Source organism: Lissotriton helveticus, chromosome 10, assembly GCF_964261635.1.
Source record: "Lissotriton helveticus chromosome 10, aLisHel1.1, whole genome shotgun sequence".
In the NCBI taxonomy this organism is placed as follows: domain Eukaryota; kingdom Metazoa; phylum Chordata; class Amphibia; order Caudata; family Salamandridae; genus Lissotriton; species Lissotriton helveticus.
Genome location: NC_136071.1, coordinates 1,166,470,220 through 1,166,758,577, shown reverse-complemented (window position 1 = coordinate 1,166,758,577; position 288,358 = coordinate 1,166,470,220).

The following is a 288,358-nucleotide window of genomic DNA, read 5'->3' as shown; positions in this document are numbered from 1 at the left end:
TCTGGTACCCAGGGCAATACAAATGGGTTTCAACCAACGTCGCCTAGGATTGCTGTAAGCAGGGCATGCAAAAAGAATGAGACACTGATTCTTCCTTATCTAGGCAGAAAGGGCAGTTACTACTACTACCATCTGAGTTGAGCCATTTTGAAGTAAAGGCATTGGTGGGTAAAGTTCCCACTCTGAACTGATGGAATAGTTTTCTGTCACGTGTACAAGTGATTTGGTCCCAATACATCTCCAGTTTTGGTTTGTGTTTGATCCCCAGGAAGATGATAGACAGGGTAGACATAGGGGGAACTGCATACCATTTAAAATTGATCATATACCAGTAGGCAGCCTTTAGCTCTACTTTACTTGGAAATGCGTTTACTGCTGCTTAAATATATTTTTGGAGATACCACCATTTTTCTTCAAACATCAGCTCATGAGTTCTGTAAATACCAGTAGAAGCTCCTGGAGGGAGTGCTGCGGGCAGTGAGGAGGGGCTTGGGAGGAGTAGGGGGGTTAGTAAACTCCGGCATACGGCGGAATGGTGGTAAGTAAGTAAATAAATAAATAACACAAATTTCATTGCACGCGCTGAAACGCCAAATGGCGATGCAGTGCGCGCAATGAAATTCGTTTTATTTATTTGTTTACATTACTCCGGTCGGCTGTGAGATGGAGTTTACTAACCTCCGCCCTGCCCTACCGCCCCGCAGCACTCCCTACAGGAGCCGCTACAGGTAAATACACACATTTTCTTTTCTTTTTGAAGGCACACCTTTAAATCTTGGGATACATGTGTTAATTCAACCAAGCAAAAGCTTCTAATTTAGTAGGCTGGGCTGCACACAGAGGAACTACTTCGATTGCTACTAGTAGCTCACGTGCCACTTGTGGGAGACGCCTGATCTAATCTAAGCAGGTCAAGTTGATCCTTCATTTAATGTTGGTGTCTGGTTATGGGGTGACTGTGTGAGGGTTCTGCCTAACAGTTGCAGTTCCCCTGCAAGATTTTTTTAAGCCAGCGTCAAAATGCCATTTTGATGTCTGGGCACACCCTCCAAATAGCAATAATCATTAGGTCTCGCTGGCGTTGCAGCGCGAAGCGCTGCCGCCAACGAGACTTATAGCCGCCTTCATCCCTGTCAAGGGAGTAACAGCTGTGAACGAGCCCGATACAGACCTGGGCACGAGCCGACCCAGGTCTGTGAACGTGCTTCAAGGTTGAGCAGCTTGTGCACGTTTGTTGGACGTCAGGCACCGCAAGCTCCGCCAGACCAATTATCCCAGCATGAAACTCTACTTCCTGAGGCCCACAAGACCAATTATCCCAGCAGGAGTCTCCACTTCCTCAGGCACCGCAACACTTATCACAGCATGAGACCCACTTATCACAGCATGTCAACAGGTGCCTCAGGCTGCTGGAGCACTCAACTATAATTAATGCACAGTTGAGTGCTCCAGCAGCGTGGGGCGCCTCTCTGCATGCTGTGATTATTATCACTTTGGGGCCTCATGCTGTGATAATTAGGGCGGCATGCTCTATTTGCAGCACTGAACATTTTCAAAGAAGGCGATGCAGCGACATTCATTGGAGACCCTCACCCTCATGCCCTCACCCCCCTCACTCGCCCTCACCCCCTCACACCCCCTGACCCCTCGCACACCTCCTCACCCTCACACCACCTCACTCACACACCCTCACCCTCACTCACCCTCTCACCCTCACACACCCTCTCACCCTCTCACCCCCTCACCCCCTCACACCCCCTCACACCCTCACACCCCCTCACCTTCACACCCCCTCACCCTCACTCACCCCCTCACCCTCACACCCCCTCACCCTCACACCCCCTCACACTGCCTCACCCTCACACCCCCTCACACCCCTCACACCCCCTCACCCTCACACCCCCTCACCCTCACACACTCACCCTCACACACTCACCCTCACACACTCACCCTCACACACTCACCCTCACACACTCTCACCCTCACACCCCTCACATACCCTCACACCCCCTCACCCACCCTCACACACCCTCACTCACCCTCACGCACTCTCACACCCTCACCCTCACACTCCCTCACCCTCACACCCCCTCACCCCCCCTCACCCTCACACCCCCTCACCCTCACACACCCTCACCCTCACACCCGCTCACCCTCACACCCCCTCACCCTCCCTCACCCCCTCACTCACCCTCACACACACTCACACACACCCCCTCACATACCCTTACCTGCATAGCATAACAAAACATGGCATAGCATAACGAAACACAGCATAGCATAGCATAGCATAACAAACAAAAGCATAGGATAGCAAAAGCACAGCATAACAAAACAAAGCATAGGATAGCAAAACACAACAAAACATAGCATAGCAAAACACAACAAAGCATAGCATAACAAAACAAAGCATAGCAAAATAAAGCATATCATAGTAAAACAACAAAACATAGCATAACATAACACAACAAAACATAGCAGAACAAAACATAGCATAACAAAACATAGCATAACAAATCATAGCATAACAAAACATAGCATAACAAAACATAGCATAACAAAACATAGCATAACACAGCAAAACACAGAATAGCATAACAAAACAAACCATAGCATAACATAACAAAGAATAGCAAAACATAGCATAGTAAAACAAAACAAACCATAGCATAACATAACAAAGAATAGCAAAACAAAACATAGCATAGTAAAACAAAACAAAACATAGCATAACATAACACAACAAAACAGCAGAACAAAACAGCAGATCATAACAAAACATAGCAAAGCATAGGATAGCAAAACAAAACATAGCATAGCAAAACATAGCATATCATAGTAAAATAACAAAACATAGCATAACATAACACAACAAACCATAGCAGAACAAAACATAGCATAACAAATCATAGCATAACAAATCATAGCATAACAAAACATAGAATAACAAAACAGCAGAACATAACAAAACATAGCATAACACAGCAAAACATAGAATAGCATAACAAAACAAACCATAGCATAACATAGAATACCATAACAAAACAAACCATAGCATAACATAACAAAGAATAGCAAAACAAAACATAGCATAGTAAAACAAACCATAGCATAGCATAACATAACACAACAAAACAGCAGAACATAACAAAACATAGCAAAACAAAGCATAGGATAGCATAGCAAAACATAGTATAACATAACTTAAAACAAAATATAGCATAGCAAAATATAGAATAGTATAGCATAGCAAAACATAGAATAGCATAACAAAACAAAACATAGCATAGCATAGCATAAGATAACACAACAAAACAGCAGAACATAACAAAACATAGCAAAACAAAGCATAGGATAGCAAAACAAAACATAGCATAGCAAAGCATAGCATATCATAGTAAAACAACAAAACATAGCATAACAAAACACAGCAAAGCATAACACAGCAAAGCATAGGATAGCAAAACACAGCAAAGCATAGGATAGCAAAACACAGCAAAGCATAGGATAGCAAAACACAGCAAAGCATAGGATAGCAAAACACAGCAAAGCAAAGGATAGCAAAACACAGCAAAGCATAGGATAGCAAAACACAGCATAACATAGCGCAACATAGCGCATAACATAGCGCATAACATAGCGCATAGCGCATAACATAGCGCAACACATAGCGCATAGCGCAGAGCATAGCGCATAGCATAGCGCATAGCATAGCGCATAACATAGCGCATAGCGCATAACATAGCGCATAACATAGCGCATAACATAGCGCATAGCATAGCGCATAACATAGCGCATAACATAGCGCATAACATAGCGCATAACATAGCGCATAACATAGCGCATTGCATAGCGCATTGCATAGCGCATAACATAGCGCATAACATAGCGCATAGCATAGCGCATAACATAGCGCAGCGCATAGCATAGCGCATAGCATAGCGCATAACATAGCGCATAACATAGCGCATAACATAGCGCATAACATAGCGCATATCATAGCGCATAACATAGCGCATAGCGCATAACATAGCGCATAGCGCATAGCATAGCGCATAACATAGCGCATAGTGCATAACATAGCGCATAGCATATAGCATAGCGCATAACATAGCGCATAGCATAGCGCATAACATAGCACATAGCATATAGCATAGCGCATAACATAGCGCATAGCATAGCGCATAACATAGCACATAGCGCATAGCATAGCGCATAACATAGCGCATAACATAGCGCAGCGCATAGCGCATAGCATAGCGCATAACATAGCGCATAGCATAGCGCATAGCATAGCGCATAGCATAGCGCATGACATAGCGCATGACATAGCGCATAACATAGCGCATAGCGCATAACATAGCGCATAGCGCATAGCGCATAACATAGCGCAACACATAGCGCATAACATAGTGCATAGCGCATAACATAGCGCATAACATAGCGCATAACATAGCGCATAGCATAGCGCATAGCATAGCGCATAACATAGCGCACAACATAGCGCATAACATAGCGCATAACATAACGCATAGCGCATAACATAGCGCATAACAACGCATAGCGCATAACATAGCGCATAGCGCATAACATAGCGCATAGCGCATAACATAGCGCATAACATAGCGCAGCGCATAGCACATAACATAGCGCATAACATAGCGCATAACATAGTGCACAACATAGCGCATAGTGCATAACATAGCGCATAGCGTATAGCATAGCGCATAACATAGCGCATAGCATAGCGCATAACATAGCACATAGCGCATAGCATAGCGCATAACATAGCGCAGCGCATAGCACATAACATAGCGCATAACATAGCGCATAACATAGCGCATAGCATAGCGCATAGCATAGCGCATAACATAGCGCATTGCATAGCGCATTGCATAGCGCATAACATAGCACATAACATAGCGCATAGCATAGCGCATAACATAGCGCATAACATAGCGCAGCGCATAGCACATAACATAGCGCATAACATAGCGCATAACATAGCGCATAGCATAGCGCATAGCGCATAACATAGCGCATAACATAGCGCATAACATAGCGCATAACATAGCGCACAACATAGCGCATAGCGCACAACATAGCGCATAACATAGCGCATAACATAGCGCATAACATAGCGCATAACATAGCGCATAACATAGCGCATAACATAGCGCATAACATAGCGCATAACATCGCGCATAGCATAGCGCATAACATAGCGCATAACAAAGCGCATAACATAGCGCATAGCGCATAGCATAGCGCATAACATAGCGCATAACATAGCGCAGCGCATAGCACATAACATAGCGCATAACATAGCGCATAACATAGCGCACAACATAGCGCATAGCGCATAACATAGCGCACAACATAGCGCATAGCGCATAACATAGTGCATAACATAGCGCATAACATAGCGCATAGCATAGCGCATAACATAGCGCATAGCGCATAACATAGCGCATAACATAGCGCATATCGCATAACATAGCGCATAGCGCATAACATAGCGCATAGCGCATAACATAGCGCATAGCGCATAACATAGCGCATAACATAACATAGCGCATAACATAGCGCAGCGCATAGCACATAACATAGCGCATAACATAGCGCATAGCATAGCGCATAGCGCATAACATAGCGCATAACATAGCGCACAACATAGCGCATAGCGCACAACATAGCGCATAGCATAGCGCATAACATAGCGTATAACAAAGCATAGCGCATAACATAGCGCATAGCGCATAACATAGGGCATAACATAGCGCATAGCGCATAACATAGCGCATAACATAGCACATAGCATAGCGCACAGCATAGCGCATAGCATAGCGCATAACATAGCGCATAACATAGCGCATAGCGCATAACATAGCGCATAGCGCATAACATAGCGCATAGCGCATAACATAGCGCATAACATAGCGCATACCATAGCGCATAGCGCATAACATAGCGCATAGCGCATAACCTAACCTAACCAAGCATAGCACATAACCTAACCTAACCAAGCATAGCGCATAACCTAACCAAGCATAGCGCATAACCTAACCTAACCAAGCATAGCGCATAACCTAACCTAACCAAGCATAGAGCATAACCTAACCAAGCATAGAGCATAACCTAACCAAGCATAGAGCATAACCTAACCAAGCATAGAGCATAACCTAACCAAGCATAGAGCATAACCTAACCAAGCATAGAGCATAGCCTAACCAAGCATAGAGCATAGCCTAACCAAGCATAGAGCATAGCCTAACCAAGCATAGAGCATAGCCTAACCAAGCATAGAGCATAGCCTAACCAAGCATAGAATAGCCTAACCAAGCATAGCATAGCCTAACCAAGCATAGCATAGCTTAACAAAACACAACAAAACATAGCATAACATAACAAAACACAGCATAGCTTAACAAAACACAGCATAACAAAACAAAACAAAACGTAGCATAACAAAACAAAACATATCATAGCCTAGCATAGCATAGCATACCAAACACAACAAAACATAGCATAGCATAACAAAACATAGCAAAACAAAGCATAACACACACCACACACACACAACCACGCACACACAACCACAACCACACACAACTATCTATCTATCTATCGCCCTCACTCTATCTGTCCATCTATCTATCGCCCTCACTCTATCTGTCTATCTATCGCCCTCACTCTATCGGCCTCACTCTATCTATCTAATCGCCTTCACTCTATCGCCCTCACACTATCTATCGCCCTCACCCTATCTATCGCCCTCACTCTATCTATCGCCCTCACTCTATCTATCACCCTCACTCTATCTATCTATCGCCCTCACTCTATCTATCTATTGCCCTCACTCTATCTATCTATCGCCCTCACTCTATCTATCTATCGCCCTCACTCTATCTATCGCCCTCACTCTATCTATCTATCGCCCTCACTCTATCTATCTATCGCCCTCACTCTATCTATCTATCGCCCTAACTCTATCTACCTATCGCCCTCACTCTATCTATCTATCTATCGCCCTCATTCTATCTATTTATTTAGATACTGATCGCCATCACTCTATCTATCGCCCTAACTCTATCTATCTATCGCCCTCACTCTATCTATCTAATCGCCCTCACTCTATCTATCAATCTATCAATCTATCGCCCTCACTCTATCTATTGCCCTCACTCTATCTATCGCCCTCACTCTATCTATCGCCCTCACTCTATCGCCCTCACTCTATCTATCGCCCTCACTCTATCTATCGCCCTCACTCTATCTATCGTCCTCACTCTATCTTGCTATTGCCCTCACTCTATCTATCTTGCTATTGCCCTCACTATCTATCTATCGGCCTCACTCTATCTATCGGCCTCACTCTATCTAACACCCTCACTCTATCTAACACCCTCACTCTATCTAACACCCTCACTCTATCTATTGCCCTCACTCTATCTATCTATCGCCCTCACTCTATCTATCGCCCTCACTCTATCTATCGCCCTCACTCTATCTATCGCCCTCACTCTATCTATTGCCCTCACTCTATCTATCTATCGCCCTCACTCTATCTATCGCCCTCACTCTATCTATCGCCCTCACTCTATCTATCGCCCTCACTCTATCTATCGCCCTCACTCTATCTATCGCCCTCACTCTATCTTGCTATTGCCCTCACTCTATCTATCTTGCTATTGCCCTCACTATCTATCTATCGCCCTCACTCTATCTATCGCCCTCACTCTATCTATCGGCCTCACTCTATCTATCGGCCTCACTCTATCTAACACCCTCACTCTATCTAACACCCTCACTCTATCTAACACCCTCACTCTATCTAACACCCTCACTCTATCTAACACCCTCATGCTATCTATCTATCGCCCTCACTCTATCTATCTACCTATCGCCCTCACTCTATCTATCTATTTATCGCCCTCATTCTATCTATTTATTTAGATACTGATCGCCATCACTCTATCTATCTGTCTAGCTATCTATCGCCCTCACTCCTATCGCCCTCCCTCTATCTATCTATCGCCCTCACTCCTATCTATCGCCCTCACTCCTATCGCCCTCCCTCTATCTATCTATCGCCCTCACTCCTATCTATCGCCCTCCCTCTATCGCCCTCACTCTATCTATCTATCCCACTCACTCTATCTATCGCATCACCACAGCATCACTCAGCACAACCACAGCATCACTAAGGGGCACAACAACATCACTATGCGCTACCACCGGATCATTGAATGCCACAGCATCACTAGTCGCCACCACAACATCACTCAGCGCCACCACAGCATCAATCTGTGCAACCATTCAACAACAACTGGGTCAAATATGATCTCTCAATGTTTCAAGCTTTATTACAAAGGTCACAAAAAGAGGTTAGTATTTCACTTCTGTTCTTGGATTTTCGTCACAATAAAATACACTGAACATATTCTTCACAAAAGTTATTTTCAAAAGTTTAAGCTATTGCTATTATAAATTACAAAACTTTTATTTAAGTATTAATTATTAAAAAAATTCAAAGCCATTGTTATTTGTAATATCAATACATCTAAGTCACGTGAATACAACACATATTGCATTACAAATGCTATAGGTGTCACAAGTTATAACTATTGGCATTGTAAATGACAAAGCTATTATTTTTGCTATTTTCAAAACCAACACATATATAAAAAATGTGTCATTTACAATACCAATAGCTCAAACTTTCCTAATGCGAGACCTTATGCATTGCAAATGCTTGTTTTTTAAATGTGATTTGCAGCAATCTGGTGCCCTCGTGTGGATACTTGTGGTTTTGCCATAGTACAGTTTGCTTTAAGCTCAATAGCGCCATGTTGGCATTAATGAGCAGAGAGCTATAGTGCTGACTCTAGTGTTACAACCAGTCTTTATGTTTGGCTCTTGTGAATTTGTTTTGAGAGCATAGTTTTACCTGTTACATTCCTCTCGTAAAGACTCCACACACAATCTTCTCCGTCTACATTTGGGCACTTCGACAGCTCTCTTTCAATCCATGTAGGACGGTAGAATGAGACGTTTATATAACATTAACAACCTTGCCAAAATGAACCACTCAAATCTTGTGGGCGTCAAGGTAGACTTTCAGCATTATTGTAGCAACATAAAATTGCCACTAGATGGCACTGCAAGTCAAGCTACAAATCCAATGCCGGTGTGATGCAGTTTTAGAGAGAATTTCTCTATTGAGGCGCTCCAGGTTTCTATAAATTATTTTGATAGGGTTGAATCGCTCGACATGGCAGAAGTTAACGCCCCATTGGCCAGGGCTGGTTAAAGGTGAGGAAGAGGTCGGGATTGGGGGCAGGGGAATGCTCAAAGGTGGCTTGAACTCGACCGCCAGGGGCAGTGTGGTTTAGGATGTTAGCATTTTGTCAACATGGTGATGTGAAGGCTGTTCGTACATCTCAATTAATATTTGGACAGGAGCTCACATTTTAAAACGCTTCAGCAACAATGTTATAAGATGTTATTTAGTTCTTTATATTTACTGCCCATTTTTGTCTACTTTCTAACATAATGGAGCACTCGCCCTTGGCGCTATTGAGAGATGTTGGGGCAGATTTACAAACCCCTTGTGCCTCATTTGCACCGCTGTTGCGTCACTTCTGTGACACAGCGGCGACATAAATCATGCGCCACGTTGCGCCCTATTTACAATGTGACACATCTCGCAAGATGCGTCACTTTGTAAAGCCCTGCGCCACATGAAACCTGCGTCAGGTTTCATGTGGGAGTTCCGGCGCAGGGGGGCGGGAGGGGGGTCAGTCTCAGGAACTCCTTGGAAAAGTGCCTAAGGTGAAATCTACAAGATTTCACTCAGTCACTTTTCCGACGCCGCTGCGTCAAAACCTTGCGCCTGCTTGAAGCACCATGTTCAGGATAGGCAGGGTTGGAAAAGTGGTGGAGTTGCGTCGCACCTGCGACACAACTCCAGCACTGCGCCAATGTTACGCCAGCAATGCGACACGCATCTGTTTATCCTTGCATCTTTCGTGGCGCATCCCTGCTGATTTGCAGGGATGTTCCAGGAAACGTAAATCTGCCCCGTTCTTTTTTACCCAAGTCAACACATTTTTATTTGCATCGAAATAATGAAAAATTCAAATGGGCACCAAGAATGGCACTTGTGATCAGTGGGTTTTACACAAGCCGTGCAGCGGATGCATTATTCCACTGAGCTATCCGGTCAAAACTCTCTGAAAAAAAATCTTACTGAATCTTATCATACACTACTTAAGATACGAAACCTGGAAGCGCCTTCATTGGCATGGCAGGTGAACAGTTCCAGTATCTCCCACTAAGAACGTTTCCTTTGTTCATCTTCACAACATCAGAGCTGCGCCCCTGCGGCGGACTCGTCCGATCACAGGTGACATTTGTGGCTTCTTCTAGCCCTTGTATGCTTGCCATTGTACCCCATGCCAGGTCACCAACACTCGCCTCTCTTCTCGCACCCCTCCCCTTTACAACACAGGTGGATGACAAGGCCTATTCGGTCCAATGAGCACATAAACAGTTTGTGGTGGCTGTGTTTGAACTCACCAGCAGTGCATCTTGAGAAGCAACATTTATATATGTTTCTGGTAAACTGTGCAGTGTTTGACATTAATAATATATAGTGATACATACATTTTGCTCAACAAATTCAAGTACTGCTGCAACCTTTTTCTAAATATTATAATCTCAAAACTGTTCACCCATTATGGGCAGTTCCGGCAAATGCAAAGCTTTACAATAATGTTTATGGAACAGTCTTAGTAGGGGACCTCAGCAGATTGTCCTTTATTCACTGGGTTACATCTTTAGCCCAGAGAGATTTTTCAGTTCAAATTAGTAGTGTCATGCACCAGTTCATCTGCTGCTTCTCTCACTTCAACTACACATCAGTTCTCTGCTCAATATTTTCTTTTTTTTGTTTGAGACATTATTCTTGCATCACCTTTGTAATCGGGAAGGTTTTCGGGTGTGCAGATTAAACCTTCCACACCCCAGTGAGTAGCTTGTTTTGAACAATGTCACTACAGTCAGTCAATACCTCCTTAGCCACTCCCAGCCAAACACAAGGTCCGCTATCGCACAGAGGGTGGAAGAATATCACCTGGTGTAATATAGCCTTATAGCCCGCCGTAGAGGGCTATACCGGCTATTAAAGGCCCTCTCCAGCGTTAAAGGCCCAAGTCGAAAGCGAGGACCTTTAACAAGGGAGAGGGACTTTAATAGCCGGAATAGCCCAGCTATGAAGGGCTATAAGGTTATTAGAACATTCTGCCACTAGAGGGAAGAATGTTCTAACAAAAAAAACAAAGCCTTATGGGAGCGTGAGGGTATTGGAATCCCTTCAGGCTCCCTGAACCCTTTGTTCACAGCCAGAGCTGTGAACAAAGAAACATTGGAACTGTTGGAGCGCCAGGCTTCTACCAGCCATTATAAGCCCGGAACACTCCATTGTTTTCAATGGAGCTCCCAACATTCCAAGGTTCTAATGCTGGTCACTGCCCGCTTCTGTGGAGACATGGAACGAGCGACCCTTTCATCTAAAGACCTCCCCATCTTTTCCAGAGATCCTAAAGCCCCTGAAGTCCTGGCTACTCGGCTAATCAAGTGGACCCTGCCAGCACCTGGATACCCTCACGGGTGACAAGTAGCGCTCTACAAATCTACTGATTGATCGATTGTTGTGCTCCTGTTCAGTGTGTGAAGGTGGATGGCCCCTAACAGAGGTCTTTGGCAGTGGTAAATTTCCACATATGGATGAGCATGCTCCTGGTGACAGATGAAGGGGTGGAAGAGGAGAGCGAGCATCTCCCTGACTTCCTTTCTGCATAGGTCCATGCGAGCACTTTGTTGGCCTTCTGCTCACCTAGACGTCATTTGCTTGCGGGATTGCCCTTGCTACGCTCTCTTTTGATGTTACACTGCCTGCAGTGTGCGGGGCATCACTGCCCAGAACACACTTGGATCGACCTTTTGTTTAATCCTGCAGCGCCTTCAAACGAGCGTCATCAAACAATGAACACTGGGCTCTTCCCAACCACTTGCTTGGTCTGCAAAACCAAAAGTGGCGTTAGGGCCTTTGGTGGATGGTGCAGTCATACAATACACTACCAAAACCTTATCAAACAAAATATTCTAGTGCTTAAAATTACATTAAGCTTTTACACCACCGACAAACACAATTGAATGTAGAATTTAAATTCTTCTGCAGACCCATTTCTACAGTATCGAAATGATAAACAGAGAGTATAATCCTATGACTTTGTTCTTGCAGTTACTGGATGCATTATAGAATGCCCTTGCAACTGCAAGTGTGATCATCTGTATTGGGTTTCAAGATAAAGTGTCTATCTTTTTATTTGTGCATTTATAAAATGCAAATATGTAATCTTACGTGTCTAAGGTGCCATAGATACGCTTAGGGAACGTACCATAATCTTAAAATAAATATTGCCTCTGAAGTGCTTTTACATGGTCTAAAGTGCTTCTAATGTGGCCAAAAACATCACATTGATAATTCTCTCCTCACCCAAAAGCCTTCACCTTTTGGCAGCATGGTTTAAAAAGGTGCCCCATTTTTAGGTTTCGCATACACTGTGTAAGCTATTATTAATATAAATCTTAAAAGTGGCTAACATCCTGCACTCTTGCTTTTCATTGGTTCCTGTGCTTGCCACTTACTTTTACTCCATGTCTACTGGCTGTAGCATACTATTTCCTGTTCTCCTGGTGTCTTTGTCTTATCAGTCTCTCTTGGCCCAAGTACTGTTTTCATACGCTTGTGGGACTTGTTTTTAAAGCTTTTGCCTACACAATACATGCCCTGTGCTCGTTTTTTACTTGCTGAAGAGTGCATGCTTCTGTACAGTTTGTCTCAGTCCCTCATGTTGTCCCCCTTCCCTTCCCTCCTCCCACACACGACTTCAATGACAACTATCTCGACACTAGCAGAACGAGTGCAGCATTGCCTCCCCGTGCTAGAACAGTGAGCCTGCCTTTGTTGTTGTTGACAACCTCTAGAGGCGCGAGCACTCCCATTTTCCAAGCGTAGGAGTATCGCTCTTCCTGAGGGTCAGCAGTTCCTGTGGTGAGCCACACTGGGATTTTCAAACAAGAGGACCAGGGGGCATATTATCAATCACTAGCGATATTTATTGCTAAATGAGCTTAGCGATGTTTTTTTATTGCCGTGCATCGCCGGATTTTATCGCAGAGATAACGTGCTATTAGCAACGTTTATCTCCAAGCGATAAAATATCCGGCGATAGCGGCGAAATGCGTGAATATCGCTGGAAATCCAGCGATATTCAGGCATTATCGCTAATAGGGTCTTAACCTGAATATCCACCTCCCATTGGATATACAGGTTAAGAAGTGGTCTGAGCAGGCGGTAGGTTTTGGCGATATTCGCGCTTAGCACAAGTTTTTTTATCGCTTCGCCTGCGTTGATAATAGGCAATAACGACGTTAGCGACTGCTTTCAGTCCCTAACAGGTTGGGTACGCCCACTTTGCATGTCATTAGCGATAAATATCGCTGACATGCAAAGCGGGCCCCAAACCGGTCGCTATCGCCTACAAGCTGTCGCTAACTGCAGTTAGTGGCAGATTGCTAATAGGACTATAAAATTATCGCTGCTTTTCGGCCGCAAAAGCGGCGATTATCTCATATCGCCCGCCTTGATAATATGCCCTCAGATCATTCCTCGAAGCTCTTAGCAGTCCATCCTGACAGCCCTCTCTACTCTCCATGTCCATGATGATGTGGTATGTGGCAGATTTGAAACACCTCTGTGGTGGGCACCGTGGTGGACCATAGTGGCCTATAGAAGTTGGATGCCGGGCTTACTGCCACTGGCAGCAGGCAGGCGAAGGAGCTCTGTCTCTGCCAGCCTGTGTTCTCAGCGTCCGGGGTCTTGCAAGTGTCCTTGCTGTGCTGTCTTCTCCCTCATGCCCTTCCTTCTCCCTCACACAGGTGGTTCGCTGTCACAGCTCTGAATGCGAATGCTGTGTGCATGATTCCGGTCTCTGCACTGCCTGTGTCTATGAGCTTTGTATGCGGTGTGTGCATGTGTGCACTCTAAATGTGTTCGCACTCTGTGTGTGTGTGTATACAATGTGCGATCTGTGTATACTTGTGTCTCTCTTTGTGCCAGTCTGTGTTTATGCCCCAGCATGTGGCACCATGTATCTTTGCTGGAGGATCTATGTGTGTCAAACTATAGCTCAGCATACAAGGGTCCCTATTTATCTAATACCCTGTATGCTCCTCTGTGTCTTGTATCTCTGTCCCTTTCTGTCACTCTGGCACGGATGTATGTCGTTACAATGCATGCTTTTTCCACGCATGCCTTTTCAACGCAGGTTTTACAATGCAAGTCGTTACAACGACTCGCGTTGGGGGGCGCTGGATAGTGGAATAGTTTAATTTACTATTCCAACTCCAGTCCCCGTGGATAGTAGGGAAGGTTTTGGATAGTAAATTAAACTATTCCCTATCCTACAGCGCCCTCCAGCGCAAGTCGTTGTAACGACTTGCATTGTAATACCTGCGTTGTAAAGGTACTGCGTGGAAAAAGTTTCGTTGTAAAGGATGTTTCTCCTCTGGCACCCATCCTGTTGTGTCTTCATATTTGTACGCTTTAAGTCGGTCACTGTCCGCGTGTGTGTCTGCACTACTTTTCTGCACCGGACTGTCTGCATTTCTATAAGGTTCTGTGTGCTTGCCTTGTTGTGTCTCTTTCGCTATGGATATTCGCCTGTGAGCGCGTCTCTCTGGCTGTCATAAAGTGCGTCTGTATACACATGTGCAGTCTTCAGTGTGTGTCAGCTCTGCCTGTCTCTGTATCTGCAGCTCAGTATGTACATGTCCTTTCTCTTTACACTGACTGATATCTTTGCCCCCTTCTCTTCTTAACACTGTACATTTCCATCCGTTTTCTCACTCAGCTCTATCCCATCCAACTTTGTTTTCTCTACACATGGCCCCATTTCTCTCCCTGCACCCATCTTCTCTCCCCCGCTTACATCTTTTGTTCTTTTTTTCACCCAACTGCTGCAATCTCATATCTGTCCTCCTTTCTCTAGCCTATGTTGATCAGCATTCTATATTATCTCATTTGCATTTTTATTTTAGGGTAATCCTCGCACCTCACTCACCCGTTCCACTCTATTACCCGTCTGCTTTCCTTATGTCATTGTTTCCCTTTTCTCTTTCTTATCTCCCGTCCCCTTCCCTCTTGTGTTCTCTCTGTTTAGTCTAGCTTTTCCCTCTTCATTCGCTTCTTTAACTCCCCCATTCCCATATCCCCCTATCCATTTATCTTTCTCTCTTAGTTTAGGCTGTGGTTACTCATACTCCTCCCTTTTTAAGTCGAGCCTAGCGGCGTGCATGTGCTACTCTGTGAGGCATGCTGTATCTACTCTAGTGGCCTAGGCCACGCCAGCCACTTTCCATTTGTTCCTTCCTGTGCTTGTCAAAATTGATTTCTTTTCATTTTTGAAACGCTGCTCGTTGTCCCGCCTTTGGGTGTGTTTGTACTTTTGTGGCTACTGGCCATGCCATACGCCCCCTTCCTCTATGGCTTTATTTATTGTGTGTTTGTCGCACACTTATTTTTTCATTGAATTGTCCCAGGCCATTTCTTGTTGTTTGCCTGCCTCTGCTTGTGCGTTCGCCGCTTCATCTTTCTGCATGGCCGCTCGTCGCTCATACCTATCACGGTCGGTCATTGGGCTAAAGCAGACTCTAATACGTACAAGCAATGGGAGACCGCAACTACTTAGAGCAAGAGCAAAAGCCATGATCGTGCTTCTTTGATAAATAAGCAACGCTTGTGGTCACAGTGCCTGAGAGTTAAAGAGCATTAAAAAACACAATGCAGTCAGCAAAGTACATTTATTGAATGGTCTTGCGCCGTTTCTTTGTTTGCCTACCTCTGCTCATTCATGCACCGCTTCATCTTTCTTCAAGGCTGCCCATCACGCATACCTATCACAGTTTCTCATTGGGCTAAAGCAGACTCTACATTGTACAAGCACGGCGAGACTGCAACTACTTAGAGGAGCGATAGGAAAAGCCACGATTGTGGGGGCATATTATCAAGAACGGCGTTAAAAATGATCGCCGCTTTTGCGGCAGAAAACTGTAGCTAAAGCGGCGATAATGGGCTTGATAATATGCCCTTTTGAATTCTCATAGAAGCCCATGTTCTGGTGTGAACATGGGCTTCTGTTGGAATTCTCCAGGGCATATTATGAAGCCCATTATCGCCGCTTTAGCAGCAGTTTTCTGCCACTAAACCAGCGATAATTTTAACGCCGTTCTTGATAATATGCCTGAGCTTCTTTAACCCCTTGCCTGCGGGGCTGATTCCCCCGCTGTGCTGGGGGGGGGGGGGCATGCACAGCGCCCCGGTGCTCGTGAAAAGCTCGGCTCATCATGCAGCACGGTGGCGCTGTGCTCATGATGAGCTGAGCTCGTCACGGTCACACCCGTTTCTTCAGAACGTTCAGCACAGCGGGGGAATTAGCCCCGCGTGCGAGCGTTGCGACTGGTATGACGAGCTCAGCTCGTCATGAGCACACGGCCACCGTGGCTCATGACGAGTTGAACTCGTCATGAGCATGGGAGGGGTTAATAAATAAGCAACACTTGTGGTCACAGTGCCTCCGAGTTAAAGAGCACTAAAAAAACTGAATTCAAACAGGAAAGTACACATTCCAGCGCTTGGAAAACACTCTGAGTTGGGTCGCCTGTAGCTGTGTGGGCTTGAGTCCCTGTCAAAGGTGACTAATGCATGATTCGGTTAACACAACCCAGATCAGAGTTTGTAATTTTGTGCACAATGCAAGCTGTGAGCCGAAATAAATAATGAATTCCTCAAGAATTCAATGCTCAGCAGCCCTTCTGAGGAGTGATTCTGTGGACAATCAACAAATGATACTTGACCGCATGCGCGCTTGCGGGTTTTCCCGCTGTGCGCTGATTTTTGAAAATCGCGCGGTTTGTGACAAAGCCAGCTCGTCATCCGCGTAGCGCAGGTAACGTCCATGACGAGCTGGCTTTGTCATTAGCGCGGAAGGGGTTAATATGTAATAGCACAATCACACCTGTCTGTCTCGCCTCGTAAAGTGACAAGCTTGTCACTGTACGAGGAGAGACAGACAGGTGCCGTTCTCTCCACGAGGCAAGCGTGATTAATTACCGCAGCTGACCTTGGGAGCCCAGATCATTCCATTATCCTCTCCACACCGGGTATCTAAAAGACGGATTGTCGTCATTTTCTTTTGAGGCTAATTTAGAGTGCAGCCTTTTTAGCACAGAATTTCCTGAGAACAGCTTATCACCCTTTTGAAATTATTAAGGTGTTCTACCTTGAGCCTACCTGGCTGTCAGTACCCTCCCCACTATAGGTGCCTGGCTGGGCCCTATGCGAGTACCCTTCTTCCTTTTCACCCCCACACGGTGCATACCACATTATCTGACACTTATCCCCAGATGCCCCTTCATTGCTCGGTCCTGAAGAGACCCCACATTGTTAAGTGAGTCGAAACGTCGTTGACTAAGTGAAGCGAACCATTTGTCAGCTACTATTATTGTATTGATAGGCTGCGAGCATACATTATGTATTGATTTATTGGTAGCTTTTGTAAATTTTTTATGAAACCTTGTTTTTATGTCACAAACAGTCACATCCTTGAAATAAAGGTCTCACAATCCCCTGGGACACCATGCACTGGATTTAAAATAATGTGATTAAATTATATAAAACAATATATTTTCATACAAAATTCATGTTAAATGCCTTTTCTCTTTCAGACATCGCTTTGCCTTCGATTATTGTGATTGTGCTAATATATATTAAGTATCATTTGTTGATTGTCCACAGGAACCGTTGTTTTCTGTTAAACTATAAAGTACCCTGGTTCCGTGTGAGTAGGGTGTCCCTTGTTTTTTCATACATGACTTCTGAAGAGAGAGGCACAAAAATCATCTCCTGTGTTATATGCATCAACATAAATAGGAAATAAATTCAATCAAGCAATACATATACACCTTAAAAACCTTAAAGATGCATGTGCGTTTAAAAACATCAACTACACACGCTGATTGAATTTTCATAAACTCTATAGCCATGAGGCACAGTGGAGCTGTGCTCATGACGAGCTGAGATTGTCATAACGGCCACGGAACGCCCACGCAGGGCTAATTCCCCTCCTGTGCGGGCGTTCCACGGCAGTGGGCGGAGTCTTCACGAGCACAGCTTGTCACAGCTCCACTGTGCAGCATTACGAGCTGGGCTCGTCACGAGCACCGCGGCGCGGCGCGCAGCCCCCCTCCCCACGCACTGCGGGGGACTTAGCCCCGCGTGGAAGTTGTTATTGCAACTACAACACAATAAAAACTTTCCACTGCTCAGCATTGCATACACTTGCAAAGTGGCATCACTCTGGGTCTTAACCCACCAGGCAACATCCTGGTTATCCTTGAGAGCGGCCCAGGAGAGGCCATCCGTGGAGCTCTTAAGTCCGAGGGGAAGTGGTCACTATTGACCCATTCTATTACTTCAATATGTGTAAACCTCACACTTCTTTGCTTTCATGATAGTTATCATGGTTAGGAAGTTAACTATGAGCAATCGCACATTACAGTTGTGATTGAGCGAGTGCCAGGATAATGTGCTGCATGGCTAAATACTTATAAGGTCCCAAAAGCGAGACCAATTGCATTGCAAATGCTTTTTCATGTTTTCTATCTCTTCCCTCATTCAACTCTCCCTTCTTCTTTTCTTTTAAAACTCAGCTGCACTCTCTTCTATCACCTGTTTGGAGTGGACAGCAGCACCAGGGAGAAGGGCCCTCTCTAAGCAAGTGATCGGGGACCCGGTATTAGGGCCCTGCTCCTCTTTTAATTCAGAACTTAGCTTTCCTCCCATCTCCAGGAGATCTTCTCCTGTCTCCTGTAATTTACCTAAATTCTAGCTCATCTCTTTTCATCTTAGAGGTGGGCGAGCCACTGAAACCTTGAGCTAAGCTCGTGCCTGGACCTTGGCGCTGGTTCAGCTCAAGGTCCTTTTGGAACCTTGAGCCCATAATGAGCCGGTGGCTTCTCACTGCTTGCTTCCACAGTCCTCTAGATGTGGCATTATGGCCAGACATGTTGACTCCCGACCTGGCGTCGGTTCAACGTCCAGTGATTCTGGGCAAATCTCTTAACTTCCCAATCCCTATAAAGAATGCACGTGACCTTGTGTAATGTAAAGCGTGCTCATATAAAGCACTCCAATACATGCGGATCGAGTTCCTGCTGTATAGAAACAGTCGAAAGGTGCGCAAAGATGTAAAAACAAAGTCTTAACATAATGAATATTGCTCTATAGTAATCTGTGCCGGTACAGGATTTACATGACAATTGCGTTGTCTCTTAGTTCACTAAAGGTTAATGTTTGAAAATAATCACTTTTAATAAAGTACTTCTCAGTGCACTGCTATAATGTGATGTATTAATGGCAAAGCTGCTACGTGCTAAGGAAATACACTTTTTTGAATTTTGAAGAGACTTTATCATATTTTACGTAATGTTTGCTATGTAAATCATAGACAAAACATTTTCCGGCCTCAGCTCGTGCACCGCACTATGATCAGAGCCAGATCCTTGGCTCGGCTCTCCCTATTCATTTACTTATTTTATCTTTATAGTGCACAAGCCACCTACTCACACACGTGCATTTTCACTGTATTTGGTGCTTTTATGCAAGTGTGTATGAAGTTTATGGAACTTCCAGTGTTGGATAATCAACCGCAATGGATCGCACAACGCTAGCCCCTCCTGGTAGGAGGAGCAGTGTGCGACTATATGGATTTCTGTTTATTAAGGCTCCCTTGAGCCGGTCGAGCTGATGAGCTCATGGTTACGCACCTGCGTGCCGCGAGAGATATCAAGACCTAAGAACATTTTTGGCAGCCTACGCAGCAGCCCCATACACATGCCTATTCCCTGCTGATGAAAGGTAACGACCTAGAAACACGTGTCCAGGGATGGCCAGCACAACGGTGGATATACTCGACATTTTTCTAGAAGCGCACACGCTGGAACAAACTGCATTAAGCGTTATGCCCTGGGGTAAACCCGCTGGTAGGAGGAGCAGTGTGCGACCATATGGATTTCTGTTTATTAAAGCTCCCTTGAGCCGGTCAAGCTGACGAGCTCATGGTTACGCACCTGCGCGCCACGAGAGGTTTCAAGACCTGAGAACATTTTTGGCAGCCTACGCAGTAGCCCCATACACACGCCTATTCCCTGCTGATGAAAGATAACAACCTAGAAACACGTGTCTAGGGATGGCCAGCACAACGGTGGATATACTCGACATTTTTCTAGAAGCGCATACGCTGGAACAAACTGAATTAACCATAATGCCCAGGGATAAACCCACTGGTAGGAGGAGCAGTGTGCGACCATATGGATTTCTGTTTATTAAGGCTCCCTTGAGCCGGTCCAGCTGACGAGCTCATGGTTACGCACCTGCGCGCCGCGAGAGGTATCAAGACCTGAGAACATTTTTGGCAGCCTACGCAGCAGCCCCATACACACGCCTATTCCCTGCTGATGAAAGGAAATGACCTAGAAACACGTATCCAGGGATGGCCAGCACAACGGTGGATATACTCGACATTTTTCTAGAAGCGCACACGCTGCAACAAACTGCATTAACCATAATGCCCAGGTGTAAACCCGCTGGTAGGAGGAGCAGTGTGTGACAATATGGATTTCTGTTTATTAAGGCTCCCTTGAGCCGGTCGAGCTGACGAGCTCATGGTTATGCACCTGCGCGCCGCGAGAGGTTTCAAGACCTGAGAAAATTTTTGGCAGCCTACGCAGCAGCCCCATACACACGCCTATTCCCTGCTGATGAAAGGTAATGACCTAGAAACACGTGTCCAGGGATGGCCAGCACAACGGTGGATATACTCAACATTTTTCTAGAAGCGCACACGCTGGAACAAACTGCATTAACCATAATGCCCAGGGGTAAACCCGCTGGTAGGAGGAGCAGTGTGTAACCATATGGATTTCTGTTTATTAAGGCTCCCTTGAGCTGGTCGAGCTGACGAGCTCATGGTTACGCACCTGCGCGCCGCGAGAGGTATCAAGACCTGAGAACATTTTTGGCAGCCTACGCAGCAGCCCCATACACACGCCTATTCCCAGCTGATGAAAGGTAACGACCTAGAAACACGTGTCCAGGGATGGCCAGCACAACAGTAGATATACTCGACATTTTTCTAGAAGCGCACATGCTGGAACAAACTGCATTAACCATAATGCCCAGGGGTAAACCCGCTGGTAGGAGGAGCAGTGTGCGACCATATGGATTTCCAGTGTTGGATATTTCATGTATCCTGTGTGTGTTGATGCTCCTGGAGTGCTTGTAACATCTGGAGCATCTGCAGCATTTTATGCTTTAATACTATATTATCTGATCTGTTTTTCTTATTAATTTGGTTGCTTGTTGAATTATTTCACATCTTCTAGCATTACTGCCAAGCTTTTTCATTCATCTTTGCATATTCTCTAGAATGAGATCAAAGGCCTGATGTACTATGCCTAGGTTAATATGTGAAAGAGAGGTTTAAAAGGGGATGGTCTCTTGTTGCACCCTCTGCTTCTCAGTCATTAACTAGCAAAGAAAGACCCTCTCCATCATGATAAATACATTACCCAAGAGCACAAGCCTCTGCTTGTGCACTCCTATGTTACCGTATAACATCTGTGGTACGAGGGGAGCATGGTCAAAAGTTCCTAAGTGCCCTGCAGTTGTTGACACTTGTAAACCAGTGCTCTCCCAGCTATTAGATATGTAGAGTTTATTTAGAGGGTCTGTCAACAGTGACCTTTGACCCAGAGCTCCATCTGCCACTTAAGCACTGGGTCAGAAAGGCAGGAAGTAGGAGGGACCTGCTTGTGTTTACATGATTCCTTCATAACTCTGCTGATCAAAAAGGCTTATATTGCACTACCGCTTACCAAGGTAAAAATCTACAACAAAAAAAGTATTATTATTCACATAGGCGAAACTTATTGCATTTACCAATGCTTGTTTCATTTTGTCGACTAACTCTTTTAACAGGCTAACATCTGTCCTATATGCAGTCTGATCTTAGTTCTTTTATCCCTTCTGCTAACCAGGAAGGAACAGCTCTCTTCACATCTCTTGGTGATAACTCTTCTAGACAGGGGTGTAACACAGGCCCCCGCAGCCCCCGCGGTGCGGGGGTTCCCGAGCTGCAGGGGGCCCCCTCATCACAGAACTCAGGCCTGAGACCTCTGGATTAAATCCAGAGCAGAGGCCCCTCTGTGTACCAAGCAGGGGTCTCCCTCAACTTTCGTTATGCCAGTGCTTCTAGATATCAAGGTTCATAAGAAAGTAATATAATATTTTCTGGAACAGTTAATATGATTATTACACCTGACATCCTTAGTGTGGTAGTCTCCCAAACATTTTTGCCTTCACTACCCTGTTTTGTTGCCATTAGGACTCTGTGCACCTTACCATAGCTAACCAGTGCGAAAGTGCTTGTGCTCTCTCACTTATACATGGTAAAGTTGACCTAAACTTGATTGGCACATTTTATTTGCTTGTAAGGCCCTAGTAATTTGGTGCTACATGTACCCAGGGTCTGTAAATTAGATGCTACTAGTGGGCTGCAACACCCATTGTGCCACCCACTAATTAGCACTTTAAACATGTATCATGCATTATAAAAGGCAACTTGGTCTGTTAAACCAGTATTTTCCAACAAGGCCGAACCGACAACGAACTGACAATCATTCGCAGACTTTTTAAATGTATATAATATATCTTCTTACTCAGTATTTACACGGTTGCAAGTAAACCCAATGTTCTTTCATCTTATAAGAATGTATTTTTAAAACAATTGTTTCAATTTGCTTTTAAAATCGCATGTAAGTTATATTGCAGATGGTTTTAAGTAACTGTGCAATACAAAATAAAATAAATGCAAAAAAAATACATGTATCATGCCTACCGTAACCACGACTTGCGCTGGAGGGCGCTCAAGGACAAGGAATAGTTAATTTACTATTCCAACACCTTCCCCACTATCCACGGGGACTGGTGTTGGAATAGTAAATTAAACTATTCCTAAGTCCGCAACCTACAGCGCAAGTCGTGGTAACGACTTGCGTTGTAAAACACGCGTTGTAACGGTACGCGTGGTAATAGCCCACGTCGTACCGTCATACATCCTTAGGGGTTGTGGCTGGGAGGCGGTGGGGGCTGGTCAAAGCATAGATAGACATCTTTATGGCTTTTTAACAAGATATAAAACGTTTTGGATTTTTTTTAGATGGTTTACAACGGGACATATTTTCTGTTTATGTATTTTCAAACAATGCATCCACTAACAAATAGAATACAAATACAGAACGTTTTTTTGATGGCTGAAATATGTTGCACAAAAAAAAGCTGAACACATTTAATTTCATACTTCAGTGCTTGTTAATATCACATAACCTAAAGACATTTGAAAACAAAGGACAGTCGTGCATTCAAATGATTGAAATTCTGAAAGCGCAAGGAAATTCGCCTGCCAAAGCCAAACCGCCCTCTCCAACTGCGCACTCACCGCATCATCCATAATTCATGCTATCGAATGCATTTTATTAATTTTTATTTAAATTAATCTTTGCATTGGGTGGCAGGAAAATGACTCGCGCAATGTTCCAGTCTTCTGAAACAAATGAAATGATGTCGAGGCCTGGCGTGCCTGCGCACATGTCAGAATACCTGCGCGTCCCCTCGGGGAGCAGGAACCATGATTGACTTTAATTAGATTACAATTAGGCGGGGGCGCGCGCGCATCTCGTTATTATCTCCCAACCTGGTGCTGCGGCCCCAGTTTTTTTTAAGTTAGTCTTGTCCTGGAACGACCCATCGACAGAACCGAGCCATTTGCCATCAGGCTACAGTCTGTAAAAGATTGGGTCTGAATGAAACTACTTTTTCAGTTCGAATTTCAAAACTGAAATATTGAAATAATAAACTCTGTTTTTTAAGTGTTTTATTTTTTTAACAATTTGAAAACTTCACTTTTATTCCTTCCACAGTTGCATCCCATTTCAGGTTTGAAAAAAGAGGGGCAGATCTACAAGTTCTGGCGCAAATTAGCAGGGATGCGCCAGAAAACTTGCGACACTACCCTTGCGCCACCAAGGATGCGCTGCATTTACATGTCGTATCTGCTGGCGTAAGGTTGGCGCAGTGCTGGAGTCGTGTTGCGGGTTCGACGCAACTCCAGCACTGTTCCAAACCAGCCTTTCTTTAACATTGTGCGTCACACCTTACGCCTGCTTCGAACAGGCGCAAGGTTTTGACGCAGCGGCGTCGGAAAAGTGACAGACTGAAATCTTGTAGATTTCACTCAGGCACTTTTCCAAGGCTTTCCTGTGACATATCACCCACACTGCGAAGGTACGTCCATGTTACACCTGACGCAGGTAAATTGTGTCATAGGGGTTTACGGCGCGATGCATCTAACCTAGATGTGTCATGTTGTAAATGTGTCGCAGCATGGCGCTTGCTTTGCGCCGGCGATGCGTCACAGAAGTGACTCAGCAGCAGCGAAAATGCATTGCAAGTGCCTTGTAAATCTGCCCCAGAATGTCTAGTGTCATTGCCAGAGCAACAATTTATCCCTCCCTCTCGGTGCATGCCACTGAATCCAACAACCACCTCCTCTAGAACCCTCGAGCTCAGTAAAGTCACATAGTTCCAGCAAAGGAGGGTGGGGTGGCGAGGGGGTTCAAAGGTAAGGAGGCACTTCAGGACCAAGACACCACACATCTTCACTTAAAAAAAGCAAACAACCACCATCACCAAACAAACTAAACTGAAGAAAAAGGAAACCCAAAACCAACAGATAAAATACAGAAAGAACACAAGCAGGTGTTACAGCCTGAAAGAAAAGGAAGCAGACACTTGGGGGCATATTATCAAAGAACAGCATTAAATAGCTCTGACCGGGCTTAGCGAGGATCTGCCTAAGGCCGGCTATCGCCGTATCAGATCGCCGAGATATCGCGTAATTTACAATGCTTATCTCCACGACGATGTGAAATCCGGCGATGGCCGCGAAATGCACGATTATCGCTGGGAATCCAGCGATAATCCTGCAGCGATAGGGGAATACTTGATAATATGGAGATGTGGATTTAGCCACTCAATCCACCTCCCATCTAAAATATATGTTAGTCAGGAAAAAAGCAGACGTACAATAACGGCGTTAACCATTGTTAGCGCGTCTTTAAATATCACTAAGGGTGTCCTGGGCCATATTGTAAATACGGCAAAGGACAGTTAGCGATAATTTCCCATCTGTTTTCTCAGGGAACGCCTACTTTGCATCTCATTAGAGATGCAAATCAAGGCGTTCACAAAACGGGGCAGAATCAAGGAAACACGCGCTAGCGTGTCCTTGTAAATTATGCGATAATATTATCGCCGCTTTTCGTCCAAAAACGGACGCTAAAGCAGCGATAATATCATCGCCTCACCTTGATGATATGCCCCTAAGTCCTTTAAATACACAATTTTTCCCGAACCCGTTTGCCCATGTCTGCTTTCCACCATATTGAATACTTTGAGGAACTCGTCCTTGAGGGCATACTGCTACTGTGGAAAAGTAAATTTTGCCATGTCATATGTGCCTACGTGTTCCCCATCTTATGTTATATGTGCATGATCGATATGCATGTATTCCCTTCTGATCGATTAAAGACGCAATTACAGTTGTGTCCATCTCTAGTATGCCAGTTTCCAGTCTTCGTGAAAGCAACGAATATTAGGCCCATGTAAACCTACGTTACCACATTTTACAGTGTGCACGTTAATTCATTGAATTGTCCCCGTTTCTAGGCCTCAAAAGGGCCCGGACTCAGATTCAGCTCCTGTTTCCTGAACCCTCTCCGAGGAGCGATACAGCCCCCACCTGTATCCCTGACCCTTAGCTTACTTCTTGCCTCGCAGTGCCCGGCTAGGCCTGGCTCTGCCTCCCAGTCTGCCAAGAGTATGTTATGTTTCTAGTTATCAGTCCAGCCCTCCTTCTCTGCATTCCTAAGCTACTGAATCGCATCAATAGTTTCCGTCATGGTCTAGCCTTTATGTCTCCATGTAAGAGAAATACTGTATTAATATTCATAGAATATTCCTCACACACGCACTACATATAGAATAATGCATGCACCAGTCTTAGTGTCTGTTAGCCTTTACCCTGATAACTTTTGGATTCTATCAACATGTACTATAAACACCAGATACTAGATATGCCTAGGTACATGTCGCTCTGACCCTCCAGACTTTCGTCTCCTCTTCTAGTGCAGAAGTCATAGCCCCCAGTTCTCCCTGGTAACACGTCATTGCCAGTTTGCGCGCACCACTAGGTTAGAGGTCCCAGCTCCTCAGGTAGTCCCCTCCATGTTTCCGCCCCATTTATGACATATTCTGTTACGTTTGCATCACATGTCTATGTATACGCCCTGTACACACCTCTTGTTACACCCACTTTATGCCTTATCTTTCGCGACTGCTACAAACTCCGCCTACTGCTACGCCTACTGTATTGAATGCAATGTAATTGTTTTTAGTATATATATTAATGCACTGTTATTAAAAACCAATCAATTCCCAGATCCTGCCCCCGGCAGCTGCCATCCTATTCCCATGCAGGCTGTCCTGTTCCTGTCCTTTTATGCCTGATTAAAGCCTGTATACTTCAGCTACCTCGAATCTTGACTCTTATTTATTGAGCTATCTGTTATTAGAGTATCCTGAAAAATAGAACCGGTAATTAATTATTTATTTACCACTTAATGGCGCCCGAATAGGGACTTGCCCTTTCCCCACGCGCCGGAGAAGCCACGCAGGCCCCCTGATCCTCTGCAGCCGTGACGGAACCATACCGGCCACGTGCAGATATTTCTGCTTCAAGTATCCCTCAGGCCCACGGAGGAGACGGAGGTTGCGGACCAGCGTCCAGACGAGGCGGTGGAGGAACGCGGCGAGTCCCGACCAGAGCCCAAGCCGAGAGTCCAAGGTCCGAGGTATCCGGAGGCCCACCTGTAACTGAAGTCCGAAGTTCGTCCGTCCGTCGTCGTAGCAGTCCAGTCCAGTCCGAGGCCTTCCGTTCTTGCTGCCCGGTGAGTACCATTGCTGGGGTAGTATCTAGACAGGGTCAATTAATTTGCCTCTGGTCCGTGGGTTTGGGTACACAGATCCAACACGAAGTGTCCACCTAGGTGGATGCGGGTCCTGACGTGTCTCTTTATGAGACCGGTAAGTTTCGTACTGTTTTAGCAGTGCATCTAGTCATTCCAGTAAGTTCTGTTCTGTTCTCGAGAAATTCATGTGTTTCTGTTTTCAGTATTCCAGGTAGTATTCTGTCCGAACTGTTATTTTAAATGTTATTTCATGTGTTTTCAATGTTGTGGTATGAGTGATTTGTTTTCAAGTTATTATTGTGTTTATCGTGTATTGTATTTGTGTCCAGATTCCAGTCTAAGTCATGCCTCTGTTCTCGAAGTTACGTCAGTTAAAAACCAGAAAAGGTCTGCTCGAAGAAGCAGTTCCTGTCCCGCCTAGGGACAGTCCAGGTCATTTTATGTATCATAAGCATGGCATAAGTGCCATATTATATCTAGACTTATGGGTCGAGTATACTAAAGATCTAGAAGAGAAATATAGATGGCCTGTATCAGGTACATGGGATGCCGAGTGCATCATGCGAGTAGAAGAAGCATTATGGAAAAAGAAATCCAGACAGTCTCAGAAAGATGCCATCGAGTTATGGCGCAAAGAATCTCATAAAAGAACCGAAAAAGAAATCAGAAAGTCAGAATTAAGTAGAGTATCCTCAGAAAGAGCCCAAGAAAGGGAATTAATCGAAATAGGTGAACGAGTTAAAGCCGAACAGTCAGACAGACAGAGAAATGCCCTTATTAAGGGTATGTATCCTCTTCTTGCCGAGGGCTTGCCAAAAGCAACCCCGGAGGCATCCAGTAATTTCCCGCCATCACTGGTTCCGACTAAGCTACGTCACAAACCGACCGCAGCTGATATTTTTCTCTCGTCCTACTTGGACGACACAGTCCCCGAATATGCTAATCCTGTTCCGCCAGCTCCCGTAAATAATGTAATTCCTGTTCCTCCAGCCACCGGGGCACCTGTTACAGCACCTGTTACGGTACCCCCGGTCCAGCCCGTAGTACAAGTTCCCGCTACATCGGTCACTCTGCTAGCACGAAGAGTATCGGTCGACGATTCTAGTATAGGGGCCGCGGGGGGAGGTCCTCCTGGTACCCCGCCGCCACACAAACGTGTAACGTTAGTCGAGTTACATGAACGTGCGTTACAGCGTACGCCCAAATATCAGTCCGTTGCAGATATCAGACGAGCTCTCACCGAATGCCGTTATGACCCAGTCCCAGGCGATGATAATATGGTTATATATTCATTGCGCGTAAGACGGGTGACCGAGTATTTGGACACCCTACCGAATATGAAAGAAGATCTAGACAGAATATATCGTTTCATCCGTACAGGAGAAGACCCAGAAAGTATTGGCGAAATCATGTCTCTAAGGAAAGCTGAGACCCAGCTCATGCTATTAAAATTTCTAATCAATTGTTTAGTAAGGGAACAAGATTGTCCGACTAAAGATCCGATCGAAATGAGAATTCTGACAAAGTGGAGTGATCATATAGCCGAGGGAAGACACAAGACACTCAGTAGTATAGAGAGTATGTACAAGAAAATTCGTAAGGAAATAATAAGGTTACACGAGAAACGCAAAGCAGCACAAGTAAGCGAGAAAGAAGACAACACTGATACTGAAGAGGTAGAAGACGAGAATACCGCCAGAATAGCGTATGTAGGTAAATCTAGACTTCTAGACCGACATTCACGCCTAGAACACAAGAAAGTTTTTCACCTTCCAGCACTAGAACAAGGGAATCTAGAGCAAGTATTTCAAGCTACCGATCACATTCTGAAATCACGTATCGGTTATAGTGAACTTAGTACCATGCATGAACAAGAATTAGCCCGATCAGCAGTCCGATGGACTACTGATTCTACCACTTTTCCAGATGAAATAGTGGCACAAATGTTTCTGAAACTGCCCCCAGCCGAGCAGCGACTGGTGGGTATGTATATGATCCAGCACCTCATTACACTGTATGAGGGACAACATTCTGATCCAGGTCCGTTACATGATGTTCTGAACGAGTTGCTCCAGTATAGATGGAAAGGTTTAGGTACCGATTTAATTAGTGTCATTCTAGAACAGCGCCACAAATATAGAACGTTTCTGAATCCGCATTTTGTTCATGTCTCACCTCCAGAAAGTAAACCATTTTACATAGATAGACAGCATCCGTTACGAGAAGTACACCCAGTTAGGACAACGGGTGGTGAAATGCAACGAGTATTTGTTTACACCCCTATCACAAAGATGGAACTCTTAGAGATGAAGAAATTAATTCCCTGTCACGACAAAGATCCAGCAGGGTTCCATCGAGAATTAAAAGACATGCTCCGTATGGGAGAATACACGTATCCAGATGTCATTAAAATGCTAAAGGTCCTGTTGCCCGCAGGGGTATATGAAAAACTCAAGGAAAAAGAATGGGAGGTGGGAGAGAAAAAGATTGATTGGACAGCCCTAGAAGCTGAAGATAAAATACGAGTACCAGGTACCGGTCTTGGGGACAAATGTAAAGAATTGCCCGAGTTATTGATACAAGTTTTGCCAAGGTTATTATCCACGAAAAAGGAAGATTGGGATGCAATCTCAGCATGTAAACAGAAACAGGATGAAGACACTAGTGATTTCTATTCTAGATTTGAAAAATGTTTTATTATTAACAGTGGTTTGAAGACAAGTAGCGAATCGTACCCTCATCTTTTTGTTACCAAACTAGTCGAGAATTCAAGCCCACAAGTTAAAAATCGAGTTTTGAAAGTCGAAAGTACCTGGCAAGCTAGTACCCCGTCACAAATGTTACAGATGCTCCAGTATCACCAGAACAGAATCAGGGAAGAGCAAGAACATGAAAGGAGACGTATGAAAGACACGAAAATGAAAGTGTTAGTTGCACAATCTGTTCCACAAGACAGTCAGAAGAGGGGTCCGAATCAAGCCAGTCATCCTGCAGCTCCCGTTAAAGGGACATGCAATTACTGTAAACAGCCAGGTCATTTTATAAACGAGTGTGCAGTTCTGAAACACAACATAGCTACTGGTAAAACTAAAGAAAGACCACGTCCGCCTAGACAAGAACAAGTTTCACAGACTTCTCAGTCACCACAGAATGCACAACAGACAGTTCCAGTACCGCAGCCTATCGCTGCAACACAACACGTTACACAGCAGATGTACCAGTATGCACAGTCCGAGTATCCAGAGTACCAGCAGTATTCATGAAACAGCCTAGAGAGGGAGGTAGGCTTGCCTCTCATCGAGATACCTGTAGATCAAGAGGGTCCCTATGTACACAGTCAAGTATTGGGGAAAGACAGAAAGTTTCTGATTGATACAGGGGCAAGTAGGACTACTATCAGTCATGACGAGGTTCCAGGGGCTCCGCTCTCAGGCTCTAGAAATGTTTCCCTTGGATTTTCAGGAAAGCCAATAGTTAATGAAATTTCGAAACCAGTTACTCTAGAAGTAGGTCCATTGTCCCGAACTACTGATTTGTTACTTACTAAAGCATGTCCAGAAAATTTGTTAGGCATCAAGACATTAAAAGAATTAGGTGCAGTTATATGCTGCTCCCCAGAAGGAGTCCAATTGTTTTTACGTGACTTTAAAGGTCACTATGTATTGCGAGATTTTGATCCAAGATTACTGAATGTCCCACAGCATTTATGGGCGCAAGGTCCAACTGATGTAGGTTGTATGCAAATCACACCCCATCGTGTGACTCTCAAGCAAGGTATAGTTTTGCCACGAATCCGACAGTACAAATTGCCACCTGAGGCTGTAGCAGCCTTATCTAAAATTATTGACGAGCTTATTGTTCAAGGAGTGGTTGTAGAAACTGACTCCAATGTATGTAATTCTCCTATCATTCCAGTCATGAAACGTACTGATCCAAATGCACCTCCAGTATATCGATTAGTGATTGACCTTCGAGAACTTAATAAATGTATTATTCCCCAGTACCCAGTAGTTCCAGATATTTCTTCCCTATTGACAGCCATTGATTCTGAAGCCACGTTCTTTACTGTCATCGACCTCAAGAACGCATTTTTCAGTGTTCCCATTCATCCAGACAGCCAGTACCTTTTCGGATTTTGTTTAAATGGAAGGAGCTATAAATTTACACGAGCTCCTCAAGGTTTCACAGAAAGTCCTAGTATTTACAGTCAAGCACTTAAAAGACAACTAGACAATATCCACATGCCAACGGACACTGCCCTGCTCCAGTATGTCGATGATCTACTGATCACAGCCCGTTCTGAACGTGACTGCGAACGAGCGTCACTTACAGTTCTGTATTTTCTGGCCGAGATGGGGCACAAGGTGTCCCCTTCAAAGCTCCAGTTCTGTGTCCAGCAAGTGATCTACTTAGGCCACTTACTGTCCAAGTGGGGTAGGCAGTTGACACCAGACCGTATCCAGTTGATAGCGAGTCTTCCACAGCCCAAGACACAGAAGGAGGTACGTGCTTTTATTGGCCTCACTTCCTATTGCAGACAATGGATTCCTCAGTATGCATTTCTAGCCAAGCCACTGATACAGTTAACGACACAGGAGGCAGCCGTATCGACTGTCCTCCCTTGGACATCTGAACATACACTTAGTTTTAATGAATTAAAGAAAGCCTTATGCCAAGCACCTGTTCTAGCAACACCGAACTACAGTAAGTCTTTTACACTTTTTGTCACAGAACGTGATGGTACTGCATTATCTGTTCTCACACAAGATCAAGCAGGACAGTACAAGCCTTGTGCTTATTTTTCGAGCACATTAGATCCAGTAGCCCAGGCTTTGCCTGCGTGCCTCAAGTCAGTTGCAGCCACAGCTCTAGCTATCAGACAAAGTGATTCCATAGTATTAGGACACTCCTTGACAGTACAAGTTCCACACTCCGTGGAAGTTCTTTTAAACCGAACACAGACACAGCACTTGACCATTGCACGTTTAACAGGTTATGAACTGACACTGTTCCAGCCACACATAGAAATCAGACGCTGCAACGTTCTAAATCCTGCTACACTGTTACCGTCAGTTACTTCAAATCCTGCCACACATGACTGTGTGGAAGTTGTTAACACCATGACAAAGCCAAGACAAGACTTGACAGATATTCCATTACCTGATCCCGACCTGACACTTTATGTGGATGGTTCATGTATGAGAACGAGTACGGGAGAACTAGTAGCCGCGTATGCAGTGACTACTGAAACTGAAGTTATTGAAACACGTCGTATTGACACCCTGTCTGCTCAAGCAGCAGAGCTAGTCGCTCTGACCCAAGCCTGCATACGTGCCAAGAACCTGAAAGTAAACATATATACAGATTCACGTTACGCATTCGGAGTTGTACACGACTTCGGAGTACTCTGGCAGGAGAGAGGTTTCATGACTTCTCATGGAACCAAGATTCAGCATGGTCTCCTCATTCAAGCTCTGTTAGATGCAATACATTTACCGACAGCTATCGCTATCATGAAGTGCAAGGCACATACGAAAGTTACTGACATCATTTCCCAAGGTAACGATCTAGCAGATCGAACAGCCAAGCTTACAGCTCAGACACCAGACATTCCAGTTAACAAGACACAGACATTTACTCCAGATCCGATTACATGTATGACAGTTAAGGACCCTACACAAGATGTCATAGACATACAGTTACATGCTACTCCTGAAGAAATCAAGAAATGGTCCGAACAAGGAGGGGTCCAGACAGATCAGGGATGGGTGACGAAGGGAAAAGCCACATGGTTTCTCCCCGACTCCATGGTTCAAGTCATTATCAATACCGCACATAGTCCAGCACACCTAGGAGAAAAAGCCATGTTAGACAGTATACAGAACCTCTGGTTCAACAAGCATTTATGAGCTGCAGCCAAGCAGAAAGTCCGTACCTGTATGATATGTTGCCAGTTCAATCCAGGTAAAAGTGTCCCGGTGGAACAAGGTGGATTCCAACCTCCTGACCACCCTTTTGAAGTCCTCCAGATGGATTACATTCAGATGGAGCGATGTCGAGGTTTCAAGTATGTCCTTGTAGTTGTATGCGCTTTGTCCAGGTGGACAGAAGCATATCCAGTTCCAGATTACACAGCAGCGACCACTGCCAAGCAGTTGGTTCGTGAATTTTTTCCCCGTTATGGACTCCCTAGCGTCGTGTATTCTGATAACGGCCAGCCATTCTCATCCGAGTTAATGAAACATGTTTCCCTTCTGTTAGGGTACCAGTGGAAGTTCCATTGTGTGCGCCATCCTGAAGCAGCCGGTCTCGTAGAGAGACATAATCAAACCCTGAAAATCCGTATTGCTAAGACATGTAAAGAGAAAGGTGTAGACTGGCTAGTTGCCCTGCCAGTTGCTTTATTCTACATGAGAATGGTCGCACATTCCAGATCAGGTCTGTCCCCTTATGAGGTCGTATTCGGCCGCCCCCCAAACATGTGGGGTACACCTAGACCCCGAAGTATTACAGATGTTTCCAGTAATATGCTGACAGATTACCTAGCTTCCTTGATGTCTGCCCTACACTCTTGTCGTTCACAGGTTGCCGCCGCATTTCCAGACAATACCGAGGTGAAACCGCATGAAATCGTTCCAGGAAACCTCGTATTGGTCCGCAATTTTGATCGTTCAAGTCCACTGGAGCCTCGTTGGAAGGAGCCACGACTAGTTCTTCTGACCACCCGCACGGCCGTGAAGTTGGAGGGCCGCAAAGGCTGGGTACATATGTCCCACATCAAGAAATTCCATGGATTGCGTATAAAAACATTTGCCAAGAACATTTCTAAGGACTGCCTAAAAATTGACTCTGAATTCAAGCCTCCCCTGTTAGAGGAAACTCCGCAGCAGGAGTATAAAAAGAAACTCAGGTCTAGTAAAATAAGTCAGCCAGTTTAATTGTCTAAGTCCCTCTCGGGTGAAACGGTTAGACAGGTTTCTGACATGTATGAGATAGACCCCCACAGTGAGAGAGTTAGTCAAAACTCTATAAGATGTATCGTTATTCTAAGTTTCCTATTGTTTCTAAGTCTTATGGTTACCTGCACAAGTTATGCATTACATTTATGTTTTCCAATTTCTCATGTAAATAAGTATTCTAATGCTACAGTAGAGCACACATTTAGTGATCTGCCTCCTCACGAGCTATCCTATCGTCTTGCTATGAGAAATAATACATTTATAAGAATGTTACACTATTCACACCAGACCAGCAATGCCACTAATTGTTGGGTGTGTGGTCGACTCCCCCCTTTCCAGACACCGAAGGGAGTTCTGCCACTCTTTCCTTATCCGTTTTCACATAATGGTTCGTGTGGAGCATGGTCCATGTTAACGTCATCTTCAAATGATATGTCCCTTCTGAATAGAACATGTTTTCCAGACAAGCGAGGTCTCCCCCATAGAACAGGGTTAGATCTAAAAAATGAAGTATATAATTTAGGTAATTATTCTTCGAATTTTATGGTATTGAATGTTCAGTCTGATACTACTCCAGACTTACCTGCTATTTCAGTACTACCAGTCAAAGGCGAATTATGTGTCAGAAAGAATGGTTCCGCACATGTAGGACATAGTGATTGTACTACTACTGTCAAGTATAGTGACAGTGGGAAATCTATTTTCAAAGCATCACGTCATTCTTATTTTGTTTGTGGTCAGACTGCATATGTTCGTCTGCCCCTCGATTGGGATGGAACATGTTACATTGCCTTCCTACTGCCACCAGTTTTTCTAGCCCCATCTGATTATCATAGAAACACACATCTAGTACAGGTCAGACATAGAAGGGAGATTGAGTCCCCGATTGTCGATCAAACTGAAACTACTCTAGAACAATATCAAGATTTCAATAAAGGTTTCTTCTTCTTTATAGGACCTATCCAGAATAGTAAGTTAATACGTAGACTAACCAGAACCCTTGAAGCAGTAGTGAATGAGACTACTTCTGCTCTAGGTAACTTAACCGAAGAGCAATCTGCTATGAGATTTGTCGTGCTCCAAAATCGTCTCGTTCTTGACGTCATACTGGCCGATAGAGGAGGAGCATGTAGAGTCATCGGATCTAGTTGCTGCATTTTCATTCCTAATAACGCGCCGTCTGTTTATTCAGCTATAACCAGACTTCATAAAATTGCCCATCAGTTACACCAGAATCCAGGCACCTGGACATGGTCCGGTTGGCTCTGGAGTATCATATCTGCCTGGGGATGGAAAGTATTGTCATTTCTAGGTATTGCAGTAATGATCCTATTCAGTTGCTGCCTCTGTATACAATGTGGCCCTGCGATTTGCGGCATTTGTGCTACCTCTTGTATTCCTAGTCCTAAGTCCCGTTCCAAGACAATTCGAGACGAGCAAATGATGCTATATGAAATGATAGATGGTATCATGAATATTGATGTTTCCTGATGGAAACGTAGAGCACAAGGAGGGAATGTGGAAAAGTAAATTTTGCCATGTCATATGTGCCTACGTGTTCCCCATCTTATGTTATATGTGCATGATCGATATGCATGTATTCCCTTCTGATCGATTAAAGACGCAATTACAGTTGTGTCCATCTCTAGTATGCCAGTTTCCAGTCTTCGTGAAAGCAACGAATATTAGGCCCATGTAAACCTACGTTACCACATTTTACAGTGTGCACGTTAATTCATTGAATTGTCCCCGTTTCTAGGCCTCAAAAGGGCCCGGACTCAGATTCAGCTCCTGTTTCCTGAACCCTCTCCGAGGAGCGATACAGCCCCCACCTGTATCCCTGACCCTTAGCTTACTTCTTGCCTCGCAGTGCCCGGCTAGGCCTGGCTCTGCCTCCCAGTCTGCCAAGAGTATGTTATGTTTCTAGTTATCAGTCCAGCCCTCCTTCTCTGCATTCCTAAGCTACTGAATCGCATCAATAGTTTCCGTCATGGTCTAGCCTTTATGTCTCCATGTAAGAGAAATACTGTATTAATATTCATAGAATATTCCTCACACACGCACTACATATAGAATAATGCATGCACCAGTCTTAGTGTCTGTTAGCCTTTACCCTGATAACGTTTGGATTCTATCAACATGTACTATAAACACCAGATACTAGATATGCCTAGGTACATGTCGCTCTGACCCTCCAGACTTTCGTCTCCTCTTCTAGTGCAGAAGTCATAGCCCCCAGTTCTCCCTGGTAACACGTCATTGCCAGTTTGCGCGCACCACTAGGTTAGAGGTCCCAGCTCCTCAGGTAGTCCCCTCCATGTTTCCGCCCCATTTATGACATATTCTGTTACGTTTGCATCACATGTCTATGTATATGCCCTGTACACACCTCTTGTTACACCCACTTTATGCCTTATCTTTCGCGACTGCTACAAACTCCGCCTACTGCTACGCCTACTGTATTGAATGCAATGTAATTGTTTTTAGTATATATATTAATGCACTGTTATTAAAAACCAATCAATTCCCAGATCCTGCCCCCGGCAGCTGCCATCCTATTCCCATGCAGGCTGTCCTGTTCCTGTCCTTTTATGCCTGATTAAAGCCTGTATACTTCAGCTACCTCGAATCTTGACTCTTATTTATTGAGCTATCTGTTATTAGAGTATCCTGAAAAATAGAACCGGTAATTAATTATTTATTTACCACACTACACACCCCACGTCAACATTAGGAGGATGAACAGGTTTCTTAATTCAAGTGTTGATCAATCTTCTTGCCAGGCACCACCACTCTGCTCAAATTCTAAATCCACCTTCTACCATAGGGTAGCGGCCATCTCTGTGACGACGGCATAAAACCAGTGGAGGCACGTGAGTTCACTACTGCTTTACACTAACTCCTGAGGCTTGAGCCGGGAGGTTTATCTTTTAACCTTGCTAATTGTTTTTAAACTGTTGGAATATTTCCCCGTGTGTCCTCTCCCTTCCCCCGGGACTTTGGTCTATGAGCGCGCTGCTTTCATTGAGGCAAGATCGGAAAATAAAGAAAGCATTTATTTTGACATCGCATGGGGCTTTTAAAACATTCTTACCGCCCTTGACAGTTGGCAGACTACTTGCCTTTACCTTGTGGGTGTGGCCGATTTACAGGCCGCCATTTGCGGGGACTGACAGGGATAGGGTAGCGGCCATCTCTGTGAGGGCTCGCTGTGCACGTCGCTCGGACGACGGCATAAAACCATACGTCAATGGCTCCGCGCAGCGGACGCGCATTGCGGGCGCGCCGTTCACGCGCCGGAGTCACGCCAGAGTCCAGCCCGTCTGCGCCCGTCCGCGAACGACCGGGGCACGGGGCAGGACTCCATGGCGCGACCCATCCTGATACTGCAACAGCCTTAAGTAGTAGCAGAAAATGAATACAATATTCCACATCAGACCTTCGCACACTAGGTAAGCCCCTTTGCAAAGCTTGCCTCCATACCTTTGATCCTGTCGCAATACCCATATCCTGTAGCCTATGTAACCAATCACTTCCCATAATTCATAAGACTGCAGGAAAAAAAGCCAACTTGAAGATGGCACTCCTAAATTGTAGGTCCATGCCGAAACACAAACTGGAAATTCACGACCTATTAACAAACAAAGACGTAGATGCCATGTTTCTCACTGAAACATGGCTAGAAGAGTCTTCCTCCCCAGATATTCTGGAAGCCATACCTCCGGAGTACAGCCTTCTAAGAATCGATAGGCAAAAACAACGTGGAGGTGGTCTCGCACTTATCTGTAAGGCCGAGTTAGAATGCACACTTACCAAATCCACCATAAGTAATAGTGAATGCGGTATTTTTTCAATCAAAATTGACCCTACCACCACGATCACAGGGTTACTCATTTACAGGCCTCCAGGAAATGCAGCATCTTTCTGCAGCCATCTTATTGAAACAGCCACTCAGTTGGCAGTCAGACATAACAACTTAGTCATTTTAGGGGATCTTAATCTTCATTTTGAAGACAGAAATTCCAATGAAGCACAATTTCTCATGGCCGCACTTAATTCGTTAGATTTACAACTTCTTTCCACAACCCCCACACACCAACAGGGACATCTTCTAGACCCTATTTTTGGAAATTGGGATGGCATAAAGACCTCACCCCCGATTCCCTTAATCTGGTCTGACCACAGTATGGTGCCTTTTGAGATAGTAAGAACTTCCACTAATACTCTATCTACTAAGCTCCCTCCCCACAAACGACGAAATTGGAAGAGATTCAATACTGAACTCTTTGCCATCAGGCTAGCGGAACAATCCCCACCTATAGGCAATTCCTTGCAAGAGGTCTGGGAAAAATACGAACAATGGTTAGAGGCAGCACTTGATAAAATCGCCCCCTGGACCACCAAACCGCCATCGAGAAAAACTAAAACTAAAACTGCTCCATGGTTCTCAGAAAAGCTCCGAATGGCAAAAGCCCAGTGCAAATCAATAGAGCGGAAGTGGAGAAAAAATTACGCTCCCGAACTTAAAGAAAGCTACAGAATTGAGTTAAAAAAATACCAAAAAATGGTCAGAGCTGAGAAAAGTCAGCACTATAAAAGTAGAATTGAGGAGGCAGAGAATCCTACAAAAGAGTTGTTTAGCATCTATAAAGAACTTACTACCCCCGAGCGGTTAGACACTCAAGACACATACTCTGCTGAGATATGTGAAAAAATTGCAGATTTCTTTGTAGATAAAGTAGATAAAATTCATGCAACCTTTGTAAATAATGATACTCTGGCAAATAGCAACGTAAACACTAACATTATCAAGGTACACAAATCTTCACTTACCAGCTTTACAATCCCGAATAATCAAGACCTATTGAAGATCATCAATGGAATTCACTCGGGCTCCCCTACTGATATATGCCCTCCAGAGCATTGTAAGGGAATCATGGAAAGTGTGCTGATTGATCATATCAGCTATATGATTACTCTATCCTTCCAGGAAAGCTATGTACCGGAAACTTGGAAAACTGCACAGATGATGCCTCTTAAAAAAAAGCCGAATATCCACCTGTCTCATTTCTAAAATCTACGGCCTATTTCACTTCTCCCATTCTGTGCTAAAGTCATAGAAAAAGTGGTTAATACACAACTTATGGAGTTTTTGGAGAAAGAAGCTCTCCTCCACCCTTCCCAGTCAGGATTTAGATCGGGCTACTCTACGGAGTCAGCAGTTCTTTATTCGACTGAATACATCCGGAAGATGGTGGACGAGGGCGAGACGGCAGCGTTGGTCCTATTGGACCAAAGTGCAGCATTTGACACCGTGCTGCACTCAACGCTGCTATCTCGCCTCTCGGATCTGGGAGTCAAGGGTCCGGCACTCGCGTGGTTTCGGTCCTTTCTGACTAACAGAACATTCCAGCTGCACTGCCCACCCTTTAGATCTTCCCCCCGCAGTGTGAGCCATGGGGTTGCACAGGGCTCCAGTCTGAGCCCAACTTTATTTAATATCTATATGGAACCCCTGGCACACGTGGTGGAGAGTTACGGGGTGGGCATTGTCAGCTATGCTGACGACACTCAGCTAGTGTTCAAATTGACGCCTAACTCGAATGAACTGGCCACCAACTTCTCAAACTGTTTGTTGGCCGTTTCTATCTGGATGAACAACAATTGTCTCCGATTGAACGGAGACAAGACAGAAGTTTTAGTGGTGGGAAGAGAGACCTCTATATGGTCTCAGACATGGTGGCCCAGTGAACTGGGCTTACCACCCACTCCCGTAGAAGCGGTCAAAAATCTGGGTGTCATGCTGGACTCAGACCTTTCTGGTAAAACCCAAGTTAACAAAGTTACCGGAAAATGTTTGGGCATTTTAAAAATCCTTCGAAAAATATTAGACTTGATTCCCATTACAGCTAGAAAAACCATAGTCCATGCGCTAATAACACCCCATCTGGACTATGGGAACGCCCTCCTAATAGGTCTCAGCCAGAAGGGCCTCCACCAACTGCAATGTGTACAAAACACAGCTGCCCGACTGGTGCTAGGCCTCCCTAAAAGAACATCGACCAAATCTGCTCTATCCAAACTCCATTGGCTCCCCATTAAAGAGAGGATAAAATTCAAAACTCTTTGTTATGCCCACCGCATCGCTCAGAATAAAGGCCCCGAATATTTGAAAACCCTTCTCATCACACATCGCCCAACAAGAGATCTTAGATCATCAGGCAAGATGCTATTTAAAATTCCCCGTATCATAAAAGCCAAAATGGGAGGCAGATCCTTTCGACATCTGGCGACTAAATACTGGAATGCCCTCCCTCTCCATCTACGAATGGAACCGTCTGAAGTCAGATTTAGAGCACAATTAAAAACTCATTTGTTCCTCAGCCTGTAATTTCCCCGGATGATACCCACACCTTTTTCCCTTGGGACTGGATGTATTGCAGTTAGCGCGGGGACACACAGCTTTGTGCAGCCAGGCGCTTTACAAATGGCATATTATTATTATTATTACCTACATTCAGTTTTGATCAAACTTTTTTATTTCTTCCCCAAGGTCAGTGTATTTCAACCATTCCTTGGCTCTCACAGGTGCACTTATCTTAACCATATCCCCAACCTAAACTTTCACACTTTTTATATTATAATACATCTTTCTTATAAGCATTTTGTTCTGTTCCTCCACTCTCCACACATCTGCCACAGAGACTTTATCTCAGTCCTTCTTCCAGCTCATCCAACCTGGAAGCAGTTTGGAGTGTGGTTTCCTGCCCCAAAAAAGATCAAATGGTGCCCTACCAGTGGCCAAGTTAGGAGACAACCTATGTGCCATCAATCACTCTTGAAGTGTGTACCCTCTTCCAGTCTAACCTGTTTATTTTACTAATGCAGAATTCAGTGACCTTTTGAAATGCTCAATTATGCCATTGGTATGATACCACAACACCCAAGAAACGCTTCTCCCACCCTGAAACACAACTGTTCTCCATTATTTGCCAGCAATCCTTTTGGATAACAAGTCAAAACAAATCTTCCAAGAACCTTATGCCTGTGCCCAAAGTCATATTTCTCACACAAGACACCTCTGGCTACTTTGAGAACATGTGCATGGCCACAAATATGTAAGGAGTAACTCCTTCGCCATGGGAGACCCCAAAATCTCCACATGACCTCTTCCCAGGGCCTCTGGGCAACTCTCTACAAACCATAGGAGGGACAACAGGGTTGGGACAAGCTGCCAAAAGCCAGCACAAAGACAACCCTTTGTATTCACAACACCAAAAAGCAAAACGCACTTCATGAGCCGGATCTTTCACTCTGTTTCTAAGACTGGTGAGTACCACTAGCATTGTCCCACCGAAAAACAAACCTTCCCTCTCTGGCAACTCCTTCTTTATCTAAAACAAATAGATGAAATTGTAACCTGATCAATTTCTTGCCATACCACTACCCACCATGTATTGTGGCATTTTTGAGAATCCCATCCTGTTTAATTTCTCTATTCCACTCGGCTTCCTGGATAGCTCCTTCTGTTTTTACACAAACAATCTCATCAAACCACATATTATCATTCACAGCATCCACCTCAGGCGTGGCTGCCATTTCCTCCAACTTGGAAAGACAACCTGCAACACAATGGATTTTGCCTGGAATATATTCTACCTCGAAAGTACATTCCTGCAGCTCAACTACTCGTTCTTCTGCGTAACTGCCTACTTAATTTCTGCAACTTTCTACAGTCTGAAAGTGCAGGGTGATACACTTTCACACTCTTCATTTTTCTGCAGCTAGACAGCCTCAACCTGCTGCCACTATCATTTCACAAGCATGGATATATGCTTTAACCCCTTGGGGGCGGCCGCGATTCTGCGCCTATGCGGCTGTTTTAATGAGTGGGCGGGTTCATGACGGCCCCCAGCCGTCATCAGCACACGCCCACCGTGATGCATGACGGACGGGGGCCTTCATCAGCATGGAAGGGGTTAAGGAAAGGGTCTGACTATAGAGTTTGCTATAAGCACTCGAATCCACTCCACACTTCACTCCATACGAACTCCACTTCTCTCCGTCACAGTTTTCAGTGCAGTCAACTTGATCGAGATGTTGAGTATGAAGTGTCTATAGACTACACCATGTCCAGAAATGAGACAGCCTCCTTTTTTTTTATTCTTTGGTGCCTCTAAATTACCTCTTCTGCCTCACCTCTTTCTGAGAAATGGTACAGCCAAGAGATGAGCTCTCCTCTCTTCTTGTGTTCAAAATATTTTATTACATTTTATAATAATAATAATAAACAATGACAATACAAAAAAGAGCATGGTATAGAGTACCCTTAAAAAGTCTTATCATTAAATAACAACTAATTAAATGCAGAGCAGTACAATGCTATATGAATGTAGTAATCATAACATAAAAAGGGGGAGGAAAAAACAATGAGTAATTATCGTACGAATAATTTCAAATAGAGCTACTATAGGTTAAACATATGCGATATAAAATATAAGACAAAATATAGGGAAGAAGTATAACTAAGAAGATAGATCTCCTCTCTTCTAAGTATGCCATCTTTCTCCTTCAATGCCATGCTGCTTCTTCCAGTCTTCACAACACTTGACAAACCCTGTGATTGAGTTTCTTCCATGTTTTTTTGGGAAATTAAAGGCATTACCCTAGAAACTACTCACTTCTTCAAGATCTCCCACCAATGTATGCCTTACTCTCTGAAATGCAGAGGCCACAGAGACTAACCTGGCTGCATCCTACTGACTTGTAGGAGCCCAGAGTGGTAATGAAATATGAAAGTTTATGTTAACATCCATGTAATCTGATCTGATGGTACGCGGATGCCAGATGCTGGGGGATGTATGTCGTTACTACGCATGCTTTTACAACGCATGCCTTTACCACGCAGGTTTTAAAACGCAAGTCGTTACAACGACTCGCGTTGGGGGGCGCTGGGTAGTGAATAGTTTAATTTACTATTCCAACTCCAGTCCCCCTTGATAGTAGGGAAGGTTTTGGATAGTAAATTAAACTATTCCCTATCCTAGAGCGCCCCCCAGCGCAAGTCGTTGTAACGACTTGCGTTGTACAAGTTGCGTGGTAAAGGTACTGCGTGGTAAAAGTTGTGTTGTAAACGCTGTTCCCCGATGCTGGGTGGTGAAGGGCCTGGCATTAGACACAGTTGATGGTATTTTCACAGAATTTGGGAGAGGAAACTTATCCACAATAATTTGTCTGTGCATTCCCCTCTGGTTTACAAATAAGTTTATTTCCCCACTGGCCTTATGTGCCGTCGGCACCACTGGTTTAACCTATTCAGTTGCCTGATAACACCTCCTTCTCACAATCCCACAACTCTCTCTTCCCCCTCTCCTGGACATTTCAAGGACCCCCATCATACTTACAACCAACAGACGTCAGGCCCTTTCATCAATGTTATTCTGTGGGAATAATGTTAGGGGTAACCCAATTCGGGATTGAAGGCTTTCGGAAATGTCTGCGGAAAACCCATTCAACCTTCCACCACTTCATGCACGCGCATTTGTGCTTCTCTATTAGGATCAAGATAGAGGATGCGGCCTTACGGCTAGAGCAGTTGACGTCGAAGCTGGGGAACCGGGTTCGAGTCTCGGCAACGATGCTCAACATCCTGTGATTCTGGGCAAATCACATAATCTCCTCGTGCCTAACAAAAATGAATGTGTCCATTTGTAACGAAACTGGTGCTATGTAAAGCGTTATGATACCTGATGTCTCGGGTCTAGTTCGCGCTATATAAAACTCAAAAAAAATAATCAGGATAGACCCTTTTTGGTGTGGTCATCCAAGAATATTGTATCTTTCTATAGGAACATAAACTTTACTATTGGCAAATCAGCCCTTGGACTCAATAACATCATGGAACAATTCTATCATTTTTATCCACTATCCCTGATTTGTCTAGAGTTTCACCAACAGGAGCAGGTGGACAGCAGACTTGTGTAGGACATGCCCCAGCAGGGCACTTGCAAGATTAAAATCAAACCTGCAGGACATGCAGTGGTACAGGTGTATCAGATGCCTGCAAAACCCAAAATGATAGCAATTTTACTAAATAAAACCTTCCTGGGCAGGAAGTTCATTGAATAGTTATAATTGCAAATAAGACAGCCTTAATTCTAGACAACTCTTTTAATCTTAAACACACGTGCATCCTGTAACCACACATACATGAGCATTAAACGTCTGCTGCAGTGACTGCATGGAGGGCCTAGATCTGGTCGGAGTATTTATTCGTGCTCATTCTTGACAAGCGCCGACCCCAAAATGATGCAAATACAATTTATTTACAGCAGTGGTTCCTAACGTTTTGACTTCTTTTGACCACGTTGAAGCAGAACTAGAAGCCAGGGACCCCAGAGCCATTTCTATGATTTCAATCTGAATAATAAAGCATACATAATACACACGCATAAGGTCATGCTATGTGAACTAAGCACAGCTACATTCCCCTGCAACGGAGGGAATGATTGCACACTGATATAAGACGCACGCATGTGGTATTCACGAATCAATAAGTAATCATGAGATCTGAGCTCTCAGCAGAAATGGTGTATGGAAGTAGTAACTGGATGGATATTGGTCTTGGACAGGCACAACGATGAAACGAGGCGGCTATGGACAAAGCTGGTGACACTTTTTTGTGTCAAAAGGTGATAAAGACAGCGAATTAATAAAAGGTAGAAAACCAGGGGCTGTGCTATGGAAAGTGCCCTGAGGGCGCAGCAGGGATGTGCGCCCACTTTGAGCGCCCCCAGGGCACTTTGGTATTAAAGAAAGGGCTGCAGATGCTTTCTGTAATACAGATAGCGCTGGCACACATACATCACCAGTGCGATCAACAGAGGGTGTTCCCTCATCTGCACGGGGACGTGGCCCCATGCATTGAAGGAAACCTTTTGCCTCTGCACCCATGCCGTATTATAGACAAGGGCAGGAGGAACCGCCAAGAAAACCGTGGCAGAGAGAGAACTTGTAACATGCTTGGCAGGACCTCGCCGGTACCGCCAAGCATATTGTGGCCTCAAGACCGCCGCGCCACCGCCAGGGAATGACAGCTCCATGGAGGCTGCGGCGGTGCAGTGGCGATCCGACTGCCCTACTTGTAATGGGTGGTTGGAAGGCAGGTGATGTGGTGGCTGGACCGCCACCTCCGTGCCCCTTCGAGTCCTCGGACCGCCAGACTCGTAATCAGGCCTTTAGTGGTTAGAACGCTGGATCTAACCTGAGTGTGCAGATGAATATGATTTCCTAGAAAATCATCAGCAGTTCTAAAGTGTTTTTAGTCAGGAGTAGTTTGCTAGGTTCGGGTCAAGTTTGAATACGAACAGCTAGCACTCAGCTTCTGACTAAAAACGTTTTTGAAATCTTATGATCCTTTAAAACGCATTATTATTGATTTTATTAACAGACATCAAAAATATTAGGCAGGCAATACTTTATGTGAGTATTATTGTTACTTGCTGAAACTAGTATCCTCATTGGAGGAACCACCTTTATTTAGTTAATTATCTCAAAATGCTTGTGATTGAAAGAAATAATGTTATCGTTCATGAGGGTACCTGGAACCCCGGAATAGGCAACGTGAACCCCCAGAACCCTTGGACCACAGGATTAGAACTGCAAATGAATACTACAATTAAAAAACATTAACTATAACTATTCTGTCGACTGATGTGATATTCTAGCTGCATAATGACCTTTCAATACAAGTGTATAAGCAACACAAATCCGTTCACTAATAAGACCTAGTCCTAAAATAAATTCATACTCTTTTTGGTAGCATAAACATTCAACCATAAGAAGTTTTATCCAGTGCATTTAGTGATAATAATAATAGTATCCACAAAACCTCAAACAGAAAACAAAATTCAAAGAGGCTAAATGACAAAAATGATTTACTCTACTTTGAGGTAAACAAGCAAAAATAAGTTCTGTTGTTTCATTTCTTCACCCTGTTCTAAAGTCAGGTAGCCAATGGTTCTTCTGCAAGCAGAAGTTCTATTGTGGGCAACCCTTTCTATTGGGCATCTGGGGCCTCATTTATGAGGCTTTCGTGCAGGGCAGGGCAGCGCTGCAAGGAATTTAGCTGTGCTGCCATACATTAAAAGAAAAGGGCAGTAATGCGCTGTATGTATCAGATATGGTGCATTTCTGCCCTTTTTCCCCTGCACTGGCACACAATGGGTTGCCATCCACCAATGCAGGCACCCTTGCCCTTGCACTATGGTACAAGTCTGACTATGTTGCAGGGCTAATTGATTTTGTGCAGAAAGGGGCACCTTTCTGCACCAAATCAATACATTCCGGTGATTTTCTCTTTCTATGTGTGCTGCCTCCCTAACGCCACCCCTGAGGTGGTGTTAGAATCTGATGCAGTCCCAGGTTTACGATTTCTCATAAATCTGTGAATGCTTCAGATTCCATGGGATTCAGAAAAGGGTTCTGAGCTGGGATGGTGCAGTGAGCTAAAAAACGGTGATGGATCAAGTCCTGATCTTTGGACTGGGTAAGAGTGGTCTGCTTAATTCAGACACTCTGTTCATCACCACCCCCTTTTCTGAATCATTTTGTCCACCATAAGTGTGGAAGGGTATACTCAGATGTGAGTCCCTTGCTCATTTCACCATCAGGATTCAAGCAAGCCGGGCCGACGACGGCTGAAATGCCAGAAACCGGTCCCCGGAAGCTTGTTTCCTTCCCAGTATAAGAATTGGCTTGGTAGTTTGGTTTGCCCTTCCCATCATGCACTGGGACAGGAACAGGCTAATTTGCATATAGCCAGGTTCTGAGCTGGGATGGTGCAGTGAGCTAAAAAACGGTGATGGATCAAGTCCTGATCTTTGGACTGGGTAAGAGTGGTCTGCTTAATTCAGACACTCTGTTCATCACCACCCCCTTTTCTGAATCAGATTCCATGGGTGCATGGGTGTTGTGTGGGAACACCCACAGCAACACCCATGAAACGCTCTTTTCACGCAGCGTTCTGTGTGAAAAGGGCACATATTTACAAGGCAATGAAAAGTCACATAAAGTGGCTTTGAAAATATGCTATGGCACATTGTGCCACCGGAACATCAAAAAATTGACATTCCGGCAGCTCAAAGTGCTGCAAGGAGCCTCGTAAAAGAGGCCCTGAATTTATATTGCATCTTTATATAACCCACCCCCTGGATTGTATGGTTAGTAACTTTGGTCCAGCCCTAATATATGTGAAGTGTCGACGTTGGATGCTGATTCTTAAAAATGATTATGGACCTTCTTCATACCCTCTACTCCTGTCTCCCTTTTTGCAAAATGGAGAATGTATTTTTCTAAGTGACTTTTACTGGAAGCTGCCCTCTTGATTTCGGTCAGGGGTAATTAGTTTTTTCTGAGGTACTGTTACACTTTGCAGTACTTGATAAATTCATTTTGGATAATTGCGATTCTCCTATAACCATGACTAGAGAATCTGGATTTCATTAAAGACTCGGAGGCTAACATTATGCATATTTCCTTTAATGCAGTCCAAGCAGCCGCATACATCATAAAGTAAAACGGTTCCAGAATAGAACATTCATAACAAATAAAAGGCAGGAGCCCATAACATTCTGCCTCTTTTGAATGTGGTGTAAAATAGAATAAGTCTCGATAACTGTAAAACTCCAAACAGTTCATGCTCCGAACAGTTCATTAAACCATAACAAAACGAAGAAGAAGCGGAGCGAAGAGTGTAGACGGGGTTGCATCACAAAAGGTTATCTGAAAAAAGGAAAAAGGAAAATAAATAAAATTGGATGAATAAGATAATAAATAAAACAATAAGTAGACAATATCAATGAAAAAAGATAAATCTGAAAGAGAGAACAAAATGTAAGTTATGAAAAGTTGAAGCAAGGCACAATAAAAAAGAAACAGTGAAAATACTGTAAATGTACTGTCATACAGCCAAATTATACTGTAGACTTATGCAAGATCGATAGTAAAATTCAGCATTAACAGTAAACTTATAAAAACTTCAAAGGGAAAGGGAGGGTGGGATAATGTTAGCCTCCGAGTCTTTAATGAAATCCAGGGGGCATATTACCAACAAATAGCGATATTTATCGCTAAGTAGGATTAGCGGCAATATTTTTATCGCCGTGCATCACCGGTTTTTATCGCTGAGATAACTTGCTATTAGCAAGGTTTATCCCAAAAGCGATAAAAATCAGGCGAAATGCGTGAATATCGCTGAGAATACAGCGATATTCACGCATTAGCGACAAAATGCTCTTAGCCATGGTATCCACCTCTCATTGGATAACATGGCTAAGAACTGGTCTGAGCAGGCGTTGGTTTTTGGCGATAGCGGGAATATTTCCATCGCTACACCTGCCTTGCTAATAGGCGATAGCGATGTTAGCGACTGCTTTCAGTCGCTAACAGGTTGGGTACGCCCACTTTGCATGTCATTAGCGATAAATATCGCTGACATGCAAAGCGGGTCCCAAACCGCTCGCTATCGCCTAAAAGCTGTCGCTAACATCAGTTAGCGACAGCTTGCTAATAGAGTGATAGAATTATCGCCGCATAGCGGCCGAAAACGGCCACTAAACCGGCGATAATTGCCTATCGCCACCCTTGGTAATATGCCCCCAGATTCTCTAGTCATGGTATTAGGAGAATCGCAATTTCATTACAAGATCGGAGCTTACCATTATGCATGTTGGTAGCCATGTAAAACAACATCAGACATATTAGAAATTGGTTTGCAATAATGCTGAGCAAAAGTATTAGCATTAGACCAGTCAGCAGCCTTTAGGATATCATCCAACTTACCACCAGACCAGAAGGATATACTGGCCATAGCACCTCTGATCTGGTGAGCTTTGAACACATTTAAATCGATGCCAGCTAAATTCATAGCTATTTTGACCCATCTAGAAATAGATGTAGAGGTTATAGCCTTGTGAGGTTAAACAAAAGAGATAAGAAGTTGATTCACACCAGGGGGGGGCGAAGAACGTTCATTCTGCAGTCATACTCTTTCATACAGTCAACCAAGCAGAGTTTTTTGCATAAGTCAAAGCATGGATAGAAAATAGAATCTGAAAGATCGAATCTGACTCCAAACATGTTATAGGATCTATTGGAAATTTCAAAAGCTTTAACATCTGAAACTCTACGACAAGATATAAGACAAAGAAGAGTAGCGAGTTTGATGAAGAGGTTTTTTCTACTCAGGTGAATATTATCGGGCCAGCTAGAAAAACGGTCAAGAATAAGAATAACGTCCCAGAGGGACTGATATCTGGGTTTAGGAGGTCTCCTGAGTCTAATGCTTCTGAGGACTCTACAGATAATGGCGTTCTTACCTACCGTTTTACCATTAACGAGAGTGTGTCCTGCGGAGATAGCAGACCTATAACAATTAATGGATCTATAACTAAGACCCTGATCAAATTGTTCAACAAGAAAGTTAACTATGTCAACGATAGGTGCTTCCACTGGATCCAAGTTCCTTTCCACGCCCCAACGTGACCATGATTTCCACATGTTGTTGTAACGTTGGTGTGTACCAGGGGCCCAAGATTCTCCGAGGAGAGTTGCAGCTGTTGACAAAAGCCCTGAGAGATCGTTGGCTCTCCTGATATTCTCCAGGCAAGTAGGTTCAAATTCCCTGTTTGCACAAGAGGATGAATTTGACCGTCTACATCTGTAAGAAGGTCCTGAAGGGAAAGAAGTAGGAAGGGAATGTCGCAGGCCAGTTCCAGGGTTGTAGGGAACCAGGCTTGGGAAGGCCAGAAAGTAGTCACTAGGACAATGGAGCATCGTTGATGTCTCACTTTATGCAGGACCCTCTGTATCATGGAGAAGGGGGGAAATGCGTATGCATTGATCCCCTTCCAGCATTGGAGAAAGGGGTCCACTGCTAGAGCACCGGGGTCGGACATCCAACTGTAATAACTGACCAGTTGGAAGGTTAGTCTGCTCGCAAAGAGATCTGAAAACCGAGACGTTGAGCTTCCAATCGCTGTGGTCCCAGAAGAAACTCAAGTTCCAGTCTGCAGATAAATTGGATTTCCCTGGAAGATATTCGCTTTCAGAGTGAACTTGTGTTCCAGACAGAACATCCAAAGTTTCTTGGCTAAATTCGAGAGATCTGCAGATTTCGTGCCTCCCAGATGGTGTATGTAAGCAACCGCGGACATGTTGTCCATCTTCAGGATGACCGATGTGCCTTGAATGGAATCTTTGAAACTCATAAGTGAAATGGCATGGAGTCAAGCTATCCTGGCTGAAGAGGGGTGAAACCCCGAAACCGGTCCTAGGATTCTTGTTTCCGGTGGCGTGGTGAGCAAAATAACGATGGATTAAACCCAGATCTGTGACTGGGGGGTGAATGTTTTGCCATTGTGCAACATTCCATCCATCATCTTGTGTGTTTTGCTGTTCGTTCTATGTGGGAAGGGTATGCCCACACGTGGGTCCCGTGCTCACTATGCCACTGGAGTCAAGCTATCCTGGCTGATGGCGGCTGATAGCCAGAAACCGGTCCTAGGAAGCTTGATTCCGGTCCAGGGAAGACATGGCTTGGCAGTTCGGGCTGGCCTGTTCCCATGAGGCACAGGGTCAAGAATGATTTGCATATGGCCATGTCTGAACTGGGGTGGTGTGGTGAGCAAAATAACAATGGATTAAACCCATATCTGTGACTGGGGGTGAATGTTTGCCATTGTGCAACATTCCATCCATCATCTTGTATGTTTTGCTGTTGTTGTCTGAGCTACCAGCTCACTGTATTTCCTTCGAGTACTGTTCTTAATATTGAAGGCTTTTCATTGATGAACATTATATACACATTTGAACACCTTGTGTAATCAGATAAAATCTTGCCTTAGTGACAATTATAGACAGTGGTATTGTAAACTGTCAGCCAAAGGGCTTCTGTTGCTGAGGATCTACTTGTCCAGTGGACAAAATACAAATGAAAATAATATGTCCTGGGTGACAGGAATGCCACACCCCTTTTTAATTCTTGGTGCCTGAAAATCAGCAACTTAACTTAAGCTAAGCGTGTTATTGAGTCTGCTACATAGGATAAACTGAGAGACCTGACCTAAAAACACCACCTGACTATCCCTTCAATTAGTCTGAATATCTTGTAGGAAAAATCCTGGTAAGAAACAGAGACCTGATGAGTTCTGAGATCCCTCAGCCAACCCAAGTTCAGCCCATAGGATAACATTGGACATAGATTCAATATGATAGAACATCTGGACTCTAGGGTTTAGAAACTATAGCTTGGAAATAGTGGACAGTGGTTGCCTCACCCAATTCCTGTCCTATGCTGTTTCCAGCTCATGCACTAAATAAAGTTAAATGCATGCACTTTGGACAGTTGGAGTGCATAAAAACGCGGTACCCTGCACGAGCACGTACACTCAGGAAATGGCCCATCACATTTTCCCCACAGTAAATACAAGTCGAGTGCTTTCTTGAAGTTGTGGCAGTGACTGGGCATTTGCGTTATCAAGTGAGCTTTATCTGAGTTTGCAATCCTGCAGCCTACTGGGGTACTCCTCAACTCTTTGCCTCAAAACTCAGGTTCCCAAAGGGAGTAACCTGGTTAGTAAAATTGAATTATGGCTCAAGTACCCCAGTACTGGATACTGAACATTACTCAGTTCTACTAGTATTGGAGACAAGCATATCACCTGTTGAGATTTTCTAAAGAACGGTGGACTCCCAATTCAACAGTTTTTATCCCTTCAAGAAAAGAGATTAAAATCCATTGATCACTAATGAAGTTTGTGGATATTGGTTCAAATGGCATTGAAAATGTCTATATGCTAAACCCGGACATATTCTAACAGCTTGTTGGAAAGATTGACGAGGAGATAGGAGAGTATACGTTACTTCTCCAGGTAAACATGTATATTGCTGAAAAGCAGCCTGTCTGTTGCAGTTGGACTTTAATAAAGCATTATCTGTGAAATCAGGGGTGTGACACAATGTTCATAGAAGAACCATCATGGCTATCCCTCCAGTGGGAATCCGAGATACTCAATGAAATATAGCCTTATAGCCCGCCGTAGAGGGCTATACCGGCTATTAAAGGCCCTCTCCAGCGTTAAAGGCCACAAGCCGAAGGCCCTTTAACAAGGGAGAAGGATTTTAATAGCGGTATAGCCCATCTACGAAGGGCTATAAGGCTATTAGAACATTCTGTCACTAGAGGACATAATGTTCTAATAAAAAGAACAAAGCCTTATGGGAGTGCGTGGGGATTGGAATCCCCTCAGGGTCCTTGAAGCCTTTGTTCACAGCCATAGCTGTGAAGAAAGAAACATTGGAATGTTGGAGCTCCAGGCTTCTATCAGCCATTATAAGCCCAGAGACCTCCATAGTTTTCAATGGAGCTACCAACATTCCAATGTTCTAATATAGCCTTATAGCCCGCCGTAGCGGGCTATACCGGCTATTAAAGGCCCGCTGAATCGTTAAAGGCCCGAGCCGAAGGCGAGGGACTTTAACGAAACAGCGGGACTTTAATAGCGGTATAGCCCTGCTACGAAGGGCTATAAGGTTATTAGAACATTCTGCCACTAGAGGGCAGAATGTTCTAACAAATTAAACAAAGGGTTCTCGAAGCTCGAGGGGATATAAATCCCCTCGAACTTCGAGAAGCCTCTGTAGAACATTGGAATGTTGCTCTGCGGGCCTTTACTGGCCCGTAGAAGCAGGGAGAACTCCATTGTCTGCAATGGAGCTCCCAACATTCCAATGTTCTAATAGTCCTTAAATGCCACCATGGGACAAAGAGCCTTCAACAGCAGGAAGTGGTGCTCGTCTGGGCAGCAGAACCCTCCCTCCCCACCACCCAGACACTGCACAGACACACACAGATACAGGAGGCTGGGAAAGAATTGAGATTATATTGCTTATGTATTCCAGGGTGACCGGCTCAGTGGCTCCTCGACCTCCAGTTCTTATTCCCTTATTTTGGCATTCAGTATTAGGAAATGGTGCACTGAAAATACTTTGTGAATAGAAAGGCTGATACTATCACAACTGTTCTCTGAGTGTCAGCCTATCTATGCAGCATGAGCAATTAAAGGAACTCTGCAAATCTCATACCAGTGATGGGGCATGCCCATACCTGACTGTATCATTCCCACAGCACTAACAGGTACATCCTATAATTTGAAAACAGCACTTTTTAAGATACTCATCTATATTGTGAATATTGCTATTGCACATGCAAACACATTATAAATGTAAATGTAAATGCGTTGTATTTGTAAAGCGCATGGCTGCCCACGCGACGGGGCATCCCGGCGCTGCACTCATACCGCTGTGGAACCCTTCCTGGCTTTTCCCTGTAAAATGTCCACTCCTGGGCACCCCCAAGGGAAGCCAGGCATCCCGTTGGGGCCGTTGTGGAGATTAAGCAAGCTATTGCCCAGAGGTGCAGAGTGGGACTCATGATTAGAATAGGCACTGAGGCGAGAATTATCAGGGCCAGGGAGATTGAGTCCAAGAGCCGCCGAGGCGGGAATTGAACCCTGGTCCCGGGCCAGACCTCTACATCAGGGTCTGCCGCTCTAACCATTGAGCCACACTTCTCCGCTTATATGCACATAAATTGGAAATGTGGACCGGTTGGGCGAGAAACAAAAAGTATTCGTATTTCAATGCTGGCCCTTCTTGCAGTTGATGGATATTAGATGCTGGTCCTAAATCTGAGAGAAATGATGACCAAGAAAACAGAAGAGCACGAGCCGTGAACAATGACCTGCAATACTTAGACTCTCGACCTATTCACAAAGCATTTACACAGCCAAATATGAATTATGAGCACAAAAAGAGCAAGCGTTAATTTCCCATTGGAGTCATTCTACATTCCTGCTGTCAACTCAGAAATATAGATATTCTGCCAGTATGGCTGATTATTCGCACTTGCAAGTTTATGGCAGGATCTCTGGGTGTTTGTTTCAGGGAGGGCCACCCCACAGTGGTAGATGAACAGCCATAAGCTCAAAGGTTTTTTTTGTAAAGGTGCTGACACTCAAACACTCTCAAACTACTCGACTGGCTCTAAAATCCCATCGGTCTATGCTGAGGGCACCCAGGCCAAACCTTGAACCACTGATATTTGCCAGCCCTGGCCCTCATAGTCAAGTTACCTGGTTATTTGTGTCTTTATTTAAAGCAGTAGCGGCTCGTGGAGGGAGTGCTGCGGGGCAGTGAAGCGGGGCGGGGGAGGGACAGGGTGGGGGTTAGTAAACTACGGCATACGGCCGAACAGAGTTAAGTAACTAAATAAATAAATAAAACTAATTACATTGCGCGCCCCGTACCTCTGCTAGGCTGTGTGGACCTCTCGGTGTGATATGCGGCTCCCCAGCTCAGCCCACGTGCACCTGCAGTCCCCGAGTGCACTCCACTTCTGCCGATGGCCTTCAGATGTCTTGGGGCTCAAAGATGTCGCCGGAGTAATGGGATGCTCGCTCCGGAGTCTCACCAGGTCACATCTGCCGTCTTGTGGTACTTCGCCATGGCGTCCATCCAGTTACCTGGCATTAGAGTCCAGCCAATCACCTCTGCCTGTCTTGATTCTCTTCAGCTGTCCATCAGATTCCTGGGCTAGCCTTCAGGCACCCGGCCACTCAAAGCCTCTTTCCTGCCATTTCCCTTTGTGTCGTCTACTTAATTTCTTTTGCTCGTTCTTTTGTAGCAGGAGACTCTCTTCTCTTTCATATTTCTTCTTCACTCTTCACTCTACTTTCTTCTCTTTCTCTTTCTTCTTTATTTTCCCTTTCTTTCTCTTTCCCTTTCTTCTCTTACTGTTGATCAATTTTTATCAAGTGATGCATCTGACTTTTTAATATGGTTCCTCTATATTCTTGTTTTTGAAACATAAATAATATTTATATGGTTAGGCAGGAGCCCTATATGACAGTTTTGACATTGAATCTTGTATTGCTATATTGTCAGTGTATTGCTTTCTATTGTCTTTAACTATTTATATGCTCTTTCTAATTTAATAAAATATTAGAACAAAAAAAAAAGCCTCTTTCCTGCCACAAAGAAGTTGGCTGTCAGATCAGCTGCAACTCACTCCAACTACACTTTACTGACTGTTGCGTCCTCGGTCAGTCTGCCACCACTTCACAGAATGCCCAACCCCCAACATTCACTGGACAAGCAGGTATGTTATTGTGCACCTCCTGTCTGGACCGAGCCCTGTCTCGTGCTCCTGCTAATGCTTGAGCTGAAGGCTGCAGTCACCTCCATGGACCCCACACTCATTGCTTCCTTGCTCTCTGCCCTGGATGCCTCTCTCCATGCCAATTACCCACTTGCTTTCCTTACCTGTCTCTTTTTACGTATTTTTAAAATAAAAAAAAACGTGTACTTATCTTTGATTGATGTTTTATACAGTTTTTATAATTGTTGAATTGTTAATTAATGAGTTTACTTTGCTGTAAAACTAAATTTCTTTGCATGAATATTTTACAACCTGATGCACAGCATCTGCTTTTGGACTTTCTTTGCATAACCTCTTTGCTTTTCTAATGATAGTTGGTTACTTGGTTAGTTGGTTACTCGCTCTTGCTTGTGTGGTCTGTATTGACCCTGTCCCTTTAGTTCCGAGGAGTCTCTCTCTTTTGCTAAACAAAGATCTGCTTCACCCTGTCTATTCAGGGTGGTATAATACATAATCTATGCTATTTAGTCAGCAGCTGGATAAATAAATAAACAGGTTTTCAGCTACTTATCCAGCTGACGCACACATAGCAGACATTTGGACTATTTGGCCAGTGGCCGGAGAGATAGCAGAGATGTGATGCTTTTTGGATTGAGGCCGGATAAATAGCCACTTCCTATGCCAGAGCAGCTGAATAATTGTCAGTTTCCCTCAGAGGACCACAGACAAACCTCCCACGGATTCCATCCACTCCTCGAGTGCTTTGGAGCCCCACAGACCTTTTCAACATCCGCACATTCAGTCCTGGCCTCAGTGTGCACTCTGCTCTTTGGCCTGCCCTCTGACCTCAGCAAGCCCAGATTTCATATTATAAGATGTAAGGGGGAACATCCTTTACAACGCGGTAATGACACCGCAGTTCCATTACAACGCGGGCTTCACAACGCGAGTCGTTACCACGACTTGCGCTGGAGGGCGCACCAGACTAAGGAATAGTAGATTTACTATTCCAGCACCTTCCCTACTGTATGTAGGCTGGAGTTGGAATAGTAAATCTTACTATTCCTAAATCCAGCACCCTACAGCGCAAGTCGTGGTAACACCTGCGTTGTGTTTTATACCGCGTTGTACCGTCATACATCCCTCGTAGGGTTTGCAATGAGTCTCTCTGAGCCCTGAAGGAATTGGTCATCCACGTGGAATCAGAGCCAGCCCATTACAGAAAGGTTTACATTTCTCAAGTTATAAAACATAAACTATAGCTACATTATTTGCAGGTCTTCCTGCCAAAGCAGAGTAAAACCTTCCAGGGTCACAAATCTAACATTTATTCGAGGTGTCCCCTGCTGGCTACTGCTGGCCTAACCTGGACTGCTGCTGGGGAGGAAATGAAGGTGTTTCATCTTTATTGCAAGAATTCATTACATGTGGATATATGACTGCATCCTGGAGCCCATGAAGAGACTGAAATGCTGCTGCAGAAAATTGCTGCACACCCACTGCTGAATGGGGAGCATCTCTCATTTATCAGAAGCTTCCTTCTTTTTTAAAATAAACTTCAAACTCATTGGCCGGGGATCGGAGGGAGGTGGGGGGATGGGTACGGTGGGCGGGGGGGTGGGGAAGAGGGTGGAGTTGTCAGCTGTTCATTTCCAAAGTGAAAGCTGTGGTGAAACCGAGGGCTGAATTGTTGCTCTAGTCAGGGAAGTTAAAAGTATTATTCTAATCTTGCCATGCATACTATGGGGCAGATTTACAAGAAACTGACGGATCTGTCAAGATGCTTCACTTTCCTTGCGCCACCCTGAGAAACCCTTGCGCCACTATGGATGCGCCGGAATTATAATACGGCGCACCATGGCACAAGGATTGACAGATGCGTCAGAAATTCTGACGCATCTGTTAATGCAAAAGTCACGCATTGCTGGAGTCGTGTCGCTTGCACTATGCACCTCCAGCAATGCAGAGGGAGGCCTATCTTCATTGTGCTGTGTTACTCCATATGCCTGATTCAAGCAGGCGTAAGAATTTGAAGCAGTGGCGTCCTAGAAGTGACGCAGTGAAATCTTGTACATTTCACTGCGTCACTTCTACGCAGCTTTTTCGCGTTGGAACGCCCACCTTGCATATATTATACCTGACGCAGGTATAATGTAGCGCAGGGCTTTACAACGTGGCGCATCTCCCTAGATGTGTCACGTTGTAAATGGGCCGCATTTTTAAGCTGCTGCTGCATTAGAAAAAGTGACGCAACGGCAGCAAACAAATGACGCAAGGGGCTTGTAAATATACCCCTATATATTTAGCTGCAATCAATGCCCTGGAATCAGTGGTTTCAAAGCTCACATTGCACAGGGATGACGTCAAACCCATGAAGTATTTTCCCTAATTCACCCAAATGATACAATGTCTGCGTATTTCATCCAGTAGGGAGGCTTGGCTTCAGTCTGACTTTCATCACAGATGCAAGTTCATTTCTAAGCCTGACAACACAAGCAAAACACAAACTCAGCTTCATCTGTGCACTTTTCAATCAGAATTCTCTCTAAGAAAATTAAATAAATCTTGAACATTGTAATTGCTGTCAGCGCCGATAGCGCCTTGAGACCCTCACGAGTGAGTAGCCGTGCTTTACAACCCCTGATTGATTGATTGATTGATTGAATGAAAGATAGCTCAAAATTGACGTGGTGGGGCGGTGAGGAGGGGGTGGGGGTAAATTTAATAACCGGCCTCATCGCAGCTACCGACGACATCAGGTCCCTGCTCGACAACAGGGATACAGCTGCCCTCATCCTCCTGGACCTCTCAGCAGCCTTCGACACCGTATGCCATCGCACCCTGATACGGCGCCTCAGCAACTCTGGAATCCAAGGAATGGCCTTGGAATGGATCATCTCGTTCCTCGCCGGAAGACCCCAGAGAGTCCGCCTCCCCCCTTCTGATCCGCGGCCACCAAAGTCATCTGCGGCGTTCCTCAAGGATCCTCGCACAGCCCCACCCTCTTCAACATCTACATGAGCCCTCTCGCAGCCATCGCACGCCAACACAACCTTAACATCATCTCCTACGCTGACGACACCCAGCTGATCCTCTCCCTCACCAACGACCCCGCCACTGCCAGAGCCAACCTCCAGGAAGGAATGAAAGACGTTGCGGAATGAATGAAGCTCAGCCGTCTGAAACTGAACTCAGACAAGACGGAAGTCTTCATCCTAGGACCATCCCCCTCTGCCTGGGACGACTCCTGGTGGCCCTCCGCGCTGGGCACCGCCCCCAAGCCCACGGACCATGCATGCAACCTGGGCTTCATCCTGGACTCATCCCTCACGATGACCAAGCAAGTCAACGCCGTTTCGTCGTCCTGTTTCAACACCCTGCACATGCTCCGAAAGATCTTCCGGTGGATCCCCACCGACACCAGGAAGACGGTCACCCAGGCCCTCGTCACCAGCCGACTGGACTACGGGAACACGCTCTACGCTGGAACCACAGCCTAACTCCAGAAAAGACTCCAGCGCATACAGAACGCCTCTGCACGACTCATCCTGGACACACCCGTCGCAGCCACATCTCTGCCCATCTGAAAGAACTGCACTGGCTCCCCGTCAGCAAGAGGATCATGTTCAGACTCCTCACCCACGCACACAAGGCTCTCCACGATATGGGCCCCAAATACCTCAACAGCCCCCTCACATTCTACACACCCACCCGCCAGCTCCGATCCGCCAACCTCGCTCTCGCCGCCGTCCCACGAATTTGCAAAGCCACCACCAGAGGTAGATCCTTCTCCTACCTGGCGGCCAAGACATGGAACTCCCTCCCCACCCCCCTACGGCTGACCCAGGACCATCTCTCCTTCAGGAAACAACTCAAGACCTGGCTGTTCGAGCAGTAGCAACTCCCCTCCCTCCCAGTGCCTTGAGACCCCACGGGTGAGTAGCGCGCTCTACAAATTATTTGATTGATTGATTGATTGATAATTAAGAAAATAAACTTACCTATCAGCCGGGTCCCCAATTTTTACAACTCCGGCTCCTGCTTCTGTTCTTCTGCCTCCAACAGGAAAAGGATGCAGACAGCCGCCATCTCCTCCTCTAAGCCAATCACAAGGCTGCAATGGCAGCGTTGTGATTGGTGGGGACGCTGCCCAGCCAGGCGCCTATGGGGAGGCCATTTTCTCCATGTTGGCTGAATTGCAGCCTGCATGGAGAAAGGGCAGAGTGCACATGACTAGCTTGGGCATCCCAGAGGGACGCCCAAACCAGTCATGGGCACTCAGGAGTGGGCACAAGGACATAAATTAACACACTTTCTAGTATTTTAGTTAAAGAGAACCAAATGGGATAATACAATGTTTAAGTAACCTGTTTCAAAAAGTTTTACCTGGTTGGAAAGAACTTCTCGTTCATGGGAAATGCACTGAAATAAATCTGTAATCTAAAATATACATATCAAGCTAGATGAATTATGGTCTAATAAAGCCAGCTTTGGGGCTCTGATGCCTTCTACAAAAGACTGATCTAGCAGTTCATCACTCCACCACATCGGCTTGGTTTCTGGGTTGTTATAATCTGGACTTTTTGCTGGTAGAAAATTCAGAATTCCCTACGATAATGACATGCCCATTGATTTTGACTTTTGAAAATACTGCAGATTCCAAAATATAAATAGACTAATCTTACAAAAACTGAAATCCTGCAACAACTGTTAATTCCCTGGTGTCCCCAACCCCTTCACCCTTTTCAGCACACGGATAGGGTAATGTCCCAATCTCCCTAAAGCACCCTGAAGCCCCATCCCTTTACTATGAAGGCTACAATACTTCTCCTTGCGCCCTGAAGTGTTCAGCACCTTTACCTCTGTCAGCCCAAGGTGCACACCCCTCCTTCCATTAGGCCCCCAAATGCCCCCAGCCCACCGTGCCTTGAAATATTGCCCTCCCCCTATAAAGTGCCCTGACACCCTTTCCCATCAGATGTCATGTGTGGGCCGCCGCTTTGTGGCGCTAGATCCGGTCTAGTGCCTAAACTGCCGACCCTGGACCGTGGGGAATCTGGGTTTTAATCCTGGCTCCAGCACTTGACTGAAAATCTTGTGATTCTGGGCAAATACGTAACCTCCCTGTGCCTAAAAAGGAAACATGTAGCTATATCAAATGTGATGTACTTGTGAAATGCAATGTAATTTTTTTATTAGAAATGTGTAACTGCCCATTAATATTAATTTGTTGTTCTGCCCCACCTATGCTATAACCCCCCTACATACTTACTCCTTCTGCCTATCATTTTATAAGGGCCCTTCCCCCTGTTCACAAATGCTCACATCCCATCATCTGGGGCCTAAGGTGCCCTTCTCCCTGTTCCCTAATGCTCACATCCCATCATCTGGGGCCTGAGGTGCCCTTCTCCCTGTTCTCTAATGCTCACATCCCATCATCTGGGGCCTAAGGTGCCCTTCTCCCTGTTCTCTAATGCTCAATTCCCATCATCTGGGGCCTGAGGTGCCCTTCTCCCTGTTCTCTAATGCTCACATCCCATCATCTGGGGCCTGAGGCGCCCTTCTTCCTGTTCTCTAATGCTCACATCCCATCATCTGGGGCCTGAGGTGCCCTTCTCCCTGTTCTCTAATGTTCACATCCCATCATCTGGGGCCTGAGGCGACCTTCTCCCTGTTCTCTAATGCTCACATACCATCATCTGGGGCCTGAGGTGACCTTCTCCCTGTTCTCTAATGCTCACATCTCATCATCTGGGGCCTAGGGCGCCCTTCTCCCTGTTCTCTAATGCTCACTTCCCATCATCTGGGGCCTGAATGGCCCTTCTCCCTGTTCTCTAATGCTCACATCCCATCATCTGGGGCCTAAGGTACCCTTCTTCCTGTTGTAAAAGGGTAGGCAGATTTTGATTGATAACCTTCAAATATTGCCCGGCGCTAGTCGCCTCTTATACCACTCGAGATTATCAAACAAAGAGGCAGGCGCTGGAGACTGGAAGGCAGGAAACAGAAGTTTATTCCGTCGGGGCAGAACACGTCAAATCAGACAACAGGGTATCTTCTCGAGGTGCTCTAACCGCATCTCTGAGGCCTCGCCTCTTATACACAAGTTTATGGCTTTATTGCATGAAACACATTCTTGTCAATACTTTGATGTAAGGAGAGACATCCTCGGAATCCCCGCTTCATGCCCATTCCCACACATATCTACAGTAGAGGTTCCCACCCCAATCTCAGCATGTGATGGCTATCGCGCAGCTGGACATTCCACTGGGAACGGGAATGTGTGTGATCAGTCAGATCTTGGGGTGTGAAAGCATTGATCAACCTCCGCTCCTTTGAAGAGGGGCGAGTACCTACTGTAAGGGGTAATAAACCACATCTGCAGGGCTAGGTGATGGCCTGGGATCGGCTCGGACAATCGGGCACAGAGGAAGGGGTTATCAAAGGACTCGCCTGCGTGAATGAGATGAAAGGGTATGCGGATTCCGTACGGGATGTGGCTCCATGGCAGGGCTGCACTGAAGGGGGAGGTTTATGGTCCAAGCATGTGAGAGCGGGGGGCCGTCAGTGCGCGGGGGATGCTTGCGAAGTCAGAGAGAGAGAGAGAGAAGACGCGCTGGCTATCAGCAGTGGGCAGAGAGGCTATGGCATTCAAAATGGCTGCTATTTACGCGTACATACGAGCCTGAAAAGGGACAAGATGGCGCTGATAATGTTTATGCCGCAATCTAGATTTTAACAGTCCTCCCTTTTCAACATATCTAGCCAGCTTGTCAATCTATGTCTATCCCCATTATTTTTTGAATTTCGACTTCATACAAAGCTTTCATGCGTTCATCTTTAAAGTCCAGAGTCTTAGGGCAGATACAGTTAGCAAAAAGTGAGCACAGGGGTGGCAAGCATTGAATACCCAGGCAGAATCCACATATTACGACAATCGGTATCAATATGATCATGAATAACCTCCACCCCCAGTCCTTTACAGCACTCCAGAACCAACTCCCAAGCAACCATTCTTCTTGTTCCTGATGAACCTCTGAGGAAAGTCTGTGGAGGTGTTCAATGGCTTTGTAAACTGAGGGCGAATTGTCCGGTATGTATGTGCAGCAGCTGGATCCAATGATACGGCATGCTCCTCCACGATCTGCCAGAACCACATCTAGAACAAGGCGGTTCTGAAGGGCCACCAGGCGGACCGCCTGAAGCTCGGCTGTATTGTTTGTGAGGATGCTGTAAAAACCTGAGTCGGGTCGGGGACAATCGATATTTGCCCGGCGGTATTGCCTCTGTGACCCTCTAGTTATTTAATCAAATGAAGAGGCAGGCGCTGGAGACTGGAAAGCAGGAAACAAGGTTTTTTTTATTCTCTCCGGAGGAGAACACAACGAAACGGACAGAAGGTATCGTTCTGAGGTGCTCTAACTTACGTTTGAGGCCTGGCCCCTTATATACAGTGTTTGTGGTTTTTATTATAGTTTACATACATGTGACAAAGCTTTGATATACGGAAAGACATTCCCGGAATCCCCCTTTGGGGCCCGTTCCCACACACATTTACAGTTGAAATCCCCACCCTAGTCATAACAGGTGATGAGTATCACGCAGCTGGATATTCCGCTGATTCACGGAATGTGGGGGGTTTGATCGGGTCTCATGGAGTGGGGGCTTTGATCAACCCGGGGATCCTTTGATGGGGGACGCTTTCTATTGTACGGGGAGGGGCAAGGAATGGTATCGGCAGAGCTGGGTGTCGGCCTGGGAACGGGGAAGACAAAACGGGCACACGGGGAAAAGGGGGTTTGCATCTAAGGGCCGGAGATCATGAAAGGGAAGCAGGGAGGTGTCGCGCTGGGAACAGGATGGGGGCCTGGGGCAGAGCAGCGCCGAAGAGGGGTTTATGACTCAAGGCAGGTGCAAGCAGGGGGTGGTCAGCGTGCAGGCTTAGTGAAGGCGAAGGGCTATGTCAGGGGCCAGCGGCATGCAAAAGGGTTCGTTCTGATCGGGGCATCTTAAAAAAATGGCGGGCGCGCACGACAAAAGTGTGGCATCAGGGGAAGAGGCAAGATGGCGCAGATAATGTTCACCAGAACGTACTAATTTTCAACAGTCCTCCCTTTAACATATTCAAGACATCTTGCTGGTTCATTTTCTACTCGGTCATGAGAAAGAAAACGGTAGGAACCCCAGATGAAAAGAGTTGTACATTTTAACATTTCTAGTTTTTAGGAGGTGGGCCTATTTGATAAACTTTGATCAATTTGTTTAGCAGGAAAGTCATAGGAATGCAATACAAAAATGAGCAGCAAGTATAGTTCATACTGGCAGGTTATTACATATATATCAGGTTCGGATTGGAGCATGATCAATACAATGGCGGCTGGGAGAGAAATGAGGTCTAGCAGAAACGGCGATTGGGGATGTCAAATGTTCTTTGCTGCCTTTCGTTGGCGCTGTTGAGCACCGGCGGTGGAGCTACGAGTCCAGCTCTGTTCTAAGTTCTGCGTTGCAGGGCACGACCCTTTCCTCGCGTTTCTGGTCGGAAAGGTCCTTTTCGCCCTGTGTCCTTTGAGGTGATTGTCAGAAAGTTCAGATGGAAGAAGAGCGTACAAAACAGTCCATAGGGTAGGTCAGAGGAAAAGGGGGATGGAGCAAGGCCAAATTAGGAACAAACTAGGGGAACGAGAGACTTCAAATAGGCGGGCGTGTGACCGAATTCAGAGAGCGGGGACTTGTCGACAGACACTGGACACCGAGCAGGGGCATCAGGTCGACCCTTTCTTCTCATGTTGTCGAAAACAGTGCCTCGTCCTGCAGCTCTTTTCTGTCGTGGTCTCGCCTTGGCTAATGTCGCAGGTGTTCCTTAGTCTGCAGTCAGGCCTCGTGCTCCCACATCCGGTCCTTCTCTCCTCCAACAGCAGTACCCTTAAACAAGTTTGAAAAGACAGTCTTTAGAGAACTTGCAGATGAAGATAATCAAAAAGTCTATTTCTCTCCCAGCTCCAGGCAAAGAATGAAAATGCCCATTATGTTAGTGTTCACAACTGGCATATGAATGACCGGTGACGGGTTTGTTGGATTTACTATGACTTTCCTTTACAATTAGTTACTACACAGGTATTTTGCTGAGAGACGAACATGGCTAAACATTTCCTTTCTATTGATGCATCCTGCTTTTCAACTACTACGGGGTTCATTTTGATGATTTCTTTACCTTGGACTAGTCTGTTAACCTTGTAAAACATAATTCTGGGTCCTACGTAACCTTTTATAGCCCGATTACTTAATTAGGAAGGACAGGGGTTTTATGGGAAACAACCAGGGACATAGGAAACTTGTGGTAAGGGCACAAATCGACCCATCTCTCACAACCGGAAATGGGGGGGGTAGTTTCATAATTCCAGTTTTGGGCGGCTGATACAGGGGAGGTAACAGGGGTGATCATTCTTTCGGTTTGGGTATTGCGACGATTCGGGGAGGGGAGGGTCGCGTATTCTGAGGTCCTTGTTTTATACTATAGGAGCCGTTGACATGTAGTTCCCTTATTTTCGGGTCAGATTAGGGAACTTCTGTCGTCTTACCTGTCCTTTCCCTTACGGCCCAACCTTGGTTCATTGACTTCTAGCGGAAAAGGAGAGGTAACGACGCGGCCTCAGGGTGATTGTATTAAAGACAAGTTTTTGTGCAAATACTGACGGTATTTGAAGCCAATTAGGTGGTGTGCTAGGGGTGGCAGTCTGCCAATTTCGGGGCTAATCACTCGGAAGAGTGGGAGTGCAAAAATAGAGGGAGAGAGAGAGAGAGAGAGAGAGAGAGAGAGAGAGAGAGAGAGAGAGAGAGAGAGAGAGAGAGAGAGAGAGAGAGAGAGAGAGAGTGCAACGGCAGACTAAATAGTACACGTGCAACAGAGAGGGTGGCAGTGTATTCAAGAAAGGCTATTTAGTGCATTACACAGTAAAAGGCATTCACGGGTCTGCGTTAGAATCTTGTAATCATGCAGTTTGAGCATTAGACAGGGTAGAGGGGACGTGCTTTGAGAAAAAAGGGAAAGAAGAAAGGAGGTACCATTTTGTCGCACTTCTCGCATTCTCGGTCCTTCGACCAGTTGGGTCAACGCCTCAGTCACACACACACATTCCCTCATAGTTTCGCATCATACGTGACATGGGTTCATTCGTCCGGTCTGGTTTAAGGGTGATCACTTTTTATCAGGTTGTGCTAATTTCTTTCGGGTTTGTTCGATACGTGAGTAGTTTGCAGGCGTGCTTAGACACCACCTTGCGGTGCCAGTCCGCTTCGTGTATTAGACATGGCGAGGCTTCAGATCTTCGCCACACCTCGGCTGTAATCTCTGATGTAACCTGCAGAGGGAGGAAAAAAGGGGGGTGGGGGAGACAGCATTCGCGCGCATTCAAATACATGGATTCATAAGTCCTTTACTTACCTCTTACTCGTCTTTCCTCCTTGGGGCAGGGTCCCCGGGGATATGGTTTCTGGAGTCGAGGGGGGGTAGTGTGTCCATATAGGTCGTGTGCGGGGAAACGTAAAAAGGAAACCAGAGGTGCCTAGTGCGAGGTATCTAGTCAAAGGATGTATCTCACTATCGGGGTCCTTAAACCTCTTTCAACGCTGTGGCGTTCTAAGGTTCTTCGGTTCTTGGGTCCCTGATACTTTGGAACGTGGTACTTTATAACATTTATATTATTTCATTTCACCCTCCTTTTACATTCCCTCATTTACACCGTTCGTTTTACCCATCCTTGGAAGTCAAGGTCTTCCTCTACGCGAGAGTTCATGGGTCAGTCGCGTACTTTGAAGGCGGAGTGTCGTGTTGTCGATCCGATCCGTCCTCCGGGGCTGGGCAACCATCTTCTTTTAACCTTAAAGAGAGAGCAGAGTAGGGTGCACAGAAAAGAACTTTCCCACCGATCCCACATTTTTAAAATAAAGCATGCAATACCCGTCCATAGTTTCAAAAACTTTATTTTGTAAAATTATTTCAGCATGTGGATTATGAGGGTGCGGTCGTATTTGGCCGGTCGTGGTAACGGCTAAAGTGCATACAGTGGGGGGTTTCGCTTGCAGCAATAAAAACATCGGAAAGTTTTACTCGTTCATTTGTAAGTAACTAAAACGTCTATTAATTGGTTGGGGGTTCGGGGGCATTTACTTTCATAATTTAGAAGCATAATCATAATAGTGGTAATCAGGTTTCCTATATGCATACCGTACGTGAGCGTCGTAAATGAGGTTTACATCAGTTATAAAAATATAATACATTGTACATTTGTACTCAACATTTGTAACGGGGATCCTTTCATACTGTTCGTCGAGTGAGTTCTCCTTGTCTTTTCTAGCCAAGTGTACAAAGGATCATATAAAATCTCAGAACATCAAGTTTATATTAGTGCGAAGGAACACCACGAGGTGTTCGTAAGTTCCGATTGATACCAGCGCCATTTTGGGCGGGGCCGGCTCAGTCCGGAAGCAGCATCAGGGGAAATGTTTCCCATTACTGGCAGTTTGGACCAGAGTCCTTTTCGGCAGTTCTAGAATTCATGCTAACAGAAGGAGTGGCAATGTCATGTTTGTTTCGTTGGCGATCAAGGCAGCCGTCCCTTACCGGAAACCTGCAAAGGCCGAAGGTTCCGTCGGGGACCTTTGTAGGATCTTCAAGGCTGCGGAGATGCTGTCGGAGATGGGGGTTCGTGCTCCAGGGGGCAAATGTTCGAGTTATATGGCTGGTCAAAGTTACTCTAGTGGCCGGGGCCCGTCTTCCAGCGGACCCAGACGCCATTTTGAGGCCCTACCGGGGCCACTCTCGTCGAGTTTGCAAGAGTGGAAGAGACCCTTCGGAGTGAAAGGAAGAGGTCCCTGTTTTGTGAAAGCGGGACGTTCGGCTGGGGTGCAGCTGTGATGCCCCCACCTGGGGGGCGAGGGAGACTGGTTCGCATCGTCTCCTTCTCCCGGTGCACTCCATGCCGCTCCTTTTCATCGCCCCGCATGAAGGTTTCTCCACATCCGGTGTTCCCCAAGTCCTGTGCTCGGTGCTGTGGGAGTATGGCCACCATTGCACGTTCGGTGCTGCGCAAGTACTGGGGTGCCACCATGGTGTGTTCGGTGCTGTGGAAGTATGGGCACCATCGCCTGACTGGGGGTGTTCGGCGTCGGGCCGGGGGCTGGGAAACCTCCTACCGGTGGAGGTGGGAGAGGCTCGTCCGCGTCGCCTCTCCCTCCCAGCCCAACTTGGACAAATTGTTGTGGAGGTACGTGCAGGACATCCCGCCGTCCAGAGCTGCTGCGGCTGTTACGGAAGAGAAAAGGAAAAAAGGTGCCTCGTTCTCCTCTGGACATGTGGCGGGACTACCTACAACAGCCCGGGCTGCTGGCTCCTGCCTCTCCTCCGGCTCCCCCATACGTTAAGATTTCCTGACCAAGAGTTGGCGGCCGGGCCCGCCTTATATGGGTTGCCGTTGGTTGGGCGTAGCCGTAACCCTGCCCAACTTTGGAAGGTTCCAGAATGGGGGGGGGGCGAATGTTCTGTTTGACTTTCATTTTTCTACAGTTTTACCGTTATTATTCCTTGTTTGTTGTGCTAAATTAAAAGTTCAAGTTCATTAATGGTCTACGGATTTTGTTTTACCATTTCTTTCTTTCAAGGTTGCTTTTATGCTAAGTTTCTGCTAACAGAGGTTGAGTAACACGGAAACACGTGTAGAGGGATGACGCAGATTTGTACATTACATACACACAAACTCAGACGGGGGACAGTACAAGTACGACATACAAAGACCCAAGACGAATATAAAACAGTTATTGGTCATAATTATCTCTTTCCGTCTGTGAATTTGAAACGAGGCTGGGTTCCTGTCTTGACATTGCCCGACCTAGGAGAACTTGAGCATGCCGCTGAGATTTTCCTGGCGAAATCTGTGCCATCGGGCATAATCAAACGTGGTGGTTCTGTCTGGTCTGTCTATGTAAGTCGGGTTCTTCTTTGTCTCGCGCTTTTTCCCGTACTGCCAGTCTGTCGTTCCTGTCGGCCCTTTGCCTTTACTCACGCTCAGTAGAGTCGGGCATTGGGCTTTCCAGTGTCCGACATACCTACAGAAAGCGCATTGGTCTGGCCCTAAGTCTAGTCGTCTTTTGCACAGTGTCGGGGGATAAGTTGTGGGTAGCGGTGTCCTGGGGTTGTCCTGTCGGTATATTTCTCTACTTGGTTTGTCCTCGTCTTTTCTCTGTCGTTTCGTAGCCTCTCTGCGCCACATACCGAGACTGTCGAGCATAATTGGCGTTGTCTTATTATTTCGAAGGGCTATTTCTAACGTTTCTATTTTATCAAGGTCAAAGGATCCTGTCAGTGGCCACTGTTTGTCTTGACTCTCTTCGGTATACCTGTGCCACAATTTATTATAGGCTATGGTGACTAATCCATAGTTTATGAACATGTCCTTATTAGGGGTGCCTTCTAGTGGAGCTATATGGTCCACCTCTAATACGCGGTCCGGGCTAAACAGGCTATTTATCAGTGGGGAGAAGACAGACATGACGGCTCGTAACGAGGGACTAAAAAGTCAGCACTGCCTATCTTATCACTAGGTGCAAACCCGTACAGAATATTTCTATTCGACGTTGTTTGCAGGCAGTGAATACCTCATGGATCAAAAAAAAATGATAATAACCAAACGACCAATAAATAACAATGGGGAGAATGAGTAGGTCCGCAAAGATCTGCGTTACCTACCCTTTTCACTATCTGCAAAAAGGGTGGTCTCTTCCCTGTTTGCAGACAGGGAATCTCCAGGAAACAATAGTTTTGCGAACAACAGTTCAGTTTCAAGCAATTATTGCGTGGGGGAGAAAAAATAAGCACGGTTGCTGCCCTACCTATCCTCCACTGCTTGCAAAGAGAGAGAGCCCGTTGTTTCTCCGTTTGCAGACAGTGAATCTCCAAACAAATAAAAAGAGCAATACTAGTATTTTTAAACAAACAAGCAATCAAGCAATTTTTCGCAACTTGTCGTGGTAACACGACCTTACCCGGACCGTATGGACAGTTTCTTGTCTTCCGAATCCAGCGCCCGATCGTCCTCTTTTTCTCGTATTTCTCACGGCACTCCTGATGGTTCCCAGTCAGGACCGTAGATCACTCGAGAGAGGTCTGTTCGGAACTAGTGAAGTTCGGATGATCGGCTGCCAGACGAGGGTCTATTGGGCAAGAGCTCTCCCGATCGTTGCAGTCGTTCACTCTGTCGTCGGGACCTCTCCCACTGGATCCACGAGTCGCTGATGGGCCCCACGCTTGGGACGCCAATTGTAAAAACCTGAGTCGGGTCGGGGACAATCGATATTTGCCCGGCGGTATTGCCTCTGTGACCCTCTAGTTATTTAATCAAATGAAGAGGCAGGCGCTGGAGACTGGAAAGCAGGAAACAAGGTTTTTTTTATTCTCTCCGGAGGAGAACACAACGAAACGGACAGAAGGTATCGTTCTGAGGTGCTCTAACTTACGTTTGAGGCCTGGCCCCTTATATACAGTGTTTGTGGTTTTTATTATAGTTTACATACATGTGACAAAGCTTTGATATACGGAAAGACATTCCCGGAATCCCCCTTTGGGGCCCGTTCCCACACACATTTACAGTTGAAATCCCCACCCTAGTCATAACAGGTGATGAGTATCACGCAGCTGGATATTCCGCTGATTCACGGAATGTGGGGGGTTTGATCGGGTCTCATGGAGTGGGGGCTTTGATCAACCCGGGGATCCTTTGATGGGGGACGCTTTCTATTGTACGGGGAGGGGCAAGGAATGGTATCGGCAGAGCTGGGTGTCGGCCTGGGAACGGGGAAGACAAAACGGGCACACGGGGAAAAGGGGGTTTGCATCTAAGGGCCGGAGATCATGAAAGGGAAGCAGGGAGGTGTCGCGCTGGGAACAGGATGGGGGCCTGGGGCAGAGCAGCGCCGAAGAGGGGTTTATGACTCAAGGCAGGTGCAAGCAGGGGGTGGTCAGCGTGCAGGCTTAGTGAAGGCGAAGGGCTATGTCAGGGGCCAGCGGCATGCAAAAGGGTTCGTTCTGATCGGGGCATCTTAAAAAAATGGCGGGCGCGCACGACAAAAGTGTGGCATCAGGGGAAGAGGCAAGATGGCGCAGATAATGTTCACCAGAACGTACTAATTTTCAACAATGCCAGCTGTAATGTTCATCGTCGTTTCAACTGCCTGGGTCAAATGTCGGATGGCACGGCTGTACGCCATCGGACCCCAGAGCGGAACAAGTCCCTTCATTGCGTCCAGGAATTGTGCTCCGGCAGAGTCAGCTTGCTCAATGTCTCTTGCTCGCTTTTGTCGGTGATGGTTTGCTGGAGCCACATAGGTTGGCGGAAGGATGAAGGCAATGTAGCAGGTACCTCCCCAGCCCCTTGGGAGCCAGGTGTAGGCTTTCGTACCACAGATAAAGTACATGTTCGGAGAGGTGACAAAAGAGGGTGGATCAGTTGAGTCCAAAGTTCTGGTGATGCGGCAAGCGCTGTGGCCCACCATTTGTGTCCCAAGACCTTTGATGCATACAAGGCCCGAGACATTGACGACAGATAGGGCCACAGTCAGGGTGGCAGCTGTTCGTTTCCGGAGGTAGGAGAAGGTGGGTCTGGCTGGGTTGTTGAACACCTGCATTTCAACCCGTTCTTTGGCGGGGATGTCCATGTGAATAGAGGCCTTGGATGTCAGAGGGCAAAAGGGAGCAGCAGTTCCTCTTGTTTTGTTCAGCCAGACCCCATGATAAAAGTGCGACATAGTTTTGCTGGAAGTGGCATTATCCCTGTAACTCTCTTGCAGGAGGATCAGCCAAGCAAGGCAGGAACCATGAACGGAGAAAGGTGAAGGGATGAAGGGGATGGAATGTCCAGTGGCATGTGGTAACAACCCACAGATCCAGCAATTCGTGGCATTGGCGGCAAGGTTGTGTTGGTGTAGCAACTGCACGAAGGAGTTGTTCCATTTTTCTGCTTGTGACCTGGTCACGTATATGCGTGTCGTCGTCCTATTCTCGGCTGTCGTCCGGGCAGTGATGTCGGCCAGTGCATTCCCCTGCCCAATGATGTCTGTCACCTTTTTGTGTGCTTGGCATTTGATTACAGCAAGTTGTTTGGGAAGGAGGACCGCTTCAGTCAGAGCGGAGACTAGATCTCCGTGCAGGATGGGTGTGCCGTGTGAGGTCAGGAATCCCCTCTCCTTCTACAGGAGCCCGAAATGATGAACCACCCCGAAGGCATACTGGCTGTGTAAATATTTGCTGTCGTCCCTGTTGCTAGGATACACGCTCGTGTGAGGGCAATCAGTTCCGCAGCCTGTGCAGATCGTTGCGTGATGCGGGCGGTCTCAACTACAGTTCGGGCTGTGGTAACTGCATAAGCGGCTGAGGTGGTGCCATCGGGGAGTTTAATACAGGAGCCATCCACCCATAGCTCTCCGTCAGGATCTGGGAAAGCTGTGTCTCGAAGGTCAACCCTACTCCTTGTCTGTTCGTCCGTGAGGGTCACACAGTCATGTATGGGGGGCACATTGAGGTCGTTCTCAGGTAGGGGTAACAAAGTGGCTGGATTCAGTGTGGTGCATCTTTTCAGTGTGATGTGGGGTGCAAGCAGAGTCAGTTCGTACCCAGTCAGTCGTGCGCTAGTCAGATGCTACGTCTTGGTCTGGTTCAGGAGGGTGTCAACCGCATGGGGCACTAACACCGTAAGGGGGTTCGAGAGCACAATCCCCTCACTTTGTCGGATAGAGACAGCAGCGGCAGCTACAGCTTGAAGGCAAGCAGGCAAAGCTCTGGCTACAGGGTCAAGAGTGGCAGAGAAGTAGGCACATGGGCGTTGCTTGGGGCCGATGGATTGAGTCAGGACAGACAAAGCGCAACCCTCCCTTTCGTGGGTGTAAATGTAAATGTATTACGATTTATATAGCGCACGTATCACCCGAAGGCATCAAGGCGCTAGCTTTGGGAACCCGTCCTGGCTTTTCCCTGTGAGATAACCCCTACTGGGTATCCCCAGGGTGAAAGCCAGGCATCCCGCAGCGGGTGGGCCGCCGTAGTGGAGATTAAGCAACTATTGCCCAGAGTTGCAGCGTAGGACCCCATGATTAGAATAGGCACCGAGGCGAGAATTATCGAGTCCGTGGACATTTTGGGCTCAGGACCCTGCCGTGTCGGGAATTGAACCCTGGTCCCGGGCCAGACCTCTGCATCAGAGTCTGCCGCTCTAATCAGTGAGCCACACTCCTCCACTAGGACTGGTGCGGAACAAAGGGCGTCTCGTAGTTCTTTGAAGGAGGATTGGCATTCAGGGGTCCAAGGGAGCGGGAAGGGGACATCTTTAGCCAGCGGGGAAAGTAGTGGTTTTACAATGAGGCTGAAATTTGGCAACCATTGTCGACAGAAGGAGGTGAGGCCTACCACGGAGCGGACTTGCTTCTAGGTTTTAGGGACAGGGGTTTCTAGAATGGCCTGAATTCGATCGGGTGTAAGCTTTCTCCCGTCTTTGGACAAGAGGTGGCCTAGGTAAGTGACCTGGGGTTGGCAGAATTGCAACTTCTTCTCGGAGACCTTGTGGCCATTTTCCGCGAGGAAGTGCCGGAGTTGGATGGTGGCTGTGACTGCAAGTGGAGTGGTGTCGGCCGCCAAAAGGATATCATCGACGTACTGTATCAACACCACTCCATCTGGTAACTGAACTGCGTCCAGTTGTCTCTTGAGGGCCTGGCTATAGATGCTGGGACTTTCAGTGTAGCCTTGGGGTGCTCTACAAAATCTATATGAGTGGGCTTTTAAGGTGAAACCGAAAAGGTAGTGGCTGTCTGGGTGGATGGGGATGGAGAAGAATGCGTTCTTGAGGTCGATTACAGTGAAGGTGGTGGCAGTGGAAGGATCAGAGTCAGAATGGTGGTGATGTCTGAGACTACGGGGTACTGAGGTACAACTACTTTGATGATGAAGCGGTACGCTTTCTCATCTCCCTCACCCTGCTTCTTTACAATGGGTAGTATAGGGCTGTTGCAAACATTGCTAACTACTTCCTCTACCACTCCTGCATCTATCAGAGATTGGATGATCTTTACCAATGCCTTTTCGCCCTCGGGCGATATCCGATATTGTGGAAGTTTTGGGAGTATTGCGTCCTGGCAAACAGTTATGTGCACTGGGTCGATCATCATGCGTCCTACGTCCGAGTCAGTTTTGGTCCATAGATACAGAGGGAGAGTGTCGAGTAGGGACGAGTCAGCATCAGTGATGGAGAACATGCGTCGCGTGGAACAAGGTCTGAGCAGAGTCGGGTTGTCGTACAGAATGACTCGAACTCCGTCTTGTGAACATCTAATAGTAGCTCGGAAATGTTTTAGTAAGTCAAGTCCCATAATGGCATCGGGGGTGTTGGATGAAAGTAAAAACGTTGTGTCAGTGGTGTTATTATCCAAGTCAAAGGATATCGATGTGGACAAGGGATTAGTGGAGGGCGTTCCATCAAAACCTATTGATGTTACGTGCGAGCCAGACAAGGGTGCCCTTGGAATCAGTCGTTTAGATAACGCACTACGTGTTGCGCCAGTGTCTACCAAAAATGGAGACTTCGTACCCAGGACCTTAGCGGTGACATAAGGACCTTGCTGGTCAACATAGAGCTCGACTGGATCCCTCCCTTGCCCTTGGCAGTCCTATGCGAAGTCGTGGGCATTGTCGTAGTCAGACTGTTGGCACTGGTTCTGTCGGGGACGGTCAAACATGTTCGGTCTGCCTGGCCTGTCGTTGTTAGTGTCGTTTGTGTACCCTCGTCCCTGTCCTCTATTTCTTTGCCCACCCGCTACGTCCCTTGTGTCCCTATTCTTGTTTGCTTCCTGCAGAACCGGACACTGGGATTTCCAATGACCGAATCCCTTGCAAAACGCACACTGGTTCTCGTCGATGTCTTTACGTCCGGCGTAGGGTGCGGATGTACGGTCTCTAGGGGGTGGATTTCTAGGAGCATTCGATTGGTAGCTTCCTTTGTACTGTTCCCTTCCTATAGTCACCCCTTGCAACTGAGCGATCATCACCCTTTCTTTCAGGTCCTTTTTAGGTCTCGTCTGTCGATGCGCATGCGCATCGAGCTTGCGAGCCTATTGCGGCTTAAACAGTCTTTAACCAAGTTGCAAGGAATCGTGGCGATTCCTTGCAGTGCCCGTGACTTTTAAGCTCAATGCGCATGTGCATTGAGCTTAAAAGCGCGTGCACATCAGTTCCCTCAGCCGCAATCGCCGTCTGTTCCCTCAGCCGCATTCCTCCGACACCTTTTGAAGTGAAGCTTAGCTTCACTTCAAAGGCCCCGGCTTCTTCACACCCACATGCCGCTCTCCCCGCTCCGCCCCCTCCCCTCCCCTGCCCGCCGTGTGCATTTCTCCTCCGCCGGCCGTACTTTCACTTTGACGGCCGCAGGCCGTCTCTCGTGTTTCTCCAACTTTCAGCGTGCGTGCTTGTCTTTCTCTTTACCCATCTCCCTCTTGTTTACCTCATTTTTAGTACTCTTGTTCTCTTCTGTTGCATGTTTACCTTTTTTTTTTAATTTGTCATTCTCTGCCCATTTCTCCTTCTGTCTGTTTTCACTGCTAACCCGTCGGAACCCGTCGGATGGACACTTTGACGGCCGTGTCGCATTTCTCCTCCCCCTCCCCTTATCTGCCTTTCCCTCCTCCTCCTACTCTCCTCCCCACTCTCTCTCTCCCAGCACAACCTTGTTTTAAGATAGCCTCCTCTGGGTCTCGTTTAAACTTGTTTCCTTTAACCTTTACTTTTTGTCTGCCTCGCACAAGAAACCCCTACCTGGTGTGCGACGTATTTTTAAAAGTTGTAATTGTAAATTGTATACACATAGTGCTTGCCAGCGCCGAACGAGCCGTTAAGCGCTTTGCAGCAAGTAGTACGCAGCTCTGGAGCCACATAGGGAGTAGATTAATAATATATTCTTCCTTTTCCTTGCAGAATTAGTTTCAGCTGAAAAATAGCATTGTAGTAATACCACATGTTCGTATGCCTCGCACAAGAAACCCCTACCTGGTGTGCGACGTATTTTTAAAAGTTGTAATTGTAAATTGTATACACATAGTGCTTGCCAGCGCCGAACGAGCCGTTAAGCGCTTTGCAGCAAGTAGTACGCAGCTCTGGAGCCACATAGGGAGTAGATCAATAATATATTCTTCCTTTTCCTTGCAGAATTAGTTTCAGCTGAAAAATAGCATTGTAGTAATACCACATGTTCGTATGCCTCACACAAGAAACCCCCGACATGGTGTGCGACGTATTTTTAAAAGTTGTAATTGTAAATTGCATACATATAGTGCTTGCTAGCGCCGAACAAGCCGTTAAGCGCTTTGCAGCAAGTAGTACGCAGCTCTGGAGCCACATAGGGAGTAGATTAATAATATATGCTTCCTTTTCCTTGCAGAATTATTTTTAGGCTGAAAATTAGCATTGTAGTAATACCACATGTTCGTATTTGCTGCTACTTAAACCGTCACCGAGTCCTTTTAATAAGACAAATCTCTCTGTTGACAACATGCTCTGCTATTAGTCTGGCTGTCATGATTGGCGATCTAATTTCTGCTTTTTTTTTATTAATATAAAAGGGAAACAGATTGTTTTCTGTATTTATTTACATTTAAAAAAAACGAAGCACGTTGAGCCTTACTAAATTACATCCTTCGGGTTTGCATTCGGGCGGGACAGTTTTCCATTTGAAATTAAAATGAAAACTGCATTCAACGGTTGAAGCAATCAGTAGCGCCTTGAATGAGTGCTGCAATGTGTAGAAATACTGAGGTGAACGCGCCCCTGGGTATTTTAATCAGAAAGGAGAATGCATTGTTGTGTTTGTATTATTTACACTCAGTAAAATGGAGAGCAACACAGCACGACGGGCCTTTGTGAGAAGGTTTTTTTCAGCGCTGAATGAATGAACACTTTAACAACTGGTGTTACTATGTCCTGTTTACTTTTTCCTTTAACCTTTACTTTTTGTCTGCCTCGCACAAGAAACCCCCTACCTGGTGTGCGACGTATTTTTAAAAGTTGTAATTGTAAATTGTATACACATAGTGCTTGCTAGCGCCGAACGAGCCGTTAAGCGCTTTGCAGCAAGTAGTACGCAGCACTGTTCGGGTTCCTCTTTACAATGAGCCACGAGGAGCGCGTGAAGTGGATGGTGGGTGGCAAATGGACTCAAAGCGGCCGGTCGCTTTGGTGTTCGGATAAGCATCAGATAAGGATCTGTCTGGCCTCGAACACCTTCAAGCAGCGGCAGCCTGCCCTTCACACGCCGGCCTCCCAGCCAGCCTGTCTCTGAGTGCCAGCACCAAAGAGGGGGGTTTGATGCCCTAAATGAGTATTCCTTAGAATTTTTATGGGCGCTCCTTGCAGTTTGTAGTTACATATTTACAACTGCAGCTCGCCTGAAGAGCAGAGTGTGTGCTGGGTGACTGGCAAGCGAGCAGCAAATCCAACAGGCTGCTGCAGTGAACTGAAGGGACGAAGGAATACAATAAATCATATTTATAATAAGAAGAAGACAAACCTGTTGTATGACAGGTGGGGAAGACCCCGGAGCTGTCGTGAAAGTTAAAAAAGAAACTTAAAGATAGTCACACAACGCCGAGAAGAACATATCTTTAAATATTTGTGCCTCATTTAGACGATATTCAACAATTGTACCTAAGACAGGATTCCTCGTTCCATTTTGTATCTTGTAATATTATACTTTTTGGTAAAAGCCGGGTTGCTTTGAATCTGGAGCGGATTCACTTATTTTTCAGCTCGAAAAGTGCTGCGCATCAGGCACTTTAGTGTAATTTCTCTTTTCCAAGCCCCACACAAATACAATTTTATGTATGTATGTGGATAGATTTGTATAATGCTCGCAGACAGTCGTACATTACAGATCGTGTCATACCCACACCCCTTTGCCTCCAGTAACCCCAAATGCACCCTGCTCCCGCCAACATATTTTGATTTGTAGAAGGTATATCTGTTTTAGAGGTAACTCCAAATTCAGGTCCACAGCGTCAAGCACTCGCAAGGCAGAACAAGCAGACCGCCCACCACAAACCCCCACCTCCAGTGTCCATAGAAGGGCAGCAAAACAACGGCTGATTATTCGGCAACCACCAGTTCTTTTTTGCAATTCGAGTTTGTTCTGATGCTCGCACTCACTCTACGGCCCTCACTCTACGGCCCTCACTCTACCGCCCTCACTCTACCACTCTAACGCCCTCACGCCCTCACTCTGCTGCCATCACTCTACCACTCTACCGCCCTCACGCCCTCACTCTACCGCCCTCACTCTACCACTCTACTGCCCTCACGCCCTCACTCTACTGCCCTAACTCTGCCACCCACACGCCCTCACTCAACTGCCCTCACTCTACCACTCTACAGCCCTCACGCCCTCACTCTACTGCCCTCACGCCCTCACTCTACCGCCCTCACGCCCTCACCCTACCGCACTCACTCTACTGCCCTCACTCTACCACACTCACTCTACCGCCCTCACTCTACCACTCTACTGCCCTCACTCTACTGCCATAACTCTGCCACCCACACGCCCTCACTCTACTGCCCTCACTCTACCACTCTACAGCCCTCACGCCCTCACTCTACTGCCCTCACGCCCTCACTCTACCGCCCTCACGCCCTCACTCTACCGCCCTCACTCTACTGCCCTCACTCTACTGCCCTCACTCTACCGCCCTCACTCTACCACCCTACCGCCCTCACTCCCTCACTCTTGCCCTCACTCTACCACTCTAACGCCCTCACGCCCTCACTCTACCGCCCTCACTCTACTGCCCTCACGCCCTCACTCTACTGCCCTCACTCTACCACTCTACCGCCCTCACTCTACCACTCTGCTGCCCTCACTCAACCACCCTCACTCTACCACAATAAAATACACTGCACATATTCTTCACAAAAGTAATTTACAATAGTTTAAGCTATTGCTATTATAAATTACAAGAACTTTTATTTAACTATTAATTATTTAAAAAAATTAAAAGCCATTTGTATTTGTTATATGAATACATGTAAGTCACGTACATACAAAACATGTGGCATTACAAATGCTATAGGTGTCACATTTGAAAAAGTTAAAAGTATTGGCATTGTAAATGACAAAGCAATTAATTTTGCTATTTTCAAGACCAACACATAAAAAAAAAGTTGTCATTTACAAAACCAAAGCTCCAACTCTTCTAATGCGAGACCTATTGCATTTCCAATGCTTGTTCTGTTTCTCAGTCGCCCTATCGTTCTCATTCTTTTGATGCTCATAGGACTGGGCCATCTGAAGGATAGCCGCAGGTTTGGAGGCCGCCCAGCTACTCTCGCTAGTCTGCAGCTTCTGTGAGACTTCTTGTGACAGACCTTTGACATAATTTTGGACAAACAGGTGATGTCCTGTCGCAGTGGTCATGTCCTGGCCACTGTAATCGGAAAACACTGTCTCAAACCGGGAGAAGTATTCCGATACGTCTTCCTGGGGTTTCTGGCGGCAGGCTGTTACTATCGACCAATCCACCTTCTTCTCTGGGATCAGGGTTTTCAATTTCTGCACGATCTTGTCTGGGAGGTCTAAAATGGATTTCAAAGGTTTCTGTCCAGGCCCTCATTGTTTATCTATGCCATCGAGTTGTGACCAGGTATGTCCGAACAGCTCAAGGTGGTCGACTTTCCGGATTTGCTTCCACACATCAGCAGGCAGACATAGCCCGAAAAACAAATTGATGTCCGCTAGGGTCATAATCGTCGAACCTAAGGCTGTGCCTAATTCCGTGTAAAAGGCAGTGGGGTTCTTTTGTAAATCAGGCAAGGACTTTCGGAAAGTCAGGATGTTTTGCCGATCCCATGGTTGGTAGACCCAGTTATAAACTACCCTCCCTCTTGCATCTTGGTGGTTAATATCATCATGTGTTCCCTGTCCTCGTGGGGGAACCCAATAGGGAGCGGCCTCCTTTATAGGCATCATCGTGTCAGTTTTCTCTGTTCGGGGTTCGGTCACCACAGGAGTCGTAGTGTTAGTTCCTAGTCTTTGTTCCGTGAGGTGGCGGAAAACTTCAAGCGTACGCGTGAAGAGGTCCGTCACATCACACTCGCCTTCATCTCCAATGTCAACTTTCCTATACAGAGTCGTTAGGCCCTCAGGGCCTTTGTCTTGGTATCGGTCCTCATAGGCATTGAGGGTATGATAACAAAATCGCACGACAAAGTGCCGTCTGTGGCTGTTGGCATATGAATTGCACGTCCGTTACGTATTCTTCACTCTCTTTTCATTCCACCAGTGTCTTTACAATCTTAGTGATCCCTGCTCGTTCATCTTTGCTTAATCGGTTCATTCTAGCGGAGTCTGTCTTTCTAGCTTCAGAGTCATCTAATGTTACTGCTTGCGCTGTGCTGAGTACAAGGGGCTCGGCCGGCGCGGAGGCCGTGAGGACCGAGGTTCTGGCACTAGTCTCACCTGTACTTGGGGGCTGTGGGTGCTGTACTAAGGGTTGGGAAGGGGCATATGGAGGGGGCATGTAGATGATTGGGGGACCTAGTAATAAATCATCGTTCGCTCGTTGTTTCGAGGGTAACTCAGGGTAGAGCGTAAGGGTGTTCTAACGGGACATTGGCCCGATGTTTCAGACTCTTGCTTCTGCTTGACTTCCTCTCTCTCCTTTATCTCTTCCTCTAACCTTTTAGCGGCTAGGTGAGCTGCTTTTCGTAGCTCTTTTTCTAACCTAACTTCGTTTCTCTTTTTCCGTTGCTCTGCTTCTTTGCGCCACATGCCGAGACTATCAAGCATAGTGGGTGTTGTCTTATTGTTACGAAGGGCTGTTTCCAGCACGTTTATTTTATCGTTATCAAAGGATCCTATCAGTGGCCACTGACTTTCCCGATCCTTTCTTGTGTATTTGTGCCATAGCTTACTATAAGCCACGGCGACTAATCCATATTTAGTGAACATGTCCTTATTAGGGGTGCCTTCCAGTGGAGCTGGATGGTTCATCTCTAATAAGCGGTCCGGGCTGAACCAACTACCAATCAGTGGGGAGAAGATAGGCATGACAGATTACAAAGGGGGACAAAGGTCCGCACTACCTATCCTTTCACTACTTGCAAAGACTAGACAGAATATTTCTATTCTACGTTATTTGCAAACAGAGAATATCTCAGAAAGAACCAACTTCGAACAATCAATGTTCGGACAATCAATCAATCAGTGGGGAGAAAAATAGGCACGACAGATTACAAAGGGGGACAAAGGTCCGCGTTACCTACCCTTCACTATCTGCAAAGGGAGAGGAATATTCCTATTCTTCCCCGTTTGCAGGCAGAGAATATCTCAAAAACAATCAATGAGCAATACTAGTATTTTTCAAACAATCAAACGATCACTTACCCGGACCGCATGGACAGTTTCTCGTCTTCCGCTTCCAGCGCCCGATCGTCCTCTATTCTCCGTAATTTGCTGCGGCACTCCTGATGGTTCCCAGTCAGGACCGTAGATCACTCGAGAGAGGTCTGTTCGGAATCGGTGAAGTTCAGATGATCGGCTGCCAGACGAGGGTCTATCGGGCAGGTGCACTCCCGATCGTTGCAGTCGTTCACTCTATCGTCAGGACCTCTCCCACTGGATCCACGTGTCGCTGATGGGCCCCACGTTTGGGACGCCAATTGTAAAAGGGTAGGCAGATTTCGATCGATAACCTTCAAATATTGCCCGGTGCTAGTCGCCTCTTATACCACTCGAGATTATCAAACAAAGAGGCAGGCGCTGGAGACTGGAAGGCAGGAAACAGAAGTTTATTCCGTCGGAGCAGAACACGTCAAATCAGACAACAGGGTATCTTCTCGAGGTGCTCTAACCGCATCTCTGAGGCCTCGCCTCTTATACACAAGTTTATGGCTTTATTGCATGAAACACATTCTTGTCAATACTTTGATGTAAGGAGAGACATCCTCGGAATCCCCGCTTCATCAATCAATCAATCAATCAAAGACATTTATATCGCGCACTACTCACCCGGAGGGTCTCAAGGCGCTTGGGGGGGGGGGGGTCTGCTACTGCTCGAACAGCCAGGTCTTGAGCTGCTTCCTGAAGGCGAGGTGGTCTTGGGTCAGGCGGAGGTGGGTCAGGAGGGAGTTCCAGGTCTTGGCGGCCAGGTGGGAGAAGGACCTTCCTCCTGTTGTGGCTCTTCGGATGCGGGGGACGGCGGCGAGGGCGTGGCTGGTCGATCGGAGATGGCGTGTGGGAGCGTAGAAGTTGAGGCGGCTGTTGAGGTAACTCGGGCCTTGGTTGTGTAGGGCTTTGTGTGCGTGGGTGAGGAGCCGGAAGGTGATTCTCTTGTTGACCGGGAGCCAGTGCAGGTCTCTCAGGTGTCCGGAGATGTGGCCGTGTCTGGGGATGTCAAGGATGAGTCTCGCTGAGGCGTTCTGGATTCGCTGGAGTCTCTTCTGAAGCTTGGCGGTTGTTCCGGCGTAGAGGGCGTTGCCGTAGTCCAGCCGGCTTGTGACGAGGGCCTGGGTGACCGCTTTCCTGGTCTCGGTGGGGATCCACCGGAAGATCTTACGTAGCATGCGTAGGATGTTGAAGCACGACGAGGAGACAGCGTTGACTTGTCTGGTCATGGAGAGGGTGGAGTCCAGGATGAAGCCCAGGTTGCGTGCATGGTCTGTTGGTTTGGGTGCGGCACCCAGGGCGGGGGGCCACCAGGAGTCGTCCCAGGCGGAGGGTGAGGATCCCAGGATGAGGACTTCCGTCTTGTCTGAGTTCAGTTTTAGGCGGCTGGTCATCATCCACTCGGCTACGTCTTTCATCCCTTCGTGTAGGTTGGCTCTGGCGGTGGCGGGGTCGTTGGTGAGGGAGAGGATCAGCTGGGTGTCATCGGTGTATGAAATGATGGTAGTGTTGGCGTGCGATGGCTGCGAGGGGGCTCATGTAGACATTGAAGAGGGTGGGGCTGAGCGAGGAGCCCTGAGGAACGCCGCAGATGACTTCGGTGGCTTCCGACCTGTACGGGGGTAGGCGGACTCTCTGTGCCCTTCCAGCGAGGAAGGAGATGATCCACCCCAGTGCCTTCTCCTGGATTCCGATGTTGCTGAGGCGCTGCACTAGGGTGCGGTGGCAGACAGTGTTGAACGCCGCGGAGAGGTCTAGGAGGATGAGGGCCGCCGTTTCTCCGTTGTCAAGCAGGGCTCGGATGTCATCGGTGGCAGCGATGAGGGCGGTCTCGGTGCTGTGGTTGGCCCTGAAGCCCGACTGTGAGGGGTCGAGGGATCCATTCGTCTCGAGGAAGGCGGCCAGTTGCTTGTTGACTGTCTTCTCGATGACTTTGGCTGGAAACGGGAGGAGCGAGATGGGGCGGAAGTTTTTGAGTTCGGTGGGGTCCGCTGTTGGTTTCTTTAGTAGAGCGCTGAGTTCGGCATGCTTCCAGCTCTCAGGGAAGGTGGCGGTGTCGAAGGAGGTGTTGATGATGTCCCGCAGGTGGGGTGTGATGACAGCGTCGGCCTTGTTGAAGACGTGGTGAGGGCAGGGGTCGGTCGGAGATCCGGAGTGGATGGAGTTCATTGTGCGGATGGTGTCTTCGGTGCTGATTGGGGTCCAGGCGCTGAGGGTGGTGGTGGGGGGCGTTGGTGCGGTTGTGGGGAGCGTTGGTTGTGTGCTGAAGCTGTTGTGTATGTCCGCGATCTTGTTGTGGAAGTAGGAGGCGAGGGAGTTGCAGAGGTCTTGTGATGGTGTGATGTCGTTGTTTCCGGCGTTGGGGTTGGAGAGCTCTTTCACGATGTTGAAGAGTTCCTTGCTATTGTGTGCGTTGTTGTCCAGCCGCTCCTTGAATGCTGTTTTCTTGGTGGCGTGGATCAGTTGATGGTGCTTTCGGGTGGCGAGCTTGAGGGTGGTCATGTTGTCGGGTGTTGGGTCTCTTCTCCATGCTTTCTCGAGGGTTCGGCAGTTCCCGTTCCCACACATATCTACAGTAGAGGTTCCCACCCCAATCTCAGCATGTGATGGCTATCGCGCAGCTGGACATTCCGCTGGGAACGGGAATGTGTGTGATCAGTCGGATCTTGGGGTGTGAAAGCATTGATCAACCTCCGCTCCTTTGAAGAGGGGCGAGTTCCTACTGTAAGGGGTAATAAACCACATCTGCAGGGCTAAGTGATGGCCTGGGATCGGCTCGGACAATCGGGCACAGAGGAAGGGGTTATCAAAGGACTCGCCTGCGTGAATGAGATGAAAGGGTATGCGGATTCCGTACAAGATGTGGCTCCATGGCAGGGCCGCGCTGAAGGGGGAGGTTTATGGTCCAAGCATGTGAGAGCGGGGGCCGTCAGTGCGCGGGGGATGCTTGCGAAGTCAGAGAGAGAAGACGCGCTGGCTATCGGTAGTGGGCAGAGAGGCTATGGCATTCAAAATGGCTGCTATTTACGCGTACATACGAGCTTGAAAAGGGACAAGATGGCGCCGATAATGTTTATGCCGCAATCTAGATTTTAACAGTGTTCTCTAATGCTCACATCCCATCACCTGGGGCCTAAGGTGCCCTTCTCCCTGTTCTCTAATGCTCACATCTCATCATCTGGGGCCTGAGTGGCCCTTCTCCCTGTTCTCTAATGCTCACATCCCATCATCTGGGGCCTGAGGTGCCCTTCTTCCTGTTCTCTAATGCTCACATCCCATCATCTGGAGCCTAAGGTACCCTTCTTCCTGTTCTCTAATGCTCACATCCCATCATCTGGGGCTTATAGTGCACTCTCTATCATGTCTCTAATGCTCACATCCCAACATGAGGCCTTACAAGGTGCTCCCTCTATCTATTATGACCTCATCCCTCCATCATGTCCTCTGAGGTGCCCACTACATCATGCCCTATACTGCAAAACCCCCACCATGTGGGTCACCGATGTGCCACTTTATCAGGCCTTCCAGTTCCCTTTCCCCTGCTCTTTGGTTTATCTAAGGGGACCAATTCTTGCACACCAGCAGACCAAGGTGGGGAGACGAATCAACTGTGCCGGGAGTCTGGGGACATAGAGCCAGTGTACCCGGAAGTCTGAGGACATGGAGACAGTGTGCCAGGAGTCTGGGAACAGGAAGCCAGTGTGTCAGGAGTCTGGGAACATAGAGTCAGTGTACCGGGAGTCTGGGGACATGGAGACAGTGTACCGGAAGTCTGGGGACATGGAGCCAGTGTACCAGGAGCCTGGGGACAGTGAGTCAGTGTGCCTGGAGTCTGGGGACAGTGAGCCAGTGTACCGGAAGTCTGGGGTCATGGAGACAGTGTGCCTGGAGTCTGGGGACAGTGAGTCAGTGTGCCTGGAGTCTGGGGACAGTGAGCCAGTGTACCGGAAGTCTGGGGACATGGAGACAGTGTGCCAGGAGTCTGGGGACAGTGAGTCAGTGTGCCTGGAGTCTGGGGACAGTGAACCAGTGTACCGGATGTCTGGGGACATGGAGACTGTGTGCCAGGAGTCTGGGGACAGGGAGCCAGTGTACCGGGAATCTGGAGACATGTAGACAGTGTGCCTGGATTCTGGGGCCAGGGTACCAGTGTACAGCGTACCAGTGTACAGGGAGTCTCGGGACATAGAGCCGGTGTATGAGGAGTCTGGGGACAAGGTACTAGTGTGCAGGGATTCTGGGGACAGAGAGCATGTGTTCCGGCAGTCTGGGGACATAGGCTCAGTGTGCCAAGAGTCTAGAGATATAGAGACAGTGTGCCAGGAGTATGGGGACAGGGTACTAGTGTGCTACAGTCTGAGGACATAGAGACAGTGTACAGGGACTCTGGGGACATGGCGACAGTGTGCCAGGAGTCTGGGGACAGAGCTAGTGTACAGGAAGTCTGGCGGCATGGAGCCTCAGAGGCAACAACCCCGGAGACATTGAAGATGGGGTGAGGGAAATTCTGAGGCAGTGTGGGCACAAGAGCCTGAACAAGAGATTAGAAAAGAAGACAAAAGGATAGAACTGTTCAAGGAACAGACTTGTAATTTGTAATTAGAACAACATTAGTTCTATCAGAACCAGCTCAAGAACAACTGAGGAATCTATGTTTTGGATGGGACCAAACACACACACATCCCTCCATCCTCTATTGAGGACCTGTTCTCCTATGTTTGATTATGCAACTGTAACTAAGGTAACCATGCAAAACTGGTATTCTTGTTATCCCTGACCGTGGAAACCTGAGCAACATGGCTGATGTCTGGTGGAGCTGCTAGACAGCTATGGAGGAGATCGCCCTGGTTCTCCCCCTTGGCCGTCGCCGACCCAGCCGGACATTAGGCACAGTTCTCCTCGTCTCTCCCCGCTTATTTCTCATTCCGTCCCCTCCCTCCGACAAACTACTGTAACATTGTTCTTTTTCCTGTGTTTTACTATGTTCTTGAAACTGATGTAATTTGTAACTTGTAACTCAACGATTCTCATGTAAAGCGCTTGATATCTCCAGGTCTAGCCGGCGCTATATAAAACTTGTCAAATAAAATAATAAAGAAAATATGTTTTATAGACAAGTAGTTAGAAGAGATGGAAAGGAACACAGTGAGAAATATACATTTTTTGATGGAAGGGGGAAGGGCCGAACTTGTGAGAGATGGATTTTGTGAGAAGATGGGTCAGGGGATAGGCGAGAGCTGTTGCATGTTTGAATGTTATCTTAATTTCACATTGAATGCTTCAATAAGATAGCACAGTGGGTTAATCTCCTGCTACAGACAGTCCAGTTTGTGGGGTGCTTCTTCTAAAGCCTCCTCCTCTGGCTGTCCTTTCAGTTAATAGCTCAGTGGGTTAATGTGGCAGCTGCAGAAATCTAGCACCTTTTATTGAAACACCAAGAAAAAAATCACTTGCCTTCCCGAAAGTTGAACGTGTGGCCGTCACGCATTATTTCTACAGCGTACACTCGATAAACTCGGCTCCACTGCATGCTTCATTTCCCTTTTCCTGCTGAGAGTAAATGTTTAACCTCTGTGCCCAGTGGTGTATTCCAGGTGTGAAATGGACAGATTAATTCCTGCTAGCTGCAGCAGAAACTCAGCTGCCTTTAGATTCACAGTACGCTGGAGTTATTATTCATTTATTTATAGAGTTTTATACAGCGTGAACACGACCCTTGTGGGTATCAGAGCGCTTTACAAATGTTCGGGAAAGAGGAGGCAGGTAGAATAAACAACAACACAATCGAGGACGGAATAAGATGTCCCAGCCTCCCTGGTGAGGGAAGAGACCACCTCAAGGTCCAAGACCACAAAAGCAACAAATAACATCATAACATGTGAGTAATAAGGGAAACGTCGTTTACAACGCGGTGTTTACACCGCACGACCTTTTCCCCACAGCTATTACAACGCAAGTCGTTACTACGACTTGCGCTGGATGGCGCTGTGGGATAAGGAATGTTTTAATTTTATAGTCCAACACCTTCCCTACTGTTACGGGGACTGGTGTTGGAATATAAAATAAAAAAATTCCTAAATCCGCGCCCTTCAACGCAAGTCGTTGTAACGACTTGCGTTGTAAAATCTGCGATGTCAAGTACCGCGATCTAAAAGATCGCGTTGTACTGACATACATCCGAGTAATAAACATGGGTGAAGGCAAAGTGACGTGTCGGGTCCGGGAGTAGAGTTCATGGGCTCTAGAGCAGAAATTTGTTTGACAGTAGCACTTTAACTTCTTTCTTGAATGATGCAGTTGAGGGGTTCAGTCTGATTTCAGGGGGAGGAGAGTTCCAGATTCTGGAGGCAGTACCTGAGAACACTTGGTTATATATTTTTTCTTTTTATGAAATTTCTGTGGTTTCAACAGTAAAGTGCTGCTGCCTCTAGATGCTCTACAGCCACCCAATAGCTCACGTTTCTGTGCAAGTTCTCTCTTGTTGTTGAAGTGTAGCTCCCTATGAGTCAAGCAGGACATTTTTAAATGAATCCTTGCCTCTGTCAGGGATCAACTATCTACAACTTCTGAAACAGGACTTCAGAAAAAGTGCACATTTCTGCAAACCTGGAATCTTGTAAAAATCAAAAGACTCAACATTTTCCGGAACTGACTCTCTCCATACTAGGTGTGAATAAATCACCCTTCCAGCAAGGGCTGCATGAGTAACAGGATTCATACGTAGAGGTGTTAGGGAGTACATATGATGTCTAGAAACCTAGGGCCTCATTTATGAAAAGTGACGCATCGCTGCGTGAAAACAGCGATGCGTCACTTTTCACTGCGTCCTCCTTGCGACACCAATGATGCGTCATATTTACAGTATGACACATCATGTCGCAAGGAGTTACAGATACGTCAGTATTTCTGACGTATCTGTAAGCGCAAAAGTCACGCATTGCCGGGGTGTGTCACAAAAGTGATGCAACTCCAGCAATGTGTCCTTTCACATGGGGAAAGCCCCATGTGAAAGGGCTTGCGTCAGTCTTACGCCTGCTGTGAGGCAGGCGCAAGATTTTGACGCAACAGCGTCCTAAAAGTGACGCAGTGAAATCTCATAGATTTCACTGCGTCACTATTACGAGGCTTTTTGCGGGGGAACGCCCCCTCTGCATACATTATACCTGACGCAGGTATAATGTAGCGCAGGCGTTTACAAAGGGACGCATCTGCTTAGATGCGTCACTTTGGAAATAGTGCGCAACAGGAGGCATGTTTTACGCCGCCAATGCGTCACAAAAAGTGACGCATCGGAAGCGCAAAACTGATGCAAGGCCTCATAAATGAGGCCCCTAGTTACTCTCCTGTAGGTGCATTGACCTTCATCTAAAGACAGAAAACTCTTGGGGCTTCAAAAGTTAGATAAATGTACGTGAATTTACCATGGCTGTAAGAGGTACTTTTAGAGTGAAAAACATAGTGGGTCTGATTCGCAAACAGCACTTTATTGCAAGTTTTGTAGTACTACCAAACTTACTACAAAGTGCTATGCATAAACTACGCTTTTGTAGTAAGTCCCTACCTCCATGATTTTCTATGGCAGGGTGTTCCAGTACCGGTGGGTGACCATGTGTAATGCTGGACTTACTACAAAAGTACAGTTTGTGCATATTGAAAAGTAGTAAAGTTACTCAAAAGCGTAAAATTACTTAAAAGTGTTAGTGCCCTTTATAAATCAGGCCCTATGTATAGATTAATGGAACGAGTGGGAGTAGGGAAGAGCCCTTATAAAGCCTGTGGGCCAGATTCACAGAACTAACTTAAGACAAAATCCTAAACTTACTACCATTTTGGTATTCACAGAAGGCACTTACTCTTTTCGGTAGTCACAGAAGTTAGGAGTCCTAAATGCCTTCTGTGAATACCGAAAGTCTTAAAGTTAGGATTTTTCCCAGTTTAGGAGTGCTAAAGTTAGGACTCCTAACTTCTGTGAATACCAAAATGAGTAAGTGCCTTCTGTGGATTCCAAAATGAGTAAGTGCCTTCTGTGAATACCAAAATGAGTAAGTGCCTTCTGTGAATTCCAAAATGAGTAGGTGCCTTCTGTGAATACCAAAATGAGTAAGTGCCTTCTATGAATACCAAAATGAGTAAGTGCCTTCTGTGAATACCAAAATGAGTAAGTGCCTTCTGTGAATTCCAAAATGAGTAGGTGCCTTCTGTGAATACCAAAATGAGTAAGTGCCTTCTGTGAATACCAAAATGAGTAAGTGCCTTCTATGAATACCAAAATGAGTAAGTGCCTTCTGTGAATACCAAAATGAGTAAGTGCCTTCTATGAATACCAAAATGAGTAAGTGCCTTCTGTGAATACCAAAATGGTAGTAAGTTTAGGATTTTGTTTTAAGTTAGTTCTGTGAATCAGGGCCCTAAGTCATTTAATTGATTCTGACAATGTTCTTCTTACTCAGATATTGACTGAGGAAGGCTGAAATGAATAATACAGCCAAGGGACTTGCTCATGGCATCAAAGGAGTCAACAGGAGGGACCTTAAGTTTGTGGTCATGGATGAATCTTAATAAGACTGGCAAGTCAAGGGATGTCAGCAACTAAGAGTAGGGTATCACCTTGGTGATGAACTTGTAAACACATAACAACTCTTGGGAGCAGCCTGAAACGGTTGGGTCTGCTCCACTTCCGGTCGCGTGAGTGCGTGGCGGAGCAAGGCAGAAATAAAGGAGCCCGAGCAAGGCGGAGGATCGCTTCGCGCTCAAGTAGACGCTTGCAGTTCTTCTGTCCTGCCCCTAATGTCACTTAGCTGATCTGCCTCCGGGTTGCGGGGTGCTCGTCTTCATTTCCTCGAGGGGCTCCTCTCCTGGGGTCTCATTTATGAGAAATGACGCATCGCTGCGTGAAAGCAGTGATGCGTCACTTCTCAGTGCGCTCTCCTTGCGACACCAAGGATGCGTCATATTTAATGCATGACGCATCATGTCGCAAGGAGCTACAGATACGTCAGTATTTCTGAGGTATCTGTATGGCGCAAAAGTGACGCATTGCTGGAAGGTGTCACAAAAGTGACGCAACTCCAGCAATGCGTCCGTTCACAAGGGACTGCATAAGCCTTACGCCTGCTGTGGGGCAGGTGCAAGATTTTGATGCAACGGAGTCCTAGAAGTGACGCAGTGAAATCTCATAGATTTCACTGCGTCACTTCTACGAGCCTTTTTGAGGGGGAACGTCCCCCCTGCATACATTATACCTGACGCAGTTATAATGTAGCGCAGGGGTTTCCAAAGTGACGCATCTACCTAGATGCGTCACTTTGTAAATATGGTGCAACAAGGCACATTTTTTACGCTGCTGGTGCGTCACAAAAAGTGACGCACCGGCGGCGTAAAAGTGACGCACAGCCTCATAAATGAGGCCCAGGATTTCCAGCGGTTCACGTCAGAATCTGCATTCCTGGCTTCTCTATGTTCACCCGGAGCCACAGGGACCCCCATGTTGCCCTAGTGAGGATTTCGGCGTTTTCATAGCTAGAATCCATATTTCGGCATCGCAATTCCTCATGTTCTCCACCGCGGGGGCCTTCATGAGGATTACTAAAAGATAAAACAAAAAAAGACAAAACAACTCATAATGAATGCATACACTGAAGGACGTAACATTTATGTTGATTTAAAATAAGAATATGTGCTAACGTATCTAATATATATGTCTCCATGGTGTATAGAGATCCTGCTTCCTTGCTAATCACTGCTTGATGGCTGTAAGAACAATATAAATGAGTTAATCTCCTGAATATTAAGGGGCTGAATATTTCATTTTATCTTAGCCCTGCACATTTTGTGTATATATATATATTTTTTTAACCTAATCCATTAGCGGGAAAATATATTTTTTGTTTTTTTCCTGATTTTTAAATCGATATAAATAAGTAGGGCTTTACTTGGATTCCTCATAAATCAAACTCTTAGGTTAGTCTTACCTTATACCTTCATTATTAAACTGTTCTGTTGTACTAAGAATAATACCCCTAATGATTTAAATTTCTTCATAGATTCAATTTATTTTGTTTCTGATATCATATATACCTAAGCGGAAAAGGGACCTAATGCAGGTAGTTATACCTAGTAGAATTATGCTAATTGTCTGTAAGCATTATTATCAGAATACACACACATGGTAACACAATTCACTTTACCTTCACTACAGATTCATATAAAGATAACACAACAAGAGTATCCATACCTGAAGAGTGTTGGTGACGTGTCTCCCGTTCCTTGTTTTGTTTCCACTCTTCCCCCATTTCCACTGTGTTTGCTTTTACGCTGTTGGGATTGCACTGGTGGGTGTGGGAAGTTGGGACCTTACATTGGATCTTGCATCTTGCCCCTGTGGAAACAACAGGTGAGAAAACAGAAACACACACCTGGGATCAGAATCTTGGGTAAGCATCCAGAGGTTGGAGAATTGAAACTCATTGCAAGATGGAAAACCTCAGATGGGAAGAAACTGACTGCTAAGGAGGTTTATACAAAATGGAGAAGAAAAAAGATGGACACCATTGTTTAGTCTAGTTTAGGGGTGGTTCCCCGGATAGGCTATGGGTCCTCAAGTGAGGACCGGTGCACTCAACTTCTCTAAGAAACAATTTTGTGGTACAGGGCCTCTTATATTTGCTCTTATCCAGAGAGAACATATCATATAGACATTAGGCCTGGGTGAAATTTCCACTGTGCTGCGTATTGTCATGAATTTCACCTAGTCTTGTTACTAGAAATTCATGAAAATACACTAATATACCTCATAGCGTAATTGCGCCTGCAAAAGTTTAGCGCTAAAGCATGGCTACAATGTAGCGTGACTGTTGTTTGCGGCACTTGCATGTTTTTGTGTTATCTTTCTCTAGCTTGAAATGCGTCCTAACATCTAAAATGAACACTTGAGCACAGCCACACCAACCCTGGCACCATAGTGCATTTCCTTCAGATCACTGTGCGCGTTTGAAATTCCGCCACTCACAGTGGAAGACAGCCAATGAATGAACTAGGCTGAGTAATTGGCACCTGTTGTATGCTTTGGTGGGTGAAAGCAAAATATGAAAGACATTTGAATAGATCAATGTATGAAGAAGGTTGAGTCTATGGGGTCCATTAGTATTGCGGATGGATCGCCACCGCCCGTATGGCGGAGGCGATCCGCCCGTAGAAAACCTCCGCCCGCTCTCCATTTACCCCCTGCCACATTACCATGGCCGCCGTTTTTCTGCCCGGTCTTAGGGGGTGAATTCAAAAGAGCCATGTCTTCAGCAGTTTTTAAAAATTGGTTAGGTTCCTGCGGGCTCTAAGGTTTTGTGGGAGCGTATTCCAGTAGTTAGCTGCCAGGAAGGAGAAAGCTCTGCCTCCCATACGTGCCTTCCGTATTTTCTGGGTACACAGAAAGTTGGAGTTGCTGGATCTCAATTGTCTGGCCGGCCGATACCATCTGATCTTGTTCCTGAGGTAGGCCGGTCCCTTTCCCAGTAGAGATCTGAAGGTTATGCAGAGCATCTTAAAGATAGCTCTCTTCCTCACCGGGAGCCAGTGTAATTAGCGCAGCAGAGGGGCGGATGGAGTTCTTGCCGGTTGGTTAAGAGCAAGCCGGGCCGCAGTGTTCTGCACTACCTGGAGTCGAGATAGCAGGTCCTCCCTTGCTCCTACCAGCAGCGAATTTCCGTAATCCAACCAGCTCACCAGGAGTGACTGAATAAGGGTCTTCCTTGCAGACAAAGGAATCCATGGAAAGACCTTTCTAAGCATTCTCATGGTGCCGAAGCAGGCCCCTGAGACTGACTTGACCTGTTCCTCCATAGACAGTCTATTGTCTATCTTGATGCCCAAGTTCTTCGCACAGCTCCTGGATGCGGGGGCATTCCCAAGTTCAGTGAACCACCATTCTGAGGACCAAATGTCCTCCGCCTTCCCAAACAGCAGTATTTCGGTTTTAGATGAGTTTAGCTGTAGAAAGTTTTTTCTCATCCAGGTGGCAATGCTAGACATGCAGCTTCTGAACCTTGATTGGGTGGAAATTACATCCTCCCCAATCGGGACGATTAGCTGCGTGTCATCCGCATATGATATGGTATGAAAACCATAGCCCCTGATGATGTCGGCCAGCGGTGTTAAGTATACATTAAACAGGGTCGGACGGAGCACCGAACCCTGTGGGACCCCCTTGTCTACCTTGACAGTTTGTGATATAAACATCTCTAGCTGGATATTCTGGGTACGCCCTGAAAGGAAACTCTGGATCCAATTAAGTGCCCACTCCTATCTCCCTCAGTCTGCCTAGCAGCGTCGTATGTGAGATGGTGTCAAACGCCGCTGACAGATCGAGGAGGACTAGGATTACTGGGGTCCCCCTGTCCAGGGTCATGCTTAGAGTGTCTGTCTCCTCCAACAGTGCAGCTTCCGTGCTGTGTGATGCACGAAATCCCGATTGGGAGGGGTCCAAGAGGTTATGCTTTTCCAGGTAGTTGGAGAGTTGTTGGTTTACCAACGTCTCAAGTACCTTCGAGCAGCAAGGGAGAAGAGAGATTGGCCTATAATCCTGTAGGTCATTCGGGTCTGCTGCCACTTTTTTTAAGAGTGGCTTTACCCGTGCGCTCTTCCATTTATTGGGGAAGACCGCCCCCTCAAGTGAGATGTTATATATCTTGGCCAAAGCCTCTGCCAAGACCGGGCTGAGCGCTGCCATAACGGCTGGAGGGGCTGGATCTAATGGCAAACCTGATTTGACACGGCTCAATAACGGCTCCACTTGCTCTCTGGTTACCTTGGTGAATGCATCCAACCCGTAGGGCCCGGCCAGTTCTTGTGATCTGATTGCGGGCAGATATTCCTCCTCTGGGACGTGGGGTGTCAGTTCAAAGGATTGATAGATCAAGTCGATCTTACTGGAAAAATACCTGGCGATGTCATCACACCTGTCCTGCGTGGGGGGGGGGGGTTCGTTGCTGGCCTTGGGGTTTGTAAATTCTTTCAGGATCCTATAAAGTTCCCTGGAGGAGTTGTCCGCTTCCATTATGCGTTCACCCAGATATGTCCTTCTTACTGTATTACAGCTGTTTAGGTAGGCTCTGTGGGAGGTCCGATATGTTAATCTATCCGATATCTCCTTAGTTTTCCTCCACCTCCTCTCTAAAGCCCTGCATAGCGATTTTTCCCTCCTAAGGGTATCTGAATACCAAGGGGCAGGGGCTAACCTCTCCTGCGTTGTGGCTCTTTTCAGCGGGGCTATAATGTCTAGGGCTCCCTGAATGGCTTCAACTAGTCCTTCCCATGCGGAGTTGGGATCTACGTCCGTGTCTAGTGCGGGGGCGGTAAACGCCCTCAAAGGCTAGTGGGGGTATTCTAGCCCATGGTCGCCGCACGTTTTTCTGGCTACACCTCCATATTGGTAGGTGGGAGGATGGTAAAGAGAAGCTTAGTGCCATATGGTCGGACCAATAGAAGGATTGGGGAGGTTCGACCGCAAGATCGCCCACGTTAGAGAAGATGGCATCTAGCGTATGACCTGCTATATGAGTGGAGTTGGTGACCTTTAGTAGTAGCTCTAGGGATTCCATTGCGGTGATAAGGCTAACTGCATCCGAATTAGAGGGCAGTTCTAAATGGTGATTTAAGTCACCTGTTAGTAGAAATTTCGTGGCCTTCAGGACATACGGCACCAGTCTGTCCAGGAGTGCATTCAGGAATTCCTTGTTGCTGCCTCCCGGAGGATGGTATACTAAGGCCCCTGTCCATTCGATGACCTGGGACTGTTCCACTCTGAATATTAAGAGCACCATATTAGCAGAGGACACCCTATCTAGTGTCCTGATATAGTAGGGGTGGCGTATGGCAATAGCCAGTCCACCCCCTCGTTTGTCAGGCCTATCCAATCTGGTGACCGCATAGTCGTCAAGGAATGCTATTGCCAGTGTAGGCGTGGCCTCATGACTAAGCCATGTTTCCGTAAAGAGGCATATGTCCGGCTTTTTTTCCTCAAGTAGGTCCCATATTTCTGTCGCATGTTTAGGGATGGATCTGGCATTCCGGTACAGTCCCTGGATGTCAGACATTTGACTCTCCTGCCTTGACCCCCTCATCTCCCCAGTCTCCCTGCAACCCTCAGTGTCTCTCCTCTCTTGTTTTAATTCTGTCTGAGTACACAGATAGTGCTCGCCGAGGGAGGGGAGTTGTGTGGTCCTGGCCCACCCACAGTTGATGCAATTAATGATCCTGTTGGCCATCTTACTGTTATATTTCCCGGGTTCTATCCCATTAGTGCAAGACAGTGGCTGTCTGCAGGCCAGGAGGGCCTCTCGGGTATAACATGTTTGGTTCCCCGTAGGGCACCGACGCTGGACTGGCAGTATTTTGTGGCGGCTGGCGGCGTATATATATATATATATATATATATATATATAGAGAGAGAGAGAGAGAGAGCTCGATTGATATAGGTATACATATATATCTCTTTACATAGAGATATATATATATGTATATATATACACATATATATATATATATATATTGATAGATAGATACATGGATATCTATGTTTGGATTTTTTTTATTTTGATTTTGTGGGTAAGACATGATGTTGGAAAAATTAATTAAGCTGTTTCTTAGCCACGCCTACATAAGTGTTACAAAATATTTAGATATTCGTAGAAAATGAGGAGAAGAAAACATTCACACGTGGTATGTTCTTTTTCAGGCTGTGATAATAGAGCAAGGCGGTGCACATGTGGATGTTGAGGCCAGTTAAAGAATCCAAGAAAAAAAGATTATGTACTTTCAAAAATATGTATATTTTGGAGAAGATTACTGTGCTTAAAAAAGATTGATTGCACCAGCTGGAGGCCTCTGGTCCCCAGTTGTTGCTATGGAGACAGTTTCCAAAACACTCAGCAGCCAGGCAACGTTCAACGTTCATCAAGGGCCGCACAGCTCCAAACTCTGCAATCATGGCGGCAGTCCAGCCGAGGAAGCCAGGAGCCACCACCGCCACATGCTGTGGAGATCCATGCAGGGACCTTAAATGTTGTGGAGAGTCCAGAGCTTTCAATTGACCCTAGTTTTGACTTTTTAGCCCATTATGCGTTGCATGCTGGGAAATATCAGCCAATACTTACAAAGGGTAAAGTGAAACTGCAAGTGCCACATCCATGTGGTTGGCCAATATTTTGTGTGTCTTGTTTCCCAACAAATCTCAAGAACCAAGCTCTAGGGTAAGATTTTAGTTCACCTTTCTTATAATGTTACTGGTGAGTGGGATTAGTAGGCTGCTTTCCTGTCTCTTTGGCAGAGGCAGCACAAGTCTGTCCCTTTTGACAGACAGTTAACACTTTCCCTGCCTCAGCACAGATACAATGGCATAAAATATCACTGTGTTCAAATCAATCTGTCAAGATAGCTCTGTGTTGTTAACATATCTGCTGCAAAGATATCTGCACCCTGCAGGCTACTGGTTGAGTCCCACCTGACAGGACGGTGGAACCTAAAGGCGAATGTAGGCGGATGAATCATGGCATCCTACAAGAGACCACAAGAGGTAGCCAGACTTACACAAATCACCCTGCTGCTAGGGAAGATGGGGCACTAAACCAGAAAATGTAATTCAGCCTATGGCTCCAAAAGTTCCTGGATTGATCTGTGAGCTGTGCAACATTTGAGCTTTGTGTTGCATAGTTTGAGGTCTCTGAATGATGAGTTTTTTCTTTAGATGATGATGAAAAGAACATAAATGAGATTTGGCAGGGTTTACCACAACCATTGCAGAGGGAGATTTTCTTCCTTCAAATCTTTTGTATGTGGCTCTGGCAGAAAAAAGGGTCTCCATTGCACACAGGGCACACAATTTGCATTTCATAGGGAACTGGACAGAGTGGTTCCAAGCTGCAGGAATTTGGGCTTCTGAGGTGGTTCCATAATTTAGGTGTCAAAGGGGCCTCTTTTTTGTTTTTTCCAGGTCAAACTAATTCAATAGCACTAGCCCCAGCTTTTCTTCATTCAACAGGTACAGCAGGTAAGAAGGCATCCTATTGAGGGGTCTGACCTCCTGCCGGACTAACCTCACCTAAACTATGGTGCCATTATAGATGATACTGACCGAGTCCCTTGGTCACCCATCTTAGGATATAGCTATCGTCGTTCCACCTCCTGATTCCTCACAGACACCCCCGGATCCTCTGAGTCAACAGCAGAGGATGCTCCTTCTCGCACTTGCCAGTCAAGACATGGAACTCCCTTCCCCTGCACATAAGGACCGCCTCATCATTCCAGCAATTCAGAAGGGACCCCAATACCTGGATGCTCAAATGAGATACGACCGGCAGTAGCCACAAGCGCCTCAAGACCCTAACAGTTGAGTTGCCATACTCTATAAATTATTCATTGATTATTGATTGTCTGGAACCATATATTCAATAAACAACCTTTTGTTTCTTAGAACGTGTTCTTTCACTTTTCCCATAGTCAATATTGGTCACCCAAAGCTACTGGTTGAAAAACCAGGACTGGCGGAAAGTCACCCTCTTAATATGAGGTATATTGATGGTTGTGCGCTAGTCCATACAGAATAGATTATAGGAAGTCACGCTTATAATCAGTTCTGTAGCAGAGTAAAGTCCTGAAGCAAAGTGTGTCATATAAAATTGTTTTAGCTCAAATTTCAGGCCCATCAGTTGTATAGAAAAAGACACCGCTGTCTTTACCCAGTGCCTTGCATGGGTGTCATCTTTTCAGACTCACCAGTCAGGGCTGGTAATTAAGTTTACAGCATTAAACCAACATTGGTGGGGGCAAGGATAAACTAGGAAAAGAAAAAGGGGCGTTGGGATTCTCTTGGTAGGCTGCACGTTTCACATTATCAATGGTAACATAGAATAGGAGAACAGAGGGGACTCTGTGTCCTCATGTTTCTTCCTTAGATGGGGACCAACTTCTCATGGACAAGCGAGGGTGTAATCCATAGGATTCTCCTCCCCCTCCTAGATTTTCTGCTATTGGCACTCTAGTGGAGCTCCCCTCAACTTGAGAACTCAATCCGTACTTGTAAGTCCTTCCCCTTTTTAGCCATGGTCGTTCGGTTACCATGGTGATGTATTTGACTCAGTCAGTCAATCAATCAATCGATCAATCATTCAATCAATCAATCAATCAATCAGCATTTGCATAGCAAAGCATTGTCGCCCCTAGGCAGGGGTTGGCCGGCATGGCTCGCGGGTGGGGGAGTCGGGGAAATCACGGGGATGGGGGTCGCAGAGAAATTGCACAGGGGGTCGAGCATTGACAAACTAAAATAAAAATAAAAAAATTAAAAATAAACTTACCTTGCAGCCGGCCGGGTCCAGCATCTCTGCTCCTCCTCTAGTCGAACACTTTGAGGAACAGGAAACAGGCACCACTAACCAATCACAATGCTGCAATGCAGCGTTGTGATTGATGAGCACCCAGGCTCCCCAGACAAATCACAACGCTGCAGCAGCATTGTAATTGGGTTTGAGCATCCTGCTTTGATGGTCAACTAGGGAATGGGGGCCTGGGCTTGTTCTCCTGCATGGAGGAGGGGAAAGTGCGCATGACTGGTTTGGGAGGTTTGAGAGGGCAGACCAAACAGTCATTGTGCACTTGAGTGGGCATTCCATTCCGCCCCTGCCCTTGTCAAAGAGCAGAGCAGCCCCGGCCACTCACCCGTCCGCAAAGCAGCAGGAAAAATATTATCATTTAAGTTTCTGCTTCCCACTGCATAAAGCAGTGGGGTGACACTCCTCCGCTATAGCTGAGAAGCCGCCCCTGCCCCTAGGGGTATCTGGGTGTTTTGGATGCGACGTCAAAATAAAGGTCAGAAACGAGCAGAAAGAGGCAAAATGCAGATCAGAAATGAGCAGAAGAGGCAGAATAAAAGTCAGAAAAGAGCAGAAAGAGGCAGAAATGAGCAGAAAGAGGCAAAATAAAGGTTAGAAACGAGCCTAAAGAGGCTAAATACAGGTCAGAAATGAGCAGCAAAAGGGGAAATACAGGTCCGAAATGAGCAGAAAGAGGCAAAATAAAGGTGAGAAACAAGCAGAAAGAGGCAAAATAAAGGCCAGAAACGAGAAGGAAAGGGTAAATACAGGTGAGAAATGAGCAGAAGAGGCAGAATAAATGTCATAAACGAGCACAAAGAGGCTAAATACAGGTTAGAAATGAGCAAAAGAGGCAGAAGAAAGGTCAATTATGAGCAGAAAGAGGTAGAATAAAGATCAGAAATTAGCAGAAAAAGCAAAAAAGAGGGCAGGAGCGAGCAGAGAAGGGGCAGAAATATGAGCAGAGGAGGCAGATGTATGACTGTACAACGCGATCATTTAGATCGTGGTACATTACATCGCTGTTTTTACAATGCAAGTCATTGCAACGACTTGTGCTGGAGGGTGCTGAAATAGAAATAGAAAGTCTAGAGCGCCCTCCAGTGCAAGTCGTTGTAATGACTTGCGTTGTAAAAACAACAATGCAAATGTATTGCGGTGTTTTGACAGCATTGTAAAGGTCGTTTTCCGAGGAGGCACAAAACCTAAGGCAGAAGAGCATAGTGGACAGCGGGCAAGCTGGACAGGAGGACCGTCGCAGGGGGAGCTGGCACAAGGACTTTGTGGTCCTCCAAAGTAATCCTGTCTCTGCAGAAGGACCTACAAACAGGAGTTGCCTCAGTGCTCTTGGAGAATTTGGTGTTTTACAAATGTAGATAGGAGCATTCAGAAGCCAATGTTAGGAGGGGGCACAGTGCCACTTTCCCTTTCCCTTCCTCTTCCCTTCGGCTCCCCTTTCCATTTCTCTTTACTTTTCCCTTTCCCTTTTCCACTTTCCCTTTTCCCTCCACCCTTCTCTTCACTTACCTTCCCTTCTGTCTTCCTCTTCCCTTTTCCTTTTCCTTCTCTTCCCCTTCCAGGCAGTAAAGAACACTGCAAGGGCTCTCAAAACAGGGATGCTACTTTCTGGAAGGGTTTAAGTGATCCAAGCCACTGGTCACTGATCTGCAGCACAGAGGCCACTACAGTACACATATCAGATGATGCCCTTCTGACCACAGATGGAGATACCCCCTGCCTCCTGATATTGCTGGACCTCTGAATGTGACACAGTCTATCACCCACCTTCGTACTCACCCTGGAGTCACGAATGGAAATCTCCAGCAACGTCCATCACTGTGTCTCCTTTCTTTCCTACTGACACCAGTTTGGTTACAGGTGCACCTCCAGGTCCCTAAGGATCCCTAACGCCTGCAGAGTCCCCCAGGGCTATATAATGCATACATTACATGATGCCGGTTGGTGCTCGCTCACAGATACCAGAATCCAGATTCACCAATATGCTGGTGATGCACAACTCTGCTTGACAGTCTCTGCGTCAGACATCCAACCCATCAAGCACTGCTGCCCATCATCCAGGCCTGGAAGTCCAGCGCCTACCTGAAATTCAGCCAAACCAAACCAGAAATCCTGTTATTTGCCAAGAACAACAAAGAAGAAACAGTAGAAACCTGGCTCAATAACATACCCATGACTGCTTCTATCCCCAACTTTCACTAAATGGCAAGTCATTTGGATTCTCTCTGGCTGCCAACCTCACCCTCCAGGAATACATCATGAAAAAACACAAAGATGGCCTGGTACCAGCTCTCCCATTGAATGACAGTGAAACCATATCTTCCTGAAATTGACTTCAGAACTGGATGGTGGAAGTGCTCTGCGCCGTGGCCTCCCAGACTCAACACTGACACCCTATTAGGGCTTCCTACATGCCTCAATATGTCTCATCCAGTCCCTGAAGAAATATGATGACATCACCTTCATCCTAATGGAATATGTTGTGTTCTGTATCTATTCTGGAACACTGTGAGCGGTATCCAGGTAATGATGCCTGGAATGTAGAATGTAGAGGTTTGCCTAGGGAGGTTTGTCTCGCAAGTCAGTTGGCTTGAAGGGTGTCAGATCTTTTGACTGGGTGTGAGTGTTTGATTGATTCAGATGCTCCGTCCATTACCACCCCCTTTTGTACCGCTTTTGGCTGCCATAAGTGTGGCAGGGTATGCTCAGACGTGAGTCCCTTGCTCACTTTGCCACTGGATTCAAGCAAGCCGGGCTGAAGACGGCTGGAATGCCAGAAACCGGTCCTCGGAAGCTTGTTTCCGGTCCAGGGAAGACATGGCTTGGCAGTTCGGGCTGGACTGTTCCCATGAGGCACAGGGTCAGACTGATTTGCATATAGCCATGTCTGAACTGGGTTGGCAGAGTGGGCTAAAGAACGGTGATGGATTAAACCCAGATCTTTTGACTGGGTGTGAGTGTTTGATTGATTCAGATGCTCCGTCCATTACCACCCCCTTTTGTACCACTTTTGGCCGCCATAAGTGTGGCAGGGTATGCTCAGACGTGAGTCCCTTGCTCACTTTGCCACTGGATTCAAGCAAGCCGGGCTGAAGACGGCTGGAATGCCAGAAACCGGTCCTCGGAAGCTTGTTTCCGGTCCAGGGAAGACATGGCTTGGCAGTTCGGGCTGGACTGTTCCCATGAGGCACGGGTCAGACTGATTTGCATATAGTCATGTCTGAACTGGGGTGGCAGAGTGGGCTTAAGAACGGTGATGGATTAAACCCAGATCTTTTGACTGGATGTGAGTATTTGATTGATTCAGATGCTCCGTCCATCACCCCCCCCCTTTTGTACCGCTTTTGGCCGCCATAAGTGTGGCAGGGTATGCTCAGACGTGAGTCCCTTGCTCACTTTGCCACTGGATTCAAGCAAGCCGGGCTGAAGACGGCTGGAATGCCAGAAACCGGTCCTCGGAAGCTTGTTTCCGGTCCAGGGAAGACATGGCTTGGCAGTTCGGGCTGGACTGTTCCCATGAGGCACAGGGTCAGACTGATTTGCATATAGCCATGTCTGAACTGGGGTGGCAGAGTGGGCTAAAGAACGGTGATGGATTAAACCCAGATCTTTTGACTGGGTGTGAGTGTTTGATTGATTCAGATGCTCCGTCCTTCACCACCCCCTTTTGTACCGCTTTTGGCCACCATAAGTGTGGCAGGGTATGCTCAGACGTGAGTCCCTTGCTCACTTTGCCACTGGATTCAAGCAAGCCGGGCTGAAGACGGCTGGAATGCCAGAAACCGGTCCTCGGAAGCTTGTTTCCGGTCCAGGGAAGACATGGCTTGGCAGTTTGGGCTGGACTGTTCCCATGAGGCACAGGGTCAGACTGATTTGCATATAGCCATGTCTGAACTGGGGTGGCAGAGTGGGCTAAAGAACGGTGATGGATTAAACCCAGATCTTTTGACTGGGTGTGAGTGTTTGATTGATTCAGATGCTCCGTCCATCACCACCCCCTTTTGTACCAGTCATGTGAGTGCAGCATCCCACTGTGGCGCGGAGCGACTCTCTGCTGTAGCCATCTTGGATCGGTCTCCTCACAGCAGCAAGCTTCTAAGCGAACAATCAGCTGGCTGAGCTGGCAGCTTGTGGTATGGGCAGCGGTGAAGCCATTTGTAGCATGCTGACACACACAGCACAGCGACAATGCTGTTTGAAGTGCGCTAACATACGCAGAACTAATGATCGGCTGGCTGAGCTGGTAACTGATAGTGGGGGTAGCAGTGTAATCATTTGTAGCACGCTGACACGCACAGCATATACTTCTACCAATACAGAATATACTGAACTGTTTGTTGTAGTGAACACAAAAGGCAGTTTCAAATGGACACAGCGAGTTTATGGGAAGGTTTATAATGTGCTCATGCTGATGCGCACAGCAACTGGATATTTGTGTTTTGAGTTCATGATAACTGTAAACTTGTGTTTTAAGTTTGTTGTCAGACAGCAGGGGGATATGGACGTGTTACACAAGATGTGTTTCCAATTTTATTGTTTCTCAGCAGGTGGACAGTGACATTGTAAATTCGTATCCTTTTAACTTTGAGCACGTAAGGGTGGTGATTCGTTTTGATCTATTGGTTCCTCTAAACTTGTATTACGTTTTTTCATAGCCTTTCACCATGCAAAATGTGCCTGCGCCACCATTTTTCCAATCTTCCCCTGGTGAACTGGTTCTGCCTCTGGTTAAAGTGGAGAAAGTTGTCTTACTCATTATGCTTGTGTGTGTGGGACATCTCTGAGTTCTGAGAGAAAATCATCTTTGTTGATGCATAGTTCAGTATCGAAGGGTCAGGAAGCATTTGAACATCTCCCTGATCTTTCAGATGGTGACTCTTCCAATCTTAACAAATATGAGAGTTGCATAAAAAAATGGATCAGGCTAAAGTGAGTACAGTCCTCGAACGATACCACTTTGGGAGAAGGATGTAAAGACAAGATGAGTCTGTAGAACAATATATTACTGTGTTGCGTAAATTGGCTTCCACATGAAACTTTGGAGCATCTCTAGAGGAGAGACTTTGAGAACAGCTAATGTTGGGTTGTATTCTTGATAAAGACAGTTTATGGCAAAAGGGTGATCCTTCTTTGCAAGAGGTGCTCACCATTGCCAAGACGCATAAACATTCAAAAGCCTGCATAGAAACCATTCGTAAGAATGTTCCCCTGGAAAGAAGTGATGGTGGCATAGTGAAAGTAGTGCATGGCAGGGTGGTGAAAAACAAGATGGTTACAAATGCGGATAACAAATCTGTTGGTACGAGAATTTCCAAGGTAAATGTTTTAGATGTGAAACTCTGTCACATAGCAAGCTTCAAAGAATGTCCTGGCTGGAAAGTCATGTGCAATGCATGTGAGCGAGAGGGTCATTTTTTGAAAGGTTGCAGGCAGGCCCGGTTCCAGGAATTTTAATTTGGGTGGGCCAAGGATGCATTTGGGTGGGCCACTGCGGTCTCGAATTGTCGCATATATGTATGGGCAGGCCTGCGTCAGGGCCCTCCTGAATCTCTTCTTAGTCTTACAAGGCCCAGTAAAACGCACTCTTTTCCAAGTCTCTTTCTAAATATTATCACTCTCAAAAAGTGTTTTTTCCATGTAATGTTCCTTTGATGGGAAGGGGAGGTTTCTGAGGTGGAGTATCAGGCAAGTGACACTTCTCAGGCTCCCTCTCTGCGACCCTTCAGGGAGAATCCCTCTTCATTACTACCTCCACCTGGCCCCAGACTCTGCAACACACTCCCTTACAGGCTTGACTATCCACTAGTCCTCTCCAGTGCACCTTATCTCACAGCTGACCCCAGCCCCATATCAGGCACCCTCGGCTCCACTTTCATTTTCCCTGGTAAAAAAATTAGTAAAATCACCTTCAAACTTAAAACATTGAATATAGCAGTAAATATAATTAGCATGGACTTTTAAAGTATGCTCCACAGTAGCCCTTGTAACCCGAATGCTAATTAAATAAACAAAAACAGAAAGACCATGACAGGGGGGGGGAGGCGGACGCTGATGCAAAAGTATTTTTTTGCACTACACCAATAACCTGTTTCTCCATAAATACCTTTACTACCACCCTCCCCAGCGGCCCTTATCACTCCCTAGCTCCTCCCACCACCCCATGATCTCTTCTTTGGATTCCCTCACTGCCAACCTCGACCAGTGCCCCTCATCCCTCCATGGCCCCCTATTGACCTCATTGGATTCCCTCACTTCCACCCTCCAACCGTGCCCCTCATCGCTCCATAGCCCCTCCCCCGATTGACCTCCTCCTCGGACTACCTCACTGCCACCCTCCACCAGTGTCCCTCATCTCTCTGTAGCCCCTCCCACCATGACCTCCTCCTCAGACTCCCTCACTACCACCTCCACCAGTGCCCCTTATCTCTCCCTAGCACCCCCTCCACCCCATGACCTCTTCCTCGGAGTCCCTCACTGCCACCCTCCACCAGTGCCCCTCATTCCTCCATGGCCCCTCCTATTGACCTCCTCATTGGATTCCCTCACTGCCACCCTCCACTAGTGCCCCTCATCTCTGTCTAGCTCCCCTCCCCTATTGACCTCTTCCTCGGATTCCCTCACTGTCACCCTCCAACAGTGCCCCTCATCGCTCCATAGCCCCTCCCACTACCTCCTACTCGGATTCCCTCACAGCCACCCGCCAACATTGCCCCTCATCTTTACGTAGCCCCTCTCTCATATGCATTTCATTTGTTGTATAGCGCTACTCATATCAGTGTAGGGTGTGTCAGTACTTTACATCACGCACACATTATAGAGACAATGAATCATACATGTATGTAAATCAGTCTCCAGGAAATGTCACTTAAGCCAATGAGGATTACAAGGTGTAGGAATCACATGCCATCCCTACTGGTGGGCAGTATATTTTCAGTGGGTTTGGTCTGTGGAAACACAACCTTAGGATTTAAAGAGTATTCCATGGGGGTCAGCTTTACTGATAAATTTATTTCTGCCCAAACATACTCATTTTGGCAACATTAGAATAATGAAAGACTGGAGTTGTAATTAGATCACAAAAAAAAGTCAAGTTCTAACTATACCATTCATGTTGGTATGCAGCTCTTTGGTGACAGTTCAATGGTCTCTGTCCTATGTTAGGGTTGTAACTTCTGAACTGCAAGTAACAAATTGATCTCTGTGACAAAGGCAGTAACCCACTGAGCTTCCACATAAAATACAGTTCATCTGCATTTAAAAACTACTAACAGACAAATGATTGCTCTCCAGCAGAATCATTAATCACCAGTGTTATCTGGGCATTTTTTATTGTCTTATTGTTGTACTGCATCAGCCGTGATAATGATAAAAACTGTTCAAATGAAGCGCACGAAGTATGTGTGGTGCTGGGCCTGTGCAGATTTTAAAAAGAAAAAAGTTTAGGAACACATTCTCTTACCTACTCCATTAGTGAAACGTTGTGTCACAGCCTGATGTGATAAGCCACTGCAGGGGTCAAGAAAGGTGAATAGGAATAAAAAAGTTTCTCCTGCACTGCATTGAAAAAGAAATATCCACACAGCAGAATAGGAGGCAAAGGTGACCGTTGTCGCCTTTCGCCAGTGGAGATGAAGGGGTGAAAAAATAAACAAAGCCTCCTTAACATGTAAATGGTCTTTTAAAGACCTGCGAATTACTCGGGTGCGGCTGCGATAATCTCTTAAAACTGTTTGTGTGTCTGTGTATTCGCCCGGGAAGCTCTCTCAGCCCGGGCGCACACACGCACACAGACACCCTTTGAGCCCAATGCCTTTGCTCACCTGCCTTCAAGCCCTCACTGCGAGGGCCAAGGATCCTGGTTGGGTGGGCCAGGCTCATGTTTGGGTGGGCCTGGCCCACCCGGCCCACCCGCTAGAACAGGGCCTGGTTGCAGGTCTATTTGGGATCAGAAGAAGGTCAGAGACATGGAACTCTTTGAAGAAGGGGGCGTGGCCAAGCATGCAATGGCGACGGACGTGCAGAAGTTCTGGCCTGAGCTCTCCTTCCCCGGGCCAGAACTCCGTCACATTTCTCCGATGCCAGCTGGAAATTGAGGCGCAGCGGTGGACAACTGGTGGCCACTGTCCTGAGGTATTTTGGGGACAATCGTACACTCCTGACCGCCCCGGGGGCTTTACGAACGGTGTGGCCGCCCCTTTTGCTGCCTGCCCGGCGTACGCATTGACGCGAGGCAGAGGCTTAGATTTCTCTACTGGGCCCCGAGACGAAGCCTAGGGGCTGTAAGCCTACACCGCCGGCTGTGGATCGGAGCGCTGAGATGCGAAGCTAACACCTGCACCCCCGCAGACTTTGGAACTGATCGATCGCTTTCGGCCACGCCGTGGATACTGTGGGCGGCGCGACCGCCCCTGCTGCTACCTTCCCGGCGGAATCACTAGCGGGAGACCGCGACTCCTGATCCTCCATTGGGCCTTGTGACGTGGCCTGGAGAGCGGGGGGGCTGCCACAGGCGGCGGCACTGCTCCTGGCAGAGAAGATTACCGCTGCGACAGGTGAGCTGGGGCACCATTTGGTGGTTGACTGCCCAGGAGACCTCCTTTGCCATACTTGGTGGTGATCAACTTTGCAATGCCCTGAGGACGAGGCACGCGCGCGATGGCTGTAAGACGGGGGGGGGACAGCGCATCTGCCCGTCACAGGAAGAGGTGGTGACGCTGAACACAGGGTGCCTGCACTACGGCACCGGCAACTGGCCGTGTCGCGGCCCCCCCGGGGAACACATTGTGACCTACCGTGAACACCTGCGGCGACACAGCAGAGAAATGCCACCCTGGGCCGGGTGGACCGGCAGCTAGCCCCGGCAGATAACACCGGCGATTCCTCACATCGGCGCCCCCCTTGCCAGTGCTGGGATACTGAGACGTGGCGTGCGGGGTACACCCGGTGGAGTGGTGTCCCTGTGACCCCCTCCCACACGCGGACTACAACCCTCTCCCATCATCCTTGGCACTGACCAGGGCTCCGCATATAGTTAGACACTGACGCATCGGATACGGGCTCTTCCCCCGCCACGCCGCTCATGTCCGGGGGCACCAGAGCGAGGACTGGCACTGGTGGCACACAATCTAAGGGAAAGATGGATAAGACCGCGAAGCACATGGATCCTGACTCGACGGCGGCCAAACTAGACACAATGCTGGCGGCTATGGAGCGTCTGGAGGAATTGGTCCAGCTCACCTGCACCTCCCTAGAGACTAAGATAGATAGCGTTGCCATTGACCTCACTCATTTGCGCGCCGACCACAAGAAACTGGCGGAACGCACTACTACTTTAGAGGGTTCAGTAACAGACCTTGTACCTCGGGTCACACAAACAGACAAGCAGGTACGAGACCTTCTTAACAGGGTCGAGTTCTTGGAAGATCGAACAGAGGACGCATAAAGACGGGCACAACGCAACAACGTGAGAATAGTAGGTGTACCGGAACGATGGTAGGGCAGGGAGCCTGCAATACACATGGAGAATTGGCTGAGATCTCTGCTGCCAGAGGACGCCCTATCACCCCATTTCGTCGTGGAGAGAGCACACCGTGAACCAACTAGGCCACTACCTACAGGATCTAACCCTCGGCCGATGCTCCTCAGAATACGAAACTATCGCGATCGAGACTCAATTTTGCGAGAAACCAGGCGGCTCCGTGATGTCCAAATAGACAACACCAAAATAATGTTTTTTCCAGACTACACGATTCAAGTTCAGCGCCAGAGGCACTCCTTCCTAGCAGTAAAGCAAAGGCTCCGTCATCTCTTCTCTTTCCCGCTAAACTGCGGGTCGTAGCGCAGGACAAAACACACTTCTTTGCAACCCCGGAGGAAGTAGAGGCATGGCTGGACGGGGGAGTGGCTGCGGAGCCCAGATCACAGACGGCGCTTTCATCTTCGCGGCGTTTCCGCGGGCCACGATGACGCCGCAGAGACAGGTCATCAGCGGCGCGCAGGACGCGGGCAGCGACAGAAATCAGCCGCCTGCGGAACTTATTCACAGGGAACAGCAGGATGCCCTCCGTATGGTGGCGGAACTTGGTGGCTCCCCAAACTCCGAGGCCGCACCAGATGCCAGCCCCCGGGAACTGCCCAGCGATGACGACAATGTCTATGGATTACCCGATTCCCAGATATTCGTAGAAGGGCCGGATGTGACCCCGCAAACGGCATACCTGATCCATTAACTGATCAATCGTGCCATTTGGAACCGAACATTTGCCGAGCAGAGAATCTACTGTGTCATTTGATCAGATGTCGACCGGACGTTCCGGCAAAGATGATGCCTGGAGCCCGGATCCCTGTCACACTCTTCATTATTGACACGAAGCACAGTGAGTACTTATGTTGTGATGGCTGGCCGCTGAGAGGAGAGTGTCCTGGCGAGAGGTACCCGGTGGGTGGCTTAAGAGCAACTGTGGCGGTGCCCCGCCGGCTGGGTGAGGAACTGCAGAGACTGTATGGCCATCCGATGATACTTTTGGACATACAATGCATACCTGATGACTTATATACTCACTGCCTGACATAATCTATATTAGCCTCAGCTGGTATAAAATGCCTGGGGGGGGGGAGCTCCCACTGCTTGTTTAACAGCTGTACTATCACAACCGCGCCTGGTGCATGGCATCCCCCTGGATTTAGAATTTAGTTACCTCATTGGAGAGTTTGGACAGCGGCATATTTGTCTGTCGACCTTTTGGTATTGTACACCTGTTGTGTTTTCTTCGATTTGATGTATCATTTAGTGAGCATTTTTTTTATTCTTTTGCTACACACCACCTACGAATGCATGCTGCTGTGTCTTTGACAACTCTGAGCGGGTGAACGGCGGGGACATCAAACTGGCCGAATGCTGCGGGGGGATGGTGGGGCGGGGGAGGGGGGTTCATCTAAAGTTGTAAATGTCAACGATCAATATATGTACGTGGAATGTACGTGGCATGCATACACCCTCACGCACGTACCAAATTAATTCATATCTTAAAAGGCACCATGTCCATATAGCCCTCTTACAAGAGACACACTTAAACAGTGCAGAGGTACAGAAACTACGTCGCAGATGGCGAGGGCAACTTTATGCGACCGAGCACTCAACCTACGCCCGTGGGGCACTACTGTGGGTGAGACCCGGAACCCCATTTGCAATCTCGCACTCGTATGTGGACCCGGAGGGCAGATATGTACTCACACAAGGTAAACTAGATGACCAGTCAGTGGCCATGGCTTCGTTATATGCCCCAAACACAGACCAGGGAGGTTTCTTCACACAGTTGTCTACGATATTAGCGCCCTGGCATGGGACTCCGTGGGTTCTGGGTGGCGACTACAATTGTGTACTTGATATTGCTTTGGACCGCTCCTTTCCGACCTTGCCTGGCACCCCCGTCCATGGAGCCATGAAAATAGTGTTGAACTGGGCCTTAAAATGGGCTCTATACGACGTTTGGCGTAGTCGCAACCCGAACACGAAAACATATTCATACTATTCAGGCGCACATTAATTACACGTCAGGCTGGACAGGTACATGGTGTCGAGCAAGTTACTTCCTCATGTCACTGACACATACTACATGGGCCGTACCCACTCCGATCATAATCTGCACATTCTGGAATTGGCATGGGAACTCCCACACCCACCCATACCCACCTGGAGGCTCCAACCAGAAACACTACTTTACGCCCCCTTCCGAAATTCCCTACACACCCATCTTACTCAATATTTTGTAGAGAACAATAACACTGCATCTTCTCCCCAACTCGAGTGGGGCGCATTTAAAGTGGTAACTAGAGGGCACTGTCTAGGCACACAGGCAGGTATGCAGAAGCAGTTGGATAGGGAACTGGCGCACATTGAGACTGATTTGCTTCGGAGGGAGCAGGAGGCGATGGGAGGAGACGGGGAGCCATTATTAGAGGCACGTGCGGAACACACACGACTGCTGGAGAGGCTGTGTCATCTCAACTATACGGCCCACTCGGCGTGCACACACCACTTTGGCGATAAGCCAGGTAAACTACTAGCCTGGTTGGTCAAGCAGGATACATGAACGGCGCCTGTGGCGGCAATACGCACTAGCCAGGGGAACACAGTATACACTCAAAACAGCATCCACGGGGCTTTCGTAGACCATTACAAGGAACTTTACCGTTCCAGGTTACAAGTCCCTCTTACTGACATAACTGAATACCTCTCTGAATTGATATTACCAGAGCTGGACGACATGCAACGCGATGAGTTAGGAGCCCCGCTTACACCTGACGAATTACGCACGGTCATCTTCTCCCTTTCTAATGGCAAGTCCCCATGCCCAGATGGACTGCCAGCTGAATTTTTCAAAGCTTACCCAGATCTTCTGATCCCTGAGCTTCTGAGGGTGTATTCAGCGGCCATCTCGGACTCCTCCCTTCCCCCCACGCTGACCGAGGCCACCCTTGTCTCCCTTCCAAAGCCTGACAGAGACTGCACACAACTAGGCTCATATCGTCCACTGGCCCTTTTGAATACTGATTACAAAATGTTGGCCTCAGTGCTAGCTCAGTGACTAGCCCCTTTAGTACCCGCCCTGGTACATAGTGGCCAAAACGGTTTTGTACCCACCCGGAGCACCTCACACAATATCCGGCGCTTGTTCAGAGTGCAGAGCTACGCCACGCAACAATGGCCCTGATCCGGATGCTTAGTATTAGATCTCGAAAAAGCTTTCGACTCTGTGGAATGGCCATACTTGACGACAGTGTTGAGGAAATATGGCCTGGGTGACGATTATATACATATGGTGGGATTACTGTACCAGAAGCCCACAGTACGAGTGCGTACCGGTAAATTATTGCCCGACGCCATCCGAGACAAAAGAGGCACCAGGCAAGGATGCCCGCTGTCTCCACTACTTTTCTCGTTGGCGATGGAACCGCTAGCGGCTCTGCTGAGAGCGCAGGGTGCAACGTGGGGAATTCCCCTGGCGGATGGCCTCCATACGGTCTCACTATATGCGGATAACTTATTACTATATGTCAGAGATCCCACCCGTTTACCGCGGACTCTGTCGGATATTTTCCGCACTTTTGAGACAATGTTGGGGCTTAAGGTCAACTGGGCCAAATCTGGGGTATACTCCTTCAGCGTGGACACGCAGGAGTGCGAGATCAACATCAATAATGAGAGACTCTCTTGGTACCACACCACATTCCGCTACCTGGGAATTTATATTTATAGAACCCTGCCAGACATACTAGAAGGCAACTTAGTGCGAGCTATTCCTTCCCTACAAGCGCAGATGTCCTTTTGGAAGACCCTCCCCCTAAATGTGCCCAGTCGCGCCACATTGACGAAGATGATAGTACTACCTCGGTTGCTATATTATTATGCCAATACCCCGATACGTCCCAACCCGACTATTTAGAGACCTAGAAACCTCGATCAGGAACCTGGTATTGAACGCTGGGAGACCTCGCGTGGCGCTGAAGAAATTGTATGCTTCTCCAGATGCTGGAGGTCTGGCAGTTCCTAATCAGGAACTTTACTACCAGGCGGCGCAGCTGCAATGGGTGGCTGGGTGGTTGAGCGGGGAGAATTTAAGCGACACTGCCACGGACACCATGGTCTGGACGCACACGCAAATCCACGCGCTGTTTCACCCCCTGGCGAAAATACCTTGCCCATCACAGTTACACCTAGCAGTGGCCAGAAAATGCTATAAGAGAAGCCTCAAGCTCACCCACGCGGTGACACCGTACGCCCCGATTCTCCCGTTTCTGGGAACACCCACGGCAGGAGGCGTGGTGACGGAAACCGCATTGGAACGTTGGACACAGGCTGGGGTGGACACAGTGGGAGACTTGTACGCTGAGGGCGCCCTGATATCCTTTGAAATGCTAGCTGCAGACACGGGCCTTCCGGCCGGGCAGTTTTTACTGCACGCGACACTGACACATACGCTCACGCGGGGCTGGGGCGACATCTCCGTAGAACCAGTTGATTCAATACCTACATGTCATGGGAGAGGGCTCCCAGGTAGTCCACTGGCTGGTGCAGGCTCTTCTAGCCCACACACAGATCTCCTCTCAAAGCCTGCGAGGTAAATGGGCAGCAGGCAGGGGAAGAGCTTGGTCGGATAAGGAATGGGCGGTGGTGCTGGCAGGAGCCACCAATGTTCCCCGCAACTCCCGCTTTAAGATCATCCAGCTCTACATAATACATCGTGCGTATTTGTCACCTGACAAAATTAACAAGTACTTTGCAGTTACAACGTCCGCATGCCCGAGATGTTCGCTCACGGGCGCGGATTTTCTACACATGTTGTGGTCCTGTCCCATGATGCAGACATATTGGCGCACTGTGACGGCCACACTGTCGGAGTGTGTTGGCACGCACTTACAACATACTTGGGAGACATGTATACTGGGCCTATATGGGAGAACGGCACAGAACAGAGTCCCCTCCAGATCCTGGGACCTTGGGCTTATCACGGCAAAGAGGTTAATTACTAAATGTTGGAAACACAGTGAACCCCCGAAGGCATTGCATTGGCGTAACTCTTTTGATAACTGGGCATGGGCGGAAAGCACAACCTTACACAGGGAGGAAACAGCAGGATTGCGGAAATACCCCATAGCACAACTCTGGGATGACACCCTAAAATCTTTCCACCGGGTATGCCTTCGCAGAGGAATCAACTAGGTGCACACTCCCATAATACTACCCGGGAGACAGGCGCAAGAGGGGGCCACACGACTAAGTAATTGTTCAGCACCTGACATTTGTGTGTAGCAGGATCTGACCTCACCACGCAACTGCGCCACCACTCCACACATTGGGAAACTCCCCCCCCCCCCCCCCCCCCCAGTGGCACTGGGAACCCGACGCTTCTCCCGTACCGACCACTCCCCGGAACCAGGGGCACAAGCTACATACCACCATGCAGTTGTATTTCTTGTTAACCTATTCTATGTTTCTTTTGCACCTTCTCTTAGATATCACACTTTAGTGCCTAGTGCTTTAATTCCCTCTTTTGTACTTTTTTCTTTTCCTTTCCTTCTTCGATTTATTAACATAATCGTCAAACCGTTTAGAATATCATAATATATGGGCACTACTATATACCCACAAATACCTGTCGTTGATATCGGCTCAGATACTATGTTCGGCGGCTGTTTCCTGAAATGAGCCGGAAGAGACACACACTTCGGGGATCATGTTCCTCCGCATCATGTTCACTGAACCCAGGGTAGGCAGCTATATTGAGCATGCAGCTACATACTCTTCATAGGCACTTCTACCATAGGAATCCCCTTCATGTGCATAGATCACATCTCGGGCCTTATTGTGATTCCCTGATTCATACACTGGTATTCTTATATACAATGAACCTATCATTACCTACCATGTGTTTCATTCTCATAGCTGTGATGCCTTAGAGAACACTCTCATGTAATGTGTTAAGATGCGTGAACGATGCCCTGTACTAATTGTTGTGTTTTTTTTCTTCTTCGACTCATTTTGTATGACGACGGGAGGTTATGTTGAGTTTTTCTGCTTAACATTACGATATGTATTGTGAATTAATAAAAAATGAAAATCAATAAAGATATTCAAACAAAAAATGGAACTCTTTGAAGAAGTGGTGGAAGAAGTCAACATCTTTCAAGTTAAGGGGTGAGGGCCCTATGGAAGTGGTCTTGATTATTGATGCACTGGTGAACATGCTGTTTGAATCAGGGGCCAAGATAACATTAAATCCACCAAAAATTCTATGAACAGCATCTTGTAAAGACAGTCAAGTTAGTAAAGCCAGATATAAAGCCACGAGTGTATGGAGGAGAGATCATTTATCTCTGGGTTACTTTTGGGGCACCATTGACTTTAAGGGAAGGATTATTCCTGGGACGCCTATGTTTCCATGAAAGTGGACTCTTTGAAAGGCCGGGCTCACCAACGTGATCTATGCGTCTTTTTAGATCCCAATGAGACCCCCTCAGTGTGTTTGAAGGAGATGCCACCGGTCAGGCTGGTGGCCGAAGGGTGGAAAGCTTGGGTCAAGGAGTTTCCTGAAGTGTGTGAAAGCAACTTGGGGTGTCTCAAGGACTACGTGCAGTGTATCAAAATTAAACCTGGGTCTGCACCCGAGGTCGCCAAGGTTCAAAGTGTTCCTCTTTTGGTAAAAGAAAGTATGAGGGTTGAGTTGGACAAGCTAATTGAGAATGTGATTATGCAAGAAGTTTAGGCCACAGAGTGGCTTCCTCCCATTGTTATGGCTCGCAAAACCAATGGGGAGGCCAGACTCTGCGTTGATTTGAGGGAACTCAACAAGGCTGTGGTGGTTGATCATTATCCACTCCCCAATATCACTGAGATGTTACGCTCCCTTGGGGGAGTGAGGCATTTCTCGTCTCTGGACTTGACATCGGCCTACCATCAGGTCAAATTACATTCAGCATCCCAATATCTCACATCTTCGTTACACCGTTTGGCACCTTTAAATTTCTAAGAATGCCTTTCTGTCTAATTTGTCTGCTACGGTGTTTCAAAGAGTAATAGAACACATTTTGAATGGAGTTGATGGTGTCAAGGTGTACCTGGACGATGTACTTGTGTTTGGTGTTGATTCTGAAGTGCATGATAAAAGATTAAGAGAGGTGTTTAGAAAGTTGTGTGATGCTGGTCTCACCCTTAGACCGGACAAATGTAAATTTGACGATCCAGAGATCGAGTTCTTAGGACACTTAGGGGTCTGTTACAATGTCGGGCGGATCACCACCGCCTGCATGGTGCTGGCGATCCGCCCGACAGAATCTCCCACCCGCCTCCCCTTTACCCCCGCCATATTATGATGGTGGGGGAACCGCGGCGGAGGGGAAGACCGCCCGCCGCTTTTCCGCCAGGTCGACCAGTCGACCCGGCGAAAAAGGGTTGGATATGGTGGCGGTACCTGCTAGACACCGCTATCCATATTACAATGGTTGCAGGAACCAGCCTTTCAGTGGCGGCGTTGCAGCCACGGAAAGGCATATCGTTTTTGCAGTTGGGGGCCCGTTGCGGGCCCCAAGGATGTTGAGGAGGTGGGGGGCACATGGGGGGTACCTATGGTACCCCCACTGCATTTGCATGCACGATGTGTCAGGCACGCACGGTGCCTGCCACATTGTGCATGGACAGATGCCTTTTTTTGCATTGCGGTGGGTGCTGTTAACAGCACCGCTGCAATGCAAAAAATGCGGGGGCGCATCCTAATTGTACATGCGGGACCGCCGCACACATAGCGGGCAGTCCCATCTCCCTGTGCGATGCGGGCAGAATTTTTCCGCACGCCATCATAATAGTTCCCCTAGTGTCAGCGAGTGGTATTAAACCCAAAGCATCATTGGTCGACACGATTTGTAATCTTCGTGCTCCTCAAAACAAAGATGAACTTGTGAAATTGTTGGGCATGACAGAACCCTATCATTAATTTGTGCCATACTTTGCTGGAGAGACCTGTCATATGAGAGATCTTCTAAAAAAGGGATGTGAATTTGTATGGTCTCAAAATTGTGATATTAAATTTGAGAATTTAAAAAGGTGTTGAGTGGGGCTGAGGATCTGGGCAGTGTTGATTCCACAAAAGAGTCCTGTTTGATGACGGATGCCAGCTCAAAGGGACAGGGAGTTTTGCTACTTCAGAAGATTGAAGGGAAAGAGATTATTTCATTCATGTCTAGGCCTGTAAGGGGCATGGAGTGTAATGACTCCGTAGTGGAAAGGGAAGCCCTTGCCATCTTTTGGTCCATCCGTAAATAAAGGAAGTTTCTGTAGGGAAGTAAATTTGAGGTGTTGACGGACCATGAAGCATTGAAGGAGGTGTTTTACTAAACAAGGCATTGACTTAGTCTCCCACTGCATACGGGAGTGGGTTGTTGTGTTGCAGCAATTCAACATTGTTGTTTCCTTTTTGCCAGGGGCCAGTAACACTTTAGCTGACTGTCTATCTAGTTTGGGTGATGTTCAGGTTGAAGTATCTGAAGAGGGAGAGTGGTTTGGTGGCGAGGAGTTTGATGAGGAAGTCAATGTTTGTTTTATCAGTGTTGGAGTTGTTTCTGATGAAGAGTGGAGAGAGTATTTTGCGAATGATGAGACATTGCAGAAATTGGTGGCGATGATTTCAGGAGGGTGGTGTGAGAAGAAGGACTGTGGACAGGACGTGAGAGGTTATTGGCAATTAGAGGAGAACTAGCTGTGGTTGATGGTCTCCTGATGAGGGGTGGCAAATTGGTTCCACCTCAAAATCTGTGGGAGCGGTTGTTGAAGAGCTCTCATGCCTGTCATATTGGAATTGTTAAAACGAAGGAGAGATTAGAGAACCGTATTGGTGGCCTGCCATGGATGTCTGTGTCAAGAGAGAAGTCAAGAGTTGTGCAGAATGTGTGTGCAGCAATAGAATTTTGAAGTGTAGGATACAGCCGATGGTGGTGAGGAAACAGTCCAATGACCCATGTCAGACATTGCCATTGATATTTTGGGTCTGGTGAGGTTGAGGTCTCAGGATTGGTCTGTTTTGGTTTGCATGGCTTTGTGCTCACGGTGGCCAGATATTAAGGTGGTGACTTGTATTGAGTCTAGTGTGGTAATTGACTTTCTGGGGGCTATCTTTGAGAAAGAGATTTTCCCATTATCCCTACTCTCAGATAATGGTGTGCAATTTACTTCAGGTTTTGTTGAGGAATTTTGAGTAGCAGGGCAATCAAGCACAAGAGGGCTGCATTGTACCATCCGGAAAGTAATGGTGTGTTTGAGAGATTTGTTAAAGTGCTGAAGGAGACGTTGCAGCAGGCTGTTGTGACACGTATGGTTAGGGAAGTGGCCATGAGAAAGTAGGTGCATGAGTACACATTCCCCCTGCATTCTTCTACAGGAATGTCTCCCTTTCTATTGTGCAAGAAGAGGGTACGGCAGCGAATAAAGATGTGACCCCTTCATGGGTCACTTTTAAAAGATATTTGGTTGGATGGTGCAGTTGGTAGCACAGAAGGGTGGAGAGAAAGGGAGAGAGTGATCATGGAATAGAGAAAGAGATGGTTTGATGAGAGAAGAGCTGGAAGAACACGGTTGTGTCTGTGGGGATAGGGTGAAGATCAGGTCTCCTCGAAAGAGCAAAAGAAACTCAAAGTTCAGTGAACCATTTAAAGTTATTAAGATTTTCAAAAATGCAATTAAAACCAGTGACCACAGAGTGTGGAACTTAAATAGAGTGGCCAAATGCCAACACAATAGTGAGGATGTGAAAGGAAAAGGTATTGCACAAGATAATGTTGCTAGACCTCATCGGCTGGTAAAAGTTCTGCTCCGGTTGAGAGACTATGGGCATTATTAGGATGGCGGGCGGACTTTGTCCGCCCGCCATCCTCACGGTAAAAGGGACCGACCGCCATAAGGGCGGGGGTCCCGTGGGGGCAATTAGGATGCACCCGCCACAGTGTTGGGCGCATCCTGCATTCCTGGCATTGTGGCGGGCGATGCACAATGCCAGGAAGGCATGTTGTGCATTTCCATGCACAACTCAGTAGGCACCGCGCGGTGCCTGCCATGTTGTGCATGGAACTGCTGGGGAGGTACCATAGGTACCCCCATGTGCCCCCCCCCCAACACCAAGATCCTGGGGGACCGCAACGGGCACCAAAACACAAAAACTACATGCCTTTCCGTGGCGGCAACGCCACCATGGAAAGGCTCCCTCCCACCTGCATCCTGATATGGATGGTGGTGTCTAGCAGACTCCGCCACCATATGGAACCCTTTTCCGCCCGATCAACTCGTCTTCCCGTCCGCCCGTGGTCCCCCTCGCCATACTAATATGGCGGGGGAAATGGGTGGCAGGCAGGCTAGGATGTAGGGCGGATCGCCACCGCCATGTAGGCGGTGGCGATCCGCCCTACATACTAATGGGCCCCTTTGTTTGTTGAGAACTGCAATATTTCGCATAGGTTGGGTGCCAATTGAATTTATTTTTCTTTCTTTTCTTAAAGTTTATGTGCCGTTCATGTGTTTCTGTTATATTGGAGGGGAGGTGATGTGGTGCTCTGTATCTGTTCTGGAATACTGTGAGCGGTATCCAGGTAATGATGCCTGGAATGTAAAATGTAGAGGGATGCCTAGGGAGGTTTGTCTCGCAAGTCAGTTGGCAGCTGAAGGGCGTTGATGGTGGATGGGGTCTCTGTTCTGTGAAGACTTCAAAAAAATACTCTTTCAAATTCAACTTGGATTTTTGCCTACTCTGTCATATGGTATTTTACAAAATGCCATTAGCTCTGTCACATGGGATGTTACAGACTGCCATCAGCTCCTCTTGCCAGCCCTCACTGTTTTACAATCAGCAGTGTCATTTACAAAGCTACCACGACCCACACCCTCGCATATCTTGCAGACAAGCTCACTATTGCTGGTGGTTATTGGCACATCAGCAGCCATGCCACCATTAGACTGCAGACTAAGATGCGCAAAGAAGAAAAAAAACAAAGATAAAGGTCCATTCCATCTATGCACCACTGGGATTGTGGAGAAGTGTGGCTCAATGGTTAGAGCGGCCGACCCTGATGCCCAGGAGTGGACAGTTCACAGGGATAAAAGCCAGGAAGGGTTCCTAAGCGGTATACGGACAGCGCCGGGACACCTCGGGTGAGGTAGCTGTGCGCTTTACAAATGCCCTCATTTCATTTCATTTATCAGGATCATATCCATCATGGCCATCCGAATGCTGCCGCAATTTAGGAAAGAGTTGAAGACTCATCTCTTTAAAGAACACTTCATCATAAAGTATTAAGAGTCCACAAACCAGTTGCCTCTCCTATCACTCGTTGCGTTATGCTTGTCTAACCCTGTGCAGGGCTCCGCTGTCTGTTGACTCGCTTTGCGCTATAGAAATATCACATGCATACATACCTATCTACCTACCTACAAACATACAAGCACAAGATGAGAAGATTGATTGCACCTTGGCTGCTTTTAGCCAGAGTTTTCTACTGGGATAATGATTTACACTTAAGTGGACAGCGTAAGGCGATCCAGCTGCTTAAGACCCTTTGTAGTATAGGTTGGTACCCAGTTCTGGGTTACCGGAAGTTCTATTCTGGGTCACAGTAACTGTAACTAATTAACATGGAGGGTGCACCATCATCCATTGGAGACAACAGAATATGTGGCAGGGAGCAGCACATGATGCTCCATGGAAAGGATGCTAGTATCTCCTTGTTGAAATTTATAAGATGCCCTTTCTGGGTGATTTTCTTAAAGACCCCACATTGGATATGGCTGTTGTGTGGAATGGGGGGCGCGGGGTGAAGGGCCTTAGCTGCTGTAAGCTGGGGCGTTTGCGTCCACGTCCTCACACTTTCAGATTCTTTGCGCAGTTTTGCAGGCTTTGGCTGGTTGAAAAAGGCCCATCATTTGATGTCTGCTCTTCATTTTTGGCAATTTAGAACTTCTCCACTCTGTGCAATGCCTTTAAAGTAACAGGAGCTCTCAGCCCTTCTCCATGGCCCCATCTGTGCAATGCCATGTACCTAACAGGAACTCAATACTTTCTCCACAGCCCCTTCCTGAGACTACATAAATGAGAGGAACTCTCAGCATTTCTCCACAGGCCCTTCAATGCCTTGTATTTAACAGGAACACAGATCCCTTCTCCACAGCCCCTTCAATGACTTGAAAGTAACAGGAACACTCATCCTTTCCCCATAGCCCCTATAATGCTATGCACATAACAGGAACACTGATCCATTCTCCACAGACCCTTTAATGACTTGTCATTTAATAGGAACACCGGGCCCTATTCACAGAACTAACTTAAGACAAAACCTAAACTTACTACCATTTTGGTATTCCCAGAAGGCACTTACTCATGTTGGTATTCACAGAAGGCACTTACTCATTTCGGTATTCACAGAAGTTAGGAGTCCTAACTTTAGGACTCCTAAATGGCTTCTGTGAATACCGAAAGTCTTAAAGTTAGGATTTTTCTAAGTTTAGGAATAGTAAAGTTAGGACTCCTAACTTTAGGACTCCTAAACTAAGAAAAATCCTATCTTTAAGACTTTCGGTATTCACAGAAGGCCCTTTTGGAGTCCTAAAGCTAGGAGTCCTAACTATACTACCCCTAAACTGAGAAAAACAGACGTCCACCATTTTGTGTTCCGTAGTACACAGACATGTGAGGTGACCACACGCACTCCTAAGAGGAGGAAACAGTGTTTCTGGTCGTTTGACAATCATTAAAAATTTGAAGAAAAAATGTAAACTATTGTTAGTTTTTTTCATTACCAAGGAGGTACACGTTGTCTGAGGGGGTGAGGGTGATTTAATAATCCAACTCTGCCCTCTGCCAATTCTGGGAAGGTCTTGGACAGTGACTGGGTCTGTGGGGGCTTATTTACTATTCAAACCACCTCCCTGTGCCAACTGAGGGAAGGTGTTTTTTTCAGCTGTAACAACATAAAATAAAAATAAAAAGTCTTACAGCATATTTATTTTCTCCCTACAGGTATAGCACCAAAAGAGTACAATATATTCAACATTATAACAAAACACTTATGTTTTTCTTTTTCAGAGTAACAAACTATGGAAAATCCCCTTCAGACCCAGTATGTGTTATCCTAAACGGGTAATAGGCCTTTGAAGTATAGTTGGTGCATTTATTGTAACATGAGATTAACTGAGCCCAGGGGTCATTGGCGGTGTGTTCAATATTTTTCAATCCATTGGAAAAGCAGATTGGTTAGTCTTACAGAAACTGTGGAGAGAGTCATCGGCATAACCACTCTGCCTCTTCGACTGAGTTAGAGAGACTGTTCAACCTATAAAATCAATGGTGGCCACCTCCAATACACCCTGCCACTTGGTTTTGAGGAAGGTAGTCTAGAACTTCCTCATGAATGCTGCTAATATCATGCCCACAATCAACAAAAATCACTATAAATAAAAGTCCTAGGGAAGTCATCATTGGTTTGAAGTACAAACCGTTAACACTCACAAAGATTTACACAGCCAACTAAACTCAACGACTTTTTAAAATTTTTTCCAGGTTTATTGGAAAAACTCCCCAAAACAACCTTAGTTGAGGATTATGTCAAACAGTAAACTTCAATTAGAACTCAGAAAACCAACTGATTTATGTTTTGTAACTCATGAATGTGTGGATGATTCCTACACATCAATTATACAATCAGAATATTTTGTTCAAAAAGAAGAAAAATTGGCACACTTTCTGAATTACTTTGAAGACACCTGGATTGGCCATCTAAGCAGGTCGGTTCACAAAAGAAAAGGATGTTTTCCTATTGAATGGTGGATCAGCTACTCGACCTGCTTATAGGGAGGTGAGAAAACAAAAAATGTCATAATTCTTCTAATAGCTCTGTGATTAAACTCACCCAACCTCTATAATTTCCTGGAAGTTTTGAAAAAGAAGCAGTGTTTCCAGAAAACGAGAAATGAGATGTCAGAAAGACGATTGGCAAAAATCAAACAGTTTCCTTTCTTGGGAGCTTCAGACTACCTAGAGAATTTTGATTACATTTTACACTTCTAAAACCAACTAAATGCTATAAATGTGACTCTCCTGTTTTGACAATTTACCTGAATTCAATTGGCATTTAAAAAAATTATTTTATTTAAATAATATTTTATCCGCATTGCAAATGGAAAAAAAATGAGGCGTGTGCAGTTCGGCCAGCCGGCGGCCATCCTCCGCACACGCCCACGGTGATGTCAGGCGGCCGGCGTCCGTCCGACGCATGGAAAAGGTTATTCTAGTGCAGTTGTCTTCTTACATAAACTCTCGGTGATTTCTTAACAGATACCTCACCAAGAGTCTCTGGTAATTATATAATCTATTATTGTCACATCTATTCAAAACCTGTTAAAATGTTTTGTTAAAAAAGCGCAAAAAAATTCTTATGTTGTCTTTTTTCAAATAGGTTTAATGAGAAGTGTTTAAATATGTCTTTCTTTTTAAACCTATTTAAAATAAACAAGTCTTAATGTGCTCATATGAAAACAACCTGTATGTAAAACTGATTACAAATAGTAATATATATATCTTTATTTTAAAAAAAAAATCCAACTACCGCCCTCATTTCTCAGAACAAAAAAGGCCAAAGTAATATATTGCATAAAGTAAAATAGATTATTCTTATCTAACTGCAGCTCCTCTGTGCTTCTGATCTTGATCGCAATGCTTCACCAACTGATGCCGAACCGTTTACATCAAGCTGAATAGGAAAAATAAAAAAAGGACAATTATTACCATTGAAATAAGTAGAAAAACCTTAGAAAAAAAGGTTTATATATTTTGCTAATAAAGTATATTTTTATATTTTTTATATTTTTATTTGATTAATAAATATGTTTCTAAAATAAAAGGTGGTATGTCATTATAATATTTACATTAACTAGTTATTATTGATTAATATACAAATAAAAATGATTAAACATTTATTTTTTACTTTTTAATAACAATTTAAAATTGTTACTTATTTACTACATTATTTAATAGTTATAAAACAAATTGCTTTCCTTATTTAATATTTAAGTATTTTTTATTAATGCCTGAGTATTAACACACTTCCACACCTGTTAGCCCTATGTTGCTCACATCCTGCTCCGAAAGAATATATATGCATATTTTATTATAATATGCATTAGTTATTTTGATATTTATAAAATGCATTTACATTAATTTAAATATTTAATACTCCGATATGTTAATTAATTCCTGAGTAATAATGCACTTCCCTAGCCATTACCCCAATATCTATTACCTCCTGCTCCTTTTACTGTTATTTATATGTTTTAAAATAATATGCATTAATTATTTACATTTTTATTATATATATTTGAATTTGATTACATGTTAAATACTCAGGGATTTAGATGTACAACTGAGTAATAATAGACTTCCTCACCCATTACCCCTACATCACTTACATCCCACTCCTAAAACCTTTATTTGCATATCATCAAAAAATATTCATTCATTATTTTAATAATTGTAAATAAGTTTAAATAAGATTAAACATTTTTATTATCTTGTATTTTTAATTGTATATATGTTTGTAAATATTATTGTAAATAATATTATTGGAAATATAATACATATTATGTGTACTTATTTGTAACCCTGAAGAAGTTCTTAGGGAGGAAACGCGAGGGCTACGGTCGTGTGTTTTTTAAAAATTTTATTCTGTTTATTAATGAAGGGGTAGATTGAAGAATCATTACAAATTGAAACATTGTTGCTGTTTGTTTGGTACAAATTCCGATGGCACATGCACATCAATAATACAGTTAATACATTTAATATGAGATAGAACAATATAAATCCCTTGATTTCACACCACCTCCCTCATTCAGAATAGATTACATATTTAATACACAGCCATGTCATTTATCTGAGGATTAAAACAATCCTTATAATAAACTTTAGTTTAGCAGTTGCCATAAATCAATAAGTCACAACTATAAAAATCCTCAAATAAAACACTTGAAGTATTAAAATTGTTCCACACCCATTACCGCTAAATCCCTTACATCCTACGACTAACACTTTCATTTGCATTTTTTAAATAATATGCATTCATAATTTTAATGAGTATAACATATATTTAAATTAGATCACAAATGTAATACTCAGGTATTTTAATCAATACCTGAGTATTAAAACTCTTCCCCTCCCATTGCCATTATATCTCTTACATCCCATTCCTAAAATGTTTATTTGTATATTTTAAATTAAAATAATTTCTTTAATTTCACGTACTTTAAAAAATGTATACATTTAAGAAATGTTATATAGAGTAAATACATGTTAATTACTTTTTATAAGTTACAAAACACTTACTTATATTTACCTATACTTACCATTATCTGTGGTAAAGGCATGTGTGGTAAAGGCATTCATTGTAAAGACATAAACGTCGAATAGCCATGTGTGGTAAAGACCTATACATGGTAAAGACTGTGTGGTAAAGACGGTTTCCCATGCAAAATGCGTCCTTCCTCTTCTTTCAAGTAACTAAACCCCTGATTCTCCTGCATGCGTGCTCCTGCCTAGAGGACTGATTGCCTTTTGTTGTTCTCCCTTATTTTATTTTGCTCATATTTATGAAACACATACCATAGACTAGAACTCAACCAGGTGCTAGGAACCAGCGTATAAAAGTTGCTAATAAAAAAGAATATCAACAAAAGAACCAGCTCTTCCTGGTAATGCTTTCTGTTCATTCCCAGTGGTGTCCAGCTGTCCCTTCCGCAGCACCCCCTTCCAAAGCTTCCCTCTCCTGCTCTCTTTCTCTCAGCACCCCTCTCCTGTTCTTCCTCCCACAGCACCCCTCTTCCGGTCACCCTCCCACAGCACCCCTTTTTCCCTCACCCTCTTACAGAACCCCTCTCCCACTCTCATTCCCACAGCACCCCTCTCCCGCCCTCCCTCCCAGAGCACCCCTCTTCTGCTCACCCTCCCACAGCACCATAGTGCACCATAGTGCACAGGTGCTTGCGTTAGAATTGTTTTTGTGCACAAAGGGATACCATCCTGCACAAAAACAACCAAAGAGGAGTTTTCCTCTTTCAATGTGTGATATAGAATGAATCATGCTTTCAAAGAAGAAATAACGAGAAGATGGAAAGATGTTTCTCCTCGCTACGCCTTCCTTTGGGAGCCGTAGTGATTTGATGCAATCCCAGATTTACAAACCGTTGTAAATCCGGAATTGTGTCATATTCAAGGGTGGATTCACAGGAAAGCAACGCTCCACCCATGGATAGCCGAAATGTAGCACTGCATTACGTTTCTTTACCAAAAACGCAAATTGCGCTTTATGTGGCATTATAAACCTGAATTATGGAATTGTTCCCATTGCGTCACTGTGAGAAATTGGTTTACTGGGTGACTGAAGTGGTGCCTGCCATGTTGTGCATGGAAGTGCACGTCATGTCTTCCTGGCATTGTGGCGGGCGGTGCTGAGTGCACCGTCCGCCACAATGTCAGGAATGCAGGATGCGCCCGCCTGTGTGGTTGCGCATCCTAATGTATGCAACGGGACCCCCGCACCAATGGCGGGCGGTCCCATTCCACGGGAGGATCCTAATGGGGCCCTTGATCTTTAATATGGATCTAAGCACATATAACTCAGCTTCGCACTCTTAACATGGATGAAAAGCACATATGTATGCAACTCAGCTCTGCATACCTAACATGGATCTAAGCCCATATTGCGCAGCTCCATATTCTTAATATGGATCAATAGCACATATATGATACAGCTCAGCTCTGCACTCTTAACATGGATCAAACGTACACACATGACACAGTTCAACTCTGCACCATTAACATGGATCTAAGCACATACAGCTCAGCTCCGCACCCTTAAGTGAATCAAAAGCACACACGCAATGCGGCTCAGCTTTGCACCATTACCAGGATTCAAAGCACATACAGATCAACTCCGCACTCCTAACATGGATCAAAAAGATACACATGATACAGCTCAACTTCACACCCTTGACATGGATCTAAGCACATCCAGCGCATATTCACACTCTTAACATAGATCAAGAGCACTCATTTGCTACACCTCTGCTCCATACTCTAAACATGGATCTAAGCACATATAACTGACCTCTGCACACTTAACATGGATCAAAAGCACACACATGAGACAGCTCAGCTTTGCATACTGAACATGGATCTAAGCACGTTTAGCTCGGCTCCGCACCCTTAACAAGAATCTACGCACGTACAGCTCATCTCTGCAATCTTAACATGGATCAAAGTACATACATGAAATAGCTCAGCTCTGCAGCCTTAACATGGATCTAAACACATGCAGTTCAGCTTCACACTGTTAACATGGATCAAGAGCACATACATGATACAACTCAGCTCTGCATCTTTAACATGGATCTAAGCACATACCTCAGCTCTGCACCCTTAACATGGATCTAACTACATACAGCTCACCTCTGCATCCATCGACCAAAATCACACATACGATCAAGCTCAGCTTCGCACCCTTAACATGGATCTAACGACACACAGCTCAGATCTGCACCCTTAATAAGGATAAAAGCACATACCTCAGCTCTGCACCCTTAACATGGATCTAACTAAATACAGCTCACCTCTGCATCCATCGACCAAAATCACACATACGATTAAGCTCAGCTTCGCACCCTTAACATGGATCTAACGACACACAGCTCAGCTCTGCACCCTTAATATGGATAAAAGCACACACACGATACAGTTCAACTTTGCACCCTTAGCATTGATCAAGCACATGCATGATACAGCTCGGCTGTTCACTCTTGACATGGATCAAATGCACACACACACACACATGATACAACTCAACATCACACCCTTAGCAGGAATCTAAGCATTTGCAGTTCAGATCCACGGTTTCAACATGGATCAAGAGCATGTACAAGATACAGCTAAGCTCCGCACCCTTAACATGGATCAAAAGCACAAATAGCTCAACTCTGCAGCCTTAACATGGATCAAACGTACACACATGACACAGTTCAGCTTTGCACTATTAACATGGATCTAAGCACAAACAGCTCATCTCCGCACCCTTAAATGGATCAAAAGCACACACGCAATGAGGCTCAGCTTTGCACCATTACCAGGAATCAAAGCACATACAGATCAACACCGCACTCCTAACATGGATCAAAAAGATACACATGATACAGCTCAACTTCACACCCTTGACATGTATCTAAGCACATCCAGCACATATTCACACTCTTAACATAGATCGAGAGCACGCATTTGCTACACCTCTGCTCCATACTCTAAACATGGACCTAAGCACATATAACTCATCTCTGCACTCTTAGCATGGAGCTAAGTACATATAACTGACCTCTGCACACTTAACATAGATCAAGAGCACTCATTTGCTACACCTCTGCTCCATACTCTAAACATGGATCTAAGCACATATAACTGACCTCTGCACACTTAACATGGATCAAAAGCACACACATGAGACAGCTCAGCTTTGCATACTGAACATGGATCTAAGCACGTTTAGCTCGGCTCCGCACCCTTAACAAGAATCTACGCACATACAGCTCATCTCTGCAATCTTAACATGGATCAAAGTACATACATGAAAAAGCTCAGCTCTGCAGCCTTAACATGGATCTAAACACATGCAGTTCAGCTTCACACTGTTAACATGGATCAAGAGCACATACATGATACAACTCAGCTCTGCATCTTTAACATGGATCTAAGCACATACCTCAGCTCTGCACCCTTAACATGGATCTAACTACATACAGCTCACCTCTGCATCCATCGACCAAAATCACACATACGATCAAGCTCAGCTTCGCACCCTTAACATGGATCTAACGACACACAGCTCAGATCTGCACCCTTAATAAGGATAAAAGCACATACCTCAGCTCTGCACCCTTAACATGGATCTAACTACATACAGCTCACCTCTGCATCCATCGACCAAAATCACACATACGATTAAGCTCAGCTTCGCACCCTTAACATGGATCTAACGACACACAGCTCAGCTCTGCACCCTTAATATGGATAAAAGCACACACACGATACAGTTCAACTTTGCACCCTTAGCATTGATCAAGCACATGCATGATACAGCTCGGCTGTTCACTCTTGACATGGATCAAATGCACACACACACACATGATACAACTCAACATCACACCCTTAGCAGGAATCTAAGCATTTGCAGTTCAGATCCACGGTTTCAACATGGATCAAGAGCATGTACAAGATACAGCTAAGCTCCGCACCCTTAACACGGATCAAAAGCACAAATAGCTCAACTCTGCAGCCTTAACATGGATCAAACGTACACACATGACACAGTTCAGCTTTGCACTATTAACATGGATCTAAGCACAAACAGCTCATCTCCGCACCCTTAAATGGATCAAAAGCACACACGCAATGAGGCTCAGCTTTGCACCATTACCAGGAATCAAAGCACATACAGATCAACACCGCACTCCTAACATGGATCAAAAAGATACACATGATACAGCTCAACTTCACACCCTTGACATGGATCTAAGCACATCCAGCGCATATTCACACTCTTAACATAGATCAAGAGCACGCATTTGCTACACCTCTGCTCCATACTCTAAACATGGATCTAAGCACATATAACTCATCTCTGCACTCTTAGCATGGAGCTAAGTACATATAACTGACCTCTGCACACTTAACATGGATCAAAAGCACACACATGAGACAGCTCAGCTTTGCATACTGAACATGGATCTAAGCACGTTTAGCTCGGCTCCGCACCCTTAACAAGAATCTACGCACATACAGCCTATCTCTGCAATCTTAACATGGATCTAAATACACACATGAAACAGCTCAGCTCTGCAGCCTTAACATGGATCTAAACACATGCAGTTCAGCTTCACACTGTTAACATGGATCAAGAGCACATACATGATACAACTCAGCTCTGCATCATTAACATGGATCTAAGCACATACCTCAGCTCTGCACCCTTAACATGGATCTAACTACATACAGCTCACCTCTGCATCCATCGACCAAAATCACACAAACGATCAAGCTCAGCTTCGCACCCTTAACATGGATCTAACGACACACAGCTCAGCTCTGCACCCTTAATATGGATAAGAGCACACACACGATACAGTTCAACTTTGCACCCTTAGCATTGATCAAGCACATACATGATACAGCTCGGCTGTTCACTCTTGACATGGATCAAATGCACACACACGCACATGATACAACTCAACATCACACCCTTAGCAGGAATCTAAGCATTTGCAGTTCAGATCCACGGTTTCAACATGGATCAAGAGCATGTACAAGATACAGCTCAGCTCCGCACCCTTAACATGGATCAAAAGCACAAATAGCTCAACTCTGCAGCCTTAACATGGATCAAACGTACACACATGACACAGTTCAGCTTTGCACTATTAACATGGATCTAAGCACAAACAGCTCATCTCCGCACCCTTAAATGGATCAAAAGCACACACGCAATGAGCCTCAGCTTTGCACCATTACCAGGAATCAAAGCACATCCAGATCAACACCGCACTCCTAATATGGATCAAAAAGATACACATGATACAGCTCAACTTCACACCCTTGACATGGATCTAAGCACATCCAGCGCATATTCACACTCTTAACATAGATCAAGAGCACGCATTTGCTACACCTCTGCTCCATACTCTAAACATGGATCTAAGCACATATAACTCATCTCTGCACTCTTAGCATGGAGCTAAGTACATATAACTGACCTCTGCACACTTAACATGGATCAAAAGCACACACATGAGACAGCTCAGCTTTTCATACTGAACATGGATCTAAGCATGTTTAGCTCGGCTCCGCACCCTTAACAAGAATCTACGCACATACAGCTCATCTCTGCAATCTTAACATGGATCTAAATACATACATGAAATAGCTCAGCTCTGCAGCCTTAACATGGATCTAAACACATGCAGTTCAGCTTCACACTGTTAACATGGATCAAGAGCACATACATGATACAACTCAGCTCTGCATCATTAACATGGATCTAAGCACATACCTCAGCTCTGCACCCTTAACATGGATCTAACTACATACAGCTCACCTCTGCATCCATCGACCAAAATCACACAAACGATCAAGCTCAGCTTCGCACCCTTAACATGGATCTAACGACACACAGCTCAGCTCTGCACCCTTAATATGGATAAAAGCACACACACGATACAGTTCAACTTTGCACCCTTAGCATTGATCAAGCACATACATGATACAGCTCGGCTGTTCACTCTTGCCATGGATCAAATGCACACACACACACATGATACAACTCAACATCACACCCTTAGCAGGAATCTAAGCATTTGCAGTTCAGATCCACGGTTTCAACATGGATCAAGAGCATGTACAAGATACAGCTAAGCTCCGCACCCTTAACACGGATCAAAAGCACAAATAGCTCAACTCTGCAGCCTTAACATGGATCAAACGTACACACATGACACAGTTCAGCTTTGCACTATTAACATGGATCTAAGCACAAACAACTCATCTCCGCACCCTTAAATGGATCAAAAGCACACACGCAATGAGCCTCAGCTTTGCACCATTACCAGGAATCAAAGCACATACAGATCAACACCGCACTCCTAACATGGATCAAAAAGATACACATGATACAGCTCAACTTCACACCCTTGACATGGATCTAAGCACATCCAGCGCATATTCACACTCTTAACATAGATCAAGAGCACGCATTTGCTACACCTCTGCTCCATACTCTAAACATGGATCTAAGCACATATAACTCATCTCTGCACTCTTAGCATGGAGCTAAGTACATATAACTGACCTCTGCACACTTATCATGGATCAAAAGCACACACATGAGACAGCTCAGCTTTGCATACTGAACATGGATCTAAGCACGTTTAGCTCGGCTCCGCACCCTTAACAAGAATCTACGCACATACAGCTCATCTCTGCAATCTTAACATGGATCTAAATACATACATGAAATAGCTCAGCTCTGCAGCCTTAACATGGATCTAAACACATGCAGTTCAGCTTCACACTGTTAACATGGATCAAGAGCACATACATGATACAACTCAGCTCTGCATCTTTAACATGGATCTAAGCACATACCTCAGCTCTGCACCCTTAACATGGATCTAACTACATACAGCTCACCTCTGCATCCATCGACCAAAATTACACATACGATCAAGCTCAGCTTCGCACCCTTAACATGGATCTAACGACACACAGCTCAGCTCTGCACCCTTAATATGGATAAAAGCACACACACGATACAGTTCAACTTTGCACCCTTAGCATTGATCAAGCACATACATGATACAGCTCGGCTGTTCACTCTTGCCATGGATCAAATGCACACACACACACATGATACAACTCAACATCACACCCTTAGCAGGAATCTAAGCATTTGCAGTTCAGATCCACGGTTTCAACATGGATCAAGAGCATGTACAAGATACAGCTAAGCTCCGCACCCTTAACACGGATCAAAAGCACAAATAGCTCAACTCTGCAGCCTTAACATGGATCAAACGTACACACATGACACAGTTCAGCTTTGCACTATTAACATGGATCTAAGCACAAACAACTCATCTCCGCACCCTTAAATGGATCAAAAGCACACACGCAATGAGCCTCAGCTTTGCACCATTACCAGGAATCAAAGCACATACAGATCAACACCGCACTCCTAACATGGATCAAAAAGATACACATGATACAGCTCAACTTCACACCCTTGACATGGATCTAAGCACATCCAGCGCATATTCACACTCTTAACATAGATCAAGAGCACGCATTTGCTACACCTCTGCTCCATACTCTAAACATGGATCTAAGCACATATAACTCATCTCTGCACTCTTAGCATGGAGCTAAGTACATATAACTGACCTCTGCACACTTATCATGGATCAAAAGCACACACATGAGACAGCTCAGCTTTGCATACTGAACATGGATCTAAGCACGTTTAGCTCGGCTCCGCACCCTTAACAAGAATCTACGCACATACAGCTCATCTCTGCAATCTTAACATGGATCTAAATACATACATGAAATAGCTCAGCTCTGCAGCCTTAACATGGATCTAAACACATGCAGTTCAGCTTCACACTGTTAACATGGATCAAGAGCACATACATGATACAACTCAGCTCTGCATCTTTAACATGGATCTAAGCACATACCTCAGCTCTGCACCCTTAACATGGATCTAACTACATACAGCTCACCTCTGCATCCATCGACCAAAATTACACATACGATCAAGCTCAGCTTCGCACCCTTAACATGGATCTAACGACACGCAGCTCAGCTCTGCACCCTTAATATGGATAAAAGCACACACACAATACAGTTCAACTTTGCACCCTTAGCATTGATCAAGCACATAAATGACACAGCTCAGCTGTTCGCTCTTGACATGGATCAAATGCACACACACATGATATAACTCAACATCGCACCCTTAGCAGGACTCTAAGCATTTGCAGTTCAGATCCATGGTTTTAACATGGATCAAGAGCATGTACAAGATACAGCTCAGCTCCGCACTCTTAACATGGATCAAAAGCACAAATTGCTCAGCTCTGCAGCCTTAACATGGATACAACTCGCCTGCGCATGGATCAAAGGCACACATGATACTGCCAACTCTGCAAGTCTAACATATATATCTTCGGGCGTCTAGGTTTATCATTCCCAAGCCCTTCAGGCTAATTCACACAGTCTTTTCTGGAAGCCATAGCGAGTTTGGTCACAAAACATACTCACTTTATGGTATTGGGGGACTTAGGGCCATATGTATCATACTACCGTTTTGCAAATTCCAAATAGCGAATTTTAAGGAATCGCTATTTGGAATTCGCAAAACGGTATGTATGTACAAAATCGCTATTAAATAGCGATTCTTTACCATTCCTAATTTGCGATAATCGCAAATTACCCATTTATTTCTATGGGCCAGGAGGCCCATAGGAATGACGGTGCAATTTGCGATTAGCAATTAGCTAATCGCAAATTAGGAATTTCTTCAAGGGTGCAGGGGTGTCTCAAGAACACCCTGCTGCACCCCTGAAAAAGACATTTGGGGGCATATGGCGCACATACATGCCCTAAGGGTATGTATGGGCGTCATATGGCACCTTTTGTTTTTTTGGGAAAAAGCTTTTTGAAAAGAATTCGCAAATTACCACCAACTAGAAGTTGGTGGTAATTTGCGAATCCTTAATGGCATTTTTTGAATATTTTTTGTTTGATACATTGCATTTAAGGAATCGCAAAATTTGCGATTCCTTAAGTGCAATCGCAAAATAAGGAATTGCAAATTTTGCTTTTCCTTATTTTGCATCAAACAAGTTTGATATATACCATTTGTCAAATTAGCATTCGCAAAGGCCGAAATTCGCAGAATTTCGGCCTTTGCGAATGCTAATTAGCTTGATACATATGGCCCTAAAACCTGCACTTCGGCAAAGCTAATGACACTCAAGCAACTAGCCTCATGCTTGATTCATTTGCCTTTCAATTGGAGCAGATGGTCCAGGGCCCCACTGATACAAGGGGCCATTTGTTAGACCCCATTGTTCCCAACAATCCCTCTCTCCAGACCTCAGAATGCTAAAAAAAAATGCAGAAAGGCACGGAGAAAGGATTACGAGGAAATTAAAAGAAACGGGATAAAGTAAGGATATACCATACTGAAATTCGATGAGCTCAGACCTCTTATTTTGAAACTAGAATCAATGATGCTGTTAATTTCCCTAGAGAGATATTCACAAATACAGTCCCTGTTGGTATCCACCACTAACGCCCCTGTTTCTGAACCTTCAAATGACAGCTGCAATGGCTTGGCCACTTACTTCGATACTAAAATTCTGGACGTCTATTGATCATTTCAAGAGATCAATGAAAGCAGCAACCCCATCTAAATGAATAACAATAGGAATAGATGTTCACCTATCCTCTTTCAATTCCTTCCCCTCTCTCTGGATGAGTACACTGCTCTTTTTAGGAAAATTAAATCTGGATCTCCCCTGGATCCGGCACCTCAGAGAATCCTTGTTCTTGAGCCTGAAATTATTTTCCCTATTTTGTTAGATATCGTTAACTTCTCCATGGAAAAGGGTACAGCGCCCCTACCCTGGAAACATATGATGGTGAGAGCTTACTTAAAGAAACCCAACCTTGACCCTTCCTGTCTAGGGAACGTTCACCCAATTTCCCTGCTCCATGGTTTAAGTAAAGTGGCAGAAAAATACGTGAGAAGATGTGTGTCAGACTTCCTGGAATCTAACTCCTTCCTGCACCACATACATTCGGGGTTCTGGCCTAAGTACAGCACAGGGACCGCCCTTCTGGCTGTGGTGGAGGAGACTAAAAGGATACTGGACCAAGGGGCTGTGGTGGCAATTGTACTCCTGGATCTCAGTGCCGCCTTTGATACCGTTGACCACCGTACAGTTCTAGACCGGGTTGGTAAGGGCGGAGTCACAGGGAAAGCCCTAGATTGGCTAGATTCCTTCTTAAAGGAATAAATATTTCAGGTCTTTTACAAAGACTGCTGGTCAGAAATCTTGCCCATCACCGTGGTGTCCCGCAAGGGTCATCATTTAGTTCTGCCCTATTCAACATATACCTGCAACCACTGGCGGACATTATAGCTCCCTTTTGGATCTCTATAGTCTCATATAGCCTCCTATGTGGGTAACTTTCAGCTGGGTTTCTCTCTTACGCCAGACTCAGACTCGGACATTGCCTCGAGCAGATAGCCAGCTGGATGAACAAGTGATGTCTTAAGCTCAACTGAGCCATAACAGAATTAATTATTCTTAGGAACAACTCCTCTATTCCTACTGTTCTCTCCCCACCCCTGCCAGCCCCTAAGGCTGTCTTAAAAGTTTGGGGATGTGGCTCAAAGATACCTTGACAATGGAAGCCCAGCCCACCAAAATCTTTGCCAGTTGTTTTGGATTGTGGGCGGATTTTTCACAGGATTCTAGCCCTTGCGCCCCAGACCTCAATGCGGGTGGTGGTTCAGGCTCTCGTTCTCTCTCATTTGGATTATGCCAATTCAGTTTACCTGGGGTCCCCCAAAGGAGTATCTGGAAACTACAGGTTGAGCAAAAGGCGACTGCATGCATGTTACTTGGAATTTCTAGGTCTCAGTGAGCCAGGCAGGGATTGAGAGATCTCCACTGACTCCCTATTGTCCAAAGAATAGAATTCAAGTCACTGTGCATCTCCCACCGAGCTATACAGGAGCAAGGTCCTCCTATCCTATGCCAGTTTGTTACCCCATACACCCCCAACATATCACTTAGATCTTTGAAACTCCATCTGGCTAAAGCCCCTGCTAATAAAGGAGCTAGAAGTGTTAGATGGTCCTTTAGTTTCAATGCAGCTAAGCTCTGGAATTCTCTTCCCTTGCCCATCTGAGTTATAGACAATAAGCTATGCTTTCGAAAATCTCTTAAAACCTGGCTCTTCAAATAGACTTAGGGCCAGATATAGGTAAATACCATTTACCGATTCTAAAATACCGAATTTTACCGATTCGGTATTTTAGAATGGGTAAATGGTATGTAGGTATTCATTCGTAATTTTTACAGAATCTGTAAAAGTCGGTAAATACCGATTCGGTATTCCCCATTCATTCCTATGGCCTCGAGGCCCATAGGAATGAATGGGGAATACCGAATCTGTAATAGGGGGAAGACCTACAAGGGTGGCAGGGTGTCACATTGACACCCTGTGGCACCCCTGAATAGTGCATGGGTGCACATGTGGCACACACACATGCCCTAAGGGCATGTATGTCTGCCACATGGCACTGTTAAAAAAGCACAACATTTATTTTTTAACGGTTTTCGTTATTTACCACCAACTTGTAGTTCGTGGTAAATAACGAATCCTTACAGGTGAAAAGCACTCTCTTGAGTGCTTCCTACATTAAGGATTCGGTAATTTACCGAATAGGTATTTAAGAATTCGGTAATTTACCGATTCCTTAAATTACCGATTCGGTAAATTACCGAATCCTTAAATTAGGCCCCTACATCTCAAATGCCTAATACCGGTCGGTAACGGCCGAAATTCGGTAATTCCGGCCGTTACTGACCGGTATTAGGCTTCCTACATCTGACCCTTAGGCCCACATGCATCAAGCATTTTTGTAGTCGCAAACGGTGCGATTCCTTAAAATCGGCCGTTTGCGAATGCAAAAGTGCTTTTTGGGATGCATGAAGCAATTTTAGAATTCGTAACATGTTTGCGAGTTCTAAAATTGCGGGTGCTTTTAAGAAGTCGCAGATGTGCGATTTCTTAAAAGCAATGCATCATTAATTTTAAAACGGTAAATTCGCAATTAGGGTGCCAAATTTACCGAGTGGTTGAACCACTCGGTAAATTTGGAAAAAGTGTTTAAAATGCTTAAAATTTTTTTTTTTCAACATTCATGTTTCACACACACATGTCCTTAGGACATGTGTGTGTGAAACATGATGCGAAAAATACATTTCAGGGGTGCATGGGGGGGTCCTTTGGACCCCCCCCTGCACCCATGAAATTTTCAAAGTGCCACTCGCAATTCCCATTGACTCCTATGGGCCTTTTGGCCCATAGGAATCAATGGGAATTGCGAAAATTAACTTAAGAATTCGGTATTCATTTGGGATTCGGTAAAAATTGCGATTTTTACCGAATCCCAAATGAATACCGAAAATAATGATGCATAGCATTTTGCACTTCTTAATTTGCGATTCCTTATTTTTCGCAAATTAGGAAGTGCAAAATGTCACAATGATGCATGTGGGCTTTAGTCTCTTAGGCATCTTCCTCGTTCTTTATGGTGCAACCTCTTGTGACCAGCTCCGGGATGCCTTTGGGTCGCCATGTGCTTTACAAATATTATAGCATAGAATAACACAGATGTTAGCACATACACTTCAGCGCCATACCCTTAACTAGCCTCAAAAGCACGTACCCGCTACAGCTCAGTGTCACACCCTTAAGAAGGGTCTAAGCACAGAGAGCTCAACTCCACGCCCTTAACATGGATCAAAATCACACACAATACAATACAGCTCAGCTCCTCACCCTTAAGATGGATCCAAGCATACAGAGTTCAAATGCGCATCCTTAGCATGGATAAAAAATCCCACACACAATGCAGCTCAGTTTTACACCATCAACATGGATCTAAGCATATGCAAGTCATTTACAAACCCTCAACATGGATCAAAAGCACACAAATGAAACAGTTCAACTTTGCACCCCTTAACATTTACACACAGCATGGATCAAGAGCATGTATGTGATACAGCTCAGCTCTTCACCATTAACATGGATCAAAAGCACATATAGCGCAACTCTGCACCATTAACATAGATCTAAGTACATACGACTCACTTCTACATGGATCAAAATCACACACAAAATACAGCTCAGTTTTGTACCCTTGAGATGGATCTAAGCAAATACAGCTCAACTGCACACCTGTAACATGGATCGAAAGCACACACATGATGCAGCTCAATTCTTAACACATACAGTTAATCTCTGCACCCTTATGATTGATAAATAACACAAACATGATACAGCTCAGCGCTGCACGTTTAACATGGAAATAAGCACACACAGCTCAGCTTTGTACCCTTAACATGGATGAAAAGCACACACATGATACAGGTTAGCTTAGCACCTTTAACATAGATATAGGGACATATAGCTCAACTTCACACCCTTAACACGGATCGAGAGCATACACACAATACAGTTCACATGGATCAAAGTACATACACCACAGCACCACACCCTTAGCATGTATCAACACACATACACAAAACAAATCAGCTTTTTTACCCTTAACAGGGATCCAAGCACATAGAACTCAACCCCCACCCTTAACATGGATCAAAAGCACACACACAGTACAACTTAGCGCTGCACCCTTAACAAGGATCAAAAGTACACACATGATACAGCTCAGCTTTGCACCATTAACATGGTTCTAAGCACACACAGCTCACCTTTGCACTTTTAACGTGTATCAAAAGCACACCCATAATATAGCTAAACTCTGCACACTTAACATGGACCTAAGCACATATAGTTCAGCACTGAACCCTTAAACATGGGCCAAAAGCCCAGACGATACAGCTCAGATTCAAATCTATAACATGGATCTCAGAACATGCAGCTCAGCTTCACTCCCCTAACATGGATCTAAGCAGACAATTTACACAGATTAGCTATTCACCCTTTAGATGAATCTAAGCACATACAAATCAGCTGCACACACTTAACATGGATCAAAAGCACATACACAATACAGCTCAGCTTTGCACCCTTAACATGGATCTAACCACATGGAGCTCAACTCCACACACTTAACATGGATCAAAAGTACACACATAATACAGCTCAGCTTTGCACCGTCAACATGGATCTAAGTACATAAAGCTCAACTCTGCAACCTTAACCTGGATTAAAAGCACATACATGGTACAGCTCAGTTTGCACCCTTAACTTGAATCTAAGGACATAAACCTGAACCCCGTGCCCTTAACATGCATCAATATAGTACACACACAATACAGCTCAGATTCGCTCCGTTAACAGCACCTGGATACCCTCATGGGTAACAAGTAGTGCTCTATAAATCTACTGATTGATTGAATGTGGATCTTAGCACATACAGCTCAACTCCACACCCTTTACGTGGATCAAACGCACATACACTATACAGCTCACCTCCATACGCTTAACATGATCAAAAGCAAGTACATGAACCAGCTCAGCTCTGCACTCTTAACGTGAATAAAAAGCATATACAGCTCAGCTTTGCACCCTTAACACGGATAAAAAGCATATACAGCTCAGCTTTGCTCCCTTAACACGGATAAAAAGCATATACAGCTCAGCTTTGCTCCCTTAACATGGATTAAACGCATATACAGCTCAGCTCTGCACCCTTAACATCGATAGATAAAAACCTTATACAGCTCAGCTTTGCACCCTTAACGTGGATAAAAAGCATATACAGCTCAGGTTTGCACCCTTAACATGGATAAAAAGCATATACAGCTCAGGTTTGCACCCTTAACGTGGATAAAAAGCATATACAGCTCAGCTTTGCACCCTTAACGTGGATAAAAAGCATATACAGCTCAGGTTTGCACCCTTAACATGGATAACAACCCTATACAGCTCAGCTTTGCTCTCTTAACATGGATCTAGGAACATACAGCTTACATACGCACCTATAGTTCACGTGCCACGAGGCTCTCGTTATGTGATAGGTTCTAAACAAAGGTGTCTGTGCAATCGATTAGTTCAGCCATGTTCCTTTTGTTCACATCCGCAGCAACGAGCAGGTGCCAAGTGACAGGAGCGCTGTATACCTGACTAGGCGCTTTGTGCGCTGGAGTCCGTGATAAGGACGCCCTCGTTTCCATGACTGACAGGTCTGTGCTGATGAGCCCACACTTCACCCGGGGACGCTAATGAGATATTTCATCAAGCTGTCGGCTTGACTCCATTCTAGGGAAAAATGATACATTTACTAATTTATTCGCCCCAATTCCATTTCAAATCAAAGAATGCAGCAGAATGGCCCATTATATTAGATTGTTATACAAATGGTAAAAGGGCCGCCGTGAAACAATTGCCATTGACTACCGCTAAACTCAATTTATTATGAAAAACATTAAGTAACGCTTCATTAATAATAGTTTTCCCCAAGAAATGGAGTAGAACAAATGCTTGGGGCCCGGCCCATGTCGCTGCCATGTAGAGCGCTTCCTCATCAGAAGTAGATGTACAAGCCTCGGAGGCTTGGACCCGGGCAGGGCGGTCTTAAATCCCTCCGTGTCTGTCGAGTGAGCTATCTTTGCGTGTTTATCTTTTTTGATCTTGCTCTTTCATGTGTTAATTCTCAATGTTCTCTCTGGACTATGAAACTCTATGATCTTGGCCTCTGTTTATCATATCTCTCAGGACTGTTTGGCCTGTGCCAATCCTCTATGGTGTCCATTCTGTACTATAAACCTCTATGATCCTGATCTCCATGCATCATGTCTCTCAGGTGTGGTCTGTGTCAATGCTCTATGGTCGCCACTCTGTACTATAAACCTCTATGATCCTGATCTCCATGCATCATATCTCTCAGGTGTGGTCTGTGTCAATGCTCCATGGTGTCCACTCTGTACTATACATCTCTATGATCCTGATCTCTGTGCATCATATCTCTCAGGTGTGGTCTGTGTCAATGCTCTATGGTGTCCACTCTGTACTATAAACCTCTATGATCCTGATCTCCGTGCATCATATCTCTCAGGTGTGATCTGTGTCAATGCTCTATGGTCGCCACTCTGTACTATAAACCTCTATGATCCTGATCTCCATGCATCATATCTCTCAGGTGTGGTCTGTGTCAATGCTCCATGGTGTCCACTCTGTACTATACATCTCTATGATCCTGATCTCTGTGCATCATATCTCTCAGGTGTGGTCTGTGTCAATGCTCTATGGTGTCCACTCTGTACTATAAACCTCTATGATCCTGATCTCCGTGCATCATATCTCTCAGGTGTGATCTGTGTCAATGCTCTATGGTCGCCACTCTGTACTATAAACCTCTATGATTCTGATCTCCATGCATCATATCTCTCAGGTGTGGTCTGTGTCAATGCTCCATGGTGTCCACTCTGTACTATACATCTCTATGATCCTGATCTCTGTGCATCATATCTCTCAGGTGTGGTCTGTGTCAATGCTCTATGGTGTCCACTCTGTACTATAAACCTCTATGATCCTGATCTCCGTGCATCATATCTCTCAGGTGTGATCTGTGTCAATGCTCTATGGTCGCCACTCTGTACTATAAACCTCTATGATTCTGATCTCCATGCATCATATCTCTCAGGTGTGGTCTGTGTCAATGCTCCATGGTGTCCACTCTGTACTATACATCTCTATGATCCTGATCTCTGTGCATCATATCTCTCAGGTGTGGTCTGTGTCAATGCTCTATGGTGTCCACTCTGTACTATAAACCTCTATGATCCTGATCTCCGTGCATCATATCTCTCAGGTGTGATCTGTGTCAATGCTCCATGGTGTCCACTCTGTACTATAAACCTCTATGATCCTGATCTCCATGCATCATATCTCTCAGGTGTGGTCTGTGTCAATGCTCCATGGTGTCCACTCTGTACTATACATCTCTATGATCCTGATCTCTGTGCATCATATCTCTCAGGTGTGGTCTGTGTCAATGCTCTATGGTGTCCACTCTGTACTATAAACCTCTATGATCCTGATCTCCGTGCATCATATCTCTCAGGTGTGATCTGTGTCAATGCTCTATGGTCGCCACTCTGTACTATAAACCTCTATGATCCTGATCTCCATGCATCATATCTCTCAGGTGTGGTCTGTGTCAATGCTCCATGGTGTCCACTCTGTACTATACATCTCTATGATCCTGATCTCTGTGCATCATATCTCTCAGGTGTGGTCTGTGTCAATGCTCTATGGTGTCCACTCTGTACTATAAACCTCTATGATCCTGATCTCCGTGCATCATATCTCTCAGGTGTGATCTGTGTCAATGCTCTATGGTTTCCACTCTGTACTATAAACCTCTATGATCCTGATCTCTGTGCATCATATCTCTCAGGTGTGGTCTGTGTCAATGCTCTATGGTGTCCACTCTGTACTATAAACCTCTATGATCCTGATCTCCGTGCATCATATCTCTCAGGTGTGGTCTGTGTCAATGCTCTATGGTCGCCACTCTGTACTATAAACCTCTATGAACCTGATCTCCGTGCATCATATCTCTCAGGTGTGGTCTGTGTCAATGCTCCATGGTGTCCACTCTGTACTATAAACCTCTATGATCCTGATCTCCGTGCATCATATCTCTCAGGTGTGGTCTGTGTCAATGCTCTATGGTCGCCACTCTGTACTATAAACCTCTATGATCCTGATCTCCGTGCATCATATCTCTCAGGTGTGATCTGTGTCAATGCTCTTTGGTCTCCACTCTGTACTATAAACCTCTATGATCCTGATCTCCGTGCATCATATCTCTCAGGTGTGATCTGTGTCAATGCTCTATGGTCGCCACTCTGTACTATAAACCTCTATGATCCTGATCTCCGTGCATCATATCTCTCAGGTGTGATCTGTGTCAATGCTCTTTGGTCTCCCCTCTGTACTATAAACCTCTATGATCCTGATCTCCATGCATCATGTCTCTCAGGTGTGGTCTGTGTTAATGCTCTATGGTCGCCACTCTGTACTATAAACCTCTATGATCCTGATCTCCATGCATCATATCTCTCAGGTGTGGTCTGTGTCAATGCTCCATGGTGTCCACTCTGTACTATACATCTCTATGATCCTGATCTCCGTGCATCATATCTCTCAGGTGTGGTCTGTGTCAATGCTCTATGGTGTCCACTCTGTACTATAAACCTCTATGATCCTGATCTCCGTGCATCATATCTCTCAGGTGTGATCTGTGTCAATGCTCTATGGTTTCCACTCTGTACTATAAACCTCTATGATCCTGATCTCCGTGCATCATATCTCTCAGGTGTGGTCTGTGTCAATGCTCTATGGTGTCCACTCTGTACTATAAACCTCTATGATCCTGATCTCCGTGCATCATATCTCTCAGGTGTGGTCTGTGTCAATGCTCTATGGTCGCCACTCTGTACTATAAACCTCTATGAACCTGATCTCCGTGCATCATATCTCTCAGGTGTGGTTTGTGTCAATGCTCTATGGTGTCCACTCTGTACTATAAACCTCTATGATCCTGATCTCCGTGCATCATATCTCTCAGGTGTGGTCTGTGTCAATGCTCTATGGTCGCCACTCTGTACTATAAACCTCTATGATCCTGATCTCCGTGCATCATATCTCTCAGGTGTGATCTGTGTCAATGCTCTTTGGTCTCCACTCTGTACTATAAACCTCTATGATCCTGATCTCCGTGCATCATATCTCTTAGGTGTGGTCTGTGTCAATGCTCTATGGTGTCCACTCTGTACTATAAACCTCTATGATCCTGATCTCCGTGCATCATATCTCTCAGGTGTGGTCTGTGTCAATGCTCTATGGTGTCCACTCTGTACTATAAACCTCTATGATCCTGATCTCCGTGCATCATGTCTCTCAGGTGTGGTCTGTGTCAATGCTCTTTGGTCTCCACTCTGTACTATAAACCTCTATGAGCCTGATCTCCGTGCATCATATCTCTCAGGTGTGATCTGTGTCAATGCTCTATGGTGTCCACTCTGTACTATAAACCTCTATGATCCTGATCTCCGTGCATCATATCTCTCAGGTGTGGTCTGTGTCAATGCTCTATGGTCGCCACTCTGTACTATAAACCTCTATGATCCTGATCTCCATGCATCATATCTCTCAGGTGTGATCTGTGTCAATGCTCTATGGTCGCCACTCTGTACTATAAACCTCTATGATCCTGATCTCCGTGCATCATATCTCTCAGGTGTGGTCTGTGTCAATGCTCTATGGTGTCCACTCTGTACTATAAACCTCTATGATCCTGATCTCCGTGCATCATATCTCTCAGGTGTGATCTGTGTCAATGCTCTTTGGTCTCCACTCTGTACTATAAACCTCTATGATCCTGATCTCCGTGCATCATATCTCTCAGGTGTGGTCTGTGTCAATGCTCTATGGTCGCCACTCTGTACTATAAACCTCTATGATCCTGATCTCCGTGCATCATATCTCTCAGGTGTGATCTGTGTCATGCTCTATGGTGTCCACTCTGTACTATAAACCTCTATGATCCTGATCACCGTGCATCATATCTCTCAGGTGTGGTCTCTGTCAATGCTCTTTGGTCTCCACTCTGTACTATAAACCTCTATGATCCTGATCTCCGTGCATCATATCTCTCAGGTGTGGTCTGTGTCAATGCTCTATGGTGTCCACTCTGTACTATAAACCTCTATGATCCTGATCTCCGTGCATCATGTCTCTCAGGTGTGGTCTGTGTCAATGCTCTTTGGTCTCCACTCTGTACTATAAACCTCTATGAGCCTGATCTCCGTGCATCATATCTCTCAGGTGTGATCTGTGTCAATGCTCTATGGTGTCCACTCTGTACTATAAACCTCTATGATCCTGATCTCCGTGCATCATATCTCTCAGGTGTGGTCTGTGTCAATGCTCTATGGTCGCCACTCTGTACTATAAACCTCTATGATCCTGATCTCCATGCATCATATCTCTCAGGTGTGATCTGTGTCAATGCTCTATGGTCGCCACTCTGTACTATAAACCTCTATGATCCTGATCTCCGTGCATCATATCTCTCAGGTGTGGTCTGTGTCAATGCTCTATGGTGTCCACTCTGTACTATAAACCTCTATGATCCTGATCTCCGTGCATCATATCTCTCAGGTGTGATCTGTGTCAATGCTCTTTGGTCTCCACTCTGTACTATAAACCTCTATGATCCTGATCTCCGTGCATCATATCTCTCAGGTGTGGTCTGTGTCAATGCTCTATGGTCGCCACTCTGTACTATAAACCTCTATGATCCTGATCTCCGTGCATCATATCTCTCAGGTGTGATCTGTGTCATGCTCTATGGTGTCCACTCTGTACTATAAACCTCTATGATCCTGATCACCGTGCATCATATCTCTCAGGTGTGGTCTCTGTCAATGCTCTTTGGTCTCCACTCTGTACTATAAACCTCTATGAGCCTGATCTCCGTGCATCATATCTCTCAGGTGTGATCTGTGTCAATGCTCTATGGTGTCCACTCTGTACTATAAACCTCTATGATCCTGATCTCCGTGCATCATATCTCTCAGGTGTGGTCTGTGTCAATGCTCTATGGTGTCCACTCTGTATTATAAACCTCTATGATCCTGATCTCCGTGCATCATATCTCTCAGGTGTGGTCTGTGTCAATGCTCTATGGTGTCCACTCTGTATTATAAACCTCTATGATCCTGATCTCCGTGCATCATATCTCTCAGGTGTGGTCTGTGTCAATGCTCTTTGGTCTCCACTCTGTACTATAAACCTCTATGATCCTGATCTCCGTGCATCATATCTCTCAGGTGTGGTTTGTGTCAATGCTTTTTGGTCTCCACTCTGTACTATAAACCTCTATGATCCTTATCTCCGTGCATCATGTCTCTCAGGTGTGGTCTGTGTCAATGCTCTATGGTGGCCACTCTGTACTATAAACCTCTATGATCCTGATCTCCGTGCATCATATCTCTCAGGTGTGATCTGTGTCAATGCTCTTTGGTCGCCACTCTGTACTATAAACCTCTATGATCCTGATCTCCGTGCATCATGTCTCTTAGGTGTGGTCTGTGTCAATGCTCTATGCTCTCCACTCTGTACTATACATCTCTATGATCCTGATCTCAGTGCATCATATCTCTCAGGACAGCTCTGCGCCTGTGTTATTGCTCGATGGTCTCCATTCTGTACTATAAACCTCTATGATCCTGATCTCCATGCATCATGTCTGTCTGCCATGATCTGCGCATGTGGTAATTCTCATGTACTTCTCTCCGTACAATGTATTATGTGTCTGTTGAAGCTCTGTGGCCTCTTCTCCGTACTGTCCATCCCTGTAATCCTGGTCTCTGGTTACCATGCTTCTCGGATGTGCTCTGTGAGAAGCCATGGATCTCAGGCAGACAACATCACACTAGATGCTAACACCTTTCAGAGTGCAAACAAGGAATTGGAGTCGACACACCCAGGATCTGGAACAGCATTCCGTCTGAAGTCAGAGCTGCTCCCATCCTCCTGCCATTGTGACAGAAACTGAAGACTCACTTCTTGACATTATTCATAGGTGTGCTTGTTCTGTGCATTAATTCTCTGGTGTGACCTGTGGATGTGCGAAGTCTCTACATGACAAATGTGCACCAGAGTTGATCATGGAGTGTCATATGTAGATTTCCTATCATCACTTTTCTGAACTCTGGATGTAGGAGGGAGGTGGCCACCAGAGCAATGACCATGCTAGAGGTCGTACCGCCCTTCAAGAAGAATGCTGGTCTGAAGTCACCATGATATAGTGTCATCACTCATCGGTGCAGTTAACCTCCATATGCACGACTGCCAAGTTGGAGAGGGACCCGGCACGCGCTCTTGGTTGTTTCCCCCAATTCTGAGTTACGTGAACTGAGAATCTGAAATATTTGCTTGTACTTGATGCAAGAACCCCCAGCACTTGGTTTTACTGCAGCAGTAATAATCCTGAATCAGCTGCAAATTCTTGTGCGCCCCTGACTTGGGGGTTTTCTGGGACACTGAATGAGCCCCTATCAGTTTCTATAAGTTCCCACCATCAATGCCCAAGTGTGTAAGACCCTGGACACAAAATCATACGTTTTATAGTATTTTGAGATTCCTCCTTCTATTCTCACATCATAACCTCCAGTGGCGGCTCCTCCACTGAGGCGGAGGAGAATCGGCCCACTGCTTTTAGCAGTGGAAATGAAGTAAAAATATAATGATAATAACTGGACATTATTATCATGTTATTTGTTCCTCTGCTCTACTGTCAGAGCAGAGTAAAGTGTGGTGACACTCTGTAAAGTGCGGATAAATATTTGAGCGGCCCTCTCGGGCCGTCCATACAGTCATGCGCACTTTGCATGTTTTCAATCCAGGCCGCATTACAGCCTGCATGGAGATCATGCCCAGACCCCCATTCCCCATCTAAGCGCCGAACCACGGAGTTCAGACCAATCACATTGCTGCACTGCAGCATTATGATTGGTCAGGAGAGCCTGGCTCCTTCCTCTTACGGCTGGAGTGGCGGGATGACGACTAAGGAGGATGCCCAGAGACGCGGGGAGGTAAGTTTTCTTTTTTTATCTCCCCGCCACCCCCAATCCATGCCAGCTGCTGTAGATGACCTCTATCTCTAGGAGTTCCACTCTACTTCTCTTTTGGTGTGTCTGTTTGGCCTGTCTACCTTCTCCAGTCTGTCAGAGGTTGCATGATGATTCACTGGTTTCTGACCTCTTGTAGAGTTGTGCTTATACCCTACAGGTCAAGAGTTCAGAGTTCAGCAAGCCATTATGCCATTTTCCCCATTGATTTAGGAAAGAGAATTTACTTATGTGTTGTCTTTTGTTACACCCTGGTTGTGCAGTCATAATTCCTTGTTAGACGTCTGTGTAGGATTTACTTTGAAATGCATGTTGAGGCGTGCTCCACCTTTGTCCATTGCTGCCTGTGTGGGGGACATGTTGGCTTCAAATACACATCTTATTTGGGGTACAGCCTCTTCTCATTGATGTTAGACCCCTCCCATACAACACTTTTTTCTAACAAATGGACACAGTGGTCGGAGAAACCACCCATTACACTCACAAAAGTGTTGATGTAGCCAAGGAGATAATTTGTCTAATATAATTCCCACTTAGGCCCTTATTACGATGTTGGTTGGAGTTGCATAGGTCGGCGGTTCCAAACACTGAATTAGGATGCGACCGCTCATGGTGCGGTCGCAGACTCCCATTTCTCAATGGGAGCTTGTGCGGTGGGCGTCAACTGCCCGCATCGCAAGCTCCCATTGAGAAATGGGAGTTTGTGGAAATCCCTGCACCATGTGGCAGGCAACATGAGGTGAGATGCCCGCCTCACGGTGCAGGGATTTTCAGGGGTGCACCATAGGTGCCTCCCAAGTCCACAACCGTAGGTCGCGGAGGGATGGGGGCCGTGCTATGGGCTCCAAAGTCGGTTTACAACAATCTTTCCATGTCGGAAAGGCTGACATGGAAAAGTTGTCAGAAACTGAAATCCTAATCCCGACGGCGGAAGCGCCGTCCTTAATAGATTATGATAAGTTTTCGACTGGCTGACCGGCTCCTTGAGCCCGTCGGAACCGAGTTGGATTGACCGGCCGGCTTACACTCTGACAGCCAACATTGTTATTCGGTGGTCGGACTGTAAACCTACCATGTCGGTCGGAGGCTTAACGACTGACATTGTAATGAGGCCCTAAGTGACACATCCAGCTTGGTGTCTTCCTCTCATGTTTTGAGTTTTACCTTGTAGGAGGGGAGGTGTGTCACATACTGCCATGTGTCTCATTTCTGTACTGAACGTATTCCTTGCAGCTGCATGTGTTGATGCTGTAATCTTTGATATAGGAGAACTTTGGTCCCACCTAGGCACCATCGGCCACATGCATCAATGTTGCCGTTTGCGATTCCTTAATTGCGAAAATTACTGAATCGCAATTAAGGATTCGCAAACGGCAATGCATGAATAATTCGCTTTTTTTTTAAGCGATTCGGTAATTTTCCTTAATTGTGATTCTCTAATTGAGAATCGCAATTAAGGAATTTCTACACATTCATTCCTATGGGCCTAGAGGCCCATAGGAATGAAAGGGAGGGCATTCTCAATTTGCAATTCATCATTGTGAATTCGAAAATTGAGAATACAATTTCAAGGGAGCAGGGGTGTCCAAAAGACACCCTGTTGCACCCCTGAAATTTGCTTTTGGATACATCTTACACACACACATGCCCCAAGGGCACGTGTGTGTGTAACATGTAACAAAGAAAAATGCATTTAAAAGCATTTTTCTAGATTTTCGCAAATTACCATGAAGGTCTACTTCATGGTAATTTGCATTTCTAATTTCAAAATTCGCAATTTAAAAAAGTATGATGAATTGCATTTAAGGAATCTCAAATTGAGATTCCTTAAATGCATTCGCAATTTAAGAAATCACAATTGTGCACTTTCTTAAATTGCGAATTTCGAAAAAGGGTTGGTGCATCCCAAATCAGGAAATTGCATTCGCAAAGGGCCGAAAAATGCGATTCGCACCGTTTGCGAATGCAATTTACCTTGATGCATGTGGCCGCATATGTAGTGTTTGGGAGTGTGTCATAGAACCTTAGAACTCATACACTTAACAAAATGAGTCTATATTATGTCTGTTCTACATTATGTTTATCATCTGTCAAAGTTGCAAACCCTACATTACACACAGGTCTGCAGAAAAAGATGAAAAAAGTATGGACCTCTCATAACTACACATCTAAGCTAATCTAAGGCCGTTGTACAAAGTCGACAGCAAACAGCGAGTGGTAAAAGCTATACATTGGATATTGATCAATAATAGAGTGTCCTTCCACAGTCTTTTGTGCAGAGAGCCTGAGAGAAGCAAAGTCCAGCTAACAACTAGAGCTTGGCTATTTGACCCACCAAATAGAAAACCCAGTCAGGTTGTCAGAATATGAACAATGAATATGTGAGAGGCATATTTACATACAGAGAATTCAATGGCGATTATCTATTGGTCATTTTCAAAACTGGACTGGATTTCAGTATTAGCTTAGCCCCAGCTGAAGAGGTCTTCAACTAGGGCTAGCAAGCTGTGACCCCACAAGGCAAGAGCACAAAAGTATACAAATCCCTCAGCACCGAGCTGAGGAGAAATGAGTGCAGAACATTACAGGACAGAGGAACACTACATTGAAGCCCCTACTATAGAACCTAAATATTGAACTAGAAACTCTGGAGTTTGGAAAGGAATAGACATCAATTTATTCAGAGTCTGCCTCTACTTAGGTCCAGCCTCAGCCCCAACGCTCCACTTCCATCAATGAAGACATTCACCTTTGCTAAGGACTTTGTACATAAATAACTACACCCCCCCTGCCTTAAAATGGTAAATCCCCAATCACAAAGTGGTATAGTCTGTTTGTTTGTAACAATACGCAAAGTAAACAAACACATCAAAGTAAACTGAAGAGCCGAATCTTGTTGGCTGAAGCATACATACGGGCAGATTTACAAGCCCCTTGCGCCACTTTTGCGTCACTTTTAACATGGGAAAAGTGACGCAAAAGTGGTGCAAGGGGGTTGTAAATCAGCCCCATAGTGCTTAAATTGTAAAAATGTAAGTGCCAAGGCTTGTGGTATTTCTTAGGAAGACTCTCTGGTTGGCACTACATACTGTCCCTGTCAGCACTGCCAAATCCTAATCCAGCCCACCTATTTCTGTAAATATGGCCAGGACCCACATATTTGATACTTTTTAAAGTATTTTGGACACATTCTTGAGGAACTGTGCTCAAAGATATACAGACAGTGCCACCAAGGGTTAGACTATAATAAATAGGTGCCAGTATTCACCAACAAGTGCTGGTGCTCAGCACCAGCAAACACCGGCACAAATTAAGCACTGAGCATGCTGTTACAGGGAGGGACTTGTGTACTTAGAATTCCTCACCCCCCACTTCAGAGCAGGCAGAAAAGACTTCATGTATTCAGTTATCCATTCAATAAGAAAGTCTATTCAATGTCTAGTGTTTCTCTAGGTTCTTCTGTCCCAATTAGTATTATTCTATTTACCTGCTCTATTCTCCAAACTGCTTTTTTATATGCATATATCCCCCGTTCTAGGACATCTTCACTTATATGTCATGGATTAAAAAGATAAGATAAGTAATTAATCACAAAGATTTATTTAATAGACTTAGCCTTACCGGAACCAGGAGGCTTAGCAATTACAGAAACAGTGAACAACAACAAGGGGAACAGGAATATCAACTGCACGCGTCAACGGATGAGCTGGCCAAGTAGACATCTTTCTTGATCAATGCTCCAGGTCCTCCACGGTTATGACACTTCAGTTATCTTCACAGTTCCTTTGTCCTTCGCACTTCTGACCCATCATACTTAGATGCCCACCTCACTCATCATTTGTCTCATTCTCTCATCAGTCCTCCCACAACTCTTCAATAACCCTCACTTCTCAAGCATTCAGCTTACTCTTTAGTCATTCCCTCAAACATCAATCCTCTTCCTCGCTCATCAGACATTCTCTTCATTCCTGATTCCTCCATCTCACTCTCCTCTGTCAACTTCCTCATTCTATCTTGTTCATACTCCTCAGTCATTTTAATCATCGTCATTCATTCTACTCGAACATCATTTATCGACCTTATTTGTCATTTTTCTTTACTTTTTATTGTTTTGAACCATGCAACTCCCACAGTTGCTACATATCAACTAGCCTGTTAAATAAAAACACAGCAAAACGTCATACAGTCAGCTGAAAAGGGCCATGACAGCAAATACAAAGGTGCCACTGGAGTTAGGCACTATAAGGCAATCCCCAAGAGACTCGACCCCCTTATGAGCAGTCCAGAGCATCAGCAGCAGCCACTCTATTAGGGCGGAGGAGCGCCGCCCCCCCTTGCCACCACCAGCAAATAAAATAAAAATAAAACAGGTTTTAACCCGTTGCGTGCTCATGATGAGCTCAGCTGGTCATGAGGCACGGTCGCGCTGTGCTCATGACGAGCTGAGCTCGCTTTGACCGTTGCACCATGCCCACACGGGTATAATTCCCCTGCTGTGCTGGGCATTCCATTGGAACGGGCGTGGTCATGACGAGCTCAGCTCAGCTCAGCTCGTCATGAGCACAGCGCCACCATGCTGCATGGCGAGCCGAGCTCGTCATGAGCACCGCAGCGCTGCGCACCCCCTACCCCCAGCACCGCAGGGGAGGGGTTATTCCAGTTTTATTGACGTTTTATTTTAATGCCCTGGACCCGCCCCCAGGGCTTGGACAAATCTTGGTGGCGGGTCAAGGGGATGACACTGCTGGTGGGGGAGTGGTTTGGCACTCCCTACACTGCGCATGAAGGTTTGGCGGGCCATTTCAAGCCGGCCAAACCCTCGTGCACAGTGAAGCTCTCCCCTCGTGCACAGTGAAGCTCTCTCCAGCCCCAGCTGTGTTGCTGAGGCTTGAGAGAGCAGGCACAAGGGACACAGCGCAGGCGTGGAAGGCCACAGAGGCTCCATCTGTTAATAGATGGCCCCAGGGTTTTAAGTGGGAAAAAAACTGGGGGATGCTCTAAAAGGGGCGTGACAAATTTCTTAAAGGGGTGTGGCCTATCCGAGTAGGGGCGTGGTCTAAATCAAGATAACTAGCATTGTGTGCTTAAGAAAATTATGAAGTTGCATCTAGCAAAGGATTATAAAGTAGGCAAAAAAGTATATGTATTAAGTATAAGCCATAAAATACCAAACACTTTAAAAAAACATTTGCTATTTCCAAACTTAGAATTTAAAAACCATCTTCACTAAAGGATGTGTTATTAAATTCTGAGTTCAGGCAGAGGCGCAACTGGAGCCAAATTTCGGGGAGGGGGGGCTAAAAAAAAATTTCATGGGGGGCTGAATCTTTAAGCAATAGTCAGAGTGGAGCTGCAGGGGCTCTTAGAAGGGGTGAGAGAACAACAATTCTTCATTAATATGCGAATGGTCTTTTAAAGACCTGTGAAGTGTTTGGGTGCGGCTGTGTGTGTGCCCGGGAAGCGTCTCATCCCGGGCTGCCACACACGACGAGGAAGGGGGGGAGGAGGGGGGTGAAGCCCTTTGAGTCCAATGGGTGTGTTGCGCGCCTGAGTTCAGGGATACCACATTGCATATGTCTATCTTGCCGTTATGGGAAGATATGCAGGTAAACATGTCACACAGCATTCCCCATGTTATCCTATGGGCAAGATAGCCTTTCAATAGTGAAAAACGAAATTGGCAGTATTTCACTATCAAGACATGTTACCAACACTAGTAACACCAAACAAAAACCGGGGCGTCTGCTCACCCTACCTTTAACCTTTGAGGCCCGAAAATAGAGCCCCCTAGAGCCCACTTTCGAGGCCTTCCAAAAAAAAACTGGGGGGGCTCAGCCCCCCACAGACCCCCCCCCCCACTTAAAGCCCTGGATCGGTCACAGATATAAATCACTGCATGGGCCTGGAATTCCCAGTGTACATAACGAGGAGGTGCCCCCAGAAACATGGCAAGTTCTGGAAAGGATGGACTGACCTTTGAGGTATTACATTGGGACCATGTGTGCCCCATCCTTGGTCCATAGTTGGACCTGAGGTTTACTCAGTAGCGGCCCGTCCCTTGCCAAAGTGGCGGAGCGGGACGGAAGAAGGAGGTGGTAAGGGGGTGAGGGTTCGGGGGACAAACAATAAATAAATACATTTTTAAAATGTACCTGACGCCGCCGCCCACCGCAACCTGCTCCTCCATGCAGGCTCCCATACTGCACTGAAAGCAGCATCAGGATTGCCCGAGCGCTGGCAACGTGCGCAGGGATTGGTGTGAGTGTTTCCCTGTAGTCACACACTGAATGATGAGGCACCTCAGCCAGGAGCACTATTGCCCCACCCTTTAAAACAGTGACTGAGGCTTTTGTAGCCCAAATATGTTGAGTCTCTGCACACTGTTGTCGCCCATTTAAAGCTTCACGTATATTAGGGGTTAAAGCGGCATTCAAAATAAAACACAACACGCCGGGAAGCAACTCGTGTTTATTGCAAAATAACAAGCATCACAGCAAAATGAGTATAGACAATTGTCTTTTCAAGTGACCAGGGTTCTCATTAGAAAACAGTCAGGTGGAGAATAGAGCTAAAATTCAAAGAAAATTAGATCAGTAAATATATGTGCTTTCGCAATACATGTAAATGGAGCTTACTGGCACATGCATCAACATTGGAGTTTGCGATTCCTTAATTGCGAAAAATAAGGAATCGCAATTAAGGAATCGCAAACTGCAATGCATCAAGAAATCGCTAAATAAATTGCGATTTCTTAAAATTCCTTAATTGCGAGTCTCAATTTAAGAATCGCAATTAAGGAATCGCAAAATGAGAATGCAATTTCAAGGGTGCAGGGGGGGTCCAAAGGACACCCTGTTGCACCCCTGAAATTTGCCATTAAGTATATTTTTCACACACACATGCCCCAAGGGCATGTGTGTGTGTAAAAGGGCACTTTGAAAAATGCACTTTTGTGCATTTTTAAAAGTTTTCGCAAATTACCATGAAGGTCAACTTCATGGTAATTTGCACCGCTTATTTGCCAATTCGCAAATTTTAAAAGTTTGATGCATTGCATTTTAGGAATCTCAATTTGAGATTCCTTAAATGCAATCGCAATTTAAGAAATCGCAATTTTGCGATTTCTTAAATTGCGAGAACAACAAAATGCATAATGCATCCCAAAAATGGAAATTGCATTCGCAAGCGGCCGAATTTTGCGATTCGCACCGTTTGCGAATGCAATTTCCTTTGATGCATGTGCCCGTTAATCACATGTCTGAAACGTGTTATTCTCAGCAAAAACGTATGTTCTCAGCAGGTGGTGGAATCTTCTTCTCAGGAAGAGCAGAACATCCTTGTGGAGCAGATCCCCTTCATACATCCAATACTAGACTCTTTATTCCCCTGAAATCACACTTCCACTCGCCACGTTTGACAGCGAGGTTGCGCTTGTAGGAAATGTGCAAATTACAACCTGCGTCGCGAAAATTAGCAAGAATAGTCTATGCCACTTGAAGCTTCAAATTACTATAAAATTACATTCATATTTGATTGAAACTGGTGATGCATTCTGGGTTATGTACATTATTACTAACACTATGTTTGATAGGAATATATGTACATGATCCAGGCAGGATTCAAGCTCCCACAGCTGGGAAGCAACCCACCCACAATCAGGGAATGCAGCAAGCAGCCACCAGAATACTCAGAGTGATTGATTTAAGCAATGAATCAGGGTTGGTAAAGCACAACTACTCACCCGTGCGGGTCTCAAGGTGCTGGGGGGAGGTGGGAGCGGCTTCGTTGAGTGCTGGCGTCATCCGAAGAGCGAGGTCTTTGCATCCGTCCATAACTGGCGCCATGTAGGAGCTTGCCGGAGGTGGAGGGGGAGGGTGCGCCAGGCTTTGGCTGCGAGGTAGGAGAAGGACTTTCCTCCCGTTCTGGTCTTGTTGATACGTGGGACGGTGCCAGAGAGAGCTGGGCTGATCGGAGGTGTCTTTTAGGTGCGTGGAAACAGGGCCGGACTGGGAACAGAAACCGGCCCTGGCAAACTGCTCAGCTGACCCCCCCCCCCTTGGTGTGAGGGGGAGTGCAGCTGAGCAGTTTGCGAGGGCCTATTTCGGACAATTTTGTTACAGGGGGGCTATATAACAAAAACGGCCCGACCCTAGCAGCCTACCGGGGAAACGCCCGGTGCCCGCTATGCCCAGTCCGGCCCTGCGTGGAAAGCGAGGCAGCTGTTCAGCACTGGCATAACGAAAAGTGAGGGGGCCTCCCTGCACGGTACTTAGGGGGGCCCAATCGGGGCTCAATCAGGAGCTCCCCGGCCAGAGTTCAGTGCCGAGGGGGCCCCTTGGAGCTAGGGGCCCCCCCACACCGCGTTGGCTGCGGGGGCCTGTGTTACGCCCCTGCGGTGCAGGTATGCGGATCCGGTGCTGTGAAGGGCCTTGTATGCGTTCTAACGAGCATTCCAGTACATCATTCCAGAAACATATACACCACAAGTCAAAGAAACAGTGGGAATGAAGCAGTGGCGGCTCGAATAGTTTGTGCTGTGGGGCAGGGGAGGGTCAGGATGGAGGGTAGTAAACTCGGACGAACGACGGAACGGAAGAACTTAATAATTACTTTCCTCCGTTCCATCGCATGTCCGAGTTTACTACCTCCCCACCCTGCGCCTCCCCTGGCCCGCCCCACTGCCTCGCCGCACGCCCTATGCAAGCCGCCACTGGAATGAAGCAATGAGCCAAGGACACCACACCTGCACATAGGGATTCACAAAGAAACCATACCTGCTCTTTTTGGTAGGTTTGTAAGGTATTTTGCTTCCTGATCTCCAGTACAATTTCCTATATTTCTAGCTGCTTCTAAAGTTGTATGTTACTTTATCCTATTCCACTATGTCCCCATATCATTTAGCTGTCTCCATTACATTGTAGGCAGGGCTCGAGTCGGGGTACCACCCGGGTGGACGGCGTCCCCCCACTTATTTTACCGGGTGGATGCCGTCCACCCAGCCAAACAGCTGGACTTCACTTTTTGGCCTCTCTGGGACGAGATCGGAGCTACCCACCGTGACGTCACTTCCTGTCGTGACGTCACTTCCGGTGACAGCGTCCCCCACTTATTTTTTTAGGACTTGTGCCCTGATTGTAGGACATTAAACGAAGCCACCACCATGTCCTATTTCTAATTCTAGAACCTTACACTTTGTTATTTTAGTATTACATAGATTTGCCACCCTGTAGTGGAGCTGATGTACCGTTCGTGATGTAGTGGAGGTAATGTAGTGTTTGTAATATCGTTTGCAGTGGGGGTGCACTGTTTCTTCTCTCATTTGAAATCAGATCAGACGCACTTTGCTGTAATGCCCGCTTTGCCGCCGCGCACACGGCGCGCGAGTCACTGGCTGATCTCATTTCCATGCGCCAAGATTTATTCCTGATTCTGAAGAGAGGCAATTCCAATCTAGAGTGGATTATGAGTATTTATTACACACTTATAATTGGTTAACGGGAACCGGGTACCTTGGAATGTCCATGGTAAAATAATCATAGCCGCAGAAGGCCGTAAAATAACCTTCTTTATTGCGGGTTTTAGTGCCCATGAAAGGGAGCGCTGGTTTTCATCTGACGCGGCGCACCGATGCTAATGCGCGCTCCGCTGCCTCGCAGAGGCGCGGTGCCCTGCCAATCTCGAGGCATCGCGACTTGTAAACGTAAAGTTAATAGTTATTATAGAGGATTTCATATTTAGACAGAATTGCCTTCACAGATTTATAGTTGATTAATTAAACTCATTACTATAAAATTCGAGATGTAAATCTATTTCAATAAACAAACATAACACAAGCTCATGAACAATAATAATGCCTCAATAAAATTCAAAACACCGTCGTAAAATTAGTTTCTTCATAGAAGTTTGCCGGAAGAGAACGCGAGTGAATTGTCGGTGTTCTTATACGTGGATGGAGTCATTTTTGTTTTCCACAAGGATTGATTTTTCCAGCTGCACCACTGCCTATTGCACCCGAGAACTGCAGTACTTTGCGGGGTACCATGCTTCCCAGGGGTTAAATGACGTCATACAAATTCTGCATCTGAGGCTGGGACAGACTCCCACCTTGGACTGTTGCCTCTCTTGCTCCCGGGGTCTGCAACACAATGTGGGGTGATGCCGTGACGCTGTGACGCATACCCACGCGCACACCTTGAGGTCAGGGCAAGTGAATAAAAGAAGGTGGCCCGCCTATGCGCCATGGTGTGAAGTAAAGAACTGGTTTGTGTGTGTTTCTTTGGCCCTCTCACCTCAAGCTCCACATGGCCTGACGCCGCGGATCACTGACAAAATATCGACCTACAGAAATATCGACGCAGGAATATCGAAGGCAAGAATATCGACATCCTATCTACAACATGATGAGAACAAAAATATCGAAACCAAAATATAGTCGTTAAAAATATCATAATTAAAAATATCGGGGTTTTTCTGACGAAAAAAATGTGTAAAATAAAGTAAATAATACTTATAAATAAAATAAACATAGTTAAACATATTTAATAATGTTTAAAATTAATAAATCATACATATATAATAATAAAAAAATAATTAAACATATACATAAAATATATAATATATACTTACTTAATACTATGTTTTAATAATTATTTTAATAACATAAATTATTTAAAAATATTATACATGACAAATACATCTACACACATAAAACAATAACATAACTAAACAGTAAATAATTATGTTTAATAAATACAAAAAATGAAATATACCTTCAATATTTTTAAAATTAATTAAATAGAACATTATCTAAAATAATACAAAAATATTAAATAGTAAATAAATAAAACTACTATATTGGCTAAAGGGCCCAAAAGGCGCCGCCAAAGTTTGACAGTCCAGAGTAAAGTCTCCATATTTACAACAAGGGGTGGTGAGGGACAGAGTCTCTGAATTAAGCAGAATACTCTCACCCAGTCAAGAGATCAGGGCTAGATCCAACACCGTTTTTTAGCTCAATGCACCATCCCAGTTTCAGAACCTGGCTGTATGCAAATTAGTCTGTTCCTGTCCCAGTGCATGATGGGAACAGGGCAAACCAAACTACAAAAGCCAATTCTTACACTGGGAAGGAAACAAGCTTCCGGGGACCGGTTTCTGGCATTACAGCCGTCTTCGGCCCGGCTTGCTTGAATCCTGATGGTGCAATGAGCAAGGGACTCATGTCTGAGTATACCCTTCCACGCTTAGGGTGGACAAAAATATTTACAACAAGGGGTGGTGAGGGACAGAGTCTCTGAATTAAGCAGAATACTCTCAGAGTTTTTTTAGCTCAATGCACCATCCCAGTTTCAGAACCTGGCTGTATGCAAATTAGTCTGTTCCTGTCCCAGTGCATGATGGGAACAGGGCAAACCAAACTACAAAAGCCAATTCAATGGTGCAATGAGCTAAAAAACGGTGTTGGATCTAGCCCTGATCTCTTGACTGGGTGAGAGTACTCTGCTTAATTCAGAGACTCTGTCCATCACCACCCCTTGTTGTAAATAACAGAGTAAAGTCTCCAACACTGCATTGGGAAATAGTGAGGGCCTAAATGGTAATCAATCTGATCTAACACATATCCCTATCATAGCTAATAAAGGCAATATTGATCTCCCCCATATTAACTTACCCCCGGAATGCCAGCCGTATGTAGTCGGCTTACTGGGGTACCACCTCGCAAGCCTGGCTACCAGGAATCGTACAACGATCTTAAAAACAAAACGATGTTCTGGCTGAACGAAAATAGACCTCTTCCCAACTCATTTGATGGTGAGGTTCTCCATGTGAGAAGAGTTAGTTGGGTTGGGAACAGGACTAAGGATCTGCCAGGAGATTGCATTTTGGCTAACTTTAGGGATCCTAGGGCGGTTAGGTATATCTGCAACCTTCAGCCTAGTTTAAGGAATTCAGGAATTGGCACATACGAACTTAGCCACTTCCAAACTTTCCCCGGTTTTCAACCCAATGCTAGTTACCAACCTAGGGGTTGGAGGGACAATATGTTCCACCCTCAAGCTGATTATGACTACCATCAGTGTCATATGCCCAATGGAGGTCGAACGGTACATAGGTTGGGCTATGGCTGGCGACATGGTTCTCATTCTCATGTTAAGCTAGCTGAGAGCCCTCCAAAGGATATAGATTTGTATGGGGAAAGCGAGGTGTTTGAGGCCCCCGTGGGCGGAGTTTCTGATCGGTCCAACCCTGTTGCTGGACCGCCGGATCCCCAGAATATTTGCAGGACTGGGGAGTGGAAGGACATGTTTATGGAGACTGGTGATGGGCCTAGTCCGGTTGCTACTATGTACCCCGCTGAGGAAGTAACTATGAGTAACGATGTGAGGATCCTCAGTTGTAATATAGCAGGCATTTCTAGGAAGCAAGCTGTTCCTGATTGGAACCTATTTATCAAGTCTTTTGGGATATGTATCTTCCAAGAGACTTGGAGTGTGGAACCCTGCCATAAGGTTGGTTACACCATGTTTTTTGTACCAGCAATTCCCCCCCACTCCCGGAGAGGTCGCCCATCAGGAGGCCTCCTCATTTGGATTAGTATTTCCGTGGGCTGCCACGCCAGACACCTTGTATCCAAATCCCCTGATATATTAAGACTGTCAGTCATGGGACCACGTAGAGGGCGCACACTGGAGATAATTAACATTTACGCTAGAGGTATTAAAGGTGGCTCTCAATCTCCAACTATTTCTATGCTTGGAGAGGAGCTTAGTAAGTGCAGCAAGAACCTATATGTCCTGGTTGCAGGGGACTTTAACTGTACCTTTGAGCCCCTTGCAGCTGATGACATTCTGGGCACTTCCGATGAGGATGCTAGAAGGGGTATTCCTGCCCTTACTATTCCGCCTATTAAGAGATGGTCCCAACGGTCCATTCAGCTTAAATCTTAACCGTAGAATTTGGTTTGAGGGCAGCGAACGGTAGAACATCATCAGACCCTTCAGGTGCCCATACGTTTAACAGGGTAGACCACTGTTCACGGATAGATTACTTCTTACTCGATTTAAAGCTCTGGAGTTACATGCGTGACATGGAAGTCTTGTCTACCGTGGATAGTGATCATAATCCGCTATCCCTAAGTTTAAACTCGTTGTGGCTGCTCACCAATGACTTACATGAGCCACAATTAAAAATTACCTCAGAAGTTCGCCCTTCAAATGGAGGGAGGCGTCTCAAATGGTGCACGGTGGCCCTAGATGAGGGGTTGGTGCAGAATATAGGGGCTTTGATGGAAGAGGCCATGATCAGGTTGGACACTTCGACGTTGGATCCCACAGAGGTTTTTGGTCTCTTTTGCTACACCACCAAAGCTCTGGGAAACCTATTTATAAAACCATGTAGGGATTCCCCGGCAAGGGGGGACTTGAAACCAAAGTCTAATTCGGGCTGGTTTTCCAAAAAGTGCCGGAAGTCGAAAACAGCCCTGGTAAAGGCTGTTAAGCTGAAGGATCCAGAGCTGATTCAAGCCGCTAGAAAAGATTATAGGCTCTCCAATAGGGAGGCAAGGAGGGACTGGGATGATCAGTTCTGGTGCGATCTAAAGGCAGCCAGTGCGGGGAGGGATGCCGGTGGCTTCTGGAACTTGGTTAGGACCAGGAACAGGCCCGATAGCACCCTTATTACATGTAACATTACTGGGCAAGCATGGTTTGATCACTTTTCCTTACTCTATTCTACCCATCCTGTTGATGGGCAAGGGCTGATTACATTACCATCTCTGGGTCTCTCTGCGTAGAGCGAGCTCAGCCCGTTTACAGTCAAGGAGGTGGAAGACGTGATCAAATCTTTGGTGCCAAATAAAGCAGCAGGACCCGATGGGTTCCCGGGGGATTTACTCCGCCGTAATTCCAAAGAATGGGGGAGGCTTATCTCAACCCTACTTAACGCTACCTTTAATGGTGCGGCAATTTCAGTTTCTTGGAAGGGGGCTGAGGTCGTCCCGATTTTTAAAAAGGGCTGCCGGGAGGACCCAGCAAATTATCGCCCTATAAGCCTTATAGATTCCACCCAGAAGGTAGCTGGCAAGGTGATTCTTGGGCGAGTGCTCCAGTGGGAGATTGAGAATAAAATCCTTTCGGATTTCCAAGCTGGATTCAGGTCAGGCACGGGGACTATCGAGCAGGTTGTTAGACTGATGCTCATATACTGGAAGGTGGTTATACTAGGCAAAGGCAGTCTTTATCTCGCTTTTATCGATTTGAAGACTGCCTTTGACCTGGTGCCTCGGGATCACCTATGGGGGGGTACTCTCTGACTTGGGGATCCCTGATTACATTCTGTCTTTACTGGTCAAATTCAAGTCAAGTCAAAACACACTTTATTCGATTAATAAAAATCATAAAAGTATACTATACAAATTGATAATGCCGAAGTTACATCAATACAATAAAAACATGTAAAAACAAATTTACGTAAAAAACATCAATTCATAATTATTTCTTAAAAACACATACTTAAGGCATCATTATATCATTTTCGCCAGTCTAATCTTCCTGCTTCTAATGGATGCTACTAAAAAATTAGCGACACCAAACATAATCACCGGGGATTCCATCAGTTGTAAATGGAGCAGTGCTTGCTTAATTTGTAAGTAACCCGTATCTTTTAAAAGTGGGAGAATAAACTTTAACCTGCCACTACTATAAAAAGAGCAGAAAAATAAAAAGTGCGTTATATCTTGGAGTTAATGGCCATCACATTTGCATGGTACTGCTTCCTCTGGCCTGCACCAACCCATAGGATCAGAGAGGAAAAAATGGATTTGATTAAAGCGGAATTTTGTTATCAACCAGCGATGGAAAGGGATCGTTATGATACTGAGATATGGTTGGATAGATAGAGACACAATTAGTAGGAAATGGGCCCTAACGGTAGGTTTATTTAATTACTGGTCAAATTGCATGCTGGGAATTTTGCTCAGGTAAGGTGGGGTACTCAGGGCCAGAAGACCGCTAAAATCACAGTGAATAGGGGTGTCCGCCAGGGATGTGTTCTTGCCCCCACTCTGTTCTCATTGTATGTGAACGGAGTGGTGGAGCATCTTTTAAATAAACCATCTGATGCTCCCTCCCTGGCGGGCAAGAAAATACCAACTCTCCTATTCGCTGATGATACCCTGCTTATCTCCAAGTCCCCCATGGGCTTACAGAGCCTTTTGGACAATTTTCAATCTTTTTGTACCAGCAGGGGGCTCATAATCAATACCAATAAAACCAAGTATTTGGCATTGAATCCTCCCAGAAAGCTTGGTCGACCACCTGTTCTGAACCTCGTGCCCCTGTAAAGGGTTAAGGAATTTGACTATTTGGGTATCCGCTTATCTCATTCCATGCAGTGGGGTCCTCACCTCCAGAAAATGTTGCTGGGCCACAAAAGGGTCGTGGGGGCTCTACTTAAAGAGCAGCGCTCATCAGCATTTTAGACCTATTGCTCCAGTTTTAGACATCTATAGAGCAAGAGGAGTTAGTGCAGCACTTTATGGGGCAGAACTCTGGGGATTAAACAACATTGACTATCTCTCCAAATCGGAGAATACATTTTTGAAAGATTTGATGTCCCTCCCCCAGAGCACCTCTACGTTGCCCCTGTTGCTTGATATGGGTTGCGGCTCGATTAGAGACCAGGCCCAACTTCGCCCGTTACTATTCTGGGCTCGTCTGTGGAGGGTCCCTGAACTTGCCAGTTATGCAGAAGGGCTGCTGGAAATATTGGCAACGCCTGGCTGGTCTAAAATTGGGTGGCTCAATGATGTCAAACCATTGCTCGATGACCTAGGGCTTAGGGATGCTTGGGTATCTAGAAGTGCTCCCCCTAAAGCTGTTCTTAAAAATATATACTGGCAGTGGGTAGGCAATAAATTAAGCTCCAATCCCAAGCAAAGCAGGACAACCACTGAGTTCCTTAGGATAAAGGATGTGGCCCTTTACGAACCTTACCTGGACTTGATTTCAAAATCCCTTGATAGGGCCTTGTACTTTAGGTTTTGGGTGGGTTTGTTACCGTTGAGAGAATTGTCTGCTCGCTGGAATATACCGGAAAATCCCTTTTGTATTTTTTGTATCTCCAGAGTGGAGACTGTTGCCCACTTTTTATTTGAATGTCCGGCCTACAAAACCCCAAGGTCTAGGTGGCTAAAACCCCTATGTAGGGAGCTAGGTACCAGACATCATATAGTCGCTTTGCGAATTTTGATGTCTGACACCCGGCCCCTGTATGCTTGTGCCATAGCCAAATACCTCGGCTGGGCTTGGACAATCAGATTTAAACGGCTAAAAGCAATTGTTTAATTGTGGTCATGTATTTAGACATTTTTTATCTAATTTATCCAATAGACTGTAAATGTCATGGTTTTTAACTGTTGTTTTATGTAATGCTTTTAAGATATTTTTCTTATCGAAATAAAGCTGATTTGACTTGACTTGACTATTCAAAGTCCCCAAAAAACTACAGTAATGAAAACGTTGGATAGCGTAGGACTTAAAATGACTATTCCAACACCAGAGAGTGCAACAGTAGGGAAAGCGTTGGATAGCATAGGGGTAAACATTTCTATTTCAACTCCAGAGAGTGCAACAGTAGGGAAAACATTGGATAGCGTAGGGGTAAAAATGACTATTCCCACTCCAGAGAGTGCAACAGTAGGGAAAGCGTTGGATAGCATAGGGGTAAACATTTCTATTTCAACTCCAGAGAGTGCAACAGTAGGGAAAACATTGGATAGCGTAGGGGTAAAAATGACTATTCCCACTCCAGAGAGTGCAACAGTAGGGAAAGCGTTGGATAGCGAAGAGGTAAAAATTACTATTCCAGCTCCAGAGAGTGCAACAGTAGGGAAAGTGTTGGATAGCGTAGGAGTAAAAATTACTATTCAAACTCCAGAGAGTGCAGGAAAGCGTTAGATAGCGTAGGGGTAAAAATTACTATTCCCACTCCAGAGAGGTTTATGGGTTTAGTTGCGCTCTTATAAATCGCTAATAATAATAATATTAACTCTCCCTTTGGTGATTTTGAGCTTTCTGTTTACTATCTTCCAGCGCCTTGACGCATACGGGTTTAGTTGCGCTCTTATAAATCGCTAATAATAATAATAATAATAATAATAATAAAGAGAGTGCAACAGTAGAGAAAGTGTTGGATAGCGTGGGGGTAACAATTACTATTCCCACTCCAGAGAGTGAAACAGTAGGGAAAGTGTTGGATAGCGTAGGGGTAAAAATTACTATTCCCACTCCAGAGAGTGCAACAGTAGGTAAAGCGTTGGATAGCGTAGGGGTAAAAGTTACTATTCCCACTCCAGAGAGTGCAACAGTAGAGAAAGTGTTGGATAGCGTGGGGGTAAAAATTAATATTCCCACTCCAGAGAGTGAAACAGTAGGGAAAGTGTTGGATAGCGTGGGGTAAAAATGACTATTCCCACTACAGAGAGTGAAACAGTAGGGAAAACGTTGGATATCGTAGGGGTAAAAATTACTATTCCAACTTCAGAGAGTGAAACAGTAGGGAAAGTGTTGGATAGCGTAGGGGTAACAATTACTATTCCCACTCCAGGGAGTGCAACAGTAGGGAAAGCGTTGGATAGCGTAGGGGTAAAAATTACTATTCCAACTCCAGAGAGTGCAACAGTAGGGAAAGCATTGGATAGTGTAGGGATACAAATTAGTATTCCCACTCCAGAGAGTGCAACAGTAGGGAAAGCGTTGGATAGCGTAAGGGTAGAAATTACTATTCCCACTCCAGAGAGTGAAACAGTAGGTAAAACGTTGGATAGCGTAGGTGTAAAAAAATTCTATTCCCACTATAGAGAGTGCAACAGTAGGGAAAGCGTTGGATAGCGTAGGGGTGAAAATTACTATTCCAACTCCAGAGAGTGCAACAGTAGAGAAAGCGTTGGATAGTGTAGGGATACAAATTACTATTCCCACTCCAGAGAGTGCAACAGTAGGGAAAGCGTTGGATAGCGTAAGGGTAGAAATTACTATTCCCACTCCAGAGAGTGAAACAGTAGGGAAAATGTTGGACAGCGTAGGGGTAAAAATTTCTATTCGCCCTCCAGAGAGTACAACAGTAGGGAAAGCGTTGGATAGCGTAGGGGTAACAATTACTATTCCAACTCCAGGGAGTGCAACAGTAGGGAAAGCGTTGGAATGCGTAGGGGTAAAATTACTATTCCAACTCCAGAGAGTGCAACAGTAGGGAAACCGTTGGATAGCGTAGGGATACAAATTACTATTCCCACTCCAGAGAGTGCAACAGTAGGGAAAGCGTTGGATAGCGTAAGGGTACAAATTACTATTCCCACTCTAGAGAGTGAAACAGTAGGGAAAGCGTTGGATACCGTAGGGGTAAAAATTACTATTCCCACTCCAGAGAGTGCAACAGTAGGGAAAGCGTTGGATAGCGTAGTGGTAAAAATTACTATTCCCACTCCAGAGAGTGCAACAGTAGGGAAAGCGATGGATAGAGTAGAAGTTAAATATAACATACTTATAAATAATTTTTGTATTTAAAATAATTAATAATTTAACTTTCAAATAACTCTACATCATTTACAAATACCCATTAATAATTATTGAAAACATAATTACAATTGAATAATTAATTAACAATAAATTAACAATATATACCAATAAATATTAATTAATAAATATTAGTTACCAAATAATAAATATTGAACACTACAATATTTTTCATAACAAAAACATATTAATTATTAAAAAAATTAACAGTTAAAACATGGTAACCAATAACATTATTTTTGATACCCAAAAATACTTTTTATGAAACATTCATTACCAATTAATAAAAAAAAATTTCCAATTAATAAAAATTAATTACCAATGAAAAATAATAATTACCAATTAAAAAATTAATTACCAATTACAAACATTGATTATGAATTAAAAAAACTTAATTGCCAATTGAAATAATGAATAATTTATTAAAAATAAAATAATTATTAATACCAATAAATAAAAATAAATCATTACTTAATTACAATTAAATTACTTCCCACCAAATTCTCCCAAAACCCACAACCTGCTACAGAACTAAAGGCAAAAAATAATTACAATTAATTTATAATTCCTAAAAATGAATAATTAATTTAAGATATTTAAATTACTTCTCACCCTATTCCCCTATAAACCCACAACCCGCTCCAGTACTAAAACATAAACTTGACTTAAAAATAACATTATTAATATATAAAAATAGTACACAAATAATTGAAAACAAGTAAAGTACTTAACAAAAAACACAACAAATACATATTAAATACATAATAAAATACATAACAATAATACAAATATCGATATTAGTAACATCGAGATTAGTAACATCGATATATTTGATATCGATATTAGTAACTTCTATATTACTTACATCGATATAAAAAAATTCGATATTACCTTAGGGTCGATATTCTGTCCAACGATATTCTTGACCTCGAAATTCTGTACCATCGATATTTCCAACCCGACATTTCTGTAGGTCGATATTTAGGAATCGATATTTAGACTGCGCACCCTGACGCCGCAACTCACTAAGGGGCATATTAACAAATGACGGTGCTAAATAACGCAAAGCGCGCTTAGCACTTTTTTATTTATCGCCGTCTATCTCTGGAATTTATCGCCCTGGTAGCGCGTTATTAACAACATGTTTCTCCAGGGCGATAAAAATTCCAGCGGTAGCGGGGAAATCACTGTTTTGCAGGGAACATCGCTGGTTTTCCAGCAATGTTCCCTGCAAAACAGCGATAACCTGGTTGATACGACTCTGTGGTCGTTGCATCATATTCCACCCTCAATGTTAGGGATAGGTAAGTCTGCATTTTAGCAGACGGTCGTTTTTGGCGAAAACAGAAGTTTTCTCCCAAAACTAACGTCTGCTTTAATGCTGGGGCAGCCTTGTAAATATCGCGATGTGCACATCAGCGATATTTGCAAGGTTGTACTGCCCAGTGACGCCCACTTTGCATCTCATTAGAGATGTAAAGGGAGGCGTTAGGTAAAAGGGTGCTAACATGCGCTAATGCATGTTAGCACCCACTTGTAAATAGGGCGAAAAGATTATCTCCGCTTTTTTGGCTTTTAAAGCCAAAAAAGCGGAGATAATGCCCTCAAGTGACTCCGCCCCCTCGACCTGGGCTGCCTGCCATTCTGCTACCACATTGCTTGAGCCTCAACAACATGCTGCCCACTCCCTACTCCACCTGAACGCGTGACGCTCCTGTCCCTTGCTGAGCCCTCTGCCAGCACTGTCCACATCTGCACACAAGGGCATTTGCAGATATGAGTGCAAACACATGCTGTGGGCCATTCACCCCAACGGCCCCCCTATGCAGACCTGCCTGTCTGCCTCCACCTGCCAGAGGACGATGTGCAACTACTACTTTGCAGCACCTAGTGCCATGGTCTCTCCTACCTACCGTGACTGGCTCTATTGCTCATGTGTCAGGATCCCACCCTCCAACCTAGCACGACCCACCTGGATCCTCGTGCACAGCCAGCACCCTGAGTGCACACTATCAGAAGAATGCACAGCCCATACCACTACAGTGCCTTTCACTTGCTCATGCGGTTGAAAGCACAGCCAACTCTCTGCCTGCCTTCAGTGAACTCAATGACCTTGCAACTGCATTCAATGGCCTTGGCCACCTGAACGGGCCACCAATTTCACTATAGATTGACCCTTCAGTACGCCCAGTCGCACTTTGACAACACCAGATCCCTTTCCACCTCTCGCCCGCAGTAGAAGCAGAACTACAAAAGCTAGAAGACATAAGGGTCATCAAGAAAGTCTTCGGACCGACCCCTTTGTTATCCCCCATGGTAGTCACCTACAAACACAAACAGCCAGATAGCATCAGGATCTGCATTGACATAAGCCTCCCCAATTTTACAATCTAATTTGAATGTGAAATATCTCCCACTATAGATGATCTCATCGTGGACATCGATGGTTCGACCTGGTTTTTTAACCGGAATCTAGACTCCTCCTACTACCAACTCGAGCCCCATAAGGACAGGAGGTATAGCACAACTTTCTCTACACATGTTGGCCTCCGCTGCTACCACCGGCACAACTTTGCAATATCTTCAGCTGTGGAAGTTGTCCAAAATGCAGTCCGTAATGAAGGGCCTGGAGGGAGTCATCAATGTCAGTGAAGACATCATGATACATGCATCCAAGATTGATGCCACGCTACCGTGCTGGCCAACTTATTCTTAAAAACCTGTCAGGAAATGAAACGGAGGACTGTTAATACTGACTGATCCCCTATTGTGAGAAACCAGCAATCAAATTCTAATAAACATCATACACTGCATTTAAAATTTCAGATACAATCAAGTTTTATCAGGTCCTAAAAAGGAGAAATCACACCTATGTATGAATTCAGCACAGACCGCAAGAAAATGTGTTCCGAGAGGACAAAACGCGTTGGCTATGGTCTTTTATCCCGCTGGAAAAGAATTTATGAATAAAGAATTTACTGAAAACAACTTTGCTGAACCGCCACTGCTTTCTTGAAATTAGATCTACAAATGTATATATAAAAATCAGTTATCTTCTGTGCACTGCAATTGAAATTAGAGTGCTGGACCATTGTGTGTTGCTTGTGATACATGCAACCAGTCTCAACAACCATGACGCAAACCACTCACAATCAGGAAATGTAGCAAGCGGCCACCTGAATTCTCAGTAGGAGAAGGACTTTCATCCCATTCTGGCCTTGTTGATATGTGGGTTGTGGCCAGAGAGAGCTGGGCTGATCGGAGATTTATTTTGGGTGCGTGGAAAGAGAGAGGGCTGTTCGGGTATGCGGGTCCGGTGCTATGAAGGGCCTTGTATGCGTTCTAATGAGCATTCCAGTACATCGTTCCAGAAACATATACATCACAAGACAAAAAAGCAGTGGGAATAAAAGAATAAGAAGACGGCACCACACCCACACAAAGGGATACATAAAGACACCTTATGCTCTTTTTGGTATGTTGTAAGGTATTTTGGCTCCAGATCTCCAGTGCAATTTCTATATTACTAGCTTCTTCTAAAGTTTTATGTTACTTTATCCGATTCCACTATGTCTCCTGACCACTAAAAAGTGTTCATTATATTGTAGGACATTAAACAAAGTGACCACCATGTCCTATTTCTAATGATAGAATCTTACACTTTGCTATTTTAGTATTAGATAGATTGCTGCCCTGTAGTGGAGCTGATGTTCCGTTCGTGATGTAGTGGAGGTAATGTAGTGTTTGTAATATAGGGGTTTATTATCAAGCGGCAGCGATAATTATCGCTGGCCGCACTCAGCATGAAGAATGTTATCGTCGGCTGTCGCTGGAAATTATCACCATGCTAGGGCTGTATTAACAACGCATAGCGCAATTGCGATAATTAATCCAGCGATAGCGATGTTTCCCATGGAACATCGCTTGTTTTCTAGCGATGTTCCACGGAAAACGGCGATAACCTTGCTGATACGACCCTGTAGTTGTATCAGCATAATCCACTCCAATGGTAAGTATACCTAAGTCAGCATTTTTGCAGACTTTAGTTTTTGGCCAAAACCACGGTTTTCGCCAAAAACCAACGTCTGCAAAAATGCGTGGGCCTCCTTGTAAATATTGCGATGTGCACATCAGCGATAATTTACAAGGAGTACTGCCTAGTGACGCCCACTTTGCATCTCATTAAAGATGCAAAACAAGGCGTCGGGAAAACGGGTGCTAACATGCCCTAATGCATGTTAGCATCCCCTTGTAGATAGGGCTATGTCATTTTCGCCGCTTTTTTGGCTTTTAAAGTAAAAAAAAGTGGCAAAATGGCCCATGATAATATGCCCTATAGTTCGGAGTGGGGTGCACTGTTTCTTCTCTCATTTGAAATCAGATCAGACGCAAACAGGCGTTTTCTCCATCTGGGAATCATCTGAATTGTCTGGGAATGTGTTCCAACTGTCCCTAAATTCATCATTGATTACGATGATTACGACATCTTTGTGGAGTTTTTTTGTGATCGTTTGATTGGAGATGTATGCATGTCGGTATGTTAGTGTTGAATGGTGTGTGGGCCATGGTTAGGATGTGATTGAAGAATAATTTTGTATGCTTCTTTTCCATCGTTATTAGTCTTGATTTATATACAATGAATGCACATGTATTAAATTTATAAAATGAAGAAAAAATGATTCATTCAATAAAAAGCTTTCTTGCATTTTTGTAAATTCGTGTATGGGAAAGTCTTTTGTGGTTCAGAGATTTATATGAATCGTGTTGGACCTCTCTGAGGCCATCGGCAGAATATACTGGGCAGGTTACCCTTCCTTGTTTGAATCGCACTTTGCTTTAATACCCGCTTTGCCGCCGCGCACACGGCGCGTGAGTCACTTGTGGATCTCATTTCCATGCGCCAAGATTTATTCCTGATTCTGCAGAGATGCAATTCCAAACTAGAGTGGATTATGTGTATTTATAACACACTTATAATTGGTTAATGGGAACCGGGTACCATGGAATGTCCATGGTAAAATAATCAGAGCCGCAGAAGGCTCTCGCAGACACTCACAGACAGACTCTCACAGACACTCTCTCACAGACTGACTCACAGACACTCTCTCACAGACACTCTCTCACAGTCTCTCTCGCACAGATTCTCTCTCACAGACTCTCTCACAGACTCTCACAGACTCTCACAGACACTCACAGACACTCTCTCACAGGCTCACACAGACACTCTCTCACAGATTCTCATAGACACTCTCTCACAGACACTCTCACAGACACTCTCTCACAGACACTCTCTCAGACTCTCACAGACACTCTCTCACAGACTCTCTCACAAACACTCTCTCACAGACACTCACACATAGACTCTCACAGTCACTCGCTCACAGACACTCTCTCACAGACACTCTCTCACAGACACTCACTCACAGACACTCTCTCACAGACTCTCACAGACACTATCACAGACACTCTCTCACAGACTCTCACAGACACTGTCTCACAGACTCTCACAGACACTCTCACAGACACTCTCACAGACACTCTCTCACAGACACTCTCACAGACACTCTCTCACAGACACTCTGTCACAGGTTCTCACAGACACTATCACAAACACTCTCTCACAGACTTTTACAGACTCTCTCTCACAGACTCTCACGGACACTCTCTCACAGACTCTCACATACACGCTCTCACAGACTCTCACAGACACTCAGCAACTCTCACAGACAAGTTCACAGACACACTCTCCCAGACACTCTCTCCCAGACACTCTCTCACAGACACTCTCTCACACTCTCACAGACACTCACAGACTCTCACAGACTCTTTCACAGACACTTTCTCACAGACTCTCACAGACACTCTCTCACAGAGACTATTACAGACTCTCTCTCACAGACACTCTCTCACTGACTCTCACAGACACTCTCTCACAGACACTCTCACAGACAATCTCTCACAGACACCCTCTCACAGACACCCTCTCACAGACACTCTCTCACAGACACTCTCACAGACAATCTCTCACAGACACCCTCTCACAGACACCCTCTCACAGACACTCTCTCACAGACTCCACAGACACTCTCGCACAGGCTCTCACAGACACTCTCTCACAGACATTCTATCACATACACTCTCTCACAGACACTCTCTCACACTCTCACAGACACTCACAGACTCTCACAGACTCTTTCACAGACACTTTCTCACAGACTCTCACAGACACTCTCTCACAGAGACTATTACAGACTCTCTCTCACAGACACTCTCTCACTGACTCTCACAGACACTCTCTCACAGACACTCTCACAGACAATCTCTCACAGACACCCTCTCACAGACACCCTCTCACAGACACTCTCTCACAGACACTCTCACAGACAATCTCTCACAGACACCCTCTCACAGACACCCTCTCACAGACACTCTCTCACAGACTCCACAGACACTCTCGCACAGGCTCTCACAGACACTCTCTCACAGACATTCTATCACATACACTCTATCACAGACACTCTCTCACAGACACTCTCTCACAGACACTCTCTCATAGACTCTCACAGACACTCTCTCACAGACTCTCACAGACACTCTCTCCCAGACTCACAGACACTCTCTAACAGACTCTCTCACAGACATTCTCTCACAGACACTCTCTCACAGACACTCTCTCACCGACACTCACAGACTCAGACTCTCACAGACACTCTCTCGCAGACTCACACACACTCTCTCACAGACTCTCACAGACACTCTCTCACATACTCTCACACTCTCTCACATACGCTCTCACAGACTCTCACAGACACTCTCTCACAGACACTCTTACAGACATTCTCTCACAGACACTCTATCACAGTCTCTCTCACAGTCTCTCTCACAGACTCTCTCTCACAGACTCTCTCTCACAGACACACTCACAGACATTTGCTCACAGACACTTGCTCACAGACACTCTTAGAGACACTATCTCCCAGACACTCTCTCACAGACTCTCTCACAGACACTCTCACAGACAAAATTTCCCAGACACTCTCTCACAAACTTTCACAGACACTCTCTCACAGACACTCTCTCACAGACTCTCTCACAGACCCTCTCTCCCAGACACACTCTCACCAACACTCTCTCACAGACTCTCTCACAGACACTCTCTCACAGACACTCTCTCACAGACACTCTCTCACAGACTCTCATACAGACTCTCTCTCACAGACTCTCTCTCACAGACTCTCTTTCACAGACTCTCTCTCACAGACACTCTCTCACAGACTCTCACAGACTATCAGACGCTCTCAGACACTCTCTCACAGACTCTCACAGACACTCAGACACTCTCTCACAGACTTTCTCACAGACTCTCGCACAGACTTTCACAGCCACTCTCTCACAGCCACTCTCTCTCAGACACTCTTACAGACACTCTCTCTCATACACTCTCTCACAGACTCTCAGACACTCTCAGACAGTCTCTCACAGACTATCACAGACACTCAGACACTCTCTCAGAGACTTTCTACCAGACTCTCACAGACACTCTCACAGACAATCTCTCACAGACACCCTCTCACAGACACCCTCTCACAGACACTCTCTCACAGACACTCTCACAGACAATCTCTCACAGACACCCTCTCACAGACACCCTCTCACAGACACTCTCTCACAGACTCCACAGACACTCTCGCACAGGCTCTCACAGACACTCTCTCACAGACATTCTATCACATACACTCTCTCACAGACACTCTCTCACAGACACTCTCTCACAGACACTCTCTCGCAGACTCACACACACTCTCTCACAGACTCTCACAGACACTCTCTCACAGACTCTCTTACAGACATTCTCTCACAGACACTCTATCACAGTCTCTCTCACAGTCTCTCTCACAGACACTCTCTCACAGACTCCACAGACACTCTCGCACAGGCTCTCACAGACACTCTCTCACAGACATTCTATCACATACACTCTATCACAGACACTCTCTCACAGACACTCTCTCACAGACTCTCACACTCTCTCACATACGCTCTCACAGACTCTCACAGACACTCTTACAGACATTCTCTCACAGACACTCTATCACAGTCTCTCTCACAGTCTCTCTCACAGACTCTCTCTCACAGACTCTCTCTCACAGACACACTCACAGACATTTGCTCACAGACACTTGCTCACAGACACTCTTAGAGACACTATCTCCCAGACACTCTCTCACAGACTCTCTCACAGACACTCCCACAGACAAAATTTCCCAGACACTCTCTCACAAACTTTCACAGACACTCTCTCACAGACACTCTCTCACAGACTCTCTCACAGACCCTCTCTCCCAGACACGCTCTCACCAACACTCTCTCACAGACTCTCTCACAGACACTCTCTCACAGACACTCTCTCACAGACACTCTCTCACAGACTCTCATACAGACTCTCTCTCACAGACTCTCTCTCACAGACTCTTTCACAGACTCTCTCTCACAGACACTCTCTCACAGACTCTCAGACTATCAGACGCTCTCAGACACTCTCTCACAGACTCTCACAGACACTCAGACACTCTCTCACAGACTTTCTCACAGACTCTCGCACAGACTTTCACAGCCACTCTCTCACAGACACTCTCTCTCAGACACTCTTACAGACACTCTCTCTCATACACTCTCTCACAGACTCTCAGACAGTCTCTCACAGACTATCACAGACACTCAGACACTCTCTCAGAGACTCTCTACCAGACTCTCACAGACACTCTCTTACAGACACACTCTCTCAGACACTCTCTCACAGACACTCACAGACACTCTCACAGACACTCTCTGCACAGACACTCTCTCACAAACTCTCACAGACACCCTCACAGACAGTCTCTCACAGACTCTCACAGACACTGACAGGCATTCTCTCAGAGACACTCACAGGCACTCTCTCACAGACACTCTCTCCCACTCTCCCACTCTTACAGGCACTCTCTCACAGACTCTCACAGACACTCTCACAAACTCCCTCTCACAGACTCCCTCACACAGACTCCCTGACTCCTTCTCACACTCACTCTCCCACTCTCTCTCACTGACTGACTCACTCTCACTGACTGACTTTCTCTCACTGACTCTCCCTCACTGACTGACTCTCTTTCACTGACTGACTGTCACTGACTCTCCCTCACTGACTCTCTCTCACTAAGTGACTCTCTCTCACTGACTGGCTGACTCTTGCTAAAAGACTGACTCTCGCTAAAAGACTGACTCACTCTCACTGACTGACTATCTCACCAACTCACTCTCTTTCACTCAATGACTGACTCACTCTCTCACTCTCATTCACTCTCACTGACTGACTCTCACTCTGACTGACTGACTCTCTCACTGACTCTCACTGATTGACTGACTCTCTCCCTCTCACTAACTGATTGACTCTCTCGCTCACTCACTCTCACTGACTGACTGACTCACCTTCACCCTCCTGTTATTTATGCCCCCCATAACAAAAAACAAGCAACCATTGGGACAGGCAGATGCAAGTTGCCAGCATTGAAAGGACAAAAAAAACTCAAGACATTATTTTTAATACTGTTTTATTATGGTCGTTTAGTTGTACATAATGCTTTTTTGGTAATTTCTAAGGTAACAAAATTGCTTCTGACACTTCTTTATTATAACTTTTCTGCATGTTGCAAACTTCTGTACAGCACAGCTTAAATACATAGGTAAAGTCAATATCTCTTGCTAAACACTTATAAGTTCCCAAAGGCGAGACCTATTGGCTATGCTAATGCTTGTTTATTGCAGGTTTTAGTGCCCATGAAAGGGAGCGCTGGGTTTTCATCTGACGCGGCGCACCGATGCTAATGCGCGCTCCGCTGCCTCGCAGAGGCGCGGTGCCCTGCCAATCTCGAGGCATCGCGACTTGTAGACGTAAAGTTAATAGTTATTATAGAGGATTTCATATTTAGACAGAATTGCCTTCACAGATTTATAGTTGATTAATTAAACTCATTACTATAACATTTGAGATGTTAAATCTATTTCAATAAACAAACATAACACAAGCTCATGAACAATAATAATGCCTCAATAAAATTCAAAACACCGTCTTAAAATTAGTTATTTAATAAAAGTTTGCCGGAAGAGAACGCTAGTGAATTGTCGCTGTTCGTATACATGGATGGAGACATTTTGTTTTCCACAAGGATTGATTTTTCCAGCTGCACCCACTGGCTTTTGCACCCGGGAACTGCAGTACTTTGCGGGGTACCATGCTTCCCAGGGGTTAGATGACGTCATACACATTCTGCATCTGGGGCTGGGAGAGACATCCCACCTGGGCCTGTTGCCTCTCTTGCTTCCGGGGTCTGCAACACAGTGTAGGCTGATGCAGTCACGCTGTGACGCATTCCCACACGCACATCTTGAGGTCAGGGCGGGTAAATAAAAGAAGGTGGCCCACCTATGCACCATGGTGTGAAGTAAAGCACTGGTGTGTGTGTGTTTCTTTGGCCCTCTCACCTCACGCTCCACATGGCCTGATGCCGCAACTCACTAAGGGGCATATTAACAAGGGACGGCGATAAATAACGCACAGAGCGCCTAGCGCTTTTTTATTTATCGCTGTCTAGCTCTGGAATTTATCGCCCTGGTAGCACGATATTCACAACTCGTTTCTCCAGGGCGATAAAAATTCCAGCGATAGCGGGGAAATCGCCGTTTTGCAGGAAACATCAGTGGTTTTCCAGCGATGTTCCCTGCAAACGACGATATCCAGCGATGTTACCTGCAAAACGGCGATAACCTTTCTGATACGACCAAGTGGTCGTATCAGCATAATCCATGATACGACCCTGTGGTCGTATCAGCATAATCCACCCCCAATGTTAGGGATAGGCAAGTCTGCATTTAAGTATACTTTCGTTTTTGGCGAAAACAGCGTTTTTCTCCAAAACTAATGTCTGCTTAAATGCTGGGGCAGCCTTTGAAATATCGCGATGTGCACATCAGCGATATTTGCAAGGTTGTACTGCCCAGTGAGGCCCCCTTTGCATCTCATTAGAGATGCAAAGGGAGGCGTCAGGTAAAAGGGTGCTAACATGTGCTAATGCATGTTAGCACCCACTTGTATATAGGGCGAAAAGATTATCTCCGCTTTTTTGGCTTTTAAAGCCAAAAAAGCGGGGATAATGCCCTTGTTAATATGCCGCTGAAGTTGTGATGAGGATGGAGCCGACAAGTGACTACGCCCCTCGACCTGGGCTGCCGGCCATTCTGCCACCACATACCTGGAACCTCAACATCACGCTACCCACTCCCTACTCCACCTAAACGTGCGACGCTCCTGCCCCTTGCTGGGCCCTCTGCCAGCACTGTCCTCGTCTGCACACAAGGGCATTTGCAGATAAGAGGGCAAACACATCCTGTGGGCCATTCACCAAATGCCCCCTATGCAGACCTGCCAGTCTGCCTCCACCTGCCAGAGGACGCTGTGCATCTACTACCTTGCAGCACCTAGTACCTTGGTCTCTCCTACCTACTGTGACTGGCTCTATTGCTCATGTGTCAGGATCCCACCCTCCAACCTTGCATGTCCCACCTGGATCCTGGTGCACAACCAGTGCCCTGAGTGCGGATCATCAGAAGAATGCGCAGCCCGTACCACTACAGCGCCTCTTACTGGCTCATGCGGTTGAGAGCACATCCAACTCGCTGCCCCCCTTCAGTGAACTCAATGACTTTGCAACTGCATTCAATGGCCTTGGCCGACTGAACGGGCCACCCCTTTCACTATACATTGATCCTTCAGTATGCCCAGTCGCACTTTGACACCGCAAGATCACTTTCCACCTCTCGCCCGCAGTAGAAGCAGAACTACAAAAGCTAGAAGACATGAGGGTCATCAAGAAAGTCTTCGGACCGACCTCTTGGTTATCCCCCATTGTAGTCACCTACAAACACAAACAGCCAGATAGCATCAGGATCTGCACTGACATAAGCCTCCCCAATTTTACAATCAAAATCGAATGACACATATCTGCCACTGTAGCGCCTTGTGACCTTCACGGGTGTGTAGTGTGCTTTACAAATGCTATGATTGACTATAGATGATCTCATCGTGGACATCAATGGTTCAACCTGGTTTTTGAACCTAGATCTAAACTCCTGCTACTACCAACTCAAGCTCCATGAGGACAGGTGGTATATCACAACTTTCTCTACACACGTTGGCCTCCGCTACTACCACCGGCGCAACTTTGCAATATCTTCAGCCGTGGAAGTTGTCCAAAATGCAGTCCGTGATGAAAGGCCTGGAGGGAGTCATCAACGTCAGTGAAGACATCATGATACATGCATCCAAGATTGATGCTACGCTACCGTGCCGGCCGACTTATTCTTAAAAACCTGTCAGGAAATGAAACGGAGGACGTTTAATACAGACTGATCCCCTATCGTGAGAAATCAGCAATCAAATTCTAATAAACATCATACACTGCATTTAAAATTTCAGATACAATCGAGTTTTATCAGGTCCTAAAAAGGAGAAATCACACCTATGTATGAATTCAGCACAGACCGCAAGAAAATGTGTTTTTTGCCCTGAAGAAGTCCGACAGGACAAAACGCGTTGGCTGCGGTCTTTTATTCTGCTGGAAAAGAATTTATGAATAAAGAATTTACTGAAAACAACTCAGCTGAATCGCCACTGCTTTCTTGAAATTAGATCTACAAATGTATATATAAAAATCAGTTATCTTCTGTGTACTACAATTGAAATTAGAGTGCAGGACTATTGTGTGTTGCTTGTGATACATGCACCCAGTCTCAACAACCATGACGCAAACCACCCACAATCAGGGAATGCAGCAAGCGGCTACCTGAATTCTCCGAGTGATTGATTCAATCAATCAATCAGGATTGTTAAAGCACAACTACACACCCGTGAGGGTCTCATGGCGCTTGGGGGAGGTGGGGGTGGCTCGATTGAGTGCTGGCGTCAACCAAAGAGCCTGGTCTTGAGGTCCTTCCTGAACTGGAGCAATGTGGGAGCTTGCCGGAAGTGGAGGGGGAGGGTGCTCCACACTTTGGCTGCGAGGTAGGAGAAGGACTTTCATCCCATTCTGGCCTTGTTGATATGTGGGTTGTGGCCAGAGAGAGCTGGGCTGATCGGAGGTTTCTTTTGGGTGCGTGGAAAGAGAGAGGGCTGTTTGGGTATGCGGGTCCGGTGCTATGAAGGGCCTTGTATGCGTTCTAATGAGCATTCCAGTACATCGTTCCAGAAACATATACATCACAAGACAAAGAAGGAGTGGGAATAAAAGAATAGGAAGGAGGCACCACACCCACGCAAAGGGATACATAAAGAAACCTTATGCTCTTTTTGGTATGTTGTAAGGTATTTTGGCTCCAGATCTCCAGTGCAATTTCTATATTACCAGCTTCTTCTAAAGTTTTCTGTTACTTTATCCGATTCCACTATGCCTCCTGACCACTAAAAAGTCTTCATTATATTGTGGGACATTAAACAAAGTGACCACTATGTCCTATTTCTAATGATAGAATCTTACACTTTGCTATTTTAGTATTAGAGAGATTGCTGCCCTGTAGTGGAGCTGATGTTCCGTTCGTGATGTAGTGTTTGTAATGTAGTGTTTGTAATATAGGGGTTTATTATCAAGCGGCAGCGATAATTATCGCTGGCGGCACTCAGCGTGAAGAATGTTATCGTCGGCTGTCGCTGGAAATTATCACCATGCTAGCGCTGTATTACCAACGCATATCGCAATGGCGATAATTAATCCAGCGAAAGCGATGTTTTCCAAGGAACATCGCTGGTTTTCTAGCGATGTTTCATGGAAAACGGCGATAACCGTGCCGATACGACCCTGTACTCGTATCAGCATAATCCACCCCAATGGTAAGTATACCTAAGTCAGCATTTTTGCAGACTTTCGTTTTTGGTCAAACCGCGGTTTTCGCCAAAAACCAACGTCTGCAAAAATGCATGGGCCTCCTTGTAAATATTGCGATGTGCACATCAGCGATAATTTACAAGGAGTACTGCCTAGTGACGCCCACTTTGCATCTCATTAAAGATGCAAAACAAGGCGTCGGGAAAACGGGTGCTAACATGCCCTAATGCATGTTAGCATCCCCTTGTAGATAGGGCTATGTCATTTTCGCTGCTTTTTTGGCTTTTAAAGTAAAGAAAGTGGCAAAATGGCCCATGATAATATGAGCCATAGAGTGGGGGGTGCACTGTTTCTTCTCTCATTTTAAATCAAATCAGACGCAAACAGGCGTTTTCTCCATCTGGTAATCATCTGACTTGTCTGGGAATGTGTTCCAACTGTCCCTAAATTCATCATTGATTACGACATCTTTGTGGAGTTTTTTTTGTGATTGTTTGATTGGAGATGTATGCATGTCGGTATGTTAGTGTTGAATGGTGTGTGGGCCATGGTTAGGATGTGATTGAAGAATAATTTTGTATGCTTCTTTTCCATTGTTATTAGTCTTGATCTATATACAATGAATGCACATGTATTAAATTTATAAAATGAAGAAAAAAATCATTCATTCAATAAAAAGCTTTCTTGCATTTTTGTAAATTCGTGTATGGGAAAGTCTTTTGTGGTTCAGAGTTTTATATGAATCGTGTTGGAACTCTCTGAGGCCATCGGCAGAATATACTGGGCAGGTTACCCTTCCTTGTTTGAATCGCACTTTGCTTTATTACCCGCTTTGCCGCCGCGCACACGGCGCGTGAGTCACTTGCTGATCTCATTTCCACGCGCCAAGATTTATTCCTGATTCTGCAGAGATTCAATTCCAATCTACAGTGGATTATGTGTATTTATAACCCACTTATAATTGGTTAATGGGAACCGGGTACCATGGAATGTCCATGGTAAAATAATCATAGCCGCAGAAGGCTCTCACAGACTCTCTCTCACAGAGACTCTCTCACTGACACTCACAGACACTCTCTCACAGACACTCTCACAGACACTCTCTCACAGACACTCTCTCACAGACTCTCTCACAGACTCTCACAGACAATCACAGACTCTCTCTCATAGACTCTCACAGACACTCTCTCACAGACTCTCACAGACACTCTCTCACAGACTCTCACAGACACTCTCTCACAGACTCTCACACACACTCTCTCACAGACAATCTCTCACAGACTCTCTCTCACAGATTCTCTCTCACAGACTCTCTCACAGACTCTCACAGACACTCACAGACACTCTCTCACAGGCTCTCATAGACACTCTCTCACAGACTCTCATAGACACTCTCTCACAGACACTCTCACGGACACTCTCTCACAGACACTCTCTCAGACTCTCACAGACACTCTCTCACAAACTCTCTCACAGACACTCTCTCACAGACACTCACACACAGACTCTCACAGTCACTCGCTCACAGACACTCTCTCACAGACACTCTCTCACAGACACTCACTCACAGACACTCTCTCACAGACTCTCACAGAAACTCTCTCACAGACACTCTCACAGACACTCTCTCACAGACACTCTCACAGACACTCTCTCACAGATTTTCACATACACTCTCTCACAGACTCTCACAGACACTCTCTCACAGACACTCTATCACAGACACTCTCTCACAGACACTCTATCACAGACACTCTATCACAGACACTCTCTCACAGACAGACACTCTCTCACAGACTCTCACAGACACTCTCTCCCAGACTCACAGACACTCTCTAACAGACACTCTCTAACGGACTCTCTCACAGATATTCTCTTACAGACACTCTCTCACAGACACTCTCTCACAGACTCACACTCTCTCACAAACTCTCACACACTCTCTCACAGACTCTCACACACACTCTCTTACAGACTCACACACACTCTCTCACAGACTCTCACACACACTTTCTCACAGACTCTCACACTCTCTCACATACACTCTCACACACACTCTCTCACAGACTCACACACACTCTCTCACAGACTCACACACACTCTCTCACAGACTCTCACACACACTCTATCACAGTCTCTCTCACAGTCTCTCTCATAGATTCTCTCTCACAGACTCTCTCTCACAGACACACTCACAGACACTTGCTCACAGACACTTGCTCACAGACACTCTTAGAGACACTATCTCACAGACACTCTCTCACAGACTCTCTCTCAAAGACACTCTCACAGACAGAATCTCCCAGACACTCTCTCACAAACTTTCACAGACACTCTCTCACAGACTCTCTCACAGACCCTCTCTCCCAGACACACTCTCACCAACACTCTCTCACAGACTCTCTCAAAGACTCTCTCACATACTCTCTCACAGACACTCTCTCACAGACTCTCACAGACACTCTCTCACAGACTCTCATAAAGACACTCTCTCACAGACTCTCTTTCACAGACTCTCTCTCACAGACACTCAATCACAGACTCTCACAGACTATCAGACTGTCTCAGACACTCTCTCACAGACTCTCACAGACACTCAGACACTCTCTCACAGACTTTCTCACAGACTCTCGCACAGACTTTCACAGACACTCTCTCACAGACACTCTCTCTCAGACACTCTCACAGACAAATTCTCACAGACACTCTCTCACAGACTCTCTCTCACAGCCACTCTCACAGACAGACTCTCCCAGACACTCTCTCACAAACTCTCACACTCTCTCACAGACACTCTCTCACAGACTCACTCACATACTCTCTCACAGACTCTCACAGACACTCTCTCACAGACTCACTCACATACTCTGTCACAGACTCTCTCCCAGACACACTCTCACCAACACTCTCTCACAGACTCTCTCACAGACTCTTTTACAGACACTCTCTCACAGACACTTTCTCATAGACTCTCACAGACACTCTCTCACAGACTCAAACACAGACACTCTCTCACAGACACTCTCTCACAGACTCTCTCTCACAGACTCTCTGTTGGACCTGGGGTTACCAGTCCACATAGGGTAGCCTGGCACAGCGGGTGAAGGCCTATTTCCAAAGACAACTTGTGTTATGCTTGCATCACACTTACCACAGTAACCCCGTGCCCATCCACTAAAAATGACACTACACCTTTTTAGTAAAAATATACAATACTTTATCTTCTCTGTTCACGCTTGGATTCAGTTACATCAACATTGACATGTCATCATTACACAAGTACTGTTCTTGACTCTCCATGAAACTTTGATATGACACCCCCTCAGGTAACTCTAGCGAACTTAGTGGGGTCATAGAATTAATCGGCAGGATAGATCCCTTCCACTTTTAAAGTACTAGTGCAACATCCTGGGTCAGAAGGGAACATTTCTATCTAGGCAGATTGAATGATCTAGCACAATAATATCGAGGAAATGAGGTCAGTTATCTTTCAGAATAACATTTCAGTGAAAAATAACATTCCAGGTTGACATTTGCCCCTCTTGAAGTCTAATGATTAGTTTAAAGAAGGATCCACCATTCTGGTACTTAAACAGGCAGGGTAACACTTCGGTCTCGTGGTCCTCTCTGCCTCAGACTTGTTATCTCACCAGTACTGGCACCGCTACCACTGAAACGACAGAATTCCTATGATTTATAACTCTCCAGAAAGATCCGGATCTCTCCTGTCAGTTCTGGTGAACTTGTGCAATTTCTCTAGTCCCCCTTTCTCCACTCGTCTTTAATATGTCAGGAAGTCTAATGGTTTCCCAGGCCCTGCTTACTTCTGGCCTCCGATGACTGTCATTTATTCCGTTTAATGCTGGTAGCTCAGGTAAACAGACTCTTCCCACCCGCCACAGCTCTGGAGGCAGCAGCGAGGCCCTCTTAGCCCCTGGGGCCCCGCACTTCACCTCACGGTCTTACCAGGTTTTGGACAGATACGTCCCGGTCAGATCACTCAGCCACGCTACCTTCTCCAATCACGTTACAGCTGCTCTATGGTGATCCCGGCCCTAGCGCTGCGGGCTCCTAGCAGCTGACGGGGCCAGAACTACACCGCGACTCCTTTAGCTTTCTTGTCGGCTCTGCGTCCCGCCCTCGCCTCAGGCGTCAGAGAGGGAGGGTGCGAACGCGGGCCGGCCTTCTCCGATTCCCGCCCCCTTCTTCCGGGTTCTCGCTTGTCTGCCCTCACTGGCCTCCGCGATGCCGTCTCCCAAGAACCGCTGCCCTGCTGACCCAAACCGGGCCCTCCCTGCTGGATCTCCTCAACGGGGGCTTGTGAATAAGAGACAGTAGTCCAGTGACAGGGAAATCAGTCGCCAGCCGCAACAAGGTAAGGTTCTTTCTACGATCATATGGGCACACAGAACCCTTGGGGGAAGTGGCGGTGATGTACCCGACCCCACACTCTCTGTGGAAGCAGTTCAGGTTGGGTCACGAAGGGGGGAAAAAAGAAGCCAAACAGTCTCCTTTATAATCAGGTGCTCTCCGTGTTGAATTCCCAGGCCAACTTTCTACAGCTCTTCATAAGCAGCCCAGCGACAATTTTCCCAGAGGTGCTAACAGGTGTAGAGAGCTAGTGATGATAAAACGATGCCAGGGCTTAGTCAATAAGTGGGGGGCACGTCAGCAAAGTAGAGCAGCCGGCCCATGGGACGATCTAAACCCTCACAGTGCGCCTTCCTCCCCACACTATCGCTTCACTCCTCACCAGGCTCCACTCAAGCTCTCCGGTCACTCCAAAATGGCGCCCTGGTTCTGACCTTTTATAGACTGGTCTCGGGCGGCTAGAACTAACTGGAATGTTCTAGAGCTTTCCCATTGTAGTCCTATTGCTCAGGACCCTGAGGTAAAAATTTGGCAGTTACAAACCTCCATTTTGTGTCTCTCTACTCTTCCATTTCAAAGGAGCACCCGTGCCACCGTTTGTTGAAGAGATAAGGAGGCACCCAAACCCTAAAGACAACACCAAAAACTTTAGTGGGCACAAAAATAAAAGAAGGTTAGGAATCAAAAAGGGGACAAAATAAATAACTAAATAGGAGGGACCACCTGACAGGTCTAACACGCGTCCCCCCCAGCTGAAAGTGGGGAGAGCTACCCAACCCCTTGGGAGTTCTCATCACTAAGGTGGAAGTACCTAGAGAGACCGTCTGCGTTGGCGTGGTCCACTCCAGGCCGATGTTCCACCCGGAAGTCCATTCCCTCTAGCGAGATGGACCATCTCAACAACTTGGAATTCTCGTCCTTCATTTGCATCAGCCAACGAAGGGGGCGGTGGTCTGTTTGTACAAGGAAGTGCGAGCCAAACAGGTATGGCCGCAGATTCTTCAGAGCCCATACCACCGCAAAGGCTTCCCGCTCAATCGCACTCCACCTCTGTTCCCGGGGAAGCAATCTCCTTGATAGGAAGACATCAGGTTGGTCCAGGCCCTCTTCATTGAGTTGCGATAACACTGCCCCAATGCCATGTTCTGATGCATCTGTTAGGACGATAAACTCCTTAGAAAAATCAGGGGCCCTTAGGACTGGAGCTACGCACATTGCTTGCTTCAAGGTGTCAAAGGCTCGTTGACAGGCCTCTGTCCAGACTACCCGTCGGGGTTGCTTCTTGGATGTGAGTTCAGTTAGGGGTGCCACAATTGTGCCATACCCCTTCACAAAGCGACGGTAATATCCTGTGAGGCCCAAGAATGCTCGGACCTCGGTTTGGGTCTTGGGTGGCTCCCAGGCCTGATAGCCTCAATCTTAGCCTGGAGGGGCTGCACCGTTCCCCTGCCCACCAAGTGGCCTAGGTACACTACTGACCCCTGCCCAATCTGGCATTTGCTGGCCTTGATTATCAAGCCAGCCCTTTTCCGGGCCTGGAGAACAGCCTGTAAGTGACACAAGTGGTCCTCCCAGCTGCTGCTGAAGACGGCTATGTCGTCTAGATAAGCAGCAGAGAAGGCCTCCATCCCGGAGAGGACCTTGTTCACCAGCCGCTGAAAAGTGGCAGGAGCGTTCTTGGGCCCAAAGGGCATCACACAGAACTGGTAGCGGCCCTCAGGCGTGGAGAAGGCTGAGCTTTCCTTTGCTCCATCTGTAAGGGATATCTGCCAGTACACTGATGTGAGCTCAAAAGTACTCAGATATTGGGCAGCTCCCAGCCGGTCAATGAGCTCATCCGCCCTAGGGATTGGATGAGCATCTGTCTTAGTCACGGAATTCAGTCCCCGGTAATCCACACAGAACCTGAGTTCTGGAGTGGTGCCCGGCGGGGCAGCTTTTGGTACCAGAACCACCGGACTGGACCAGGGGCTACTTGAAGGTTCAATCACTCCTAGCTCCAGCATCTTAGTGACTTCACTGTGAATGCTGGCCTTCACCTTATCTGACAGCCGGTAGGTCTTAGACTTCACAGGTGGGCTGTCTCCTGTGTCCACATCATAGGTACACAGGTGGGTCCTTCCCGGGATAAGGGAGAACAACGAGGAATACTGCCCCAAGACTTGGCGGCAGTCCTTCCGCTGTTCAGGAGTTAGGGATGGTGAGAGAATCCCTCCCTCCACAGACCCATCCTTTTCTTGAGACGAAAATAGATCAGGGAGAGGCTCACTTTCCTCTTCTTCCGCTCCATCTGTCACCATCATCAAGATGACCTCGGGCCTCTCATGGTGGGGTTTGAGGCGGTTGGCATGGAGCACCCAATGGGGCTGCCTGGGGGTCTTAAGGTCCACTAAATAAGTGGCCTTGCCCTTCTTCTCAATCACCTCAAAGGGGCCTGTCCAGCAATCCTGGAGGGCACTAAGCTCTCCAGGCTCCATCACCCACACCTTCTGGCCAGGCTCCAACTCCACAGGGTGAGCATTGTGGTCATACCACTCTTTCATCACTGCCTGGCTGGCTTCCAAGTTGTCAGAAGCTTGCTTCCACAACTTAGCCATTTGGCTCCTGAAGGCCAGCATGTAGCTCACCACGTCCTGGGGAAGCTTCCTGGGAGTCTTTTCCCATCCGTCTTTCACCAGGCTGAGAGGTCCACGAACAGGGTGCCCATACAGAAGTTCGAAGGGACTGAAGCCCACTCCTTTCTGTGGCACTTCCCTGTATGAGAACAACAGACAGGGTAGGAGGATGTCCCATTTCCTCCGCAGGCTCTCAGGCAGACTTCTGATCATGCCCTTCAAGGTTTTATTGAACCTTTTCACCAAACCATTGCTCTGGGGGTGGTAAGGGGTGGAGAACCGGTAGGTAACCCCACACTCCTTCCACATAGCCCGCATGTAGGCTGACATGAAGTTGGTCCCCTTGTCGGACACAACTTCCTTGGGGAAACCCACTCGGGGAAAAATCACCATCAGGGCCCTAACCACTGCAGGTGCAGTAACGGTCCTCAAAGGGATTGCCTCTGGGTACCGAGTGGCATGATCCACCAGAACCAGGATAAACCTGTGACCAGCTGAAGTGGGTAGATCCAATGGCCCAACAATGTCAATGCCCACCCTTTCAAAGGGGGTGCTAACAACAGGTAGTGGTTCCAGGGGAGCTTTTAGCTTAATCCCTGTTTTCCCACTGGCTTGCAAGACACACACGTCCTACAGTAAGTGTCGGACGCCACCCTCATTTGAGGCCAGTAAAAATGGGGGACAAGCCGGGCAAAGGTCTTGTCCTGACCCAGGTGTCCTGCCAAGGGTATCTCGTGAGCCAATTCTAAGAGAAAGGCTCGGTAACGTTGGGGGACTACCAAGGCCCATGACAAACCATGCACTGGAGCCTTGGGTTCACTGTAGAGGAATCCATCCTCCCAGTAAATGTGGAAGTTCCCTACCATGTTACATGCTACCTGGGCTTCGGCCTGTCGCCTCAGTCCCTCAAGGGTAGGGCACTCCTTCTGGCCCTGACAAAACTCTTCCCTGGTAGGCCCCGCTCCACATGCCATTCGGCAGGGATTGGTAGGTTCTCCAGGGAGACAACATCCCTCTCCGTGGACTCCGGGTCCACCACCTCAGGTGGCCCATCCATCTCACGGGGTGTGGATACCAAGGCAGGGATCTCCTGTCCCCGGATCTTTCCATTTTTGGCAGCTGGCTGTGCCTTTGTTCCAGGCTCCAGCCCTGGCGAACTCCCCCTCCGGGTAGTCGCGGACCGTGTGCTGGCACAGGCCCAGTCAGGTGTACCCAGCATCTCTGAGTGAGTCCGGTATTCCACCTCCTTCCAAGCTATGTGCTCCATATCATACCCCAACAGACAATCGACTGGCACGGCAGGGCTTACGGCAACTCGAAGAGGACCTGCGACCCCTTCCCACTCAAAGGGAACTTCGGCCACAGGGTAGTGGCCTAATCTGCCGTCAGCCATCGCGGCGGGGTGGAGTACGTTTGGAATCACCTGCTCTGGGGACACCAGATGACTCCTTACCATAGTCATACTGGCCCCTGTGTCCCTCAGAGCTTTCCCTCTTTGGCCATTGATGGTGACCCACTGCCCATACTTGGTGCTATTTCGGGGCACCTGGATCTTGGGAATCATCTCTTTGTCTCCCAGGGACACTAAGGTGACTCCCGCCCACTCCCCACCCTTATCTAAGGGCAACTCCTCCCCGAACACTACACTGGCTACTCCCGGGGTTTTTCCTCCAAAGGGAGGGGGTGGTCTCTTTGGGCACTTGTCATCTCCTTTATAGTGCCCAACTCCACCACATTCATAACAGCGGACAACCCTTGGCTGCTGACTGTGGTCAGGATGAGGGTTTTTCTGCGGTTTGGTCCTAGGAGTGAATCCTGATCCCCTTCCAGGGGAACTGTTTTGGGGGCCTTTTGAGAACTCCCTCTCTTTGTCTCCCCCTCTTTCTTCTGGGGAGCGCCCTGACCAGTCCTTTGGGAATCCCCTCCAGTCCCCTTTGAGGACACCCGGGTACTAGCCCAGATGTCCGCCTCCTCTGCAAGCTTCCTGGGACTGGTCAGCTTGCTGTCCACCAGATATTGACGCAGCTCTGGAAAACATTTCTCGAGTAGGTGCTCCTTTAAGATTAGGTCATACAACCCCTCGTAGTCCCCCACCTCGCTGCCTTGCACCCAACCCTCTAGGGCCTTCTTGGCATAGTCTAGGAAATCCACCCAGTTCTGTGTAGTCAGTTTGTGGCTGCTCCTGAATTTCTGTCTGTATTTCTCAGGGGTCAGCCCAAAATTCCTGATCAGTGCCACTTTCATGGTGGGGTAGTTAGTCTGTTCCTCCTGCTCTAGGGCTAGAAGTGCATCCCTCCCTACTGGAGGCATATATTTGTACAGGCCACCCCCCCAGTGACTTCCTGATATCCCATGGGCTCTTAGTGAGACCTCATAGGTAGCCAACCATTTTGCAATATCTTCCCCTACACTGTAACTGGTGACTACGTCTTTTGGCAAATAGGGTCTGGGTTCCCTGGTTGTTTCTTTGGGTACGCTGCCACCATTAGGAGTACTGGAGGTCCCTACCTGTAGGGCTTTGAGGTCTAAATCCTTTAAGCTAAGCTCATGAGCGAGCCTCGTCTCCTCCCTCTCCTTTTCCAACCTAGCTAACTCCCACTTCAACTGCCTTTCCTCTCTCCGGTCAACTATTTCGGCTTCGGTCAAGCTCCTTACAGAGACACTACTGCCCTCCCTCGAAAGTATCCTAGGACCTTGTAGTAGGTTCCCCCCTTCGGTTTGGTACAGTTCATCCATTCCGACGACAGTGTCCCTATCCCCCTCTTCCTCCTCCTTCTTCCCATCTGGGTGAGCTGCAACCCATGCTCTCAAGCTGATTTGGAGTTCCCCCGTTTTCGCACCACGCTTGAAGAACACCCCCTTGCTCTGGCAAAATTCCCTGAGTTGGGCCACAGTGTAGGTCTCCAACTCCTCCAATTCAAATTCCATTTTGCCAACAGGGTCTCAGACAGTCACTTTGAAGAATTCAAGAAAGGGGCGTTAATTAAGGGCAATCTCCACCCACCACCAGAAAAGAATTTGGAAAAACAAAACTTCTAATTAGAGAGTCCGCCAGGAGAAAACTCCAGGTGTAGGTACGTGGTGCACACTAGGCAACTGCTAAGTGGACGCAAGCACAAGCTCTGATCCCACCGCTGAACACCAATATGTTGGACCTGGGGTTACCAGTCCACATAGGGTAGCCTGGCACAGCAGGTGAAGGCCTATTTCCAAAGACAACTTGTGTTATGCTAGCATCACACTTCCCACAGTAACCCCGTGCCCATCCACTAAGAATGACACTACACCTTTTTAGTAAAAATATAGAATACTTTATCTTCTCTGTTCACGCTTGGATTCAGTTACATCAACATTGACATGTCATCATTACACAATTACTGTTCTTGACTCTCCATGAAACTTTGATATGACACCCCCTCAGGTAACTCTAGCGAACTTCGTGGGGTCATAGAATTAATCGGCAGGATAGATCCCTTCCACTTTTAAAGTACTAGTGCAACATCCTGGGTCAGAAGGGAACATTTCTATCTAGGCAGATTGAATGATCTAGCACAATAATATCGAGGAAATGAGTTCAGTTATTTTTCAGAATAACATTTCAGTGAAAAATAACATTCCAGATTGACATTTGCCCCTCTTGAAGTGTAATCATTAGTTTAAAGACAGAACCACCATTCTGGTACTTAGACAGGCAGGGTAACACTTCGGTCTCGTGGTCCTCTCTGCCTCAGACTTGTTATCTCACCAGTACTGGCACCGCTACCACTGAAACGACAGAATTCCTATGATTTATAACTCTCCAGAAAGATCCGGATCTCTCCTGCCAGTTCTGGTGAACTCGTGCAATTTCTCTAGTCCCCCTTTCTCCACTCGTCTTTAATATGTCAGGAAGTCTAATGGTTTCCCAGGCCCTGCTTACTTCTGGCCTCCGATGACTGACATTTATTCCGTTTAATGCTGGTAGCTCGGGTAAACAGACTCTTCCCACCCGCCACAGCTCTGGAGGCAGCAGCGAGGCCCTCTTAGCCCCTGGGGCCCCACACTTCACCTCACGGTCTTACCAGGTTTTGGACAGATACGTCCCGGTCAGATCACTCAGCCACGCTACCTTCTCCGATCACGTTACAGCTGCTCTATGGTGATCCCGGCCCTAGCGCTGCGGGCTCCTAGCAGCTGACGGGGCCAGAACTACGCAGCGACTCCCTCGGCGTTCCTGTCGGCTCTGCATCTCGCCCTCGCCTCAGGCGTCAGAGAGGGAGGGTGCGAATGCAGGCCGGCCTTCTCCGATTCCCGCCCCCTTCTTCCGGGTTCTCGCTTGTCTGCCCTCACTGGCCTCCGCGATGCCGTCTCCCAAGAACCGCTGCCCTGCTGACCCAAACCGGGCCCTCCCTGCTGGATCTCCTCAACGGGGGCTTGTGAATAGGAGACAGTAGTCCAGTGACAGGGAAATCGGTCACCAGCCGCAACAAGGTAAGGTTCTTTCTACGATCATATGGGCACACAGAACCCTTGGGGGAAGTGGCGGTGATGTACCCGACCCCACACTCTCTATGGAAGCAGTTCAGGTTGGGTCACGAAGGGGGGAAAAAAGAAGCCAAACAGTCTCCTTTATAATCAGGTGCTCTCCGTGTTGAATTCCCAGGCCAACTTTCTACAGCTCTTCATAAGCAGCCCAGCGACAATTTTCCCAGAGGCGCTAACAGGTGTAGAGAGCTAGTGATGATAAAACAATTCCAGGGCTTAGTCAATAGGTAGGGGGGGCACGTCAGCAAAGTAGAGCAGCCGGCCCGTGGGACGATCTAACCCCTCACAGTGCGCCTTCCTCCCCACACTATCGCTTCACTCCTCACCAGGCTCCACTCAAGCTCTCCGGTCACTCCAAAATGGCCGCCCTGGTTCTGACCTTTTATAGACTGGGCTCGGGTGGCTAGAATTAACTGGAATGTTCTAGAGCTTTCCCATTTTAGTCCTATGGCTCAGGACCCTGAGGTAAAAATTTGGCAGTTACAAACCTCCATTTTGTGTCTCTCTACTCTTCCATTTCAAAGGAGCACCCTTGCCTCCGGTTGTTGTAGGGATAAGGAGGCACCCAAACCCTAAAGACAACACCAAAAACTTTAGTGGGCACAAAAATAAAAGAAGGTTAGGAGGCAAAAAGGGGACAAAATAAATAAATAAATAGGAGGGACCACCCAAAGGGCTGACAGGTCTAACACTCTCTCTGACAGACACTCTCTCACAGACACTCTCACAGAGTCTCGCAGACTCTCAGCCACTCTCTCACAGACTATCACAGACACTCAGACACTCTCTCACAGACTCTCTACCAGACTCCCACAGACACTCTCTTACAGACACTCTCTCTCAGACACTCTCACAGACACTCTCTCTCAGACACTCTCTCACAGACTCTCACAGACACTCTCACAGACACTCTCTGAACAGACACTCTCTCACAGACTCTCACAGACACTGTCTCAGACACTCTCACAGACACCCTCACAGACAGTCTCTCACAGACACTCTCTGACACTCTGTCCCAGTCTTACAGGCACTCTCTCACAGACTCTCACAGACACTCTCACAAACTCCCTCTCACAGACTCCCTGACTTCCTCTCACAGACTCACCCTCCCACTCTCTCTCACTGACCGATACACTCTCACTGACTGACTTTCTCTAACTGACTCTCCCTCACTGACTGACTCTCTTTCGCTGACTGACTGTCACTGACTCTCTCTCACTAAGTGACTCTCTGTCACTGACTGACTGACTCTCGCTAAAAGACTGACTCACTCTCACTGACTGACTATCTCACCGACTCACTCTCTTTCCCTCACTGACTGACTCTCACTCTCACTGACTGACTCTCTCACTGACTCTCACTCTCTCACTGACTCTCACTCTCTCACTGACTGACTGACTCTCTCACTCTCACTAAATGATTGACTCTCTCACTCGCTCACTCTCACTGACTGACTGACTGACCTCCACCCTCCTGTTATTTATACCCCCCATAACAAAAAACAAGCAACCTTTGGGACCGGCAGATACAAGTTACCAGCATTGAAAGGACAAAAAAAACTCAAGACATTATTTTTAGTACTTTTTTATTTTGGTTGTTTAGTTGTACATAATGCTTTTTTGGTCATTTCTAAGGAAACAAAATTGCTTCTGACACTTCTTTATTATAACTTTTCTGCATGCTGCAAACTTCTGTAAAGCACAGCTTAAATACATAGGTAAAGTCAATATCTCTGGCTAAACACGTATAAGTTCCCAAAAGCGAGACCTATTGGCTATGCTAATGCTTCTTTATTGCAGGTTTTAGTGCCCATGAAAGTGAGCGCTGGTTTTCATCTGACGCGGCGCACCGATGCTAATGCGCGCTCCGCTGCCTCGCAGAGGCGCGGTGCCCTGCCAATCTCGAGGCATCGCGACTTGTAGACGTAAAGTTAATAGTTATTATAGAGGATTTCATATTTAGACAGAATTGCCTTCACAGATTTATACTTGATTAATTAAACTCATTACTATAAAATTCGAGATGTAAATCTATTTCAATAAACAAACATAACACAAGCTCATGAACAATAATAATGCCGCAATAAAATTCAAAACACCGTCTTAAAATTAGTTCTTTCATAAAAGTTTGCCGGAAGAGAACGCTAGTGAATTGTCGGTGTTCTTATACGTGGGTGGAGTCATTTTTGTTTTCCACAATGATTGATTTTTCCAGCTGCACCCACTGCCTATGGCACCCGAGAACTGCAGTACTTTGCGGGGTACCATGCTTCCCAGGCTTTAGATGACGTCATACACATTCTGCATCTGGGGCTGGGAGAGACTCCCACCTGGGACTGTTGCCTCTTCTTGCTCCCGGGGTCTGCAACACAGCGTAGGGTGACGCCGTGGCGCTGTGACGCATACCCAAACGCACACCCTGACCCCACGTTGGAGGTCAGGGCAAGTAAATAAAAGAAGGTGGCCCGCCTATGCGCCATGGTGAGAAGTAAAGCACTGGTGTGTGTGTGTTTCTTTGACCCTCTCACCTCACGCTCCACATGGCCTGATGCCGCAACTCACTAAGGGGCATATTAACAGGGGACGGCGATAAATAACGCAAAGCGCACCTAGCGCTTTTTTATTTATCGCCGTCTAGCTCTGGAATTTATCGCCCTGGTAGCGCGGTATTCACAACTCGTTTCTCCAGGGCAAAAAAAATTGCAGCGAAAGCAGGGAAATCGCCGTTTTGCAGGGAACATCAGTGGTTTTCCAGCGATGTTTCCTGCAAACGGCGATATCCAGCGATGTTCCCTGCAAAACGGCGATAACCTTGCTGATACGACCCTGTGGTCGTATCAGTATAATCCATGATATGACCCTGTGGTCGTATCAGCATAATCCACCCCCAATGTTAGGGATAGGTAAGTCTTTATTTTAGCAGACGTTAGTTTTTGGCGAAAACAGCGGTTTTCTCCAAAACTAATGTCTGCTTAAATGCGGGGGCAGCCTTGTAAATATTGCGATGTTTGCAAGGTTGTACTGCCCAGTGACGCCCACTTTGCATCTCATTAGAGATGCAAAGGGAGGCATCAGGTAAAAGGGTGCTAACATGCGCTAATGCATGTTAGCACCCACTTGTAAACAGGGCGAAAAGATTATCTCCGCTTTTTCAGCTAAAAAAGCGGAGATAATGCTCTTGTTAATATGCCCCTGAAGTTGTGATGAGGATGGAGCTGACAAGTGTCTCCTCCCCCTCGACCTGGGCTGCCTGCCATTCTGCCAACACATCCCTAGAACCTCAACAACATGCTACCCACTCCCTACTCCACCTGAACGCGTGACGCTCCTGCCCCTTGCTGAGCCCTCTGCCAGCACTGTCCACGTCTGCACACAAGGGCATTTGCAGATATGAGGGCAAACACATCCTGTGGGCCATTCACCCCAAATGCCCCCCTATGCAGACCTGCCAGACTGCCTCCACCTGCCAGAGGACACTGTGCATCTTCTACCTTGCAGCATCTAGTGCCTTGGTCTCTCCTACCTACCGTGACTGGCTCTATTGCTCATGTGTCAGGATCCCACCCTCCAACCTTGCATGTCCCACCTGGACCCTGGTGTACAACCAGCGCCCTGAGTGCGGATCATCAGAAGAATGCGCAGCCCGTACCACTACAGCGCCTCTTACTGGCCTGGCTCATGCGGTTGAGAGCACATCCAACTTGCTGTCCCTCTTCAGTGAACTCAATGACTTTGCAACTGCATTCAATGGCCTTGGCCGACTGAACGGGCCACCCCTTTCACTATACATTGATCCTTCAGTATGCCCAGTCGCACTTTGACACCGCCAGATCACTTTCCACCTCTCGCCCGCAGTAGAAGCAGAACTACAAAAGCTAGAAGACATGAGGGTCATCAAGAAAGTTTTCGGACCGACCTCTTGGTTATCCCCCATGGTAGTCACCTACAAACACAAACAGCCAGATAGCATCAGGATCTGCATTCACATAAGCCTCCCCAATTTTACAATCAAAATCGAATGACACATATCTACCACTAGAGCGCCTTGAGACCCTCACGGGTGTTTAGTGTGCTTTACAAATGCTATGATTGACTATAGATGATCTCATCGTGGACATCAATGGTTCAACCTGGTTTTTGAACCTAGATCTAAACTCCTGCTACTACCAACTCGAGCTCCATGAGGACAGGTGGTATATCACAACTTTCTCTACACACATTGGCCTCCACTGGTACCACCGGCGCAACTTTGCAATATTTTCAGCTGTGGAAGTTGTCCAAAATGCAGTCCGCGATGGAAGGCCTGGAGGGGGTCATCAACGTCAGTGAAGACATCATAATACCTGCATCCAAGATTGATGCCACGCTACCGTGCCGGCCGACTTATTCTTAAAAAACTGTCAGGAAATGAAACGGAGGATGGTTAATACAGACTGATCCCCTATCGTGAGAAATCAGCAATCAAATTCTAATAAACATCATACACTGCATTTAAAATTTCAGATACAATCGAGTTTTATGAGGTCCTAAAAAGGAGAAATCACACCTATGTATGAATTCAGCACAGATCGCAAGAACATTTTTTTTGCCCTGAGGAAGTCAGAGAGGACAAAACACGTTTGCTACGGTCTTTTATTCTGCTGGAAAAGAATTTATGAATAAAGAATTTACTGAAAACAACTCGGCTGAACCGCCACTGCTTTCTTGAAATTAGATCTACAAATGTATATATAAAAATCAGTTATCTTCTGTGCACTGCAATTGAAATTAGAGAGCTGGACCATTGTGTGTTGCTTATGATACATGCACCCAGTCTCAACAACCATGACGCAAACCACTCACAATCAGGAAATGTAGCAAGCGGCCACCTGAATTCTCAGAGTGATTGATTCAATCAATCAATCAGGATTGTTAAAGCACAACTACACACCCGTGAGGGTCTCATGGCGCTGGGGGAGGTGGGGGTGGGTCCATTGAGTGCTGGCATCAACCAAAGAGCCAGGTCTTGAGGTCCTTCCTGAACTGGAGCAATGTGGGAGATTGCCGGAGGAGGAGGGTGCTCCAGACTTTGGCTGCGAGGTAGGAGAAGGACTTTCATCCCATTCTGGCCTTGTTGATATGTGGGTTGGTGGCCAGAGAGAGCTGGGCTGATCGGAGGTTTCTTTTGGGTGCGTGGAAAGAGAGAGGGCTGTTTGGGTATGCGGGTCCGGTGCTATGAAGGGCCTTGTATGCGTTATAATGAGCATTCCAGTACATCGTTCCAGAAACATATACATCACAAGACAAAAAAGCATAAATAAAAGAATAAGAAGACGGCACCACAACCACGCAAAGGGATACATAAAGACACCTTATGCTCTTTTTGGTATGTTGTAAGGTATTTTGGCTCCAGATCTCCAGTGCAATTTCTATATTACTAGCTTCTTCTAAAGTTTTATGTTACTTTATCCGATTCCACTATGTCTCCTGACCACTAAAAAGTCTTCATTATATTGTAGGACATTAAACAAAGTGACCACCATGTCCTATTTCTAATGATAGAATCTTACACTTTGCTATTTTAGCATTAGATAGATTGCTGCCCTGTAGTGGAGCTGATATTCGTTCGTGATGTAGTGGAGGTAATGTAGTGTTTGTAAAATGGGGGTTTATTATCAAGCGGCATCGCTGGCCGCACTCAGCGTGAAGAATGTTATCGCCGGCTGGTGCTGGTAATTATCGACATGCTAGCGCTGTATTAACAACGCATAGCGCAATGGCGATAATTAATCCAGCTATAGCGATGCTTTCCATGGAACATCGCTGGTTTTCTAGCGATGTTCCATGGAAAACGGCGATAACCTTGCCGATACGACCCTGTACTCGTATCAGCATAATCCACCCCAATGGTAAGTATACCTAAGTCAGCATTTTTGCAGACTTTAGTTTTTGGCTAAAACCGCGGTTTTCGCCAAAAACCAAAGTCAGCAAAAATGCGTGGGCCTCCTTGTAAATATTGCGATGTGCACATCAGCGATAATTTACAAGGAGTACTGCCTAGTGACGCCCACTTTGCATCTCATTAAAGATGCAAAACAAAGCGTTGGGAAAACGGGTGCTAACATGCCCTAATGCATGTTAGCATCCCCTTGTAGATAGGGCTATGTCATTTTCGCCGCTTTTTTGGCTTTTAAAGTAAGAAAAGTGGCAAAATGGCCCATGATAATATGCCCCATAGTTCCGAGTGGGGGTGCACTGTTTCTTCTCTCATTTGAAATCAGATCAGACGCAAACAGGTGTTTTCTCCATCTGGGAATCATCTGAATTGTCTGGGAATGTGTTCCAACAGTTCCCAAATTCATCATTGATTACGACATCTTTGTGGAGTTTTTTTGTGATCGTTTGATTGGAGATGTATGCATGTCGGTATGTTAGTGTTGAATGGTGTGTGGGCCATGGTTAGGATGTGATTGAAGAATAATTTTGTATGCTTCTTTTCCATTGTTATTAGTCTTGATCTATATACAATGAACGCACGTGTATTAAATTTATAAAATGAAGAAAAAAATGATTAATTCAATAAAAAGCTTTTTTGCATTTTTGTAAATTTGTGTATGAGAAAGTCTTTTGTGGTTCAGAGTTTTATATGAATCGTGTTGGAACTCTCTGAGGCCATCGGCAGAATATACTGGGCAGGTTACCCTTCCTTGTTTGAATCGCAGTTTGCTTTATTACTCGCTTTGCCGCCGCGCACACGGCGCGTGAGTCACTTGTGGATCTCATTTCCATGCGCCAAGATTTATTCCTGATTCTGCAGAGATGCAATTCCAATCTAGAGTGGAGTATGTGTATTTATAACACACTTATAATTGGTTAATGGGAACCGGGTACCATGGAATGTCCATGGTAAAATAATCAGAGCCGCAGAAGGCTCTCACAGACTCTCTCTCACAGAGACTCTCTCACAGACACTCACAGACACTCACAGACAGACTCTCACAGACACTCTCTCACAGACTCACTCACAGACACTCTCTCACAGACACTCTCTCACAGTCTCTCTCTCACAGATTCTCTCTCCCAGACTCTCTCACAGAGTCTCACAGACTCTCACAGACACTCACAGACACTCTCTCACAGACTCTCACAGACACTCTCTCACAGATTCTCATAGACACTCTCACAGACACTCTCTAAGACTCTCACAGACACTCTCTCACAGACTCTCTCACAGACACTATCTCACAGACACTCACACACAGACTCTCACAGTCACTCTCTCACAGACACTCTCTAACAGACACTCTCTCACAGACACTCACTCACAGACACTCTCTCACAGACTCTCACAGACACTATCACAGACACTCTCTCACAGACTCTCACAGACACTCTCTCACAAACTCTCACAGACACTCTCACAGACACAATCTCAGACACTCTCTCACAGACACTCTCTCACAGAACTCTCTCACAGACTCACATAGACTCTCTCACAGACACTCTCTCATAGACACTCTCTCAGACACTCTCTCACAGACACTCTGTCACAGATTCTCACAGACACTATCACAAACACTCTCTCACAGACTTTTACTGACTCTCTCACAGACTCTCACAGACTCTCTCTCACAGGCTCTCACGGACACTCTCTCACAGACTCTCACATACACACTCTCACAGACTCTCACAGACACTCAGCAACTCTTACAGACAAGTTCACAGACACTCTCTCACACACTCTATCACAGACACTCTCTCACAGACACTCTCTCACACTCTCACAGACACTCACAGACTCTCACAGACTCTTTCACAGACACTCTCTCACAGACTCTCTCAGACTCTCACAGACACTCTCTCACAGACACTCTCTCACAGACACTCTCATAGACAATCTCTCACAGACACCCTCTCACAGACACCCTCTCACAGACTCTCTCTCACAGACTCTCACACACATTCTCTCACAGACAGACTCACAGACACACAGACACTCTCTCACAGACTCTCACAGACACTCTCTCACAGACTCTCACAGACACTCTCTCCCAGACTCACAGACACTCTCTCACAGACACTCTCTAACAGACTCTCTCACAGACATTCTCTCACAGACACTCTCTCACAGACACTCTCTCACCGACACTCACAGACTCAGACTCTCACACACACTCTCTCACAGACTCCCACAGACACTCTCTCACAGACACTCTCTCACAGACACTCTCTCATAGACTCTCACAGACACTCTCTCACAGACTCTCACAGACACTCTCTCCCAGACTCACAGACACTCTCTCACAGACACTCTCTAACAGACTCTCTCACAGACATTCTCTCACAGACACTCTCTCAGAGACACTCTCGACACTCTCTCACCGACACTCACAGACTCAGACTCTCACACACACTCTCTCACAGACTCCCACAGACACTCTCTCACAGACTCTCACACTCTCACATACACGCTCACAGACTCTCACAGACACTCTCTCACAGACACTCTTACAGACATTCTCTCACAGACACTCTCTCACAGACTCTCACATACACTCTCTCACAGACTCTCACACTCACAGACACTCTCTCACAGGCTCTCACAGACATTCTATCACATACACTCTATCACAGACACTCTCTCACAGACACTCTCTCACAGACACTCTCTCACAGACTCTCACAGACACTCTCTCCCAGACTCACAGACACTCTCTCACAGACACTCTCTAACAGACTCTCTCACAGACATTCTCTCACAGACACTCTCTCACAGACACTCTCTCACCGACACTCACAGATTCAGACTCTCACACACACTCTCTCACAGACTCCCACAGACACTCTCTCACAGACTCTCACACTCTCTCACATACACGCTCACAGACTCTCACAGACTCTCTCTCACAGACTCTCTCTCACAGACTCTCTCTCACAGACACACTCACAGACACTTGCTCACAGACCCTTGCTTACAGACACTCTTAGATACACTATCTCCCAGACACTCTCTCACAGACTCTCTCTCACAGACACTCTCACAGACAGAATCTCCCAGACACTCTCTCACAAACTTTCACAGACACTCTCTCACGGACACTCTCTCACAGACTCTCTCACAGACCCTCTCTCCCAGACCCTCTCTCCCAGACACACTCTCACCAACACTCTCTCACAGACTCTCTCACAGACACTCTCTCACAGACTCTCACAGACACTCTCTCACAGACTCTCATACAGACTCTCTCTCACAGACTCTCTCTCACAGACTCTCTTTCACAGACTCTCTCACAGACACTCTCTCACAGACTCTCACAGACTATCAGACACTCTCAGACACTCTCTCACAGACTCTCACAGACACTCAGACACTCTCTCACAGACTTTCACAGACACTCTCTCACAGACACTCACAGACACTATCACAGACACTCTCTCTCAGACACTCTCACAGACACTCTCTCTCAGACACTCTCTCACAGACTCTCACAGACTCTCAGACACTCTCAGACAGTCTCGCACAGACTATCACAGACACTCTCTCACAGACTCTCCACCAGACTCTCACAGACACTCTCTTACAGACACTCTCTCTCAGACACTCTCACAGACACCCTCTCTCAGACACTCTCTCACAGACACTCTCACAGACACTCTCTGCACAGACACTCTCTCACAGACTCTCACAGACACTCTCACAGACACCCTCACAGACAGTCTCTCACAGATTCTCACAGACACTGACAGGCATTCTCTCACATACACTCACAGGCACTCTCTCCCACTCTCCCACTCTTACAGGCACTCTCTCACAGACTCTCACAGACACTCACACAAACTCCCTCTCACAGACTCCCTCACACAGACTCCCTGACTCCCTCTCACACTCACTCTCCCACTCTCTCTCACTGACTGACTCACTCTCACTGACTGACTTTGTCTCACTGACTCTCCCTCACTGACTGACTCTTTCACTGACTGACTGTCACTGACTCTCTCTCACTAAGTGACTCTCTCTCACTGACTGACTGACTCTCGCTAAAAGACTGACTCTCGCTAAAAGACTGACTCACTCTCACTTACTGACTATATCACCAACTCACTCTCTTTCGCTCACTGACTGACTCACTCTCTCACTCTCATTCACTCTCACTGACTGACTCTCACTCTCATTGAGTCTCACTCTCTCACTGACTCTCACTCTCTCACTGACTGACTGACTCTCTCACTCTCACTAACTGACTGACTCTCTCACTCTCTCACTCTCCCTGCCTTACTGACTGACCTTCACCCTCCTGTTATTTATGCCCCCATAACAATAAACAAGCAACCATTGGGACAGGCAGATACAAGTTGCCAGCATTGAAAGGACAAAAAAAACTCAAGACATTATTTTTAATACTTTTTAGGTTTTGCCTGGCGAAAGCTGCGCTCTGCGCAGCTTTTTCGCGCAGGCGAAAACCTAATGAGAACTGTAGTGTGGGTTTGGGTCGGCCCTCGTCATTTATTGGCTGGCTCCATAAATGGAGCATAGCCATTGGACGAGGGGCCTGTCCGTCAATGCCGGACCAGATTCGGGGGCGTTCCCGAGATTCTTTGGCTTTTGCCGACGTCACGCGACGTCAGCCGAAAGCCGGGAACGCCCCCGAATCTGGTCCGGCATTGCCGGCACTTCTGCGTCTCTCCACCCCCCTTTTCCGCCCCCTCCCGCTTGTTTCCTGATGCTGGCCTCGCAATGGCGCTGCGTCTCTCCTCCCCCTTTCCCGCCCCCTCCCGCTTGTTTCCTGATGCCCGCCTTCCTGCTCCGGCCGTCGTGTGCACAGCCGTTTTGCCCGTGAAAATCACCGCCGCAGCCCCGGGGCCGCGGAGAAGCCGAGGGAACAACCGCTGACGTCACCCGGGAGCCCCGCTACCATTGGTTCAGGCTGCGGGAGGCTCGCCGGGCGACCTGCGCGGTGATTGGCTGCCTTTTTTCCCTCGGTTTGCGGTGAGTGCTGTGCTCGGGGGTCTGCTTGCGGGTGTTCTGCGATGGCGGGAGGAGACGAGGAGCGGAGGTTTTTTGGGACATTGGGAGGGAGAGCGGGCCGGGTGGTGTAGACGCTGGCGTTCGGGGCATTTCAACCGAGGCCGCGTTTCGAAGCGCTTGTCGAGCCTAGTGCGAGGTATGCATCCTCCTGTTAATGTGTCTGATTGGCCGGGAACGCGGTCGTTGCTTTGGGTTGGCCTCGCTGATGGAAGGCATTTGCAAGTTTCTTTGTTCTATATAAACATTCTTCTGGTGCCTGTGCAAGCTATCGTCGATGGCTGCCATCTCAAGGTCAGGCGGTAAAACTGCCGGGTTGTCAGTTTAATTGGTCACGCCCTTATACTAACGGAGAAAATGACAAACTAGAAAGCATTTGCCTGACTCTAACATGGTTATAGCGGTGGCGCGTATCCACGTCCATATGTGCAATCTGGTTTGTGTAGTTCCTGTCACAGTTCTCAGAAGCTCTGCGCGTTCTGCTGTAACCCCACCCCCCTGCCTCCCTCATCTTCCTCCGCTGCTTCCCGGCCCCGTTCCACAGCCCTAGCCCCGCTGCCGTCTCCGTCGTTCCCCACCAGCACCATGCCGGCCGTGTCCAAGGGGGACAGAATCCCTCAAATTTATAGTGTGAGACCTACATGTATCCTGAGGTACAGTGCTAGACTGGCCATGCTATTTTGTATCTGCTGCTACCGAATTAAACTATTTAGCTATGGTTTCCTGAAATTTGGTTGCAGGTAAATTTCAGTGTTCTCTTAAATTGTACTGTCTCATTGCTGGCTTGTAATAAGGTTTTCAACTTGGACATGGGAGAGAACCTGCTTTATTTGATGCTGTGGATTAAATCTGCAGTACGTAGAAATTGGTTGCCTTGGACGCTGGGTTGTATTTAATCTCTTTGATGCAGTTGGTCGCGGGTGGCTCTATTAAAGTTTGTAGCTAGAGTTCAGTATATCTTTATGAAGTGGTTTGCTTGTGCCTCCGTGTGCCCCTGTTGCCCGCTTGTGCTGTGTGGGTGTGTGTGGAGGGCTCTGTGTGGCTGTGTGTGTGGGGGGCTTTGTGTGGCTGTGTGTGTGGGGGGCTCTGTGTGTGTGTGTGGGGGGGCTCTGTGTGTGTTTGTGTGTGTCATTTGCGAGAGATAAAGCTAGTGGCATTGTAAATGACAATCCCATTTATTTATGTTAAAAAAAACATAAATAAAAATAATGTCAAGAGCAATGCCAATAGCTCTAACTTTAACAAAGGCAAAACCATTGCATTGTAAATGCTTGTTTATTATGGTCGTTTAGTTGTACATAATGCTTTTTTGGTCATTTCTAAGGGAACAAAATTGCTTCTGACACTTCTTTATTATAACTTTTCTGCATGCTGCAAACTTCTGTACAGAACAGCTTAAATGCATAGGTAAAGTCAATATCTCTGGCTAAACACTTATAAGTTCCCAAAGGCGAGACCTATTGGCTATGCTAATGCTTGTTTATTGCAGGTCTTAGTGCCCATGAAAGGGAGCGCTGGGTTTTCATCTGACGCGGTGCACGCCGCACACCGATGCTAATGCGCGCTCCGCTGCCTCGCAGAGGCGCGGTGCCCTGCCAATCTCGAGGCATCGCGACTTGTAGATGTAAAGTTAATAGTTATTATAGAGGATTTCATTTTTAGACAGAATTGCCTTCACAGATTTATAGTAGATTAATGAAACTCATTACTATAAAATTTGAGATGTAAATCCATTTCAATAAACAAACATAACACAGGCTCATGAACAATAATAATGCCTCAATAAAGTTCAAAATACCGTCTTAAAATTAGTTCTTTCATAAAAGTTTGTCGGAAGAGAAAGCTAGTGAATTGTCGCTGTTCTTATTCATGGATGGAGTCATTTTTGTTTTCAACAAGGATTGATTTTTTCAGCTGAACCACTGTCGATTGCACCCGAAACTGCAGTACTTTGCGGGGCAGCATGCTTCCCAGGGGTTAGATGACGTCATACAAATTCTGCATCTGGGGCTGGGAAAGACATCCTACCTGGGCCTGTTGCCTCTCTTGCTCCCGGGGTCTGTAACACAGTGTGGGGTGTTGCAGTGGCGCTGTGAAGCATACCCACACGCACATCCTGACCCCACGTTGGAGGTCAGGACAAGTAAATAAAACAAGGTGGCCCGTCTATGTGCCATTGTGTTTAGTAAAGCACTGGTGTGTGTGTTTTTCTTTGGCCCTCTCACCTCATGCTCCACAAAGCCTGATGCCGCAACTCACTACGGGCATATTAACAAGGGGCAGCGATAAATAACGCCAAGAGCGCTTAGCGTTTTTTTATTTATCGCCGTCTATCTCTGGAATTTATCGCCCTGGTAGCGCGTTATAAACTACGCGTTTCTCCAGGGCGATAAAAATTCCAGCGATAGCTGAGAAATCGCCGTTTTGCAGGGAACATCGCTGTTTTTCCAGCGATGTTCCTTGCAAAACGGCGATAACCTTGCTGATACGACCCTGTGGTCGTATCAGCATAATCCACCCCCAATGTTAGGGATAGGTAAGTCTGCATTTTAGCAGATGTTTGTTTTTGGCGAAAACAGTGGTTTTCTCCAAAAACGAACGTCTGCTTAAATGCTGGGGCAGCCTTGTAAATATCGTGATGTGCACATCAGCGATATTTGCAAGGCTGTACTGCCCAGTGACGCCCCCTTTGCATTTCATTAGAGATGCAAAGGGAGGGGTCGGGTAAAAGGGTGCTAACATGCGCTAATGCTTTTTGGCACCCACTTCTAAATAGGGCGAAAAGATTATCTCCGCTTTTTTGGCATTTAAAGCTAAAAAAGCAGATATAATGCTCTTGTTAATATGCCCCTGAAGTTATGATGAGGATGGAGCCGACAAGTGACTCCGCCCCCTCGACCTGGGCTGCCTGCCATTCTGCCACCACATCTCTAGAACCTCAACAACACGCTGCCCACTCCCGACTCCACCTGAACGCGTGACACTCCTGCCCCTTGCTGAGCCCTCTGCCAGCACTGTCCACGTCTGCACACAAGGGCATTTGTAGATATGAGGGCAAACACAACCTGTGGGCCATTCACCCCAAATGCCCACCTGCCAGTCTGCCTCCACCTGCCAGAGGACGCTGTGCATCTACTACCTTGCAGCACCTAGTGTCATGGACTCTCCTACCTACCGTGACTGGCTCTATTGCTCATGTGTCAGGATCCCACCCTCCAACCTTGCATGTCCCACCTGGACCCTGGTGCACAACCAGCGCCCTGAGTGCGGATCATCAGAAGAATGCGCAGCCCATACCACTACAGCGCCTCTTACTGGCTCATGCGGTTGAGAGCACATCCAACTCGCTGCCCCCCTTCAGTGAACTCAATGACCTTGCAACTGCATTCAGTGGCCTTGGCCGCCTGAACGGGCCACCAATTTCACTAAACATTGACCCCTCAGTAAGCGCAGTCGCACTTTGACACCGCCAGATCACTTTCCATCTCTCGCCCGCAGTAGAAGCAGAACTACAAAAGCTAGAAGACATGGGGGTCATCGAAAAAGCCTTCGGACTGACTCCTTGGCTATGTCCCATGGTAGTCGACTACAAACCCAAACAGCCAGATAGCGTCAGGATCTGCATGGACATAAGCATCCCCAATTTTACAATCAAAATCAAATGACACATATCTCCCACCATAGATGATCTCATCGTGGACATCAATGGTTCAACCTGGTTTTTTAACCTAGATCTAAACTCCTGCTACTACCAACTCGAGCTCCATGAGGACAGGAGGTATAGCACAACTTTTTCTACACACGTTGGCCTCCGCTGCTACCACCAGCCCAACTTTGCAATATCTTCAGCTGTGGAAGTTGTCCAAAATGCAGTCCGTGATGAAAGGCCTGGAGGGAGTCATCAATGTCAGTGATGACATCATGATACATGCACCCAGTCTCGATAGCCATCACCGCCTACATGCTGCCCTCTCAAGAATCGAATCAGCAGGCCTCACCCACAATGGCACAACATGCCAATTCTTCCAGCAGAAGATTGTGCTCTTTAGTTACATCTTCTCCAAGGAAGGTGTCCCGGTCGAACCCTTCCAAATATGTTGATATCAATGAAGCACCCACACCCTCCTCCACAGCCGAAGTCTGGAGTTTCCTCAGCCTTACAACCTACCGCAGGAGGTTCATCCCGAACTTGGCAACACTGGCATGCCGCCTGTAGAAAAAGGGTCAGGCAGATCAGGTCGATTACCCCTTTTCAAGGTTTGCCCGGCGTTAGCCGCCTCTCACCCAACTCAAGGTTACCAAATAAAGAGGCAGGCGCTGGAGACTGGAAGGCAGGAAACAGGAGTTTATTTCCGACGGAGCAGAACACATCAGATCGGACAACGAGGTATCGTTTCGAGGTGCTCTCTCAGCCTCTCTGAGGCCTGGCCTCTTATACACTGGTTTATGACATGTGAACATTCTTTATTGCAATAAAGACACTTTGAAGTATGAAAAGACATCCCCGGAATCCCCGCTTCAGGCCCATTCCCACACATATCTACAGTAGAGGTCCCCACCCCACATACAATAGGAGATGGCTATCACACAGCTGGACATTCCGCCGATTCTTAGAATGTGTGCGCCTGATCGGATCTCAAAGGGGGGGGGGCCATGATCAATCGTAGCTCCTTTGAAGAGGGGCGATTCCATACAGTAAGGGGCAATAAACTGTATCCTCAGGCTAAGTGATGGCCTGGGATCAGTGCAGACAATCGGGCTCAGAGGAAGGGGTCATCAAAGGAGAGGTATTCATGAAAGGAAGGGAGGTGTTGGTCAGGCGCGGGGTGTGATTCCCAGGGGCAGAGTCGCGCAGAAGGGGAGGTCTTATGACCCGTGCATGAGGGAGCGGGGGCAGCCAGAGTGCGCGCGGGGGGGGGGTGCTTGCAGCGCCAGGGGAACGTGCTGGCGATCGATCGTGAGCAGGGAGACCATGGCACCTAAAATGGCTGCTGTGCATATTTGTGCGTGAGTCTGAGGAAATGGACAAGATGGCGCAGATGATGTTCAGTTCACAAACTAGATTTCAACAGTCCTCCCTTTTAACATGTCTCGCCAACTTGTCAATTCGGATCTATCCCCATAAGGCCACGTATTTCCACTTCATAGAGAGGACTCATATGTTCAGTTCCGAAGTCCAAAGTCTTAGGGCACATGCAGTTGGCAATGAGTGAACACAAAGGTGGCAAGCATTGAATACCTAGGCAACACCCACAGAGTACCACGACCGGTATCAATATAAATGTAAACAACCTCCATCCCCAGTCCTTCAAAGTACCCCAAAACCAGCTCCCAAGCGACCATCCTTCCTGCTCCTGGTGAACCTCTGAGGAAAGTCTGTGGAGGTGCTCGATTGCTTTGTAGACTGAGGGCGAGTTATCTGGCACGTAGGTACAACAGCTGGATCCGATGATGCGGCATGCTCCTCCACGGTCAGCTAGAACCACATCTAGAACAAGGCGGTTCTGAAGAGCCACCAGGCGGACTGCCTGAAGCTCGGCCGTATTGTTAGTGAGGATGCCAGCCGTGATGTTCATGGTCGTTTCTACTGCCTGGGTCAGGTGTCGGATGGCCCGGCTGTTTGCAATTGGGCCCCACAGAGGAACAAGTCCCTTCACTGCATCCAGGAACTGTGCTCCGGTGGAGTCGGCTTGTTCAATGTCTCTTGCGCGCTTCTGCCGGTGATGGTTTGCTGGGGCCACGTACGTTGGAGGGAGAATGAAGGCGATGTAGCAAGTACCCCCCAACCTTTTGGAAACCAAGTGTAAGCTTTGGTGCCACAAACAAAGTACATATTTGGAGAAGCAACAAAGGAGGGGGGATCAATTGAGTCCAATGTTCTGGTGATGTGGCAGGAACTGTGACCCACCAGCTGTGTTCCCAGGCCTTCGAGGCACACGAGGCCCGTGACATTGATAACAGACAGAGCCACAGTCAGAGTGGCAGCAGTTCGTTTCCGTAGGTAGGAGAAGGTGGGTCTGGATGGATTATGGAACACCTGCATTTCAACTCGTTCCTTGGCAGGGATGTCCATATGGAAGGAGGAACCAGAGGTCAAAGGACAAAAGGTAGCAGATGTCCTTCCGGTTTTGTTCAGCCAGAACCCATGGTAGAAGTGTGACACTGTTTGACCAGAAGTGGCGTTGTCCTTGTAGCTCTCTTGCAAGAGGATCAACCAGGCAAGGCAGGAGCCGTGAACTGAGAAAGGGTAAGGGATGAAAGGGATGGAGTGTCCGGTGGCATGCAGGAGCAACCCGCAGATCCAGCAGTTTGTGGCGTTGGCGGCAAGGTTGTGTTGGTGCAACAGTTGCACGAAGGAATTGTTCCAGAACTCCTTACGCCTTTCTCGGAGCTGAGGCGAAAGGGAGATCAGGTGATGCTCTTTCATAGTGGTTGGCTGTGCAGTGGTCAGCAATATCTGATGAGCGGGTGCGCTCTCTTCCACGATCCAGAAGGAAGTCATGAGGAGGAGGCAAAAGAGGAGGACAATGAAAAGGGCAATTGTCTTCGATTTGTGCATACTGTCAGTCTTTGGGTTCCGGTAGTGGGTATTTCCGGTTGCTTCCATCATCTTCTTATCTGGTGCTTCCATCATCTTCGAGGTGCTCGGTAGTGGGCAGAACCGCAGACTTCGTTTAGCTTCTCTCCGGGTAACCCTTGGTTGTGTTTAGGCTACCGTTCTGAAATTCAACTTAGTCCGTGGTCTACTTAGCCGAAGCTCCCTCCTTTCGACGCAGGAAATACCCTTCCCTGGATGGCACAGTCGGATCAGAGAATTTTGCAAGTTCGAGTGCCTCGGTATCAGGATAACAGTTCAGTGATGGGCGGTCTTTGTTCAGGAGCTCTTCTTGGGTGCTGACGTTTTCTGTCGTGGCCAGGGTCGAGGAGACCTTCTTACAGTGGTGTGCATGCAGCCAGTGCCGTTTCCCCTCCACTCGAAGAGCCGTCCGGGTGGTGATCAGTACTTGCCAGGGGCTCGTCTACCGGGGTTCCAGACTCTTCGCCCGTTGGAAATTTCGGATCAGCACATAATCCCCCGGTTGGATATCGTGACCCGGACCCCTGGAAGCATCGGGGATGGCCTGCTGCACCTGCTGATGAATGACAGACAACGTTTTAGTCAATTTGCACAAGTAATCAGACAGTAGGACGTCCGGGACGTCGTGAATGGAGGTCGGTTTAGGGGCAGTCCAGAGGTTCATCGTTCGCCCAAATACAACCTCATAGGGGGTCAAATGGTGCTTAGTGGGAGTGGAGCGCATCGATAGCAATGCCAGTGGGAGGGCATCTGGCCATTTAAGTCCTGTGGTGGCCACTATCTTCGACAGTTTTAGTTTCAGTGTGGCGTTGTGTCGCTCAACTAAGCCAGCAGATTGGGGGTGAAAGACTGCATGAAATCTCTGTTTTACACCCAACCCTTTCAAGATTAGTTGGATAACTTCAGCTATGAAGTGGGGGCCGTTGTCGCTCAATAGAATTCGACAAAGACCGTAGCGAGGGAAAAACTCTTTCAGTAGTACCTTGGCAGTGGTCATGGCAGTATTATCACAGGTTGGATAGGCTTCTACCCATTTGCTGAAGGCACACACAATGACTAATACATACTTTAGGCTTTGGCATCTTTCTAGTTGGATGTAGTCCATATGGAGGACCTCAAAGGGATGGTCGGGGACCCCAAACCCTCCCCGGGGTACCACAGTTCCTTTCCCAGGGTTGTGTTGCAGGCAGATAAGGCATTGCTGGACCAGGCGTCTGGCTGAGTCTGGGATTTTGTCGTTGTGCCAGACCTTGGAGATGAGTTCGATCATGGGGGCAGATCCTATGTGTGCGGGGGAGTGTGCCATAGTCAGTATGGGAATCAGGTACGAGTCAGGCAGCAACCATTTGTTTGTGTCTTTTGTCCGCCAGCAGCCTTCATCGTCTTTTAAACCCACCCGTGTCCACTCAGTCAGTTCGTGAGGTGTGCTGGCCGACTGGATGTCCCTAATCGTTTCCCTAGCGTCAGTCCATTTTTCTGCTTGTGACCTGGTCACATACATGCGTGTCGTCGTCCTATTCTCAGCTGTGGTTCGGGCAGTGATGTCGGCCAGTGCGTTTCCCTGTCCGACTAAGTCTGTCACCTTCTTGTGTGCCTGGCATTTGATTACTGCTAATCGTTTGGGGAGGAGAACTGCTTCAATCAGGGCGGAGACTAGATCTCCGTGGAGAATGGGCATGCCGTGGGACGTCAGGAATCCCCTTTCTCTTCACAAGAGTCCAAAATGGTGAACCACTCCGAAGGCGTACTGGCTGTCCGTGTAAATGTTTGCCGTGGTCCCTGTCGCTATAATACATGCTCGTGTGAGGGCAATCAGTTCTGCCGCCTGTGCGGATCGTTGTGTGATGCGGGCTGTCTCAATTACTGTTCGGGCTGTCATTACTGCATAGGCAGCTGAGGTGGTGCCGTCGGAGAGTTTGATGCAAGAGCCGTCTACCCATAGCTCTCCGTCAGGGTCTGTGAAAGCAGTGTCTCGGAGGTCAACTCTACTCCTAGTCTGTTTGTCCGTGCGGGTCACACAGTCGTGTATAGGGGGCACATCGGGGTCGTTTTCAGGCAAGGGCAACAGTGTGGCGGGATTCAAAGTCGTACATCTTTTCAGAGTGATGTGGGGTGCAAGTAGTGTCAATTCGTACCCAGTCAGTCGTGCACTAGTCAGGTGTTGAGTCTTGGTCTGGTTCAAAAGGGTGTCGACCGCATGGGGTACTAACACAGTGAGGGAGTTCGAGAGTACGATTCCCTCGCTCTGACGGATAGAGACAGCAGCGGCAGCTACTGCTCGAAGGCAGGCAGGCAAAGCTCTGGCTACGGGGTCAAGAGTGGCAGAGAAGTAGGCACAAGGGCGTTGCTTAGGGCCGATAGGCTGAGTTAGAACAGACAACGCGCATCCCTCCCTTTCGTGAGTGAAGAGGGTGAAGGGCTTGGAGTAATCTGGTGTTCCTAGGACAGATGCTGAACAAAGGGCATCTCGCAACTCTTTAAAGGACGCCTGGCATTCGGGGGTCCAAGGGAGTGGGAAGGGGACATCTTTAGCCAACAGGGAAAGTAGAGGTTTTACAATGAGACTGAAATTTGGCAACCACTGCCGGCAGAAGGAGGTGAGGCCTACCAGGGACCGGACTTGTTTCTGGGTCTTTGGGACAGGGGTTTCTAGAATGGCCTGAATTCGATCGGGTTTAAGCTTTCTCCCGTCTTTGGACAAGAGGTGGCCTAGGTAGGTGACCTGGGGTTGGCAGAATTGCAACTTCTTCTTGGAGACCTTGTGGCCATTTTCCGCAAGGAAGTGCAAGAGTTGGATGGTGGCTGTGACTGCAAGTGGAGTGGTGTCGGCCGCCAAAAGGATGTCATCGACGTACTGTATCAACACCACTCCATCCGGTAGCTGAACGGAGTCCAGTTGTCGCTTGAGGGCCTGGCTATAGATGCTGGGACTTTCTGTGTAACCTTGGGGAGCTCTACAAAATCTATATGAGCGGGATTTTAACGTGAAGCCAAAAAGGTAGCGGCTGTCTGGGTGGATGGGGATGGAGAAGAAAGCGTTCTTGAGGTCTATTACAGTGAAGGTGGTGGCTGTGGAAGGAATCAGGGTCAGAATGGTGGTGATATCTGAGACTACGGGGTACTGAGGTATAACTACCTTGTTGACCTCTCGAAGGTCGATGATGAAGCGGTACGCTTTCTCATCTCCCTCGCCCTGCTTCTTCACAATGGGTAGGATAGGGCTGTTGCAAATATTGCTGACTACTTCCTCTACCACTCCTGCCTCTACCAGGGACTGGATTATCATTACCAATGCCTTCTCACCTTCGGGCGATATCCGATACTGTGGGAGTTTTGGGAGTATCGCATCTTGGCGAACAGTTATGTGCACGGGGTCGATCATCATTCGTCCTACGTCAGCATCAGTTTTAGCCCACAGATACAGAGGTAGAGAGTCAAGTAAGGATGCATCAGTGTCAGAGATGGAGAACATGTGTCGTGCGGGATGAGGTCTGAGCAGAGTCGGGTTATCGTACAGAATGACTCGAACTCCGTCTTGTGAACACCTAATAGTGGCTCGAAAATGTTTCAACAAGTCAAGTCCCATAATGGCGTCGGGGGTGTTGGAGGAGAGCAAAAACGTCGTGTCAGTGGGGTTACTGTCCAAGTCGAAGGAAACCGGTGCGGATAAGGGGTTAGCGGAGGGCGTTCCATCAAAGCCTATTGATGTTATGTGTGAGCCAGACAAGGGTGCCCTTGGAATCAGTCGTTTAGATAACGCACTACGTGTCGCGCCAGTGTCTACCGGAAATGGAGACTTCGTACCTAGGACCTTAGCGGTGACATAAGGACCTTGCTGGTCAACATAGAGCTCGACTGGATCCCTCCCTTGCCCCGGTCAGTCCTATGCAAAGTCAGGGGCGTTCTCACAGTCAGATAGTTGATACTGGTTCTGTCGGGGACGGTCAAATGTGTTCGATCTACCTGGTCTGTCGTTGTTGGTGTCGTTTGTGTACCCTCGTCCCTGCCCTCTAGTCCTGGGGCCATTCGTCATGTCCCTCGTCTCTTTATTTTTAATAATTTCCAGAAGAACCGGACATTGAGACTTCCAATGGCCAAATCCTTTGCAAAACGCACACTGGTTCTCATCGAGGTCTGTTCGTGGAGCGCCGGGCGCGGGTGTGCGGTCTCTAGGGGGTGGATTTCTAGGAGCATTCGACTGGTAGTTTCCTCTATACTGTTCCCTTCCTATAGTCACCCCTTGCAACTGAGCGATCATCACCCTCTCTTTCAAGTCCTTTTTCTTTTTCTCAGTCGCTTGATCGTTCTCGTTCTTTTGTCGCTCATAGAATTGAGCCATCTGAAGGATAGCCGCGGGTTTGGAGGCAGCCCAACTACTTTCACTAGTCTGCAGTTTTTGCGAGACTTCTAGTGCCAGGCCTTTTACAAAGTTCTGGACGAACAAGTGATGTCCGGTCGCAGAGGTCATGTCCTGGCCACTGTAATTGGAGAACACCGGTTCGAACCGGGAGAAATATTCGGAGGCGTCTTCCTGTGGTTTCTGGCAGCAGGCCGTTACTATCGACCAGTCCACCTTCTTTTCTGGTACTATGGTTTTCAGTTTTAGTACTATTTTGTCTGGCAGGTCTAGAATCGATTTCAAAGGTTTCTGTCCGGGCTCTCGCTGTTTGTCTGCAGTGGTTCCCAAAGTGTGCGCCGCGGCGCCCTGGTGCGCCGTGATTAGAAGCCAGGGGCGCCACGCCACAGTGCAGGATGTGGGTCGTAGAAACTGCAGCCACAAATCTTTCCCCTCCTTTGTGCTGCCAGGTCAATTGATCCCAGCCCTCGCCCTCTGCATCTGAATGGCTCCATTAAGGGCTGCGCTCATCAGCCCCAGCGCCTTACCTGCTCCTGCTGCCCCAGTGACGAGCTGCTCATTACCATATTTGTGCAGATAAGGCCGGTCAGGGTGGGGGGGGCCTCTGTGATTACAGCTAATGGGCCATCATTCCCCAGATCAGGGGCGCCTCTTTAATCGGACCCCCAGGGGGGCTGGGCCAGATAGAAACATCTCCGGCCTTTGAGAAGAGTAGAGTCAAACGAGGCACACCTCGGAAATGTACGGAAGAGAGGTTTGTGCTGTGTGTCTGCTGTGAGACAGGGAGGCTTGCTTGTTGCGCACATGCTGTATGGTTTTCGAGATAGCAAAGCTTGCACTGTCTGTCTAATTTCCATCTGTCTTTATCAGAGGATAGCTTGCACTACTGCTGTTCTATTGTACTTGTTCTGTGGGGAAGGTTCATGCCTACGCCTGTTGCCCAATCTGTACCTTTTATGTGAGGGCAAGACACTAGCACTGTTGATGCTGCAGTTGTATCTATTTTGTGAGGAAGAGAAGCTTGCACGGTAGCACCTGGTGTTGTACCTGTTCTATATGTGTGAGAGAAACCCTAGTGCCATTCCTCCTGCTACTGCCAACTGTCCTTTACCTATTCCTTATTTTAGGGAAGCATATACTGCTTCCCCGCATGCTGTGCCTGTGTTGTGCATTAGAAAGATGTGGTATACATCTTTTCACTATACAAAGGCCAAACAAGCGGTATTGTTGGTGCTTGGTTGAATGCATGATGTGAATGAGAGAGTGAATCATCACAAAATGTAATTAAAGCCTAATTTTCGTTTTGCCCTTAACCAAGCACAGTTTTTGAAGTGGCCCAATAGTTGTGTGACATTTTATTATCTGCCATGTGCCTCTAGGTCATGTGTGATATCTTCAGCCAATTCTGGCTTTGTAGCCAATATCATTTTGCAAATTGGGATGTATGAACCGATAATGTGTGTCAATGCTGAAACGTGAAAAAAATATACTCCACGATTGCATGTCTTTGCGATTAAGATTCTTCAAAACAGATCGAAGGCGTGTTCACAACTAGTGGAGTTATGTGGATCAATGTCCAACAGTCTGTGTATTCTTTTATGTTTTCAAAAACTTTGCCCTCCAAAGGAATTGGCAAAAAGAATAAATGTGATAGTATATCTGTTGTGTTTTATTGATTTGGTCACAACAGATTTAAAATAGGTTACCAGGTTAAGGTCCCTGCTGCAATATGATGGGCATGTGATTTTGAGAGCTTTGGGGACCCCGAACTGTTCATTGTTCTAAAATCGCACACAAATGTTTCCACATTAGCATTGCTAATTAAGGCCAGCAGTATTACCCTGCGTGTCACCTGAAAGGAAGGTACCCTTGGGAAATGCCAACTTGTCATTTTGCTGTGCCCGCAGCAGTCTTTGAGAGGATGCGGCAGTCGGGGATGGAGGGGCTTAGACTTTGCGAGTTCGTTTCATGTGCAGTGTGATCACTGCTGGCCTGGGAGAGCTGCCTCGCCCCGATCAGGTTGGGCTCCAGCTGCAGGTCTGAAGCAGCGACTCGACTTGCCTAGTGCATGCAACTCGAGTACACCCAAGAGCATGAATGTTGTGTTTGGCACGCCCAAGAAAAATGGTGGGGAGCCACGGCCAACTGCCAATTAGGTCAAGGGAGCCACGGGTCAAAAAAGTTTGGGAACCACTGGTCTATGCCATCGAGTTGTGACCAGGTATGTCCGAACAGCTCAAGGTGGTCGACTTTCCGGATTTGCTTCCACACATCAGCTGGCAGACATAGCCCGAAAAACAAGTCGATGTCCGCTAGGGTCATAATCGTCGAACCCAAGGCGGTACCTAATTCTGTGTAGAAGGCAGTGGGGTTCTTTCGTAGATCGGGCAAGGACTTTCGGAAAGTCAGGATGTCTTGCCGATCCCAGGGTTGGTAGACCCAGTTGTACACTACCCTCCCTCTCGCATCTTGGTGGTTAATATCGTCGTGTGTTCCCTGTCCTCGTGAGGGGACCCAATAAGGTGCCGCTTCTCTTATTGGCATCATGGTGTCAGTTCTCTCGGTTTGAGGTTCAGTCGCTACAGGGTCGTGGTGTCGGCTTCTAATCTTTGTTCAGTGAGGTGGCGGAAGACTTCAAGCGTGCGCGTGAAGAGGTCCGTCACATCACCCTCGCCCTCGTCTCCAATGTCGACTTTTCTATACAGAGTCGTTAGGCTTTCAGGACCTTTGTTCCGATACCGGTCTTCATAGGCGTTAAGGGTGTGGTAACAGAAACGTGCAACAAAGTGTCGTTTGTGGTTATCAGCATATGTATTGCATATATCTGTCACGTAATCTTCATTTTCTTTCCGTTCTACTAGCGTCTTTACAATCTTATCAATCCCTGCTCGTTCATTCTTACTCAATCGATTGAGTCTAGCAGAGTCTTTCTTCTCAGGTTCGGGCTCATCTAATGTTGCTGCTTGCGCTGCGCTGAGTACAAGGGGCTCGCCGGCGCGGGGGCCGTGAGGACCGAGGCTCTGGCACTGCTCTCATCTGTGCTAGGGGGCTGCGCGCGTTGCACTAAGGGTTGGGAAGGGGCGTATGGAGGGGGCATGTAGATGATCGGGGGACCTAGCAGTAGATCATCGTTCGCTCGCTGCTTCGAAGGTAGCTCAGGGTAAAGCGTAGAGGGTGTTCTAACGGGACATTGGCTCGATGTCTCGGATTCTTGCTTCAGTCTAGCTCCCTCTCTTTCCTTTATCTCTTCTTTCAACTTGCTTGCGGCTAAATGAGCTGCTTTTCGCAATTCTTTCTCTAGTCTGACTTCGTTTCTTTTCTTTCGTTGTTCCGTCTCCTTGCGCCACATGCCGAAACTATCAAGCATAGTGGGCGTTGTTTTATTGTTACAAAGGGCTGTTTCTAGCACGCTTATTTTTGCGTCATCGATGGATCCTATCAGTGGCCACTGACTTTCCCGATCCTTTTTGGTACATTTATGCCACAACTTACTATAAGCTACGGCGACTAGTCCATACTTCAAAAACATATCCTTATTAGGGTTGCCTTCCAGAGGAGCCGGATGATCCACCTCTAATAAGCGGTCCGGGCTGAACCAACTACTGAACAATGGGGAGAAGATAGGCATGACGGGTTACAATGGGGACAAAAGTCTGCACTACCTATCCTTCACTACTTTGCGAAGACTAGATAGAATATTTCTATTCTACAGTATTCGCAAATAGGGAATACCCAAAGAGAGAACCAATTCCAAACAGTCAATGTTCGGACAAACAATCAATCAATCAAATGAGGAATAAAATAGGCGCGACGGGTTACAACGGGGGCAAAAGCCTGCGCTACCTACCCTTCACTATCTGCAAAGAGAGAGGGAAATTCCTGTTCCTCCCTGTTTGTAGGCAGAGAAGATCCTTTCAGAGAACCAATTTCGAACAGTAAATGCTCGAACAAACAATCAATCAATGGAGAGGGAAGTAGGCGCGACGGGTTACAACGGGGGCAAAAGCCTGCGCTACCCACCCTTCACTATCTGCAAAGGGAGAATACTCCTATCCTTCCCCGTTTGTAGACAGAGAATCTCTCAGAACCAAACAATCAAATGCGTAATACTAGTATTTTCCAATGACAATCAAACAATCAATTTGCAATTCGTCGTGTTACACGACCTTACCCGGACCGCATGGACAGTTTCTCGTCTTCCGCTTCCAGCGCCCGATCGTCATCTACTCTCTGTCGTTACTGCGGCACTCCTGATGGTTCCCAGTCAGGACCGTAGATCACTCGAGAGAGGTCTGCTCGGAACCAGTGAAGTTCGGATGACCGGCTGCCAGACGAGGGTCTATCGGGCAGGTGCACTTCCGATCGTTGCAGTCGTTCACTCTGTCGTCGGGACCTCTCCCACTGGATCCACGTGTCGCTGATAGGCCCCACGCTAGGGACGCCAATTGTAGAAAAAGGGTCAGGCAGATCAGGTCGATTACCCCTTTTCAAGGTTTGCCCGGCGTTAGCCGCCTCTCACCCAACTCACGGTTACCAAATAAAGAGGCAGGCGCTGGAGACTGGAAGGCAGGAAACAGGAGTTTATTTCCGACGGAGCAGAACACATCAGATCGGACAACGAGGTATCGTTTCGAGGTGCTCTCTCAGCCTCTCTGAGGCCTGGCCTCTTATACACTGGTTTATGACATGTGAACATTCTTTATTGCAATAAAGACACTTTGAAGTATGAAAAGACATCCCCGGAATCCCCGCTTCAGGCCCATTCCCACACATATCTACAGTAGAGGTCCCCACCCCACATACAATAGGAGATGGCTATCACACAGCTGGACATTCCGCCGATTCTTAGAATGTGTGCGCCTGATCGGATCTCAAAGGGGGGGGGGCCATGATCAATCGTAGCTCCTTTGAAGAGGGGCGATTCCATACAGTAAGGGGCAATAAACTGTATCCTCAGGCTAAGTGATGGCCTGGGATCCGTGCAGACAATCGGGCTCAGAGGAAGGGGTCATCAAAGGAGAGGTATTCATGAAAGGAAGGGAGGTGTTGGTCAGGCGCGGGGTGTGATTCCCAGGGGCAGAGTCGCGCAGAAGGGGAGGTCTTATGACCCGTGCATGAGGGAGCGGGGGCAGCCAGAGTGCGCGGGGGGGGGTGCTTGCAGCGCCAGGGGAACGTGCTGGCGATCGATCGTGAGCAGGGAGACCATGGTGCCTAAAATGGCTGCCGTGCATATTTGTGCGTGAGTCTGAGGAAATGGACAAGATGGCGCAGATGATGTTCAGTTCACAAACTAGATTTCAACAGGCCTAGACACCTCACCAAGACATCAAACCCCTGGTTTGGGGTGAGGAAGATGCAGTGGAGTAGCTAGGGAGGGGTGGGGGGGGGTTGGCAGTCCGCCCCAGGCGGCACCATTTTTGAGGCGGCCGCGCGGTACTGGAGTCCCGTTGCGGCTGCGCGGCACTGGAGGCCCATTGCGGCTGCGCGGCACTGGAGGCCCATTGCGGCTGCGCGGCACTGGAGGCCCGCTGCGGCTGCGCGGCACTGGAGGCCCATTGCGGCCGCCTTAATAATTTATTTGGGACACGAAGTCTCTGCCTGCAGAGGTTAACCAGGACCCCTTCTGTCTCCTCTCTAACGCAGCTCTCAAAACCTTCTATCTCAAACGGATTAAATCAAATGTGATCAAGAATGCTGCATATGGAGTGCAAAGCAGCTCCTGACGCTATAAAAGTAGTCTGGCCAGCACTTGCCTCCTGATTGATGGATTCCGGCCCTGAAGAACCCAGAATGTCACTAAATGTCTTACTTTACATTTCACTGGAAACAAAGGCGGGATGCAAAAAGGCTTTGATTGACAGCAGCAGCTAAATCCTGCATATGTAATTGCTTAGACCGCACGGAAATAATGATTCATTATTTGTCAAATTAATGTTTTTTTTTACATAGCAGCATTCTTAGTGTTACAATTATTTCAAGAATGCACTAAGAATGGAGATGTGTTGTCCATGTTTCCATCTCTCCTTTTTAGTGGGTTTTACAGTGATATGTGAGTCCCACCTGTAATACGTATGCAATGATGCTCTTCTGTGGGGCTGTTTCTTCATGAGAAGGGGTGCTTGCAGAACGCACACATTGTGATCAGAAAGTGAAGCTGCCACTGACCTCCCAGCATCACAAAATAAATTGATGGATGGATTGTTGAAACTTTTCAAACACTCACCCCCAATCCAAATCTGGGTTTAATCCATCGTTATTTTGCGCGGCATGTCATCCCAGTTTGGACTCAGCCATATGCAAATCAGTCTTGACACTGTTCCGCATGGGAACAGTCCAGCCCGAACTGACCAGCCAGGTCCTCTCTGGACCGGAAACAAGCATCCTGGGACTGATTTCCGGGTATCACCCCTCATCAGCCAAGGTAGCTTGAATCCAGTGGCACAGTGCGCAAGAGACCCACTTTTGGGCCATTGCATTACTCCCTGGAGTAACTGTGCGCTATAGAAGTCACCTTTCATTCATTCATTCATTGCCTGGCCATCATCACTAATGGTTCTCTATAAAAATTAAAAGCCTGGGGAATAATGGGAGGTTCCAAGAGCGACTGACTGATGACTTTACAAATCAACTGAAGTTGTGCTCTCTGAGAAGACAGTAAATCAATCAACCAATCAATCAGGGGTTTGTAAGCACACTATTCACCCGTGAGGGTCTCAAGGCGCTGGGGGAGGGGTGTACGCAAATCAGCTTAGCCGAAGAGCCAGGTCTTGAGGGCAACCAGTCACACACCACTTCTCCAAACTCTGCAACAAGGAAGGTGCAACCTCAGACTTCAGACAGCAGATCTACCCTGCAGGCTGCACAGCAAGAAACTCATCCCTCCAGATAGAAGGACTGTCCACCTAATGACGCAGGTCTCACAGAGTTTGAACAGCAGACCTGTTCCTTCAGTTCCAAAGACATCAGCATAGACTTTGCTAGCACTCACCAAAGCTGTCAAGAACCTATCTCAGGTGTCCTCAGTAAGGGGCAGTCGGTAAGGCCCCATAGCCTTGCAGTGGATGCAGTCCTTCCAGTTTACATTGCTCTATTGAGTCTGAGGGGCATCTTATCAAGACAGGCGATAAAATTATCGCCATTTTAGCGGCAGAAAACTGAAGCACATGTTAAATGTGAAGGACATTTAACATGGGCTTCAATTGGAATTCCATAGAGCATATTATCAAGCCCATTATCGCCGTTTTAGCGGCAGTTTTCTGCCGCTAAAACAGCAATAATTATATCGCCTGTCTTGATAATATGCCCCTTTGTTTTAGAAATTTTGCTTTAGCCAGTCTTTGTTTTAGTAGTTAACTGCTGATCAATTCTCAATGAGATATCTGCTCTTCCTTCAATCCCTCAGCACAGACAGTTGCATTTACACTGACGGAACCTCCTGACGTTATGACGTTTCACTTTCATTAAAGCTCTTCAGAGGATCTGTATCTTGTTGGGCGCGGTTTACTTTAAATGCTGCAGAAGAATTCAAATGGCAACATATTGAAACATATTACACTCTATTCAGGAGCAGCAGCATTCATGAGACAGGTGGCCCCAAGTGCCCTGTGCACAAAGGGCTAAGACCTGCTGCAGCCCGTGCAGGTAAGAGCGAGGAGGGGTGGGGGGGGGAGGCAGGGTGGAAGATGATGACGAGCAAAAATCAATTATTTGTTTAATTTTCCCTCTTCATCGTCAGTCGAAATCCCCGTCCACCCGCCCCATCGCTCTTACCTGCACAGGCCGCGGCTGGCTAAGACACCAGAATCTTAGAATAGATATTTCTGAAAAGCAAACATACATCTGTGAAGTCAGTAGCATCAAAACCAGTGTGGTCCTGAAAGAGAAAATAACAAATGCTACATTCACCAACAAAACTGTTCTATGAAGTTGACATGCAGTAATTTTTAGGTCTCTGCTGCGAATAGTTTTACCTGACTTTAGGCAGATCCATTGCCCAGTACAAATACTTAGGGCCAGATGTATGAAGCCTTTTTGCAGTCGCAAACAGCCCAATGTCCAGAATCAGATTGTTTGCGACCATACAAAGTCTATGCCCAATATATCAAACCTAGTTTGCGATTCAATATCATATAACCGAATTGCAATTTGAGTTTGCGATGTAATACCGATTCAGTATTTGGAAGGGGCGTTTCTATCTGTACTTGAAAAGCCACCTCCCCCTCTTCCTCACTTTCACTTTTATTTTCTCATGAGAGATAAAGGCAGAAATCACAAAATAATTTTATTTTGCTTTGCACAAGACTGCCAGGTGGCTCCAAGTGACACCATCAGCCTGCCCTTGTTCACCCCGCAGCATGTTGCATTCTGGGACTTGTAAATGTACCTTTAAGACCTTCATTATGTGCTCAGTGACACCACCATCCAAAGTGATGTTGGATATAAAGCTAAAATTGGATGAATGAATCTTACCTGACAATAAGTCATGTTTTAAAATTCTGCAAAGTGGCTTGGTCCTTTTCAAATGCAAACCAAAAGTAATCTTGGCTCACTATGTTGTGCGGGTTCACTCTTTCATTCATATAACGCAAGCACTGATACTTGGATTTTGTGATAGCATATTTTGCACTTAGTCGGATGTTTACAATTGCTTACTTTGCACTTAGTCCAAAAGTTTACAAATTTGCGATCTTTGCACAATAATGCTGCTAGATTTTGGTACTTATTGAAGGTTTAAATTTGCGCTCATTTGCACTTTATTGCTAAGCCTTGCACATTAGTTTTATGCTATTTATTGACTGTAAGATTATTGTCCTATTCCATTTTTAATTCTTTTTGTATTTTTATTGATGTTGATGAATGTATGTTATATGTATATTGGCAGTGATGATTTGTACTTTTATGGATATTTTATATCCGAATAAAGAACATTTGACTTGACTTGACTTGACTTGATTTTGTGTAGTAAAAAGGTTTCCCAAGCTTCACTGACAAACATCACAGATGCCACATGAGTAATGCCAGTGCAACCTTCCCTGACACAAAGAATAGGGTAAGGACAGGTAGCAGCAGATAAGGTTCTGTTACACTCACCGGACAGGTGCAACACAGGCTGCAACAGTGCACACTTCTCTTACTCACTGACCAAGTACAAATGGAGCATCAACAGTGCAAGCTTCTTTCCCTCACAGAAGTGGCACAGATGGGGCAACATCAGTGGAAATGCGATCCTTTACAGATCAGGCCCAGAGGAGCAGCAGCAGTGCCAGGTGCACCTCTCAGAGAACAGCTACAGCTTGGACAACAGCAGTGCAAGCTTCCCTCCATCACAAGACAGCCACAACTTAAGTAGCAGCGATGCACGTTTACTCCCTGCACAGGACATACCATAACCATCAGGATGCTGCAGTGCAAGCTTCGCTTCCTCACAGAACAGGTACAGAACAGCATGGCAGCAGCAAAGCAAGCTTCCCTGTCACACAGAAGGCACCCGCAGTGCAAGCTGCCCTCCCATGCAGTACAGGCTCGGCACAGGAGCAGTGGTACTGCACGTTCCCATCATTCACACAACATGTGGAATTAAGATGTCAATTGCATGTTGGTTAAATACAGGTCTTTCGAGCTCATGACTTAATCCAATAACATGAGTGCATTGGATAAGAGAACGAATATGTCATTTGAGCCCTTATTTCACTTTTATATATATTTCTACTCTCTTTTATTACCTTTGCTTCCTCACACTCATTGTTCACCCCTGCCTCTCGTGTCCTTCTCTCCCAACCTAGGGGCATATATAGGCATATATAATCAACAAATAGCGATATTTATCGCTAAGTAGGCTTAGCAGTAATTTTTTTATCGCCACACATCACCGGATTTCATTGCTGAGATAATGTGCTATTAGCAACGTTTATCTCAAAAGCGATAAAATTCCCGGCGATAGCGGCAAAATCCGTGAATATTGTCGAGAATACAGTGATATTCACGCATTTATGCCAATAGGGTCTTAGCCATTATATCCACCTCCCATTGGATTTAATGACTAAGAACTGGTCTGATCAGGCGTTAGTTTTTGGAGATATTCGCGCTTAGCGCGAATATTTCCATCGCTACGCCTGTGTTGGTAATAGGCGATAGAGAAGTTAGCAACTGCTTTCAGTCGCTAACAGGTTGGGTACGCCCACTTTGCATGTCATTAGCGATAAATATCGCTGACATGCATAGCGGGCCCCAAACCACTCGCTATCACCTTCAAGCTGTCGCTAACTGCTGTTAGCTACAGCTTGCTAATAGGGCGATAGAATTATCACCGCTTAGCAGCCGAAAACGGCCGCTAAAGCGGCGATAATTTCCTATCGCTCCCCTTGAAAATATGCCCCCTACTCTTTTACACATCCTCTATCAATCAATCAATCAATCATGCCATTTGTATAGCGCACTACTCACCCGGGAGGGTCTCAAGGCACTTGGGGGGAGGGGTATGCTACTGCTCGAACAGCCAGGTCTTGAGTTGTTTCCTGAAGGCGAGATGGTCCTGGGTCAGCCGAAGGTGGATGGGGAGGGAGTTCCAAGTCTTGGCAGCCAGGTAAGAGAAGGATCTTCCTCCGGCGGTGGCTCTTCGGATGCGTGGTACGGCTGCGAGGGCGAGGCTGGTGGACCGTAGCTGGCGGGTGGGCGTGTAGAAGGTCAGGCGGTCGTTGAGGTACTTAGGGCCCAGGTCATGGAGAGACTTGTGTGCGTGGGTGAGGAGCCGGAACGTGATCCTCTTGTCGACAGGGAGCCAGTGCAGGTTCCTCAGGTGGCTGGAGATGTGGCTGCGTCTGGGGACGTCCAGGATGAGTCGGGCGGAGGCGTTCTGGATGCGCTGGAGTCTTTTCTGTAGCTTGGCTGTGGTTCCGGCGTAGAGGGCGTTTCCGTAGTCCAGTCGGCTGGTGACGAGTGCCTGGCTGACAGTCTTCCTGGTCTCGGTCGGGATCCAGCGGAAGATCTTGCGAAGCATACGCAGGGTGTTGAAGCACGATGAGGAGACGGCGTTGACTTGTCTGGTCATCGAGAGGGATGGGTCCAGGATGAAGCCCAGGTTGCGTGCGTGGTCGGTTGGCTTGGGTGCGGTGCCCAGGGCTGGGGGCCACCAGGAGTCGTCCCAGGCGGAGGGCGAAGATCCCAGGATGAGGACTTCCGTCTTGTCCGAGTTCAGTTTCAGGCGGCTGTCCTTCATCCACTCGGCGACGTCTTTCATCCCTTCGTGTAGGCAGGTTCTGGCGGTGTCGGGGTCTCTGGTGAGGGAGAGGATCAGCTGGGTGTCGTCGGCGTAAGAGATGATGTTGAGGTTGTGCTGGCGTGCGATGGCTGCGAGAGGTTTCATGTAGATGTTGAAGAGGGTGGGGCTGAGTGAAGATCCTTGCGGGACGCCGCAGATGACTTCGGTGGCCTCGGAGCGAAACGGGGGAGGCGGATTTTTTGTGTTCTTCCGGCGAGGAACGAGATGATCCACTCCAGTGCCTTCTCTTGGATACCGATGTTGCTGAGGCGCTGGACTAGGGTGCGGTGGCAGACCGTGTCGAACGCAGCGAAGAGGTCCAGGAGGATGAGGGCCACTGTTTCCCCCTTGTCGAGCAGGGTCCGGATGTCGTCGGTGGCTGCGATGAGGGCGGTCTCGGTGCTGTGGTTGGCTCTGAAGCCGGACTGCGAGGGGTCGAGGGATCCGTTCGTCTCGAGGAAGGCGGTCAGCTGTCTGTTGACGATCTTCTCGATGACTGTAGCAGGAAAAGGGAGGAGCGAGATGGGGCGGAAGTTTTTGAGATCGGTGGGGTCCGCTGTAGGTTTCTTCAGGAGGGCGCTGATCTCGGCGTGCTTTCAGCTCTCCGGGAAGGTGGCGGTGTTGAAGGAGGCGTTGATGATGTTCCGGAGTTGGGGTGCGATGGTGGAGTCGGCCTTGTTGAAGACGTGGTGTGGGCAGGGGTCGGTCGGTGATCCGGAGTGGATGGTGTTCATCGTGCGGGCTGTGTCTTTGGTGGTCACCGTGGTCCAGGTGCGAAGGGTGGCGGTGGGGGGCGTTGGTTCGACGGTTGGGTGCGTGGGTGGGGCGCGAAGCTGTTGTGGATGTCGGCGATCTTGCGGTGGAAGAACGAGGCGAGGGAGTCGCAGAGGTCTTGTGACGGAGTGATGTCGTTGGTGCCGGTGCTGGGGTTGGAGAACTCCTTGACGATAGTGAAGAGCTCTTTGCTGTCGTGGGCGTTGTTGTCCAGTTGTTCCTTCAGGTATTTCTTCTTGGTGGTGCGGATGAGCTGGTGGTGCTTGCGGGTAGCGTGTTTGAGGGCGGTCATGTTGTCGGTGGTCCGGTCGAGGAGCCAGGCTTTCTCGAGGGTACGGCAGGTCTTCTTGGAGTCCTTGAGGTCGTCGGTGAACCAGGATGCCGTCTTGCTTCTGGGTCTGCTGGGAGGGTTCTTTAGTGGCGCAGGTTATCGGCGCAGGGGGTCAGCCACTGTGTGAAGTTGCGGGCTGCTTCGTTGGGGTCCGTTGTGTTGGCGGGTGGGCTCTGGCTGAGGGAGGTGGTGAGCTGGTCTGCGGTGATCTTGCTCCAATTCCGGTGAGGTACCTGTTGCGGGTGGTGGTGGGTCGTGGATCTTTTGAAGCTGAAGTGGACGCAGCTGTGGTCGGTCCAGTGGAGTCCGGTGGAGTGGCTGAAGGTGATGTACTTGCTGGAAGAGAAGACGGGATCAAGCGTGTGGCCGGCGTAGTGGGTGGGGGTGTTGACCAGTTGCTTGAGTCCGAGGTTGGCGAGGTTTTCCAGCAGGGCGGTGGTGTTGCCGTCCTTGTTGTTCTCCAGGTGGAAGTTGAGGTCCCCTAGGAGGATGTAGTCAGTAGAGGGGAGGGCGTGCGGGCTGATGAAGTCTGTGATGTCTTCTGTGATGATCCCCTATTACGCTCTTCTCATTTTCCCCAACTTCTCTTCCAGTCTAATGCTCACGTATCGCGTCTCTTTCTTACTCCTATCTCCTGCTTCTGTATCTTGTCCACATCCTAGGGTCAGTGAAAGGATTTTTCGCCACCTTTCATCTTTCCAGATCACTCTGTCTAACATGATGACCCATTTGCTGCTGTACAACTCCCCTGATGGGTAAGGCATCCACCTAGCATTCTCTTTCTCAAAATTCACCCAAGGTCACTTTTCTATCAATCATTTTCCTTCCTTTTCTTAAACTCATATTCCCCTTTCTCAATCGTTCACCTCATTTATCGCTCTTACACCCCTTCGCCCACACCCTCCTATCTCATGCTTTCCTTTACCATATACCATTACTCTCCATCCTCAGTCCCTCAACTCAAAGCCCCTCTCACTTTCCTCAAGTTTACCAAATAAAAACTGGATCACTGGCAGTCCCTTGAACTGAGGACATTGAGTCATTCATAAACTCATGCAAAGAATTATTTAAAGTGCTAATCAAAGTGTTTTCAATTCCTATGCTTGAATTGGCAAACCTTTCAATGTGTTTCTAAAGCTCAACCTTTGGTCCGGTCTCATACTATATAAGATTTAAACCTGTTATGTTTTGTAGATTTGTTGAGCGCACTTGTCACCCGAGGGTATCCAGGAATTTGAGCAGGCACTTAGGTCGAGCGAGAGTAGGTGTGGATCTACTGAAGAAGATATGCGTGGTTAGTTGAAGAGCCAGGACTTCAGCTTCTTCCGGAACTTGAGTATTGAAGAAGAAGTCCTGATGTGCTGGGGGAGGTCATTCCAGATCTTGGCGGCGAGGTAGGAAAAAGGGTGACCTCCAGTTCTTCTTCTTTGGATATGTGAGATACGTGTGAGAAAGAGTGAGACATAGATTGCAGTTGGAGGGTGGGTTGGTTGAAGTGCAGGTGTTGGTGGAGGTAGGCAGTACCAATGTTGTGGAGGGCCTTGAATGCGTGGGTGAGCAGCTTGAATTGGCAGCATTTCCAGATGTGTAGCCAGTGGAGCTCGATGAGGCGAGGCGACAAGTGGGTGCGGCGAGGGTAGTCGAGGACGAGTCTGGCGGCGGCAGTCTGAATGGGCTAGAGCCTCTGTGTGAAGTGGGATGGGATTCCAGCGCAGAGTGAAGCTAAACCAAGTGAGTGATTCCTCTGAACCTCAGAATCTCAGAACACACACATATACACACTACACTCTTCCCGGCTCATCTCACTCTCCTGTCCCATACCTTCCTTTCTTACAACTTCCTCTCAGCTATCTCACAGCTTACAAGATTCCCGAGTCCATGAATGAGAAGCCCACCTAGTGTAGTTTTTTTGCTTTGTGTTCAGAAGCTTGTAGTACTGATTTGATAATGAAATAAATGGGACTACATATCCCAGAATGCAACGTTTAAAATTGGAAAGGATTAGCTATTAACGCATGGACCTTGCAATATTTTAATCACGCCTTTTTGCATATCCTTCTCTCTAACATCTTTTCTACTCACTCACACAGACTCCTCTTACAATCCCTTTCTCATTCATGTGCACTCTCACAGCTATCTCTCACTTAAAACACTCATTTTACACACACATAGTCACTCCCCTCTCATATTGCCCTTTCTCTCCCACACCTTCTCTCACAAGTTTGACCTACCTTACACTCTGCCTTTTCTTGTTCACATTCCTCTTTATCACCTACTGTTTCCCATACCTGTTTTCGCTCTCACTCACATACAGAGACCAGCATACACCCAAGTGTTTTTTTGTTTACATTTCTTATCATTATTACAGATGCTGAATTATTATTTTTCAAAATTGCACATGTGATAAAAAATAAAAATTATGCTGCACAATTTTGCAAAACCTAGAGTCCATGATAATGATGGTTAAAGAGAAAATCCTTAACAGGATCGTAGGTTTAAATGAACACAGTGATGGCTTCAAGACAGAACTTGCATACTGTGAAAAAGAATCAAAATATAGGTTAGGAGGACATTTTCAAACCTCTAGACTTTCTGTTGAACCTTTGGCTTGCCACGTATTGAGAAGTAGCTGTAAACATATAAGGGCCAGTTACGAGGCCATGCGGAAAGCCTCCGAACAACAGTCGGATTTCCTAGACCATGTTGGATGCTTGCGGGCGGAAGGGAAACCGTTCAGTTATTCCAAATCGGTTCCGACCGGCACTCAGAGAAGCCGAGTTGGTCGGAGCCGATTTGTACAGCTCTATGGACAGCATTTCCAACCGACTTATTATGATGTTGGATTCTGACAGTCTTTCAGAGTTGGACTGTCCGACATGAAAAGGCTGTCAGAAGGTAACTTTGGGGGCCCCTAGCAGGTACTCTTCATCATGAGGCCTCCGGCTGGGTGCTGTGGGGGTATCCAACAGATCCCCATGTAAAACCATGCACAGTGTGGCAGGCACCATGAGGTGCCCGCAACAGGTTGCAAGGTTTTCTAGAAACACCCCTTTTCTCCATAGGAGCCTGTGTTGTTGGTCAGGACACAGGCTCCCGTTGAAGTCAATGGGAGACCTTCCGAACAGTGTTCAGAAGCATCGTAATCGGTCCTGCAGAATCGTTGATCGCGAGTTGGTCGGAACTGAATCCGACTAGGAGTTGGGCGGAATGTTTCCCCGTGACATCGTGATTGGCCCCATTATGTCAAACTATAAGTGAAATTTTATTTGTGCTGGAGTAATCAGAGTATTTTGGTAAATTTATGTTAATCTTGTGACACAAAATGACTGAAAATTATGCAATTACATCCGCTTGTGTAATTTAAGAAATGAAGGATTTTTATAGCCCTACATATACCCAAAGGTGTCTAGGCGCTGAAACAAGCATACAGACAGAGAAACTGTGGAAGAGGTGAACTAAAACAGCCAGGTTGTTGGGGCCTTCCTGAATTTAAGCAGATTAGATTCTTCTTTTAGGGAAGTGGGAAGGGAGTTCCAAAGTTTGGTGGTAGTCTAGACAAAGCTTTTTCCTCCCCATTTTACTTTGTGTGCCATGGGAATGTTCATATGCCAGAAACCGGTCCCAGGAAGCCTGTTTCCGGTCCAGGGAAGGCATGGCTTGGCAGTTCGGGCTGGACTGTTCCCATGAGGCACAGGGTCAGACTGATTTGCATATGGCCATGTCTGAACTGGGGTGGCAGAGTGGGCTAAAGAACGGTGATGGATTAAACCCAGATCTGTTGACTGGGTGTGAGTGTTTGATTGGTTCAGATGCTCCGTCCATCACCACCCCCTTTTGTACCGCAATGTTCATATTACCACTTTCTGCCGATCTGAGTGGCCTGTTTGGAATGTAGGATTGAAAGTACTGCGACAGCTGCCTCGGGCCCTGGCCATGTTTGGCTTTGAAAGCTACACACAGTGCTTTGAATGGAATACATTTGCTAACGGACAATCCGTGTAACTTCGTGAGAGCACTAGAGACCGAGTCATAGCGGGAAAGGCCAAACAGGACTCTTGCTGCGGTATTTTGGGTCATCTGTAGTTTGTGTATGCTGTGCTTGGTTGCACTAGTAAATAAGGCATTACAGTAGTCCAGCCTAGATGCAATTAATGCAGTGACCACTGTTTTCCTTAACTCAAAAGGGATGAACGGGAGTACTTTTTACAGAGTTTTCAGAATAAAAAAATAGGTGGTTTGATTAATCTGAGTAACGTGAGGGGAAAATGGCTACCACAACACCACAGGAATAGAGCGCGAGCAGCTGCAGGCAACTGATGTTTGTGCTCTATGGTATTTAGCTCTGATTTTTTAGCATAAAAAGGTCAATTTTGGATGCAAAGGTGCATTTTGTGCTGAGAAAATAGTGCTAATTGCAGGTCTATGCTCCTCGCGTAATTTTACATAATTATGCTTCATTGATGTATGCGAGTTACGCACACCTCTAATTATGTCAGTGTTTTTTGGCGCGGCACCATCACCTTCTCAGTAACTGCCATCTAATCAGGCACACACGTGCTTGCCTTTTTGAAATAGATTTGAATGCACACACAGCAGGTGTCCTGTGATCCCAGCCTCTGTGTTGCACCTGTTCAAGATGTTGAGTGCTGCCTCTGGATTGAGGCAGCAACCCAAAAGGGTTCATAGAGGAGTAGTGTGGCCTGCCTCTTCTGTTATATCTAACTCAAAGGATCTCAGAAGATCCCCGAGCCCTGCTTCCCAGTCAACAAAGCCATTCCAGTCAGTATGATGCATGACACCTCTATACGTCTCGGCTATAAGCAGCTGTGGCTATGGAGAAGTGTGGCTCAATGGTTAGAGCGGCAGACCCCGATGCAGAGGTCGGGCCCGGGACCAGGGTTCAATTCCCGCCTCGGTGGGTCTTGGGCTCAATTTCCTGGGACCTGATAATTCTTGCCTTGGTGCCTATTCTAATCACGGGTCCCACTCTGCAACTCTGGGCAATAGCTTGCTTAATCTCCACAACGGCCCCAACATCGCTGGGATGCCTGGCTTCACCTTGGGGGTGCCCAGGAGTGGGCACTTCACAGGGAAAAGCCAGGAAGCGTTCCTCAGCGGTATGCGTACAGCGCCAGAAAACCCCACTTGGGGTATAAGTGTGCTTTACAAGTACAAATTCAATTCAATTCAGCTAGCAGAATGGCTTGAAAAGAGCCATATGTCAGCAGTGTATGTCAGCATTGCTAGACCATAAAATGTACATGAATGGGTAGCATGAATGCTGGGATTCTCTGTCTCCTCCTGGCATAGTCTTTGACTGCCACTGTCGTCTTTTCCCACAGGACCATCACACAAAAATTATGGACTATGGCTGTAAGGAAGGCCTTGTTCATGAATTGCCCCTGCTTTGTATCCACCCTTAGCAAGTACTTATAGGGACCATCAGGTGAATGATGTCACAGTTAGCCCTGGGCGGTGAATTCTGTTCCATTCGCAGAGTTTGCCGGATTCCGCGGAGTACGCGCAGCTCCCAAATACTCCGCTTTGCTCTGCCAAACGGAGTTTGTTTCCACGCTCGTGCTCGCCAACGTCAAGTTGGTGAGCACGAGTGAGGAAAATCCACCTCCCCCCAAGGTTTTTCCTTGCTCACGCTTGCCAAAGTGTAGTTGGCGAGTGCCAGCAAGGAAAATCAACCTCTTGGTGAGATTTCTCAACGTGGGTGATCCGATTTCTCATTGCGAGTGGTTGTGGCAGGCTGCAACCACTCGCATCGGGAAACCTTCCGTTCGGTGTTAAGAAAGCTGATGCTCAAGTAGAAAATCTACTTGAGCAGCAGAAAGGAAGCTGCGCCCTCTTGAGCTGCGCATGTTGCAGTTTGGGATGATTTTCCAGCAAGGGACAAACACCCGGCACTCAAAATCACCGTGAACGGCATGACCCTAACTCACTCCGCCACTCGTGGAACTCCGCTCAGTGCAGCAGAGTTTTTTTGTCACTTCTCAGAGTTCTGCTACTCTGCCAAGGCTTAGTCACAATACATCTCAAAACCCCAGCTGACATCAATATCCTAAAACACTTATTGGCGGTAATTGTTAGAGACGCGGAACTGGGAGAAAATTGTTTTTGTTTTATACACTGGATGCCCCCTTTAAATGAAAGCAATCACACATTTTTATAATACTTTGTATCAGTAAAACATTGGTTTGGTCTCTATTCTTCCACTGGAAATAAATTCACTAGTCAGTTGAAAGCATTCCATATTTTCACATTGGTCCACTGCAGAACAGCTGACAACTTTTGCATATTTGAAAAGTCTGTCCCTAAACATTTTTTTACATTGGTTGGAACTTACATTATCGACAGCGAAAAGTTCATAGGCTGAGAGCAACCACCGTGATTTAAAATGTTGACCTTCTGGTCATACAAAACTCTTACAGCTAGATTCATCAAGCCGAAAACGGCTCGCAAAGGGCCAAATTCTGAGAATCTGGCCCATGGCGAGCGCAATTTTTGCATTTGGGATTCATCATCCCAAATGCAAAAATCGCTAATACAGAATTTGCATTTTAGCGAGGAATTGAATTTAAGGAATCTCTATTTGAGATTCCTTAAATGCAATTCATGAAACTTTTACAAATTGCGAAATCGCAATTTCCGGCCGCTATTTACCACGAAGTCTGACTTTGTGGTAAATAGCGAAAACTTAGAAAAATGCACTTTAGTGCATTTTTCTAAGTGGTATGTTACACACACACATGTCCTCTGGACATGTGTGTGCGCAACATCAGGCTACATTTCCATTTCAGGGGTGCCACAGGGTGTCCTTTGGACACCCCTGCACCCTTGAAATCGCATCCTTATTTGCGATTAGCAATTTGCTAATCGCAAATAAGGAGGCTGTAGGAATCGCAATTTATTTTGCAGTTTCTACATGAATCCCGATTTGAGAGTCCTTAATAGCGATTCCTTAATAATCGCTATTAAGGACTCGCAAATCGGGACCATGATGAATCTACCTGTTAGTGTCTACCAACAGAGGTACCTTATAAGATGAAGACAGGCAAGCATCTCATGCCAAAGCCCATTTTAAGTCCCTAGTGCTTCTTTAGTTATAGTCAGTGATCTCCCTGACAACCGTCCTTACCACAATGTATTTTCTTCAAGTCTTCCATGGATAAGTTTCAAGTTCTGGCCATTATCTCACCCAGTCATCTTTCAAGCTGTAGGTGAGCAGGCCTCAACGCTTCAACTGATAGCTCACTGTCAGCAGTTGGTACATATGGCTCAGGATACAAGATCATGTGTTCCCATCTCCAAAATAGAAGCCGCAGTGATTAGCGGTGGATCAGACATCAAAGGAGGATTGAATGATGGTGGAAAGCTCCTCCTAACACTTTCTCAGACTCTTCCGAAGAGCACAGTTGGGCCACAGACAGAAACCAAGAGATGGAGGATTATGAAGAGTCTTAACAAAGCCTCAAGGCATTCACTCCCTTTGACTCACTCACTTGCAAGATGTGGCAACAGCGCTAAAGTGATCGAAAGACGCTTAAAATATGTACTAAGCAAGAAGCCTTGAATATGGTTCTATATCACTCAATCGACTATAGAAATACCATACTACACAATTAGTGTAGCAACAACCGAAACATTGTGTACATTGGTGAGTACAGATTTACTATTCTTAACTCCAAATCTATGTCCCTTGACATGGCATATATATACCTATATTCACTGGAAAAGAAACAAAAGTTAAAGTGATGTTATAGTTGGTTAAGATAATACAAAAACTAATGTTTAATAACCAAACTGCAAAAAACACAGTTGATGGACAGAATGTAGAACAATGTCATACATTCACGCCAGTACAAGGATCTGGGCCTAAATCCATCGTTTTTTTGCCCTGCACACCACCCTGGATTAGACACTGGCTATTTGCAAATCAGCTCTGACCCTGTGCCTCATGGGAACAGTCCAGTCCGAACTGCCAAGCCATGTCTTTCCCAGACCGGAATCAAGCATCCAAGGACCGGTTTCTGGCTATCAGCCTTCATCAGCCTGGATAGCTTGACTCCAGTGGTGTGAAGAGCCTGGGACTCACGTCTGAGCATACCCAGCCCACTCAGGGTGAAAATTGCAAAAAACACAGTTGATGGACAGAATGTAGAACAATGTCATACATTCACCCTAGTACAAGGATCTGGGCCTAAATCCATCGTTTTTATGCCCTCCACACAACCCTGGGTTAGACACTGGCTATTTGCAAATCAGCTCTGACCCTGTGCCTCATGGGAACAGTCCAGTCCGAACTACCAAGCCATGTCTTTCCCAGACCGGAATCAAGCATCCAAGGACCGGTTTCTGGCTATCAGCCTTCATCAGCCTGGATAGCTTGACTCCAGTGGTGTGGAGAGCCTGGGACTCACGTCTGAGCATACCCAGCCCACTCAGGGTGAAAATTGCAAAAAACACAGTTGATGGACAGAATGTAGAACAATGTCATACATTCACCCCAGTACAAGGATCTGGGCCTAAATCCATCGTTTTTTTGCCCTCCACACCACCCTGGGTTAGACACTGGCTATTTGCAAATCAGCTCTGACCCTGTGCCTCATGGGAACAGTCCAGTCCGAACTACCAAGCCATGTCTTTCCCAGACCGGAATCAAGCATCCAAGGACCGGTTTCTGGCTATCAGTCTTCATCAGCCTGGATAGCTTGACTCCAGTGGTGTGGAGAGCCTGGGACTCACGTCTGAGCATACCCAGCCCACTCAGGGTGAAAATTGCAAAAAACACAGTTGATGGACAGAATGTAGAACAATGTCATACATTCACCCCAGTACAAGGATCTGGGCCTAAATCCATCGTTTTTATGCCCTCCACACCACCCTGGGTTAGACACTGGCTATTTGCAAATCAGCTCTGACCCTGTGCCTCATGGGAACAGTCCAGTCCGAACTACCAAGCCATGTCTTTCCCAGACCGGAATCAAGCATCCAAGGACCGGTTTCTGGCTATCAGCCTTCATCAGCCTGGATAGCTTGACTCCAGTGGTGTGGAGAGCCTGGGACTCACGTCTGAGCATACCCAGCCCACTCAGGGTGAAAATTGCAAAAAACACAGTTGATGGACAGAATGTAGAACAATGTCATACATTCACCCCCGTACGAGGATCTGGGCCTAAATCCATCGTTTTTTTGCCCTCCACACCACCCTGGGTTAGACACTGGCTATTTGCAAATCAGCTCTGACCCTGTGCCTCATGGGAACAGTCCAGTCCGAACTACCAAGCCATGTCTTTCCCAGACCGGAATCAAGCATCCAAGGACCGGTTTCTGGCTATCAGTCTTCATCAGCCTGGATAGCTTGACTCCAGTGGTGTGGAGAGCCTGGGACTCACGTCTGAGCATACCCAGCCCACTCAGGGTGAAAATTGCAAAAAACACAGTTGATGGACAGAATGTAGAACAATGTCATACATTCACCCCAGTACAAGGATCTGGGCCTAAATCCATCGTTTTTTTGCCCTCCACACCACCCTGGGTTAGACACTGGCTATTTGCAAATCAGCTCTGACCCTGTGCCTCATGGGAACAGTCCAGTCCGAACTACCAAGCCATGTCTTTCCCAGACCGGAATCAAGCATCCAAGGACCGGTTTCTGGCTATCAGCCTTCATCAGCCTGGATAGCTTGACTCCAGTGGTGTGGAGAGCCTGGGACTCACGTCTGAGCATACCCAGCCCACTCAGGGTGAAAATTGCAAAAAACACAGTTGATGGACAGAATGTAGAACAATGTCATACATTCACCCCAGTACAAGGATCTGGGCCTAAATCCATCGTTTTTTTGCCCTCCACACCACCCTGGGTTAGACACTGGCTATTTGCAAATCAGCTCTGACCCTGTGCCTCATGGGAACAGTCCAGTCCGAACTACCAAGCCATGTCTTTCCCAGACCGGAATCAAGCATCCAAGTACCGGTTTCTGGCTATCAGACTTCATCAGCCTGGATAGCTTGACTCCAGTGGTGTGGAGAGCCTGGGACTCACGTCTGAGCATACCCAGCCCACTCAGGGTAAAAATTGCAAAAAACACAGTTGAGGGACAGAATGTAAACAATGTCATACATTCACCCCAGTACAAGGATCTGGGCCTAAATCCATCGTTTTTTGGCCCTCCACACCACCCTGGGTTAGACACTGGCTATTTGCAAATCAGCTCTGACCCTGTGCCTCATGGGAACAGTCCAGTCCGAACTACCAAGCCATGTCTTTCCCAGACCGGAATCAAGCATCCAAGGACCGGTGTCTGGCTATCAGCCTTCATCAGCCTGGATAGCTTGACTCCAGTGGTGTGGAGAGCCTGGGACTCACGTCTGAGCATACCCAGCCCACTCAGGGTGAAAATTGCAAAAAACACAGTTGATGGGACAGAATGTAGAACAATGTCATACATTCACCCCAGTACAAGGATCTGGGCCTAAATCCATCGTTTTATTGCCCTCCACACCACCCTGGGTTAGACACTGGCTATTTGCAAATCAGCTCTGACCCTGTGCCTCATGGGAACAGTCCAGTCCGAACTACCAAGCCATGTCTTTCCCAGACCGGAATCAAGCATCCAAGGACCGGTTTCTGGCTATCAGCCTTCATCGGCCTGGATACCTTGACTCAAGTGGTGTGGAGAGCCTGGGACTCACGTCTGAGCATACCCAGCCCACTCAGGGTGAAAATTGCAAAAAACACAGTTGATGGACAGAATGTAGAACAATGTCATACATTCACCCCAGTACAAGGATCTGGGCCTAAATCCATCGTTTTTTTGCCCTCCACACCACCCTGGGTTAGACACTGGCTATTTGCAAATCAGCTCTGACCCTGTGCCTCATGGGAACAGTCCAGTCCGAACTACCAAGCCATGTCTTTCCCAGACCGGAATAAAGCATCCAAGGACCGGTTTCTGGCTATCAGTCTTCATCAGCCTGGATAGCTTGACTCCAGTGGTGTGGAGAGCCTGAGACTCACGTCTGAGCATACCCAGCCCACTCAGGGTGAAAATTGCAAAAAACACAGTTGATGGACAGATTGTAGAACAATGTCATACATTCACCCCAGTACAAGGATCTGGGCCTAAATCCATCGTTTTTTTGCCCTCCACACCACCCTGGGTTAGACACTGGCTATTTGCAAATCAGCTCTGACCCTGTGCCTCATGGGAACAGTCCAGTCCGAACTACCAAGCCATGTCTTTCCCAGACCGGAATCAAGCATCCAAGGACCGGTTTCTGGCTATCAGCCTTCATCAGCCTGGATAGCTTGACTCCAGTGGTGTGGAGAGCCTGGGACTCACGTCTGAGCATACCCAGCCCACTCAGGGTGAAAATTGCAAAAAACACAGTTGATGGACAGAATGTAGAACAATGTCATACATTCACCCCAGTACAAGGATCTGGGCCTAAATCCATCGTTTTTTTGCCCTCCACACCACCCTGGGTTAGACACTGGCTATTTGCAAATCAGCTCTGACCCTGTGCCTCATGGGAACAGTCCAGTCCGAACTACCAAGCCATGTCTTTCCCAGACCGGAATCAAGCATCCAAGGACCGGTTTCTGGCTATCAGCCTTCATCAGCCTGGATAGCTTGACTCCAGTGGTGTGGAGAGCCTGGGACTCACGTCTGAGCATCCCCAGCCCACTCAGGGTGAAATTGCAAAAAACACAGTTGATGGACAGAATGTAGAACAATGTCATACATTCACCCCAGTACAAGGATCTGGGCCTAAATCCATCGTTTGTTTGCCCTCCACACCACGACACTGGCTATTTGCAAATCAGCTCTGACCCTGTGCCTCATGGGAACAGTCCAGTCCGAACTACCAAGCCATGTCTTTCCCAGACCGGAATCAAGCATCCAAGGACCGGTTTCTGGCTATCAGCCTTCATCAGCCTGGATAGCTTGACTCCAGTGGTGTGGAGAGCCTGGGACTCACGTCTGAGCATACCCAGCCCACTCAGGGTGAAAATTGCAAAAAACACAGTTGATGGACAGAATGTAGAACAATGTCATACATTCACCCCAGTACAAGGATCTGGGCCTAAATCCATCGTTTTTTTGCCCTCCACACCACCCTGGGTTAGACACTGGCTATTTGCAAATCAGCTCTGACCCTGTGCCTCATGGGAACAGTCCAGTCCGAACTACCAAGCCATGTCTTTCCCAGACCGGAATCAAGCATCCAAGTACCGGTTTCTGGCTATCAGCCTTCATCAGCCTGGATAGCTTGACTCCAGTGGTGTGAAGAGCCTGGGACTCACGTCTGAGCATACCCAGCCCACTCAGGGTGAAAATTGCAAAAAACACAGTTGATGGACAGAATGTAGAACAATGTCATACATTCACCCCAGTACAAGGATCTGGGCTTAAATCCATCGTTTTATTGCCCTCCACACCACCCTGGGTTAGACACTGGCTATTTGCAAATCAGCTCTGACCCTGTGCCTCATGGGAACAGTCCAGTCCGAACTACCAAGCCATGTCTTTCCCAGACCGGAATCAAGCATCCAAGGACCGGTTTCTGGCTATCAGCCTTCATCAGCCTGGATAGCTTGACTCCAGTGGTGTGGAGAGCCTGGGACTCACGTCTGAGCATACCCAGCCCACTCAGGGTGAAAATTGCAAAAAACACAGTTGATGGACAGAATGTAGAACAATGTCATACATTCACCCCAGTACAAGGATCTGGGCCTAAATCCATCGTTTTTTTGCCCTCCACACCACCCTGGGTTAGACACTGGCTATTTGCAAGCTATCCAGGCTGATGAAGGCTGATAGCCAGAAACCGGTCCTTGGATGCTTGATTCCGGTCTGGGAAAGACATGGCTTGGTAGTTCGGACTGGACTGTTCCCATGAGGCACAGGGTCAGAGCTGATTTGCATATAGCCAGTGTCTAACCCAGGGTGGTGTGGAGTGCAAAAAAACGATGGATTTAGGCCCAGATCCTTGTACTGGGGTGAATGTATGGCATTGTTCTACATTCTGTCCATCAACTGTGTTTTTTGCAATTTCACCCCGAGTGGGCTGGGGATGCTCAGAAGTGAGTACCAGGCTCTCCACACCACTGGAGTCAAGCTATCCAGGCTGATGAAGGCTGATAGCCAGAAAACGGTCCTTGGATGCTTGATTCCGGTCTGGGAAAAACATGGCTTGGTAGTTCGGACTGGACTGTTCCCATGAGGCACAGGGTCAGAGCTGATTTGCATATAGCCAGTGTCTAACCCAGGGTGGTGTGGAGTGCAAAAAAACGATGGATTTAGGCCCAGGTCCTTGTACTGGGGTGAATGTATGGCATTGTTCTACATTCTGTCCATCAACTGTGTTTTTTGCAATTTCACCCAGAGTGGGCTGGGGATGCTCAGACGTGAGTCCCAGGCTCTCCACACCACTGGAGTCAAGCTATCCAGGCTGATGAAGGCTGATAGCCAGAAACCGGTCCTTGGATGCTTGATTCCGGTCTGGGAAAGACATGGCTTGGTAGTTCGGACTGGACTGTTCCCATGAGGCACAGGGTCAGAGCTGATTTGCATATAGCCAGTGTCTAACCCAGGGTGGTGTGGAGTGCAAAAAAAACGATGGATTTAGGCCCAGATCCTTGTACTGGGGTGAATGTATGGCATTTTTCTACATTCTGTCCATCAACTGTGTTTTTTGCAATTTCACCCCAAGTGGGCTGGGGATGCTCAGACATGAGTCCCAGGCTCTCCACACCACTGGAGTCAAGCTATCCAGGCTGATGAAGGCTGATAGCCAGAAACCGGTCCTTGGATGCTTGATTCCGGTCTGGGAAAGACATGGCTTGGTAGTTCGGACTGGACTGTTCCCATGAGGCACAGGGTCAGAGCTGATTTGCATATAGCCAGTGTCTAACCCAGGGTGGTGTGGAGTGCAAAAAAACGATGGATTTAGGCCCAGATCCTTGTACTGGGGTGAATGTATGGCATTGTTCTACATTCTGTCCATCAACTGTGTTTTTTGCAATTTCACCCTGAGTGGGCTGGGGATGCTCAGACGTGAGTCCCAGGCTCTCCACACCACTGGAGTCAAGCTATCCAGGCTGATGAAGGCTGATAGCCAGAAACCGGTCCTTGGATGCTTGATTCCGGTCTGGGAAAGACATGGCTTGGTAGTTTGGACTGGACTGTTCCCATGAGGCACAGGGTCAGAGCTGATTTGCATATAGCCAGTGTCTAACCCAGGGTGGTGTGGAGTGCAAAAAAACGATGGATTTAGGCCCAGATCCTTGTACTGGGGTGAATGTATGGCATTGTTCTACATTCTGTCCATCAACTGTGTTTTTTGCAATTTCACCCCGAGTGGGCTGGGGATGCTCAGACGTGAGTCCCAGGCTCTCCACACCACTGGAGTCAAGCTATCCAGGCTGATGAAGGCTGATAGCCAGAAACCGGTCCTTGGATGCTTGATTCCGGTCTGGGAAAGACATGGCTTGGTAGTTCGGACTGGACTGTTCCCATGAGGCACAGGGTCAGAGCTGATTTGCGTATAGCCAGTGTCTAACCCAGGGTGGTGTGGAGTGCAAAAAAACGATGGATTTAGGCCCAGATCCTTGTACTGGGGTGAATGTATGGCATTGTTCTACATTCTGTCCATCAACTGTGTGTTGTATTCTACCTATTGCATATTCCCATGTATGCCTTAATCCACTTAATACCCTTCTTGTGGAATGTCTTTACACTGTGATGCACTACGGAATGTTGGGTGCTGGTTGAAGATAAGCACAGTTATGATGGGGCTGAGCTGACTGCTGGCTGCTCCTGGTGGGGCTTATTCCAGGATACTTAACATCTTATAATAAATCTTCATAAAATACCTCAACCAGCCTGGAGTCAATTACTACATTTTGATGGCGACGATTTGATCTTACCTACGTATTCAACTCAAGAAATCAAGCTCCAAGAAGGCAAGTCTTTCAAAATCTTTATCTATCTTCCAACTTCAAACAAAGACTCTGACACCAAGCCCCACCAGTGACCATTTCACCGGTCGCCCCCAACTTCTTCGTGCCAGATTCCTGTTCACATGTCTCAATAATTGGACTTTTCAACCATATCACATAACCAGTTTGACTCTATGGATTAGCTGTTGAGTGTGCCTGCCATATGTTGTATAATATTCAAGCTCTGTTCCTTTCAATCTCAAACAAATCCAAAAATGGGAGTTCATCCTGCCTACATCTCCCTTCTACCTCGCACTGCCAGCTAAGTGATGTTGCGCAAGGACACCTGTTTATGTCAAAACCCCATCCATCAATAAGGCCCTAATGGTTTGGTGTTTAATTGAGACGCAGACTTTACAATTCCTGCTGCCTCCTAGTACCTACTACTCATGCAATATCTCCAGAGGGATAGTAAAGGCAGGGATTAATTTCTACAACCTACGGTGTATTTTCAAAACTGCTGTGGATGTTTTCAACATTTAAACTGCTGCTACTTTCTACGTGCCATGTTGTTTGGAACAAGTGTAATCAAGATTTAAGTGCAGTGCTGGCGTGGCGGTGTTTCCACAGTATCTCAAGATTGTAAAAGATTTCATCCAGTTGTTATGCCTTCAAGTAATTTAAGACGTTTCACAAGCCTGGTGATAATCGATGGTTCAGTCACACCATACATCTCTTCAAACTTAGCTGACATCCCTGTTATTGAATCTCATACTTCTTGCCATTTCCTGCCTCCTCCTGCTGCACTCACAGTACCTCAACTATGATGTTAAACTCCCTCAAGAATCAAGAGTTGCCAGCTCCTGCTTCCACGACGTCTAGCTGTGTGCGCTACAAAGGAGTGCCTACATGACATTTTCAAGTGCTCCTTGCGTCTAAAGTAGGAACAGAAATTTCTACATAAGATCCTGCAATAAAAGGACCTATCAAAATACTGTCAACTGTAAACATATTCGACGAAGTACACATCGCACGAAGCAAAGCTGTGCACATTTACAACGTTGATACTTCAAATCAAACAGGTATGCAGTTATCCAGTTATGAACTTATGGGGTAAGTCTCTTTTTCTCAATTGTAGCCCAGTCCTCTCCTCGACTTTTGGGCAGTTCAAACAGTCTGAAGAAATGGCAATATCTTTTTTGTAAAAGTCCCAACCTTCAAGATGTCTCTACAAACTACCTAGTACATTTGATCTACGGTAGCATCCGGATTTGTTGAGACATATTTTTGTCTTTTACGGTCTCAGGCACTTGAAATATTGTACATGTCAACCGCTGTGCATATTTTTGAATTCAAGCACGAGTCTCACCCAGCATGTGCACACTCACCGGCATTCTTTTTTCAAGCTCAGCTATTCCAGTCTAATCACTGTTCTCGAGGCTCCGTTGCTACGGAACCCGGAGCTCTGTAATGGACGCATTGCAGCACGCCTTCACCAGGAGCCATCCGGCGCAACGTACAATGCGTTCGCCACTTTGTGATTGGCAACGTGCTCCTCTTGTGCCTCTGCCGTTTTCATTCTATTTACCAATCACATGCAAAGTACGCACTTTCAATTATTGTAGTGTGGGAATCACCTGTCATTCCCCAGTGTAGATGCTCCCCAGTGAAGACACGTATCTACCCGAACGTTACTTCAATATTTCAAAGGTACTTTTCAATTTCCACGCGCTAAGTTATCTTAGGGACCCTTCAAGATCTCCTCTTGTGTTTTCTATTGAGACTGTTTCTAGTGCTATATAAATGACGTTCTGCAAAACGCTGAGGAAAATAATTCTCTTTGAGCACAGAGACTTGTCAGTTGTCAAAGCTTCACAGGAAAGCACAGTCAAGTCAAAACAAAGTCTCTTAATTTATTGTTAACAGCGAAACTTGGTGGATATTGGTAGTATTTTGAGTGCTTCCATTTCTCAATATGGATTTCTTTCCAAAGGCAAGCAGAACGAATGTCTTGAAATAATTAATTGAGGATAATAAAACCTTCTGTCGCACCTCTAGTAACTGTCAAAATGTCGGAAAAAGTATATCTGAACAGGCTGATACATTAATGAAACACCAAAGGGAGTTCATCCGTCTGATGGTGGTTAAATGCATAGCAGCAAAACCAATCGCATTTTAGAATTATATTCTCAATGTATGGTAGACTGTGAACTCCATTTTAAATTCATGTACATGCTCCTTGTTGGAGTTCTTGGTGTTTTTTTAATTTTTTTCAGTAAAGGGACGACTTGACTCGAAATCAACTACAAAGACCACGTTTTGCTGTCTTGAAAGGTACTTTTGGAAGTCATGCCATCTTCAGGTCCTATCAAATTTCAAGTTCTTCTCAATTGTCAAATACCATATTACTCAAATTACATGCTCTCAAGATTTCTATTACTCTACATTCTCAATGTATTTTATTTATCAATGTACTTGCATACTTTCAATTCATCAATTATATCAATGGACATGCATGTGATAGTTCTATTACTCCATGGTTTAAGTTTATTTGCATGCATGTTTGCAGGGTTCTCTATTTGGGATTGCGCATTTCAAATTTTCTTTTTCTATGTGCACGGGTGTCTGTTGCATTTTCTAGTTGGACTGTAAATTTCAATTGTTTATTTATCAATATGCATGCATGTGTTCATTTACTCAAGTACGAGGTTCAATTCTATTCTTGTTTTCAAGTTGTACAGTATTTTTCTGCCAAGGTCTGTACAGTTCAATTTTCAATTCATTTACTCAAGAACAGGGTTCAATTCTATTCTTGTTTTCAAGTTGTGCAGTATTTTTCTGCCAAGGTCTGTACAGTTCAATTTTAAATTCATTTACTCAAGGACGGGGTTCAATTCTATTCTTGTTTTCAAGTTGTGCAGTATTTTTCTGCCAAAGTCTTTATGGCTCATTTTTCAGGTTGTTCAGCAGCTCCCGCCTTCCAGAATCAAAGCCTATTGAATCAAAATTTTCACTTCCTTGTCCCTGCTACTCTAGAAGTTCCATCTCTATTTCACCTGTCAAGTGTGTCAATTCAACCTATGCTGTGCCTTTGGTGAGGGCAAGCATGTCTCGAAGTGCTCCTGCACACATCCATTGTACCTGCCTACCAGTTACTTTTACAGTGCCTCAAGAATCTACTATTCTTCCCATTTTGCAGTACCTCCTCCCGTCTATCAACCAGTGCTCCAAGTTTTGACATAGGATTTTAGATCAACTAGATTAAAGACACATTGGGGACACACACCTTAACTTGTACTTCAAATGTGCCTGGGAGGGTGACGACTCTATTTGTAGACATATTTTATACAGTGGTTAGACAGAGCCATGAACTTTTACAACGCAGATGTTTCATTTCAAGCACATTTGCTGCAGTGAGTCAATTTTAAGAGGTTTTGGTGTGTGGTTGACCTTACAGCCACCCGGCACAACAGTTCGGTAATGTGTCGCCATCTCAGTATTGGCGCCTCACATCAAGATTTTGATCCTCTTTCTCATTCAAGATGTTCACCCTCAATAAAGTTTTCTTCAAATAATGGCAGTGTTGAACACAAGTTCTATCTCGTGTTTCTAGCCCTAATCCAAAGAAATATTTTACGTGCCTTGCTTTCTTCTATGTCGTTGTGGTGCATGTCTAGTCCACTGGTCATGCGTGTTTACATGAGCACAACTTTGACTCCCTGGAATTAATTTTGCCTCAACATTTACTCTATTTCTTTTCATGTGCCTTTTAAAAAAAATACATTTCTCACGTGTCTGACAGTGTGTCTAGGACATGCTTTACAAGCCAGGGTGTTTACCTCATGTTCTTCCACACCGGCAAAGTTTTGTTTTCCTGCTATGATGTTCTTGTTAACTGTATCTACCTTGGACTTCAATGCTTCACTATGTACAGTGTGGTGGTATACTTCTTAATTTCAAAATGCTATTATTTGCTAATGTATAGTTTCAAATGTTACTGTAAATTGTTCTACTGTTATATTTGTTTTTTTAATTCACATGCATGCCTGGACATGACTTTAATTTTTCAAGTCAAATGTTTTCTCAAATTGTTTTCTTACAAGGTTGCATGTGTGTGATTTTGTTTAAATTCAATGGTATATTTCTACTTGAGGTTGTCCAGGTTGCACTTTACTCAATCCTTTATATTTTTCGATTTGTGCATGTCAGGTGACCTCTGCTTGAAGTTTTCCAGGTTTGCACATTCTCAAACTTATACATTTTCAAAAGTGCTATTACATACTGTTTAATGCCTTCATCCCTCTCATTCTTTTGCATGCCTTTATCCTTTATTTTCTATTTGTGCAACACTTCTCAATTAGCCAAGCATTTTCACGAGGTATTGCAAAGTTCAACTCCTCGATGTTTTCAATTTCTATTTGTGCCGTTTTCTCTATCTATAATTGCACATTTCAATGTATGTCTTGTTGGGAACGTTTGTCAAAAAAAAAAAATAATAATAATTTTTTTTTGCTCAAGGTTTTCCAGTTTGAACATTCTCAAAAGTCTTAATATCAATTTTGCAGTATTCACTTGGTGGGATTGCAGTTCAATCTAGTTTCTAGTCTATTGTACGAGTTCTCGCTTATCTAGTCTTGTTATTATACATCGTTGTTTACAGGAAAGGAATGGATCAATTTATATTGTTTATTCATTTCCTTCTCTGTATCACTATTAGTTTTTTACTCTTAAAGTCAAGTTGTTTTACATTATATTTAATTTAGTTTCAATGCTCCTCTGTTAATCGTTTTGTTTTGGAAGAAAAGGAGGTATGTTGTATTCTACCTATTGCATATTCCAATGTATGCCTTAACCCACTTAATGCCCTTCTTGTGGAATGTCTTCACACTGTGATGCACTACGGAATGTTGGGTGCTGGTTGAAGATAAGCACAGTTATGATGGGGCTGAGCTGACTGCTGGCTGCTCCTGGTGGGGCTTATTCCAGGATACTTAACATCTTATAATAAATCTTCATAAAATACCTCAACCAGCCTGGAGTCAATTACTACACTGTGTTTTTTGCAATTTCACCCCGAGTGGGCTGGGGATGCTCAGCCGTGAGTCCCAGGCTCTCCACACCACTGGAGTCAAGCTATCCAGGCTGATGAAGGCTGATAGCCAGAAACCGGTCCTTGGATGCTTGATTCCGGTCTGGGAAAGACATGTCTTGGTAGTTCGGACTGGACTGTTCCCATGAGGCACAGGGTCAGAGCTGATTTGCATATAGCCAGTGTCTAACCCAGGGTGGTGTGGAGTGCAAAAAAACGATGGATTTAGGCCCAGATCCTTGTACTGGGGTGAATGTATGGCATTGTTCTACATTCTGTCCATCAACTGTGTTTTTTGTAATAACCAAACAACTTCACCAATAACCAAGAAAATCACCAGTTATAGTTTATTGAGCTAACTACGACATGTCCCCCCACCATGCGCTAGCTATTACCTCACCTGACATATCCTTGGCAGCGAAATGATCATGAAATGCCAAATGATATCATTGATGACACTGCTGATGACATCTCTAATGAAATTCCCCTTCAGTTTTTCAACCACCCGTGGACTCCCAACCCATATATTTTTAAATTTTCACGTATTTAATCTTGCATGGTACCACGGCACCAGGGGTGAAGCATGTACAGAGACTGCTGTGCGAGTCCCACAATACCTTACAGGAGGGATGTGCTTGGTCTCTCGGAGTACAATTGTACCTGTGCCACAAATATATATATTTTTTTGGGCCCCTGGAAAAAGGGGGGGGGGGCAGGGCTCTGGATCACCTCCCAGAAAGTCAGCCTATACGCTGCCAACTTATATATTTTAACTTCAGAACATGGGGACTGAACCTTCCTGCCCTGTAATGGCATCTGCAACATTTTTCATGTCCTGGCCAGCCTATCAGATCGCTTGGTCCCACAGGAACGAACTGTCCAGTGGGCCAATCAGACCACTCTACTTTTTAAATTTACTGTACAGCCGGGCCAACCATCCAGATACTCATATTTTTTAACACTTGCATGAACACCTCAAGCAACTCTTTGAGCGCAAATTTCTTGAAAACAGCTAAACAGATTAACACCAAATAACAAGCATTGGCATAGCCAATAGGTCTCGCCTTTGGGATCTTATAAGTGTTTTACCATAGCTATTGGCGTTGACAATGTGTTAAAGCTCTGTTGTACAGCAGTGTAAAACAGGCCCGCCAACAACAAAGAAACGGCCCAGACTGTCAGACTAGACCTCTGGGTTGCCCCGTAGGCCAATCTGACCCTGTCAACCACACTCTAAACTGGGATTTTTTAAACCCATTTGCCTAGTGCTAAAAACACAACCGCACTCCACGGTGGTTAAAGAGGTGTTGGGTTAAAAAAAACAAAGTTGGCTGTGTGACACTTGTCAGCTAGCACCACCTAACGGTGATCTTGTCCATGGCCACTGCCAGCGAAGTCTGACCTCATCAATTCCCTCCCTCGAGGCGCGGCGGCCCAAAGGCAAACCATTTTGCTCCCCACAACAAAAGAAGCGCCTACGAGAAGCGCAACCGGCTCACGCGCAAAAAGCATATATGATACGCAGCATCAGAAACCGCCTCGTATGTAACTTGCCTTACAAAGTTTGTGTGAGCATAAAGTGGTGGTGTTGAGGTGGGGGAGGGGGGATGAATAGGTCACAGTTAAGCAACCCAACCAGGGCCCTTGTTGAAAATGACAGTGTGCAAAAAGTCAAGTCCCCTTGGGCACACACAGCAAGAATGTCTCGCGCCCCACATATGAGCAAACCCCAGCATGATCACACATGGTAAATAAAACCCGGGCAACTGATGTTTGCCCGTCATTCATAACAAGTGGCAACTAAGCAGCGCCCTCGTGACCAAAATGCTGCACTGGGACCCGGGTGTATCCAGTAATGTGCGTTCTGTGTAGGCGCCCGGTTATATGCATTGCGCTGCACCTTAGACCGGGCTCTTTTGCACCCTCGATGGCACAGGATGATCCGTGCAAAAGTCTCCGTACCTTCAGTGGGACCGCAATGGTGGCAGCTCTGCTGAAGGCACAGAGCCAGAGATCTCCGTCTTCGTGGTGGCGTTCTAATAAGGCCGGCAGTACTCCTCCAAGAGAGCAGAACAGATTAGAGTTTGAACACTAAATATGCGCCTAGGTCCTCTTTCATTTACAAAGTTATAGGTGCATACCCCATGGAAATTAACACATCACACAGAGCCTCGCTCCCCTGGAAATAAACACATTACACATAGAACCCTACACTTCTCCAGCAACATCCATTTATAGAGAGATCTTAGTGGCCATTCCTCACAAAAAATATAAAATACAGGATGAATGAGTCAACAGAAATTCTAAAAAGCGCTACGAAAAACCACAATAGGATGTCCTGACTTCTGTCCATACATGGATTCTTTAGTGAAATCCTTTAATAAAAGCCTTCAGGGAATACGCAGTGTGAAAATCATGCTTGGATATTAATGTCTTCTACAGAAATGCTCAGAACAAATCGGGCTGTTTGTTCATACTTAAAAATTTCAGATGCCAAAATGATGGCATTTCAGCAAGGGCAAAACCGTCAGGGCTTTAGACGGGGCTTCAATCACTGCTTGATGTCCCCATATCTTAGTTTGAGCAGCCTTAGCAATTCCTGGATGTTAATAAACAGCAGTGGTCACTTCAGACCCAACCACACAATATCCAAGACTAAATGGCCCTGTGAATTCAAAGTGCTGTTGGCTAAAAAGCCAGGGCTCGCTGTAGGTGTTACACGAGAAATGAAGCCCCTTGGCAACCTCGTAGGCTTTGCAGCATCAGAGAGTGAACACACAAAACAGTTCCTAGCGCATGCTCTCTGACAGGCACGAGCGAGGTGCGCGCACGCCCTTGTCGGAGCCTTTACATGGCAGTCCGAGTCCATGATGGCTTCATTTAATTGCGAGGTAAACAAAAGGCAGCCTTGTCCCTCCCTGAGAGCTGGGCACATTCCTGCTCGGGGCACGTTGGTGTGTACTGAGTGTGCACATCTGCGGCGTAGGAGGAACGCCCTGGCAAGGTGGCAGGACTCAAGAAAAGAGTTGATCAATTTCACTGCAGCGACGTGCCAAGGTTTGTTTGACTGACAGCTGTCAGGATAACGAGGGGAACAAGCTTTGGCCGCGTGGAATGCACAGATGGGGGCTGCAGCGGGAGAGCGAGAGGCGGAGGGAGTTGTGTGTACGCGCGCTGCCCACAAAAGCACTGCTAAGCAGCATTTAATTGTCTAATGGCAGGAACTGGTCGGGAGGGGTAGAGCGAGGCGCTCTGCATTGGAGAGGCGGAGCAAGACGCGCGCGATTGTGCGCGTAATCACAAGCTGGTGGCCAAGCCTTTGGTAGCAGCACTTTTAAAACCCGCCTACAAAATGTCTCGCAGACAGCACATGCGCTGACTCAGCGAGACCTAAAAAGCATTTTTCTAAGAAAAGTTCGAAATTTCATTCAAATCTGGAGTAATTCCATTCATTTATTTTTTCAGTATTGCTTTCTAAACTTTCCTGCATGAATTAACATGGGAAAGCGGTGTTGCAGAACCAACCAATTTTTCTTTTTCTTCGCTTCCCTCTTGATGGATCGTCCCGCATCTTTCCAGGAAGGAGCTGAGGTGGGTGTACTTTTTTGGGGATTCCTCACCATCCCCTGGGAACAATAGTCTTTTTGCCCTACCTGGCAGGGGCTGAGATTGGGTGTTTTTCTCAATCTATCCCTCAGGACACAGAAAACTGTTTTGGGGAAAGGCCTGCCCCCCTTGTCCGGGCATGGGGTTGTGTCCCCGACCTCTGGGAACAACATTACCCCCATGCGACGGATTGGAAAATTTGTTTTCTTTTACAACACTTTGTTCCTGAAAGAAAAAAAAAGCATAGCTTTCTTTACCAGTTCACAACAAAAAACAAATGGCCTGATTATAATGGCGGTGGGACCGCCACAGTTAGGCCGTTGGTGGCAGTCGTACTGAAATCGGACCCTGCCGGACCGCTCGCCGCATTATGATGGCGGGCGGATGGGGAGACCCCCGCCACGCATCCGATGGGCTCAGGGAACCCGTTGGAGGGACAGCAGTCCCTACAACAGTGGCATTGCCTGCACAGGCGCCGCCGTAGGGATTACAATGTCCTTTTCGGCAGGCCTTTCATGACGGTTAACCCGCGATGAAAAGACAGGCTGAAAGTGACATGGGGGCCCTTAGCAGGTCCCATTTACCCCTGGCCCTTCAATATGGGACCTGAGGGCACCTATGGTGCTCCCCTACATATCCCTGCACCATGTCGCAGGCACCGCATGATGCCTGCCACACGGTGCAGGGATATGTCAGATGTGTATGTTTTGTACTGCGGCATGTGCTGCAGCCTGCAGCACACGCCACAATACAAAGTATACACATTGCGACCACCTTGAAGGCGGTCGCATTGTGATGCGGACAGCGGGACCGTCACGGTGCCAGTCGGACATAACTCCGACCGGAATCATAATGAGGCACAAAATGTGGCTCTATTTTGTCTACTTTTTCTGTTCCCTCCAGGGGAATTCACAAACCCTGGATAACTTTAGAATCTCTAAGATGTGGAAAACAAGGACGCACATGATACCTTTTGTGTAAAAAAGTTTTGAAGGCCTACCAGCGAACTGCCCAATGAGGAGTTAAAATTCAACACAAACTCTGAATCAAATGGAATTCATTCACATAGTTAGCCAACTTGAAAATCTAGCCTGTGTCCACTGTTCTGGCACCTACCTTGATTGGGACACCCCTGTCTGAAGTTGATAATGTGATTAAACATAATTTTAACAGTTTTTTAAAGAAGGTTCCCCGCGTTCCTTCCGGTTGGTTCAGTCACTTCCGGGATATGGAAACAATCTTGGTTTCGCAGTGCGATTCACTGCATCGTGTTCTCGCTTGAGATTCTGTAACCCTGCGTGAAATATGGATAAAATGCCTTTTTATGTAAAAGGGAAAAAGGGACATAAACGCGATCTGAGGCAGGCCGTAAAACAGCCTCTTGGAAGCCCTGCGGCGCCTTCTCTTTTTAAAATTACTCCGCAATTTAATCTGGAGTGATGCGGTTTTTCACAGAGTGCTATAAATTTTACAGCCATATCAGATTGCGTCTTTCGCGCGTCCCATCCGCCTGGGGTGATGCGAGGCGGCGCACAGACAGATTCAGAGCATTATAAAAACACATGGCAACCTCTGCGACTACAAAGCGGTGTGCAGTAAAGCCGCCATTGTGGCCACAAAGGAGAGCTCTTTATTGGGGCATCCCTGGGCCTGGCTCCAAAAGGGAAAGAAGGAAAGTCACAAATCCACTCTCGAAATGTTAATACTATTTTTTTAGAAAATGTGTACTTTTTTGGGAGGTTGCAAGGGATTCCAGGCGTAGGTTCCCAGGAGCATATATATATATATATATACTACACACGCCTAAGGATTTCCGTATGTAACACGATGACAGGTGTGTATTTCCGCCTGCAGAAATATAATTTTAAAAAAAAGCTATTGTACTCGAATATTTTTTTTTATTCTTTGTTGCTCCACAGGCAACATATTTTTCTCTTTACGGAACCCCCGCTCTATCAATTATTTTATCAATTTTTGTTTAGACCCTTCCCATTCCAATCCATGGAAACACATTTACTCCTGTCATTGAAGTGAGTACATTTGTGAGTGTTTTAATTTCCTACAAACTATGGGGCAGATTTACAAGCCACTTGCGCCACTTTTGCGTCCTTTTTCCCATGTTAAAAATGACGCAAAAGTGGCGCAAGGGACTTTGTTAATCTGCCCTTATGAGTAAATGTATGATTTGCTGATGACTTTTTTGTCATTTGTGTATCAGCACGAAATTTGCAGTTTATTTTTGCTTTAAGTTTGATGAACAGCTTTATATAGAGTTCCAATTTTTTATGAGCAAGCGGCAACCCGTCATGTTTCTGGGTAGCAGCAAGCTTTACACATGTATTTCATTCATTTATTCATTCCAGATTAATTAAATGGAAATACAACGGTGCATGAAAAGGGCAGTAAAAAAAGGTGTGCATTTTAAGTCCCGTCGTCATTTTTGCTTTCTGCTTCAGCATAAACTGCAAACCGTAATTTCACAGGAGTTGGCAAAAGGCAGAAATTTAAATAGGAAATGCAGATTTTATGGTTTTACCATAAATCTGTTTTGTAGTTATAAAACAAATATCTGCATTATCAGGCAAACATTGACGGATTACTATATATGGGATGAAGTATCCCCTGCTGTACATTATAAAGATTTTACAAGTCACCGAGAAGCTCTGTGACCTTATCGAGACTTTGAAGGAATTTGAAGACAGAGTCCTTTTTTATAAGGTGATGGAACTCTGAAGTGACTTGAAATATCCTTATTAAAGTACTGTGGGAGGGGTTACTTGATTCCTTATTATATATATGATCACAACATCACCCATCCCACAAACCACTTAAATCCTGAGGGGCAGATCTACAAGGAAGTGCAGCAGCGCGGCAACGCAAGCCCTTTGGCTGCACCACACTGCAGCACTTCCGAAGCACAGGAATGCGACATATTTACAATAATATGTTGCATTTCTGTGCTTCCCCTTGCGCTGGTGCATAAACTGCATCCAAGCGCTGGCGCAGGCATCCTTGCACCATGGCGCAGGCATCCTTGCACCATGGCGCAGGCATCCTTGCACCATGGCGCAAGTTTCCCCTCATCATGGGAAGATTGTTTTTGTGCAGGAAGGGGCACCTTCCTGCACAAAAACAATCACTTTCAATGCGTGCTGTAGAATGCAGCACACATTGAAAAAAGAAAAAATGAGGAGAAATGATAACATTTCTCCTTGTTGAACCTCGCTACGCCTCTCCTGGGGAGGTGTAGCACTGACACGCATTTCCATATTTACGATTGCTCGTAAATCTGGAAGTGTGTCTGGTTCCATGGGTGTTGCGTAGGAACACCCACAGCAACAGCCATGGAATGCCCCTTCCATGCAAAGTGCTGCGTGTGAAGGGGCCGTATTTATAAGGAGAGGAAAAGTCACACAGGTTGACTTTTCCTCTCCTTGTAAATATGGAGAAGTGAAATGCGCCTCCAGGACGTCACAAAAAGTGAGGTACTGGTGGCGCAGGGGGGTTGTAAATCTGCCCTAGAGTGTGTAGCTCTTTCATATGAAAGAGATATGATGTTTGCATACATGAAGAATAAAAGTCGCATATGTGGTGCCCACTAAAAAGCAGTTAGCAATCAGTTGCAAAACGATATCAGAATCAGTTTATTTCAAACATAATGCTACAGCTGAGAATGTGTAGAAACATGCAGAGCGATTGTCTTTCCTGTAATGATGATACACGAATAACGCTGTGTTATACTAAGCTCCGTGTGTCGCATAGTCATTGGCGAGTACCCAGGCTGAGAAGACATACAATGAGGATGTGAAAATTGATAAATACGTTAATTGGATTGGTCTAGGGAGTGTTGTTTCCCATTCCGTTTTGGGATCCATGGATCCTTACTGCTTTGTCAGATTCAGGTGATTTGATGTAAATGTAAATGTATAGGCATTTATATAGCGCACTACTTACCCGTAGGGTCCCAAGGCGCTTCGACCGCTGCGAAACCCTTCCTGGCTTCCCTGAGAGATGGTCCCTTAATGGGTATCTCCAGGGTGAGACCAGGCATCCCCGGCGGTCTGGTGGGGCCGTTAGTGAAGATGAGGCAAGCTAATGCCCAGAGTTGCCGAGTGTGAACGCTGATCAGAGTGGGCACCGAGGCGAGAGAATTATCGAGTCCGCTGACCCTGGTCCAGAAACCTGCCGCGCCGGGAATCGAACCCTGGTCCCGGGCCGTCCTCTGCTCTCGGGTCTGCCGCCTCTAACCAGTGAGCCACACTACTTCACTTGATTGGCAAGTTGTGATGGAAAATGTTATGAGATATGAGGGATTCACTAATGATTGCTTATCCCATGTCACAGAAAATAAATTTGGGGTATGGAAGAGGAAAATGAGAGCTTCCCCTGTCCTCAGGAGATAAGGCAATTTTGGGGAATTTCAGTGTGGGGGAAACAGCATTTGCAACGCTAACATTACATCCCGTTCCTTTACAACGCAGTTGTTACAACGACCGCTTTGTTAGAACACGATGCCTTTATATCGCAAGTCATTAGATCAACTTGTTGTAGGGGGGCGCTCTAACCTAAGGAATAGTATAAATTACTATTCCAACACCTTCCCTACTGCTGCACAGGCTGGAGTTGGAATAGTAAATTATACTATTCTTAAGTCCAGTGCGCCCCCTACAGCAAGTCGATCTAATGACCTGCGTTGTAAAGGTATCGCATTGTAACAACGCGGTCGTTGTAACGACCGCGTTGTAAAGGAACACAATGTAATAGCATGCAATGTAACATGCTATATTCGTCAGTGGGACAAACACTACCCTAATAAATGCCAAATAAATGATTTTCCGAATCAGTTTCCATGGATCTTCTCAAAGGACCTTTCAATGATGCATGTTAGAAATGGGGTTTCTGAGTGGCTAGGGTATGCACCTAAGGCAGGCAGAACCCACCACTCTAGTCAGGGTAAGAGAGTTGCACACCAAAGATAACCTGTGCTCTCCCTCTGGTAGCTTGACTCAGAGCAGTCAGACTTATCATCAGAGGCAATGTGTAAAGCGGTTGTGCAACACACTCCAACAGCACGCAATGAATACACCACAAAGGGAACTCCACAAAAGTTTATATCTATACTAATATAATAAAAAAGAGAGCCCAAACCTTTGAGGCGGGTAATCTCAGGAACCACAGCACCAATCACAACACCCAATACAGCGTTGGAAAGGGCAGTTGCAGCAGAAGAACATAGGCTATGCAGACGCCCACCATATACATTTAAAAGGTAAAAGAACCGTGCCAGCAAAGTAGTCCCTTGTAGGCGTGTCTGCGTTGTGCTGTGGGCGTGTGCTGGGGGCGTAACAAACGCTGGGGGCGTGACAAAACGCTGAGGGCGTGTGGTACCTTCTGCCCTTCATGCCATGTCTCATATCATGTGCTGTGTGTTATGGACAAAGGGGTCCCGGACTTGAAGGAACAATTTATATACAATACAGAGATTTTATAGAAATGAAAGGAAAAACCAAATGAAAGATGCAATGTTTTTATTTACAAAGCACCTGTATCAACCTTTTCATGGTTATACGATATGAATCCAAGATAATTTTTTTACTTTATCAAAATATTTGTGCCCACATATGAAAAGGGGAGGGAAGTGCTGTGAAGGAAATCAGTGAACAAAAGTGGAATTAGAACACAGTAATCATTTATATACACCATTGGTCAATATTCATATATACATTCCTGAGATGGTCCCCCTGAATCGGAGCCACACGAAAAAATGCAATTGTCACTGTATTATTACACAAAACCAAAACTCCTAAATAGCTGTACAAATCCTGATTGACGATAGGAGTTGGTAAAGGTGGTGGGAATAGTCAACGTTTTGACCCTAAGAAGTTGTAGGGTAGGTCGCCCTTACAAAGCGGGTCTTCATCAGGACTGGGGGGTGGTGGGCTAGCCTCCTAGGGTGAAAAAGAATAGGGAAAACTAATCAGACTTACGGGTCTAAAAAGAATCCCGAAAATGCTGTAGCAGGGATACCCGCTTGGCAGAGTCATTAAAATACATACACTGTGCGAGGACTAACATTCATGATGGTTCAGTTCATAAACTGCATGCAATTAGTTTAGAGACTGGTTAGATGAGCAGGCAAGAGACTGATTAGATGGCGAACAGGCATTTACCTTAAGAGAGGAGGAGCAAGTGGGCTGGCATTGTTAAAGGTTAGACTGAAAATGTCAACATTATCGGCACCATCTTGCTCTCCTTGGGCCCATTCGTGCGCGTAAGCGGCAGCCATTTTGTACACCATGGCCTCCCTGCCCCTCGCCGATAGCCAGCGTCTCTCTCACTCTCAACCTCGCAGGCGACCCCTCGTGCGCTGACAACCTCCCCCTCCACTCTCACATGTCTTGGGTCATAAACCCCTCTTCAGCGCGGCTCTGCCTCAAGAACCCCATCCTGTTCCCAGCGCGACACCTCCCTTCATCCCTTTCATGGTCCCAGGCCCTTTGATGCAACCCCCTTTCCCTGTGTGCTCGTTTGTCTTCCTCGTTCCCAGGCCGACACCTAGCTCTACCGATACTGTTCCTTGCCCCTCCCCGTACAGTAGAAAGCTTCCCTTATCAAAGGACCCCCGGGTTGATCAAAGCCCTCACCCCTATGAGATCCGACCAAACCCCCACATTCCATGAATCGGCGGAATGTCCAGCTGCGCGGTAATCATCACCTGTTGTGACCGGGGGGGGACTTCAACTGTAAATGTGTGTGGGAACGGGTATGAAGGGGAGATTCGGAGGATATCCCTCTGTACATCAAAGCATTGCCAAGGATGTGTTGTATGTAATAAAGCAATAAACTTGTGTATAAGAGGCCAGGCCTCAGAGATGCGGTTAGAGCACCTCGTGACGATACTTGATGTCCGAACCGATGTGTTCTCCTCCGGAGAGATTCTGAATAAAACCCTTGTTTCCTGCCTTCCAGTCTCCAGCGCCTGCCTCTTCGTTTGATTAATATCTTGTGGGTTTAAGAGGCGACACCGCCGGGCAATACTTAAGGATCTTTTAATCTGGTTGGTAGCTTGACCGTTAGCAATTGGCGCCCAACGTGGGGCCCATCAGTGACTCGTGGATCCAGTGGGAGAGGTCCTGACGACAGAGTGAACGACTGCAACGATCGGGAGCGCGCCTGTCCGATAGACCCTCGTCTGACAGCCGATCATCTGAACTTCACTGGTTCCGAACAGACCTCTCTCGAGTGATCTACGGTCCTGACTGGGAACCATCAGGAGTGCCGCGAGGAATACGAGGAAAAGAGGACGATCGGGCGCTGGATTCGGAAGACAAGAAACTGTCCATGCGGTCCGGGTAAGGTCGTGTAAACACGACGAATTGCGAAATGGTTATTTGAATTGTCCAGAAAATACTAGTATTACTCTTTGTTAATTTATTTGGAGATCCCTCTGTCTGCAAACGGAGAAACAACAGGCTCTCCCTTTTCAAACAGTGGAGGATAGGTAATACAACTGTCGTGTCTATCCTTCTCCCCCACTGATCAATTACTTGAAACTGAACTATTGTTCGCAAACTGTTTTCTGGAGATTCTCTGTCTGCAAACAGGGAAGAGCCCCTCTCCCCCCTTTTTACAGATAGTGAAAGGGTAGGTAACGCAGACCTTTGCGAGCCTACTTATTCTTCCCACTGAATTGTTTTTTTATTTTTATATTGGTCCATGAGGTATTCACTGCTTGCAAACAACGTAGAATAGAAATATTCTGTCTAGTCTTTGCACACAGCGATAAGATAGGCAGTGCTGACTTTTTGTCCCTCATTGCGAGCCGTCATGTCTGTCTTCTCCCCACTGATCGGTAGCCTGTTTAGCCCGGACCGCTTATTAGAGATGAACCATCCGGCTCCACCGGAAGGCACCCCTAATAAGGACATGTTCATGAAGCATGGAGTGATCGCTATAGCCTATAACAAACTGTGGCATAAATATACGAAAAAGAATGAAGGAAGTCAGTGGCCACTGATAGGATCCTTCGATGATGACAAAATAAACGCGCTAGAAACAGCCCTAGGTAAAAATAAGACAACGCCCGCTATGCTTGATAGTTTCGGCATGTGGCGCAAAGAAACTGAACAACATAAAAGGAAAATTGAGAGTAGGTTGGAAAAAGAGCTGCGAAAAGCAGCCCACCTAGCTGCTCAGAAGCTAGAAGGAGAGATAAAGGAAAGAGAGAAAGCCAAACAGAAACTAGAAATGGAAACATCAAGCCAGTGCCCGGTTAGAACACCCTCCATGCTCTACCCTGATTTATCCTCGAGACAAAAACGAGCGAGCGATGATCTGCTGTTAGGCCCTCCGACCATCTACATGCCCCCTCCATATGCCCCTTCCCAACCCTTAGCACAACACCCACCACCCCCAGGTGCAAATGAGGGTAGTGCCACAGCTTCGGCCCCCATGGTCTCTATGCCGGCCGAACCTCTTGTACCAAATACTCTGCAAACGGCAACGTTGGGCGACCCTGAGATCCGAGGGACCGGTTCCGCAAGAATAAACAGACTAAGCAAAGATGAGCGAACAGGGATCGACAAGATAGTAAGAACACTGGTAGAAAGGAAGGAAGGTGAAGAGTACATCACGGATATGTTTAAATCATATACAGGGAGTCACAGACGACACTTTACTGTACGACTGTGTTACCATGTCTTGAACGCATACGAGGACCGATATCGAGACCAAGGTCCCGAGAGCCTAACGACTCTGTACCGGAAGGTCGATATCGGGGATGAGGGCGAGTGTGATGTGACGGACCTCCTTACGCGTACGCTTGAGGTTTTCCGCCACCTCACGGAACGAGAATCAGGAGCTAAACCCACGACATCCGTGGCGACCGAACCACCAACTGAGAAACCTAGCACCATGATGCCAATACGAGAGGCTGCCCCTTACTGGGTGCCTCCACGAGGTGCAGGGACTCACGATGATGCAAACCACCAAGATGCAAAGGGAAGGGTAGTGTACAACTGGGTCTACCAGCCATGGGACCGACAAGAGATTCTGACATTCCGGAAATCTCTACCCGACCTACGTAAAAACCCCACTGCCTTCTATACTTAATTAGGTACAGCCCTAGGTTCAACGATTATGACCCTGGCTGACATCGACTTGTTTTTCGGGTTATGTCTACCAGCTGATGTGTGGAAGCAAATCCGGAAAGTCGACCACCATGAGCTGCTCGGACATACCTGGACACAATTCGAGGAAATTGACAAACAACGAGGACCGGGACAGAAGCCTTTGAAATCCATTTTAGACCTCCCAGATAAAATCGTACAGAAATTGAAAACCCTGATTCCAGAAAAGAAAGTGGACTGGTTGATAGTAACGGCCTGTCGCCAGAAACCCCAGGAGGATGTATCGGAATACTTCTCTCGGTTCGAAACAGTGTTCTCCGATTACAGCGGCCAGGACATGACCACTGCAACCGGACACCATCTGTTCGTCCAAAATTATGTTAAGGGTCTGTCATCCGAGGTCTCCCAGAAACTGCAGGCTAGCGAGAGTAGTTGGGCAGCCTCCAAACCTACGGCTATCCTCCAGATGGCCCAATATTATGAACATCAGAAAAATGAAAACGATAGGGCAACCGAGAGAAAGAAGAAGGATTTGAAAGAGAGGGTGATGATAGCCCAGCTGCAAGGGGTGACTATAGGACGAGACCAATACCGGGGAAACTATCAGACGAATGCCCCTAAGTCCCAAGACCGTACTTCGACTCCCCACAGTGGACGTACAGACATTAGAGAGGACCAGTGTGCTTTCTGTAAAGGGGCTGGCCATTGGAAATCCCAGTGCCCGGTTCTTCTGGACATGATCAGAAACAAAGACCCCAAGGACATAGCAAATGGGCCGAGAAATAAGGGACAACAGCGAGGGCCCTCAAATGACACGACTAACGACAGATCAGGTAGACCAAATGCATTTGATCGACCCAGACAGAACCAATACCAGCAATCTGACTATGATGACACCCACAACTTTGCATAGGACTGCCAAGGGCAAGGGAGGGATCCAGTCGAGCTCTATGCTCACCAGCAAGGCCCTTACGTCACTGCTAAGGTCCTGGGTACCACGTCTCCATTTCTGGTAGACACTGGCGCAACACGTAGTGCGTTATCTAAATGACTGATTCCGGGGGCACCCTTGTCTGGCTCACTTATAACATCGACAGGTTTCGATGGAACGCCCTCCACTAACCCTTTGTCCGCCCCGATCCTCTTTGACGTAGAAAACAACACCACTGACACCACGTTTTTGCTTTCCTCCAATAGCCCTGACGCCATTATGGGACTTGACCTATTGAAACACTTCCGAGCGACGATTAGATGTTCTCAAGACGGAGTTCGAGTTTTTCTTTACGACAACCCTGTCCTGCTTAGACATTGCCCTCCCCGACGCATGTTTTCCATCACCGACACTGACACATCCCTGCTTGACACTCTGCCTCCATATCTGTGGGCCAAGACGGATTCGGACGTAGGGCGCATGTTAATCGACCCAGTGCACATTACTGTCCGACCAGACGCAACTCTCCCAAAACTTCCACAATATCGGATATCGCCCGAGGGCGAGAAGGCATTGGTAAAAATTATTCAGTCGCTAGTCGACGCTGCAGTGGTGGAGGAAGTAGTTAGCAACGTTTGCAACAGCCCTATCTTGCCCATTATCAAGAAACAGGGAGAGGGAGAGGAGAAAGCATACCGTTTTATCATCGACCTTCGAGAGATCAACAAAGTGGTGGTACCCCAGTACCCTGTGGTCTCGGACATCACCACCATCCTGACTTTGATTCCTTCTACTGCCACCACCTTCACTGTCATTGACCTCAAAAATGCATTCTTTTCCATCCCCATCCACCCAAACAGCCGATACCTCTTCGGCTTCACCCTAAAAAACCGCTCATATAGGTTCTGCCGAGCACCCCAGGGCTACACAGAAAGCCCTAGCATCTACAGCCAGGCCCTCAAGAGACAACTAGATCAAGTCCAGTTACCCGACGGAGTGGTGTTAGTGCAATATGTCGATGACATCCTCTTAGCAGCCGACACCACTCCATTAGCAGTCACAGCCTCCATTCAACTCCTGCACTTCCTTGCGGAAAATGGCCACAAGGTCTCCAAGAAGAAGTTGCAATTCTGCCAACCCCAGGTCACTTACCTAGGCCACCTTTTGTCCAAAGAAGGAAGAAAACTCACCCCTGATCGAATCCAAACCATTCTAGATACCCCTGTCCCTAAGACCCAGAAGCAGGTCCGCTCCCTATTAGGCCTCACCTCCTTCTGCCGACAGTGGTTACCAAACTTTAGCCTCGTTGTGAAGCGACTGCTTTCTCTGCTAGGTAAAGACGTCCCTTTCCCACTCCCTTGGACCCCTGAGTGTCAAACCTCCTTCACGGAACTACGAGATGCCCTCTGTTCAGCCCCCGTCCTAGGTACCCCTGATTACAAAAAGCCCTTCTCCCTTTACATTCACGAAAGGGAGGGGTGCGCTTTATCTGTCCTGACCCAGGCCATCGGCCCTAAGCAACGACCGTGCGCTTACTTCTCCGCCACTCTTGACCCTGTAGCCAGAGCCTTGCCTGCCTGCCTTCGAGCCGTAGCTGCTGCTGCGATCTCTATCCGACAGAGTGAGGGGATCGTACTCTCGAATTCCCTCACGGTACTGGTACCCCATGCAGTCGACACCCTCCTGAACCAAACCAAGACGCAACATCTGACGAGTGCACGACTGACTGGATACGAACTGACCTTGCTTGCACCCCATATCACCCTGAAAAGATGCACCACACTGAACCCGGCAATTCTGTTACCTTTGCCAGAGAACGATCCCAACGTGCACCCTGTACATGACTGCGTGACTCTTACAGACGAACAGACTAGAAGTAGGGTTGACCTCAGAGACACGGCTTTCCCTGACCCTGACGGAGAGCTGTGGGTGGACGGTTCTTGCATCAAACTCCCCGATGGCACCACTTCCACTGCCTATGCAGTCACCACGGCCCGAACTGTAGTTGAGACAGCCCGTATCACGCAACGATCTGCCCAGGCAGCGGAACTGATTGCCCTGACCCGAGCCTGCATCCTGGCAACAGGAACTACAGCGAACATTTACACCGACAGCCAGTATGCCTTTGGGGTGGTTCACCATTTTGGGCTCCTTTGGAGGGAAAGGGGATTCTTGACCTCACATGGCACCCCCATTTTGCACGGGGATCTAGTCTCCGCCTTGATCGAGGCCGTCCTTCTCCCCAACAAGCTTGCAGTCATCAAATGCCAGGCACACAAAAGGGTGACAGACATCATTGGACAGGGAAATGCGCGAGCCGACGCCACTGCCCGAACGACAGCTGAAAATAGGACGACAACACATATGTACGTGACCAGGTCACAACCAGAAAAATGGACTGACGCTAGAGACACTATTAGGGACATTCAAACGGCTAGCACACAACGCGAGTTGACTGAATGGACACGGGTGGGATTAAAAGACGATGAAGGCTGCTGGCGGACAAGAGACACAAACAAATGGTTGCTACCTGATTCATACCTGATTCCCATACTGGCTATGGCACACTCCCCTGCCCACATAGGATCAGCCCCCATGATTGAACTTGTCTCCAGAGTTTGGCACAACGACAAAATCACAGATTCCGCCAAACGTCTGGTCCAACAATGCTTGATATGCCTGCAACACAACCCTGGGAAAGGAACTGTAGTGCCCCGGGGAGGATTTGGGGTCCCAAACCACCCATTTGAGGTCCTGCAAATGGACTACATCCAGCTAGATAGGTGCCAAGGCCTGAAATACGTGCTTGTCGTGGTGTGCGCCTTTAGCAAATGGGTGGAAGCATACCCAACCCGTGACAACACTGCTATGGCCACTGCAAAGGTACTATTAAAGGAGTTTTTCCCCCGTTACGGCCTTTGTCGTATTTTATGGAGCGATAATGGCCCCCACTTCATAGCCGAAGTCATCCAGTTCGTCTTAAAGGGGTTTGGCATCAGGCAGAAATTTCATGCAGTCTTTCACCCCCAGTCCGCTGGACTCGTTGAGCGACACAATGCCACACTAAAGCTTAAACTGGCCAAAATAGTAGCCACGACAGGTCTGAAATGGCCAGATGCCCTCCCCCTAGCATTGCTATCGATGCGTTCCACCCCCACCAGACATCACTTAACCCCTTATGAAGTTGTTTTCGGCCGACCCATGAGTATCTGGTCTGCACCAAAGCCAACCTCCATTCATGACGTCCCGGACGTCCTAATGTCTGATTATCTGTATAAATTGACTGAAACTCTGTCTGTCATTCATCAGCAGGTGCAGCAGGCCATCCCCGATGCTTCCAGGGGTCCGGGTCACGCCATCCAACCCGGGGATTTCGTGCTGATCCGAAATTTTCAGCGGACGAAGAGTTTGGAACCTCGGTGGACGGGCCCCTGGCAAGTGTTAATCACCACCCGGACGGCTCTTCGTGTGGAGGGGAAAAGGCATTGGCTGCACGCGCACCACTGTAAGAAGGTCTCCCCGACCCTGGCCACGGCAGAAAACATCGGCGACCAAGAAGAGCTCCTGAACAAGGACCGACCGTCACTAACCTGCTATCCTGATACCGAAGCACTTGAACTTTCCAAATTCTCTGATCCCACTGTGCCATCCAGAGAAGGGTATTTCCTGCGTCGAAAGGAGGGAGCTTCGGCTAAGTAGACCACAAACTAAGTTGAATCTCAAAACGGTGACCCAAAGCAATCAAGGGTTGCCTGGAGAGAAGCCAAACTAAGTCTGTGGTTCTGCCCACTACCGAGCACCTTGAAAATGAAGATGATGGAAGCGCCAGATAAGAAGATGATGGAAGCGCCAAATAAGAAGATGATGGGGACAACAGGAAATACCCACTACGGAAACCCAAGAACAGACAGACTCCACAGCTCAAAGACAATTGCACTCTTCATCGCAATCCTTTTTTGCTTTCTCCTCATGACCACACTCTGGATTGTGGAAGAAAATTCACCTGCTCATGAGACACTCCTGACCACTGCTCGGCCTATCACCGCGAAGGAACATTATCTGATTTCGCTCTCTCCCCAACTCAGAGAGAGGCGAAAGGAGTTTTGGAATAACTCTTCCGTACAGCTCCTTCACCAGCACAATCTCGCCACCAATGCCACCAACTGTTGGATCTGTGGGTTGCTACCCCACGCCACTGGACACTCGATACCATTCATCCCCTCACCCTTCTCGGTTCATGGCTCCTGCCTTGCTTGGCTGATCCTCCTGCAAGAAAGCTACAAGGACAATGCCACCTCCAGCAAAACCGCAACGCATTTCTCCCACGGGGTCCGGCGAAACAAAACAAAGACACACTTCTGCCCGCAGACCTCCAACGACTCCGTCCACATGGATATCCCTGCTAAAGAACTAATTGAAATGCAGGTGTTCCACAATCCAACCAGACCCACCTTCTCCTACCTGCGGAAATGAACGGCTGCCACCCTGACTGTGGCCCTGTCAGTCATCAACATCACAGGCCACATGTGCATAGAAGGACATGGGACACTGCTGGTGGGCCACAGTGCTTGTCGTTTCACCAGAACTTTGGACTCCACGGATCCACCTTCCTTTGTGTCGTCCCCAAACATGTATTTCGTCTGCGGCACCAAAGCCTACACTTGGCTCCCCAAAGGCTGGGGGGGCACTTGTTTCATCTCCTTCATCCTTCCTCCGACTTATGTGGCCCCAGCGAATCATCATAGACAAAAACGAGCCAAGGACATCGAGCAAGCCGACTCAACAGGAGCACAGTTCCTCGATGCTATGAAGGGACTTGTTCCTCTTTGGGGCCCGATGGCAAACAGCCGGGCCATCCGACATTTGACTCAGGCAGCTGAGACAACAATGAATATCACAGCTGGTATCTTTGCCAACAACACCGCCAAACTCCAAGCAGTCCGCTTGGTGGCCCTACAGAACCGCCTTGTCCTAGATGTGGTTCTTGCGGACCGTGGTGGAGCATGCCGCATTATTGGGTCCAGCTTCTGTACATACATACCGGACAACTCGCCCTCAGTGTACAAAGCCATCGAACATCTTCACAGACTCTCTTCAGAAGTCCACCAGGAACAGGAAGAATGGTCGCTTGGTGGTTGGTTCTGGAACACCGTTAAGAACTGGGGCTGGAGACTGTTCACCATTATCCTAATTCCTGTAGTAGTAATATGTGGCCTATGTTTAGGGATTCAATGTCTGCCACCCCTGTGTTCATTATGTGCAAACTGTATTTGTCCCAAGGCCGTGGACTTTGGAAACGAACGCATGGGAGCATTATATGATGCCGAGGTTGGGAATTTGATGAAGATTGACATTGAGTAGGCAAGTTGGCTAGATATGTTGAAAAGGGAGGACTGTTAAAGGTTAGACTGAAAATGTCAACATTATCGGCACCATCTTGCTCTCCTTGGGCCCATTCGTGCGCGTAAGCGGCAGCCATTTTGTACACCATGGCCTCCCTGCCCCTCGCCGATAGCCAGCGTCTCTCTCACTCTCGACCTCGCAGGCGACCCCTCGCGCGCTGACAACCCCCCCCTCCACTCTCACATGTCTTGGGTCATAAACCCCTCTTCAGCGCGGCTCTGCCTCAAGAACCCCATCCTGTTCCCAGCGCGACACCTCCCTTCATCCCTTTCATGGTCCCAGGCCCTTTGATGCAACCCCCTTTCCCTGTGTGCTCGTTTGTCTTCCTCGTTCCCAGGCCGACACCTAGCTCTACCGATACTGTTCCTTGCCCCTCCCCGTACAGTAGAAAGCTTCCCTTATCAAAGGACCCCCGGGTTGATCAAAGCCCTCACCCCTATGAGATCCGACCAAACCCCCACATTCCATGAATTGGCGGAATGTCCAGCTGCACGGTAATCATCACCTGTTGTGACCGGGGGGGGGACTTCAACTGTAAATGTGTGTGGGAACGGGTATGAAGGGGAGATTCGGAGGATATCCCTCTGTACATCAAAGCATTGCCAAGGATGTGTTGTATGTAATAAAGCAATAAACTTGTGTATAAGAGGCCAGGCCTCAGAGATGCGGTTAGAGCACCTCGTGACGATACTTGATGTCCGAACCGATGTGTTCTCCTCCGGAGAGATTCTGAATAAAACCCTTGTTTCCTGCCTTCCAGTCTCCAGCGCCTGCCTCTTCGTTTGATTAATATCTTGTGGGTTTAAGAGGCGACACCGCCGGGCAATACTTAAGGATCTTTTAATCTGGTTGGTAGCTTGACCGTTAGCAGCATCTGGTGTGATCCATACAGCCTCGTACTTTATCTAGATGCGCGAAAGAACTATAATTAAGGTGAATACTGTTACCGTGTACACGGAAAGTTTAAAAACACACAACAACGTGATAAGTTGCATTTTTAGTGATTTACCTCTCGTCCCAGGAATCTAAGTCAGGACTGGTTTAGAGTCTCCGTATCTATAAGAAAGGAGGGGGAGGACTAATGATTAAGAGATCAAGTTTGGCCCAATTTTTCGAAATGGAGCTTCCAGTCACCCGATGTTGGCTTACCTATCCAGATTGTTTTCTCGGCATTAGCGAGGTCTCGAGGCAGTCAATGCACGCATCTCTCGTTACCAGGAAGTCAAACAGGGAGGGGGCGTGGTTACGTTTATATCGAGTGCGGTGGAAACTAAAGAAAGACTCGCTGATAGGTTGCTAGGTAACCGTGGACACATTCTGTCTCGTTCTGAACCAGGGGGCAGTCGGAGCAAAATGATTCTACCCAAGGTCGAGTTGCAAGATCATAGTTGCCTGTGTATGAATATTTACTGTGGCAGGACAATCATTGCTCGGCCTGAAAAAATAATAAATATGGGGCTGTTGGAGCGATGTTAACCCGTGTATGCATATACCTACCTAAAGTAGAGTTTATTTGTGCATAGGTGTGAATATTGTTATTGCGGGTCACTCGGGATTATCTTACAAAGTGGGATCACTCAAAAGGAAGCAAGTGTGTGTACCTACCAAACATGGTGGTAAAAAACACACAACATGTGAATAATCAATCGAGCCCAAGCGGGTGTACCTAACAAACACGTTGGTAAAAAACCACGACCACAGGATTGATAATATTCATATTAAACAAATTATGCCAGACTGAACAATGAAATAGTTAAAAAGGTTATTTAAATACCATATTGAAAAGCAAATAGAGATGGTTATTTCAAAGAAAGAACAGAGATGATAAAATCAAGATATCGTGCATGTACCTACCCAACAAGGTGGTAAAACACACGGCTTAATTTTCATATAATGATGGTATTGGCAGAAGCCATAGGATAGTAGATAAGAAAGATTCACAGAATAGCCAGTTAGTAGATAGGAAGATTTACAGAATAGCCAGTTGTGCAAAGCTACTCTAAGACTCATTTAGGCCATTTTGTACAGAATCGAAAAAATCTATCCATTTGAGTTCTCTGACATTGAGGATAGGGGCAATGTTTCCTCCTCTGGGGCCAAGTTTCACTTGTTCGAGTACAATCCTTCTGGAAGATGGTTTTCTTTTATACAGTGTTCAACTATAGGCGCCCCAATAACTGGGCGTGTGCTGGGGGCGTGGGCGTGTGCAGGGCGCGGGATTACGGGAAAAAAAAAGCGAGCGTTGTGCCCAATATTTCATTGTTTTTTCTTCCCAGGTTCTGTACATTCCAGATCCGGGTGTCCACCCTGCTCCCTTTAAATACCCCTGCACCCCATAATCATAACCCACCCTTACTCCTTAAAATACCCCAACACCCTTAAACACTAACCCATCTTAACCCTATAAATATACCCTGTACCCCAAAACCCAAACCTATCCCTAAACCCTAAAAATACCCCTGTACCCCAAAATCCAAACCTAGCCCTGAACCCTATAAATACCCCTGTACCTCAAAACCCAAACCTACCCCTGAACCCTAAAATACCCCTGTACCCCAAAACCCAAATCTAGCCCTGAACCCTTAAAATACCCCTGTACCCCAAAAACCAAACCTACCCCTGAACCCTAAAAATTCCCCTATACCCCAAAACCCAAACCTAGCCCTGAACCCTAAAAATACCCCTGTACCCCAAAACCCAAACCTATCCCTAAACACTAAAACTACCCCGGTACCCCATAACCCAAAACTATATCTGAACCCTTAAAATACCCAAACACCCCAAAACATATACCTCAGTACCCCAAAACATATACCCCTATACCCATACTTACCTTATCCAAACATTAAAAAAAGCATGCTTTTACCATTCATGCATTTACAATGAATTTCGTTGTAAATGTATGCGTGGTAAAAGCATATAAAATGTAATGCCATGCGTTATAATGGCATTGCGGAGTCATGGTACTTTCGTAATGGAAGTATGCGGAGTGATGGTATGCGGAAAGAAAGTCGTGCAACATACTCATCATTTTTCACCACCGATTTGAAAAATGCACAGGTCTCTCTCATTGATGGCCAGCACCGACACACACTTTTAGACACACCTCCCGCCACAAGTTCTAGAATTGCGAACTTTAGAGCTCGGGAGCTTACGTTCAAATCTCGGCATCAGCTCAACATCCTGTGATTCCAGGCAAATCGCTTTGTCTCCCCGTGCTTACCACAAATAAATGTGTTCTTCTGTAATGTAAATTGTGTTGTGTCGTCGAGTTCGCGCTATATAATATTGCAAGGAAAAATAACGTAGGGAAATTCGAGTTCACACACTACTGAACGCGCACTCTTAAGTGCATCAGCAGTGCACTGTGAATCGGAGCGTTTCACAGGCCTGTCACAGATAAGAAATGCTATCAAAAGGAAATCCTACAAAACAATATACTACTGGCCGGCAGCAATTCATACCCGGACAACGTCGGGACGGGCTGCTAGTAAAAATATATAGTATGTTATACATGAACTCAGACCAAAATGATGTTAATCATGAATACTGTGCATACTAGGCAAATCCTGAGATAGTACTCGTTATCCTGACAACGCAAGAATCAAAACGTCATACATTACAACATCAGGGCACGAAATGCAGCACTTTGATTCGGAACAAAATGTACATGAATCATAAATGCTTAGTACATTCTACTTGAGTCATACATACTTGATACATTAGGCATGAATTATAAGTAATCTGCATGTAGTACTGTTATAAACACATGAGTCATAAAAATGCCACCATGAGCATATGGACCACAAAGTACCACCATAAGAACATAGGCCACAAGGTACCTGCACGCCTAGCACATGTATTATGAGGATCCCTGGACTTCCAAATGTATTTCTTGTGGCGGTACTACATTGTGCTCTGGTGGCCTTCGTTGGGGTTTTACCCCGTATAGTGAGCAGAAGAGCTAATGCCCCCAAGGTATGACCCAAACATGGGGAAAAGGGCGGGGCAAGTACTGTAGATAACACCCAGGAGACCTCAATTGGTCCACGCGTGCAGCATTACCAAGGCAGATTCCCGCTCTACCTGGGTCAGGGCCTCAGCGGCGTCATTTCCAGGGCCTCCACAGTAAGAGAAACATCCACAAGAAGCAGAGCCGCCCAGAAAGGGAGTGCGAGATGACTGCACAGCTTCCTCGGCCCCCCACTCACCCAACTGCACTATTTTTTAGGCACTTTTGGGTGGATTTCAGTGTCTGGCGGTTTCAGGAAGTGGGCGGCCACGACTTTTCAGGCCATAGGCGACTCCTGCTATGGAGAAAAAAGCAGCGGAAGGACTCAGGATTGGGACCCGCACGTGTGAAAATCCAGATTACCCTCAGTATGGCAGCAGGCGAGCCCCGCAGCCTTTGTCACTGCGAGGGGCAGCGCTGAGGGGGGTTATTAACGGTCAACTGATATGTGGAGTGCAGGGGGATGGTGCCTCAGGCAGGGCCGGACTGAGAACAGAAACCAGTCCTGGCAAACTGCTCAGCTGCACCCCCCCTGGGGTGAGGGGGAGTGCAGCTGAGTAGTTTGCGAGGGCCGGTTTCAGCCGATTTTGTTACAGGGGGCCGAAATTGCCGACCCACGCTAACAACTCGGCCCCCAGGGGCCCAAAACCGGCCCCCACCCTAGCGGCCTACCGGGAAAACGCCCAGTGCCCGCTATGGCCAGTACGGTACCTCCCTCTTGAGCATGCACATCACAGATGCCTTTCCGGGAGGCTGCACCGGTAACAACTAATGTTCCTGATGATTACAGACCAGAGCGGATAGCTCAGTCTGAACAAAAGCGCTCTCCACGTGCTGCCCGAGAGAATGAAGCGCTCACCATGCGCTGGATTAAGCAAAGCTCTGAAAACGTGCAGGTACAGGCCCCAGGGGACATGAAGGTCTCACACACACTGTCTACGGCTTCTCCCAGAAAGTACCCAGCCTTCAGGTTCTGATAGTGGACGAAGCACTTTCCTGAAACCCACAGAGTTTGATGTAAGCTTTAGCATGGTGAAATCCTTCTTGGCTCCCTGGGATTTAAAAGAACAGGGAGGGGGTTGCAAGCAACAAGCCCCTTGAGATCACTTGGGCCCAAACCAAGGAGCAGGCAGGCCAGCACAAAAGTCAAAATGCCGGGTGGCAGTCTTTCCAGCAGCCCACAGAGAACAGGCCAGCACAACAAATCAAATAGTCCAGCGTCTGGTTACAAGTTCACGCAGTGTCTACAATCATGGGGTCAGAGCCCCTGTACTTATACTCAAAATTGTCTTTGTTCAAAGGGGAATATCAAAGAAATCTTTAGAAGTGTGCAGCAATCCATTTCAGCCCAGCCCTGGCTCCAGATATCAGTACGAGGTAAATCAACCCATTGTGTGAGGGCAGGACACAGTCTATACAAATGTAAAGTGTGAACGCTCTTTCCCTCTCCCAGCCCAGGAAGACCATCAGTTAGCAGATGTATCCCTGTCACACCCAGCCCTTCTTCTGTTGTGGCTGCCTGGAAAGTATGCACAGGTGTTGCTGTCATCCGGGCCTAGAAATGGATTCGAGTCAGGCTGCAAAGCACAAAGAGTCAAAAGCACAGAGAAATGCCCACTTTCTAAACATTTTTTTTTTTTTAAAGTTACCTGGTTCTGGTTATTGGTTCTGGGTTCCTCAAGTTCTTTGTGAGCCTACAAGTCCTATATATCCCCACAACCAGAACGGTTGCTTTAAAAAATGTGTCATACTTAGAAGAAGTTACAGGTGAAAACGTTGGCACAAATGGCTGTTTTTCTCAACTCATTAAACATTTTTCCCATTTCAACTGTTAGTTTCTATAGGAAAACCTTGAAGGATCTACACAAATGACCCCTTGCTGAATTCAAAATGTTGTCTAAATGTATAGCTTCCCAGGATTCTTTATTGCTTTCACACCCATTTTTACCATTAATTGGAAGGAGGTTGAAAGCGCAAAAATAGCAAAAATAGACTATGTCCCAGTAAAATGGCAAAACTGTGTAAAATATTTTGGTTTTCTGACAAGTCTGTCAGTCCCAGAAAGCTGGGAAGATGGTGATTTCTGCACCACAAACCTTTTGTTGATAACATTTGCAGGGAAAAAAACAGACACTTTCATCTGCAACACTTTTTACCATTTTTCAAAATAAAAGAAAAAATGTGCTGTATTTTGGCTAATTTCTGGGTCCTCTCCAGGGAAATCAGCATACTCTGGGTACCTTTCAAATTCCCATGATGTTAGAAAAAAAAGACGAAGCTTTGGCGTGGATACCTTAAATGGTCACAAAGTTACAGGGGCCAAAGCGTGAACTACCCCAAATAGCCAAAAAAAGGCTTAGCACAGGGGAGGAAAAGGCCTAACAGTGAAAGGGTTAAGGAAAACGGGCTGCATCAAAAAAAAACTGTTTTATTGAAAAAGCAGTCACAGACCCCAGCAGGCCACCATCCCTGTGAGTGCTAACCATTCCCAATGGGAGCGCAAATTGCGCTTGTCTCATGAATATTAATGAGGCATGCAATTTTCGACCCCATTTGGAATCGCAAACAGTGTCTGAGATACTGTTGTACATTCAGTTTAGCGAGTCGCACATGGTCTAAATGGTCGTACATCTGGCCCTGTGAGATATAAATGGATTTGCGAATTGCAATGGGCACATTGTGGGTCCATGCATCTTGCAAGGACTACGGGCCGTGAAAGGGGAACCACTCTTCCGTTGTGACTGGCAAGGATGCTTATAAATGATTGCGACAGCTACTCTACTCACAAAACAGATGAGATACTGACACCCGAAAGGGGGTAGGATGCATAAACACATCCTGATTGAGAGGAACAGCCTTCAGTTGTGAATGTGGCCTTTGGGCATCGGAGGAGCAGACATTGGTCCTTGGGGCCGAGGCATACAAGCCCCAATATTGCTTCGCGTAATGTCAAATGTTCAGGTTTGAACATGTATATAAAATGAGTCAACCTTAATCTAAACATGTATATAAAACAACACAAATGTCACCTGACCATGTGTGTAAAGTGAGTCAACATTAATCTGAACATGTGTATAATGTGAGGCAACCTTCATTTACACATGTGCATAAAGTGAGGCAACCTTCATCTGAAAATGTGGATGAAGTGAGGCAACCTTCATCTCAACATGTGGATAAAGTGAGGCAACCTTCATCTCAACATGTGCTTAAAGTGAGGCAACCTTCATCTCAACATGTGCATAAAGTGAGGCAACCTTCATCTGAACATGTCTAAAAATTGAGTCAACCTTCATCTGAAAATATGCATAAAACGAGGCAATGTTCATCTGAACATGTGCATAAAATGAGTCAACCTTCATCTGAACATGTGCATAAAATGAGTCAACCTTCATCTGAACATGTGTATAAAATGAGGCAACCTTCATCTGAACATGTGCATAAAATGAGTCAACCTTCATCTGAACATGTGTATAAAATGAGGCAACCTTCATCTGAACATGTGCATAAAATGAGGCAACCTTCATCTGAACATGTCTTTAAAGTGAGGCAACGCTCATTTGAACATGTCTATAAAATGAGGTAACCTTCATCTGAAAATGTGTGTAAAATGAGGTAATGTTCATCTGAACATGTGCATAAAATGAGTCAACCTTCATCTGAACATGTGCATAAAGTGAGTCAACCTTCATCTGAACATGTGAATAAAGTGAGGCAACCTTCATCTGTATAAGTGTATGAAATGGGGCAAAGTTCATCTGAACATGTGTATAAAGTGAGGTAACCTTCATCTCAACATGTCTAAAAATTGAGTCAACCTTCATCTGAAAATGTGCGTAAAATGAGGCAATGTTCATCTGAATGTGTGTATAAAGTGAGGCAACCTTCACCTGAACATGTGCATAAAATGAGTCAACCTTCATCTGAACATGTGTATAAGGTGAGGCAACCTTCACCTGAACATGTGCATAAATAGAGTCAACCTTCATCTAAACATGAATATAAAGTGAGGCAACCTTCATCTAAACATGTATATAAAGTGAGGCAACCTTCATCTGTACATGTGTATAAAGTGAGGCAACCTTCATCTGAACATGTGTATAAAGTGAGGCAAGCTTCATCTGAACATGTGCATAAAATTTGGCAACCTTCATCTGAACATGTACATAAAATGAATAAAATGAGTCAACATTCATCTGAACATATGCATAAAATGAGGCAACCTTCATCTGAAAATTTGTATAAAATCATTCACCCAATCAATCAGTAATCTTATAAAACTTGACTACTCACCCAGGAGGATCTCAATGCGAGTGGGGTGGGTCTGTGGTTCAATTGAAGAGCCATGTCTTGAAGTCCTTCCTGAATTGCGGCAACAATGGTGAATGCCTGGGGTGCAGAGGCAGAGAGCTGCCATAAATTGCCAGTGCTCCTGCTTGCCAAACTTGCAGTTACCCAACTCTATTCAGATTCAGGGGGAGCAGAAGGTTTACTCAGCCTCCGCTCAGAGTTAGTTTGGGATAAAAAATAGGCATGCGCACTCTTAAAAAAAAGTTGCCCAAATTTGCGCCTTCTCGCAAAACACTGCTTCAGTGATTTGAGTATTATGAAAAGAAGGAGGGGGAGAGGGAGTTATCTAAAAGAGGCATGTTTTCTTAACTTCGCTGAGATAAAAAAAATGGAAATGTTGCCAGGACTCTTTGTGCACGGATTAGTTCACAATGGGGAACCACACCTGACTATAAGCTAGGCCATTTCTGCTCAGACCCCCACGCCTGCTCAATCTGCATACATTAATGGGCTGGCCAAGCAAGAGACTTAGAATGACACCTCCACCTCCTCAGCACAGAGCCAGGGGCTGCTCTAGGCTCATGGCGGCCCTGGGCAGGGAGCGAAGATAGGGGGCCCCGGAAGAGGTGGTCCGGGTGGGACGGAGCGCGGAGGCCAGTGAAGAGGGGGGGTTCAGGGTGTTTGGAAGTGGAACAGAGCCGGAGGCCGCCAAATCCCTGCCAGGGGCCACCACGTAAATATGCATCCATCCTCAGAGGATTATTATATTAAGGCTATATATTGGCGTGGTGGCCCCTGGGGTTTGGTGGCCCTGTGCAGGTGCACAGCTTGCACATGCCTAAGGCCGCCCCTGACAGAGCCACCACAAATCGGCGACCATGCTGGCCAAAAAAGCAGCCCACAGCTACAACTCCGATACTGGCCCATCTCCCGTTGCCTGAGTGCCCGCCTTACCAATCCGACCCTGCCTCCGCTTGTTCCATTGGTAAAAATACTCCTTGAACTGGTGGCAATCCTACCACAGGGCCACAAAGCCACAGCGTTGCTCGCCAGGCCATTTTTAGGGCGGATGGCTGTCACTCGTTCTCCCTACCTGGTACCACCATGCCTTCCTTTGAGAGTTAAAAAAACAAAAAAACATAGTGTATCAAACAAGGCGCTCTCCCGGTAAAGGATCAACATACATGCCAACCCTCCCGATCCAGACGGGAGACTACCGATTTCAAGACTAGTCTCCTGTCTCCCGATTCCTGCATTCAAATGCCTGATTCCTCGGTGGTCTTCTGCAGACCCGGACAGGTCTAGTGAAACTCGTAGTATTCACGGGAAACATCTCTTACAACGAAACTTTTACAACGCACTACCATTACAACGCGGTCATTACAACGCAAACCATTACAACGCATTGCGCTGGGGGGCGCTCTAGGATAGGGATTAGGTTAATTTACTATCCAAAAACCTTCCCTAGTGTCCACGGGGACTGGAGTTGGAATAGTAAATTAAACTATTCACTATCCAACACCCAAAAGCGCTATGCGTTGTAATGGTATGCGATGTAAAAACCGCATTGTAAAGGCAGGCGTTGTAATAGCCTGCGTTGTAACGTCATACATCCAGTATTCACTGCCAGTAACTTGCTCCTGCAGGCCAGTGCACAGCATTTTGTCACACCGCTCTCTGCCTGCCGTAGTGCTTTCTCCATGTTCCTGACAGGTAAGGGAAAAGACATATATCTGCATTTCTCATATACTTTCCTGCAGGAGCACACTTTCAAGTCCCATATATGACGACATACTACATTAAGGCATTGATATAGTCAATGGGGGAAATATGTTCTCCTGATTATTTTTCTAAAAGCTGCTTCTCTCCTCTTCTAAAATGTTGGCGTGTATGGATCAGTGTTTTCAGGAAGCCTCAGCAGTGGCAACTCACCTGAAGGCAGAGAGGTCCTACTTGTCTGGCAGGGATCTCTAAATACGGAAATACGGCAGGTGGTGCTCCACCCGGTGAGCGGAGGGTAAATTAACCTCTGAGGGTTATACCCACTAAGATTTTAGGATGCGTTTGCATCACGAAAGTGATGCAAATCAACACAAAATCTTTGTTTACCTATTTACTCTCCAGCGCAAAACATGTTTTGGGATGTATGACGTTACAACGCATACTTTTACCACGCATGCCTTTACAACGCGGTATTTACAATGAATACCTTTACAACGCATAGTGCTTTGGGGCGCTGGATAGTGAATAGTTTAATTTACTATTCCAACTCCAGTCCCCGTGGACACTAGGGAAGGTGTTGGACAGTAAATTAAATCTATTCCCTATCCTAGAGCGACCCCCAGCGCAATGCGTTGCGTGGTAAAAGTTGCGTTGTAAAGGATGTTTCCCCATGTTTTGTGCTGGAAAATCACTTGACAGTAACACAAAGCAGCACAAAGCACTGCTTTGTATTACTTTGCATCAAGGGGGCGGTCCATGGATGGAGCATGGGCGTTCCCATGCAACCAGCCAAGAATTTTGACATAAAACCCAAATAACTTAAAAAAGTAGATAGGGTTTTACAGCAAAATAACTGCGCCCATTTCAAATAGGCGGTATGAAGGAGAAACACTTTCATTTCTTTCTTTGTGCATGTGTGCTGCACTGTACAGCACACATGCAAAGTGGGAAAAGGTTTAAAGTTAGTCTAAAGCATAGTATTTTGGGCTGAAGAGAATCCTTTCAGTACAAAACCTATGCTAGACTCACAGAGACACCCTTGCACTATGGTGCAAAGGTGTGCCCGTGGCTTATGGCATCACATGTCTGCACCGGCGCTAGAGAGAGAGAGGAGAGGACAGTGCCATATTTCTGTAAACATGCCGCTCTCCTGCTCTGTTCTTCTCATGCAGCGTAGCATTTATGGCTGCTGCACTACGCTGCATGATTATCCACATCGCTGCTTGCTACTTTGCCCTCCTGTGCTGGACAGCAACGAAAACGGGTGTGGTCATGACAGCTGAGCTCGTCATGAGCATGGAAGGGGTTATCTAGTAAATGTAGGCCTGCGTGTTTATTTTCTGTTAGTGACCAGCAGTATTTCCAACTATGCTTCACACTCCTAGCCCGTGTATTTTACAAATGATGGAGGTGATATACAACACTGACTGCAGTTAAACTAGAATACAGTGTGGCAGGTGGACTTGCAATGTTATGAAACCAGAATTGTCTGTAGCTTTGCATGTGTCAAACGCTGTCAAGTGGGGGTACATCTATTGTCAGTCTGCATGGAGATTGGAAATTCCAAAGATTCATGCCAGGTAATACCTGTGATACGAAACACAGTTTTCCCCCTAGGCTTTGCTCCCAGATTAGGTCTTTGCACCCTGTGCACTTTATGAATGCAGTGTTGTGCTCTGCAGTGTGTATGTGCAATTATTGTGTGCGAGTCAGTGACCTCCCCTTTTGTACCACTTTGTTCGACATAAGTGTGGCAGGGTATGCTCAGACGTGAGTCCCTTGCTCACTTTGCCACTGGATTCAAGCAAACCTAGCTGAAGACGGCTGGAATGCCAGGAACCGGTCCTAGGAAGCTTGTTTCCGGTCCAGGGAAGGCATGGCTTGGCAGTTCGGGCTGGACTGTTCCCATGAGGCACAGGGTCAGACTGATTTGCATGTGGCCATGTCTGGGCTGGGGTGGCAGAGTGGGCTAAAGAACGGTGATGGATTAAACCCAGATCTGTTGACTGGGTGTGAGTGTTTGATTGGTTTTGATGCTCCGTCCATCACCGCTTCCCCCTTTTGTACTGCTTTCTGCGTGCACCTTACATAAAAAGGGGCGGTTCCCTTTTTGGCCAGTATTTAATCTCAGGTTTAGCATCACTCTTCTTGGCAGGCAGGTTCAGTGACCAGTGCAGCTAAAACATCACTTCCGATGCTTCCTGTGGAGTAGGGACCAGGCACAGATTGATTCAGCTCAATTGTGCCCAAACGTGCTCCCGAGTGATTGGGGTACTTTTTCTTGCTTCCGCCCACTCTGCCTCCCTTCTGCTTCTTCCACAGCACTTGCATGAGTTTCAATGGCACTACCCCCCACTCTGCATTCTTTCTTCTCCTGTCCCCTATTCACCCTCCTCTCACTGTTGGTTGCTCCCTCCCGAGCCCCTATAGCTACTTGCTCCATCCCTCTCCCACCATCATGGGGTGTTGCTTGTATATAGCGCAAATTCGATCCAAAGGAATCCAAGTAAGAAATACGCATGCGCGGGCATGTGTGCATGCTCAGTTTTTTCAAGGATTACCCAGACGAAGATGAGGAGGGCAGCCCGGGGATGCCGCAGTCCAGGTAAGTGGTTTTAATTTACTTTTATGTAATGTAGAATTACTTGTTCATATAGGGGGGTGGAGGCGGGTGACATAGCTTAGCGGAGTTCCAACGGACTTTGTTTGCAACTCAATGGACCTCCGCATAACCCCGCTACGCCCACTACGCCTAGGGTGAAAGAGGACCTGCAGTTAGGAGACTGCAGCTCTGTAGAGAGAGTCGGAGCTTCAAGGAAGAGTAGCGGATGCAGCTCTGTAGGCATTCACGTGCTTTAGAAGACGCCTTGCTGTTCACGTGCTTTAGAAAAATATTACTTACTTACTTACAATAGGAGCTGGAAAGAAGAGTATGTGGAGAGAAAATAAAAAGCACAAAGTGAAGAAACTTTAGCTCTCAACAGAGAATAGATGCTGGCAAGAGGAGCAGCTAAGTCTGGAGTGAGAAGAGCAGCTGCGATAAGGAAGAGCTGCAGCCCCAGAGAGAGTAGAGACGCTTCAAAGAAGAGTAGATGGAAGACGCAGCAGTTCTGCATGGGGGAATACACGCTGTAATCAGGAGATGTTGGAGCTCTGAAGAGACCATAGGGGATTCAAAAAAAGAGTATCTGCAGCAAAGTCAGTCAGAGACCACCATTCCCACGTCAGGGCAAGGGAGTTACACGCCAAGATAACCCCTGCTCACCCCCTTGGTAACGTGACATGAGCAGTAAGGCTAAACTCGGAGGCAATGTGAGTTAAGTGTTTGCGCGCGCACCCAGCAACAACACCCAAGGCCCACCACAAAGGAAACTCCACACAAGGTTATGTTTAAAAATAGCCTTTGTATTACACCAAAACACATTAGATAGAAACACACACTTTACAATGTGCCAACAGGCACGGGCAGAATTTAAAGGGGATTATGTACAGGACAGGGCCACAGGGACCACTGTCAGAAATATGCACTTGTAGCTTTTAGAATAATAATCACTGTAGGACAAAAATGAAACATAGAGCACACAACCAGTAACTACTGATAACAGGTAAGTACCACCTACGCAACCCCTAACCACCTTAGGAGAATATTACGCAGTATCACAATACATTTAGGGGTATAAGCATAGAAACATTTTACACATGATGCATCCTAACATTCAGAGGTGTAGGGAAGGAAAACACATGATGCATAAACACATTCAGCGGTGTAAGAACAAGGCACATGATGCATCAAAAACACATTCAGAGGTGCAGGAAAAACACAATAGCGCAGAATTCACAAAAGCCACCACCTGTGACAGTCCCTAGGCCAACTGGCCTCTCTAGGGCTAGGATGCCCGGTGTCCCAATGTCAGGGGGGCCTGAACGAAGCAGCTGCCTACTAAGTGCTGGACAGCTGTGTGAGACAAAGATGGGGCCAACCTTGGAGCCTCGCAGGCTCTGAACCACTGACTGTCCCCTTTGGAGCCTCAATGGACTCTAAAACTACAAAATGCCCCCTAGAGCCTCCGTGGCTCTGAACACCAGTGTGGGGCAAGGTGGGAGCAGCCCGCTGCCTTCTGGGGCCGCTCTACCACAAGAAATGAATGCCCCCTGAGCCCCACTGGGCTCTGCAGAAAGGATGCCCCTAGAGCCTCTCTGGGCTCCAAACAACTGTGGCGCCTTGAGCCTCTCGGGGCTAACACCGCAAAAGGAGGGGCGGGCACCGGCAATGTGCCCCGACGCCCCCCTCTCTCTGACGCACCCGGCAACCACTCACCGAATCTCTTCGGCGCTCTTCTTGTGTGAAGGCGGCGGCCTCATCTTCACCCGGTCCTGCTTCTGGGGGCCGGGTGCTGATAGTGGCGGTGGGCGGGGCTCTCTTCCTCGGGAGAGCCTTGCGGGGGAATCAGCACGCTTCCGCTCTGCTCCGGGCTTCCTCTCTCCGTGGAACCCGGAGCACAACCAGGCTCCGCCCACGTCTTCCCGGAGTTTGCCTGGCTTCCTGCCTCGGAGGGCCGCCAATGGCAGCGCGGCCCTGAGCAGGGAGGCGGGCACAGCGTATCCTCGGCAATCCCAGGGCTGGCGGCAGGGATTTCTGCGCATGAGGGGTAAGCTCCCTCGCAAACTAGACGAACAACGCGGGGTGGGCACCCGCTAGAACAATGGTGCAAAGGATACACGGGCACCAGTACATAGTCAAAAATAAAGCGCTCCCTGCGCTAGAGGAAAAGCGCCCCCAGGCGCTATGAGGACAGATAAAGTGCTCCCAGCGCTAGGCAAAATAAAGCGCTCTCAAGCGCGAGGCAAAAATCAAGCGCTTCCAGGCGCTAGGGTCCCAAAAGTCCAGGGACCAGCACAAAGTCCTTCAGGAGGTGTGGGGGGGCAAGGCTGGGCCCAGAGCCAGCTCACAGGGTCCTCCTAGGCAGGGAGGCAATCCCCAGTGGCAGTCCTCCTGGCGCCCAGCAGCAGCCCCCTCAGGAAAAGGATCCAGGAAGAGAACCTTTTGCAAGGGGACACAACCCCTTTTTACATATTAAATCCCTTTGTCTCAGGGTGCAGGGTGGGGGGAGAAACCAGTCACAGCTGGTTTTGGAGTACTGTGATGTGCTCAACCACCCTTTCCTTTCACAGGCCAGGATAGGGATATTAGACGCACCACAGGGGGTGGAGCCAGCATTGTGTGGGGAAAGCCCAGCCCTATTCAGGTCCCAGGTGCACCCCTCCCTCACATCAGCATGCTAATCTCTCCACTCACCACGGGGCAGACTCATCCAGACTTCTGGAGCCAGGCTCACCAGCCAGCTCCAGCCAATCACACGCCAGCACACTCACTGCACAGACAGGCACACTACAGAAGTGGCACTTCCATATTGGACACAAAGACGCTGCACGCATCATTGCGCAGCATTCAATCACACGAGTCCGCACATACCAGACTCGAGCCTGCACACCCCACGCATCAGGAACTACCAGGGACACATATATTCCCCCTGCATTCCTATGGGAGGGCAGGCCGATCTCGCCACACGCACTCAGAGTGCGCACGCACTTTCCACTGGGACACAGTGAAAGTGCACAGAAACCAAAAATCACCATCCCCAGGTCACCATTAAAATCAAAAAGTTTAGGGGTGAACCTGCCAGAAGGGCCAAGTCCAACACAACCCCCTTTCAGCCAAAACGCAGGGCAGACCAATCACCACCGTGATGGACTTCCCTGCTTGGGGCGATAGAACACGGACGCGGGCCCGCAACTGCAGGGACACCCTCCTGTTCTACTCCACGGTGAACCCATCGCGTTCCTTCTAGAAACACTGTCTGGACCACCTGGGCTACCCCACTGGTACTCCCAAGCTGCCCGCGGCCAGGACCAGGCCCTGGGCCACCCAGGTGCCACCGGTCCTTGCCTATTCACAGAATGGGGGGTAGGAACCCCTGGCACATAGTAGCCATTTTCCACTCTCCCTGTCTGCAGGACAGGGCTAGACTGCCACTGGTTCTCCAGCCTAGGGTCTACACCCTCAGGCAGACCAGGAGTCTCAGGGAAGGCTCTCCTCCCCCTACCTCTTCTCCTAGGGTTCCTCCTCCTCCGGCGAGGGGTACACCTAGAACGCCATTCCAACCCAGGGTTTAACCCCTCAGGTTGCACCGGGGTCAGAGGTGGGCTCTCCCACCCTCTGCACCCCCTTCCAGAGTCCTGCTCCCTACCAACTGGGGCGGTATCTCTGGAAGAAGAACCGGTTAGGACACTGATTACAGTTGTCCTTACCTCCAGGTCAGGCGGATCCTGAACCTGGCCTTCCAACCTCTGGTCTGGAACCTTTGGTGGAATAATTGCCTGGCCCTCCAGGACTTCTTGGGATTTACTTACCATACCCCTGAGGCTAACAAATGACTTATATGTTGTGTGACTGTCTGTCTGGCGCAGATCTCCCGTCCCCTGTCCACCTGACAGTGCACGAAGATCCCCCAGAACAGAAGTGGCGTCACCATGGTCACTACACGGTAACTCAGCCCAACGGGGTAGTCCCTGACCCACTGGTTCTTCCACTGGGGAACTCATCCCCCAATCACTCCTCACGCTGGACTCCTATACCCTCCCTACCGGAGCAGTACTGCCAGACTCTAGAACCACAGGAGCTCTGTTTACAGATGCTCCAGGTCCTCTACTCACTAGGAGATCTTCCTCAAATGGACTAACAGGACAGCCTAGGTCCCCAACCTGGTGTTCCCTCAAGAAACCATCCAAGTTCTGAGGCAGGGCTTCGGGTCCCTGGGGATTTTCGGTCTCCCACTCACTCCTGCTCCACTGAGCCAGGCAGTGAGCCCCTACACCCTCCTCGCTATCCTGGAACCTAGCTGAGCTCCACTGAGCCTCCTCCACCACGCTGGGCTGAAGGATACCTGAACCACTACTTTTGGAGTCACTCACCAGCGGTCTGCTTCCTCTGCCAGCTCATAAGGACAAAAGCATTCAAATCCCAACAGGTGTTGGCACAACTCTGAACGACAAGTACTGAGCATCTGCTCTTTGAGAACCATATTGATCACTCCACCCCAATCCTGTTGCGGGTTAACCTCTAACCAATCCATCAGTGCATTACTACAATCAGCCACAAAATTTCCCCAAAGCCGGTGATACTGCTTCTTCCTATTGTCCCTGAATTTCAACCTATATTTCTCCTCTGGGGAAACAGGTACCAGACTGTGGGAACTGGGGGTGGGACTTCTTGCACTGGGCTCTATATCGCTGCCACCACTGGACTCAACCCGCCCTGGGGAGTCCAGAAAATTAAAACTGCGCGCAGGGGATAGTCTACCTTCTAGGGCTATCTTCTCCCTGGCCAAGGCCCTCTCAACCTCTGCAATTCTCTCCTGCACACCCAGCTGCGCTATCTCCTTGGCATGCTCTGACCGGAGTTTCTCCAAAGCCAGCTGGTGCTCCCTCTCTTCCCTCCTATCCAACCACTCATCTGGGGACAGGGAAAGGGATGGGGTGCTGCATCTGACACTGGACCCAGCAAGGGACTCCCTATCTATGGGGTCCTCGCTCTCTACTGGCGCCCATGTACTGTCATCTTCTCCCTCCTCTTCTAAATCTTCAGGGCTCCCCATAGACCCACCACCCTCATGGTGTGAGGCCCAGGCCCTTTCCTCATTGCGCTCAAGATCCCATTGATCCTTTTGCCATGGGACCAGGAGGTCCTTAAGTACGTAACCGTTTGACTCACCCCTCCCTAGGTCTCTCTCTTCACAGAACCTTACCAGCTCCCACGTACTGTATGTACCTAGATTATTGAAATCAAAAGCAGGCTCCATTTTGGTGGACGTTCTTGAGAAAAGATTACACAGGGAACCTAGGGGTCTGAGCTTAACACAGGAGTACACAATTCCCAATGGTATTCAGCAAGTTCCCTATCCCAGAGAACTCACACTCACTTGTCCAGTGCAACACACCATTCATCCACACACAACCCCCCCCTCGGACTGGTAAGGCAGTTTCTACAACCCCTGATTTCTCAACCTGACCACACGTGACACAGGTACCAAACTCTGGGAGCGGGGCGGGGAACAAATGTACTGGACACAATTACACAATGATACCTTTAGGAGAAGAAATATGGAACTTCAAAAAAACAATAATCCCCAAAATGTGTTTATCTAAAATGCAGAGTTTTGTGGTGCAGCCAGCTGCCACTGCGGTACAGCGCAAACACAAATCTGGATCCCTTCCGCTGCCAGCCAATGTTAGAAATGGGATCCCTGGCTGGCCAGGGCTTGCGCCAAAGTTAGTCAGAGACCACCATTCCCACGTCAGGGCAAGGGAGTTACACACCAAGATAACCCCTGCTCACCGCCTTGGTAACGTGACACGAGCAGTAAGGCTAAACTCGGAGGCAATGTGAGTTAAGTGTTTGCGCGCGCACCCAGCAACAACACCCAAGGCCCACCACAAAGGAAACTCCACACAAGGTTATGTATAAAAATAGCCTTTGTATTACACCAAAACACATTAGATAGAAACACACACTTTACAATGTGCCAACAGACACGGGCAGAAGTTACAGGGGATTATGTACAGGACAGGGCCACAGGGACCACTGTCAGGAATATGCACTTGTAGCTTTTAGAATAATAATCACTGTAGGACAAAAATGAAACATAGAGCACACAACCAGTAACTACTGGTAACAGGTAAGTACCACCTACGCAACCCTAACCACCTTAGGTGAATATTACACAGGAAACCAGGACCTCCCTAGCAACACCTGTACTAGGAAGATCAACCACCTAAGTATCACAATACATTTAGGGGTATAAGCATAGGAACATGTTACACATGATGCATCCTAACATTCAGAGGTGTAGGGAAGGAAAACACATGATGCATAAACATACATTCAGCGGTGTAAGAAGAAGGCACATGATGCATCAAAAACACATTCAGAGGTGCAGGAAAAACACAATAGCGCAAATTCACATAAGCCACCACCTGTGACAGTCCCTAGGCCAACTGGCCTCTCTAGGGCTAGGACACCCGGTGTCCCAATGTCAGGGGGGCCTGAACGTAGCAGCTGCCCACTAAGTGCTAGGCAGCTGTGTGAGACAATGATGGGGCCAACCTTGGAGCCTCGCAGGCTCTGAACCACTGACTGTCCCCTTTGGAGCCTCGATGGACTCTAAAACTACGAAATGCCCCCTAGAGCCTCCGTGGCTTTGAACACCAGTGTAGGACAAGGTGGGAGCGGCCCGCTGCCTTCTGGGGCCGCTCTACCGCAAGAAAAGAATGCCCCCTGAGCCCCACTGGGCTCTGCAGAAAGGATGCCCCTAGAGCCTCTCTGGGCTCCAAACAACTGTGGCGCCTTGAGCCTCTCAGGGCTAACACCGCAAAGGGGGGTGGGGGCGGGCACCAGCAATGTGCTCCGACGCCCCCCTCTCTCTGACGCACCCGGGAACCACTCACCAGATCTCTTCAGCGCTCTGCTTCTGCGAGGGCGGCGGCCTCCTCTTCACCCGGTCCTGCTTCTGGGGGCCGGGTGCTGATAGTGGCGGCGGGCGGGGCTCTCTTCCTCGGGAGAGCCCCGCGGGGGAACAGCACGCTTCCGCTCTGCTCTGGGCTTTCTCTCTCCGTGGAACCCGGAGCACCACCAGGCTCCGCCCATGTCTTCCCAGAGTTTGCCTGGCTTCCTGCCTCGGAGGGCCGCCAATCGCAGCGCGGCCCTTAGCAGGGAGGCGGGCACAGCGTATCCTCGGCAATCCCCGGGCTGGCGGCAGGGATTTCTGCACACGAGGGGTCAGCTCCCTCGCAAAATAGACGAACAACGCGGGGTGGGCACCCACTAGAACAATGGTGCAAAGGATACAGGGGCACCAGTACTTAGTAAAAAATAAAGCGATCCCTGCGCTAGAGGAAAAGCGCCGCCAGGCGCTATGAGGACAAATAAAGCGCTCCCAGCGCTAGGCAATATAAAGCGCTCTCAAGCGCGAGGCAAAAATCAAGCGCTTCCAGGCGCTGGGGTCCCAAAAGTCCAGGGACCAGCACAAAGTCCTTCAGGAGGGTTGGGGGGGCAAGGGTGGGTCCAGAGCCAGCTCACAGGTTCCTCCTAGGCAGAGAGGCAATCCCCAGTGGCGGTCCTCCTGGCGCCCAGCAGCAGCCCTCCTCAGGAAAAGGATCCAGGAAGAGAACCTTGTGCAAGGGGACACAGCCCCTTTTTATACATTAAATCCCTTTGTCTCAGGGTGCAGGGTGGGGGAGAAACCAGTCGCAGCTGGTTTTGGAGTACTGTGATGTGCTCAACCACCCTTTCCTTTCACTGGCCAGGCTAGGGACATTAGACGCACCACAGGGGGCGGAGCCAGCATTGTGTGGGGAAAGCCCAGCCCTATTCAGGTCCCAGGTGCACCCCACCCTCACATCAGCATGCTAATCTCTCCACTCACCACCGGGGCAGACTCATCCAGACTCCTGGAGCCAGGCTCACCAGCCAGCTCCAGCCAATCACACGCCAGCACACTCACTGCCCAGACAGGCACACTTCCAGAAGTGGCACTTCCATATTGGACACAAACACGCTGCATGCATCATTGCGCAGCATTCAATCACACGAGTCCGCACATACCAGACTCGAGCCTGCACACCCCACGCATTAGGAACTACCAGGGACACATACATTCCCCATGCATTCCTATGGGAGGGCAGGACTATCTCGCCACATGCACTCAGAGTGCGCACACACTTTCCACTGGGACACAGTGAAAGTGCGCAGAAACCAAAAATCACCATTCCCAGGTCACCAATAAAAGCAAAAAGTTTAGGGGTGAACCTGCCAGAAGGGCCAAGTCCAACACATATTATCAATCCCTTTATTGCCTCTTTAGCTGCAGTTTCCTGCTGCTAAAGCGGTGATAATCTTAATTCCTTTTCTTGATAAAATGTCCCTTAAAGCTGCAGAGAGGAGGAGGTGCTGCTCTGTAGAGAAAACAGGAGCTGTCAAGAGAAGTTGCTGAATCTCTGTAGAGGAAAGAGAATCTGTACGGTGGCGCAGCTCTCTAGAGGGAAGAAGAGTTGTGAAGAGGAGTAGTTGGAGAGAGAATTAGGGGCATATTATCAACGGGCAGCGATAATTTTTGCTGGCCGTGCTTAGCGATAATTTTATTATCGCAGGCTATCTCTGGAATTTGTTCCAGAGATAGCGAGGTTATCGCCGTTTTGCAGGGAACATCCCTGGTTTTCCAGCGATGTTCCCTGCAAAACGGCGATAACCTTGCTGATACGACCCACAGGGCCGTATCAGCATAATGCACCCCAATATTGGGGATAGGTAAGGCTGCATTTTAGCAGACGTTAGTTTTTGGAGAAAAGAGCTGTTTTCTCCGAAAACTAACGTGTACCAAAATGCTGGGGCAGCCTTGTAATTATCGCGATGTGAACATCAGCGATATTTGCAAGGTTGTCCATCCGGGGTACGCCCAGTGACGCTCACTTTGCATATCATTAGAGATGCAAAGGGAGGCGTCAGGAAAAAGGGTGCTAACATGCGATTATGCATGTTAGCACCCTCTTGTAAATAGAGCGATAGTTTTATCTCCGCTTTTTAAAAGCGGAGATAAAGCCCTTGTAAATATGCCCCTTACTGACTTACAATAGGAGCTGGAAAGAAGAGTATGTGGAGAGAAAATAAAAAGTGCAAAGTGAGGAAGCTGCAGCTCTCAATGGAGAATAGATGCTGGAAAGAGGATAAGTTAAGTCTGGAGAGAGAAGAGCAGCTGCGTTAAGGAAGAGCTGCAGCCCCACAGAGAGTAGAGACACTTCATGGAAGAGTAGATGGAAGACGCAGCAGTTCTGAATGGGGGAACAGACGGTGCAAGCAGGAGATGTTGCAGCTGTAAAGAGACAATAGGGGATCAAATAAAGAGTAGCTGCAGCTTTGTAGATAGAACAGGAGCTTGAAAGGGGAGTAGCTGGAAACAGTATCAGCTCAGAGAGGAGAAGCTGCAGCCCTGGGAGAGACTAGGAACTGTGATGTGTAGTTCCATCTCTCTCTCTAAGAAAGAGAGAGAGAGCGAGAGAGAGAGAAAGAACATGCCCGGCACAAGCAGTAGCTGCAGCTCTGGAGAAAGAATCAGAGTTTCAAAGTGCTGTAGCTGCATCTCCGGAGAGAGAAGAACTGTAAAGAGAGTAGCTGCACCCCTGGAAAAGGGATTGAAGCTGGAAAGAGAGTAGCCGCACCCCTGGAGAATGGATTGAAGCTGGAAAGAGAGTAGCTGCTCCCCTAGAGAAGGGATTGAAGCTGGAAAGTTAGTAGCTGCACCCCTGAAGAAGGGATTGAAGCTGGAAAGAGAGTAGCTGCACCACTGGAGAAGGGATTGAAGCTGGAAAGTTAGTAGCTGCACCCCTGGAGAAGGAATTGAAGCTGGAAAGAGAGTAGCTGCATCCCTGGAGAAGGGATTGAAGCTGGAAAGAGAGTAGCTGCACCCCTGGAGAAGGAATTGAAGCTGGAAAGAGAGTAGCCGCATCCCTGGAGAAGGGATTGAAGCTGGAAAGAGAGTAGCCACATCCCTGGAGCAGGAATTGAAGCTGGAAAGAGAGTAGCCGCATCCCTGGAGAAGGAATTGAAGCTGGAAAGAGAGTAGCCGCATCGTTGGAGAAAGAATTGAAGCTGGAAAGAGAGTAGTTACACCCCTGGAGAAGGGATTGAAGCTGGAAAGAGAGTAGCCATATCCCTGGAGAAGGGATCGAAGCTGGAAAGAGAGTAGCCACATCCCTTGAGAAGGGATTGAAGCTGGAAAGAGAGTAGCCGCATCCCTGGAGAAGGGATTGAAGCTGGAAAGAGAGTAGCTGCACCCTTGGAGAAGGAATTGAAGCTGGAAAGAGAGTAGCCGCATCCCTGGAGAAGGGATTGAAGCTGGAAAGAGAGTAGCCACATCCCTGGAGAAGGAATTGAAGCTGGACAGAGAGTAGCCGCATCCCTGGAGAAGGAATTGAAGCTGGAAAGAGAGTAGCCGCATCCTTGGAGAAGGAATTGAAGCTGGAAAGAGAGTAGTTACACCCCTGGAGAAGGGATTGAAGCTGGAAAGAGAGTAGCCATATCCCTGGAGAAGGGATTGAAGCTGGAAAGAGAGTAGCCGCATCCCTGGAGAAGGGATTGAAGCTGTAAAGAGAGTAGCCACATCCCTGGAGAAGGGATTGCAGCTGGAAAGAGAGTAGCCTCATCCCTGGAGAAGGGATTGAAGCTGGAAAGAGAGTAGCCGCATCCCTGGAGAAGGAATTGAAGCTGGAAAGAGAGTAGCCGCATCCCTGGAGAAGGGATTGAAGCTGGAAAGAGAGTAGCCGCATCCCTGGAGAAGGGATTGAAGCTGGAAAGAGAGTAGCCGCACCCCTGGAGAAGGGATTGAAGCTGGAAAGAGAGTAGCCGCATCCCTGGAGAAGGGATTGAAGCTGGAAAGAGAGTAGCCGCATCCCTGGAGAAGGGATTGAAGTTGGAAAGAGAGTAGCCGCATCCATGGAGAAGGGATTGCAGCTGGAAAGAGAGTAGCCGCATCCCTGGAGAAGGGATTGAAGCTGGAAAGAGAGTAGCCGCATCCCTGGAGAAGGGATTGCAGCTGGAAAGAGAGTAGCCGCATCCCTGGAGAAGGGATTGCAGCTGGAAAGAGAGTAGCCGCATCCCTGGAGAAGGGATTGAAGCTGGAAAGAGAGTAGCCGCATCCCTGTTGAAGGATTAGAACTTTCAAAGAGAAGTAGCTGCAGCTCTGTAGAAAGGAGGACCTGCGGTTCGAGTCCCAGCCAGCCGGCAGACTGATGGTTTACATTTGCATTTTTCTGGAAAACTGAAACCAAAGTGGTGGACGTGCTCTTTAAATAGACAAGCAATTCCTGTTAAAATCCTGGGGGTCCTGTTCAGCGGAGCACTCTGAGCCCAGCAGTCAGTGCCAAAAAGGATCGAGACACAAGAGGATATTGGGGCCAGGAGATTACCTCTGGATAAGCGCCGACAGCACATCACCGCCGCCAGTCGCGCCGCCGC